Source organism: Platalea leucorodia, assembly GCF_965183815.1.
Source record: "Platalea leucorodia genome assembly, chromosome: 18".
Taxonomy (NCBI): domain Eukaryota; kingdom Metazoa; phylum Chordata; class Aves; order Pelecaniformes; family Threskiornithidae; genus Platalea; species Platalea leucorodia.
In genome coordinates, this window is record NC_138840.1 from 6,346,519 (window position 1) to 6,622,431 (window position 275,913).

Genomic DNA, 275,913 nt, shown 5'->3' on the forward strand with positions numbered 1-275,913 from the left:
GGGTGAATATCAGACAAGCACATTCAAAACACCCTGTGCAACTGCTGTGTCACTGAAGCTACGTCTGAAAGTCTGTAGCCAAATATGTGCAGGTTTGTGTGTGTGCGCACACATGGGCATCTGGGGACACATCTCCCGTGGTGCAGCTGCACCATGTGAAATGTACAATAAAATAGAAAATAAACCTCCATAGAATAAATGAATTGCTCAGAGCTGCCTCTCAGTGAATGATTTAACATACCAGACATAGCCCTGTTGTGTTACTCAGCCCCCTCATGACTAAGTATATTTGGCGTGGGCTGAACTAAATTAAAATTGAAGGCTTTAATGAGCAAAGTACTACGCTTGTTGTGACAGGGACCTTTCCTGTGTAAACAGATTTATGCCAGCTAAAGTGTGCAGCTTCCTAGCAGGTACTAAAGGCTTTTTTTTTTTTTTTTTTTTTTATTAGGGCACATTACTTCTATGGGATTACATTTGTGTTTGTAATCCTTTTTGACTACTAAGATGACTCCCTGCCACCGCTCAGAGGGCGAACCCCCCGGCAGTGCTCATCCCCTGCAGACTGCTCACCCGGGGCAGACTCTGCCCTCCCAGCTGCATCCCCGCAGCCTCCGTCCTGAGCCGTGCTGTCGTCTCCCCGCGCCCTCTCCAGTCGCCTTCCACGCAACAGCCCTGCATCCCTGTGACTGCAGATATATGATGTATTTCTGCACCGGCCATACCCCTCTCTTGCCATATACCCAAGCTGCCCTGGTGTAAAGCCATCTGCGAGCGAGCAGCAGAGTCCCCCACACCAGGGCAGTCCCTGGCTCTTCATCAGGAAAGCTTCCTGGGCTCTTGGTCCCAAGGGAGCCCAGGGTGGGGGCCGAGGGCAGGATCTGACCCTGTGGTCCCATCCAGCACAGCCCGCGTCTGAGCAGCATCTCGTGCCGGCTGCAGAGAGCACTGCACAGCCTGGGTGCTGGGGAAACCCAGCTCCAACCCGGGACATCTCCACATGCTTTCTCCCTCCCAGCTGGCAGAAATCATCTCCTCAGGATTAGATTCAGTCTTTGGGCTTTATTAATTGCTAAACAAAAGCACAGTAACACCTTCCAGGTACCCATCAAAGCCTCTGAACGGTGCGCTCTGACAGCCTCCCCCTTTCCCCTGACAGCTTAATGAGACGTCGCTCCGCTCACGCCGACGGCTTCGGGGATCACTGCAAACATCACCCCGCACTCTGCCGGGCAGCTCCCAACACCCCCGACCAAAACCGCCGGGCGCTGTGCCCCTCAAACCGCGGCAGCACCCTTCAGCGGGGGGCACACCTGAAAGGAGGTTCCCGCCGTGCTTTCGCCTGGCTTTGTGCATCAGGTGCCCAGGGCAGGTTTTTTGCTGAGAGGGGCGAACGTCGCACTGCAGGGCCCAGTCTGGCCGGGCTCATCGCACCGGGCTGGGGCTTGCCTGGGATCTGCTGTTGATTTCGGTGTTCCTGGAAATCCCATCCAGGCTAAGGCCTCAGCTCGGGCTGCAAGAAAGCGAGTCTTATCGGGGCTAATGATGTCAATACTTAGCTGAACTGATTCCTGCTGTAATTCCCCCAAGACCTATTGTTTTTCTATCATTATAGCCGTATAATGATTAGCTGTGAACCACAAGTAACACTACAGCCTTTTATTTTCCCGTTAACAGCATATATGTAGCAGTGGCAGTATCAAGCAGGAACGGCAGTACTCTCTCTTTTTTGACTAAGAAATAATGGAAAGCTCCTAGGGTGGTGATCCAACCTGCAATAAGGAGCTCCAGCAGCATGTACACCCAGGGAGAATATTGATGGCTTGATCTCATTTCAAGGGCTGTATTCCCACACTTGGACACAGATAACAAAAAGGCTCTGATCGATAGATGCTGGGGGGTTAGTTTTCAGGGCACTAATAGAGTATTCACTACATGTCTTCAAACTATGTTAACATGCAAGCATGCTGATTGCTTTGTTTTTACAAGCAGCAAAAAATAAAATAGAGAAAGGGCTTGAATTCCTTTTGCTTTTCATACTGCCTAACCCTAAACTGTCTGGACTTCATCTGCTGAGGGCAGACAATACAGGCAATAATCGTGTTTCATTCTTGGCACAGCGTATTTTTGACATAATGGCAGCAGCCGACAATTTGCAACTCCATAAACTGAATGCATGATTCTAATTTATGTATAGAGCTAATGGATCGTTGCTCCTGTAATAAACTGCTCAGAGTAGGTAGGATTTATCAGCAAGCGGGTTGCCCTTTACACATTTTTATTTAATTTTGCTTTTTTCCATGAGGTGCCAAGTCAACAAATGATTAAATATGAGCAAATATTTCTCCACTGGAGTTTTATCAAGTTACCTAATCCAGTTAAGAGATGGAATGTAATTGCTTCTGGAAGCAAAGCTTCTTTTCCACCAGGGTTCTAAATTAAAATAAATAAATAAATAAAGGTTTATCCCTTCTGAGTAAAACAGGAGGCTACAAAGTGTATTGCGTCTGGAAAATAAAACGGAAGGTTGTTGAGATAACGGAGGCTTTGGATGGGATCTTACACACCTTTATTCTCACAGTCGGTGTCCTAAGCAGGCGTTTTCTTCCCTTACCCAGTACGGGAAGCTGCCTGCCCCTGCCTGTTGCTGCTCAACAGCCTTCCCCTGTGGGGCAGGGATTAGAGAGCCTGGTCCCCACATAGCATCGCCTCTGCCCCTTTTGCCCCCCACGAAGCGCGGGGAGCCGGGAGCCTGCCCTCCCCTCGCCTCCCTGCAGCACAGACCCTGCGCCGGGGCAGGAGCTGCTCCGGCACAGCCATCGCTGGGGCACGTCCCGGGCTGCATCGTGCTGCCGTTAACTGCAGAAAAGTACCACTTAAGCAGCCCATTGCCTGCCCAGCTGCTCTTCTGTGTAGTTTTCCCCAGCAGAAGGGCAGCAATTACAAGAAAACATTGCAGAAAGCATAGGGAAAGGGGCAAGGGACTTTCACAGGAGGGACACAAAACATTAGAAAGTCTGTTGGCAGCATCAGGCAGTTCATTAAACTGCTCCCAGGAGCCTGGAGACGTACTCTGTTTATGGCGGCGAGGGCAGAAGGCTAAAGTACTTCGCTTGGCAGACTTGTGTGATTTAGGGCTTCAGGTTCATCAGGTTGAATCACAAACCGTGTTTGAGTTACCATCAGTCACTATAAATATTGGAGATGTGAGGGCTTGGAAAAACCTATCCGCGAGAGCTCTCCATCCCTGTCTTGTCTCTCCCTCCGTGCAGCGCTCCCAAACCGCCTGTGGAAGCAGCACCTCATCCAGTGCTGCCTCCTGGCAGGAGTTTGGGTGATAAAACCTCCCTGAGGAGCAGAGCCCACACGGGAAGGTGATGGTGACCCAAACCTCAGGGTGGAGGAGATGCACGGTCCCAGGAGTTTGGCCTGGTGCAATGGCTCTCGGCCGCTCCTGATGGAGAGCCCAGCCTTGAAGGACAGCTCTGCTCCCAGAGCTTTGAGATACAGCCACAGCAAGGGGAGAGTGTGCTCAGGATTACCCATATCATATTTTCTGTTGTATTTTGTATATTAATTATCTCAATAAACCCAGCTGAGGAGCTGGAGCTTCTGGCTCATCAATGCTGCCATCTATAGCAGGCTCTGCAGCAATACAAACTGCTTTTTGGTCTGGTCCAGCGCCACACAGCAGTGCCCATAAGCAGGAGCAAAGCAGAGATTTCTCTGTCAAAGGGCAGAGGCAGTTGCAGAGCCTCTAGAGAGGATCTCCCAGGGCGCACAGAGAAGGAGCGACCCTGAGGCTTCGCTCCTTCCCCTCCCCAGCCTCCCCTTTATACTGAATGCAGAGCTCACCCTTCCCCACCTCCCTGGCCCAGCCTGCCCTGTGCCAGCTCCTGCAAGCACCCAGATGCACACAAGACCTCTTGTAGGAAGCCTTAGAAATAAATGTTTATCCCCTTGCAGAGAAGCTGAAGGATATAACAGGAAAACTCATCCTGAGAAAGAAGTGGGCAGCTCTGAGGTCAGCAGATTTAAAGGGAAGCAAGAGAAGGAGGAGCAGGTGGGGGTGAGGAGAGTGGCTGCGCTGGGGCAGAAAAGGGCCAGCATCAGCTGCTTCCCCTGAGCTTGAGATTAATTCAGTGATAGAGGGAAGCTAGGTGAGGGCTGTCTGTGCTGCTGCCCCTTCCTCACTGATCCATCCCTGGCTGCACACTGTGCTGGACAGGGCAAGGACCAGCACCCACTGAGGTCTCCGGGGAACAAGGGCCCTCGTGAGCTGTCCCCTCTCTGCTGGGGATGAGGGTCAAGCCTCAATGGGGATGGGATCAGCCTGGAGGTGAGTGTCACGCAGGGGTGTTCAGCCACTGTGGTGCCAGGCGCAGTGTGACGAGTCCAGGTGATGGCACGGGGCTGGCAGGAGCAGTGCCTGGGCTGAGCTTTGCAGGAGCCGGGCTGGGAAATGGTCAGGCTGGGGATGTGCTGGCAGCATGGTGGAGGCAGGCTGGCTGCAGGAGCACAGGCAGCCTTCTCTGTCTGTAATCTATGCTGCCAAGGAGAAAGACAGAAACAAATTTCTGAAGAACTGAAGAGCAGGCAGGGAGATGCTGTGAACCTTTGTCCTTCATAAATGTGCCTGAGAAGCCCTGTGCTCTGCCTCCCCAGCAGGGCCAGCTGAGGACTCATGTGCATGCAGCCGGAGCTGCTTATCAACATCCAGATCTAAATGAAATGACTGTGAATATTCAAGATATGTTAATTCAACCATGCTTGCACCAGCCTGACCTCTGGCTGCTCCCCCTTTGAAGTTAAACTCTGCATGTTTGCAGGTATGTTTCTGATCCTAACTTCAGCTGTCAGACATCCTGTGTTCCTCTCGGATTTCCGACACATGCAGAGCAGCCCATAAATATTGTAGCTTTTTTAATTTTAATTTGAAGCTGTCTTGCAAACTGAGCTATCTAATCCTCGGAACATCTGCTCGGAGCAGGCAGCAATCTCTTAAATGCCACTGTGCACTTAAGAAGTTCTTCTCTTCTCTGTGGGAGCTCCTGGAAGAATTTAACTGATACAAGGCACCTCCCACAGCTCAAGCTAATGATCACAATACAAATGACATTTGCATGCTATGATATGCCTTTTGTGCAGAAGACAATCTGCACACTAACATCTATTCATCCCCTACAGCTTGTTTTCCCTCCATCTGACAATGATTTCCCAGCCCAGGTAATAACCAGCAGCTGTGCAGATGGTCACTCCCAAACCCAGTGGGTGCCCTGGTCTCCCACTGCCCCTCAGGTTTCTTCCTCTGGTAAAGGGGACGAGCGCTGTGGCTCCTTCCATGCTTGGGGAAGATTGCAGGGGTTTGGGGACACCTCTAAAGGGGAACGTTGCACGGTGGCCCCATGCCACGGCCACCGCGGCAGAGAGCGGGTGCTCTCCTGCGCCTGGTTTCCTGCTGCGGTTCGGCACAGCAGCAGGCTGCCTCCTGCGGCGGTGATGCCCGGTGCAGAGACCGGGTCCATCCTGACCCAAACTGCTGGGGATGAGCAGCTCCCTGGCGGGGCGGAGCCGTCAGCACCGGGATCTGGGGAAACAGAGAAGCACCGGCGCTGCTCTGGAGCTTCCTGCTGTGATCCTCCCTGGCGCTAGCAAATCTCTTCAGTTTCTGTCTTTCTTCCTAATATTTTTCCACTCTTAATTTACTTTATTTTAATTGATTGGACTCTCCTGTGGTGTAACAGCTTACTGGAAAGGAAGGCAGTTCCAAATATAAAAAGAAAAAAACAGCCCTAATATTTACTCATTTGCCTTGCAGCTTTTCACAGCTCCACTGCCCCAATCCTTAATGACAGAAACCAATAATGTTTAAGCTATTGAAGTCCAAGTGACTCAAAATCAATGGCATGATATTGGAATTCCAGAAGACTTTGTTAAATATTTTGTTTCTTATTGTTTGCTCACTGAAAATCCAGCCAGTCCCGCCAGAGCAAAAGCAAGTTAATGAATTAAAAGCTCCCAGCCAACAGCAGTTTGATAAGAGCATTAACACTGTAAAATGCATCATTAGGTCAGTGTCTGTCAGCATTACAAGGCATTGGGGAGGCGAGCAGAAAGTCAGGCTGCTTATTGGAACCAGATTTAGGAAAAAAAGTTTCCTTCTTTTTCATGGCTGCATTTTATTCACGCCTCCATGTTCCGCTGCTGCTGCCCTGCCTCCCTCCTGCGACGCTGGCGCGTCTGCTGGGCAGCCTGCCCCCCACTCCAGAGCCCCCCGCGAGCCGGTATCGACCCCCAGACAGGGATGCACTGGGGTTCGCTTACTCTGAAGAGTTGTGGCAGGAGCTCTGGAGAAAATGAATTCAGACGGGCTCAACCCGAAAGACAAAACTGGGTTAGAAATCATCCAAGTCGATATTCCTGTGCCCCGTGTGCTCCCACCGCCCTTGCTGGCGGGCGCCTGTGAACTCTGCTGAGCTGCGGGGTTTGTTGCCACCTCCTGCTAGCAGGGACCCCAAAACCAACGCTCCCTTGCAGATTTCCTTACCAAGGCAGAGCAAAGCCCCGTCCCGGAGGTGGGAGCTGCAGCCCCACAGCAGCCGGTGCTGGCGGCAGCTTTAGAGACGCTGTCGAGTGTTGGGAGCATCAGATCTGGTTAGGGGGATGGCCAGGGCACGGGGGAACCTTATTGCTTCATTCCACCTCCCAGGAAAGCTATAATTGATGTCATAAAAATAGACAGTCTGTGCCGAGGGGCTGGGAAGTTGCGTTTTAGGTGGTTCTGCGTTTGCTGGGCGTGAGCACAGGACGGTGCCGTGGGCTGATGCTCCGCAGCCCAGGGGCCGTGCGGTCAGTCTGCACTCGCCGGCCGAGCGTGTCGTGCCCCGCAGGCTCTGGCCGGGGCAAGACGGCTGCGGGAGGCACCCGGGAGCAGTGCTGAGAGGTTTCCAAGGCTGCGTGAAGCCTGCGCGGAGACGGCTGGTCTCTCTTCAGTGTCCGGGGTCTCCTCTCTGGTGGTTTCAAAGAGTTCAGGTGTCACTGGATGCATCCCCTCCAGCTTCACTGGAGGTAGCATCGCTGCAAAAATGTTTTGGTTTTGTTTTGCTTTTTTTCTGGAAGAACAACTTCTAGTATTTCCTTTTGGAAAATAATTTACTCCTACGGAGATAAAAATTAGGAGATTCCCAGGTCAGTTTGGGTTTGTACTCCACAGAGCAGTGGCTGGAAGAGCTGTGACAGCCCCTGCACTTTTTACCTGTTTCCTTTATATTTATGGGCTGTGCTTTGTCTGGGATTCAGAACACACACAGTTTGGGGATGTTAATGCATGTAATGAGTAATTGTTTGTGACAGATGAGTTATGAAATGTTGTGTCAAACGAGGCTGGCTGAGCCAGGCGATGGATTAGCTCGGGGTGAACCTGCCTGTGCATTCATGTGAAGAGCGAGCGCAGCCACCCCAGGTAGAGATCAGCCACCGTCGGTATGTCTGTCCCTGAGCCCCGGCTGTCCTGGGGGCCTGCGGAGCATCGCTTGCCTCCCCGCCAGTGGCAGGGAGGACTCGCAGGGAAATCTGGGCACAGCGTGGTGGGAGCAAGATGGATCCCCGAGTCCCACATGCATTCCCGACACCCCTTTTATCTTTTCATGCAAATCCACACCTTATTTTACAGAAGGGACGTGAAGATTAAATAAAGTAACAGTCCTTTAATTTTGCAAATCTCTCTGACCTCAGAACTGCAGCAAGAACAGGAATCTTTCTTTTCCTTTTGTTTACTCAAAGAAATGAAAGAAAATACAACAGAAGTAGCTTAGAAATAGCAACGGGTTAACTTGCTTTGAGTCAGGACAGACCTTCAGAAGAGAAATACCTGAAATATCTCTCCCCTGCCTGCCATTGCTGGGTTCTTACAAAGCAGCCAACAAGACAGATTTTAATGGGACTTACAACTAGGAAGACAAAAGGAGGGGAAAAAGGGAGAAACTGAATTAAAAATGCTTCCAGAGCTGAGACGGCAGACAAGATAAATAGGGAACATCATTTCTTCTCTAAGGGAGGGTGCTGCCGCAGCGCTGTTCACCTGATGAAGGCAGAGGTAAAATTAATGCCGGTTGCAGGCACATTAATGCCACTCATTCCCCATCCCATTTGTCTCCTGCTGCCCGGGCTCCAGGCTCAGACCTGACACCTTCCCTGTGCCGCAGGCAGCCTCGCCAGCGTGAATTTTTGCTCTTTACTCCTCCTTCTCAGTCTGTGCTGCTGAATCCGGTGGGGGTGAATGCCGGGAGAGGCACGGCAAGGTCTGACCACCCCCTGCACCTCCAGCTGCCCCCCAGATGTGGGGCTGGAGCTGGGGGAAAGCCTTGGTCCTGGGTGTCCAAAGGCAGCACAGGAGGGGAGGTAGCAGCAGAGCAGTTCCAGTGGGGTGTGTGTTCGTCCAGGCAGTAACATCCCCCAGACCATGAAGATGGAGACCTGTGCCCCAAGGCATCAGCTGGCGTGCATGGGACCACGGGCTGGCTGGTGGTGGAGCAGGAGCCGAGCGCCTTGTGCGAGCCCCAGGCTGGGGTTTGGCTACAGGACCGCATTTCTTCCCTCCGGTGCTAGAGCTCGGGGCTGTCCCCACTGTCAGAGCTCACCAAAGGCTGAGGGGGCTCATTTCTATCCCCATGTCCTTCTGCAGAGAGTCCTCCAGGTGACATTTCAGGAGAACTGGAAGCTGTGAAATTTAAGCATCGGGAGCTCAATCCATTAGCACCCTGACAAGCTTTTCAGAGATTTACAATGGGTTTTACCACCTGCTGGAGGTGCAGCAACAAATTTCCATCTCTAACTCATTCTTGGACCAAGATTTACAGCTGCCATCAGCTCCGTGCTGTCAGTCAGTCCATTCTGACCAGGTGGGGAAAGGTCACTTTTTAGAAACATAAATGATAAGGCTGTGACCAAACCACCTGCTCACATCCCAGCCAGGCTCTTGGCCACCAGTCCTGCATTTAACCTCTGTCCCCAGCAGAGCAGCCGTCACCAAAGGCTTCATCAGAGGGGAGAATTAACGTCCCGGTGACTTGTGAGAGACCCTCAGAAACTCAGGGGATTTGTGTCGCTGCTCACATCTTCCACAGGCTCCCTAAAAACACGGAGATTTGCAGCCAAGAGGGAAAGCAGCATTAACGAGATGGGGCTCTGCTTGCCTCCGGGGAGGAAGAACCTCGCGTGCCACTGCAAACAGGCGCAGAAGCCCCCGCTGAATGGGGATAATTCCCCTCCGGTGGGGCTGCCCACCGCAACCAGAGCAGGGCCTCTCAACACGGATATACGCAGCCACATCTGCACCCTGATATTTACTGCCGTCACGCAACGCCCCGGAGGATGGCCCATGGGAGCAGGACTGGGGGACATGTGCCTGTCCCCCCCGGAGCCGCAGGTTGTCCCCAACCCATCCCACGGGGATGTGGCCCTGGCACAGCCAGCCCTTGGGTGGCAAATGAAACCTCCTATGATTCAGGGTCCAGAATCCCTGCCAACTTCCCACGGTCTACAATTTATCAATTTTTCCCAAATATTACGACCCCAGCGTAACAGCCCTTGTCTTTAGAAACTCTTCTGTGCCTAATGGCTCTCCCTGTTAGCACATTTCCCTGCTGTTTAGTGTAAATCCCATCTCTTAATTTCACTCCCGTCCTCCTTCAGATAAATTTCTTCCCCTCCTTCGTGCCCACTCCTTTCCAGGGTCTGCCAGGAGGCATTGTATCCTCCCTTTACACACTGCTCTTTTTTTGGATGCTAAAGTGGAACATGCTTACCAAAAAATAAACCTTTTCATAACTTACAAGAACAGCAATTGAACATGAGTAGGAGTTTATAAAGGGAAAGAAATAAAAGATGAATTTCCCCCTTCTATTTTACACTGCGGCATTTAATATATGGCAGCGGTTATTCCTATTGCCTCCAGAGTATATAAGCAGTAGTAAACAACCCTTCCATGTACACAATGTACCGAACTTTCCATACAAGGGAGCTGGAGTGGCTTGTAAACTCAGAGGCCGGTGAAATTATCTCTAAACAAACATAAAATCAGAGCCCTTGGGAATAGCAGGAGAGAGGCGAGACAAGCACAAACACCGACGTTTTTTCCTCTGCTTGCGCCAAACGGAGTTGCTCCAGGTGAAGAGCAATAGGAATAATTTGGACATAAAAGTGCAGCCCTGTGACGAGACTGCTGGAGCATGGCTGCCTCCGGCAGCTTCCCCTCCAAAAAACACAGGCTGGGACATCCACGCTGGCTGTGCACTCGCATGGATGTGGTCACCCCCGTTTCTGCCTGCAGAAGGAAATTACCCATCACAGTGTGCTGCCTTGCCCCTATTCCTACATACATTTAAGGCACATTTTCAAAAGAAAGCACAGTCAGCTATTAAGTGGGTATATTCATCTCTGTGTGTGGGCAGCTGTTAGCGTGTAGCCTTTGTGTTACAGTAATTCCCAGGTGCGTGAAGCCAGAGGCATGGGGGAGAGGAAGCAGCCAGGACTGGTGCTCTGCGGCTGGAAGTGGCCCTGCAGCAGAACCGTCCTTGCCCAGGATCTCCCTGCCTGATCGCCGCGGCTCCGGAGAAAAACCCCTGCACACACCTGGCGAGCCGCTGTCTCTGCAAGCAGCCTGCGCGCTCCCAGCTGGGCTTTTGCAAGAGCCTTGTGGTCACACGAATGGAGACGCCGACTTTAGGGGACCTCCCAGGTCATGAAGGACCTCACGAGGAGGCTGGCAGCTCCTGGCCTGGCACATGAGTCCCCATGGGACTTTACTCTTTGACAGGTTTCTCTATACTTTTAACTTTCATCTTTAAACCTCTTCTCGAAACCACACCCCGCTGCTGTCAGTACAGTGCCCCTGACTCAGTGACTGTCGCAAGCTGTGACAGCTTCAGCCCACAGCGCTGTGTGTTCCTGGACACGGACAAGTCATGATCTTGCTTCTTGCTTCCCCACCGATGCGAGGTTCAGTGAAGCTGACGGAAAGTGCCTTTGGTGTCAGCTGGTTTGGCTCAGGCTCTGTCACAAACCAGCCCGTGTCCTTAGAGCATTCCTCTTGGAAACAGGTTTCTGCTGCTGAAGTACCCAGAAAAATGATCATGGTGGGTGGGAGCAGGAAAGACACGGCCTCGCTCATCTTCTTGGGAAACGGACAGATCTGCTGAGCTTCCGAGGTCCCTTTGGTGAGCCTATACCCGAGCACCACTTGTGTTACATGCACCAGCCTGCATGCCCATGCCCGTGCCACTGAAGGACAGACAGGTTTTGTTCCAGCCTGGCAACAAGGGGACATCCCGGCAACAAGGGGACATCCCAGCTCCAAGGGGACATTTTCCTCTCTATCTTGCTCCAAGGGGACATTTTCCCCTCTATCTCCTCTGCCTCTGGCTCTCTTATTCAGCAAAAGGAGGAGGAGCCATCACCTTTCGCTGCCTGGGTCCCTCAGAGTCCCACATCGCCCTCCGTCAGCCACCAGCGGTGGGAGGCAATGAAAATGAGTACCTTGTATATAGTGCGTTCCCAGCCTGAAAAACCGCTCGCAGGCAAGCACCAGCGCGGCGGTGGGCTGCGCGGCGGGGGGCTGCGCGGAGCTGCTCGCTGCCAGTCCCGTGGGCAAGCAAAACACCTCAGCTGCCATGGGCAAGGCAGGCGGGAATGTGCCGAGGAGAACAGCAGCGCTGGGTGGCAGAGGGCAACGGGCTGCTGGCATCCGATGCCACTGGCCACTCGCCCATCCTGCCAGGGCAGCGTGGGAAACAGCCCCGAGGGAGCAGGGCAGGATTGGAGCGGAGAGTGCAGCACCCCAACAGGAGATGGGGACGCAGGGCTGGGAGATGCCGGAGAAGCCCGAGGGAGTCAGGCACCGAATGCACTGCGGGTCGGGCACCCAGCTCTCCGACCTGCCGGTAAACACCTCAAACCAGCTCGGCCCGGGCCACGTTTTGGCAGGGAAAGCTGTGACCCAGACAGAGACGGTGCACTGGCGGCTGGGTGTTGTACTTGCTGTCTAGCTCCCAGCACATGTGAATAATAAATAATGCTCCTTGCCTGCAGCAATCCCAAGCCATAGATCTCAGTGCTGTTACAGAAGGGAAGCTGTTATTTCTAAACGAGTAATTCAGAAAGAACCAGGTTTCCTGATTGCCACTTCAGCCCTGCTGACAGGACCGTGCCTTCCCTGCCGGGACATGGGGAAGCTCAGGGGGCTGCAGGCTTCAAAAGCTGCGGGGCTGCGGAGGGAGCAGGGCAGGGTGGGGGGAGAGGGCGAGGGCTGTGCCCACCGGGGCAGGGGCCCCAACACCGGACCTGCCTGAACACCCCCGTCCAGAGCAAAAAGCCCCAATCAGGCAGCGCCGTCTGACTTCGATTGAGTAACTCCATTCACATCCTTCTGGAAAGGTGCTGCAGACACTGTAACAATGATGAAATCAGTGCGCCTGAATAGAAATATAAAAGCCTGTAGTAGTCTCTCTTAAAACTGCAGAATTCAAGAGAGGATGACATCCCTTCTGTAAGGGGGTTTATTTTTATCATGCAATTGAATTCACAGCATTGTCATTCTCTCACCAGCTCCATAAGATAGTAGGAGAAGGAGGTTTCTTCCCACTCAGCCTCCAGCTCCACACCTCAGCTCTGAGCTAAGTTTGGAATTTTCAGCCCAGCTGGAAACCACTGCACACCATTACTGCCGAGGGCGGGGAGGCACCGGCATCGAGGGGGTGCAGGACTTGTGGTACCCTGGGCCCGGGGCGAGCCCCGCGGCTGCAGCAGGACCACGGGGGCACAGAGAGGATTTACAAACCTCTAAAAGTCCTCCCAGGCTGAGGCTGCGGGTGCAGCTTGCCCCAGCTCCAGCTGCAATTTAAATCACCCTCACCCTGGCAAGCCCCTCCATGGCAGCCTGCATCACCTTGATTTCTAAATCGATTCCTTCGCAGCAGGGCAGCCCTTTCGCCGGCTCTTCCTCCCTGCTCTCCTCTCCCCTCGTTTCTCATGCTGCTCTTGGTTTTTCCTACTGCTCTTTTGCCAGATGCTTTGCCCCTGAATTGCTAAAGGAGCTTTTCTCCCTTCCCAGCACTCCCCATCCCTGCTCACAGTTGTGCCAGCTCTCCGGCCGGTCTGGAGTGCTGCTGCAGCCCCGAGCAGGGGAAATGCAGGGGGTAGGAAAGGCACGGCAGCGAGCACGGGTACACCAACGGGGTTTGTGTCTGCTTGGGTTTCATGTCACCCTCCCAGAAGATTTTGGGCTCCTTTCTCTCTAATCTCAACCGCTTCGGTGTTACCTGCAGCAGCGGTAGGTGAAAAATGCTGGGGGAAGCGTGATTTGTTCGTCGACGTTGTCCTTACAATGCACATGGGGAAATTAACTTAAAGCCTGGGTTATGAAGAGAGCTAATTAGTTAATCCATGTAAAGTGCTTTAAGACTCTCGGATGAGGGGAAAGAATAGCTAATGGGGGAGCTCAGACAGGGCTCTCTTGATGCAAAGTGAATTTCAGACAAGAAATCCTTACTGTACAGAATGGAATTAAATTAAAGGACTTGTCTAAAAGAAAAACCTCAGAATTGATCACATCCCAGTGAATAAAGACAGTCCATCAGTTCAAGGGCATCTTACACGTATATCCATGCCCACTAATTATTCTGCTTGAAACCAGCCTTCCTGGCAGATTCCCAGAGTCGATGCATTGAGGACCTCTGTGTCAACATTAGCTTTATAGCAGACGGATAATTGGTGGTAAGTACCCAGAGCTGGGCTGTGCTGGACAACATAATGGCAAAAATTAAATTCTTCCAACAAAATAGCTCTTTGCAAGCATGTTCAAGCAAAAACAGGCTCGAGAGAGAACTCCACCGCAAGGCAGAACAATTACAGAGCAATTAGAGGGGTGAACTTTACCAACTCACCTGCACAACACCTATTTTCTCCTCTACAATCATCTCTGTCAAAGCTTCAAACATTTCCTTTGTTCCCAACAACAGTCACTGGCTAAATTACCCTCGGGGAGAACACTCTACAGCTGTAGAGCTGGCAGAAATCTGGGGAACAGTGGCTCAAAGCGTTTGCCAAATACTCCTGCGTACTCATTTCTGGCTGAATCCTGCACTCTCTGCCCTTTGGTGCAATCGTTACCCACACAGGCTGTCCCAGGAGAAGGGATTTGCACCTCTGTGCATTGGCCATTTTGATACCCAGGCCCTACTCACGTCTCCATTTGGCTCTGCAACACCAGTATGCCAGTGGGAAGAGCATCCAGACTGGGGCTGTGTCTCGCCAAGGAGCAGGGCTGGATGTCATCTGCCAGGAGCAGACTGCGGCTTCGGGTGTATTAGTCCGTGTCAATGGGAACGGTAAATATTCTTTCCCCTCCATCGCGCTGCGCTGGTCAGGGGCCCTGTAGACCTGAGATAAACTTTCTCCATATTTATTTTAACACCTTCCTTCCCTCCCGTCGGCTCTCACGAGTGCACTTTGGATGGCGGCAACAAAGGTGCCACCGCTGCGGCTGGGGAAGCCGCTGCCTGACGCCGTCCCCGTCACCCCTCCCGCCTTGCACCGCAGCTGGGCTGACCCCAGGGGTGCTGGGACGTGGGGTGCAGCCAGCCCCTCCGCCCCGGGGCTTGCTCGCCGGCGGGCAGCCACCCGGCCTTACGGAAGGGCCGTGCCGTGCCGTGCCGTGCCGTGCCATGCTGTGCCGAGCGAGGCACGCCAGCTCGCACTCGCCCTGAGTGGCACGCGCGGGAAGTAGAGGTGACAGTGATGCAGACGGCTTGAATTACTCCGGCTGCTCTGTCTAGCAAACGGCATAAATTGGATTATGTTGTGAAGTTTTCTATACGGGCAGCTTTGCCGTTTGAGTGGCATTTCCATATTCTGTCGAGCAACCCACATGCCCATAAAATCTGATAAGTTTTCTCGGTCATCACTTTGTGTATTTTTATGAGTCTATTAAAATGTGATTTACATTTTTTCAATTTCCACCCCCTTTTCCCTTCAATATGCCCAAGGGACGGGTGAATTAGATTGGAGGGAGCCCAGGACCATATGGCCAATTGGATTAGGCTCTCCTAAGTGTTCAGCAGAAAGTAATAGGAGTTTTAAACTTGTATCCCAAATTCTGGATGCCTGTCTTGTCTGAATTGCCAAACAGCTCCATTTTTTAAGGCTCTTGCGGAGTGCCGAAGCTGGCGGTGTGGTGACAAGGATGCCCAAGGTCCTGCCAGCCAGCCTGGTGCTCCGAGCATCAGGGGCGGCAGTCGAAGCGCGTGGCCTCGGCTCCGGAGGACTCAGCCACCTCCACCCCTTCTTCCTCCAACTCTGAAATTAATTACCAGTTAATCGTTATTCAGACTGGGTATTTTTAGTCAGAAATAATGATTTCTTTTTGAGATGACAGAAGCGTAAGTTATGCTTCCCGTATTTCTGCTTGCTCAGGGCAAACGCTACAGTGTTCCCAGGATGGGGGCACAAAGGAGCTGCGAGTGCTGCCAGATGAAAATTTGCTTTCAAATTTGAGAGAATATTTGCAGAAATTCCTTTCTCTGCTATTTGCTCAATTCTGCTAACAACGGGTTGCTAGCCAGGTTCAAGGACAGATGAGCAAGTGGGCCTCTGAGCAGCCTCTGTAATTCTCTTTTCTCTGAAGAGACGGAGGGAGATTAATAGAAAAAGCAGCAGCAGGAGGATTTGTCAAGAAAAATAATCATTTTCAGATCAAGGAGGCATGCTATCTTGATAGTGAGCAAATGGCAGGAGCAAAAGGACTCCTGAGCCTGCCCCTTGTTACTGAAAGAAGCAAATTAAGGCAACTGCAGTTGAACACAAAACTAACATTTGGCTTTCTTGCTCCCTCAGTCGCCCTCTTTCTCCCCCAGACCCTCTCGGCCCCCCCAGCCCAGTGCCAGGAGCCATTTTGCAGCCCACGTTTTGCATCCACAGGGCAATCGGCAGCGTGTGCTCGGAGTTTCACTGAGCAGCGCTGAGGCACTGCGCGCCACGCACACCGCGGGCTGCTGCTGCCATCTACGGAGAGCGAGTCCGGCGGCCGGCAGCGACGCTGGGGACCAGGCAGGGACAGTGGGGACCTCACGGCCTCAAGCTGCGCCAGGGGAGGTTTAGGTTGGATATTAGGAAAAACTTCTTCACCGAGAGGGTGGTCAAGCATTGGCCCAGGCTGCCCAGGGAAGTGGTTGAGTCCCCATCCCTGGAGGTATTTAAAGAACAGATAGATGTGGTGCTCGAGGACATGGTATAGATGGACTTGGCAGTGATAGATTAACGGTTGGACTCGATGATCTTAAGGGTCTTTTCCAACCTTGACGATTCTATGATTCTATGATTCTATGATTCTATGATTCTATGATTCTATGACCAGGCAGGGACAGTGGGGACCAGCACGGCTGGAGGGGACATCCGTCTGCATGAAAGTTAATGTGCTGCAGGAACAAGCAACAGAATTAATTGTGCACCGTTGCTGGGAGCGGTGGACAGATGTGAGCTGGAGGTGGTGACGCAGCCCCAAGCTAATGCCTTCCAGCCCCGAGTCTTGGCTGGAGCATCCTGAAGCCTCTGGGCATCGCCCGCCTGGGGCTGCAGGTGCGATGTGGCACAGCGGGCGCAGGAGGATGCTCCACCGTCCGCACGGGACATGCCAGCGCTGCAGCCGCCGCGGCAGAGCCGGGCAGCTCTCAGCTCCCTGACAGCGTGTTCCTTCTCGAGGAGCTGGTGGCGGATTTCGCAGGTGCCTGCAAGTGCCGTAACCGCGGCTTGCAACGGCTGGCAGGAGGAGACGATGGCTGGTAACGTGTGAGAGCTGCACTGTGCCCCTCGCGAGCTGGGAAAGCGTGCGGCTTAAAAGCTACTTTGAGCTCTGCTGTTGACAGCTGCCGTAACTCACAGCACACTTGAGGCCGCGGTGTTGAGAAACACGGCGGTGAACAAGCAGTTGCTCGGTGAGCGGTGCCCAGGGCCCACGGCAGGGCACTGGGGCACGGCACTGGGGTACCCGGGCACCGGGGTGCGGGGCACGGCGGGACAGGGCACGACCCCGACCCCCTGCGAAGGGGCAGCGAACGGGGCAAATGCAGAGTGAAGGTTTTCCTGCTCGTGGGGGCTGGAGCTTTGTGAGCCACCTTCCCCTTCTCTCCATGGACAAGGGACCAATTTACACTGATTAACAGGCAAAAATTACCCGGGTTCCCTTTCCACCTCCGTTTGCATAACATGTGGCTGCAGTTTGCTTGTTTTCCTTCTCGAATAGCCTTTGTACCCCCTGACAGTTTTCTGCTTGTAAATAGTTGAGTATCACACTCCCTCTGTGGAAAACAAGGTCGACAAAAACCTGAAATCCACCTTTTTTTTTTATTTTTTCCTTTTTTTGCAGCTGTGCTGCAATTTCAATTAACATATGCCTTGTTTTGCCCCCCGGGGAATGGTGGTGAGATGAGGAATAGGGGAAGTGTGGCAGGTAATGAAAGACACGTACTCATTTCTGCTCCAGCAGATAGTGCAAGTGCCCATTAAATGCTAAAATTAATTGTTTAAATTGTTCTGAACAGCATTTACGAAAATCGCCTTGTCAGTGCAGCTGGGCATTTGGTTTCAAAAGCTTTCCCTGCGTTATCTGCATCTTAACGTTTTAGCAGCAAGCTTCTTCACGACAAACTAATTTGTTCTACACACACTTATTTTCTCCCTGCACAACACTTACAAAAATACGTGGCAAAAATGCAGATAATTTTTTTCCTCTTGTTTTCATGCTGTTCCAGAGACAAATTGCTTCAGCGCTCGGTGGCCTCCCCCCCCGAAGGAGCGTCCCAAGGCGCCTGCCTCGCCCGCTCCCACCAACAGCCAGACCGGCTGGATCCGAAAATGCCACGGAAAATCCCCTGGTGCAGCGTGCTGCGGGCACAGCCAGCCCCGGCCGGGGGTCCCAGGGTGCACCCGAGACCCAGGAGCACAGGTGAGGCGGGAAGTGCTCCCAGTGCCCCCAGTCTGCCCAGTGCCCCCAGCCCTACGTGGCCCCAGCACTGCCCAGCCGAGCTCCTCTCCCATCCCACGCAGGCTGCGATGGAAAACACCTGGGCTGGAAGGTAGACAAAAATCAAAAGTCCATCCCATCTCAGAGGGTGACTGCTGCGGTAACTAGATAAAATTGTGCCCGTGTGATGGAAGATGACATAGTCCCTGGCAAGCAGCTGCCGCTCCCAGAGGCTGCTCCCATCAGAGATCCCATCCCCTGGGTGCTGGGACCATCATGGCCAAAGCCCCCGGTACCGGGGGCAGACGCTGGAGTCTCCGCAGGCAGGACAAAGTGCTGGTCAGGAGAAGGACAGCTTGAGGTCGAGCACTGTAAATACCGAGGGAGCCAACAGCTGTCAAGTACTATAAAACTCTAGCATGCTAATAATTCTTTCTGCTTTTCCAAAGGCATAATGCCTGGGTGCCAGCAGCAGTGACAGGGGCTGTTGCAGAGACCAGACTGGAGCAGACCTGCGGCCGCACGGCTCTGCTGCGGGCAGCGCGGCTGGAGGCAGGATCCATCCCTGCAGGAGGGGTCGATTCGCCCACGTGGATTTTCCTCCATACTTTTTAATTAACTGCTGCAATCAGCGAGCTCTCCCCCAGACCATCCCATCAACTTCATTAACGTTATTATCGTTATCAGTACTGAGTTCGCTGGTCTGTGTGCTGGGAGGGTCCTGGCTCCCCACCCCGACACGTGTTTGGAGGGGGGCTCTGGTCCCTGGGAACTCCCCGCACCCCTACCTCACCTCGCGGGGCTCACCCAGCCCATCCCCGGGCCTTCTGGCCTGGCCAGCACTGCCCGGCTCCCCCAGCTCATGCAGGAAGGTGGGGTCGGACCCCCCAGCTCGGGGGGGCTCGGGGAAGGGCAGGGACCCTCCGGCAGCCCCGAGGCAGCCCGAGCACCGTGCGCTGAACCCGTGCGGCTTTTCCTTCTTAACCTTGTCTTGAATGGGCTGACTTTGGGAATAAAGCTCCGAGCCAAAAAGAGCTTTGAAGGAATGATTTATCCTTCCAGAAAAAGCCTTCTGTTCAAGAAGAGGCTGCGAAGGTCTTCTCTGTTCCAGGTGTCTTACGCTGGAGCTATTTACCTGCTGTGCCAATGCAGTCATCTCGGGGGTGAGACATGAAATCACTTATGTGACTATGAATATTGTATGGCTCTTTAGAAATTAAAATGAATTTTGAATCATGTAGCGTTTATATGCACTCCTAATTTATACTTGAACAGGAGAGGAACTATTTTCTGTCTCGAAATCCAAGCTTAATTTTTATCTTTATTATCTTTAGAGCTTAGTGAATAATTAATTCTTTTTGTTGCAGTTTTGGGGGGGGTTGAAGCAAAATCAATTCAGCCAAGGCCCCGGCTTTGTTGTCGTTGAATTTGCAGGAGGCTGGAGGTCCCGGAGCAGCTGAGAGTCCTGCTGGGGCCACAAAACGAGATGGGTTTGGGGATAAAGAGCCTCATCTTCCGAGCGGAGGAGCCAGGGGAGCGGGGCAGCGTCTCCTCCCGCTGCTGGGTTATTTCAACGTGAAGGATTTTCCTACCCACCCTGAGCCCCTGGGCGGTGGTTTCCATTCTAATTACGTACCGGGGCTTAAGCAGATGCTAATTCAGTCCTATTTTTCATGCTGATACATGCACAAAAAATTTTCTACCACTGCTCAGGCAGAAAGACTTTGAGGCCACTAATTGAAAATTAATCAGGAAAATATGTGTGTGATATCCAGGCAGGCATGCAGGCCAAATGGAGGTGGACTCGATTAGAAAGAGAAATTGTGCTTGTCTTTTTTTATAGCAATAAGCACATTCACTGGCAGTTCCCAATGAGGCAGCTTCCCACCGGCAAGCCCTCGCGAGCGCTACAGGAGGAGCCATGCGGGTTGGCCGTGTCCGGCATCACCCCACGGCTGCTCCAAGGGACGGGGACAGGGACGGGGACTGTGATGGGCAGGGACGGGGACCGTGATGGGCAGGGATGGGTACCGTGATGGGCAGGGACGGGGACCGTGATGGGCAGGGATGGGGACTGTGATGGGCAGGGATGGGGACCATGATGGGCAGGGATGGGGACTGTGATGGGCAGGGACGGGGACCGTGATGGGCAGGGATGGGGACTGTGATGGGCAGGGATGGGGACCATGATGGGCAGGGATGGGTACCGTGATGGGCAGGGACGGGGACCGTGATGGCCTGGCAGCGCTGGGCTGGGAGGAGCGGCTGTAAACACCAGCAACTTCATTAGCTGCAGGGTGGGAGAAATGGTGCTGGAAGGCAAATGGGTTGCGGGGGAGCGGGTGGGGCACGTGATTTATTGGACCCTGCGCCTCTTGAAGGACTGATACTTGTTTCTGATGAGACTTTTATTTTTTTGTGTCATTACAAAAGTTTTATTTATTTTTAATTAGAGATTAAAAACACGTGTAAATTAACCTGTAGCAAATGAGGATGAGGAAAGCACCGATCCAATTAGTGAACAGGGGAGTGACAAACCCAAGAACGTGACTTTGCAAACGAGGAAGGGAGAGGAAACACCTTTTCCCCTGGGAAGCAGAGTAATTCCCTCCGACAGGCGAGTCGGTGAGGCAAGCGGCAGGTCCTGCTGCATATGCACATGTATAGGATCCCCAGAGATAAAGAGAATATATGCGTGGGGAGAGACAGGCTGATCAGATAATGAGCTTGTTTTTGGAGATGACTGGCGCGATAGGCACTGCCTGGTGCAGCTGATGCAGAGCATCATCAGCTCCCGGCGTGGAAACAAACGGGGGGGAAAGGAAAAAGACCTGCACCGAGGATTGGCTGAGGGCTTCATAGCGCAGTCAGCACAGGGAAATGTTTTTAAACAAACTGTTCACCTCAACTGGAAATACAAATGGGGCAGAGGGAGTTGAGGGTGCTGGCGGCGTGGTGCCCAGCTCCTCCTCGTCTCCTGGGTCTCTCACCGGCTGCAGCAGCACCTTCCCCAGTATTTCACGACCTCCCAGCGATCCCGACGGCCCGGTCGAGGTGCCGCAGGGTGGGATGGGGCAGGGGCCGAGGGGCTCTGCCCCACTCACCGCCCAGCACCAAACCCAGGCAAAGCCAGGGGCTGCCCCGTGCCGGGGCGCAGAGCTGCGGCAGCCCCGGCACTGGGGACCCCCAGCCCGGCGTTGCAGCAGGAGCGACCTTCTGCCAGCAGGAGCAGCCGGGGCAGCGCTCAGGGCCCCTCAGACTCGCTCATCAAATGGGCCGGATTGGGGCAATAAATTATTTTCACAGCCAAGGGTCTCATGAGCGAGTGCCCCGCACGCCTGCCCCGTGGGCTTTAGGGAAGCGGCAGCGGGGGGCTTCGCCCTGACGTGTCCTGACCCAAACTGCCCTGGGGAGCCCCGGCAGCCTCATGGCACAGCCGAGCTTCCCAGTTACAAACTGCTTTTGTGAAAAATTTGCTGGCAGCTTAAGGTGTGAATTCACAGAAGTTAATTCTGAACTTTCTAAATATGCATTTTATTATTTCAGTGGGAGGAAGAACCTGTTATCTTGCCAGCATCCCTTTATACAAAAAAATTAATAGACTCAAAATAAATATGCTGTTTCGGTAAGCTATTTGCTGTCAATGTAGCCAGCCAGAGATTCATTGCTGATGGCTGGTTTATGTGATTGAACCAAACAGCTTCACTTTCTGCATTTAGTCAGTTCAGTGTCCTGTGCCAGCTTGGTATCAATTTTCTTCTAACAACTTGGTTGTTTCCAGGTGTTTTCCAGTGTTTCTTGTTCTCTCCAAGCTAGATACGTCTATCGGCTGTTATCAGCCTCCAGGGCCTGGCTCTGCCCTGGCCTGTGCTCTCTGGCAGGGCTGTCCCCAACCCATGGCCGTGGCCCCGGGACCTGACGGGCACGGGTGATGCCCAGGGCCCCCGAGCCCCCGGCCAGGCTCACGGACACGGTCCCGCCTGGCTGCAGGTGTTTTGGGGGGCATTGGCAGCTAACGAAGGGGAACAGAGGGAGCACTCGGAGGGACTCGGCTTCCACAGGCATTACTGTCGAAGGGTTTTCATTTGCGCTGGCAGGAGCTGGGACCTGTTGCTGTTTGTGCTTCGTGAGATGACGGCAGCCCTGCTGTGATTGGCATCTTAATCAATCGGAATATTCTGCTGACTGCTCTCCCTCCTCCCGCAGTGGCGTATTTCACTCCAGCCTGGATGTATTTATGAAGCAAAGCCTGTGTTTTGATAAGATTATTGTTTCTACCCGGCTGATGTATTTGCTCCTGTGAAGCACGGGCCAAAATCCCACTGCCAGCACTGCCATCTCTCGTGGGTTTACTGCAAGTGTTGCAGTTTTTATGTTTTATTTCATGTCTCGGAGCTTGGGTAGAAGGAGGACCCCGGATTCTCCTGCATTTAGGATGAGCTAGTTCACAGATGAAGACAAACGCCAGGGAGGAGGCTCCGTTATTGGGGCACAACAGCTCAAACAGAGGGAAATTTTCAACAGTATTATTCTGTGTACTTGACCTCCCTGACCTTAAATAATTTCACCTTATAACAGTCTTAAAAGAGCTATTTAAAGGAGGGAGCAAAGCTGGCTATATTTGAGCATTGATTTTCTGCTGTGCTTTCTGTAACGTGAACGTCACTGATCCCTCGCTGCCTCCCGCTCCCCGGGACGGGGCTGCCCTCGCTGGGGGGGACGGGACGGGACGGGCAGAGCGCGTCTGCGCCTCGCCGGCCCCACGCCGCTCCGGGGGCGAGACCGCCCAGGCTGGCTGCCGTGGCACCCTCCGCCGTCTGCGCCCCGCTGAGAGCCGGCTGAGAGGGCTCGTGGGCCGGCGAGGACCGCAGCCGGAGCCGGGATGACGGAGGTGTCTGGGGCGAGCTCAAATCTGACTCTTCGGGCATCTCTCTGCTCGAGGCGTTCATAACACGCACACTGCAGAGCTTAAGCACTGACAGCAGGAGAAGAATTATGTTTAAACAGAAAGATTTTTGAAGTTTTTCTAAGAGCTTTGGAGCCTTTTTAAACAACTTTATCTCTTAATTCAAAAGTCTGTTTGAATAACCCAAAATGAGATCAGTATGGAAGGACTGGAAGGTCGTCTCCTAACCGACAAAAGAGCAGCAATTCCTTCCCATTCAGCTCAGTTATCCCTGACTCAGTCTTGGGGAAACAGCCACGATTGCTTTTCTGCCAGCCCTTGGCTGGCAAGTTAATAACATTGCATCCTGCCTTTGATGCACCGGAGGATTTTGCAGTTACTCCTGAAGCATTTCCCTGGAAGGGGCTGGGGAGGGGTGCAGGGGACGGGGACGCATCGCGAGGTGAGATGCCTCGTGCGGTTTAATGTCACCCTGGCCCTTGCTCCCTCCTTTCGGGATGCTGCAGGAGCCCCAGCACATACAGACCCCACAGGCAGACTCTGTGGCCGGGTTAAATAAGGATGAACTGCGTTAGGCTGGTCTCGTTTGCTCCGTCACTAATAGAGCTTGTACACCGTAATGAGCAATAGCACGTAGCAATCGTGCTCCCTGGCTGCAGCACTGAGCCCTGCGGCTGTGAGACCACGGGGAGGTTTTGTACAGACCCTCAGCAGCCGGAGGTTGAGCTGCAAGGGGCTGGGTTTGCTGCCGGAGCCGCTCCGCTCCCGATTTTGGCTTTGCAGAGAGTGGAGCAGTGCAGGGGCAACGCTGCTCGCCGGGTCCGGAGCTGGACCTCGTGAGGCACAAGCCGCTGCGGGAGAGCTCGCGGTGAGCATCCCCAGGCAGGAGGATGGAGGGAGGGCTCGTGCCGAGCTCCCGTGGGCAGGAGCCAAGGTCTGATCGCCCAAGGCTGCAGGAGCTGTGCATCGCGGCAGGCGCGGTCAGAGGGGTCCCGCACACCTCGAGTGGGTCCGGGCCCAGGGCAGTGCAAGGCAGCGAGAGTTAAGGGCAGTGTGTGGGCAGAGGTGGGCCGATCCCTTCGCCTGGAGGCGATGCTCGAGGCTTGGCTGTCACCATCTGGCTGTCCCAGCCGTCTGTCACAGGCTGCCATGGCACCCGACACCGCAGCATCGCTGGAGACCCTGACGTGCCCTCCTATTTTCCAATATCAGGCTGCAGCCGTTCCAGAGGGATGGGCTGCACCGTCCCCTTCACCGGCGCACGCCTGCTGTGCCATGTCTCGTCGGCCGGATCCACAGACGTGTCACCTCCCAAAACCAGACCGGGAACAGCGTGACTTTGACTGAGAATTGTGTTTGTCAAAGCCGCGCACAGGAGGGAGGCGAAGCTTTGCTGCGAAGCAGCGCGGCCCCACGGGGTCCCCAGGGAGAGGGGGCTGCTCGGGGCCGGGAGGGGACACGGGACCGGACACGGGACCAGCAGCCGCCCCGGGGGCGGCCGCCGGACAGAGCAGCTTTGCCAGCAGATGCTGCAATACCCGGCTGTGGTTTCTCCTGCGGCTGGAGGTCAGCAGGCGGTAACCTGGGGTTTCAGCAAAGAAAGCTAAACAAACAAACTGATAAAATCAAATAAACAGATAAATGTAAATAAACAAATTAGACAATGTAAACAAACAAACTAAACAATGTAAACAAACTATTAAATGAAGGAATAAACTGTAAATTTCAGTTTAAAGAGTGTTTCTCGCCCTGCTGGCTGCTGGGGAAGGGGCAGCCCAAGCCGAGTGCCCCTCACGGGCTCCCAGGCGCCAAGGCAAGGGACGACGAATTAGGGAGATGTCACAGATTTTGTCAGTTCAGCTGCTAACCTGAAAAATCTGATGTTTGGGGGTGGTTTGAAATCCATTTTCCAAGCAACATTAATTTCAGATCAGCCTGGGCTTATTCCTCTGCCTTCAGGAGTGCCACAAGCAGGAGCTGGCTCGGAGGCGATGGAAATGTTCATGCTCCCCGTGCTTTGCTGCCAGCTCCTCCCGGGACTCCCCGAGCCCGAGCCTAAGTGGAGGGGATGGGTGTCAAGCTTTAACTTCTCCCTATAGTTAATAAATGTCGTGTGCTTTTCACCTTCGCCTGGTCCTTTCTGATTCCATCCCTTACACCTCCTAATACATTCCCTGGCTCCTCTGACAAAGGCATTTTACAAGATGGATAAGTCCTGTCTCCTGCTGTAAAAACCAGCACAGCAGTGAAAATGATCGAGGGTGGCACGCGGTGCCGGCAGCCGGACCCTGTGCCGGCGGCATGGGGAACCCCCTCACCGTGAGAGCGTGGCTCCCTGGCCGCTGCCACGCCGTCGCACCACGGTGTCGGGAACCCATCAACAAACCCAACCCTGTAATCCCTCCTTAAGCACCTCGGTAATGAGAGGATTAGCCGGGGCTCCTCCGCTCGCCAGGCGCCGTGGCTAAGCCTGAAAAATCCCATGCTGCCAGCGTGAATTCTGGTGCCCTCCCGCATCTCCCTGCCCACCCCTCCCCACCGAGGGGCTTTGCTCGTCCTCCTGACGCTGCTCCGGTCCCTGCTGCGCTCCAGCCCCAGGACGTGCCAAGCCTGAGCCTCTGTTAATTAGCAGCCCCCCATTTGCCAGCCTCTCGCTAGGCCCTGTGGGGTGGTGACGGACGGGCGGCAGCGTGGGAGCATCCGTGAGCAGGGCACCGTCGCTCAGCGCTTCTGCAGGACGTCTGCAAACACACAGAGGCTCTCAAAGATCCAAAGCCACCGACTATCCCCAAACTAACTCTTCCCACTTTGAACTATCTCCCCTCAGGCGAAGCCCCCCAGCCCCTGGTCCCCAGTGGGATGTCCCTGGGACCCATCTCCAGCACCGTCCCCAGGGGCTCCCTCAGGGGACCCAGAAAGGGTCCCGCTGCCTTCAGCACCTCTGTCCCCCCTGGGCCGTGCAGCTCCTGCCGTCCCCTCCGCCGCGGCCTCCGCAGCAGGACGGCACCTTACCGCAGACCTCCGCTCTGCCTCCAGCTCCGCACACCCAGCACAGCTATTATTTTTAATGATGTGCAAATTGGCTTAGGACACAGCAATCAATCAGAGGCTCAACGCCTCGGTGATGGGACCTGGTGGCTGTTTATCCAGCGGCAGGGGCTGCCCGGCCGGGCTCTTTGAGCAGAGGAGGGGAGCAAAGGCTGCAGCCCAGCCGGGTGCCTGCCTGCTCGCCAGACACACGGGGAATTGATTTGGGATTGGGTTTCTGTGCAGAAGGCGATATAACAATCAGATATATTTCACTTGTAGGTCTGAGTGCAGAGCTCTATTATTCATACTCTGGCTTTAAGTTATAGCCGGTGTTGTGTCAAATGTACCAATTCCAGCAGCTTTAATGGAGTTGGCCTCTGCACCCCTCTCCAAGTGGCAGCTGATATTTTCTGCCCACATCAGTTGTATCTACGAGGGAAAAATATCGAGTGCTCCCTGCGGCTGTTGTTCCAGCGGGCGTTAAGGGGAGGAGAGGTTTCCTGACCGCGCTGCCGGCGGGGTGACGCTGCGCGTGCCGCGTGTGCCGGCGTGCACGTGGCCGGGCACGTGTGGTTACTGGTTCAGCCACAACACAGCGTTCCTGCTGTGGTTGCACGCCGTCGCCGTGGGGCATCGCGGCCGCCCTGCCGTGATCGAACGGGCTTTGCTCCGTTTGGCTGCAGCCCAGGGAGCCCGGGCAGCGCCTGCGCTCCCTCGACTGCGCCTCGGAGGAGCAAATCCAAGCTCTGTGTGGTTTGCAGCTTCCCTTGCCCTTTGCCCACCAGTTTGCAAACTGATGCCCAGCGCAACCTGCCGCGTACAGTCAGTGTGACAAGAAACAGGACTTTATTGGGGAGCCTGGGCAGGCAGCACCCTGCAGCAGGGTGCTCACTTCTAGCAACCACTCGCTCATCAACATTTTTCACATGTGCATGGTGCTGCAGCTGTCAGCAGTGAAACGCCCAAATGGGTGGGTGGAAAAACCTTTAAATTCTGCCACTAATAAGCACAAGGTTTCCCTGGGCTGCTCATTGCTGCCTCCTCTTCCTCCTGCTCTAGCTGTGGGGAGGCTGCAGCGCCGGGTGAGTGTCGTGTGCTGGGCATGGGGATGCGGGGAGGAAAAGCTTCTTGCAGGTGTGAGCACCCATCCCGAGAGGCAGAGGCAGCAGGGCTGCCCCTGGGACGAGGGCACGGAGGGACGGAGGGAGGGCTGTGCCTGCGGTGCTGCAGAGACCCTCGCTTTGCTCAGAGCCTCTTCCCTCCTGCACACCCCAGCCCCGGCGGCTGGGACCTGACCTCAGGTTTTATAGAGATGGGGTGGGTTTGGAAGGAGTCGTCCCTGGCAGCTGATGTCCCAGAGCTCCTCTGATGTGAAGGAGGAGCCGCGGGCAGCCCGGCCAGAAGTGGCCATCTGGACACTCGGCCAAGGAGCTGCTGCGGGGAGTGGGAACACTGTGTGTGGGTGACCCTTGCTGGTGTGTCTGGGCATGCTCTGGCAGGCACCGAGCAGCAGCTCCAGCACCCTGTGGGGCCAAACAGGATCAGGGCCCATTCCCACGTTCCCGGGAGGGGGCAGGTTCTGTCCGTGCTCCGTTGCTCCCGCTGCAGCCGGGGCAGGGACCCCGGGGACATTCGGTCTGTCTCTGCTGCTGCTCAGAGCTCAGCCTTTGGTCCGTAATTGAATCAGATGTTTTAAAACAAGCTTTGATCCCTTGGAAAAGGAAATTCTCCTGGCTGCCCCCATCACCACGGCGCCTGTAAACAATTGGCAATCTGCCCACCTCCTAATTTTTGTAACTAATTACCTCTTGTTATCTCACATCAGGCCAGTAGCCAGCATGTCACTAAATGATTAATACAATGCACACAGCAACAGAAAACTGCATCCTTCATTCACCACCAGAACTGTCCTATTTGCCCTCTCGTTGTTTAGCTTAATAAAATGGTGAGAAAAGCGGGAAATGCAAGAAATCAGTATCTGCTGTTGGGTGAGCCGCTGCGAAGGTGAGGGAGCATAGGGCTGGGTCACAATGTTTTTGGGGCAGGAGAATTGTCTTTGAGGAATATATAATAAAGATTTAATACACGGGAGCCTCTAATTGGCTTGTAAATCCCTCTGACCCTCTTTCTGCATGACTGGCACAGTCTGTGGCTGGCTCACACCCTGAAGAAAGGTTTTTTTTAAACCTAAAGGTCTTGACCCAAGACAAGGCAATTTGCAGAAGACTGAGGGATTTTTCTTTATTTGCTTTCCCCATTTTTTTCCCCCATAGCTTCTCCAATGCAACCGGGAAGGATCCAGTTGTGGGGGCTCGGGCTGCACCACATGCCACCGGGCTGCGGGTGGTGATGGAGCGGCTGTGCCAGCCCTGCACCTGGCCCTGGGAGCAGCCAGCCCTCTCCAAGGGTGCCCTGCAGCGCTCGGACCAAGGGGAGAAGGCTTCCTCCTGGGGTAGGTCCCCACCATCCCCAAAAAGCGGAGCAGGGGGAGCAGGGGGCCGCTGAGCCTGGACACCGGTGCGACCTGTCACCTGCGTGGCTTGGCCGGTGGCACCGCGGGATGCGGGCAGGTCTCGCTGTGTGACAGCAGCCACTTGGTAAGCACACATGCGCCCTGATGCCATTAGCGCCCTGAGAACGCTGCACTAATTGTGATATGTGAGCGATAACGCAGGATTAGTGCTCTGCCACAGGGCAGTGCTGGAGCAGGAGCTCCGCTCCCCGGCGAGGGCGCGTGGCTGCGACGGCCACCATGTCCCATTGCTCAGCTATCAGCTCCATGCACATGGCTTCTCATGGGGTGTGTGCACTCAGCCAATAAATTAAATTGTAGTGGCTTCATCAATATCACATTAGATGATAGTCAAAAGAGCCTGAGCAGAGGCACCAAGCTTGCTCTCAAAAGAAAAAGACAGACCCGTTTGTTACCCCTGAATCTGTCCTATTCCATCTGCTCAGCCCTGGGCAGGAGGGTCGCTCTGTCGCCCTGGGAAGGCTGCAGCAGCCACAGCGGTGTGTCGGTGCTGGGGAGGGGCTGGGCTTGCTTGGTGGGGGGCAACACCGCGAGTGGCCCGGGGCAGGCGAGCGGGGCGCGGGGGTTCGTGGCTCGGACCTGCTGAGAGCTCGCCCCTTGCCCCGGCTCCTCCTGCTAGCGAGGGCAGGCAAGCACTTATAATGAAGTATTCAGCACTGACACCTTTTAATTCCCCAAATGATTAAGTTTCAGCGGATTAGAGCTAGGATGGCTATTTAATTAACAGACATGTCAAGCTTGCTTATGAGTCATTAAAAAAAACCCACCCTAGTGATTGACTTGTTAATACGGAAGAAATCAATTAGATTTTTTTTTCTTCCTCTGAAGTTTTTGGCTCCAGCCGAAAGGATGGAGGAAGAAAGGATGCTGGGATTCAGCTGAGCTTTATTCTTTACAGAGAAGATTGCAGGAACAGCTTAATGCAGGGATTTGCAGCGTTGCCTGGGAGCCAGACTCCAAACCCTGTCCCCGGGGTGCAGTGGAGGACGGGAGCAGCCCCTCGACGCCGGGCTGGTTGTGGGGTGGGAAGCTGCCCCGTCTCCCCTTGATCCCCCCATTCTGTTCTCCAGGGCCAGATTCCAGGTCTCCCACTGCCCCTTCCCAAAGTAACATCCCCTGAACTGCCTGGCTCTGATGGTGGCTTTCCCAGGGAACCTGGAAGTGGGGATGGGAATGGCTGGAGCGGGGTGGAGGGGGCAGCCAGAGCAGGGGCTGCCCCGGGGCTGGAGCAGCTCCTTCTCGGCTCAAAAGCTGGGGGGATTCTGGTGCTTCTGGGGGAGGCAGGGTCAATGCTGCAGCGGCAGTGGGGGGCTAATGGCAGCCTCGTTAGAAATAGATCCTGCAATTTGTTGAGTTAGTGATTACATCGGGGGAAAAATGCACAATATGTGTCTTAGGCAGCAAAGGCCAAACCTGAGCAGGAGTTTTCTGCTCAGGGAACAGCTGATGAAGTTCAGGGGCAAAGGGGAATTAGCAGGAATTTGGGGGCTGAAGGCCGTGCAGGTGGCGGGAGCTGCAGTTGCTGCTGCTGCAAAAGCCTCAAGTTCACCTGGGGAAAAGCCAGTGGTGCCGGGTCTGGGGCAGCAGCAGCGGTGCCGGTACCTGGGGAGGTTCGAGGATTTTCTGTGCGCTGCATGGGCATCAGGGCATGGGAGGGCCGGGCATCGGGCCCTTCTGCTCCCTGGGGAAAACCCACAAGGGGTTAAATGCCTTTCTTATACGTGATTATAAATTGCTGTCTGTGGAGTCTGACTTTATGCACAGAAACTCTGATTGCTCAAATTGTAGATTGCCTCTTGACATTAATTACTATGTAAATCCGGCAGATTAACATTGTCGGATGATGAGTGGCAAGTTTCACTTGCAGCCAGTCTCCCAGCAGCTCGGCTGTTGCAGAAGTTGCCATAGCAATTTTTTTCCTCTTGGAAAAACTGATAATAAAATAAAACCAAAACAAAACAGTGCATCCTTGTGCTCCCACCCAAGCGCTGGTGCTCTCCCTGCTGTCCCCCGTTCCTCGTTCGGACCCTGCTGGAGCAGATGAAGTTGCATTTTGATCGGTCAGTGGATTTAACGCTCCTCAAGTGCTTGTCTGGCTCCTCTTAGCGCTTGATGCCTAAATGACCGTGATGGGGAAGGTCATCGCCGCTCCCGCACGGAGCACAGGCTGGCTCCCTCGGCTTCGATTGCTCTGCGCACCCCTCGTGCCGGCTGGGCACGGTGCGGCGGTGCCACGGAGCCCGGCAGGCAATACGGCCGCTGCTGGGGGAGAAGAGCTGCAGCTGCCCCTCTGTGTCCGCTTGAGGAGGAGATTTGGTTTTGTTGTCTCAGTCTCTGAAACCAAAGAGAGAAAAGAAAAGAAAAAAAAAAAACCCTCATTTTTCACTTGAGATTAAAGATGCATGAGCAGAATTGAGCAGGGCTGCTCACCGTGGAGTCAAGAGGCTTTGAAGGTGAGCTGCAAAGCTCACTAAATAAATTGATAAACTGCTCAGATCTCCGGTCAGGAGCAGAACAGGCAGACAGCTTCAAAACTCACTAAATCTGGGAGTGCTTTGAACTGCCCCCCCTAGCCCAGTGCCCCTGGTGTGCGTCAGCCCCTGGCAATGGCGGGCAGGTCCCAGTACCCCAAGACGCTGCCAGGAGCTGGGTCTGCTCCGGTCCGAGAGGTCCCTGCCAGGGCTCCTGTCGTGCCCTCCGCAGTTACCCAGCTCCTTGGGGACTGAAATGGGGCTCTGAAATGGGGGTCCTGGGCACAGGGACCTCCACACCCAGAGCCTTGTCCCCATGTCCTGGCTGAGGGACGGTGGGGGCCCTGCCTGGCTGGGTGTCCCCAGAGAGTTTCCCCAGTGTCCCCCCCTGCTTGCTGGAGCAGTGGTGGCAGCTCAGGCTGTGTTTCACGGTCATGTTTATCTGCTGGGGTGTCACTCAGCAGCGCTGAGCGAGGAGCCGTTTGTCCCTGCACCCTCCCCAGCGCCGCACCCCTGGCGTGCCCCGACACCAGCAGCACGCCTTTCCTGGGGGACGAGCCCAGGACCCGCTCTCGGCACGCAGGGCAGGGGACGGGGCTAAAACGTGACATCTCGTCCTTTATTAATGTGTTGTCCTTTGGCTGCCTCGAGCACGCGCTCCTCCTGAGCTGCTTGGCCTCATCCCGCCAGCAGGCACTGCTGCCTGCCAGCCCCCCTTCATCCTGAGCACTGACCCTCTCCCCTCTATCACGGAGGTGAGGATGTCTACGGCCATCCTCAGGGTGAGGGACTCAATGTTTCATCGTGCCCCCGCAGCTTCTCCTGAGCTTGGACAAGGACCCAGCTCCCACCAGGCTGTTGAGATAATCTTATTAACACAAACCAATCCATTAACTCTAATTACTGCACTTGTTGAGGACGGGCATTGTAATTAAAGCTGCCTGTTGCCCAGGCTAGGGCTCCCCTGCACCCCTCGGCTCGGCGGTGCTGGGGGCACGCAGGGCTCTGACCCACCGAGCAACACCTCTGGGGCCATGGGCATCCCTGGGGCAGCGAGGCTCCTGCTTCAGCCCTGGCCCCGGGACCCCCCAGGCCTCCCAAACACCACTCCTCTCCCAGCACCGAGCTGCTAGGCCAGGGATCAGCCCCCGCTCGCCCGGGGGAGAGCCGGGGACAGAGCCCAGCGCACCCCGTGGGGCTGGGCGGGCTCCGCAGCACCCGTCACCCCCGTGTCCTCCGAGGGACGTTGGATGACGGAGGTTGTTCATTCCCTTTGAAAGGCAAAAATATGCTTCTCATCCATGTCATACTTCTAAAAATACCAGACGTGTTGTCCCGGCTTTCCTCTTGTGTGCTAATGACAGCTGAGGAGCGACATCTGTATCATAATAGATGAGAAACAAATTCCTCTTTACCCCCAGAGAAGGCTGATTATTTTACTGGCAAGCTACATTAAAAAATGCCTTGTGACACAAAGTAACATTAATGTCAGGAAACGGCAGCGCGGCGCCTCCGGGAGCCCCGCTCCTGTCACCCTGATTAAATTAGCGCGCGTCTTCCCCCCCCCCGCATCCAGCTGCCCCATCAATATTCATGCCGGAGCCGCTCCTGGGGTGTGCTGCCAGGCCAAGGCTGTTACTGCCTGATCACGGTGATAAAACGCCAGTCAGAGATGAAGCAGCCTCAGCGACGGGATCCAGGAGCGGGTCCAGGAGCGGTTGCACTCGAGGCGGTGCAGGAGCATCCCTCGCTCCAGCCTCGGGGCTCGCGGCGGGGCAGGGATGCTGCCAGACCTGCACCCCAGGGCTGCCCGGGGCGAAGCTCCGCGGGCACTCCTGCTCGGTCCATGAGGTCTTCCCATAGCAAAAGACAATTTGCAGGGTGGAATGAAAACATGCCAAACCCCATAGGTTTGACTCTGCGTTTTTCGCTTCCAAAAACCCTAGCCTGGGGGAATTCACCGAGGCTCCCTGGCTCCGAAGATAATTATGCTCTACTGGGATTTGCAAAATTCATAGCCATAAATTTCTCCCCAGGAAGAAGGTGCCGTAACTCATGAAGAATCAAATGCCAAAACGCAGCTAAGGAAAGGCCGGAAAGAGCTTTAATTGCCCCGATGAATCAGTGTCGTCCCAGGTTTCCAAAGACAGCACCACTTCTCCACCCCTTGAACGCCAGCCCCTTCGGCAGCCCGGCCTGGGGTGACCCCCCCACCCCTGCACCCCGCGGCGGGACCCTTGCTCTGCAGCCCAGGGCAAAGCGGTGGAGGGTGCAGGATGCTCGCAGGCAGCATGGGCTGGGCTTTGCATTTCTGAAAAGGATTCACAAATCCGCGGTTCCGGAGCCCTCTCTCCACACCCAGCCCTGTACGCGCAGCCCCGAGGTCCCTCTCTGAGGCCCAGCCCTGGCTCAGAGGTTCATCCCCATTGCACGTTGTTCAGCTGTGCACAGCTCAAGGCCATAACTTCTCCTGGACTTAATAGCAGCATCTCCATGTATCTCCATGAAAGGAAAGCGCAGACTAAATATGCCCCAGGGAGACTGTAGATATACTGCCGGCATTACCAGCTGCTGGGAGTGCTGCTAATGCGAGATAATTATTCCATAACTCTGCTTGCTACTGCAGCTGGGTTGGTTAACGAGTGAGAACGGGCCCAGGGTGATTTAAGGAGCGGTGAAGGGAGTGCCCTTGTGCTGGGCTGTTCCTCACCTGCTTGGGTGAGGAAGCCTGGATCTTGCTTCGTGCTCACGGGATGTGCAACCCACCCAGAGCATCGCCTGTGATCCCAGCTCCATCCTCAATTTAGGTCTGACTTGCAAGAAGACAAAGTAACGTTTTATTTCAGGGTTTTTCCCATGCATCCCTCCCTCCGTGCCAGCCTCCCTCCAGGTCAGTGCCCTGTTCTGGTGATTTGTTTTGGCTGGTAACACAGGCATGATGCAGCACATATTGATTTCCAGACACATGCACGTGCAGCTCCCAGTAGTGAGTCTCTATGAGCTTGGGTGTGGGCATTGATTTCGCTCTGTATTCCCCAGACCCGCTCTCCTCCGCGTAACGTGGGTGATGGCAGTGGGATTTGCCCTGGCAACGCCGAGAGACGGCCGTTTCACTTGAGAGAAGCTCACCCGGTAACTGCGTGGTCCCGGCAGCTGCTGCGGGCGCCGTCACCTCCGTCCTGCCCCGTTCGCGTCGCAGAGCGGCTGGCAGGCATCGTGTGCTTTCCGTGCAGGCGGGGATTTTGCTAAGGGATCCAAGCGCAGCAGCAAGCGCTGGCCCAGCTCAGCACGTGCTCCCTGGCAAGCGCTGGCATTGCTAATTGCCATCAGCCCCCCGCTGTAGCACGCAGTTGCGTCGGCTCCCACCAGCCCGGCGGTCAGTGTAGTTAACAACCTTTTTAAAAATTAACTCCCTGGGAACATGTTATTCCAGGATTCCAGCCATTAAGGGCTTGTTAATATTTATGAAATAATTAATAGATGCACCTATGTTCTTTAATAACTCATTTAAAATTGTGCTATGAAATGCAATCTGTTCAGAGGAGGTAACAGGCATTCTGCAATAGAGTAGCTTAGAGCATGGAGGGGCCGTTAATTATGTATTAAACACACACAGATATATTACACAAAGTTATGAAAAAATAAAGGCATTTAATTTAAGAAATAATGAGGCAAGTTCTGCTACCTGGAGACCTGTTTTAAAGAGCCAACCGGCTTTGGAGCTCTGCTCCAAGGAAATACATTTACGGGGGGACCTGGCCCCATCGCGGTGGGGCTTTCCTTGCGGGCGCACTCTCTGCTCAGCGAGGTGGCTGTCAGGAAGGGCAGGCAGGGCTCCCCGCAGGCCTCTGCCGAGGCTGCCCGGTGCCGGCCGCGCACACACGCGCAGCTTTTCGGGAGCTTTTTCCGACGCCAGCTCCTCTCCCTCGGCACGAGATGCTCCTTTACTCCAGGGACCCGCGTGCAGCCGTCCCCACGCGTGGGGTGAGGGTCTCTGGAGCCGCGGCGCACCGGGCTGGAGGCACCGCCAGTGAGCACATGCATGTACGTCTACCCAAACAATGATCTATATTTTCAATTTTCCAAAAGATTATGTTTTCATCTTAAAAGATGTTGTCTCCTGCTTTTTGACCTGAATAAAGTGAAAGATAATAGAATCCAGATGAAATATATATCTATATTAATCTTACACAGAGTGAGCCTCCTCTGAGCTTCCAGGTGCTGCAGCAGGAGGGGATCCGGCGTGTCATCAGATGGCCACCTTTATCTGAGCAATTTCCACTCCGCTTTAACAGGATTAAGTGCCGCGGTGGGACGCAGCCACCCGCAGCATGCAGCCCGCCAGCACGGAGCCGGAGGCACAACCAGGTATGATGGTGTAAAAGCTCGAGGGTGCATTTTCCCCAACGCGCGGCCACGGGGGTGTGGGTGTGCAACCCTGCCGCCTCCGGCCATCCAAAGGTGACACTGGGGGTTTGGTGGCAGCTCTGCCTCCAGGCTGGGGCCCCGCGGCCGCTGCCGGCTGAGCGGGATGATGCCGTGCTGAGCAGGGTGGTGCTGTCTCAGCACTTGGATGGGGACTTTTAAAGTGGGTTTTGGCAGCAGAGAAGGCTGCCGGGAGCTCGGCGGGGGCTGCCCTGGCCCCAGCCCCAGCTGGGTTAGATGTTAACTGCCTTCTTGGAGGAGGAGAGAGGATTCACGGTGCTTTGTATTTTCTCAGGGTCCTCCTGCAATTTGCATTTCAAAGCATCTCCTGCCTGCCCTACCCGTGCAGAGCGTGTCCCCGGCACATGGCCGGGGCGAGGGGCACCTCGCGCCCATCGCAGGCACCGTTCCCTGCCTGGGCCAGCGTTGGCTCCCCCAGCCCAAGCCCAGAGCCAGGCGTGGTGGCGGCTCCGGCCAGCAGTGAGCTGCAGCCACCTCCTTCGCCTGCTGGGAGAGGGAGAAATTGGATTCAGAGGCAGCAAATGCAGTTCCCCAGAATGGATGTACATTTTCATTATACTTATACGCTGAGTAATTGGTGGTAATACAAGAGATATGGGCAGTATCATTATAGACCAGGCTGTGCTGGAGATGTATTATCATCATCTGTCATTATCTGGGCTTCCTTGTGGCTGCTAAAATTGTAGAACATGATTTTAATAACCCTGGAAGGCAAGAATCATTTTTCTTTTGTCACTTAACAACTTGGCCTCATTCACTGATACCTTTAAATAAGAAGGGGGGATTAATTTCTAGTGGAATAAATGCAGACCTGGTTGTTTTCTTCTCTCTTCATTTGCAAAGGTGCCCCAGCGAAGCCTGACAGCTTTCAAGGAAATTGCAGATAATGGGGGGAGGACATCAGCGCGATGCAGGGTGCACAGGAGCACCCGGAGGCGGATGATGCTGATGGCAGTGCCAGCCCTGGGGCCCTCACCCCGAGCTCCCCGCTCATGAGCAAAGAAATGCAGCGGCAGCACCGTCCCGGCTGCGGCAGCGTGCCCCTGGGCAGAGTGCTGGGGGCCGCTGGAAAGCAGAGCGTGAGCCTTGGAGACTTTTTCGCAGGGCTGAGCAGGCTCCAGTTTGCAGCAGGACCATTGCAGGTGCCTGTAGCATCCCCGGAGCTGCCTCGGCTGCTGCCCTCAGGGCAGCACGACGACCCATGGGACCCGCACGGCACCGCAGAGGTGTCCCCAGAGAACTGCCCTGCCCGAGCCCGGGGAGGCAGCTCCGTCCAGCAGCCCAGAGCGGGGATCGGTGGTGGAGCCCCCGGCTCGCTGACCCCTTGGGGCCAACACCCTGAGTCCCCCTGGGAAAACAGGTAGAAGGAAGCAATCCAAGGGGAGAGAAAACAGAGTTCTGCAGGGAGACCAGCCCAGCGTCGCCTCCAACTCCTGCTGCTGCAGACTCACAGCAGAGTGGATTGAAGGAGAAAGATCTTAATCCATCTTGTCATAAAAGTCTAGTGAAATTAATTGGAATTTGCAGAAAAAAAGCCAGCCTGGGCGTGTGACAATGGCAGCAGAAGTGACGTCCCTGGCACACTGCTCCTGGGATGAGACCTGCCCGGCAGCAGGGATGGGGTGTCCCCTGCCTGGTTTGTAGCTTTGGGCTCTCTCCCCATGCCCGGAGCACTTGGCTGCGGTGACTCCGGCAGCGCGGGGCTCGGCCCTGCACAGCCCTCCCGGCACGCGGCGGTGCCAGGGGCTCGCCGACGAGGACGGTCCGGGCACCCCGACCCCTCAGTCCCCTCTCACAGGACACAAACGCGGCCGCTTTTCGGGAGCCGGAGGAGCTGCGTCACTCCTGACCCACGTGGACACCGTTGGGGTTTGCGAGTTTGAGGGTGTTTCATTTGTCACTCCTCTTGGCCATGGAAAAAGCCAGCAGCAGGAGAGGGACAAATCAAATTACAAGCCAGCTAATGAAAATAATGGGGAATAAAGCACTTTTGGAGGCTGCTTGGTTGGATTCCTATTTCCGTGTGTCACTGGATTTAAATCAGTGATGTTTATAGCCCTCAAGAAGCAGTCATTTAATTGCCCTTTGTGATTAGCTGCAACTCAATTGACCATGAATTTCTTGCTCTTGCAGACCTGAGCCTTTGGCAGATGAGAGGTGGCCGGCTCTGAGCCGAGCTCCAGCTCCACGGCTGCTCCCACCCCCATCACTCGAGCACCCAAAACGCTCCTGGGCCTTTCAGGGGCCCGGCCCTTGCAGCTCGTCCCAGGGTACAACAGCTGGGGGATGCTGAGGGTCCTCCTGCAGCCGAGACTGTGTGTTTATACAGCGGGAGCAAGCGGGGGATCTGTTGGGAGGGTTCTGCCCTGTTTCCATGCGATGGTCCAGCCACTCCGACAGCGAGCGGCTGTCAGCGCCTGCCTGGGCTAACAGCCTCCGTTTGCAACTATTGACTCTGAGTAAATAATCTCCAGATATATTTTTCTCCCGATAAAAGCTGATTTTTTTCTATTATTGTCAGGGCTGTTTATTAGAGCAGAAAAATAATAGTGCTGTGCTTGCAGCCTGATTGCCGGGAAGTGTCAGAAGTCGGCCGTGCAGCCCTGGCAGCTGGGATCAAACGTGCTGCTTGGCACCGCGGTCACGGGGGGTGAGGGTGCAGAGGGGCATGAAAATCCCCCTGCCCGGCTGGCTTGATGGGGGGGGGAGGCATCGAAGGGAAATTTCTTTTCAGCAGTGGCAGAGGGAGAAGATGCTCCGCACATCTGAGCTCTGGAGCATCTCAGCAAAAAGGAGTAGGAATTTCCAGTAGTGTCGGGGATGAGGGGCTGGCACAGGGCTCAGCCGTCGGACATGGGGAGGTTGTGCTGCTGCAGACACCTGGGCAACAGAGCCAGTAATTTAGTGACACGCAAGTTTTATGTGGTCCCATGGAAGCTCTCTCTCCCTCTTGCCCATCCACCTGAAGGATCGCTCTCCTGTGCTGGAGCTGCAGCCCCTTGGCATCCTTTTGGTGTCTTGCAGGTCAGAGATGAATAATGGCAGGCAGCGCAGGCAGCTCTCTGCCCCTCTCGCCCTGTCCTCCCCCTCCCTGTGCCCACCAGGGACTCCCCAGATCCCCGCAACACAGAAAATTAATCGTCCTGCCTCATTAATTACAGTAATGTGTCAGGAGCCTTGTTCAAGGTCAGCCTCTCAGACCCCTGTAATCAATTCTCTCCAATTTGCAGCCGCCTCGCTGGGGAGGAGCTGGGTGGCAGCGGCACACGGCGGCAACGAGCACCGTGGGCATCCCCAGTGCGTGGGGACTGGGTGACCGGAGCCTGCGGTCACAGGAGGGTCCCGGGCAGGCTCCCCTCCTTGGGGGGGCTCCATGCCGGCAGCCTGGGCTCCCTGTGCCCCCCCGTGTGCCCCTGTGCTGCCATCCCGAGCCGAGGGTCTCCTTCCTGCCACCTCTGCCTGCCTGCAGGGCGGCTTGGCCAGGAGCCCTCTGCCCCCTCCCTGTGCTGATGGCTGAATGAGGTGGTTGGTTTGGCTTAATCGTGTTGGGCAGCAATTAAACAGCTCTCCTCATCCATTAGAGACTGCAGCAGATTTTGCACTTAGACCTTGCATCTTACATGACTGGCAATATTTTATTTTTTTAGGGAATGAAAAGAAGAAAGGGAAAATCCCTTTAGGGATGCCGGTTCTTGCTGACAGCTGAGCTGATACAAGCTGGTAATGTACTTTATTCTGCTTAATAGCAATGATCCGCCCAGCAGGGATTAAATCAGAGGTGCTGATAACACACCTGAGAAATGAAGGCAGCTGACAACCCCTGGCACTTAATGTGGGGAGCGGTGGGAGAGGGGTGCTGCTCGGTGGGGCTCCGCCGGCCCTGCTGCCCTGGCCCCCAGGATGCCATGGCACCAGTGGATGGCTCGGCAGCAGTGGGGTGCACGGGGGACCCACTGCTCCCCCCAGCCTGTATCACACCTGGAGCGTGGCGGGAGCTTCATCGGCCAAGGCGGGTAATGGAGCCGCTTCACATCTCCCCTGTGACGGGATCCGCTCTGCCCCGGGGTGGTGGTGGCAGAGCCAGCGGTGCCTCCGGGCGCAGGAGGCTCCATGCTGCAGTGCTGGGAAGGGTCTGGATTCATCCCTGTCTGTCGCCTCCAGTGCTACCTGGGGATTGCGACTGGAGCTGCCCAAGGGATCCGGCTGTACCGCTGGGCTGCCACCCGGTGCCGTCGGTCCCCGTCCCACGTGCTGCAACCCGGGAAAAGCCCCGTGTCTGCTTCCCCTTTCCGCCTTCCCCCTCGCCAGGCGGCCCCGGGCGGGGGGGGCTCTTGCACCACAGCCTGGGAGCCCACTGCCCCGCTGCTCACCCCGAAACATGCCTGGTCTTGGCCGTGAGCACCCACCCTCCCTCCAAACTGAGCTCCCCAGTCTGTCCTGCACCATGGCCCCATGTCACCGCCTGCCCCCGCACTGCCACAGCCTCATCCCGCAGGACCCTCCATCACCCGGCCGGCTCTCGCACCCCGGCAGCCTCCTCCCCACGCATCCTCCTGCCCCAGCCTCTCCGAGGCCCCTCCACCAAGCTGGCTGGGACCCGTGGCTCTGGCTGCGGGTGTCCTGCAGGGGTGGCACCCTGCCTCTTGTCCCCCTGTCCCATCCCAGGGACGGGATCTGTGGGCTTGTGAGAGTGACTCAGAGCTGAAGGGGAACAAAAAGCACTGTCATGGGGGCACGTCTGCTCCATCCCAGATCTTAGGAAGGAAGGGAGCCATGTCAAGAGCCGTGCCTTGACAGACTGGCACGCTTGGAGCCTCCTCGGGGCCAAACCCTTTCCCTGGGGAGCATGGGTGAGGCGAGGCCGGGGACAGGGTGCGCTGGGCTGGGATGCACGGTCCCCTCCGCACCCCAAGATGCAGGGTCCCACCACGCGTACCCCTGGCGGGGCCCCACGGGCGGGCGCGGAGAGGGCAGCGCTTGTTTGTGTCCAGCTGGGTGTTTGCAGCTCTGCGGCCCTCCGGTTCCCACGGAGATGCCCACGTCGCCATGGCTACCTGCGGATATTCCTGCTCCGGCTGGTAAACAGCCTGCAAACCGCACCCTTCCGTCCCAAAATACTGGGGGTTGCTACACCCCAGGGAAATGTTGCAAGGGCAGGGCCCCCGCCCCAGGCCAGCGGCTATGGGAATCGACCCCTTGCCCCAACCCATCGCCCCTGTGAGCAGCCTGGCCCGCTCCAGACAGGGGGCTGAGACCCTGGGCAGGGGAGATTTGGGGGAAAAAAACCTTTATTCGGACCGTCGGGCTGTGAGGCAGCTGGCCACAGCCCCAGGCCATCTCCCCCCGGCCAGCAGCCCGGCTCCGTGGGAGGCGATGCTGGGAGCACATCTCCCCCAGGCTGCTCTCCCGCAGCCCCAGGCCACCCTGCCTCCTGGGGCACGTTGGGGTGGGGGGCTGCGCTGGCCCCGCAGTTGTTTGCAGCATGGGACTGCGTGAGCGCTGAGTAACGTGTCACTGGCGGTGAAATGCGTGCTACAAATCCCATAGTAAACAGCTGTTTGCACAAGAGCCACCTCCATTGCGAAGGCTGCGAGTGTGTCGCGGGTTGGGCAATCCCCTGTTTACCCCCATGCTCCAGTCCCGTCCCACGGGACTCGGGGTTCCCCGGCTGGGGCTGTGATGCCAGCCTGGCATGGGTGGGCAGAGCTGCCCGACGTCCCAGCAGTGAGCCCCCCGGGGTGGCGGGGCAGGGCCCGGGGCAAGGGGCTGCTGGAAAAACCCAGGTTAATGGTCGGCACGGGAAAGTACCAGTGGGAAGGTCGGGTCTTGGGTGGCCCTCGGGGCATCTCACGGGTCCCCTCCCTCTGGGGCGAGCTGCACTGTGTGGTGGGAACATGGGCAACTTGGGTCAAACGGGGCTTCACAGGGCAGCTCTCCCCGGGGCCAGGCTTTAGGAGGCAGCCCAGGCTCGGCTGCAAGGGGCAGTGGTGCTGTCCCCAGGGACCGGAGCAGGGAGGCTGGGAGACACATCCCAGGAGAGGCCCAGAGGATGCAAGGATGAGCCCAGTCCCCTGTGGTGAGTGCCCAGCGAGAACACGGGGCTGGGCTGGAGGATGCGATCTGCGCCCAGGTGGCACCGTGCTGTGCTGGCAGCCACGGCTGGGTTTGCCTCCTGCCCTCTGAGTCCCCCATTGCCCAGCCCATGTCCCCCAGCCCAGTCCCGTGGCCCCAGGGCAGTCGCAGCAAGGAGCCGGCTGCGCCACGTCCCGACTGCGCCACGTCCCGACTGCGCCACGTCCCGGCTGCTGGAGCGGGCAGGGCGGGAGGCTGGGTGCTGCTCCCCACTGCTGGATGTGTGCGTGCCACTGGGCTTTCCTTCCTGCGGCGAGCGAGGCGGTCGCAGCCTTCAGGGAAGTGTTTTGCAATCACCTTCTTCAGAGAGTCACAGCAATTAACGGCACTGGTTTTGAGGAACTAACGGTGAAAGCAGCATGTTAGCAAACGGGCTGAGCACGGCGAGCCGCCGGGAGCCGGAGGCCGGCACTCGGAGCAGGCAGTGAGCAGCGGCCAGACGCACCAGGCACGGAGGCGAGGTAGGCATGGAGGCAAAGTAGGGATGGAGGCGAGGTAGGATGGGGCACAGCGTGCTTGGGTCCGGCTGAGCACCTTGCCTGTGGCTGTGCGAGCTGCTCTGCCCCGTCCCCTGCCTGGGACAGCCGCGTGTGCCAGGTGCTCAGGGGTGGCTGCGCCCCCATTTCCCACACTCGAGTCCCTCATCGGCCTCTGGACATCGGCCTCGGGGGGAGAGCCTCTGTGGGCACCCAGAGGTAGGCACAGCATGGGCAGCCCCTCCAGGGCAAGTGCCCGGCACTGCTGAGGACGTGGCTGGGACCGAGCTGGGGCAGAGGGTGAGCTGGCGGCCGGGCAGGGCAGAGGCAGCCGCCGCTCCCAGGGCTGTTCCCCACGGCAGGCAGGGGTGCAGCTGGAGGAGACAGCACAGGGGAGGGGGCAAAGGCAGGACCCCGAGGCCCCGCAGCTCTGGCCAGCCCCGCTGTGCTGCCATCGTTCAGTCGTTTCCCAATTTCAGCTTATCAGCCCTCTGCTGCCCCAAGCCCCAGCACTAACCCTCCCCGAAACCACAAATCTCTGCCCGGCAGATGCTGGAGATACCTGAGATAAAATCAGCTTGTGCCTGTGGCCAGGCATGGGTCATTGTGCCCCAGGACTGGGGTGCGCGGGGCCGAGAGCCGGTGGCAGGCTGTGCCGGAGAGGCCCCCGCCGGAGCACCTCACCGCTGCATTTTTCCACGCCGGTGCCTGCAGCAGCGCGGGCTGCCAAGCCCGGGGGCGGAGGTGTCAGTTCTGCAGAAGGGCTGCGGGGGAGAGGCTGCCTCTGACGGCAAAAGGACATTTTGCTCCAGGAAGCATCGGTGACGGTGGCAACACGTCTCCTCCAGCCCACTTTGTTCCCAGCCCCTTCCCGACCCGCGAGGACGAGCTGCTCTCTCCGTTCCAGGTGATGCCAAAGCCACGGAGGAGACCATGGCCAGGCGCGGTGCTGGGACACCCTTCCTGCTGCGGCTCTCCCTGCTCCTGCTCCTCCGCCCGGGCGGTGAGTGGGGCCCGTCTCATCCCGCAGCCGTATGTCCCATGCTGCCCCTGTGCACCCAGCGCCCATCCCGCCCACCCAAACCATCCGGGGCTGCGGCGCGCAGGGGCTGCTGTGGGCGGGCAGGAGCGCCGGCGGCACGGCAGACGCTGGCAGGATGGGGCCCGGCGCGTGCCGGCAGGCTTGCCCAACGCCCGGCTCTTCCTCTCCAGCGGCTGGGGGCCCTGTCTAAGGGAAGAGGCGCTCATCCCTCTGTCCTGCCTGGGTGCTGAGGAGCTGAGATGGCTTCGTCACGGCCGTGCCCTGGATGTGACACATTTTTCCTGCCTGCAGGGACCCTGGGCTGTGCCTCAGTGGCCGTGGGCTCACCCGTTGTGCCCCTGGGCTCGGCTGTCACGGCATCCTGCACCATCTGGAGCAAGCTCTGCCACGGCTTGGAGCAGGGGAAGGTCCAGATCACCTGGATGCTGGACAACGAGCCTGTGGCCGGGAGCCAGCGCCGGGGCCCGGGGGGCACAGAGGTGTCCAACCTCACCTTGCCCCAGTTCAACCGCACGCAGGCCAAGCTGTGGTGCTGGGTGGAGTGGAATGGGACCAAGCAGCGCGTCGGCATGGCCGAGATCAGGGCGGGCTGTAAGTCTGCTGCCGCCCCGGGTCACCTGCATGTGCACTTGACAGAGGTGCAGCCTGGCACTGGGGTTCGCACGTCTCCTCCCTGAGATGCACATCTGCCCCTGGGCGAGCCGGGCAAAGCCGCTGGGGCGGAAGCAGCAGCCGGGGCCGATGGCTGATGGAAGCTGTTTCGGGGCTGTGCCCGGCCATGTTCCGGCGCACCGGTGCCTGGCAGGCAGGCTGTGGGGCATGGCAGGTTTGGGGAGTGGTGGCATGGCAAGGGGGTCTGCGCAGCCGGGCACGGAGGGGGCTGTGGCTCCTCCGCAGCCAGGATGGGCGCTTCGCTCAGGCTCTTCCCCGGCCACTCTCTCCCAGACCCACCTGCGAAGCCCTTCAACCTCAGCTGTGTCCTGAACCTCAGCGACTACGGGCTGACGTGCCAGTGGGAGCAGGGAGCTGACAGCCACCTCCCCACCAGCGTCGTGCTGAAGTGTGCTGGGTAAGCCTCGGGGAGTGACATAGTCCCCGGTGTCTGGCCCTGACCCCCTCTCCTGGCCCTAGCCCTCTGCCAAACCACATGGCAAGCCTTGTCCTCCATAGGAGGGTCCCCCTGAGCCCACCCCTCTCGCTGCCGCAGGAGCAGAGCCCAGACGGTGACGGGCTGCACCCCGCAAGGCGGCCGCAGCTGCTGCACGGTGCCGCGCCGGCTGCTCCAGCTCTACCAGCAAATGGAGATCTGGGTGTCCGCCGCCAACGCGCTGGGCACGGCCGAGTCAGAGCATCTCTGCATCGACCCCATGGACGTTGGTGAGTGATGGCCAGAGCTGCCCGCCTCGTGCGGAGGTCAGGGGCCGGGGAAGCTCATCAGCAGTGAGAGAGGGGTATTAGAGTGCCATTAAAGCATGTCGGGCTTTTAGGTCATATTTTACGGGCAGGTTCCCATGATAAATGGCTTGCCGGGATGAATAGGTGCCAAAGCCACATTACAGACTGAGCAGTGTGTGGCGGCGGGTTATGAGCCGCCGGTTGACCTGCTGCACTCTACAACTCTCTCCAGCAATTGATTACCCATTTATTCAGGAGGTCTATTAATAATATATCCAGCTCCTATAAACTATTTATAAAAGGAACCTTCCCAGATGGTGCGACTCGTCCTCCCTGCTCTGCACCCAGGGAAAGGCTGCCCACGAACCAGCTGAGCCCTCCCGTGGCTGTGCTGGGCTCTCACCCCCCAGCAGACCCAAATGTGCAGCTTTCTTGGCCGTGTACAGACCCCAGGTCCACAGGATCTGTTTTTCCTGCGTAGGCAGTAACCCCGCCTGGAGCCCGGGCTGCAGAGCCGTGTGGGTGCTGTGCTCCCAAGCATCGCCCTGTGTCCCGGGCAAGGGCACGCACCGGCTCCCGTCCCCTGCCGCAAGCCATTCTCCTAAATGTTTCGGAGCGGTTTCTCCCCATCCTCGCCTCGGGGTCCAGGCAGGCCAGCGCCCTGGCTGCAGCTCATGGCGCCATGGCCCTGTGCACCGCCCGCCGCGGCACCTCTCCAGCTCTCTCCCCGGCTCTTCCTCCAGTCAAGCTGGACCCCCCAGCCCTGCAGAGCATCCAGTCCATCCCCTTCCAGACCGACTGCGTCGCCCTGGCCTGGGAGGTGGCGCGGAGCAACGCGCACATGGAGCTGCAGTGCGAGCTGCGTTACCGGGCACCTGAGGACCCCGGCTGGGCTCTGGTGAGTGATGCTGGGGCAGCGGGACCGGGGCGGGCAAGCGAGCAGGAGCTGGGACCCTCCCCTCCGCTCTGAGCTCTGCCAGGTTTCCCGCAACGGCAGCAGCGGGGTGCCTGCGTGGGAGGGGGACGGCAAGGTGCCCCCTCGCATGCCCAGCGCAGCGCCCACGCAGGGACTGGACCCTGCACTGGCTGCGCCCCTGCAGCCAGCCCCTGCTCGAGGCAGGAGCCAGCACAGCCCTCGCTTCGGCTGCTGCCAGGTCACCGGCATCGACGGCCAGGCCGGCACCACACAGTGCTGTGGCTTCCTCTTCGGCATGCAGTACCACTTCCAGATGCGGTGCCGGCGGAGCTTGGCACGGGGCTACTGGAGCGAGTGGAGCCTGGGCAGGAACTACACCACCCATGAGAAAGGTGGGTGCGGAGGCACCTGGGGGGTCCCCTCTGCCCGGCCAGGCGGCACAGCTGTGGTGGCATGGCCGTGCTCACCCCTCTCAGCTCCCTGCCCTTCTGTTGCAGCCCCCACGGGGAAGCTGGACACATGGTGGAGCGCTCGGCCGGCCGGGGCGGGCGGGCAGCTGGAGGTGCAGCTGCGCTGGAAGGTGAGCGTGGGCGGGTGGTGGGGGCGCGGGGGCTGCCGGGGCATCGGCCTGGGGACCGAGCATCCCCGCACACCCTGCCTGCGCCCAGGCCCCACAGCGGCGGGAGGCAAACGGGCGAGTGCTGGGGTACCGTGTCACCCTGAGCCCCAGGAGGAAGGGCAGGGACCCCCCCACCGTCTGCAACACCACCCACACCCACTGCAACTTCTCTGCACCGGCGGGGACCAGGAAGGTCTATCTCTCAGCCTACAACGCCGCCGGCGAGTCGGCAGCGACCGAAGTCGTCCTCCTGGAGAGGAAAGGTGAGGGCAGTACAAACCTCCCGCAGTCCGAAACATCTGTGTGCCCCCTCCCCAGCAGCTCCACAAGCTCTCAAACTGGGTGCTGCTCCCTCGCGCCACTGTGGGGGAGAAACCTTGCTGGGTGTGTGAGCGGGGGCTCCCGAGGAGGCTGCCCGCGGGGTGCACAGCCAGGGCGAGGAGCAGGGCAGGGGCCTGGGCAGGGGCTGTGGGGCACAGGGGGCGATGCGGCAGGGATGCTCCCTTCTCCTGTCATCCCGGCTGGTTGTCCCCATGTAGGTCAGCCCCTGGTCGGGCTCCAGGCCATGCCCGGGGACGAGCACAGCCTCTGGGTGCGCTGGGAGGCACCGCCAGCCCCGGTGGCCAGCTACGTCCTGGAGTGGCAGCGGGTGTCCTCGGAGCCCGGCCGCTGCAGCGCCTGCTGGCAGATGGAGCGTGACGGGGCTGCCACCGCAGCCCTCATCCGGGGTAAGCTGGGGGCTGCCGGGGGGTCCCTGCCCTCCTGGTTGGCTGCGCGGAGGGGTGCGTACCGGGGGCTGCCACCCCTCCCGACTGCCCCAGGACAAAACCCTGCCCCGAGCCCACTCCACACCCTCCCTCCTTCCCCTGGATCCACTCCCGGGGTACGGCACAGGGCAGGCAGGCTGGCGCCGTGGGGCAGGCACAGGGCAGCCAGGGGCTCTCAGCAGCCAGAGCCCCGAATCCCTGGCCCCCTCTCTGCTCTCCGTTGCAGATGGCATTGAGCCTTTCCAGCGGTACAACATCTCGGTGTACCCCCTCTACAAGGACGCCATAGGGGTGCCCATCCACACCGCAGCCTACTCCAAGCAGAAGGGTACGTGTGCTCCCAGCAGTTGCCCTCGGCGCCCCGGGGGGCTCGCCCCACACCGCCAAGCCTTTGCCTTTCAAAAAGGAGAGCCAGCCTTCCCACCACATACCCCTAATTCAGGGGCTGGGCAGAAGAGCTCAGCCCACCGGGCTGGATCTTGGCTCATCTCTGAAGGTGCTCACAGCTGGACCGAGCCCCACAGGGGCACAGCGCGGGGCAGGGCCTGATGCCCACATCTCAGGAGTGGGAGTCACCACTCAGGGCATCCCCCCCCGCCGGTCCCCCACCCCGAGGCAGCAGTTCTGCACAGCGCCCGCTCGCTTGTCCTGCTCCGTTTCAGCACCGTCCTACGCCCCGAAGCTCCACCTGAGGAGCATCAGCAAGTCCGATGCCGAGCTGTGCTGGGACCCGGTGCCCGTTGAGATGCAGAACGGCTTTATCACCAGCTACACCATCTTCTGGGCCAACAGCACCGCAGAAGTGTCCAGTGAGTCCTGCAGGCATCACCGCCGGCCCTGCCCTCCATCCCCCCTTGATGTGTTGAGTGGGGGCGTCAGCAGACTCCGTGCCCTCATCAGAGAGGGTCGGGGTGTGTGCATGGGTCCCGCACAGGACCCCCCACCAGCAGAGACCCAAGGGGCTGGGCAGGTGAGAGGCCCCTGCAGAGCAGCCCCCGCCGTGCCAACAGCCCCCCGTGTTTCCCCAGGCGCCACCGTGAATCCCTCTCTCAGCTCCTTTGTCATCCGGGAGCTGAAGCCCTCGACCCTGTACAAAGTGCACATCATGGCATCCACGGCCGCCGGCGGCACCAACGGCACCAGCCTGACCCTGGTGACCATGGTGCTAGGTGAGGGGGTGCAGCCACCCGGGGGGGTGCAGGGACAGGAGGGGACCCGCCAGACCCTGGCTCCTGCCCCAGCCTCGCGGCACGGCACGGCCAGAGGTGCCCCACCGCGGTTCCCCCGTGACCCTCGCCCCTGCCCACTTTCCAGACGATGCTGAAATCCAGTTTCTCTTCCTGACCCTGGGGCTGATCTTTGTCCTGCTCATCCTTTTGTTCATCTGCTTCCAGAAGAACGGGCGGTGAGTACCGATAGCCGCCGCGGGCTGGACCGGCCCTGCACCAGGCTGGGCTGCCCTGGGAGTCCCTGTCCCCAGTGGCTGCGGTGGCCCTGGACACAGCCTGGCTGTGGAGGGACGGGGTGGATGCAGGGAGTGGCAGCGTCCCGCTGTGAGCTCGGCGGGGGCAAGGCCAGCCCCAAGACCACTGGTTTCAGGCCCCCTCGCTGAGTCCCCTCGTCCTGTGGCTGGCAGGGTGAAGCAGCAGTTCTGGCCCAGCGTCCCCGACCCCGCCAACAGCAGCCTGAGCAAGTGGGTGCCGGCAGAGCTGCAGCAGGTGAGACCTGGATGGCTGCTCCCCCTGGCCCCCCGCTCCCCACCCGGGCACTGCTCTCGTGAGCAGCCCTGTGGCTCCGGCTCTGTGCTCTGCAGGGTGTGGAGGGCACAGCACCCAGGGCGCGAGGCCACGCTGGGATGGGGAACAGGGGTGTGGGGAGCTTCTCTCGTGTGGTGCCCAAAGCGGGGCAGAGGGGCTGCACCCTGCAAACACGCCATGACCACACGCCGTTCCTCCAGGAGCCTCTGCAGGTCCCTGGCGTGAGGGAGCCCGGCCTGGCGACCATTTCTACTGTCACAGTGCTCGAAAAGGCAGCGGGGAAGCAGCCATCCGGCTGGGGCAAGGAGCCCGCCATCGAGACCGCCGGCACCTTCCCTCCCCTGCCCCGGCCCTACGTGCGGCAGGAGGGACCCGGCACGCCGGGCCACGGCTGGGCGGCAGCGGAGCCGTGCCAGGGCCCCGGCGGGAGCAGGGAGACCGTCCAGTACGCGCGGGTGGTGGGCGACGGGTACAAGGGCCAGCAGCAGGCCCGGCCTCGCCTCTACCTGCGCTCCAGCTCCACCCAGCCCCTGCTCCTCGACCCCAGCCCCAGCCCCAAGCCCTACGAGAACCTGTGGTTCCACGGGGCCGCCCCTCCGGGCTGCCCGGGGGACGGGGGCTGCCCCGAGGAGCCGCCCGCCACCTTCCCCCTGCTGCAGGGCCTCCGCATCAGCGGGGCCGAGGAGCTCCACGACTGCCGGGCGTTTTAGCGCCGGGGGGAAGCGGGCAGCGCTAACGGACCCAGCCCCGGGGCCTGCGGGCGGCCCGGGCCGGGCCTAGGCCTGGAGCCGCCCGACGGGGGCCCGGCTCCCTCCGGCGGTGCTGTGTGCGTCCCCTCCCGCTCCGCCCCTCCTCTCCCCTCCCGCAATAAACGGGGACGCGCTGAGAACGGCCCGGGACGCCTCTGCGGCGGGACCAGCCCGGGGCGGCCGGCGGGGCACGGACTCTCCGCCGGGCCGGGGCTCGGGGGGGGCGGCGGGAGGCGACGGACCCGCGCCTCGACGCGCTCGGCGCTCGGCCCTTTCTCCCTCGCTCGGCGCTCGGCCGTCGCGCCTGGGCAAGATGGCGGCGCCCGTGGCTGCGGGGCCGTGACTGCCGGGCCATGCTGGCGCTGCGGACGGCGCTGGGCCGCTGCCTGGCGGGGCCGGCCCGCGGCGGGGCCGCCGTCCTGGGGAGTGCCCGCGGCGGCGACGGGGCCGGTGAGGGGCGCGGGGAGCTCGGGCCGCACTGGAGAGGCCGCTGGGAGGGAGGGTGGAAGGGGAAGCGGGGCCCGGCGGAGGAAGAGGAGGCCGGGCGGGGGGCCGGGGCCGGGGCTGGGGCCGGGGCGGGAGCCGAGGAGGGGGGGGGGGGGGGGGGAAGGGGCGGACTCAGGGTCGGGGGTGGCCTGGGGCGGGGGGGGAAGGAGCCTGAGGCAGCGCTGAGCGGGGACGGGGGTCCGGGTGACCCGGGCGGACCTGGGGCTTTGCTGGGGGGCAGGGCGCGGGTGGGACCCCGGGTGTCCCTCACGGCACCAGGGCAGGGCGGGGGCGAGCGGGCTGAGCCCCCACGACCGCCGTGGGCCAGCCCGGGCAGGGGCGAGGGCCGGGCCGAGGGCTGGGGGCTGCTCGCTGACCCTGCCCTGCGCCCGGCGGGGACTTGCTGGAGCAGCTCGGGCGGTTCCCAGGCCGGAGATCTCCCGGGGAAGCCGCTGTGAGCTGGGCCAAGGTGCGGGCTGGAGCCCTGACCTGCCTTCTGCACACGCTGTGATCCCTCCGTAAGCATGGGAGGGTGCAGAGCCCTGCACACATGGCTCTGCTGCCTTACGGATCCAGAGCTGAGCTCGCCTGCTGCTCGGCCAGTTCCATTTGCAGGCAGGTACGTGGACTGGCGAAGTCTGCACTTGAAAACGTGTTTGAGGCACAGGTGAATAACTTGAAGCAGGTATTGAGTCCAGTAGGAGGAGCCTTGAAAGAGCAGTTGGAAGAGTTCGTTCTTGAAAGGTCAAAGAATGGCTCGATTCAGGCTGCTGCTGAATATTCTCACCTGTACCAAGCCGTGCCAGTCAAAGGTTGTCCCTAGGTCTTGCTGCCTCTGCACTCTGCCGCTGGGGTAGTCCAGAGCAGCCTAACTCACATATGAAATTACTTGATTTAGTTCATTTAGTTTAAACCCTCTAAACAAACACAGTTCAGCTGGGGAGCCCTCGCACTCTGCGCAGTGTCGGTAATCTCTTCCTGCTGCTCTGTTCTTCTCATCATTTGCGTTCAGATCCCCCTGAAGCAGCACAGTTTCGCCCACTTGTGTTAGCACCCATGTGAGAACCACACTGAACTGTTGCACGCTCCTTTGGGACAAAAGACCTGGCTGGCCACTGATCACCTTGGAGTCTAAGTACTCTGACCAGTTTTCTAGTACAGACTGAGCAGTATTTAATGTGTACATAGCTTAAAAAGCGCACACGAGTCTGATAAATCTTTGTTTTCTTCCATCAAGCTTGCAGTCCCTTTATTCAGACAGCCAGATGTTACGCCAGACCTGTGAGAAGAAAGAGGAAAGGTATGTCAGGATTAATGGGACCACGTGGTAAAATGTTTTACTGTGGACATCCTCAGAGTTGTACCCTAATGCCACAAGAAGACAGGGTATTTGGTGAAATTAGTGGGTTTCACTTTAAAGATGCAGAGCTCATCATGAGAAGAGAGGAAATATAACCCCTGTTGCAGGACTCTGCAATCCTGTAGCTTCTTGATGGGTAATTACAAGGGTGAGGGAGCCAGACTGTTCTTGGTAGTGCCAAACGATATAATGAGGGGCAGTAGTCCCAAAGAGCAGCTCGGAGATGTTCCAGCTGGACAAAAAGGGAAAAAGGATTCACCAGGAAGGCAGTGCAGTGTGGGAATATGCTTCACTACGGAATATCCATCCTCAGAGGTTTTCAAGGCTTTGCTAGACAAAGAAATGATGACAGTCCTGCTTTAAAGGGGAGATTGGACTAGAAACTTCATAAGGTCCCTTTGTAAACCTTTTTGTGGTTCTGTGCTTCTGGAAATAATTCCTTGCAAGGTCAAAAGTTACTCAGAAAATGCAGCAGCTCATGAATGTGTGGAAAATAGTAATTGTCATTAGCAAAAGATCACTGATCTTGGTGTACTATAAACCATGTTGTAAATCCAGGGTGCTGAAGGCAAGAGACTGGACCCAATCTTAGTGACTCAATTCCTTCCATCTCAGCATGAGCTCTTAAGTTCTTCCTTCTTGTTTGGAGCATGCAGTCTATTTTCTTTGCAGCTTGTTTCCTCTGATCTAGTTTGCAAGCATGTTCAGAGCTCTGACTTTGTACTGCTCTTCCTCAAATGTTAATCTTCTCTTTGTAGACATCCCCAGCCATTTGGATGATCTTCCTCCCACAATGCTGAAGAAAGATTATGCCAACATCCCAATAATAAATAGGTATGATCCAGGGAAAGAGACTGACTCTTCTCTTCAGAGATTTGTATCTTATACACACGCAACCACAATACACGGAAGCTGTCACCTGCTCAGTAATGAATTAATGCTCTGTGGTCACTGGTATGCAGTTTAGCACAAAGATTGCAAAGTCGTTTTGAAAGTCAACTTTGCAAAAGCAGTCACTGATTAGGGCCGCGTAAGGTTTTTGTTTACTTAATGTAAGATTAAGCGCTGGTTGCTCACATCTTCTGTGGACTTTCTAGTCCATAGAAAACAGAAAAAATCTTGAAATATTAGAAATAATCTTTTTAGAAATAATCTATACCTGTCTTGAACTCATGTGCTAGAGAGCGTGTAGTTAAACAACTCAAAATGAATGGCTGCTTCTGAAATTTGGACCTGGAGTTTAGCGGTTTTATGCTTTGATTCCAGAACTGCTCGTGTGTGGTGCATGGAGAGCCCCCAGTGGCGTGACTGAGACTTTCACAGATCTCTGAAGGAGCCGGTCTTAAAATGATTTTGTCCTTGCGCACTTACTTGGGGGTTAATCTTCAGCACCCAGTTTGCATGTAATGGTTTTGGAATTGATAAGACTGCGTCATCATTTCAAATAACTGCGCTTCCCACAGCAGCAAAACTACTCGATGCTTCTGTAATCTCAGCCGTGATTTTTCTTAGGAATGCAAGAAACAGTTTATGGCTGACAGGTTTGGGAGGGGAGGAGAGGAGAGGAGAGTTGCTGTAAATTTGTAGAGTAAATTAAAGTTGAGAAAAGTTAGTATGTTCTGAAAACTTCACCTCCTTTCTGTTGTTAAACGTACTTTGTTTCTAGCTTATAAACTAATCTGCAATCTCCTTGCAGTGTTGACGATGTAGTGAAAAGACTGTTGTCACTGGAAATGGCAAGCCAGGTTAGTTTCATTCTACTTGCATAAAAAAAACCTCGAAGATTTAGTGAGCCCGGTTGTTTAAGACTTGCCTATATTGTTAAATGCCCTTCACTTACTTTAAGTGTTGCTCGGTGACTGCAAATGTGGGGCTATTAAATACATGAGAGTGATAAGTCTTGAATGCTTTTAAAGTTTATCATGCAGTCTTCTTTATAATAATTGCATACTAAAATGAGAGAAGAAAATATTAGGCGATCACAGGGGAGATGAGCTGTGTTATGTTACTGCTGATGGTTGGCCTGTGTTCTAGAAAATAGTACACTGGACAGCAGATGTTCTTCAAATTACTTTTCGTATGCCCAGAAAACAAAGTAAGCAAATCGTAAGGTAGCACAAAGATCTTGCCGTTTCTTGCTGCTTACCACTTAAGCTTAAAAAGATGCAAAAGGTAAAGGCTGCTGCTGTGTGAGATCAGTTTCGGTTCTCTCTTCCGTTCCTGAGAGCAGCGGGGCCTCTTCAACACCCTTCTTCTGTAATCTTGGGATGAAGGGTGTGCCTGGACTCTTGCTTTGAACAATGGCGATTCTGTGTTCTGCTGATATCTTTTTGTGCTGCTTCGCTGCTGTCCTCTGAGCACTCCCGCCAGCAGTAGGTCCTTTTTTGTAGCACTTTTTACACATTTTGTGATGGACATTGAGCAAAGCTATTAATTACAAAGCCTTTATCTGGCATTTGGGAAGAGAGCTGGGGTGTCTCAGACTTTTAGTGTTGCTGAGAAAGTGACAAGCTCTTTTCTGTTATCCACAGAAGGAGAAGATGAAAATAAAGACACAGCAGCTGGTGGAGAAGGTCAGGAGGTCTCCCAGCGACAATGGCTCCTTTGAGGTGCAAGGTAAGTTGAAAAAGTAGAAGGATATTGTTGGCTGATGATACATCTCTGCTTTTATGCAGCTATTCCCACCCCAGCACTTCAAGTTTCCTGGATCAGTTAGGAGAATCTCCTTCAGGAGAGCACCTGGGAGGCAGGTAGCCTGTAGTACGCCCTGGAGGACCTGTTCAGGGTTTGGGGACGCTGCGTGCCTTTACTGGCAGATGTCTGCTAGGATGATTTCCAAATTCCTACTCCATATCCACCCTCCAAAGGCAGCGTGTGCATTATTCTGCTTGAAGTGCTTATATGGCACGAAGCATTACACTGCATTCATTACCAAAATAAACTACTAGATGTAGCCATGGAACCCAAATTGCCCTCTGCATCAGAGAGCTCTGGCTGAAGCACAGTGTAGGGACACGCAGGGATGAAGGCCACGCTGCCATTGACCAAGATGCGCTCCTTTATCATTAATAAAGGCCTTCAGTTTCTCAGGATGCCACCAGCACCTTTCTCCAAAGCCTGAGATCATAAAGAAGTGGCTGCTGCTCTTAGGAAGAACCTCTTAACTTGTGTCTGTTCCTCCAAAGCTTAAACCAAGTGGAGTGAAATGAACGTGAAGTCATCGGTAACGCAAGAGGCATTTTACAGATAAATTCATATGATCTGTTGTTAAAATTTTAACCTCTAATTAAGCAGCGTCATAATAGTAACAGTTCTGACGCGGGTTATGTAGGTTTGTTTTGCGTTTATTCAGAGGGCTGTGTGATAGTAATTGCTGTGGTGCGGTGGGTACCCATAAGAACAGCACTCCTCAGCTGGCAATTTGAAGGGAATGCAAATGATACTGTCTCACCCTGGAAAGCTGCTGCTGCTCACACGGCTTCTTATGTCTGTTCTTTATAGTTGCTATGTTGACTGCCAAGATACGCACTTACGAGGAACATCTTCAGAGGCATCCCAAGGTAACTATCAGTAATCTGAGCCCACACATCTGAGGCAGCAGCTGTTCAGGTTGTTTTCTCAGTTTAGAACAAAAGGATTTTCATTCTGGGGATTATGGCTTTCCTAAGAAGGTTTATAAAATAGTTATAACTGTTCCCTGGTGCCACCCTGGGAAACTGCTGGCTCAGTCACAGCTACGTTCTCACCGACTGAAATGTGGAGCGTGTTCTTTTGTTACTGGATTGGTGGAAGTGGCTGAGCAGATACCTTTGAACAGAGTTGAGCTAAATTTATCCTTGCTGCAGATGTGGCTTCACTGCTTAGTTTTCAATGTAATTAATGTTATCACTTCAGCAGCTGTAGTCTCTCTTTGTTCTGCCTATAAAAATGTTTAGGGGACAGGACTGTGTTAATGTCATAATGATCACTTTCCTACCTAAAGCTACCTGTGTTCAGCGCCCAAATTTGAAACACCACAACTACGAGTTTATGAATAAGATATGTTAAAGACTTTCTGCAGTGCAAAAGGTGGGAAATGGATTAATCAACTGCATTTGAAAAAAGTGCATAATTCTTTGTTAATCATAAAAGCTGGAAGGGTAAAACAGAATAGAATTCAGTTTTTATAAGAAGCCAGAAGTTGTACCAAATGTTTCAGTAGAAGAGACCTTTTGAAATTACTTGGATGAAGCCTGCTTTTTACACAAATTGCTTGTATAGAATAGGGAGGTTTCTCCCATGGGGGACTGTCCTGAACAGCGTGGCTCAAGCTATGCATATGCTCTTCCAAAGAACAGCCCAAATGGTCAGATAGAGCCAAGTCACATTTTATTTTCACATTTAATCTCTGGAAAAACAAAGGTAAATGGAAAGAAAATTTCTGGAAGAATATGTTTCAGGGGAAGCGGAGTTTTTAGCCAGGAGACCTTCCCTACAGCTTTTGCCACTGCCTGAAACTGCGTACAAGTTAAAAACCGTCTTCAGGGTTGGGGGAGGAAGGTGCAGACACAGAATGAAGAAAGCAATTTCAGTGAAAAGTAAATTAAGTCGTCTCAGATCTCCTTGTAGTGACCTAATGTGCTTGCAGTATCTGCCAAGAAAAATTGTTCTAAGATACTGTCCTTAACCTGATTGTTTCCTTTCAGCCAAAATCTGGTCTATTCTAAGTAATTTATTGGAATGGAAGTATAATCTGTCTGCAATCTAGTGAACGTTAAGTCCTTTGCAGGATAAAAATAACCGTCGTCGCATGCTGATGGCTGTAGATCGCCGGAAGAAGCTACTTGCATATCTTCGCCGTGTCCGCTATGATACCTTTGAAAACACCTGCAAGCAGCTGAATATCCAGTACACCCTGCCCCCTCCCTACACCAGAAGGGTCACCAAGCGCTGGCTCGTGAAGAAGGCTTTCTGTCTCAAGGTACGGAGCCACGTGGAGAGAGCCGCGTAGCTGGAGTAGGAAAAAAATCGCTTTATAGAAGGGCACGATGAAGACAGTTGGAAAAAACTGACAGATAAGTCCTTTTAATCCATGCTATGAATTTGAGGAGACAATGATAATGTCTGTAGAGAAATATATAAGCTCGGCAAAGGGCTCCACGAAAGACAGTTACGTAGTGGGCATGTGCTGTGGATGTACTGTGCTTGAGAACTTCAGGTTGTGCTACTAGTTTGCTCAGAAATGGATGATTCAGAACAGCTTTTTTCCAGAGCCTGGTGTGGGGAACTCGTATGTGAGACAATTAAATTTGATGGCAGCTTTGGAACAGAAATGTGCGTACGCCCACTGTCTGCTCTCTCTTGCTCTAAATACATTGGTGTAACAGCCGGGTGCGATGCACCTTAGGGTAACTGAGCAGAATCAAAAAGCTGGATGTGCCTTCAGTCTGTAAATACTAAATTTCCGTCCAATAAATTATTACCAAAAGTCTGGGTAGCTGTAACAGAATACCTCCGAATGGTACCCTGAAACCGGGGCTGGCTGGAGCCCCGGAGGAAGCGCATGGGCAGGAGCTGGCCTTGCTGCACCGCCGTGCCTGCTGGCCTCTGCTGCAGGAGCTCGGATCCGTGCTGCGCGCCGCAGCGGTGGCGGAGCAGCTCCGCTCAGCAGCGGGCAGCTCTGCCTCTCCCCTTCGCTCACCTCCTTCTGCTCCTCCCGCAGGTTTTCCGGGAGGCGCGGAAGCTGAAAGCGCCGGAGAGGCTAAAGCAGAGAAGAGAGTGGCAAGCAAGAATGAGAGCTGCAAAGGAGAAAGAGGCGCAGCGTGAGGGGACGCCCGTGTAGCTGGGACACAGCCGGTCTCTTTAACAATAAATAACTACCTAAAGCCGTGTTGCCCTTTGCGTATGTGCATGCGTGATCTGCTGTCCTCATTTCAGCTGGGATAGAGTGAGTTTTCTTCTTGGTAGCTGGCGTAGTGCTGTGTTTTGGATTTAGGATGAGAATAATGTGATAACACTGATGTTTTAGTCGTTGCTAAGTGGTGTTTGTGCTGCTCAAGGACTTTGCAGCTCCCCATGCTCTGCCCGGTGCACAAGGAGCTGGGAGGGGGCACAGCTGACCCAGATATTCCACACCATATGGTGTCATGCTCAGCACATAAAGCTGAGGGAAGAAGAAGGAAGGGGGGGACGTTCGGAGCGATGGTGTTTGTCTTCCCAAGTCACCGTTACCCGTGATGGAGCCCTGCTTTCCTGGGGATGGCTGGACACCCGCCTGCCGATGGGAAGTAGGGAATGAATTCCTTGTTTTGCTTTGCTTGCGTGTGGTTTTTGCTTTACCTCTTAAACTGTCTTTTTTTCTCGCGTTTACCCTTCCGATTCTGTCCCCCATCCCACCGGGGGGGAGCGAGCGAGCGGCTGCGTGGGGCTTAGTTACCGGCTGGGGTTAAACCACGACATCTGTGCCACAGTGAGCACCCAGGAAAGCACAGCGAGTCGTTGAAGTGTTTTAGAAGTTTAATTTAAGGCTGATGCGCTGGACGGTGTTGTGAGCAGGCCGATCTGTGCGAGAGGAGTGCCAGCGGGGCTTCACCAGCTCGGCACAGGGAAGGCGGGGAGGTCTTTAAATGAGAGCAGCTCCGGGCAGCGTCCGTCTCCCGTCGTTACCCAGCGAGCCTGCAGGATTGCGCTGTCAAACAGCGCTGACCCAGCGGCTCGGCAGCGTTCGGCAGGGATTTGATGACAAGTGAGGGGGGAGAACGAGGTGAAATGCTGCTGATTCGGAAGCGAAGCAGCCCCGACGGTAGCTCAAAGCGCCGTTCCTCCTCGCAGGAAAAGGCGGGTTGATTCAGAGCTCTGCAGCTGTAGAAATCATGTTAATAATCCAGTCTGTCATTTCCCAGCGGACTTGCGCATTTATATCCGCTCTCTGGCAGTGACGCTCTGTCGCTCTCAGGCTGGGTGATTCTGCGTTTCACCAAAAACGCCGTCGATGGTGACTAAACCAAAGGAGAATTACTGGTGTGACGGCAGTGGCGCCTGTTGCCCAACTCTCTGTGGCTTCCAGCAAAACCTCCCCTCGCTGTGGCACACGGCGGTGGCCAGCGGTTGGCCAGCGCGGCTCTCTTGTATTGGGTCAAAATTCCTTTTTTTTTTAACCATTTCCTTGCAAATCCTTTAGTTTTTCTCATGCACCAGAACGCACGAAACTTGGTGTTTCCAAATTCACCCGGGTGCTGCTGGGGCCCTGCGGGCCCCCACCCCGCTGCGAGGCCCTTGCACACGCACCGGGGGTGCGCGCACGCGCCGTGCCTGTGCGCACACGCGCCGGGGCGGGGCTTGCACGCGTGCCCCCGACCGGCCAAGACGGCGCTTTCCGATTGGCCCCTCGGCTGCCCGGCAACGGCGGCGGCGGCGGCGGGGTCGGCGGTCGCCATGTCGGCGCGGACGCTGCCGCTGCTGTTCCTCAACCTGGGCGGGGAGATGCTCTACATCCTGGACCAGCGCCTCCGCGCCCAGAGCATCCCCGGGGAGAAGGCCCGCAAAGGTGAGCGGCGGGCGGCCGGGGCCCTTCCCGGGGCTGGGGCAGCCCCGGAGAAGGCGCGGAGAGCCCGGTCCCGCGGCCTGGGAGCCGGGCCGGTGCCGAGCAGAGCGCCGGGAAGGCGCTGGCGATGCCGCGGTGGCCCCGAGGGGGAGGAGGAGCGGCACGGCCGTAGCTGCCGGGGCAGGGGCCCGTCCGCGGGCGGGTCTCCCGCCGCCCTCCCCGGCAGAGGCGGTGCTCGTTCTCCGTACGGGATACGGGAATGAACACGAGCAGAGTGGCTGCAGGGCTGCTGGGAGGATGCTTGGAAAGTGCCAGGGCATCACAGCCTCCGTCCTCGAAAGGAGTCTTGGGCAAGGGCTTTCCTCAGCAGGGTTTAACAGCGCTGGCGCAGTAATCGGTTGTGTGTGTTTTTTCTTAGAATCACAGAATCGTTTAGGTTGGGAAAGACCTTTAAGATCATTGAGTCCAACCGCTAACCCCGCACTGCCAAGGCCACCACTAACCCATGGCCCTCAGCACCACATCTCCCCGGCTTTTAAACACCTCCAGGGATGGGGACTCAGCCCCTGCCCTGGGCAGCCTGGGCCAGGGCCTGGCAGCCCTTTCCGTGAGGAAGTTTTTCCCAATACCCAACCCAACCCTGCCCTGGCACAGCTTGAGGCCGTTCCCTCTCGTCCCATCGCTTGTTCCTGGGGAGCAGAGACCGACCCCCCCGGCTCCAGCCTCCTTTCAGGCCGTTGCAGAGAGCGAGGAGGGCTCCCCTCAGCCTCCTCTTCTCCAGGCTGAGCCCCCCCAGCTCCCCCAGCCGCCCCTCCCCAGCCTTGTGCTCCAGCCCCTGCCCCAGCCTCGCTGCCCTGCTCTGGCCACGCTCCAGCCCCTCCATGGCCGCCTTGGGGTGCGGGGCCCAACACTGAACACAATATTCAAGGTGCAGCCTCACCAGTCTTAAATTTAAGTTCTTGTCTTAAATTTGAAGTAAAGCCTGTTGAGTTAATCAGCTCTCATGAAGTTTTTGTGGTAATAACTGCCTGAAGGTATTACTGAAGCTAATCTGTGATGTGCATACGGATAAGGTAGAAATTGAAATACTTTTCAGCGTTGCTGTACTTGCTTCAGAGGTTAGAGCTTCGGAAATATACTTTTGGAATCAAATTAACTCAGGATTTGAGTGTGTCAGTCCAGGCCCAGAGCTGTTTCAGGAAGGCCAGATTGCTTTGCAATCAGGAGTCGTTTCCAGGAATAATGTTGTAAAGCCTATGCAGAAGAAGCATGCACAATTAAGAAAAGCTTCAAATAACATAAATATGGCTCCTGAAACCCTTGTCCGGCTTTTATAAAAATCTGTCAGTCTAGCACTTTTTGTCAAACTTACTGTAAAAGTAGAGCCCTGTGCATTCACAGGTGTGTGCAAAAAATCCAGCTTACAGCTGAGCACCTCTTTGTTTACCACTTATAAATTAAAACTGCTTTGCTTTTAAAAATTCTTGCAGATTCCTGTCATGGGATGGAGAATGCGCTTCAGGAAGCTTTAGTATTTTGTAATAAAAAATCAACTCAATATTAACTCAGTATTGAAGAGGTGGTTACATTTTTTTTCTTCTCCTGCCTATCCAATAGCAAGAAGTGCTAAACAATAGCAAAGGTTTCACTACAGCAGTGCAATTTTTAATTATTTGTGTGTGTCTTCAGAGAACGATCTGACAAAAGTTTACTACTCTTCATTTAGGTCTAAGGTTAGAGCTTAAACTAAATTAGCCTTACTTGGTGGAATATCTCAGCAGGAGAATTAGATCTGTACTAGTTTATCCACACATGTATTTTATTTTCAAAAAAATGGGGCGTTAATTTTACTGAGACGTGGTTTCGTCCACACTGAGGTGTTTCTTAATGCTTAAAGCTGTTCCCTCAAATATTGTTCACTTGTAAGTGCAAAAAACAGATGAAAACTTTCCAAGCTAAATGCAAAACATGATAAGATCCAATCAAGGGTAAAATTTTATCTCCGTTGAAGCAACAAGATTTCTTGCAAGGGGAGGGCAAGGTTTCATCTTTTGTGTGCTCATTGAAAGTGAAAGGTGTCAAGTAACAGAAGAGTTTGCTCTCGTTGAGCGCTGAATGCTGATGGGAAAAACCAAAGTCTGTTAGTTAGATTTTTTGGGGTTTTTTTTGGTTTATTTCTTTTCTTCTCCTTGAAACTATTGTTCTTACTTCTTGAACTGATGTTTTTGTTTTGTATGCTTCGTGTAGATGAATGGACAGATGTGGACAGGAAACGAGGTACTGTAATCTTCTAGCTGCATGCAGTAGACGAACACCACTACATGCACACGTGAGGCTCATTGTACGTGAACACACTGTATGCTGTTCCTGCAGCCTTTAGTCATAGTGCCAAAGATTAATAATAATACTCACCTGTTCATTAAAATGCACTGTAACTGTAGATCTTAGAAAGAATAGACAATATCTCAAAATCACATGGCTTCAAAAATAAGTTGCTGATTTAACCAAGACTATAAATAGATCAAAACTTTTTATCATAGCAGTCTTTCTAGCCAAAATTATATTTGTATTTTTCTAGCATCGTATTAGTGCAAGCATATAATTCTGTGAGCATTGTGAAGGTTGTTTTTCTGCTTAAATGCAGGAATATTAGATATACTGCATTTTTCTAAGTTTTTTTTCTATTGCCTTGCTTAGGGTTTTGACAGGTGAACTCCAGGGAAAATTTAAGGCATTTCCATCCTAGCTGCTTATCCATCTCTGCTAGCGGTCACCACCCCTGCAGCAGAGCGATCACAAAGGAGCAGGTGCCCACGCTTCAGCCAAGCTCATCTTGAGTGAAATTATCCCTGGAGGTGGGTTTGAGCTGAGGCGTCGGGTTCTGCAGTGCAGCAGCTGAGGTGTGAGCGTGCGATTCCTTCTGGCCTCTGCCTTGAAACGGTAGCCTCCAGCAAAGGGGTGTGGTAAGGAGCTGGATGAGGAAATGAATCTCTTAAACTATCTCAGGTTTTTTGCTTGGTGAACATGAGGAGAACTTTCAGTGTCTTTTTGAGCAGCCCTTTTTTAAGAGAGATCAGGGTTATGATACGTGTTTTTCAAAATAAGCATCGTTTGTAGGTTTTGAATATTTACCTTGAATACGAAGGTAAATATTGATATCCTAGAGTTTGCCCCAGGGTTTTTTTGCTACCATTACGTGGTGTTTCCAAGAACACTATTTTGCAGCATTTAATATCTCAGAAGTCTAAAAGATTCCATATTCCTCTTTTATCACATCCAAAATAACAACCAGTTGTATAAAAGCCCGCTTTATCATATTTAGGTGGTAGCGGCACAGATGCAGATCCCACGTTGACCAATCCGCTTCTCTTGTGAGAGGAAAGTTTGCCTACGAACACTGCTCTTGGGGCGATCTCTGAAGAGTTACGTAGAGTAACCAGCCGAGTCTAGTGCTGATGAAGCCATAACAAGGTGGCTTTGCCTGCCTTTGACCTTGTCACAAACTATAAACCTATTGCAAGTAGAATGTGCGACTGTTCTGGACTCGTAACATTCCCCCTGCTGCCTTGAATGTCCTCCGAGAAGCATGAGCATAGCCCAGGCGTAAAGACTCCAGTCTCACGTCATGCACCCGAGCCATGTTACGTGACAGCGCACTAGGCGTTGGAACGTGTCTGTCACTAGTGACGTGGCGCGTGTAGGCGAAAACCACCGTAAATCCTCAGCTTCTCTTCCGTCCATCGCATTGTCTATACTTGGTTTCCCTCTCCCCATCCCAGTTGATGAAACCCCTCTCCGCTAAGTTGCTTTTATGCTATGTTGCTTGGCGTGCCATTTTCCCTGAGCTAACGCTCCTTTCTTTGTTATTTCCATTGTTAGAATGGTGTAAATATCTCCCTGGGGACTACCTGTGCTCTGAGATCTCTTTGCTGTGCCATTATCAACCATACCGTGTGAGATTTGCCCTTTACCGTGTTTTCTTAATGTCTTTCTCAGTTCTTTTTATAGCCAATACAAGAGGTTTTAATTTCAGAAGATGATTTATGTAAGGCTGGGTGTGTGGTTAACGCACATCTTCCGATTCCGTTGTGAATATCTACCAGCGTACTGGGACATTATCTGTCTCCTGACAGTTTTGGTTCTTAGTGACTCTCCAAAGATGGAGGAGAAGCCTTTGTGCAGACAACATATGCAAGCAACTTAAAAATTATTTTTCTTGATAGCAGTATAGGGCAAAAGTTCTTATTTTTGTCGTAATGGATTACTTACAAAATGAAATATATATTACTACACTGTATTTGATTTTCTCCACTGAAAAAAAGTGAGGATTTTTGCCTCAGACTGCAAGTAGGCGTTGTTTTATGGACAGTTTATTTGAAAAGCAGCGAGGAAGAGGAGGGATTTTTTTTCCCATTTGTCATTACAAAGTGTATTTGTAATCCGTGCTGCTCAGAAACTGAGCTGAGACCTGTCTGTATTGTTTTGGTTCTTAAAACAGGAACCAGTGAGCCCCATTAGGTACAGCGCAATGGATGCCGAAATGTGTGTGTCACCAGTGATGTACGCCAGCGTAGGAGAAAACCTGTAAACATCAGCTTTAAACAGGGAGAGAGAATCTCATCAGAAGGCACTTGCCCTCAGGAAAGGAGCTATCCGTGCCTAGATTCTCAGTACCTACAGCGTACCTAGCAACGTTCCCCAGAGAGTTAATCGTCTAAGAAAAGATGAAGTGCCTGGGACATTAATTTTCTTTTGGCTGTATGTGTAGCTTCAGTACCACAGTTGTGAAAAGCCAGGTGTCTAACCCACCGGTGAATAATTACAGCAGGACTTCAAATAGCTGATCACTACCACTGTGTCTCTGTTCCCTTTTTCTTTTTGTTTTTTATTTCTTCCGCTGAGGTTTTTCTAATCCGTAAGAATCAGCTGGCATTATGAGCTTCAGGAACAATTATCTGCTTAGGAAAATTAATTGTATAGTAATCTATGAATTGAAATTTTGATTTAACATTTTTTTGATAGAGAAATAAATGCTTATTTATGATAACTCTGTCGAATGTATCAGGTATATGGTAAAACTATCAGATCCAGCATGAAAGCTAAAATATTGCATCTGCTTGAATCACTGCAAAATGTTTTCTATCTTCTTTGCATTAAAAGCTCGATAACCAGAGCATAGCCCTTATACTCTGCACTCCTGATCTCTACATAATCTTGAGTAAGTCGCATAACAATGTCTAAATTTACAGGTGAAAAAATGAAGGAAGTTTAGAGTTCTGCGCTTTTGAACTGCTCTGGTATCCGCAGATGTTGCTGTGTAAGAGCACCGCATGGCCTGACATAGATCCCAGTGTTATAAATGCTTCCTTAAATACTTGCCGAGTGTTAATCTGCTTAATACAGATACTTCAAGGAGCCTTGAACCATTCAGGAGCTTCTGTTTAGAAAGAAAAATAATAGACTAATAGCATCAAAGGCGAAAGAACAGGCAGAGTCAGCTAGTTTGCAAAAATCTAGAGCGATGTGAAACAGTCTTCTTGGGAAGCAGAACTGTAGCTTTAATAGATAATACATGCCAGAGTAGCCTATAAAAAAATTATTTAAAAAGGGGAAAGTGCTAACCATTGCTGTAAAAACAAGGCAACAAAACCAGTCTTATTCCCACTGGAAAACAGGGTTTGTTGTCTACAGCTTAAGTAGCATTTCTGCCCCTGGGGACAGTCAGCAGGAATCGTGCTGCTCGCTTAGACCAATGTGGGATTGAGGAAAATGTTGACATTAAGAAGTGCTGTTGCTCCTCCTTTTTTCTTTTGTGGCTGCGTACCTAGTTTTCACAGGTAAGCATTCCTGTCAATCCTCACAGCTGTCAGCGTCCAGGTTCTCAGTGGGGAATGAATCAGATGAATGTGCTGTTTCTGAAGCAAAAAACCAGAGACTCTTTGTCTTTGCAGTTATGAATGACATCATCACAACCATGTTCAATAAAAAATTTATGGAAGAGCTGTTTAAACCACAGGAACTCTATTCCAAGAAAGCTCTGCGAACAGTGTATGACCGGCTAGCTCATGCTTCGATCATGAGGCTGAACCAGGCAAGCATGGACAAGGTAAAAAAGACCACCTGCCCAGTCCTGCCTATGCTGTGCTTCCCTGCGACCGTTCACAAGCTTCTGACTGCGATCATTCGTACGTGGCTTTACGTCACTGTCATTTGGAAGCATTTTGTAACAGCTCTCTTTCCATTTGCTTTCTTTGTAAAAATGGCTCTCAGCCAAGGAAGCTTTGGGGAAATCCATGGTAGTATCAGATACTTCAGAACTAAGTATTTCTGCTTTGATATGTGAATGTTTGATTTTAAGAGGTTCAGTAAGCATTCTTTATCAGATTTTTTTATATATATTAAAAATATATACATATGTGGGTATGTATAAATACATCCATTTCTATATTGACACTCACTGTTTTGCAGTTGCAGGTGTTAGAATTTTTGCCTGCAAACAGTATATCCAGCAGACGATTTTGAAAAAAAATCGTAGGAACTGGATTACCTGTGAGACCTCTACCCGGGTGTCGGCGTTGTTGAAATTGGCGGTAGTTTTAAAGGCAGTTGGAGATGCCAGCAGGAAGGCTGACAATGTGATTGCAGAGGTCTTATTTTCTTAGGAAACAAAGCTAAAATGGTTCTTCTTACCATAGGCGGGTGCTAGCCTAAGTGTCTAAATCCCCTTCTACATCAGCGTGAAGTTACCTAAGCGGTGTCGCTCTCCGTGTTGTGACGGAACCAAAATTTCCCCGTGTTACCTTGCAGCTGTATGACCTTATGACTATGGCTTTCAAATACCAAGTGCTGCTGTGCCCTCGGCCCAAAGACATTCTGCTGGTCACGTTCAATCACCTGGATGCGATCAAGGATTTCGTACGTGATTCTCCTGGCATCCTGAACCAGGTGGACGAAACTTTCCGACAGCTGATTGAAGTAAGAATCCTTACAAAAATGGTGGGACACACTGTTGTTGTTTGAGACTTTTTTTTTTTTCTCTTTCAAGCTAATCTTAGAGACTAAATACTACATCAGTAAGTGCCATATCAAGTGTGGAGGTTGATATGTTCTCAGCCTCAGACAAGCATCCAAATAACCTTCCCCTCTTTTTCATCTGAGGGGAACAAATTGGCCTCCCACTTAGCAACTTTTGCTCATGTAAACGCTGTAATTCTTTGGACAAAGAATATGAGTCTCCCAGTGAAGGGGAACTGGTTTCATAAAATGTTAAAAGTTCTGGGAAGTCATGAAATGTTTTCAAAGGGCTTCTGGAGAGGGAGATGTCTACGAGTCAACTGTTACTTTTCTACTGGTCCAGTTTAAATCAATACATTGCTTATTCAGCCTGATCAAAGTCTCCACTCACTTCAGCAGAAATTAAACCAGACTCCTAGTCACGGATAATAATTACTGATAAAGACCAGCACTCCCGCTCATATCATTTCTGCTTCCCCTGCCACGCACGTACCATTCTGGGCTAGCAGTATTCTGATCGACTTGTTTTCACCCTTAGCTGGGTTGGACATGGCACACTTGCAAAGCCTTACGTGATGGTTTTTCTTTTCCAGACGTACAGCTGCCTCTCCGCTGGGGAATTTCAGCTCATCAGGCAAACGCTCCTCGTTTTTTTTCAGGACATGCACATAAGGGTAAGAGGCCAATATAACTAGTCAGTAGGAACAGAAGGGAGTTTGTGGCTAGAATGCGAAGGTATCTTGTCACAACTACACTGTAAGTTTGGGGTTGTTACTTAGGCTTTTCAGTCATCTTGATGTGCTTGCAGTTTCGATCTTCAAAATTTTACAAATTGAGCACATTTACTACAGTAATACTCAATTCTAAAATGTTATGAAAAAAGGAATATCTACTAGTACGGATGTGCTAGTTGATAAATAGGTTTTTCCTTTTAGTAGAAACTTGATATGAAACTGAGACTCTGAGCTTGAAGTCATGGGGCTTGATACTCTCTAAATAAATTGATCCTACTCAAGTGTATAAACAGTACACTTTTTTTTTTTAACGTTACATCAGTGTGCCCATCCTCTGGACCACAATTCTACATGACTGGCTTTGGCCTGTATCATAGTCTCTATATACACATCCAAATCTTTAGGAAACCAATCCTAGTCTAGGCAGGAAGGCTGCAAGGTCAGACTTGAAAGAATTCGGATCAGAAGATATGTAATTGATTTTCTAGAAGGTGAAATATTCTTTTGCAGGTCTCTATCTTTCTGAAGGATAAAGTGCAAAACTCTAACGGTCGCTTTGTGCTGCCAATATCAGGCCCTGTTCCTTGGGGTACAGAAGTTCCAGGACTCATCAGGTGAATTCTGAACCGCTGCTTATGCTGTTTGCAGTGCCTTGCATGTATGGCTGCTCACGGAGGAACAGTCAGTCCCAGAGGTCTAATAGGAATCGCGCTTAGCCTGTCATTCATGTTGCATGGATAGCTGAACCTCCCGTAAGTACTACTTAAAGGGCAGGATTTGGGACTAAGTCGCCCAGCAATGAAATACTAAGCTGTTTCTGGCATGCTCTATTCCAGTAAATTAGCTATTAGTCATTTATCCGTTTACCAACATACAGAATAGAGTTTTATTCCTGTTCCTCTTGTACAGTAAGCAGAGGAAGTACTGAAAATCAGTAATAAAAATATGTTTCAATAATGACTTGTTTTTAAGGATGTTTAATCGCAATGGAGACGAAGTTAAAAGAACTGAGTTCACCACTGGTGGAAATTATGTTACTCCACAAAGGGAAGGATCTTTTGAACTTTATGGAGACAGAGTCCTCAAACTTGGAACAAATATGTAAGTCATTTTTCTCCTGCATAGAAACATGAAGTAAACATTGATGGTTGTGGATTTGTTCAGAAGCACGTCTTCAGCCCTGGGTCTGCATTTTCGCCTCTTTCGCTATTACTAGCTTGACTTCTTTACAAAGCGATGGCCTGAAACAGAACGCATGTGGATAGATGTGTATAAAGAGCTGTGGAGAAGAGCAAAAGTTTGATTTACGTCTACAGTAGAGCTGAGTAAAGAGTGTTCTCATCTGGCACTGCATATTCTGTGAAATGTAATTTAATTTTAATTGTTTTCAAGAAATCCTTTCTTTTATCCATGTTTGCCTTAAGTAATTTTTCCATTCACAGAATAAGAGAAAGCAGTGTTCCTTCTTACAGCTTTGTCGCTCATAGATGTAATGCCTCAATACTCCATACAAGTGAACTGTAACTTCTCATTTCAGTTATTTACAGTCTTCAGAAAAATATCTAAAATCACATTTAGATCCTGTGTTGCTCCCTCCAGTTCCTGTGTCCCATATAAGTAACGGGTTGCTTTTCCTCCTGTGTTCTTCTCTCTAGGTACAGTGTTAGTCGGCCAGTAGAGACACACATGTCAGGATCATCCAAAAACTTGGCATCCCATGCAAAGGTCAGTGGTGTTCTGTTCCTGTCACTGGTTAACTGGTCTGTGTCAGCGAGTCCTGCAGCCGGTCACACGCGGTGGGAGCGTTTCCTTTGAGCAGTTTCACCACGTCCACCAGATTTTACATTCTGCTTCCCTTGGCTCTCAATAGATGGGGACACTGAATGAAACGGCCACATCCGTCATTTCCACATCATTTACTACATGCTTGCACTACTTTCCCCTTTGTTCATCTTCTTTCTCAGGGAAACAATAGCGATCTTTTTAGTCTACACTCACGGGATAAATTCGGGGGAACCTGTTTAGTTCTTCTCCGAGCCCATCCAATCCTCCACAGCCCCTTTTGAGCTAGGGGAAGGGCACGTTTTCCTAAAGAATCTTGCACACAGACTTATGCAATGGTGTACTTGCTTCCTATTTTAATCTCTTCAGAAAACAGAAAGCTGGTTTTACAGATTTTCTCAGCTGTTCAATTTAGCTGGAAAATTATCTTGTCCTGGGTCTATAAATTCAAGCAACCATTTTAAATACGTAGCTGATAATTACTAGTTATCCGCACAATCTGTACCATTAACAATGCAGAAATGTATTTATATCACTCTGAAGAACGTTTATGTAATATCAGAAAACAATATCAAAAAATTGTTACAGCCCTCATCTCCCTGGTAACCTGACCAACGAACCCATTGCTGTTTCCTGCAGGAGAATATAGCCCCTAACCCTCTTGCTAAAGAAGAACTGAACTTTTTGGCCAGGCTGCTGGGAGGTCTGGAGATCAAGAAACCTGGTGGCACCGAGACGGGATTCCGACTGAATTTGTTCACAACTGACGAGGAGGAAGAGTACGCTCAAGTGCTTTTTGGTCTGGGGTTTGTGATGTAGTGCCATGCAGGCAGCCCTGGAGACTGAAGCTGGCCCTTAATAGCTTTAGGGACAGAACAGCAGGTTTTTAGCAGTTTTTTATTCTGACCCAGGTGGTCCCTGCAGGAAGAAAAGAGGAGCAGTTTCCCTGGCTTGACCTTTTTATTAAGGCTGTCGGCAAGGAGAGCCATTTCCCTTACCGGTGTCTCCCGGGATGCGGGGCCTTGCGTTCCCTCCCAGTGACGCTGGCGCTCAGCAGCAAGGGACGATCTGTGCTTAGTCCTGTCCCGCGGAACAGAGACGTCCCTTCAGCCCCTTTAGCTCTCCTCTCCCCCAAACACCTGTACGTGTTTCAGAGCTAAGAACAGAACTGCTGGAGGCGATGAGCCTGACAGGCTTGGAACACTGTAGCCCCCTCCTGGCAGGGAGCACAAGGGTAACGGGACTTTTTGTTACGTGATTTCTGCAGAATTGTTACCTGCTTTTAATCTCAACTACGGAGATATCCCTGCTCTTCTACACTTAGCATAAAAAATCTAAGACAGGGAAAAGTCTCCAAATTGGGGTCAATACATTAATTTGCCTAGGAGGAAGAGGGACGTTGTCCAAACTTCATGCCTACAGGAGCCTCACGAAATCTGATTTTTATAATTTACTTGTATGTCTTCATGCAATTAAGCACTCTTTTCATGTTTTTAATCAAGACACGCTGCGTTGACTAGACCGGAGGAGTTATCTTACAAGGTTATCAACATAGAAGCCACGCAGGTACGTACAGTGCATTTCAGATCTTTGATTCTTTTCATTCCTGCCTTGCTAAGAACTGAGTTTCACCCATAGTAGTAACTTTAAAAATACATTTTTTCCCATTTCCATTAAGCTCATAAATGGCAGTAATGGCAGTATTTGCTGCCAAGTCTGCGGATTTGGTGACTATTTAATAAGAGAACATGAAACCTGACGAACATTAGAGCAAGTTCTTAGCTGCACAGGATGGAGAACTGCTACTGGATCAGTTGCCTGCTTGTGGGTACAGGCCAACGCCTGCAGCCCTTCCTAAAGGGGTTCATGGGCATCAGCAGGCAGTTGGGCACGTCCCAGCGCAGCCCAGCGCAGGCCCATGTTAGCGGGTGGTGGGGCCCATCCCAGTAGAGCCCAGTATGTCCCAGTAAAGGCCCACGTTAGCAGGCGGTGGGGCCTGTCCCAGTACAGCCCAGTATCTCCCAGTACAGCCCAGTATGTCCCAGTAAAGGCCCACGTTAGCAGGCAGTGGGGCCTGTCCCAGTACAGCCCAGTATGTCCCAGTAAAGGCCCATGTTTAGCAGGCAGTGGGGCCCATCCCAGTACAGCCCAGTATCTCCCAGTACAGCCCAGTATGTCCCAGTAAAGGCCCATGTTAGCAGGCAGTGGGGCACATCCCAGTACAGCCCAGTATGTCCCAGTAAAGGCCCATGTTAGCAGGCAGTGGGGCACATCCCAGTACAGCCCAGTATGTCCCAGTAAAGGCCCACGTGAGCAGGCAGCGGGGCACATCCCCGTACAGCCCAGTATGTCCCAGTAGAGGCCCAGGTCAGCAGGCGGTGGGGCCCGTCCCAGTACAGCCCAGCACCCCCAGTGCAGGCCCGGGTGAGCCGCCGCCGCCCCGGCGCGGGTGCGCGGCCGGCGGGCTGAGGCGCGGCGTCTCTCCCCGCAGGAGCCGGGCCGGCGGGCGGAGCTCTCCCGCATCCTGGGGCAGCTGGAGGTGGCGGAGCCGCGGCCGGCGAGCTCCGGGAAGGGCGAGGACCTGCTGGCGCTGATGGACGGGCTCTGAGCGGCATTAAAGGCCTGCGCACAGCCCGGCTGCGAGCGGCTGCCGCCGGGGCCGGGGCCGGGGCCGGGGCCGGGGCCGGGGCCGGGCGGCGGGGCGCAGTGCGCAGGCGCGGCCGCCCCTCTCTGCCGCGGGGCGGGCGGGTGAGTGTGCAAGGGGAGGAGCGGCAGCGGCGCACGGCCGTGCAAGGGGAGGGGGCGGCGGGCACGCGGGTGTGCGGGGGGGGGTGCGTGTGCAGGGGGAGGAGCGCGAGGGGAGCGCGGCGGCGTGTGAGTGTGCAAGGGGAGGAGGCGGCGGGGACGGGGGGTGTGCAGGGGGCACGCGCAGAGCGCGAGGGGAGGGGGCCGCGCGTGGGTGAGCGTGCAAGGGCGGGAGGGCGGTTTGCGTGCGCGTGCGAGGGTGGGGCACGTGGAGGACACGAGTGACGGGTGGGAGAGGGGTGGCGTGCAAGGGGAGCAGGCAGCGAGGACCCCGGCGTGCAAGCGGGGGGCACGGGGAGAACGCGAGTGACGTGGGAGAGGGGCAGCGTGCGGGTGAGCGTGCAAGGGGCCGTACGTGTGCGTACGAGCGTGCAAGGTGAGGCGGGTGGGTTCCCCGGAGGCGGGCGGCCGGCCGGGGCGCAGCACGGCGTCTCCCTCTCCCCCAGCGCAGCCGCGCGATGGAGGTCAGCCACTCCGTCAAGGAGCGCACCATCGCCGAGAACAGCCTGGTCATCCTGCTGCAGGGCCTGCGTGGCCACGTCACCACCGTGGACCTCCGCGACGAGAGCACGGCCACGGGGCGCGTCACCAACGTGGACGCCTTCATGAACGTGCGGCTGGCCGAGGTGACCTTCACGGACAGGCAGGGCACGGTGTCCCACCTGGACGAGCTCTTCGTGACCGGCAGGAACGTCCGCTACGTCCACATCCCGGACGAGGTGGACATCAGGGCCACCATCGAGCAGCAGCTGCAGGCCATCCACAGGGTCCGCTATTTCGGGGGCCGCGACAAGGGCAGGAAGGAGTTCCCTCGTGCCAAGCATAAGTGAGCCCCCGGCACCGCCCGCAGCCCTGCCAAGTTGGACTTGCCCCTTCGACCAGACTGCTAGCCACCTGCGCACCTCGCCCCTGACATCTCGCCCAGGGACTCAGGGCTCTGCTGCTCCCCTGGCCGGTGCCTGCGGGGGAGCAGGATTAGTTTTTTCATTAATAACCCTGCTTAAAAGGGTCTGTGATCTCTCAGCTCGTTTCCTGTTCCATTGGCAGCAACTCGTGTCCCTCCTCTGAGTCCAAACAAAGCCCTTTTGGCCAAAGCCGCGGCCTGGGGTTGTTGCTTGCCTGTAGCCTCCTGCAGCCATCCTGCTGCTCACAGCTCTGCCTTCCCCTGCCCCAGAGTGCGGGGCCCTGCTGCTGCCAGCATCGCTGCCCGCGGGAGCCAGAGACGCTGGTCTGGAGCTGGGGAGGGGGCTGCTCGTGGCCTGTCCTCAGCTTCCTGCCAGGCTGCTGCCATTCTGGAAGTGTTTAACAGGAAGGGAATGGGACACACGTCCATCCGGAGCGGAGCGGGGCTGAGCTCGGGGGGGAAGGGGCAGCACCCTCTGCCTGGGGAAGCACGAAGGTGCTTTGCCCGGGACACGAGGAATGCTGCTGCTGCCGGCTCCTCCGCTTCCCCGCTCCTCCATCACCCTTCCCCGGAGCTCCGCAGTGCTTCTGCAGCCCACTGCATGTCTGCTGAAAGCGCTGCACAGTCAACAGGTGACTCCCTTCTGTTCCGCCGGCATCCCTTTGTCACCCAGTGCCTCCCCGGAGACGGAGCCCGGTGGCTCTCCCGCCCCGGTGTGTGTGATTTGCACGGCTCCGGGCCTGGGTGGGAGCTGTCAGCAGCTCTGGGGCAGCCCCAAGAGCAGCGCTGCTGCTTCCCTGCCCCCCAGGAGCCGCTCAGGTGGAGGCTGGCGTGATTTCTAACAGCTCTCGCATAAGGAATCGCACGTGAAGAGGGACTGTGCGTCCCTGCCGTAGCCAGGGCGGGCTGGGGACGCCGCTGGGAGCGTGGGCGCCAGGGAGGCTGCGCGGGTGGGAGGGTTTCACAGAGGTGCTGTGGATTTGCTTCCCGCTGAGGAGACGAGACCGGGGGCTGCTCGGGCCCAGGGGCTGCTCGGGGCCGGGGGCTGCTCGGGGCCGGAGCGCCGGCGCGGGGCGGGTGAGGCCCGGCCCTCGCGGCCCCCACAGCGCGGGCGGCTGGGAGCGGGGTGCCCGCCTGGGGACCCCCGGCCCTGCCACCGCCCCCGGGCTGTCCCGGAGGCCGCGCCGCGGCCCCTGTGGTGCCGGGCCTCTGTGGGCGGGGCTCGCCGGGAAAGCACCCGCCTCTCCTCCAATCACAGCGCGTTCGAATCTCCCGCCTGCCCACCAACCCGGTTGGCGTCCGGCGCCGGCAGGAGCGGGAGCCAATCGGCGGAGGGAGTCATCCGCCCCAGCCAATCAGCCTTCGCTTCTCGCTTGCCTCTTGTCTCCGCGCCTCAACCAATCAAAGTCTGCCGCAAAGATTTCCCCTCCCAGCTCCCGGGCTCTCCTCCAATCACAGCCGGCGCTGGCTCAGCCGGCCAATCAGCGCGGCCCCTTCCCCGCGGCCCCGCCGCCATCTCTGCGGCGGCGCGGCGGCCGCCAGGAGGCGGGATGGCGGCGGCGGCGGCGGCGGGGGGCGGTGGTGTGTGCGTCACTTCCGTCACTTCCGTGGGGTGGCCGCCGCCGCGGAGCGGAGCGGAGGCCGCGGCCGGGCGTGGGGCTGCGGGAGGCGCCGGCGGCCGCGCCGGCCCCGGGGCCATGGGTGAGCGGGGGCGGGCGGGCGCGGGCGAGCCGGGTCCCGGTCCCGGTCCCGCTGTGTGAGGGGGTGGGCGGCTCGGGCACCGCGGCCGGGAGGCGCCGCCGACAGCCCCGTCCGTGTGGGGCTGCGGGGAGCCGCTTCCTTCTCATTAATTCTGCGCCGGGCCCCGGCGGAGGCTTCGCCGCGTGGTCCCGGGCCGGGTGCCCGGCCGCCCCCCGGGGCCTCCGGGGCAGCGCCCTCCCGGCGGGCGCCTGTCCCAGGGCGGCGGGTGCCGTCGGGCCGGTGGAGGCCGCCCGCTGCCGGTAGCTCGGGAGGGGCCCGGCCGAGGCCTCGGGCGAGGCCGGCCTCCCTGCCCTGGCCTCCGGGCCCGCCGGTGGCGGCCGCTGCCCCGGTCCCCGCACCTGTAGGGTTGGCCTCGGACCGCCGTGAGGGCCTGCGGGGCCTGTCAGCGCCCAGCCCTGGGGAGCGTTCCCCGGGGGGGCCCGGCCCGGCCGGCCTGGGTGCTGCCGGTGCACCGGCCGTGGGCCGCCCCCTGCCAAGGGTGGGATTTTGCGTAGCAGGGCGTGCGTACGCGGCTGGGTGTAAAAATATCGCCTGGTAAAACTCCTGCCATCTTCCTCCCTGCATCAGCGCTGGGGGGCCTTTGGGCTTTGTTGACAGCGAAGCTGTTCTGGCAGCGCACTGGCAGGTTCAGGGCTTGCCGCGGGAGCAAACGGCTTGTGTTTGGTGCCGATTTCGCTTTCAGTCTGGGCAGGAATTTCTTAATTTAGTAGTTTAGGACTTCTGAGGAGGAGTCGCGTGTGTCTCAGCAGTGAGTAGTTGAAGGTTGTACCTCTAAGTGAGAATGAGTAAGACCATAAAGTATTAGAGCCGGAGCTGGCTGCAGAAACCTGTCCCGTCCTCCCTGTGCGAGCACACCTGACGAAGATAAGGAGGTGAGCTTTGGGACTGCCTGCACTCGGAACCTGTTTGTGTTAACCTCTTGGCTTTGGCTGTGCCTTTGGGAGCTTCGCTGCCGCAATACGTGAGAGCGTTAAAGGTCACCACGCTGCTGTTGGAGGGAGCCCGTGGCTCAGGCTGTAATCCTGTGTCCGGAGGGAGGTGGAGAAGTCGGAGCAGAGGCCAGTGCCTGCTGTGGTGGGGCTGCGCTACCGCCCGCCTGCTGCGGGACACCAGGCTCCCTTCGGGGCAGAAGGGCCAGGAGTTGGGTGCAGGAGGAGGGTGGTCGGGTTCGCAGGGTGCCTGCAGCCTGGATAGGGTGTAGCCCGAGGGACAGGGCAGGGTAAGGCTTGCCGGATGGCAAGTGGCCCCAGGCCAGTAGCAGTTGAGGTGCAGGACTTATTTCCCCGATGCTGGAGTGGTTGTGCTACATCCTTTTATTGTTTCTCTGTGGCATCCACGCTGATGGTTTGGTCACATAATCTCATTACTTAAAAGCACCCTGATGTTCAGCTGCTTTTTATCCTCAGGATATTACAGAATCATCTCCTTCTGAAACCACACAGAGGGAAGCCTTGTAGGCACTTAGCTGCTGTTTGATTAAGGACAACCCTATTGATTTTGCCTGAACTGCCCACTGTGCTTGGCCTAAGTAAGGGATGTGTTATCTGTCGGCAGAGGCTCGGTGGTGCTCTGGACTTGTGCAGTGTGCGCCTCGCTCGTGCCCGGGAGCTCTCCAGCTGGGAGCTCTCGCTAGACCGGAGGACGCTCCGTGCCCATTGCAATGTTCTATGTGAAACAGTCTTTTTTTGTTAGTCGGGTACACGGTTGTGAACTTGCGGTGTCTGTCAGCGTGCTTTCATGCTACAAATGATAGTAACGTTAGCATGGCAGTATGTGTAGATAACTTAAATATATTACTTTCTAGCTAGTGAGGGCTAGATGAGTAGATTATCGTTAAAAACAGCAACCACACCTCACTGTAAAGAAAGTGTCAGCACGTGTGTGAGTCATGCAGTAATCTTTGTGCGCATGAGGAAAGTCCTGCTGCAGTGGATTTATGGAATATTAAGTGTACATAGTAACGTAAGCTATAAACGAAAAACAGAATCTCATAGTATGATGCACGTCTCTCCTGTGGTGATTCTAAAGGCAATGGCTGCCTGACTGCACGGGAGCAGCCCAAGGTCGGGAACTCGTGCACTGGGCTCTGTACTGGGAGGGCGATGCAGTCTCAGGTGTTGTCAGGGTGCTGCAGTTGGATTTCCAGGCTCTTCTCCTGCCCTGTGCCCTGCTGTAGGTGCCCCTGCCGTGAGGATGGTGGGCCGGAGCGGGGATTTTTCCTGGTGGATGTGGCCTGTGCTTCAGCATGAAAGGGTTAAGCTGAAGTTGGCGTTTATGTAACCAAACAGGGAACTCCCAGAGATGAGTCCTTGGTTATCTCATGTGTTGATGCATCAGAAGGGTTTAAAGAAAGCCCAGCTTGTTGCTTGCTTACACTCTAATTACGTTGCTGGAATCCTGTGCTTCAGAGTTTCCCTGGCTGCCTGGGGGGGGGCAGGAAGGAATTTGCTTTCCCTGATGTATGACTTGGCCTGTGGAAGCCTTTTTTGTCCCTGAGAAGTTGGAGATTGGCCACAGCTAGACGTGGGATGTAGGCAAGGTGCACTGGGGTCCCTTTTGGCAGTACCGCCCCTCAAGTGCTGGCTGTGCCTTGCTCGCATACCCAGGATTAAACTAATCGGCACGTTGGGCTGAGGAAGGAGGTTTTCTAGTGGGTTGGTTCAGCAGGGGCTGCCGGAGGTGTTCGTGTCTCCCAGCTTGCAAAGCACGGCTCGCTTGGCGAGTTCATACTTTACCAGGTGCCTTCTGATGGCATGGGGGTGCTCCAGCCCCTCGTGCTGTGCCCGGTGCCTCGGGATTCTTCCTCTTCCTTTGGTCAGAGAAACTCTGTGTCTGGTTTTGAGCGAACTTCTTGCTTAGGGAAGAAGCTTGAATGAGTCTCCGCACGTTTCCAAGAAATCTCTGAGTCAGGGCTCCTGTATTTCTGGAGAAGGCTTCCCTTCCCAGAAGGGCTTGCACAGCGGTACACGGGTTGCACTGGTGGCTCTGAGTCATCTGATGGGCTTTTTTTTATTATAATAAAAATCTCTTACAGAAAGGTTGAACTTCCAAAGCCTTTGGTAAAGTTAGTGTTCCTGTATCTACCACAGGGCTTTGCAGAGGGAGGGGAGCACACGCCGGCTGCCCCTGCGCCCGGCTGCAGCAGCTCCTCCTTCCCGCACACCTGCTTTGCTTGGGACCTGCCCGGCAAACATTCCCTGTAATCCCTCAGCCGGTGACTCCCCCGCAGGCCTGGCTGATCCGAACTCCGCCTGTTCTCAGGAAAGCTTTTCCAATGGGAATCGAGCCTGTGTCCCTGGGAGCGCTGATGACTCGGGTCTGAGCTGTCCCTAGCCAGTCTTGCCCAGGGAAGGTGTGTGGCAACGCTCCGGGATTGCTGCTTCTTGCAGAGATACCGACCTGCTTGTTCCTGTGCATTCCCGTGCCGGGAAGCCAGACCATACTTGAGGTTTTACTCATTTGATGTTAGTGATCATGTAGGTTTTTAGGTCATGTCCAGCATGGCTTCTCATAAGTTGGAATTTGTCATGAGCCAGGCTTAAATGTGAACTTTGATTAATCATCACTGATAAATACTGCCCAGTACCTTATTTAAGTAGTAAAAGGTGCAGCCTGATACTGCTCATTTGAATCAATTCTTTTAGCTTTATTTTTGCAAGAGCTGAGGCCTGCGCTGGCTGAGAGTGGACTGGGTGAGCGGGACAAACACCTTTGGACCGGGTCTCCAGCTTTGTCCCAAATGCTGCAGCATTTGGCTCCCGGCAGAGACAGCTGGGCAGAAATGCTGCTGTGTAGGGTGGCAGGTCTCCTCCTGTCTGGGGTGGGAGATGGATAATTCATGAGCACAGAGCAATACCGCACTTCCCTGGGTGGCTGAGCACCCAGTGGGCCTGGCTGCGGTGCTGCCTCTCCACCGGGGAGGTTTCGAGCTGGTGACGAAGCCCGTGGGGAGCGGTGATTCATTTGTCCTGTCCGCATGCCCGAGTCAGCAGCCTGGCAGCCCTGCCTGCGACTCCCGCGCAGCCCTGTCTTCTTCCCACCTGCAGCCTTTCCAGGTCAGGAGCGACAGGCAGGTTTCGGGTGCCAGGGTACTGGTGGCGGAGCGAGCGGGAGCAGCCGCAGCTCAGCTACTTTGGCTGCCTGGGAGCTGCTCCTGTGGCACCTGGGCTCCCGGAGGCAGGTTCCCTTTAATGGTGTGAGCTCCTTGCTGAAGGAGCTTGTCCTCGATAGCCCTGAACTTCCAGCAGGCGCTGGTGGGCTCCATCATCTGCTGCTGGTTCCCAGCTGCCAGCTCATCCCATTGCCTTGCTTGCAGAGATCAGCTCACTTGTAGCAGTGGGGTAGGATGCCTTTGGGGTTGCCGTCATCACACTAGAAGGTGTAAATACCAACTAACTCATTTTGTCCCCTTGTTGCAAGATAAAACAACAGAAAGCATCGTGGAGGTTGTATCAGCTGCTCCAGTGTCTTAACTAGTTTCTGTGCTGCTGAGTAATCCTGTTAACGCCCCAAAGGTACTTTTCTTTTCCTGCCCCAGCTATTAGCTGTGGCTGCTGGACTGCAGGACCTGCTTGTTCTTTAATCTGAGATGAAAAGGTCAGTTTCCTCCTCTCTTGTTTTTCTTTGTTGTTAGGCTGGGCACTGGAACATCATGCAGTAATTTGGGAATTAGACAATTTCCTTAAGCTACGTAATTAAAAGACGTTACATCTATAGCTAGCGCAGTAAGAAGCTTTAGACACTTCTCCAGTAAGATGTTTGATATATTGCATGCATCACATTAAAATTGTTAAGTAATGGATTTTTGTGCTAGACTTGTAACTTCATTGTCTGTGAGAGACCGTTTTTGTTACAGATGGTGGGACAGGGAGCCGGGGTGGTTTGATTCAGTTTGTACCGTTTGGGTTTTGGGGGAGGGGGCAGTGAACCCACTACATCAGTATCTAACAGTCCTGTCCCTAGGATAGAGTGTTTTAAGGGATAAATGTTTTTGTTCTGGTTCTTTGCAGAAATGTTGGATGCTCTCTCTTGAGACTGATCCTGCTGATGTTAAAATGATATCCCCCCCCCCCCCCCCCCCCCCAGTCTTAGTCCCAGCTGTCTGTGAGGCTGCCTGTAGACAGAGGTGTTGCTGCAGGGGCTGGGGGCATGCTCTTTGCCCTTGCAAGGCTCGCCACCTCCCATGGAAATGTTCTAAATTCTCAACTTTAGCCTATTTTAAATCTCAGCTGTGCTGCACTGTAACCAGTTTGTGTGTGGGACTCCACTTACTGCTTATTTGCCCTCTGCCCATTGTGTGTGAGGAGGAAATCCTTGTGTGATGCAGTAATCCCCTCTTGCGTGCTCTGAGCGAGCCTGTCCTGGGAAGGCTCGGCTGCTCCGGTGGCATTAGCAGCAGGACACAAAGCAGCAGCTCGTTTGCTGTTTGAACGTGTTAGGCAGAGGGACAGCGACGCTGCCGGCGTCCCTCCAGCTGAGCTGCGCGGGGCTGACGGGGCTCCAGGGGCCAGCAGTGCCTGCGGTGAGGCCGGGGATGCTCCGGGGCCCGCGGGCGGGATGGCAGATGGCTTCAGCACACACTGCTCGTGGGACAGGACCCCCGTCTCATGATGGGTCCCACTCCGGGTCTGAGTGCTGAGAGCTGCTGTGGCCTCATGTTTCCGCTTACAGCTGCAGAGTCAGTTTAAACCGTCCAGTTTATTATGGCGTCTGTCTAAAACTTATTTAAAGCCTGTTCTTCCAGGATATAGTTCAGCTGTTGGTGTCTGAGCAATACCAGCTTCATGTTGTGAGTACTTCTAGTAGTGAAGCCCCTTGAAATCAGAGCTTTGCATCAGCCCAGCTCAAGCCAAGGTGAAATGAATTGGCAGGTAGAAAACACCCTCTGGCTTGGCAGGGAGGGGGAGCCTCCTGCATTGCTGTTCTTGTTTTAAGATTTTCCTTAAACCCTGTCTCGAAATACCATTTTTAGCCCTATGCCTAGCGGATGGCCACTCGTTCCGCGGGAGACTTACCCAAGGAAGTCCGTGCCCTTTTGACCAATTTCCTTGCTCCAATCGGGGTTACACAATGTGCAGAAAAGGGAACAATCTTCCTGCTTTTTCACAGCAGCTGCCCCTGGTTTTCTTCCTTTTGCTCTGGGACCTTCCTTCCATCCAACCAACCTTCATTCTGGTCTCAGAGGAACCTGAAGTGCTCACGTGCAAACCCTCTGGGTGCTGCTGAGGGCCCCTGAGATTTTTGGTGGGCTCTGCCACCCTCGCGGTGCAGCCCAAGCAGCAGGAACCGAGGAGGGAGCCGGGAGACTGGGTAGAGAGTACCGTGAGTGGCACAGGGTTCTCTCTCATAGTTGAGTACTCATTTATGTCGGTATGTTTCTCACTTGCTCTTACAAGTAATCTGTGCTGGAGCTGTGATATTTAAGTCGGTGGATGTCCTTTAAGCAGCGGTAGGGCTGGGGCACCTCTGCTCGCTCTTGGTGCCGAGACGACTCATACCGAAAGTGCTGGCTAGCCGGCGTGTGGGTGAGCAGGCTGCCTGCGTGCCGTCGGCATGGGTCTGCCTGACCGGGGGGTCCTGCTGCCAAGAGCAGGCTCTGAACGTTGTTTATCAAAGTATTAATAGCTTCAGTACTTTAATTCGGAAAGAGCTTCGGCCGTCTTTGCAGATCCCCCAGGACCAGGTGATAATACTGTGTTGTGTTTTGGGTGGCGTTGGGAGTTTGGCTCCTGCATCCCAAATGTTCCTTTTGCATTTTTAAGTTGATCTAACTGGATGCTGGTAAAGCAAACCAGCTTGGATTAACGAATGTGTAACACGTGCAATATCTGTAGGTTAAACTTTAAGCATTTGGTAGGGGTGGTATAGATTCAATTCTAGAGTGTCTGGTTTAAATCCTAAATTTCTCCTTTTGAATGGGACCAGATGAACTATTAAGCAGTACTGAATTTGAGTTGAATGCGTTTATTTTTTTAAAGAGGCTGAATATAAATTGTAAAGAGGAATTAACTTGCAGTGGGGATTTGATAAGAATAAAACTCAATGTATTCTTCTTTGCCTTTTGCATAAATTGTTCTGTTCAAGTCCAAACTTTAAATATTAACTCTTACCGTGATTAAAAATTGCTTCTAGTGATGAAGTCTCTGTTGTGGCACTATTGCTAACTTGTGTGTATTTAAAATACGGTTAAAAACAGGCAAGCTAGTACCACGTGGTGGAGGTTAACATGGAGAACGTGTTTGTTTCTGCTCTGAAGGTCTGTCTCACATCACAAAATGCCTTTTGAGATCGTTGACGCTTGTGTTTGTCTTGCTGTGCAGGGCCATGCATCTGTGACTCTTTGGGGACTGAACTTCAAGAGCCCTTTTATTCTCTCACGTGATATCAGGAGCTTCAGGCCTTTTCTAAGCCAAAACAAACACAGATGTTTCAAGCTGCAGAAGTTTTGGTGCATACCACGTTATCGTAATCAAGAATAATCCAGAACCACAGCATCAAGTGTATCTTGTTTCGCATTACAGAGTCCTCGACCTTTCGACCATCCAGCCTTCTCCAAGGTGATGACTCCTGTCTCCTGAGACGTTGGAAAACCTAGTTTGGAAGAAGAGTAAAGATACAGTTGATGCTGAACTACGTGAGTCCTCAGATTATTTTGTTTACGATAACGCCGTTTGCACCAGCGATTCCTATCCAGCTCGGATTGCACAACGGTCATTGTCTCAGAGTTTCTGTGCAGTGGGGTTTCTCCAGTGGAAATCTTACTCATACGTTTCCAGCAGGGATGATGATGTTGCAAGGAGTGGAGAATTTTATAAGGCACAATCAAATATTAGGTCAGGGATGTGGAATGAACAGAACAAGGAGCATATGGGGCTTGGGACTTTGTTCTGTTCAACGAGCTGGGCCTGGTAACACTTCTCTGTCAGAGATCTGAATGGCTGGTGGAAGTCGGTAGTGCAGGGATGCAAAGTCTGCTGCGAGGCTTCTCACCTTATCTCTCTTGCTATCTCTGATCTTGGTGACAGGTACTGCTAGATGAATCAATGCAGTGAGATCATGCTTGTGTCCACAGAAAGGGTGGGACTGCCAGAGGGTAAACTTCATTCAAAGTATGGTGATTTGTCAGTCTCTTACGTGGTAAAACACTGGGACTTTTTTAAAACAAATAAGTACAACCCAAAAATATTTTCCCAGTCTGCTGTAGTAACCTCTTGGGGAATACTGCCGAGGCTTGGTTTTGACTTGCTCAGAGTAAGAAAATGGATCGGTGCTTAGTTCCTCCTCTCCCCTACCCCCCTCAAAAAAAAAAAAAAAAAACCAAACCTTGAAATGTTAGAGCACGAGCATTTAATGTCTAGATAATTGTGAAAGTCTTTGAAACTATTTTCCAGGAGATAAAGGTGAAGAGGAGATATATTGGAAACAAAGCTTCAGTTTGATGGAGCTGATTTATGCTTGCAGCGAGTGTGAAGGCTAGCCTGGCAGCAGTCGCGAGGGTTCTTCTCCTGCTAAACTGAAACAAGACTTTCCTTTGGGGAAGAAATGTTTTAGTCACAGAGACTTGAATTTATCTGGCCCTTTAGGTGTTGGTTCTGCAATACCGCCTCAAATTCTCTTCAGATTTCTGAGCAGCAGAAAATGCATGTTGGAAATCAGATTTTCTGCAATACCTGAATAAGTAGGAGTTAGTTAAGCTTTTAGTTGTTCGTGCTGAATTGTAGTGGTGTGTGGACCTTGAATAAATACTTGGCTGCAAAGCATGAGATTTGCATTTAATAGATTAAATTGTTCTTTGCATGGAGTGGTAGTGCAAGAGAGCACATGTACTGGCACCACAGTGTTCCTTTCGTTGGCGTATCCATTAAAGGCAGGTAATGGTGTGTTAATTCTAAACAAAGCATTGCTTCCTGCGTGCGGAGACTGAAGTGGTAGAGTTTTATATGTTGGTCTCAAATTTCAGGTGTTCAACTCAATCCAGCTGCATTGGATGTAGATAGACGGAGATAAAATTAAAAAGATAGAGCTTAAAGAGGTACAAGGAGAGAGAGAGGGAAGTTCTTTTAAGACTAAAAATACATTTTTTAAAAAAAAATCATTGTTAACTGAGTCTCACAATAACTGACGTGTCAGTCTTCTATGCCCTTGCTGGGAAAGGTGAAAGATATTGTTCATTTTTCTGGTCAGTTAGTTTTGTGCGTTCTTGGCTGGTTGAGGAACAGACTTGAGCCTTCTGCGTTACCTGGTGAGCTGGCTGCAGCGCCTGGTGGGAAGTCCTCAGCGAAGGAACCCCCAAGAGCCCATAGGCTGAAGCAGAAGTAGACACCCATACAAAAGGATAACTTGGGCATTTTCTTTCGGAGTTTTTTGGAATATGTTAATTTGCAAACTTGTTTTTGCTGTAAAACAAGCTTTAATTATTTTGACTTGTTCCCACTGTGTCTCTCAAACAACTGTTCTAGGAAATGTTGCTTTGAATAATGAGGCTGCTTTATACCTTCAAAAATGCATTAAGCCTCCAACCCACAACTGGTCTATCAGTAATGAGCCATAGCTTTTTTGTAGAAACACAAGTAGGCAGAGACACGAGTGCATCAGTCGGTGAAAGCCTTCCAGTATGAAATAAGGGATAGCATAAGAAATTAACTCAATTGCTCATCAAATGTGATCGTCTTTCTCTTTTAAGAGCCAAGGATGAAGCGGCGAGCATCAGACAGAGGAGCTGGGGAAACATCCACTAAGGCAAAAGCTCTCTGTACAGGGATTTCTGGAAATAATGCCAAGAGAGCGGGCCCTTTTATACTAGGTAAGCAGGGAGGGTTTTCTTCTTCAGTTTTCAAGGTAGCTACTGATTGCAAAACTGAAAATAAAAGGCACTATGAAATGAGGCAAAGCAGATGTGTAATTTAGCGTCTTACCTCAGAGTGCAATGCACTTGATGTAGCAGAGCAGCAGCAGCCCTTGGAACTTCTGCAGCTAGTCAAGCTAAGGAGATCTGTAATCCTAATATAGCAAGGAAGGCATGGCTTTTAAGATAAGTATGAGCCTGTGCTTTTACCCTTTTTTTTTTTTTTTTCTTTTTTAAACTACGTTCTTGAACTTTGTTAAAGAACAAATTCGTTCAGGGGGCTTTTTGGTTAGAGCTCCAGGGAGATGTTTAACCCTGCTTGCCTGGAATATGCTGTCAAATCAGTGTGTAGGCAACTTAATAATGCACTAGTGGTCATTATAAGCGGTATGTGCCTAAGGCAAGACCACTCTGCTACCTTTTGAGAGTTGCTAGAACAGTTGTTAGTTCAGAACTAGTTATATAAACTATGAAAACCATGATGGACTTTACCGTGGAAACCAATGGATAATCAATGGAAGCTGATTGATTTAAACTGAAGAGTGGAGACTGTATGTTAAGTTGAAATTTGGACTAATCTGCGTATCTGAGCAGTCCCTGCAGAGGTGGCAGTTGGGTTCAGAGGTGTGTGGTAATAGCAGTTGCCATGGGTGTTACTAATAAACGTAAAAGCCGTATAGTTCAGGCATGCAGAAATTTGAATTTCTGAAGACAGCTGTGCCCTGTGTGGGCTTTTGTTAAATGTTTCTCCAGTGAACAAACGAAACATTGTCCAAAAACGTTTGAATTCAATACTATTTTTTTCTTTGGATTGTAATTTGTGGAAATGCACTTAGTCTCCTGAAAAAAAGGAACTTAGTTTAACCTAACGTAAACTGTGTGACACTTGCATACTGATGTAACCCTGAATTAGTCATTGCTGCTTAAAGGAAAACAAGTCTGTTTTTGCTTTGTGCTGTTAGGTCCACGTTTAGGTAACTCCCCTGTGCCAAGTATTGTTCAGTGTTTGGCAAGAAAGGATGGGACAGATGACTTTTATCAGCTAAAGGTAAGCAAACTGCAGGGCTTCCAGATCTTCAGGGCCCTTTAGCTCTCGCGACAGAAGTGCGTGGTGTAGGCTGTGTGGTGCACTGTCGGAAATGGCTGCTGGAACTTCCCCTCGGCGGGCAGTTCTGCCAGGCATAGATCTGGTGTCGAGATTAGCCCTGAGACGAGGCCTCTGTGGCTGCTGCACTGCTCTCCTGGAGCCCTCTGATCTGCTCTGCTGTCCCTGAAATGGGGGCGGATCCGGTGGGAAAAATCACCTGGGATATTTGCAGAAAGCCACCTGAGCAGCTTTTCTGTGTTCATCAAGTTCATGCTATGCATTCTGCACAGATGTTAGTTCAAACAGGTTTGTGGCAAGTATGCAAACATCAGAGCAATAACATCAGCTGTTAAACACATGTGAATACCTAAAATGTGAGAGAGGTTTGGGGGCATTTGGGTTTTTCTGGGAGCTGTAAAAGTCTTCTCCCTTTTCCTGAAGATTCTCACCTTAGAAGAAAGGGGTGATAAAGGAATAGAAACCCAGGAGGAACGACAGGGCAAGATGCTGCTGCACACAGAGTATTCTCTCCTTTCCCTGCTCCACAACCAGGAAGGAGTGGTTCATCATCATGGGCTCTTTCAGGTACCGCTGGTCACCATCCAGGTCGGGGGAATGCCAGTGATTGCTGTTGGCTTGAGCTGCTTTTGCTTAATGTACAGTTTGTGCTGACCCCGTTCTTGTGCGTAAAGAATTACCGGCACACCGCTGAGATTTACTACTGCTGCTGCTTCAAACAAGCAAGTTTGTGGCAGGGGCTTTTGAGAGTTAGGTGGGATGTAACGGGGTTTGGGATACGTGAGAACATTTAAAGATGGAACAGGCGCTCAGTAGCAGCCCTTCAACTAGGAAAATAGCTGCTTCACTGGCAAATTAATTTGTGCCCGTAGAGCACCCTTTAGAACTGAATTTATGCTTTCCAGTTTCTGTACTGTTTTATGATGACTTGTAAGAGGGCCAAATTATCGAGAAACTGTTTCAGCAAGTTAAACTGATCAATGTGCTGATCAATGCCTCATGTGAGTGAATTGCGCTGCTGTTAACGCCTTCAGAGCTGTTTATGGATGCGAGGGGCTGATGGGAATTACTGGGTTGGATGTTGGTATTGCCTTGCTTGCTGGTTAAATTTTGCCAACAGACTTTTCACTTGAGGCCATCTGTACTACGTCTTAAATAAGCCAAATGTCCAACTCAGCTGTGTCGTGTTTAATGTTATGGAAGAACTGCTAATTGTGTCTTAAGATTTCTGTTCTTCTCATTAATAATGTGTTGGATCCTTAGTATTCACAGAGTCTGTACCACTGTAGAGTTTTTCTAGCCTTTATCTAAAGATGTCTGTGTGTATGTAAACGGTATCAGTGCTGACATACACATACAGTCAAATGGCATAGACTTTCTCTGGCTTCTCTCAATAGAGATCATGTATCTTTTTGAAATTCCAACTCGGGGCAAAGATCAAGCGCTATGATTGCATTTGCTTATTTTGAGATCATCATGTAGTTAGTTACTCTCTAGTGCTCTGTATGTAAGTACATATGCCCAGATAGCTTCCCTGAACTATTGCTCATTTGTTTGCCTCCCTGTAGGACCGAGCTTGTGAAATTATAGAAGATCTAGAAGCCAATAGAATGGTCAGGAAAATGAAGAAGCGCATTTGTCTTGTGTTAGACTGTCTCTGTGCTCATGATTTCAGTGACAAAACAGCAGATCTGATTAATCTGCAGCATTATGTCATTAAAGAGAAGAGACTCAGTGAGCGGGAGACGGTAGTGATATTTTATGATGTGGTACGAGTGGTAGAAGCATTACATAAGGTAAGGTCTTTGTTATCCCTTTCGGTGCTGGAAGACTCTTTTCCCACGTTAGCACAATAGGTGTTTTAAAACTTCTTTGTGCAGGCGGTGGTAAGGTTGCAGAGAATGGATATTTCAGCTGTTTCCCTGTAACAGTTCTGCGTAAGACCTCATGCCCCAAGCCATAAAAGAGCATTCCCTTCCCTTCCCCTCCCCTCAAGTTTCTCAATAATAACGTAGCATTTGTTGACTGTGGAGAGGGGCCAGCTGGACGAAATGCAGATCAGGTGAACTACAGTGTTACCTCAGAAAGGGGTGGTTGAAGAGGAGAGCAGAGGCTAATCAAATGCAGGAAACACTTCAAGCAATTTCCTTTTGAAGCAAGATAAATGGCAACGTCGGAATTGATTTCTGAGGTCTGAACCTCAAGCTACAAGTTTGAGATCAATGAACGAGAAATTATTGTAACAAAAATAGATTCTGCCAATGTTTGACTTCTTACCCTGGGACAAGGGGAAACCCACAATTGCTTGGCAGAGCGATGAGGCATATATCTTTTGAGGAAATGCTCATCATATTGGTCTTACTGAGCCTGGACGCTTAAATTGTAGGCCTCTTGGTTTCAGTCAAGTCTGCCTGTGTGTTCAAAGTAGGAAGTTTGCTTGTTCTGTCCTTCTGACCAGAATCGAAAATGAAGTGCACGAAGTACCCAGGATGCAACCTGACTTGAAACCTTGATCTAGGTTATTTCTGAGAATGAAGATGACATGTTTTCAAAAAATACTTAGTGCTTTTGTCCAAGTATCGAATTTATACTTCTATAACAAATATGCTTTTGCTCACGTTATACTATTATATATTTTACAGAAAAATATTGTGCACAGAGACTTGAAACTAGGAAACATGGTGCTAAACAAAAGGTAAGTCTGCCGGAGAGCTGCCGTTCTGGCAGTTGTCTTATGTTTCTTCCCTGAAGCAGGTTTCTGTTAGAAACACAATTGAAGGCAGCGCTTGTTGAGAGTGCTGTCATGCGAGCAGGGTGAATGGAAGCAGGCTGCGCAAAAATACAAATCCAGTTCAAACTTATGTGAGTTAATCTCCAAAAACGAATTGAGCCCAACCTAGATGGTTCACTCTTCCACCAAGCTTAGTGACCCCTTATCAGCACTTCTTTTTGCATTCTAACTTCTGAAAACTTTTATAGTCATTCAGAAACCTGCAAGAGAAATGCTTATTTTAAATACATTAAAAAAATTAAGGTGCAGTAAGTGGTTCTGTTCACATAATTCGCTTTCCATCGTGCTAAAGGAGTTCCCAACGCTGCAGTCTGTACTATAAGCACAGCAGTGTTAAATCTTTGACTGTTGCACTGCTGTGTTTTTGCTAGCAGTAAAATATTTACTTATCTAAACAAAAGTTCTTCTGTCTAGTCTGTATTTGTGCTTGAAATAGCTTCCTTGTTCCCGTTAGCTGGTTTGATGCAAGCCTCAGTTTATGATGCACTGATGTCCAACATGTCTTGGATGCTGTGCAGGCAGAGGAGGGACCAGTCCTCCCGGAGCAGAGCGAACAGCATCCGTGGGGCATGAGTTCAGCACGAGTGACAGGCAGCTGGTGGTAGTGTGCGCTTGGCTCGCTGGCTCCTTGGAGGTTTTTTAGTTGTCTGGGGTTATGTAGTTACTTAGTTGGCAAGCTAGTTCCAGTTCAGATACTCTGCTGTGTCCTTCAGTATTACATTACTGGCTAAATATTTTGCACTAACTTGAAGAATGAGTGGAATTCATTGTCTTCTCACCCTGTCTGGTTTTCTGTGGAACGAATGAAAAACTGGAAGGCTTTAGGGTCTGCAGGCTTCTAGAGTCTGTGCAAAGCATGTGGGTTCACTGTGGTCACAGCTTGCTTTTGTCTCCTCCCTAACACTGTTTGAAAGCGAACAGATTTTACCTACTGAGGTTGAACTTCTTGGTTCCCCAAACACACACAGCAGCTAGTGGTTTTCAGGGCCACCTGTGGATTGTTTTAAGTCATTTCTATAGAGCTGCTTTAAAATAAATCCCTTATCTTCTGCTTGCTTCTTTGATTCTCCTTCTTGCTAGGAAGAGGCAGACAAAGGTTGCTGCTTTAAAGGATCCACTCAGAGCTTCCCTTCTTTTCTGGGCAAAGTGTGCAGGGGAGCATCCCACTGATAGAGCTGCACGAGGGGCCCCCACTAGCAGGAAAAGGGAGATGTTTGAAGCTTTGTGAACGCACTTGTCAAAGTCATTTTTTATGTTACGTGCTATGTTTTTGCTTTTTACTAGCAAGACCATCCGCTTTGGTGAGGAAAAACCATAGCCTCTACAGCAGTGAGTCATATGAAAGGGTGGGTGAGGCGTAAGAATAGATCACCGTGGAGAGGACCAGTCACTTGGGCTGATCAGAAATGTTTCTGTTCCAGCAACGCTCACAAAAGAGCCGGGTCTTTTCTGTTGGTGGGGGAGTGAAGGTAGCTACGTATCACTGCAAAGTCCGAAGCGGGCAAGTTACGCCCTAGGCTGAGGAAGATCCCTCAGATGTTGTCCCCCATGAGATGCAGACGTTAAAGCCTTGCAAGGTTTCCAGTTAGCCAGTGCAGTAGTTGGATAATTACCGATTAGATAAAATTTCAGTGACTAAATAAAACCAAGCAACCCTGAGCGTTTTAGTGTCGTTTAGAACACTTAGTCTTTTAAATCTTTAACAAATCCTGCAGATTGTTATTCAGCCAGGGAAGTCTCTTGACAGTTGAAGCTAACACTTCTTAAACACAAGTCTGCCTTTCTTAATAATCGACTCTCCGTTGCCAGCCCACACTTGGTTTTATTTCACTTGTCTGTTAGATTTGCTGGAAATATTTTTTAGTTATTTTGACTGACTTAATTCATGCTCTCAGGCTCTAGTTGTGTAATACTTTTCAAGAATACAGAAATCTTCTAGACAGTGTTTTTCTGCTCAGTCCTTTAAGTTGTATGTTAAAATCTAAATTATCTGAGTGACATGGGAGATTAAATGGGGTAGTAATGTTGTAATGAGCTCACTTTCCCTGGACGAATTTGTTAATTGGAACTGGCAATACCACAGGGAAGCAGGCGTATCTTAATACAGAAATTGTGCGTACCTGCAGTTCTCACCTTTTCTGAAGTACTTCAGTGTAGGAGGTTTTTTGGATGTTGATTAGACTTTCCCTGTTCTGCATACTTTCGTGTGAAGAATAGTCCTGCAGATCAGGTAAAACTGCCGCCAGACTCTTGCTGTGGGACTGTTGGGTAACGCAAAAGTGGTTAAAGTGAATCTGATCAAAGGTCCTGTAGATCATCTGCTGGTGACACATAAGCAAACAGTGCGTGGAGGGCAGGCGTGGGGCAGTCCTTCCTGTAGGGTATTTTCCCTCAGCTTCCAGAAAATGTTGTATGGAGAAGGTGCCTTTAGAAATGGTAGTTGGGAAGCCTAGGGGAGAATCAGCTGTTAAAATAAACTTCTACTTTCTTAACGCTCATGCCCTACAATGCTCAGCAAGCACGAAAGTGCGGATGCCGGTGCTGTGCTGCTGGCTAGGATGCTGTCAGTCTGCTCCTGGGAGGCTGGCCAAAAGGCGGCTGCGTGGCTGCAAGGTGAGCAGGTTACATGAGCACCCTGTGACACGCCACTCAGGTTGGATGTAGACTTTGTCTGTAGCTGTAACAGAGATTCTCTTACTCCCCCTGTAAGGGTCTTGCAAGCCATGCTGACAGGTGTGGAATCCCTCCCCATTGGGATGGAGTTGATCTTACAGCTCTGCTTGTCTTTTCCGAGCGCTTCAGGCTTCCCAAAAAGCCCCGTAGACACATCTCTATTTTGGTTAACTTCCTCTGTTTGTGCTGTTTGGCTCGTGCAGGTCTTTGTTCACTGATGCCTTCTGATTCTCCCCAGGACTCATCGAATAACCATAACAAACTTCTGTCTCGGAAAGCACCTCGTGAGTGAAGATGACCTGCTGAAAGACCAGCGAGGGAGCCCTGCCTACATCAGCCCAGATGTGCTTAGTGGTAAGCAATCCCCTTCAGCCCTCAGTGGGAATTCGCAGCTCCGACACCTAACGCTTGTTTCATTTATTTGTGGCTCTTGACAATAAATGAAAACCACCTAGTTCTGTTCCCATATGTAATCTGCCTTCTGTGAGAGCCTTTTAATTAGGGTCCAGTTATGAGACTCGGTCTGTTTTTCCAACTGGGAAAGTACAGAGAGAAGGAGCGAGTGTAACTTTTTTCTTAAGGCTAGTCTGAACTTCAAAGCTAATTAAATGCTCCCTGCCTGTTCCTAAATAAGTCCGACTGCAGACAAGATGTTCTGTTTCCCATGTCTGAATCTTGTTCCTGAGGCTTCACTTAAGCTGCAGGTAAATCCTTAGGCCTCAGAGGCAATTGGTCCAAATCCCACCATAATGTCAGTTTATTCCAGGCCGTACACTAAGAGGAGCAGTTGCTGCAGCTGCTGCTGGCTTCCAGAAGGGAACTATTGACCCTCTGGGCAGCTTCTGGGCCGACTGAGAGGAGTTACTTAAAAATAAAGGAATGATCACACCAGGCCAGACCAGCAGTCTGTTCAGGCTGTATCTTGTCTCCAGCAGAGGCCTTAAGCAGAAGTCTGGCAAAGAACAGCTTTCCCTGATGTCCTCCCACCTTTTAACTGTTTCCAGTGCATGGGACTTTCAGAAACAGATGTGCTTTCTGTCTATTTGGTTGCTTCAGGAGGTTTCTCTTCCATGAGCTCTAAGGTCTGCTACTGGACTGGCTTTTGTGCTGGCGATAGCTGAGCGGGCAGCGGTTGTCCTGGTGGTCAGTGTAGTGACTGAGGCATCACTTTTGGTCTTTTTTGGTCATCCAGGTGAGCTGGACTAGTGTTGAAGGGTGTGTTTGGGCATCTGAAGCATCTCTTTATGTAGACTCCAGTTATCGTGCATTAGCTCATGTTGCAGAGTGCTCCTTGTGAGCACAGATAAAATTCCCTTTGGATGGAGCTGAACTGCAGGATGCAGTCCAAGATCACCCCTAATGCATCCCACCTGCGAAGGGTTATGCATCCGCAGGGCCGAGCTAGCGTTAGGACGAGAGGAAACCGCTTTAAACTGCGGACAGTAGGTCATCAGCACCAACTGTTTTCTGGACAAGTCGGCAGTACGTTGGGCAGCACCACCCACCGGTGTGCATATAGCCAGTGTGAAAGCCAGAATCCTTGCCAGCCTATCGCATTTATTTACACGAGGGTAACATCTAGAATACCAAAAACACCTCTCAAGATTTGAGCTACTCGTTTACGGTATCCTGAGCTATTGTATTTCAGAAATGCCCTCAGAGGGAGCTAGTCTTGAAATTGGATTCCAGACCTAGTGGACTCCCCTCACTAAGTTTGTTGTCAGGTTTACAGGCAGCAGCAGTAAATGTAGCTGAGCGCTTCCGACGTGATCTGCCAGGCAGGTTTGAGGCTGCTTCCCTCCTGGGCAGGACTGAGCCAGGAAGGGAGCAGAGGCAGGCGGGGAGGTGGAACGTGTGTTTTTTGCAGGCCTTTCCTGTTCTGCAGGATATCCTGAGGCCCCTGTAGCCAGATGGATGATATGAGCCAACTGCTCTGCAGGAGCTTGGAGCAGCTGCAGCTCAAGTGGCTGGTGTCTGGTAAAGGCTGCAAGGGAGCTGCTCCTTCCTGCTCGTCCAGGGTACCGTTCTGTCCTGGACTTCAGCCCTGTTACCCTCCCTGCCCACACAGCTCGGCTGCAAGCACCCGCATTTCCTCTAATGGCTCTCTGGGTGGTGGATTGACTGGCCTGTCTGTAGTTCACATACCACGGGGTGCTGAACAGGCTCTTTGCTGACTTCTCTGACAGCTGAGGCTGTTCAAGACCCTGCAAGGAGCAGCCTTAGTTACAGGTCCGCATCTTGCGTAGCACCACATGGACTGACCTTTGGGTGCAATCGCACTGCGCTCCGGCTCGGACGCCTCTGTGAATAGCCCTTCCCCGTGGGGTGTCTGTGCAGCCTGATCCTGTGCTCTTGAAAATGCTGTTCCAAAATGGCTCAGTCTGCAGTTCCCCTCCAAGCATCGAGGGAAAAGTTACTTGAGGACATTCCAGGCTTCACCACCACCTTCAGACTCTGAGCCTCTCTGTCTGTATTGCTAATGCTCCTGTGCAAGAGGAAGCTAAAACGCCTGAAGAATTAATCATTGTTTTAGGTCTCCAGAAGAATCTGTCTTCTGCTAAGAGATGGCTTGCATTTTATGGCTGCTGAAATGTCACCGCAGGAAAAGCTGGAGGAGGAGGGAGAGGTGCCTTTTTTTGAGCATATAAAGCAAAGAATAATTAGTACAAATAACAAATGCTGCAGCAGTGACTCACTGAGTGAGTCAGAGGAAGTCATTCCCTCAGTCCTGTGCTGTGGTACAGCACTGGAGTTTAATTTTTTGACCCTCATGCATGCTGCTGGTTGCTGATTTATTGTGCTATTGAACGGGCTTTAAAGCAGCATTTCCATCAAGCGGCTCCCAGGGCATGCTGGGGCTGCAGCAGCTTTTGGGAATGCCTCTGCGCGGGGGAGGCACCTTCCTGCGCCCTCCACGGCTTCCCAGCAGGCTCCAGCAGCCGTGTGCTGGATCCGTCCCGGAGGCAGAGTCCCATCTCAGTGGGCTCAATCTGAGCCGGGTGTGGAGCATCTTAGTCTGCACTTCCACGCAAATCTCCGGTGCAGTCAGGGTGGTGAGGCTGGTGTTAATCTTGGGCCACTCTTCACCTGAGGAGCACTTAGTCTTCTCAGGGTTTCTTTCCTGCTTCCCTGTGCCTTGTGCTCGCTGGCCCTTAAGTTCTCTTCTCCTTTGACCCGGACTCACAGCAAGGTGCATCTGTGGAGCCTGCGAGGCTCAGGGGCTCCTGGCGGCAGCAGTCTGCAGGGATGGTGAAGGGGAGTGAGGTGTGAACTCCAGCACAGCATGCAGCAGTTCGGATTACTCGATGCTTTCGGATCACATCAAGGCCATTCAGCAGGGATTGCCCTGCTCTGTAGGGAAAGGGAAGACACCTGTGTGGAGGTGAACAGTGTGCTTATTCGCAGAGGATGCACCTTTGAAAGAGGTTCTTAGTGTCTTGCAATAGGAAGTCTGGAGCGTTTTTGATTAATGCTTAGAAAAAAGAATCACATGCAGAGGTTGGAATGTGGTTGGTTGGAACACCCCTCCTGCGAGGAAAGGCTGAGAGAGCTGGGGTTGTTCAGCCTGGAGAAGAGAAGGCTGCGGGGAGACCTTATTGCTGCCTTGCAGTGCTTAAAGGGGGCCTACAAGAAAGATGGGGACAGACTTTTTAGCAAGGTCTGCTGCAACAGGACAAGGGATGATGGTTTTAAACTAAAGGAGGGGAGATTTAGACTAAACACAAGGAAAAAATTTTTCAAAATGAGGATGGTGAAACACTGGAACAGGTTACCCAGAGAGGCTGTAGATGCCCCATCCTTGGAAGCATTCAAGGCCAGGCTGGATGGGGCTCTGAGCAACCTGATCTAGCTGAAGATGTCCCTGCCCATTGCAGCGGGGATGGACTGGATGGCCTTTAAAGGTCCCTTCCATCCCAAAGCGTTCTGTGATTCTATAGATTGCTTCAGTGCCTTTACTGCTGGTGCTGGGCTGCAGAGGTGAGCAGTGTCATAAAGCCTGTTGCTTTTGTCTCTCCTTGCTCCCTGCAGGACGGCCGTACCGTGGAAAACCCAGTGACATGTGGGCGTTGGGCGTGGTGCTCTTCACCATGCTCTATGGCCAGTTCCCCTTCTACGACAGCATACCTCAGGAGCTTTTCCGCAAAATCAAGGCTGCTGAGTACACCATCCCTGAGTGAGTACAGCCTGTCCCGGGGAGGCCCTTCTCTTAGTGCCTGTGCGGGCGGTGCTCTGGGCCTTACTGGGACAACCGGAGCTGGAGGGGCTTCAATCAAAGCCCCTGAGGGTCGCAGCAGTAATGAGAACAAAGACTGTATGCAGTAGACACCAAGGAAGCAGTAGCGGAGCTGGGACATCTTGTGCAAAGGTGAGAAAGGCCCCGTGCTGCAGGGACAGGGAATCGACCTCCTGGTTAATTCTGGGGTCTCGGTCAGAGCAATGGTGGCTCCTCTAGTTCCTGACCTGTGCTCCCAGCATGTCCGTCCTGCTGCTGCCTCTGCCCACCTCGTGCACTCGGGCTCACCACGCGTTCTCTCTCCCAGGGATGGACGGGTCTCAGAAAACACTGTGTGCTTGATCCGAAAACTGCTGGTCTTGGATCCGCAGCAGCGTCTGACAGCTTCTGAAGTGCTGGATTCTCTCAGCTCCATCATAGCATCATGGTATGTGCAAGAGGAGAGAGACAGGAACATGGCGTCTCTGGCCGCAGGCTGTGTTATTCCAGCTGCAGCCAGCAGACTGCTGCCAAGCAGGACACCAGAGGATGATCTGTGAGAACTGCAAAAAAGTCTTTAAATCCCATGCCTCAACCATTGGTGTCTGCTGATGGATACAGCCAGAGTGGCCTGTACAAATACTTGTCATTGTGACCAAGGCTGGAGTCTGTAAAGCAATAACATTACAAAACAGTACTGGGGTACAGGAGGGGCTTTGCTGCTGTGCCCCCCTTCGTGCTCCCCAGATTTCATTTTTAAAGAAAGTCTAATGGTCAGGAATTTCTTACATGTACAAACAGATGCAGCCACTGCCTGCAAGCTTGTAATTAGCGCTGCATTATCCATTAAGTAAAAGCAGGCCTGAGATCTCTAGAGGGGAAGAGCAGGAGATGCCATTACAGGTGGGAACACTACACGTGCAGGGTGGGGATGCCTTTTGAGGGTAAATCTGACTCCAGGACTGCCATGAACCAAGTGGGATGAGATTCCAGTAGCACACTCCAGCAGACATGGATCCTGGCGGTGTTTGCTTGGTGCAGCCCTCTCTTGTCAGGCCTGTGACCTTCTGTCTGGGCTGCACAGCGTGCCTGGGCAAAGTTCTTGTGCTGCCTGTTGAGTCAGCAGCAAAGTCTGTGATTTTTGGAGCTGTGGCTGTTTTCTCTCCTACCTATGCAAGAGTTAGAGTTTCACATCCTGTTTAAAAACAAAAAAGGCAGCTCTGGGGATTTTAACATTATTTCATACCAGGGAAATAGAATTTAGAATAGCATCCTTTAGTAGCAGCCGGTGCGGCATCCAGGCAGCGCTGTGCCATGCTCTGGTGGCCAGCCAGGGCCAGCCAGGCAGGATTGCCCTGGCCAGGGCGTTGGGTGAGGGTGGGCGAGCCGGGGCTGTGCTCCAGGTCCCTGATGCTGTGCTCTCCCCCCAGGCAGTCCATGTCCTCGCTGAGTGGCCCCTTGCAAGTGGTGCCAGACATCGATGACCAAGTGGCTAACCCCGAAAACCCCCAAGAGGTAGGTTTTCCTACTTTCCTTTCCACAGAACTGCTTTTTTGTGCCCCTGTGCCAAGTCTGTCTGTAATGGAAAGAGAGAACAGTCCCCTGTGGCCCCCGAGCTGGTGAGGGGAGGGTGGTGAGGGCCCAGCTTTGGCCACTGCTCTGTGAGGTGGCCGAGTCCATCGCAGTCCTGTGCGGTGGAAGGAAAGGCTCGTGCTGCTGGGAGCAGGAGTCGCATCCAGCTGGCCATGCTGCCTGGAAGTGAGCTCGCCAGCCCCAGAGCTGGCCGAGGGGCAGCTTGCTCCTCTCCAAGCAGCGCTCACTCCCTCGCACACAGCTGAGCGCTCACATGCGCTGGGAGAGCAGGGAGGAGGTAGTGGTGTTGGCTCAGGCTCCCTGGTGAGTTCTGCGATGGGAGCAAACATCCTGTTTTCTTGCCGGCATATTTTGTGTTGAAAGTGGTGGCCGGTGACCTCACTGCCTGGGGACAGCCTTGTAGAAGCTTTTGCCTGCGACGCCGCAGTCGGTGTTGCCATCAGAAATCCCTCCGCAAGGCGCGGGGGGATGCGAGAACTGGGGTCAATCAACGGATATTCCCTGAATATCTGGCAGGGGTGGGAGGAGCTGAGTCAGGACAGAGCCACTGAGGTTTCCAGACCTCTGTTCCTGGTGGCACTGGTGACTCGTGGGGAGTCCTGCCTGTATGTCCGGCAGCAGGTCCAGTTCTTGCATTAAGACTCCAGTTACCCCGTGATAGCTCAGGACCATCAGAGAGGAGTTGTGGGACTGTTGCTTGTTGCTGTGGCTCTGATGGGGTGGTTCTCTGGCAGGTGAAGGTGACAGAGGAGTGCTCGCAGTACGAGTTCGAGAACTACATGAGGCAGCAGCTGCTCTTGGCTGAGGAGAAGAACACCTTGCATGAGGCCAAGAGCTTCCTACAGAAGCGGCAGTTTGGGAACATCCCCCCAGTGCGACGCCTGGGCCATGACGCCCAGCCCATGAACCCTTTGGACGCAGCTATCCTGGCCCAGAGGTACCTTCGGAAGTAGCTTCCCACACATCCGAGAGCACAAGCACCATCCTGCAGTCTGCCTTTCACGTCGCCTACTACAGCTCAACAGCAATACCGGTGTCCCATGATGGAGAATAATGTAGCAATTCTTCTGAGCTCTGTTCAGGGACACGCACTCACACTCGCTCTGGAGGGAGAAGACTTTTGAAAAAGCTAGTTTTGGAAGCAGCAACCTCTTGGCATCTTCTGGAATCTGTTTTTTAAATCGAAGCCTAGATGACTAATCTGCTTTTAATCATGACTGTAATCTACCTCTCTTGTCTTTTTAACCATGCTGTTCTCTGGATCGAGCAAAGCCTGTGGGAAAGGAGAAGACTACCAAGGGTGAAGCTGGTTTGCTGGCACAAGAGTTGCGGCTGTGCAGTACGGAGAGTCGGCTGATTGCGTTCGCTCCATATGGTTTGAATAAGCTTAGATTTATCGGGGTTTCTTGAAAGGAAGAATTTCTTGAAACCTCCCACTTCCCTTCATCTGCATCAAATCTTTCTCTGTCCTTACCGTGCCACATGGTTTGGCTGTGTTGTCTAACCCTCGGTGGCCCTGTGTGGGCTGCACCGCGCCAAGGCCTTCGTGAGCGGCACAAACAGCCGCCTGGTTACCGGCTGTGAGCGGGGGCTGCCCGGAGGGCCCGGCCACGGCCTCGGGCGCGAGTCGTCCTTGCAGGCAACCGCTGCGAAGATTGGATCTTGTCTGCAGTTCAAAGGTTTTGCAGGACTCAGCCCGGCGTGGCCTCTGACCTCTTTCCCACCTTTCACTGATTCTTTTAGTTTCATAAGGATATATGATTTAATCTTATTTTTCAGTAGCTTATCTAAGGTGCAGTTAAAATTGCATTAATTCAGATTTAGCATTTTCACACTTCAGTTGTGGTACAGATATATAATATATGAGTTATAATGTGAAAAAGCTTCCCAAAATAGTCTGCCTAGAATTAGGAAGGGGCTGGCTGAAGTCTCTACTGTATTTGTTCCCTAGCATTTCTTGCCATCCCAGCCTCGCCATGCAAACCTGGGGCCGCCTCTGCTGTCCCTGCGTGGTGCTGAGGCGGGAGAAGGATGTCCCGCTTTGTCACCTAATGCCACTGGAAGAGCGTTTGCCTGTGCTGAGAACAGGAACGATTGTTTCTGAGCCTCATTTTGTGAACTGGATGCCTGTCTTGCCAGATGAACTGTTCTCACACAGAGGTCCCAGGGCTCACGGTGCCCCAGCCAGGGCTCCCGCTCAAGGCAGGGGCTCTCCGGCTGCTCACAGCCCCGCGGCAGCTCCGGCATCGCCCTCTCCTGCCAGCCTCGGGCTGGGCACAAGGAAATGTGTGAGCAGGGATGGGAAAGGCTGCTGTGGCCTCGGCTGCAGGGGCTGGCCCTGCTTTTTGGGGTCAGCTCTACCACCCCAGCGAGTGCGGGTAGGGAGCGAGTAGCAGATCTCTTTGTAGCGTGTTGCCTTCTCTTGCCGCGGGCTGGGGAAGCGGACTGCGTCTGGCCTGGGCCACCCTCCAGGTGTCGTTGTGGGGACGCGGGGATTGACCTGAAACTCCTTGGCAGCGTCGGGCATTATGTCCTGCCTGCAAACTCGCCAAAGCCGCTTGGCAGCAGGCAGGTAGGGAATTGTGAACACTAATACAGACTAGAACAGTGGCACCAACCCCAGCCAGCTGAGCCAGTAGCCTCAAGTCTTAGCCTTATTTATTTTAAAGATGGTAGATCTGTCCTGGCATACCCCTGTGTGTGCCCGTCACCCCCCTGTGCCACCAGCAGCAGGGCAGGGACCCCCAGCCCCTGAGCACCCCTGGGGCCCGGACCCCTTAGCTGGGGCCCTGCTCTCTCCATCTGGTTTTCTCCTGTCTTGCTCCCACCTCTTTTTTTTTTTTTTTTTTTTTTTTTTTTTTTGGTTTTCCCCTAAAGTTAAAGCAATATTCTGGGGACTCTGCAAGGCTGTATCATACCCAGTATTCCTGTGCACCCGTCATCGCCAGTAAATCACACTTGTATTAAAGCAAACTGGAAGAGGGGGTGGTGCGGGGAGGGCAGGAGTGGCTGGGGGTGTGGGTGGAGGGGCCGTGCTGCGGGAAGGAGCCTGTTGTAAGAGAAAAAAAAGAGAAAAAAAAAAAAAAAGAGGAAAAAAATTTGTATAAAGACATTATTTTTGTACTACATCGAAACTACTCCTGCATGTCGGCAATAAAACTTCATACCGAGAGCCCGGCGCGCAGCGACCCTGCGGAGGCGGGGGGGGGCTGGGGACCGGGACGAGGGGAGCGTGGGGATGGGGGTGGCCGGGACGGGGGGGCTGTGGGGCTGCTGTGCAGGGGGAGCAGCAGGGGAGGGCACAGCAGGGCCCAGCCTGGAGCAGGGTGCCTGTGAGCACCCCATGGGACCCACAGCCCTGCCCTGGGGGGTCCTGGCTCCCTGTGCCAAGCCCTGTATCATGCTGAACCAGCCGCCCTGGCAGAGCCTGTCCCTCCTGGTCCTGCCCAGAGCGGTCCCCTGGGCCACTGGGGACAGCCATGGGGCACTGGGCCACTGGGGACAGCCATGGGGCACAGAGCCCCGTGTCCCGGAGGTCAAGCCCTGCCTGCTCTGGAGCAGGACGTGCCGCGGTCGAGCTGCTGGGCGGGCTGCAGCGGCGCCGGACCCCCGCCCCATGGCCTGGGCTGCCGCATCCCTGCACAGCCCCGCTGCGGGCAGCCAGGACTAGGGCAGGACGCTGCCTGGCCCCACACCTCCCCGGGGCTGGCGGCCGCCCCAGGTGCCCCTGCACACCCGTCCCTGCAGCGCAACATGCAGGGCTTCGCTGAGCCGAGGCCCAGGCTCAGCCCTGCGAGCCCAGGGTGCTCGGCCGGGGTCCAGCACCACCAACCCAGCCTGGGCCCAGGGAGGGCCAGGCCTGATCCTGCCAGAGAGGCACTGGGCATGGCCTGGATGGGACCCGGAGCCGCCCGCGGCCCCACTCTCCGCTCCAGGGCGGCTCCGCAGCAGGGCCGAGCGCAGCGTCCCGGGGGAGCGGGACGAACCTCGGCCCCGCGCCCCGCTCGGCGTCGGGACGGGGCTGCCATTGGCTCCGGCGGGGAGCGCTGACCGCCAGCCGCCTCCAAACTATTTCCTGTTGCTGCGGCGTTAATGCTAAACAGACCTTTCTCTCTCTTCCCTCTCTCCAGCCAAAGTGCAGCGGGCTCCTGCCGCCACTCGCCTTCCCGCCCCGCTCCGGGGCCACCCGCCACCCCGGTGAGTACCAGCCCCGCCAGCCCTCGGGCACCAGCATGGGACTCAGGGCTGCATGGGACCACGGGGTGGATAGGACATCCCGAGGGACCCAGCACCCTGCGTCCGCCCAGCCCCAAGGGCCACAGCGGGGGGTCGCAGCTCTGTGCCGTCCCCTCCTCAAGGTGCTACGGTGGTGTGCCTGGGGACGTAGGGCTTGGGGACGCGGGGACCAGGGCTTGGGGACGCGGGGTTTGAGGGCGCAGGGCTCAGCGCTTGGGGATGCAGATCTCAGGGCTCGGGGATGCAGCGGTTGAGGATGCAAGGCTGAGTGCTTGGGGACTCAGGGCTGGGTGCCTGGGGACTCGGGGCTGGGTGCCTGGGGACTCAGAGCTTGGTTCTTGGGGATGCAGGGCTTGGGGATGCAGGGCTCGGTGCTTGGGAATGCAGGGCTGAGTGCTCTGGGGCTGTGCCCGCAAGCCCTCCCATATCTCAGGGTGATCCCGTTCTGGTGCCCCAGGGGTCCAGGGCAGCCCCAGCCCCGGCGGTGGGGACTCGGCACTCTCCTGCCCAGCACCCAACACCCACCAGGGCCCAGCTCCCTCCACCTGTCCCCAGGTTCACTCACACCCTGTGCCCGCTACAGCCCCAGACCTCCTCCCTGCCATGGCCCACGGCCACAGGCGCCCAGCTCTGGGTGCTGAGCACCCCCGTGGCCCTGGAGCCAGCCCTGCGGTGCCCTCGCCAGCAGCCCTGCTACCGGCAGGGCTCCGGGGGTCCCTGGAGCCCCATAGCGGAGCTCTGCCCCTCCAGCCCCACAACGGGGCTGTGCAGCTCCCAGCTGGCCCCCTTGCAGGGGCCGGCAGCGGGGCTGCTCCGGGGAGGGCACCGGGACCCCCCTGGGGACGCCGCTGGGCATGTTTCAGGGTGTCCCACCATGAGGGGCTGCCCAGCCCTGGGACGTGCAGCGGCCCCGCAGCACTGGACTGTCCAGGGACGGTTCTGCTGATGTGTCACATTTTCTGCATTTCTTTCCTCATTCCTCCCTCCTTGGAGCCAATTCTGGGAAACAAGCTCATCCCCTGCCAGGGCTGGGCGCTGCATCGCCTCCCGCCCTGCCCGCTGCCCAGCCCTGCGCCCAGCCCCACGCCTCGGGGGCCTCGGCACCCCACAGCTGAGGGGGACCCGGCCCCACACCAACATCGAGGGGCTGCCAGGGCTGGAGCTCAGCTGCTTGGGGTCATGCGGGTCCCTGGGCAGGAGGAGGTGGGTGCTTGCCCCTGCACCCCAGCGGGAGCTCAGGCACCCCATCCCCACAGGGTGTCATGGAGGTGATGGCACAGGACGCCCACATCCCCTCCCAGCTCCCAGGGCAGGTTCCCGTGGGAGCCATGGCCGCCCCGCTGGGAGGGCGCGCACAGCGTTTCCTCTTGCAGAGGGGCCAGCGCCTGCCCCTCGCCCGTCCTGCTCCAGGGCCGTGGTGGGAGCTGGGGGCCCTCAGGGTCAGCCCCAGCTCAGCAGTGTTCCCTGCTGATCTGGTGGCCTTTGCACCATGGCCTGATCCTTGCCCCCACAGCAAACAGCCGAGGCTGGAGCTGGGCTGGGAGCAGCACAGGGTGGGGGGGACGCTGCCCTGGAGGGGCTGTGTGGGGAGCACACGTCTGCGTGCACGGGCAGCACCAGCTCCCGCATGGCCGTGCCGGCATGGGCTGGCTTGCAGGGGTGTGCTGGGACCCTGGCCCTGCTCGGCAGTGAGCCTGGCCTCATGACCCGGCCTCGTGGCCCGTGGCCCGTGGCCCATGGCCCGTGCCCACGGCTGGGTCATGGGATGGAAAGCCTGGCCCAGTGCCGCAGAGCCGCGTGACGTGGTGTCCTGGAGGAGCCGTATCCGTCCTGGTCCCGCAGGAAGGACGGAGGGGCGGCGAGAGCAGGATGGCTCCAGTTCAGCACCTGGTGGGGCTTGGCCCCGGCCAGAGCAGCCCAGACCGGGTACGAGTCCCGGCTCCAGCTTGGGGCCCACCTGCATGCAGGAATGGCCCCAGAGGGGAACGGGGGCTCTGGGGGGCTCCAGCCCCCAGCAGCGCCCTGCTCAGCCCCCATGTCCCACAGATGCTGAGCACGTGCTGTCCCCAGAGACACTGAGTGGGACCGGGTGCAGGATGGAGAGCCGCAGGCAGGACATGGAGCTGCTGAGCAACAGCATGGCTGCATATGCACACATCCGAGGTGAGCCTGCCCAGAACCCGTGGGGACACATCCTGGGGGACCGCAGGGCCACCGTGGGCCCTGCAGCAGGCACAGGCCAGTCCCTCATCCCCTCTGCTCTCCCCGCAGCCAACCCCGAGAGCTTCGGGCTCTATTTCGTGCTGGGTGTCTGCTTTGGGCTGGTGCTGACCCTGTGCCTGCTGGTGCTGCGCCTCTCCTGCCAGCCCCTCGTGCGTCCCCTGCCCCGCCCGAGGGACCTGAGCGAGGACGAGGAGGAGGACGAGGATGAGGACGAGGAAGAGGAGGACACTGTTGACCGTGCAGCATCCGAATCGCTGCTGCCAGTGACCGAGATCCCACTGGAGAGCCATGGCCCCGGGGACGGGGCGCTGGCCGTCAACGTCTTCGCCTCGGCGGAGGAGCTGGAGCGAGCGCAGCGGCTGGAGGAGCGCGAGCGCATCATTCGCGAGATCTGGCGCAACGGGCAGCCCGACATCCTGGGCACCGGCACCCTGGGCCGTGTCCACTACTACTGAGCCCCGGCACAGGGGCAGCTGCCCCGGCACTGTGATCGGCTCCCCCCGGTAGCGCAGCCAACAACATGCCACCCCCGGGAGCTGGCTAGGACCCGGTCTGGGGCCAGGAGATGGGAGGACAGGGTGCTGCTCACTGCCCTGGGTTGGAGGAGCTGCCCCAGAGTACATCACCGCTACCAGCTGGACCTCAGTGCCACAGGCACCGCCGGGGACAGACTCACCCCGCCGCTGCGGGACACGATGCACTTTGAGCCATTGGTACGACTGCTGGCGCCAGCCCAGCAGCCCCAGGACCCTGCGGGGACAAGGACAAGCACAGGGCAGACCTTGCCGGGCTCAGCTGGGGGTGCTGGCCCCATCGGCTCGGTGCCCGAGGGAGGCCCAGCCCCATGGGTCGCGGCTGGGCTGTACGGCCATGTAAGCTGTGGGGTCCTGCCCCAGAAACATGGTGCTGTTGTACACTACCTGGAGCCCAGCGTGGTGGGGTCCTGCGTGCCGGGGCGGCCAAGGCTGCAGCAGCCGGCACAACCGGTGCTGGGGGGGTCCGGCCACGGCCGCCTGCCCTGGCCAGTTCCCTCCCCCCAGCCCCACTAAAATTAGCCGGGGCCCTTTCCGGCACCGCCTGGCCCTGACCCAGCGCCCTCCCGGAGTGGCCGGGGCGGATGCTTCCCTGCTGGGCTCTTGGGCAGCGGGTGCTCCCCGGGGACGCAGGCTGCTCCCCACAGGGCTGGGCCGCATCCTGCCCACGCTCCCAGCACCGGCCCAGCCTCGCGGGGTGTGGGGGCCCCGCTGCCCCCTCCCCAGCCCCTCTCCCCGGCAGCTTTATAAAAATAGCTTCTTCCCAGGCCGGTCCCCAGCACCAGCAGGCGCCAGATGTTTTCCAGATGTTCTCCTGGCCCTGTGCCAGTGGCTGGAGGCCAGGATGCGCTGGGGCTGGGCTGGGAAATGATGCGGGGGCTGGAGGAGGAGGCGGAGGCGCTGCGGGCCCTTCCTCTGCACCCCAGCCCAGGACAAGGCGCAGGGGGTGGCAGGGGACGCTCAGCCCCCCCAGGGACCGGCTGGTGGCTTCTGCAGCCCTACCCGTGAGGCCAGCACGTCCGTGCCCAGCACCTGGGGCTGAGCACCACAGGCTTCTGCACTGGGCTCTGCAGCAAGCCAGCGCTGGTGGGACCCCCCTGTGCCATGGTGGGACCCCCTGTGCCATGGCAGGGCCCCCCTGTGCCTGGCAGCACCAGGCCAGCCCTGCCCAACCCCACAGGGACATGGCAGCCCACAGCAGAGCCCCGGGGCTCTGCCCTCTGCAGCACCCACGCAGCCCAGCAGCACTCTGTACCCAAAAATAGTTTATTTTAAACAATATCTGTACCCCCGGAGGCTAGCTATACACTGCAGGGAGCCGTGCTCGGGTGCAGGGCAGGTGTTCGTGCCCCCAGGCTGGGGGACACATGGCAGAGCACGGGCAGTACCCGCAGCACTGGTGCCATCCGCCTGCCCTGCGCCCCCGGGGTTGCAGAGGGGTGGGCACTGCGGCCGCAGCCCCAGCCATGCTAGCAGGGCAGCACCTTCCTCACCCGCTCGATCTCGGCCTGTGGGGAGAGGCTGTAAGCGTGGGGGGGTGGCGGGGACCCCAGCACGGGGGTAGCCCCTTGCCCCAGGACTCACCTGCAGCGCCTGGCGCTTGGCCCGCTCCTGGCAGATCTCCAGCCGCATGTCCTCCAGGTCTCGCCTGCAACGCACCAGGCACGGCTCAGCCGGGGCCAGACCCGATGGGGAGCAGCCGGGAGCTGCTGGGGACCCCCCGTCCCCACTCACAGGTGCTGGACTCGCATCAGGTCCACGAGGATGTGCAGGGTCCGGACCTCGGCCTTCAGATCCTCCAGGGCCAGCTTCTCCTCTGGCCGTGGCGCGGCCGGCACCTCCGTGCTCCATGGTGGGCCAGGCGCCTGCCCCGCGCCAGGGAGAGGGACGCAGAGCCCGGGGCAGGGCGGCCCCCGGGGCTGCTCCCCTGCGCAGGGACCCCCCAGGGCGAGGCTGGGTGGCCGCTGGCCCGGCACCCGGGGGCGGTCGGCTGTGGGGTGGCTCAGCTTGGCTGTGGTGACCGGCACCGCGTTGAAGCCATCAGCATCTAACAAAGGGAGGGTGTCAGCACCCGGTGCTGGCACAGGGCACGGCCCCGCAATGGCTGCGGTGCCCGGTGCTGGCACCCAGCGCCTACCTGGGTCACCGGCTCTGCCCCATTCCGCATCGGCCGAGGTGCAGGGCTGGGGGGCACCGGGCCTAGGGATGGCAGAGTGGGTAAAGTGGCACAGCTGGGCTGTGCTCAGCCCTCAGGGGAGACGCCAGCCCCCCTTCGGTGACCAAGCACGGACATCAGCACGACCCCAGTGCTCTGGGGCCGTCGTGGCCATCCCAGCACGGCCACGTGTGTCTTACTTGCTCGCCAGTGCGGGGACCGGTTTGGCCTTGGCAGGGATGGGGGGAGCAGGAGCCATCCTCTTGCTCGGGGGGAGCTTGGCCGGCTCCATCCTCACTGGTGCCGGGAGCTCTGGGAGAGGAGGCAGGAGCGGGGCTGGGACCAGCACAGCGAGCGCTGCGCAGCATGACCGAGCGAGAGCGGGGCAGGAAGCGCTTCCCGCCGGGGAGCCCCAGCCGCGGCCGTGCCCCAGCCCCAGGGCCCTGCCCCAGCCACGTCCCCGTCCCCGTCTCTCCCTCCTTCCCACGGCCCCAGCCCAGGGACTCACCCGGGTGCTCCCCCTCCTCGTCCTTCGCTGTTTTACAGGCTGCTGGGGAGCAAAGGGGCTCGTCAGGGGCTGGGCACGGGGGCCTTGTTATGGCCCCTTCTTAGGGATTTTGGGCTGGGTGGGACACCCCCCCCGCCCTGCTAGGACACTGGCTCCAGGGACCACCCCATCCCTGACCCCCTCATCCCCACACCCTGCTCCTGTTAGGGGGCCTGGGCTCAGGGTCGCATGTGGGGACAGGGACGGGGACGGCGGGTGCTGGAAGGAGGCGCCCACAGGCAGGACCGGTGGGAGACATCCCCACGGTGCTCCTGGGCCCATGGTTCCCGCCGGCACCATCTCCCATGTCTGCCATGGCCAGCAGCGACGCTCGGCAGGACCCGACCAGCCCCATGGCAGCTCTGCCCCACCGACCCCGGGCCCTGTCCACTGGTTCGGGGGCAGCCGCCCCTCCCGCCAGCCCCGCACCCTAACCCTGCACCCATCCCCGCACCCAGCCCAGCACCCAGCCCCGCTGCGGTCGGCGCTTCCTCTGCACGCGGCAGAGCAGGCGGCTGCAAACCTCCCCCGGAGCACCAGCACCGCGGCACGGGCAGGATGCCGTCCTGCTGCCGCCTACGGTGCAGCAGCATCCCTCTGCCACCGAGCCCCGGGGTCCCACTGAGACAGGCTGCCCGGCAGAGCGGGTTACAGGCCACTGGCACATGCCCATGGACCACCCCGCCCCAGGCTACCCTGTCCCCACGGAGGGCCGGCAGCCCTGATGCCGCCTGGTCCCTGCCGCCACCAGCATGGCCCTCGCCATGGCGGCCTTGCAGGCATCAAAAATGCCTGCGGGTTTTATCCACCCGAAGAGATGGCCACAGCCATGAGGGCCGCGGGGACAAGGATGGGGACAAGGGGGCCTGGCCTGCTCTCCAGGCCCCAGGGCTCCATCTCTTCCAGTGGCATGGGGCTGGTGGTGCCCGGAGCTGCCGGCGTCCCGCCAGCCCCTGCTCCTCCTCGGCAGCTCCCCCGGCTCCCGGAGCACCGGCACAGCCCAGGAGCAGCGTGGCCCCACAGAGGTGCTGCCGCCAGGACAGTCCCCAGGTACAGGACCCCCGGAGCCGCGGCCGCTCCATCCTACCTGCCGGCGCGGGGCTGCCCACAAGGCTATACCGCACGGTTCCCCCGGCTGCCACAGCCCCACAACGCGCACGTGACGCCGGAGGAAATCGGCTCCGTGCTGGGAAGGAAGTCGAAGCAGAGAGCACCTCGGTGCCGGTCCACACCGCGTCCCCATGCCCCATGGCTGGCCCCCCAGCTGCCCCAACCCACCTCGCACCTGGCCGCGGGGCCGCCCGGTCGTCCTGGCGGGACACTGAGGCCCCCAGGGCTGGATGGCCGCCACAGCCGGACTCACTGGACTCTGCATCCCGAGATGGCATCGCCAGCTTCAGCTGTGGGAGAGCAGGGCTGGGTGAGGATGCTGAGACCGCTGGCATGGTGCAGCCCCGCAGTTGCCGGACTTTGGCCTGGGGGAGCCCACCAGGGTGCAGGGTTTGGCCGCGTGAGCCGCGGGGCAGCACGGGCAGCTCCAGCACAGGCCCCCACTCACCGTGGGCACTGGTGCCGGCAGGAGCTCCACGAAGTTGTTGGGGAAGAGCCCTCTCCGGTGCCGGCACTGCCCGTCCCACCAGCCTTCGACCTCCGTCCGCTGCGGGCAAGGCAGGCGTCAGCGCCGGGGACCAGCCTCGGGGTCACCCCCATCCCCACGTCCCCTCACCTTGCTGAGGACCTGGACAACATCTCCCCGCCGCAGCGGCAGCTCGTCCGGCAGCGCCGGGGCGTAGTCAAACAGGGCCCGGCAGAGCTGCGGCTCCTGGTCTGCGTGGGAAGGGCAGGACGGGGCTCGCAGGGTCTGGCTCCTCCCCAGCTCCCCCCAGCACCCCAAGCGAGCCCCCCCAGGGCACGGCCCTGGCTCACAGCATGGGGATGGGGTGACTCACCCAGCTGTGGCGGCGGGACGGGCGCCGGGCGCTGCACTGCCGGCCGCGGCTCTGCCTGCGGGAGAGGAGACTCAGTGGGGCACGAGGGTCCCGGCTCCAAGCTGGGGACCAGCTCAGGCAGCACCCGCTGGCCTGCAGAGCCCCATGGCCCCTGAGCCCCACACTGCCCCCGGCACGGAGCCCCCCGCCCACCTTCTCCTCCGGCACTGGGAAGGGCTTGGGCATCTGCTTCAGCGCGGTGTCTCAGCCTTGCTGTCACGGCGGGCACCTGCAAGAGCGGGGAGAGGGTTCCCTGCCATGGTTGAGCCCTGAACGCCGGCGGGGAGCGCAGCCCCGGGGCTCGGCTGTGCCAGTCCGTGGCTCTGGGTGCCCATGGGGAGCTGCACCTGCAGCCGCCGGCCCCACCGCAGCATCACCACCCCGGAACTTCACCACAGGACACACGCAATGGCCCTGCTCATGGCACAACCAACGCAGGGAGCCCTGCACCGCCGGGGCCAGGCCAGCTCCCTCATGGGCCACCCTGTGCCTGCACCCAGCCCTGGCATCCCCCAGCTCGCCCCCTGCCACCACCACCCCAGCTCGGGGACAAGGGCCTGGGCTGCGGGAGGCTGCGGCTGCGGCATGGCAGCCACAGGGGAGGAAGTCATGAAACGGCTGCGTGGAAAGAAAAGGCTGGGGGAGAGGAAGGGACCGGGAGCTGGAGGCAAACCCGCAGGGATGCCCTCCTCCACCGGCACCGCCTGGCTGTGCCGGAGGCTGCCAGCAGGCTTTGGTACAGCCAAATTCCCACAAGCAGCCAGACAGGAACCACCTGGGCTGGGCTGTCCAGGAGGCTGGGCTGTCCAGGAGCGCGGCAGGGTGAGCTTGGACACGGCAGGACCAGCCCCCGTGGCAGAGCTGCCACCCGGCCCTGCCGGCTCGGTGGCATTCGTGCAGGAGGGTGGCAGGGGTAAGGCGCGGGAGCCAGGCCATCAGGGCTGCGGGGGCTGCTGGTTCTGCCACCGCCTGGCACTGGGGTCTGAGGAGACCCAAGGCTGCGGCTGCAGCGTTAAGGGGAAAAAAGGAGCACCCGCTCGCCCTGCGTGGGTTTGGTCTCCTCTGGGGTGATCCTACCCGATGCACGGACACCGCTCTGGCCTCTCTCCTGCCCGAACGCTGACTCGCACCCTCCGAACGCTCACGCCTTCACTACAGGCAATTCACTGCCTCCCCAGCATCGCTGCCCGGAGCCAGAGGGAATTTGTTGCAGCCCTCCGGCTGCTGCCGCCCAGCGAGCTCAGCAGCCCCTGGCCGAGGAAGGTTGAAAGGCTGGTGCATGGCTTGGGCTATCGCTGTTAAATGGTGGATTTGGCAGAAGCAGCCAAGCCCAGTTGCCACTGCAGAGCGCGGAGGGGATTCATGGCTCTGTGACTGCTCCTGCCTTGCTCAGACAGCCGAGGAGGCGCCTCGCTACCAGGAGAGGAGAGACCCCGAGCTCCTGCGTGGCCACGAGCAGCCCCAGGCCCCCTTGCCCCAACGACAGCACCCGGAGGCAGCCCACCATGCGGCACGGCCGTGCCCAGCGCCAGGGCTGAGCTCTCAGCACCGCCTGCACGGCGCATCCCTACCTGAGCTGCATGTGCAGGCAGCAGGCGAAACGGGCCGAGGCGGGCTCAGCTCCAGGGCCGGCGCAGGCTGCCGATCCAGGGAGCGAAGCACTAAGGCAGGAGTCGCACCCGGCCCTGGACGGCAGCTCAAAGCCGCCCGGGTCTCGCTGTGCGTCTGTCGCCTTCGGTGTGGAGGGGGAAGTGAAACCTAAACCACAGAGGGGCCAAAACCCACAAACCGCGAGCGTGCAGGGCTGGTCTGGCTGTGCCGCTGAAGTTCCTCCGCAGAGCGCAGCAGCCAGAAGGGTCAGCAGTGGCCCCAGGGCTCCCTGGCTGGTCCAGGCCAGCCCTCGGTCCAGGCTGACAGCACGAATATTCCTTTAGACCAAAGGTGTTTGACGGGGCCATACTGCACCGAGCAGGGAGGGGGCCCGAGGATCAGCGCCGGGCAGAGGAGGCCGACGGGGCGGCGGAGGTTTCTGCTGCGGAGCGGGAAGCGCGCTCTCCCCCGGGTTTGGCCGTTCAGGCTGAGGAGCTGGGAACACTGGGCAGCCTTTGTCTCAAGTTGGCTCAAGGGCTCAATTTCAAGCATGAAGGGAAACGCCAACCGTTAACCCACATGACTGTCTCAACCGCTGTTAGCCAACAGCATTAACCAACAGCAGCCAGGAATGCTTCTCTGCAGCGCTGGCGGATGCCTAAATTCACCACGAAGGCTGCAGACCCAGCATCCCCCCGCTGTCAGAGAGCGAGGGGCAACCTTCCTTGGAGGTGGCAGCAATGGAAAAGCATTTACTGCCTGGCACCAGCAAATGCAACGGCCAGCTTACTCGGCTGCGCTTGACAAGCACTGGGGCTTAGTGCTGGTGTAAAACCGGGCTGCCTGGAGCCGTAGCTTCAGCGAGGAGTGTGGTTTTAGAGCATGGATGGAGACGTTTTTCCTGTTGACAGGTCACACAATCCCTACTGGCAGCAGGGCAGGGAAACGTGGCCCGTGGCTGTCACCCCGACCCCCCACGCAACGACTGCTAGCACAAAGGGGCTAAAAGCTCCACGAACCGCTTACAGAACCGCAGGCGCTTTTAGCAACCGACTCGGCGAGCACGTCAGGCTAGCGGCAAAACAAATACCCACGCGCTGCCTGGTTCTTGCATCGGCAATGACCTACCTCAAGAGCACTCCGCCCTGCGGTGCCGGCCCCAGGGGGGGAACGGCAGGACTCCGCTCCTGCACGCTCACTTCCAAGTGCAGGGTTCCCCACCTGAAGAGCCGTGCAAAACGGGAACCTCGCGTGTGCTGCACCAGGAGAGTAAAAAGCAGCAGCTGCAATCAGTTAACAGCGGGGCCGGCCCCACAGGCACCAGGTTGAGCTTCCTCTGTCATGACCGCTGTCTGGTCCGACCTCCCTTCCAGGTCCGTCGCATTTTAAAGCTTCCCTTCCCAGCAACTCTCCTGCAGCTCCGCCCTGGAGCTGGCCACAGGCCTTGCGTTCTTCTGGCCACACCAATTAATTCAGAAGGTGAGTGTCCGGTGACAGGAGCCCCCGACTCAGAACACAAAACAAAGCAGAGTTACACCTACTACTTATTTTATTGTATTTTATTTGCATAAACAAACTTCAGGGCTTTGCTAAACAGGAACTGTTCAAGTCAAAACAAACCAAACTCTAGTTGGTGTGTGCGGGGAAACAGCACAGCAATCCTGGGGAAGGGAAGGCAGAGATGGGGAGGAGAGGGAGAGCGGCGTCTTTACAGCACGTGCACACTCGCCGTCGGTGCATGGACATGCCTCTCCTGCTACGAGGGCTCGCTGACTCAGCCAGAGAACGATTTGCAAACTTCTTCAGAAGATTTTTTTTTTTTAAGTAGAAGATAAAAAGAAATACATCGTAACGGCCGTCCTTAACCAGCACAGGAGGGATTTGCCTTTTGTTTTTATAAAAAGATTAATAAAAAATATTGAAAAATTCTCATCTCCTTTTATATTTTTAACCTAGTAGAATTCTGAAGTTTCTTAGAAAACTATGTTACCTTGGAAAGAGCACTCAAGTTCACAACCAGCTGCAAAGAGGATACACAAAATGCCTACAAGCAGTTTGGGACTCCAGCACACACCAGGCCTAACAACGGACACAAACAGTGGTGAAAAGTAGGGTGTCTTTTTTTTTTTTTTTTTAAACCATGCTAATTTTGTTAACTTTCAACATAAAAGGAAAACAATTGTTTTTAAAAGGCCCTAAACTCAACTGTTACATAAAAAAAAGTTTTTTTAAAAAAAAAATCATAGCAGTTTGGTCCCAACAAGTTAACATTTAGATGTTTATTCACATGCTTCATTGTTTTCTTATTTATAAGAACCAAAAATAGTTTCCAAAATTATCATTTAATTGATGTTACTACATACGTAAAGGCCTAAAATAAGCAGAGTATGAATTTAAAAAAATTGAATACACGATAGGGGAGAAAAATTTGAACTGGCGAGTTAATCCCAACCTTTACTATTTCAAATTATAAAAGAGAAACAAAAATGTCAAGACTACTGGGTTAAGATGGGCACAAACCGAAATCCACGTTGTCTTCAAAGCCTGTTACCAAAAAAAAATAACCGACCATTCTATAAGGTCACAGACGAGAGAAAATCTAGGATCTCACCCAGTACTTGACCTTATTCAGTCCAGAAGGTAAGTCTTTGGGAAGATATACTCCACGAGTGGATCCAAGCGTAAATGATTTATCAGTTCTAGTCCACACTGAGGGAGGCTGAACTCTGGAAATGCAGTTAACTTCGGGATTGTTTCAGAGCTCCTCTCCGGGGCTCTGCTCAGCACTTTGGGATCGCCCTGACAGCACGAGTGTTGTGCTGAACCCCTTCCCTCCTGCCAGGGCTCTCGGAAACACGCAGACACCGCGGCTATTCAGCCGTCGTCTGTAAGGTGTCCTTTTCCTCTCTGTTTTCTGTTCCGCTTTCGTCGTCTTCGATTTCTCCTTCTTCTCCACTGAATTTGTCATGAGCCCACTTGGGGCTGGTGCTTGACTTTCGGAACATGAAGCGACCTCTTCCTCGGGGGAAAGCACCCCGACCACGGCCTCTGTTCACCCACTTGTCCGCACCTTCGCCCTCCCGGTCGTCGTGCTGCGCAGGAGGAAGCCAATGACACCAGTTAAAACAGACTGCTCGATGTAATAGCAGGAAAACTCTGGCTTGCGATACACAACCCTGCAGCACGAACCAGACTGCTGTGTTTATACCACAGTGAATACTGCCATCTAAAGAGAAATACCAGCTTGTTTGGGGGAAGAAAAACAGCAGATGAAGGGAGGAACGCACAATCGCTACACAGGCTCTTTGTGCACGGCAACCTCTCCTTGCTGACATAAAGGTCTCTATAGATTGTTCAGGGGTGGGCAGGGGACGAGTGCCTAGGCCTGGAGTACTGTTGCTAGTTCTGCAACTCCATGATTTAGATATTCTACACATTTCCCCTTTATTTTTTTGCCAACCAAACCACTTTCAGCAGCTTCAGTCCTTACTGCTGGGTACTCAGGGAGCTTAACAACACGTGCCGCTTTCAGGAATGCTTTGCGTGAGCTAAGGTTGGTACAAGCTGACATGGACCACGTCACTGGGCTCAAACTGATCCATTTCTGTACTTAAAGTGCAGTGTAGAGACTGGATACCCCCAAAAATTACAACTCTGCCTTCAACAAGATCAGAGAAAAATGCAGTAATAAAATGAAGGCTTTCTTGTATGAGGTACAAGACTGAAATACTGCATTATTTAATGAGGAGATGAGGGATCTCAAGTACCCCAAATCAGGAAGAGAAAAAAAAAAAAAAATGCATTAGAGTGTTTAAAACGGCCCCTTTTTCAAAGAACACAGTCAGACAGGATTCTCCTAGATTAATGCCTGTTAGTATGGCAGACTGCTATCACCAGAAATAAAAAGGAACAGTACTAACCCACCCAGGAAGCTGGACACTTTATGGGGACAGAAGAACCAAGAAATGTAGGCCATCTGCACTGCAGACTAAGAGATTTAAGCTGCATTTTCCACAATACTGTGAAAACACGTGCTCTTTACCTGGCCTTTAGGATTTCACCTAATGGCAAACCACTGTACAATGACAGAAACAAGTTCTCTTTAGCCATGAGCCAGAAGCTTCTTGCGAAGAAGTGTCACATGAAGCCTTAACCTGGTGGCTTAGTTTAATGACAGCTGGCACTTTCACCTCTATAGCATTGAAGACCAGATATACCTGGTGTGTATCTAAGTTTCAGTACTTCAGACACATACCAAGTAGTACTTCTTGCTCTTAGGTGTGTACTCTGGATCCCACTCCTCATCTCTGTTTCGCTTCTGGAAGTCGTTGTTGCCACCGCTGTTGCTGTTATTGTTGCCTGAAAAGTTGCCTCTGCCCCATCCTCTCCCTCTTGCTCTGAACTGCTGCAACAGCAAGACACAGAAGAAAAATAAAATGGTTGCGGTGGTGGTGCCCTCCCACCCCCAGACAGCTGCCAGGGCTACCAAGAGATACAACGTCACTTCTCTAAACATCCAACAACACCTTTAACCTATCATGAAAATAAGAGTACATTTTAGGGTTTTCCACCTCATGTGATCACACAGTGCATCACAGTTTCTATAAAGCCGTTTAAGATCATGTAGAGGCATTTCCAGAGCACCCAAGAGAAAGCACCTGACAAATACAACACGCAGATAAGACATCTGTGTAGCTAAGGCATAAGAACTGCAAACGATAAGCGTGGTTATGACCAGAGGAGTCGCTTTGGTAGCCTAACCCAAACTGACTGATGCACATCATGCTGCCCGTCGGGGTTGCTCAGCGATTACTAATGCACAAAAACTTGGAGGTTTGATTCTGCTCCATACATCTTGAGTTCAACTGCCCAGAGCATGTTCTCAGCACCCTGGTTTGTGCTCCAGACCTGGCTCATCATCCACACGCAGACAATGCCTGTGGGGTTCTCCGTTACAGTATGCTTTAACTGTGAATGGCCGCTTTGTGACCGCTTTGGCAATTGCTACTCAGGCTGCGGGGGTAGAGAACACTTACAAAGGTCCCTCTAGCTCTTCCCCTCTCATTTGGGCCAGTGAATTCTTTAGTCCCAAGTCGGGATTTGTCAAAGCCGGTGGTGCTTTCCTCCCTCTCCTCAGTCTCCTCGGGATATTCCTCCGCTTTGACTGAATGAGAGGACCGCGAAGATGACGAACTGGATCTGGATCTCTCACGCACCCTTCGGTGTTTCCTGTTTCAGTGATAGGAAACGGAGGTGAGGGGGACACCAACAGGGTTAACAACACAGTCGTGTTAGAATAGAGAATCTAGAGAATCATTTCTTTATCACTCCCCTATCAATGCAATGCTCTCCTTTTCCCACTATGAAAAGGAGAAGCCACAGTAAGAGCTCAGGATCAGCTACAACACGCAGATCTAACACAGGTCCCAAGTCTTCTCCAGAAGGAACTTGTTGCTTCTAAGGTTTTTACACCATCTACTATGAGATAAGCATGCACCTACAGAGTTTTAGTCAAACGGAAAATTAATCTAATAGAAAAGGATTAAATTAACATTAAAACAAAGTAATTTAAACATGGCTGTTCTCTAGAACACAACAGGAACAAGAAGGAAAAGTGACTCACCCATTCTGACACATGGAGCCTTCTCATTTACCTTTAACAATTATTTAGTGTTTCAGATAGAGATAATGATATCAAGACGACACGCAGAGGAATAATTCACGCCACTGGAGGAGCATATGTCAAAAGGTGTACAACTGTATGTACACGATGTTGTCTCCAACCTTAATAGCAGAAATATGAAAGGCAGAAGGAAATGGCTGTTAGGTTTCCTACATACTTTTTCTTTGAGCCTTTGTGACTTTTCTCCGTTTTCTCAGTTGATCTTTCCCTTGAGTGACTTGAATCTCTCGAGTCCACCGATTCTCTGGATTTATCGCGTTTAAGATCTCTTTCCTTATGTTTTTTACGGCGTTCAATATCAAGGCGCAGGTCAACAGGGTCGTCCTTATATTTCCCTTCAGCCTACAAATGCAGGGAAGAGGGGAGAGTTTAATACCAAGGTTTACAGCGCCCTAGTTCAGCACCATTACTTTGCTATTGACTGCACAGACTTCTGGAGAACAGGAGTTTATCTGAATACTAATCAATAATCCATTTTAAGATGTAAAATAATGCGCTATTAAAATAAGTTTTTATTTGTCAGACTTCAGTTTTCCTACTACTTTTTAACTTGTATTCTCCTCTTTTAAACAGCATTAGAATAGCCTGGTAATAGGGGAGGGAGAAACACAGAAGCTGACACTTAGTGGACACCACAGCCAGTGAGAGATGAGAACAACTTGGAAATCCAATCCAACTGATTACGTATCAGAACTACAGCATGTCAAAAATGTCTAACAGCCCGTGGACGTTTGTCACTGAACAGCAGCATGCTCGCTATCCTGCTGACAGACATCATCTAGCAGGGCGGAAGGAATTTTAATCACCAGGTCTGGAAACAGTAGTTAAGCAGAAGCAAAAGCTGTTTGCTGCTTGGAGATACCTAAGACAGTGATTACTGATCAAAGTGGTAAGAGACAGAGGCCACTGAAATGCAGCAACCAAGTGCATCTGGGAGAACGCCAACATCCCACTAATATGTAGCCTTCAATACGTCTGTCAAGAAGATTTACTCTGTGGCAGACGTCACCTGTAGCACTCCTTCCCCTCGACTGGAAGGCACCATGTGAAAGATGCCGAGAAGTCACCACAGACGGAAGTACGCGTTTCTCCACGTAACCCTAGCAAGTCTGCTAATGCAAGCCAGCCCTGGTGTTTCACAAAGCAAAAACCAACCAGCTGTACGAAAAAAACCACTCAACAACTAGCTTTTTTTTTTTTTTTTTAAACATTGTTAATTAAAAAAAAAATCTGGTAGTGCTTGCTTTGAGTTTGAGAATTTAAATTGCTGCTTAAATAATGGATTAAGATAGTTTCTTTGGAAAACGAGAAGTTGTGTTACCTGTGTATACTTTAAAACCAGTGGTACCTGGATGAGATTCTGCTGACTGCACACACAGGAGCAGCAAATTGACAGTGGCTGTGGTTCTGACAAACATTTAACCGAGCAGCAGTACGTCTGCGGGAAGCCTGTACACGATGTTGCTAGCGACAACATACAGCCTCCATGGCCGTGCTACTTTATTTACACAATACTATCCTGGGAACTGTATGACTTGATATGCAACATACATCATATTAATCGTCTTGAATTAAATACAAAAGGATTAGTAATTCTCTAGCTATTAAATTTTTTACTTACATGAGTTTCTAAACACTTTTTTGTTTAAATAAATATGTCAAATAACGCAGGAGTGAGAGCAGGCGTTTTGTTTTGGTATTTTGCTCTTCTACTTTCCCCAGGCAAAGAGCTTTAATTTCTACTCTGAGAATAAAACTGCTCCCAACACGATGGATGACAGATAAGTGACAAAATCAGCAGCAGCTCCCTTATGTGGTACAGCAAACACCTATTTGGGTTTGGGAGGGCACGTCTGTTTCACGGAAGGCTGGCGAGCTGTTTGGAAACCACGTTTATAACACACTCTGCCAAGCTGATGCTCAGAGTTCAGGCCCATCAAATCCATCTCACCATCGTCCATGTCAAGCCACAAGTGTGTTTGGAAAAAATCGAAAACAAATATGAAACAAGTAAGGTTTCAGCAGGACTGTTTAAAATCTCTTCAACGTTCAACGTAAATATGTATGAAGGTGAATAAACAAAGGTTAAAATCCCAAACATTTTTACCTTAAGCCATTTTTATGATTGTTTACAGTGAGTGCAATGGCTTAACATTCATCTACTCAGAAAAGCTAATACACTAAATTCCAAATGGTCTGGATCTACTAAAACAAGTGCGGAATGTTAAAGTAACAGCAATCAACAGAAACGGTACAGTAAGTTGTTAGAACAAAATTTATAATCTGCTTAATAGTGTATTTGGTTTAGATAAGTATTTAGTTTTACTTTCCTCTTTTTGACATGCATGTCTTTTTGAAAACATGGTTGGAAATATTGCATGTATACAATTGATTTAATAATACTTACAAGCAGAAAAATATCACAAAAAGTCTCTTCTCTCATCATGGGCACTTGTTCCAAAAATCCTTTCTTTTTTCTCAAGCTCACCTCAATTGACTTTGGGGTCATTTACCATAGTCTAACCACTTCACAAAGGTTGTTGATACATTTTTAATAAAAATTAACCCTTTGTAGTTCATTTTTAGAATTATGCCCATCCTTAAAAGAAAAACACAAACTTAAGTAGAGAGTAATTTAAACAAAAACATCACTGTTAAGTTCATGCCCAATGCACTCATTTTGTTGAATTAAACTAATCAGAGTAACAGTTCACCTTGAAGCCAGGATCTCTGGAACTTTTCGTTTCCTCTTGAGAGAATCCATGTTTTCTAAAAGTACTGGGAGAAATATCTATCCTCCTAAAAGTAAAGAAAGTACAGAGATATAATCTTGCTCGTAAGAAGAATCGGAAGTTTTCAGACTAAATGTCATTTAAAGCGGACCGATATTTCCACAGGTACTTAAAACTCCCCAGATTTTTCCACTTTTTTGCTGACGCTAGGTAAATACTTAAATTATCCCAGAATTATTCCAGAGTTTAAGAGAAGGAAATCTGAAATACCCCTGAAATGTCAGACAGTGTCTAATGGCACCAACCTGTGGATTTCAGGGCTCTTTTTGTTTTTAGCTGCATCTTGTTCCATTCCTTTCTTTAGATATTTGGTAAAGCGTTCATTCAGCGTCATTCCTGAAGACCCAAAGTGATGCTCTGTTGGGGGGTTGAGTAAACAATGCCCAAGTATTAACATCATTTTTTGTAAAAAGACAAAGCACATCAGTCACAGAGCTTGGTCAAATTCACGTGCAGGACACGAGAAGCACACTGGTGATGAGCACTAACTAATGCTGCTGACAAATTTCAGTTTCAATCTTGACATTAACTATTTATTCACTAGAATACAAAAATTCTAAGTCACAGTCTCCCTGACTATGGCTCAGGTAAAAACAAGAATGCCTCTTCTGCCTTTCCAGAAGAAAAGTCATTTACGTAAATAAAGAATACTCGTGATTGGGCTGCTATTCTCATCTATGGCATATCTGCTGGAAAACAACTCTTTCAGCATTAACTAGAGTGCATGAAACCCACTTATTTGGGCAAAGGAGGAGTGAACCTTCATCTGAGGATACGTGGACTTCCAACCTACCTCTTACATGATGGACTATAGTCACTATATGTTGAGCAAACAGTTCAGAAGGACTTCGCTGAGACTGAGCAGACTGAATATGATGGAAAATCGAACGAAATTCTTGCTCTTTTTTGTTGCTGTGCACAAGGTCACGACACAGCTTGCGTTCCTGAGCCAATATGCCACTTGGACTACAAAAAGAACAGTCCACATGAAATAGAAGAACAGGGTAAAGGGAAGGAGTTTAAGGTGATTAATGTTTCAGAAGTTGGAAGGTGACTGCGCTTTTTTATGTAGTATTATGAAGGCACCCAAGAACATTCAATAGCATGAGCAGGACACTTATTTAAGCATCTCTAAAATACACGGATCTAGGTTACTGTAATAATTCAGATCACTTGTTATTCTGTATTTGGAGGGCTGTGCGGGCGTTAAACCCTGACATCCTATGAAACACAAGCCCGTTCTTACACCACTAGCTGGCTGTGATCTTTTGCTACTGTTCCGAAATTCTAGATTAACCTCTAATATCCCACAGAGCATATTAACGCTTACTGGCTACTGCTGTACAAATTTATTTTCTGGGATAACTTTTTACTGTCTTAAGATTTCTTGAAGCAATGCTGAAGTGGCTTTCAGAGCTTCCTAGAGTTTCAGTAACGCAATGTTGAGAACAAGAGTAGTTAAACACACTCCAGAGAATCAAATATCATTTAAACAGCACTGTAACTTTACCGTACCACTAAGCTTCCAGCAGCAAGAAGCCACTGAGTACCTCTTTCCAGAGCCTGGTGTAGTGTGGAACCTGATGCACAAGCACTTATATTCTGAACTAATCTTACATCTAGTTGTAGAAAAGATTAGGAAAAGTCATTTCACTTTCATGCTATACTTTCACCATCTGCAAACCAGTAACCCCTCTAACCTCCCACCCAAAAAAAGGGTCACACAAGTATTATAATACCAGAAAAAACAATATTCTCCATCTCCAAAAAATGCAAATTGTGATGTGATATTATTTAGCCTTCCTCACACTTGGCAAGCATATGAGGATCTCGGGAAGAGAAACAGGAAAAAGATCACTATTTAGACTACTCAAAAAATAGCAAATACTTACCGTGCAAGATCTTCATCAAAGGAATCCATTCGAATATTGACCTGGGCCTCCCGCGTAATGGAAAAGGAGGATTTGCCAGGAGCTAGCCCCTCTACTTTGGTGCCTGGTTTCTCCTTTACCTCAGAAGCCTTCCTTGGTGGGGGGGAAGAACTTTTTTCCTGGCTTGATTTGTAAGTGGTCACTCTGAAATTCTTTTCAGGAACAAACCCCCTGTGACCTGGTTCAGCTCTCTTGGATGCTGGTCTCTCTTCTTTTTTTGCTCTTTCAGAATAGCTTTCCTCCTCCATTTCATCAGGTTTCCTTTGCTTCTCTTTTCCAGGTGGCAAGAACACCACACCTTCCCATTTTCCTGACCTATCCTCTTCTTGACTTTTACTTGAAGTTGCTACGACTTTAGGCATAAATTTGGGCTCATCATCAAATTCCGAATCTTTTCGGCCCTTTGCCTTGTCTTTCTTTTCCTGCTCGTCTGTTTCCTCTTTGCCATAATGACCTTCCTTGTGGAACTCCGGGACCTTTAGCTTGTCAAAGTCATCCCGGAACTTGTAGCGCTTGGGCGACTGGCTGCCACGGTATCCCTTCTCGGAGTCGGCTTTGGATGCATAGGATTCAGATTTTGCTTTTCCATCTGTTGATCCCAACTCAGAGAAATTCCCTTTCTCTTTAGTTTTTTCTTTTTCAACATTTGTTACTTTCTGTTCTTTGTCTTTCCCATTCTCAGTCTTCTGCTCTTCCAGATACCTGTTCGTAAAAGAGACATTACAGTAGTTTTCTTATTAAAAAATCAAAGAGGTTAATACTTCAGTTGAAAGCAGTTAAATTTTAGAGAACACAAGCTATGCATATACAGAAAGCTGTCTCTAGGCCCTAAAATAGTTAAAATGTAAAGCGGATCACTCAGCCTGGATTTAGACTTTTAGTTCTCAATAAATTCAGCAAATGTAGAAGAAAATGGATATGCAGAACTGATGAAATGAGGCTTAAGAACAAATAAAAAACAGCTTACCCACAGATTCATTTTAAGGAAAATAGTAACATCTTACCCAATTGGTTTATTTACTTACAAACCTGGTTCAGGAGAACAACACATCAAAACTTTCAAACTGGGCTGTTCTGCTTTAAACAACACACTGGAAATAAAAGCCTCAAAAGCTACTTCAAATTTTGGATGCAAGTTTCATAGGTAAGCTAAATATTTCATGACAGACTGTAAATACAAATAAAAGCAAAAAGGTTAACAGAGGAGAATATTTATTTTGCCTGGAGAAGACAAAACACTTCTAGTGAGAACAACAATTTAGGTAGTTTAAAGCATCAGAACTATGTTTTAAAGCATTCATTAAGCAAAACCCTAGCTCTGAGGAAATAGCAGTAAAGGCCAAGGACATTAGTTCAGTGCTCTGGAAAGCCCAAACAAGAGTTACAGCTTTTTTTTTTTTTCCCCCTTTTTAAATTTCAGACATCCTTGATACAAGATCAGTTCAAAAACACAATAAAGAAAAGATTTAATAGCACTTGTGAATGCTACCATATCTTTTAAAACCACGTGTCAACTTCAGGCACGAATCTGCAGTGGACTAACCAAGCAAACAGAAACATGGTAAGTTGATGCCTTCTGTATGGAAGGATGTCTTAATTTTAGGGATGATCTTGATGCTTTAGTTTCTCATACTACCCACATACACAGGCACCGCAACTACACCTGCCTTAGGCTGCCTGCAGCAGGACATGCAGTAAGATTATAAATTGCCAAAATTTAATTAAATATCTAATGCAATTCAAGAAGGCAATACTAAAAAAATGTCTTTAACTGAAAAGTAAATAACTTAGAAACAGGAAAGCTTCCAGTGTGCACTGTTAGGTTGCTAAAAAATCCCATGGGCACATCTTCACCTCAAGCGTTCACGAGCTATGAACATTTTTGCAGGGAACCTACACAATCTTTAGCACTAACCAAGTCAGAAAACTAACTCCAACTTCCTACAACACAGGGCTAGGTCTGTATTTTGTTCTTTAATTTAGACAGTACCAGGCCCAAACAGCTGGCAGCCTGCACACACCCTGAGAGCCCTTACAGTGCTCATGGAGAGCGCCTACACGTGCAAGCTGCCTTGTCAAAAAATACTGCAGTGCAACAAAACGTATCACTTGCCTTTTTGAGAAGGCTCCTCCTCCGGGAGCTGTGGTTTCCTCCTTCTGAGAGGTACTGTAAATCGAACTGATTGGTGTTGGACTTTTGCACACAGGGCTCTTCCTTGTTGGGCTCAAACCTGCCGAGCCATGGTCAAATGGACTCTGATGAGAGCCTGCCTGAAAGGAGGTGCTGCTGCTTTGTAAAGCAGAGCTCATCTGTGATGGGTTGGACAGTGGAGGGCTCGACTTTTGCAACGGACTTGGCCGAGGAGAACGACGCCTCACCACAACCGACTGGAGAGGGCTTTTTAACGCAGGACTGCGTTCCCTTGGGCTAAGTTCAGACACAGAAGCTCTTGACGTTGAACTTGTACCATAGGTGGTCATATCTTGCCATGGTTTTGATCCCTCAGATGCCTTGACGTCTTGAGCCACTGCTCCTGAAAATGGCTGCTCCTTAGACTCATCACCTTGATTATCTCCTGCAGCCTGAGATGCCCGGGCATCCTTGGAAGATGACTTTTTCTCCTTTCCAGATTTACGCTTAGAAGACTCAACTCGGCTGTGATTTGAGGAAGATCGGGAAGAGGAAGACCTCCTTGACCGATCAGAAGATGACTTATCAGAATTTCTAGAATGACTTCTAGACCTTGGTGAAGGAGATCTTCTCTTGGGTGAACGAGAGCGTGACCTCCCTCTACGAGGGCTATACGCTTGGCGATAATTTTGCCAGTTTGACCTGTAATTCCCATATCCTCCTCGGTTATACTGGCCCCATGGATAAAACCCTCGATTTCGGCCACGAAAATAATACGGTCTCCTGTATCCTCTATTATGACCTCTGAAATCACGGTTCTGATAGACTCTCGGATGGTTCCTTTCTCTGTTATGAGATGGAGAATATGATCTTGAACGGGACCTAGAACTGATAAAAGAAAAAAATGACACAAATATTTTGAAGTTTATTTTTCTGTCACAACATTTTATTCAAAGCCTTATAAAAAAGAATTTGAAAAATTCATTTCTAAGCTTTTAGAAGTAATTTCTTTGGTCTACGCTCATCCAATTGAGGTATTACACTTTGCCCTCAATAAATTGCAGTGGAAATAACTTGTATCTGTGATACTGCCAAACAAATATTTGACTTCAGGATCACTGTGGAGACCATGATCAGTACACGTTGCTCTTCATTTTTCTAGGATGAACATGGCTGCTATCCAGCTTCAGAAAAAGTGACATATCTCAAGCTTCCAGCCCTTTACAACTCAAGGTCAAGGTTATACCTCATCTTAGATCTCCTCCACAAAGAAATATTTCTTTATGCACGTCACGCTACCATTATTGGAACAGATCCAAAATCTTCCCGTTGTGTCCCGCGGTTATCTCATGCGCTTTTGAAATTCTGATCATCAAGATGAAACCCCACTTCTTTGCCAGGTGAGTTACACAAATTGCTACACCTCGACATGAGAAGAGCAGTACCGGAGCAAACGGCACGCTGCTTTACAGTTTTAAATTTCAAACAGTGCACCCCTTGCCACAATTCAGAAGCTGGAGCTCCAAACAAGCGGGACAGCAGAAGGATGCGCTCGCTCTCCAGCCTGACGCCGCGAGATGGCACTGTTCAGTGTCCCTCTGCTCGCCTCCACACCACGCAAGAACATTCATAAAGGACAGAACTGAATCCAAGACAAGTACAAAGCCTGTAAGAATACAGATTTCAGGGGCAAAACATTAAGGGCTAATTGTTCCAATAGTCTCTTCCACTAAATTTATGGGGCTGCAGTTGGGTAACCATTTAAAAGCCCTGCTGTAGCTCAGGATTAAATGCCAGCTTTACAGTAAGTATTTCACAGCTGTTTGAAAAGCACAAACTTCTGCTGAACGTCATAGATTTTAGCAATTTCGCACTAGTAAAACAGAGAAAGCATCCAAACTAGTAACTTTAAATAGAAAAGAGATTTTTCCAAATGGAATTTTAGTAAATAATATTCATTGAAACCATTCCCACAGTCCCTTCTTACATTAAGAGAGAGCCAATCAGCTCTAAAACTCTCACCGGTCGTACGTCCATACACATGCACTGCTTTTACAGACTGGCAATACACAACTCACTCCTGCCCCTTCTCCGCTCACACCCCAAACCCCCGTAACATGAGGGAATACAACGCTGCCGCTAGAATTCCTACAAGATCAGCATACACCCAGGCAGAGATGAACTTTAGTTCTGTTTTTAGTTTTTTCCACCTATCAAATACATTACAGTTTAGCAGGGAACAATTTATTCATACTATAGTCATTGCTAGCAAACAGTTTAATGATAATTTTAACATATGCTTCATGTTTTACTTCAAACAACCAAAAACTCTGCAACTTATCTGAGACACTTCCTAATTCGAACAGCAACGGCGAGAAGGAAAAGCACAGAGGCAGACGGCAAGAAACAATTATAACGAGCGCTAGTCAAAAGCGCTAAGAACACATATGCTCCCATTTTCAGATAACTGCTACATTTGTGATCAATTACCAGCAAGGGACCTGTTGTACACCGCTTCCAAAGTCTGTTCTATCATTTTAGAGAGGCTTGCAGCAGGAAAATTTCACTCCAAAAGTTGCAGAGATTATTTACAAGAAATATTTTTAGAAAAATACAGTAAACGTTACGCAAAAGAAACACTGCAAGTAATAATTCTCCCAGCTCTGCCAGCCCCTGTAGCTAGCCAGCTAATACACGCTGCTCCAGTTCTAAAGCACCTACCATTTTATAATAGGTAAAAATGAAAAATAAAGTCATAAAGAAAGCAATAAATATTAGGCAGGCTCCAACGAGGCAATACAACTTAGAACAAACAGTAAAGCTACCAAATGAAGAGTAAAACAATTTTTGTGGTGTATGCTGAAGTACACAATAATGGACTTTTATGCCAAGATACCACGAGACCTACCTCAGAGCATATCCTAACGCCATGCAAGATGACTTGCCTGTACTAACCCCCTCCATTTTGGTTCTTTTTTTTAAAAAAGAAGTTATTTACAAAGCAAAAGTAGATTCAGCAGCAGCACAGAGGAAATGATCATGTTTGCACAGGGTGCCTTTGTTTTCAACTGTGAAAGTTCCTTCATAGCTAGGCAGATGTTCCCAAATGACCACGTATCTTCCAGCATTCCAGCTTCCTTCTGCAAAGAACTCTGACTCAAGTCTCCACCTCTAATTTAGTTTTGTCATGTCCTTCTCTCTCCAACTGTACAATTATTAGAGCCTCTGCATTTTAAAAATCTCTTTAATTGTTAACAGTTGCATGTGTGTGCAGCCTAATGATTTTCGGAATAAGTGTTATTAATTTAAGATTAGTGAAAAAGCAGCTGAACATCACTATACCCAGTCCAACAGGAATGTCTTTGCCAGATATAAAATGCTTAGCCAAAAGAAAAGGAAAAAACAGATAATCCCGATATCCAGGGAAGAGATGAGCCTTTAACTGGCCTGACCAGAAGCAATTCAGGGAGGTACGAACAACTTATGAATATTAATGATTTCTCAAAATTAACTGCAGTGACATTAACTTTATCTACTTTATCCATCCAGAATTATCATTTCTGTTAACTGACTCCTGTATACTGAGGGGAGGGGCAGGGAAACAACGACAAAAATTGCCCCTACCTTTCATAGCAATATCTTAAACTGACATTAAAACTCATTTGAATTCATTTTTAGAAAGAGGAAGAAAGCATACAATGTCCGCAAAGGCCCCTTTAAGTCTGGGATCAATTAAATTAAACGCTTAAATAAAGCCAAAGATGCTTAACAAAACAAAGGAGCACGTTTTGCTACGGACCTTCCCAACTCTTCTTCCCCACTCCGACTGTGGAATACACACTTAAACTCTCTCACAGCAGTAAAGCAAGCGTCTGCTCAAAAGCATTTCAAATCTCAAAATAATCTCAGGTCAGGATAAAACCCTATGATTTCTGCACTTTGTCCTGCTTTGGCAATTTCAAACACCATCATTAACCATGAGTACTTTTAATATAGGAAAATGGACCTCAGAGATTGTGCATACTTAGCATTAGGAAAAGCACAATAGGCTATCCCGTTACATACAGCAGCAAAACATGGGAAAAAAAACCCACATGCACTTTGACACGGGATTCTATTAATACCTTTGAGGAAAACCAAAGTATATAGGTCTTCTCTAAGGGCCCAGTCTAACACAGCTGTAGCAACTCCACTGTGGACCGTATCCCTGCCAAAATGACCCATACTAACAAAAACACTTTCTGATTTAACTGTACATTAGAGTATCTGTTAGTACTCGTATTAGGGGAAAAAGACTTGCACAGAAAAGGGAAATTATTGTTCACCAAAACCATGCTACAGAGACCAGATTAAGGGCTCAAAAGAAGCATCTTGACAATGCTGAGAAACAGCCACAATTCAAAACAGTACAGGTTGGCAGGAAACAACCTAAGACACAGGACACTATCTGTCCTAGAATCTAATCAAAGTCTTTCCCTGGAAAAGAATTAAGTGACAAACCACCTGAACAGGACAGAGAGGAAAAGCACAGTTACACCCTTTGGCTTCAGAGCTGCATGCACTTACCTAAGTCTGCGTTTTCTTGACCGTGAGACAGAACGAGAACGGGAGCGAGACTTGGAGAAGGAGCGTGAACGCGATCTTGATCCAGACCTCGAACGAGAAGAACGGGATCCAGATTTTGATTTGTTAGTTTTAGACATCTTTGCAAGCACCTGTCAGTTGTACCTGAAGGAAACAGGGAAATAAAAGTATTTGAAAAATGAAGTCATGCAGCAGATTTGAGAGAACAGGCAACATCTGGCAACCTGACAAACTACAGAGTGACATGAAGCTTGATAAGACTGGAAATATGAATGTTTGAAGTGGCTGTCTAATAACAGATGAATGGTGTTGGGCTCAGAATAGAAGGTTTATTTCAGTCTAAGGAGGAAATCTGCAAAAAGAATAAAAGGCTTTCAACCCAGAGTAATTACAAATCTGAGTGCGACAGTTGAAGGCAGCAAGTTAATGCAAAATCCAGGAACAGGCAGGGGCCATGCTGCTAGCTTAAACAAGAATACCTTTAAAAGAGACAAACCATTTCATTTCAGTCACATTAACTATCAATACAGCCAGCTGTCACTGGTTTCAAGAACAATGAAGAAATAAAGGCTTACCATCAAAAAAACAAACCAAAACAAAACCCCCACCCCTCAAAGTCTTTAAATTTTCAGCAGGAATCATGAATAAAAATGACAATCCAAGATACATGAATGTGACCCTATTTGCACAGATCTGCCTCGCTATGAACGCTCAGGGTAAATCCTGGACATACGTGTCCTGTGCGGTTTGTGCAGTTGCTATGATCAGTTACAAGCACGTATCATCCAGTGAGGAGTTCTGTTGCAGCCAAAATAATTCAGACGTCCTTCCAAATATTCACAGAGACAGAAGAGATTATGCTGTAGCATTAAATGACTTGAAATAGCTATAATTATGAATTACCTGGGCTATTTTCAGGCAAGCATCCAGGTAAAGGTTAAAGAGTCCCTTAAAAGGTGTTTCAGGGAATATAGTTTGACCACATAATTGTTTCAGTTACACCCTACCTGATCTGTTCTCTTGTAAACATCAACTTTGTATCAACGAGCAAGATTTTCTGAAGAATTTTCATCACCTCTTACCTCCAGGGAAAGAAAAATACTCAGGACTATGAACTTAAGAGGGGCAAATGTCATATTATTTACACTAGAAGGTTGGTGCAAACTGTGATAAAATTCGAGTTGCTGTATTTCTTTCAGCTGGTCAGATTTTCCTGTCAGTATCCAAAAAAGTCAAATGCATAACACACAGTTTTGCAGCTTCCGACAGGGACGTCCACAAACTTTCCCCTTCATGCTACCAACAACCTCCTTTTGTGACCTCCCTTCCAGAAAGGGCTGTGGAAGCAAACCCAGCATACCAGAGACGGGGCGGGAGAGCTCGAGTGCCTTTGCTGTCCAGCCGTTACAGTGCTTCTCAACTTTAGTAATAGCTGACCTATTTAACCACTGTATCCAGCCATAAACAAAATTCCTTACAATTTAAAATCTGATCATGCTGCAAAATATCTTCCAGCTTTTGAGTCCCTGTTGGTTCCACTATAGTTCTTCAGCTTAAATGGAAAATGCTTTGCCCCTGACTTGGCGAGGAGGAAGGGGACTCCGCTCTCTTGCTCCTCAGACTAGATTGCCAGTCTCTTTTATTTCCATTCCTAGAAACCAGAGGTTTCAGTAGTGGGCTGGAAAAGGGACTAAGGGCTCGTTTGAGTTAAGTGTTTGGATTGTCGAGTATTCCACATTAGCAGTTGGTATCGAGATTTGAACTCTGCAATTCCAGAGGTAGCTGACGAAGCTGAGAAGAAAACCTGCTCCCTTTAAACAATACATAAATTTCATTCACAACATCAGAAGCAATTTATTTAGCATTAAACAGAATTCTTTAGGAATTTCTACAAGAAATTACATTTTGTCCCCTCAAATTTAATAAAATATTGCATATCTCTCACATTACTTACGGAAGCTCAAAATACACAAGAGCCACAAAGGATCATATAGTAAAAATCTAATCAATGTTTTTAACATATAGAGCAGTCCACAAATGCCTGCGGCTTTGAGACCCCTTAACAATCTGCTCGATGTAAGTAAGCAGAAGTCCTTGGCCTCTGCTGCCCTAGGAAAAAATAAAATAAACACTGGGCAAGTACACGAGGTCATGGAGTCTCCGAGAAAACTGAGCATCAATAGTTGTTGTGATGGTCCAGAGATTACATACTGTAAGTTACTTTAATTATTTTTTTTAATGGCTAAAAGCATCTCAAATCATGAAACGAGCAAAGCATTTTGACAACAAACTGCCAAAACCTGAGCATCTGCGAAACAAATGCTCTGCAATGTTCATTGTCCACATTCTAGAAGAGGGAAAAAACTAAGACTGCTCTGGGAATTAGGAAAGGGATTGTAAAGACAAAATTTGCATTAACTGAGTATTGCATAAGAGTTATCAACAAAGTTTTCAGCAAAAGTGACTAACAAATGACAGCCAGAAACGAAAAAGGAACTATATTAGTACAACTTTATCCTTTTTTTCACCTACTGATTAAAAATAGAGACATTTAGGTATATAAACACAACCAATCAAGTACTGCTGCTGCTGTATCCATTTTAAGCAAATTCCAGTGGACTGACTTGCAACGTCTTCACTTTCAGTCGCTCTCCAAAGCCAAATTACATATATGGTTACCAAATACTCCAACTACTGCCAGGGCGCTTTCAGGAACAGCACAACGCCCGTCACAGAAGCAACTGCTGGGAAAGTGGGTCGTCGTTCATCATGAGAGCTGGTACTTTCCAGAAATGGGAAGCTGGCTTTTATTTTAAAAATCATGTTACATGTTCCCATTCTTCCCTTTCACTATACTAAAGATGCTGTAGCAATTCAACTGAAGTATTTTAATGTATTCCACGGGGCGGGGGGGGAAGGTGGTATTAACGTTTCCTGTTTTATTGGGAAAAAATAAATCGCACCAGGGATGAAAATCAAAGAGCACTACCACTGAAGAAGCAAACTTCATTCTCATGCATGGTCATTTTTCAGGGAAAGAATGTCATAAATATTTCCTTTTAATTGACTAAACACATCTGTTGAAACAGCAACATTTCCTAGTCTGTTGGCGAAAACAATCAAAAGATTAGCACAATAAACCAAAACATGGAAGAGAAGCAGAAGAAACAAATGGTAACAGGAACTACTAGAAGATATAGGAAGATGATCTAAATTGCCTCTCAGAATCAGAGCTGCTCCCAACTGAATCCTGAGGGACTTTGATACAATAAAACCAGAAAAAAAGCTACGTTCTTGTAAGATTGCAAATATATCCCATAAACTGTAATTTCAGCATAGCTCTCTACTAAATGACAACCCTGTAGGGCAATAACAAACTACACTTCAACATATTATCATCTGTAAGTTATCTTATTTACAGTGAACTCCGTACTGCTTGAAATATTTTAATAGACTAATATAAGTAAAACAGCTTTCACCACAGCTCTTTTCTGTACTGAAAAAGTACATTTTCTCTTTTCTGTACTGAAAAAGTACAGGGTTAGAGCTGACTGACTGAGCAGAGCAAGTGTGGCAGCAACTCTCAGTAAGTCCTGAGAAGGCCCCAAAATAGATCTTAAAAGTATCACTTGCTTTGAGCTGTTTAAGAGCCTTTGTATTTTACTTTGATCCACAGCACTTACTAGACAAACATTAGTTTGGTATGTGTGATATGTGCCAAAAGCTTTCGTCTTAGAAAGTTTTTTATCTTCATAAATATTTTTAAAGTTGATTCATTCCTAACATGTGAGGTAACTCCTATTAGAATAGAAACTGAGTTGCTATGCTCTATCAGCCCTCAAAAGGTTAAACAAACTAAATATTGGAGTCATTTCAGCTCCCGTGTTAACACTGCAGTTGTAAACTTATTGCGATATACATTTAGTTGTTCTAAGAATTAATAACTGATTCAGATAAAACGTGTTCAGCTGGTAAGCAAAATAAACTGTTCTGAAAGAATCTATTCTTATGAAACACCCTAAAGCCTACTCCAATTTTAAAGAGACACCTGTAAATGAAGCAAAGGCAAACTGTGAACGCAGCAGGGGCTGCTCACTTACCTTGCCATTTGGATTTTTCCACTGAACATGATGCTGTGCCCCTAAAGCACACGCATGCATACAGTCTCACAGAGCTCACAGGGGGCTGCTGCTTTTCAAAGTGGAAAGTAAAACGTGCCTGGTCCTGAGTGGGGACTGCAGTAGAAGCATTTACACAGTGATATGGAGACTTGTTGTTAGCAATCTGCTCTGCCAGAGGTCACGTTTCCTTCCTGCTCACAGCTACAGAATTGCCTTCCCGTGACACTGGCTCCACCTCTACCTTGAAAGGGACACGGCTGATCCCTGCTGCCTCATCCAGGTCTCATCTCCCAGCAGAGACGAGCGTGACTGCACACATCTGTAGGGAATGCGCTCCTGGAAACATTGCCAGGAATTTTCAAAATTATTTTTCAGTTTGTCTTTTCTGAAGACCTAATTGTAAGCTGTCCAGCAGATCTTCCCAAGTAGTACAGACCTACATCCAAAAATGTCAGCACCAGTCCTGAATGTGCCGAGTTTAAAAGTTCTGGTAAGATATTACCCTATTGGAAAACAGACACTTCACTTTATGGCTTATCTGCCATAAAACTACACTGTACGACATACCTCATAATTCAACATACATCAAGTCTGAAGAAACAATTTGTACTTTAAATTAGTTTCCTAAATTCACTCACACCACACATCCAAAATTATGTTTTCTGCAAGCCAGATTTGAAATCACTGAAGTTGGTCAGCGAAGAAAACGGTCAATCTAACACCTAGCTGTTTAGTCTGCTGAAAGGACATGGCCAATGCAAATTATTAAGCATTCTAATTTTTTTTTAGATTCTTATTCTAAGAAACGTGTACACTTCTGCAGAAACATGAAAATCTGCAGATTCCCATGTGCTGTGAGTATCACCAACTCAAAGGCGTAAAGTTCAGTTTTGTCTGAAAATGAGCAACAGCCAAAGCTTCACTGAACAGTAAGACTCAAACTGGCAAACATCTCTGACTGGAGTAAATGGTTTTGAATCCTTCTTCCATAGTTTATGGAAAGTAAAGGCAGAGGGTTTGCTTGAGCTGTGAAAGCCTTTGACAGCAATCAGTAACTCAAGCGAGTTCTATTTCTCACAGGAGAACATTGCCACGGTACTTCTAGCCCCTTCTTGGCATCAAAGATTTCCCACCTTAACCCCAAAGGCATACAACTGGAACTCTTCAAACCTGTTTCTTGTGAAGGAAAGCAGGCAACACAGGCCGATCAGTTCTGCATGTGGTTTTAGTAATATTTAATCAAGCTACTTCATTCTGGAAGTTCTCGAGCTTCTTTATGATAACTTTTTTTTTTTGCCACCTACGAACAGTGCCATTCAGAAAGGGAAGACACTTACAAAGAAGGCTAATGCAATAGAAAATGAGTTCTGGCCAAGAGCTACAAGACTTTTGTCTTTAAGAAAAACTGTTGCGAATCTTTAACATCTACAAAGAAAAAGCAATAAAAGCCTAGTTTGTAAGGATCTTATCCAAATAGGGCCCATACTGTGAATTGTAGGCAACTCAAGTCATCTACCAACTGAAAACAAAGGCCAGAGTCAAGCCTCTTTGATGTTTAACAGGAACCTTTGTGGATGGTATTCTGCAGAGATCCACTTCTACTTCTTTAAGAACCAGAACAAAAACTAACACGGATGTCTCCGAGGTTATTTCTGTTGATGTGCAGTTTGACTAATTACCACCTTAGCAACAAGGTCCATGTAGAAAGTTCCCATCCTCTGCCAATACAACGAATTGTTCATCTACATTCTAAACTTAAATCTCTGTCATGACAGAAGTTACAAACGATCTGTTTTACAAGAATATTTTTAATCCAGACTAATTTTGTGACCCCATTCACATGAGCCCTACTGACAAATAAGGAGGGTTATGAGATGGAGAACCAACAGCCTGGAAGCCTCTCACTCTCAAAATAAGCATTTCCTAAAATTTGGCAGCTATTTCAAGAAGCAAAGTTTGCCTTCTCCCCTTCTAAATCCTCACAGCAATCCATCGTACTGCTCGAAGAGGTGAAAACAATGGAAGAACAAATGCTCCTACTAAGCCACCACAATGGACTTTGCCCAAAAGACAAACTTTTGTCATGAAACAGTGTCAGGAAAGTTAATGTTTTGCCTGTTTTAAGTCTCCTGGCAGAACTCAAAAGAACAGCCCAACTCTGCTCCACAGCAATGAAAAAAGTCACTGTCGAGAGTTTCTTACTGCTGTACACTTCCACTAGCTACCACAGCTTCAGAATTTAATTATTCAGAATAGTTAAGGAGAACTTTTATGGCCCCTGACTGAAATCACTGCAACACTTCAGCAAAAGAACAAATTTAGGGGGGTGGGGGAAAGGGATATGGGGGGCTTAATAATTTAGATTAGTATTTGTTTAATAATCTGGCCAATTAAGGTATATGGAGGGAAGCACTCCTCTTCTCCCAAAAGCCACCAGGGTAGAAATCAAAAAAAGCACTCAACATAGCATTGGGGGAAAAAAAAAAAAAAAGTAGGTACTTGTTCTTCCAGGACATCCAAGATTATTTCACAAAATTGTTGTATTTTACCCTTATATTTACCAGCTATTTGGGAAGACAAGCCAAAACCTTCCAAGACATAAGGCTGAGTTGTTTCTTCAAAACCTGTTTAAGTAATACATGACACACAGTCGTTTTCGCACAGCAACATTAACAATGAAACAAGAATTCAACTGATACAGTTTAACTTGCAGCATGCCCAGGATAAAAGGGATACCAGAAGGTATATTCCAAATCCCAAGACAGGCAGTTTTACCACTTTTGAAGATTTTATTTTCTGTTGTGTGCCTACCTGCTTGAGCAGGTTCACACCTTGCACCCTTCAACAGTCAGGTTTCACCGTCTCAGCTTTGTCAATTATGAAATTAGGAAGCAAACCTGAAATGAGAAGAAAACGCATTGAAGCATCTTTGTATGTACATTGTTGTACTTACTGCCGCCAACGATCAACAGGAGCCTAGCTTCCTCAAGCTATTATCCAGTGCTGTACGCAAAATGTTCATCGTATCTTAAGTATTTCAACAGAGCGCATACATTGCAAAAGTTCATCGGCCGCTTCACCATGAATTCTTTCATGTACTTTTAGGAAGAAGGTAGCTTCTAGAATGGTTATTCAAGCTTTCCAAATTTTCAAGTCTCCTTATTGCTTCCTCCCTCCACCTCCCCTGCCCCCATCCCATCTCCTGTTATGTACATACTAATCACTTTCATTACATCTGTACAGCTGTATTGCAGTAATTTCTCTCAGCTCATTTGTCTGGTCTTACTGGATTCAGGACTAAGTATTTTCCCATATTGTTAAAGAGAATCCACAAGCCCAGAGAAGCAATTGTTTTCCTGACAAAGTCATCCATCAGCATATCGCCGTCTTCAAAAGGTGCCACCAGTCCACTGTGAGCTGTTTCGACAGGTCTACAATTACATTTCAGTATCCTTCCATGCACTGCGAGAGGGGTGTAAGTTTTAAAAAAGAAAACAACAGTAAACACAACCTCATAAATGACTCCATGTTATTAAACCCCTAATCTGGCAGCAGGAATGTCATTTAGTCTGTGTTCAACCATAAAACAAACTTGTTTAAAGCTATTCATTTCTTCTGTTTACTTCATGGAAAAAAGGTTTCAAGGCTACTGGAAGATTATACTTTCTCTGAAATGGCAATTAAGTCCTATTCTCACCCAAGAGGGAAGGTTGTATCGCAAGGCTTAGTGTTTTCTAAATCATGCTTACCAATCTTTGAAAAAAGCCAAATAAAGAACACCACACCAGACTTTTTTTTTTTTACTGTTGTCATGTCCGTCCATCTAAAAATCTGTGAAGGTGAGAAATCTTGCCTTCTACCTTACAAAGACCTTTGACATTCAGCCTTTCACAGTGGCTACCAGAAAAAAAATAAAAACCACCATAACCATTTTTTTCTTGCTTTGTGATAAAACACTTGGGGTTGGTTTGTTTTTTCGCCTATTCCCCAAATATCAACATTACCACAAACTTTTGGTACAATCCACTGCACACAGGTGTCATCTAGATAAAAAGCTGGCTGAATTCTCTTTTGTAGAATACTGTTTCCATATTTAGAGCACTACTACAAAAAAAATGAACCAAGACAACACACAACAAGCAAGAACAGCTAACCTTTCTTCCAGATATGGAAAGGAAAGCAGGAAACGTGCTCAATGCTCTCTGCTGAAGCAGAAACCACAGTCCAGGAGTTTCTTATTCCAGAACACTGTAAAGAACATTTCTATATGCCAAGACATGGGTCAAATAAAGAACACTTCTAGTTTTCACAATGCCTTTTTCCAGGAATTTGTTTCCTGTTTCCAACTGGCCTGTATTACTTTATGAGTGTCTCTTTCCATCCTCCACTCCTTTTTTTGAAGTCTTTCAAGCAGTACTCATCATTATTTCAGACCTTTCACAGATGTTAAAACAGACCAGAACCACCACGGCCCTGTTGAGAAAAGCCATCTAACAAAATGTTACCGCTGAAATCGCTCCATCTCAAGCACGTCATCGAGGATTGCTACACCACGTAGCACCACAAGTTGCCAGCTTAGAGAGAAAAACACAGCAGGTATGTCCCTACCGAAAGCAACAGTTTGTCTTCCTATCTATAACACACTGAGCATAAACACTAAGAACATTTGGAAACAAGTGAAATGGCTTGTGTACATACCTTAGAAATGTACACAGCACTGCAAAACTTGTTACAGTAGTTTCAGTTTATTGCACAGTGTTTACAAAACGTTAACTTGTAAATAGTAAATATTTTGTAAAAACATTTGTAGAAAGCTCTATATAATTGTAGTAGGAAAACAAAAATTTACTTGTTCCTTTCTGGCCAGCATTAAATGAAACTGTTACAGTTTATTTTGCTCTAAGACCCAAAGCAAACAAGATAGCACCTCATTAGAGAAAACATTCCTGCCTGGGCATCTTGTCATCCATTTAGTGTTCGCTAGCACAAACATTCCATTTGGGAGAAACAGCTACTTTATTTGCTCACAACAGCCTTCATTAACAGGGAACAAAAAAAATTAATTCTCCTTCAGCTAGCTCTACAATTCATAATCCTGAGCTCCAAAACCCAAACGAGATTAGTTAATTCTAAAAAAAAAAAATAATACTCCTACAAAACATCTTACAAAGTGTACTCTGTATAATAAAGCAACAGCAATCACTACAAAAATACACTTATAAAAAAGTCACAGAACTGTATAGTAAAAAACCAGTTTCATTTCCCACAAAACAAGGTTTTTAACATTTGGATAAGATACCTGAAAGACTTACATCAGTTTAAACTGTGGCAGCCTTTGTCCTAGCCAAGAAACTGCCTCTCTACAACTTAAAACCCCAGTAGATAAAAATTGGTTATTGCTGATTGACCCTATATCCCAATTCGTACTCTACAAAGATATCAAAGACATTGGAAAATGCCAACATGAACAGAAATGTCAACACTGTGTTCTTTTTGAAAGCATTGAAAATAAGAAATGAACTTTTCATAAACTTATTAACAATAGTAATCACCTAAATCCAGGCCTAACAGAGGCAGAAAATTTGATCAAGCAATTAAAAATCCAGTCTTATACGTGATCTTGTAATTCACAGCCCTGTAAAAATCATCACTTCTGGGCATTTTAATTCACCTGCCTCCCAGAGAAGCAGAGGAGGCAAGAGGCATCTGTAGTATGTCAGAAGACTTGGGTAAGAATACCGCTGTTCGGAACTGGCAAGTATTAGTTAAGATACAATGACAAAATAAAATAGGAAATAAAAAGCTTCAAATAAAACAACAGTAACAACTTTCAGCATCTTTTAAAATTAATTTCAGTATGACCTTGTTTCAATTTAACTATCTATCTACAGAATAAGAGTTGCACTATGTCCAATACCAAATTGCTACTTGAACACCGACTAACACCAGTATGAACACATTGGTTAAATATGCCAAACATGAGCTACAGGACTAATGTAAAAACACACGTAGAACTGTAATAAATTTGGTCCTTAGTACCTTCTCTTGCACCCAGGCTCAATACACTTAGTAAAAGCAGCCTGATACCAGTGTCAAATCCAAGCAATCTTTGTTTACTAGGCATGTACCTGGCAAAGAATAGGAGATTTTTTTTTTTTTTTTCTGTAGCAAGTACCCCAAAAGGATATTTTTCATACCGAGCATTAATTCCCTGGAAAGATCTGCAGTCCAAGCAGCGCTCTGCACTTGCAGCTGTTGAGGCTGCTGCGGGGATCGCAGCGCGCTGGCAGCTCATGCAGAGGGACGCAGCCAGAGAACACCCTGAAACCCACCTCCCGTCAACCCAGCCATGGTTAGCACCCAGTCACAGGGTACCTGCTCTTCCCTTGCAGCTCGCAGATCTATGTTTTCTCAAAGAGCAAATCAAAACAATGACCACAGCAGTTTGACTATCATGAATTCCTACATTAGATTAAAAGCTGAAAATAATATTCCTAAATCAGTTAAGTTTGACAACCATCAATAGACAGAACTAAAGCTCCTGTTCCAAAAGAGCAGTCCAGAAGCACGACAGATTAACCTTGCTATGCATGACAGCTATGCAAAATCTATTTCCCAGCAAGCTTTGTACTGCAGCTGCAGGAGATTTTGCTGTGAGCTTGAAGTGGAAAAAAGTTGCAGCTATCTACATGTCAGAGCACCCTGGAACTGCCAGCAGTAACGTACAGAGTACGGAAAGCACGCACTGGCGTTGCTATTCAGAAATCAAAGTCTAATCATCTCACTTTCTACTCGATTCTTCCTTTTCAAGCTAAGGTTTGGTCTTGCACTAAAAATTAAGTATGATCTTGGTAACAACAGAACACTTAAGGGGAAGAAAAGAAGAGCCACCTGCATAGCGCCCACTGCCAGCCTGGTCGACTGCAAATTAAAATGCTATTTCTAATCATCCAGTTCAAATTTCATTAGCGTAACAAAAAGCAGAACAACTCCTCTTTCTAGATCAAGTATCCAGTGTATGTTTTCTGGAGATTAATGACATAGTTAAACTAAAGCCTACTATTACACCTACCAATCTCCTCAGCAAAAATTTTCCTGGACAACACTGCTAAAACCAAAACCAACAACAAAAAAAAAAAAAAACACCAAACCAAAACTGTGTTCTACTTTAATACATGCCAAACACACTTTGGGGGAAAAAAATGTTCAGATTATTCTGCCATGGCAAGAGAAGCACTAGCTCGTCAACAGCAGTTCCAATTTCTCTCTAGTCTATATACTTTCAAAATGAAGATTTTCCTTGAAGCATGTTTGGTTTTTCACACAATTAAACTAATCCCTAAAGAACTTTAATATTAGAGTTCCAGCCCTGGTTTCAGATAATCAGAAGCGGGTTCTATAGAATGGCTGGAAGACTATTTACAGGTTCTTCCAAAAAGGACTGATTCTGCAGATCGCAGTAATGAACAATCCCTTTCCAAATAATTTGCCCAGCTATAAACACCAACTGGTAACTTTAATTCTGTCACTAGTTACTGGGCTAAGAACTATTTTATATATCTTTGAGCTTAAAAAGTCTTATGTCATTATTCAGACAGTTTAGTGACAGGGAGCTCAAAGAAAACAAATCCAAGAAAAAGCTGATTAGAAATCTGGATGGTTTTGTTACACAAGTCAGGCAGCTGGATTTTCTGTTAAACACAGAAGAAAAACATCCATAATTAAAAAAAAAAAAGGGAAAACCTATTTCATCAGCTTTTTGCTTCCAAACCTACACAACCTGGGAACAGACAAGCAGAAAAATCAGATCTTTCTCAAAACTAATGGCTTCCTCACAGTGTAGCCCTACTATTTTGAGCAGTTTTGGGATGTGAACCGAACCCTTGTCAAAACTGTTGGGGGTCTGTGAATCCTCGTGCCTGTAGTTTCAGAACCCCCACGAGAAGCAAGAAATGGACTGATTTACTTTACATAAGAAAACTATTCACAAATTAGTTAACCAAAAGAATTCAAACTTGTGCATAATTGAAGTTATTGTGCTACTCCCCATGCAGCAATGGAAGAATAAACTGTGACCTCCAGTGAAGTTTTCAACCCTCTCAGGTCACTGCAGTCTGGAAACCAGCAGGCTGCACACCAGTATGTCCTTCATTAGAGTGACCACAATGCACTCAGAAAAATGTGGAAGTTATGCTTCCAAAGAAACAGCAAGTAATGTAAAAAACAATTGAAACTGGGGCTCTTCGGAATATCTTCTGAAATACACAGTACAGTTACAGCCAAAAGTGAATCTGTCCTAAAGGATTACTACTCTTCACACATTTAACCTATGAAAGTAGAAGCTCCAGCAACTTTCATTTATAAGCTGCAAAAAGCAAAACCATTCACATACTTATTCTCAAGCCAACACTTGATTTGTCTCTACCTTAACTTGAATCCCATTACCTCAGGGGAAAACAAGGAAAAGGATTTCCATGATTTGGTGTAACATTAAAAGTTCTTTTAAAAAAAAAAAAATCATGGAGTTATTGCAAGCACAAGCCATCAGAACAGGCTATCCCTACACTCTGGTAGGCTACAAAACAGAGGTAAATGCTTGCCCACAGAAATCTTGTGTGTATGGAATAAGCTTATTCAAACAGATAGTTTTCAGTGCTGTGTTTACATACCTTGTATAAGTCTCCCATCAATTACGTTTCCAAATACTGCTTTATTAGAAGTGATTGAACTCTCACCTAAGTAAAAGAGGGAAAATCAAATTTAAACCAATCAAAATACTGGCAAATCCTCACATTTTACAAGCATAGGAAAGGATTCTCATTTTAGCCATTCATCCCAGCACCGTTTCCCAGTAAAAAAAGGCTGCCAAAATTACTTAATCTAATCAGATAGTGCATACACAGATCCTTAACTCAAGAAACCGATCTCATCCACAGCCTTATAGGAGCAATTAACTGTAATAATTTACACAGGATACACAGGGCCTGAAATAATCAGGTACACAACCCTCACAAGATATCATGTGTACACCCCTCTGTTAACTCACAAGTTAACATCATTAATACTGAGCCTAATTCCCTTGAGAACAGAATTTCAGCTTAACACCCCCCCAAGCCATCACCTTTTGTGCTCCCAGAGCAGAGAAACCTATGGGGCTACTTGCCAAACTTTCTTTTCTTCCTTTCGCTCAACCAAAGGTAAAAGTGAAACGCGGGCAGCAGTGGGGAGGACATACGCTGGCTAGCTGTGCAAGCTACAGAACCCCTCGCATTACAGCAGGGGCTTTTTTGGGTTTTGTACAGCTACCTTACACTGTAAATCACAGCGGGCTAAAAATGGCCAGATGACGAATTTGGAAATGAGCAGTCCATTCGCTCTTGTATCAAAGGAGTAGCAGCTCTGAGCAGGGCTTTGCAAAGAGGCCTCAAAGAGGCCTTTCTTGTACAACAGGGGGGAAAACGTACAAAGTATTTTCGTGTGTGATAAGAAAAAAGGGCACTGACAGAAAACTCTTCCTTGGGTAGGAAACGATGCCACCCCCTTCCAAGGACCCAGCGCTCCAGCGTTCCCGCAGCGAGGCTGGGTGTCATCTCTGTGTGCCATTATTTTTTTTTTTTTTATGGACGCGACAGCTTCCGGTTACCATGGAGTGAAACAGCGCAAACACAATTCTCAGCTGGCATGAAATGTAATCCCATGATTTTACTATTCATAGCTCTGACACGATAAAGCTAAATTAAGCAGGAACTCTTAACTTTCTCAAACCTAATAGCAGCGACTACCTCCATCATTTAGCCTCTGCTAATGCTCTGTTTCACTGTGAAGAGGGGAAGGATATTTTCCTTTATGGTACGAGAGACTCCAGACCTACAAACAAAATGGCACCTACTTGTTCCCATGCACCCCTTCGGCGAGACTCCAGCGGGAACAGAGGAGAGAAGATGAGCTCTTGTGCTAAATCTAACACCTTCTCCTCATCTTGAGGCCCATTAAAGAAACTCACAAAGCAGTTTAAGCCACGCTCGCAGGCTTGCCCAGCAGCGAGTGTTTGCTGAACAGCAGCCTACCAGTACAGGAACAGGGGTCAGTTCAAAGCACAAATAAGAGATACGCTAAGCACAAGGTAAGCCAGCACGACCCCAATGCCTACCATCAGCTGTTTATACGGCCTTGCAGGATTACCTTGCACAAGCTCCCCAGGGAGCCAGAACAGCTTTTGCAATTACCAACGCTATTCCTCTCTCTCTCGATACACATGGCCTAAACTATATGGCTAAATATACAGCAGGAATCCTGCCACAGAGAGGAACTCTCTGTACCATCATAATTCAGAGGAAACCATACGACCCAAACCCCACGTTATTGTACTGGCACATGCAGACAGTAAACACAGTTCAGTATATTGTAAACTTTTCCAGATATGGAAAAAAGTTCAAGGGCTATGTAGCTGCTTAAACAATTAACAAGTTCCGACAGAGCAAACCGTCATTTTGCAAAGACAAAGCCAAGTGAGCTTAAAAAAAAAAAAAAAAAATCAAGTTTCTGGCAAAACGGCACTATACTTTGAGGGAGCTAGTGATACAACTACAAAAGGAACACCACAGTTCTACAATGAAAAGCATCCTCAGGCCCCAGTCCAGCTCAGTACCTCCTAGGCCTCTCAAAGCAACATTTATTTTACAGTAGAGGAAGTGGGAACAGGTAAAAAAAAAAAAAACATCTGCTGACTTGCATGGATTGTCACCTATTTTATATCCTGGTGTAACATTTTTGTTTTCTCGTAATAACAACCATGTTAGAAGGTGTTCACCAGCTTTTCTCCAGCATGCCAAGCTCAAACACCTCACCCGTGAAGCCACAGGGCACAGGCCTGGCTTGACCAAAATGACTATTTTCTTAAATAGTTTACAAAGCTTCCTGGCTTAAATGAGCTGGAGAAACCAGCAGACAGCTAAATCATATTATCATAACCCTAACGGCAGAACACCTATTTAATTTACAATACACACGACAAAACTTTAGTCGAAACAGAATCAGAAGTTAAGAAGTTAAGGTTGGGGCACACAGCTGCTCTGAAATCCCAGCATACATGGAAACCTCCTTCCGGACAGCTCTTACTGAAGCACTAAGAGCAAAACTATGTTTTCCAGAGATACAGAGCTCACAGAGAGACATGGAATTAGCAAGGAAGGAAAAAAGCAGGAAGATGCCAGAGCATAACGCAGCAGAAACATGGGTACAACTTCTGCCGAGAAACAACTGCATGCAGAACATGGGCATGGATTCATCGCAACACGCGCCAGCCACTGCCAACACACGGTCCGTACGGACACGCTGCAGGGCAGCGCGATCTGCCGCTGCTCTAATGCATTTACAGCAAGCACCTTAAAAAGACACCAGGTGGACCATGCTACAGATGCCTCCCCACCATGGCCAGGTTGTTTCTTTACAGTAAAATGGCAGGTCAAAGGTTTCACCTTTTGATCCCCGGATAAAAAAAAAAGATGCAAAAATGCGGGCATTTGAGTTAGCAGGTGGCAAGGCCTCCCGCACCCTTGCCAGCGATGGCACGCTGCCCTGCGCCTTCCTCCTTCCCACAGGCAGGAGCCCCCGCCGAAGGGGAACGGTACAACGCTGCAGCCATCCGTTCAGACTCCAGAACTCTGCAAACCCCCTGTGCTGAGATCAGATTGTTTACAGATCACACACTCTCACGTGTAATCAACACTAATTTTGAAAAGACATCTCGGGACACTAAGGCCTATCTGCTGGAGTACTGCCTCAGGAGCAGCATTTTTAACCGGCAATGTCAGCTTCTTAAGGACTTCAGAGATAACTCTTAACATTGACTTCTCGTACATGCCCCTCCCTGTTCCTGCTAAAGTAGGAACAACCAATTCACAGTAGGGAGGATGCGAAACAAAAATATATAACAGGATCCAAAGAAAATTTAGATGTAATCACAAGGCCCTAGACTCTACAGAGGATCCTATGTCACAAGAACGTGCATTTTAAACAGCTTCTCTCCAACAACTGCCTTGTTTTACCCTCTTACCTGCCGTTAGATTGTGTAACTAATAATGCAGTTCACAAAGCCAGCCATTTCCTCACTCAGTGCTGGGCACCTGCAAAGTGCCAGAGCAAGTATACAGACAAACTACTAAACGCTCCAGGAGAAGGCACTGTTGTGTCTAAATACTCATTTTTTTCTCTCTCTACAATATACTCCCTTGAAGGCAATCTGAGAGGCTAAGCTTCAAAATAAATCTTTCTAAAGGAATGGGAATCAGGTTATGCAATACAAACCTAAAGAACAGATCTCATCTTTGGCCACAGCACTTGAGGGCAGTGTCCACACAAAAGGCACATTAAAAACACACCTAAAACATCACATTGGCCTTACCATAAACATTGACGTAACTATCTGCCTTTGCTACTAGCGGGAAGGAATACTGCAAGAGTCCTTTGCAGAGAGTAACTGGATGATTTAATTGTCTGTGCTCTTAGGAAAGAGCATCCTGAAAATGTCCATTTGCTGATGTGACCCTGCAGCCTCTTACACACACGCTCTGTGCTGACACTGCCGCAGAAGCAGCAGATAAAGGCTCTTCTCCTTCCACCCATCAGCTGTAAGACAACCTATAACGTTTCTCAAACGGTTTTACATATTGTTTATTTCAACTAGCAGATCTGTTCCTATGCCACAGCATCAGACACATCACCGCATACTGAAAAAACAAGAACGAGTACCCCACCTCCAACAAGTCCCGAGGAAATGCTGCTGCACACACACCACCACCCACTCCACGTCTCCGGAGTCCTCACACACACCAGCAAACAGAAGTGAACCTGCGCCTCCCAAGGCTCCTGCACGGAGTACTGCTTATTCCAAACTCATCACGTCACCTTCTGGCACATAAATGCACTCCAAAAGCCATTCAGGAGGCAATTACAGTGACAATTACCTTGTGGAGACTTTGACATATATTTATAGAAACCTCAAACACATTAATCTCCCCAAAACAACAAGAGTTAGGGAAACAAGCCCTCGTCAGCCTGGTGAAAATGAAGATTCAGGGTTCACACGTGCCTCTGTGCCACTACAAAGCCCATTCTGCCACACCACCGGAGCTTCTACTAAACTTCACTTTTAAACAAGAAGATGCAGAGCGGAGAATTGGAGTGAACAAATCCATCCCGCTGCACTGAGAAGCACACAGTGCTGAGAGCCGGTGCGTGAGCCCCGTGAGAGCTACGCACCATCGGAGGCTCCACCCCGGCTCCCGGGGTCACGGCTGCGGCCCGGACAAGCTGCTACCCCTGCCAGCCGCCGCTCCCCCCAGCCCCGCGGGCCCAGCGCCCCCGACCGCCTCCCTCGGGAGCACAGGCAGGGCTTCCCGTCCCGCAGCGCCATGGGGGAACCCCGCACACAAGCCGTGACCCCAGCGAAGGGAGGAAGCCTCCGGGGAGAGGCCGAAGGCCTGAAGTGGGGGAGGAATCTCCGGGGACGGGGCCTAGAAGCCCCCGTGGAGGACGGGAATCTCCAGCAACGGGCTGGGCCGGGACAGGGGGATGAGTCTCCAGGGAGAGACCGGGCCGGAGCGGGACAAGGGCAGCCTCCGGGGACAGGCCCGGGCCGGCCCCAACCGGCCACGGGGACGCGAGGAGGCGGCGCGGGGCCTGGCCCGGCCCAGCCACGAGGCCCCGCTCGGGCCGGGCCCCGCCGCGTTTCGGCGCCCCCGGGGGGGCCGCGGGGCCGCGCCCGGCACGTGGCGGCCGCCGGGGTGCGGGGGGGCAGCGCCGCGCTGAGGCCCGCGGAGGTGGAGGGGGGGACAAGGCCCGGCCGGGGCGGGCGGCGCGGAGGGGCCTCGGTGCGAGGCGAGAGGAGGGAAGGGAAGAGCCCGGTGGCGGAGGGGAGGGAAGAGGAGGGGAGAAGAGGAGAGGACCGGGCCGGGCCTACTCGCACTCACCGGACCCCGCTCCGCCCGCGGCCTCCTCAGCAGCCAGGCGCCTCCACCTCCTCCTCACGCACTTCCGCTTCGCGCCCGCCCGCTGCCCGCCCGCGGGGGCTGCCGGGAGCCGCAGTCCGGCCCCCCCGCCGCGCTCATTGGCTGCCGGCGCCGGACAGACTACGGCTCCCGGCGGGCAATGCGCGGGGCTTTACCTCATTTCCGCCTCCTCCCCACCCCGCCCCTGGCGCCATGGAGAGGGCGCGGCTTCCGGCGACGACGGGCGGGGCTGCGCGGGGAAATGGCGGCGGGGCGGCCGCGGCCTGACCGGGGCGGTGGCCGCCCGCCCTCCCGCGTTGCCCGGCTCCCGGTGCTTCCCCCGCCCTGGCGGGGAGCGAAGGCGCAGAGCAGGCGGTCGCTGAAGGGGCCCTGCGGCCGCCCGCGAGCGGGGAGGGTGCAGCTCTGGAGCAGGGCCCCGCTGCCGTGTGAGGGCGGCCGGGATGGGCCCGCCGCGTCCCCGGGAGGGGAGCGGGGAGCTGACAGAGCACACGGTGCTGGGGGGCTGCGGGGGCCAGCCCTGACACGGGGGTGAACCCGTGCCCTTGCCGCCGGGGAGCCGGGGTTGCTGCCCGCCCCGCGGAGCACCGAGGCGGGGCCGCCCGCAGCGTGGTTCCCGTCCCCTGGGGACACAGCGAGGCCAGGCGAGGGCAGTTGTCCATTTTTATTGTTCGCAAAGGTTGTCCGGATGCATAACACTGTCACAACGGCACGGAGAGCAGCGTGGCACCGGCCGGGCGCTCCGGGGGCACCCAGCGCACACGCAGACATGCGTGGGGACGTGGGGACGGGGAGCCATCCCCCCCGGCCAGGCTGCGGCCCTCCTGCCTGCGAGCCCCCGGCAGCCCCGAATCCTCCCACCCCGCGCAGGGCCGGGCCAGGCGAGCGTCCCCGATGTCTGGCCGAGCTCTATTTACAGTATTCACATACATTGTACCCAGCAAGTTAAATAACTACATTATTACACCACACGTCTGGGGCGGCTCTGGCAGGCTGCTAGGGTGGGGGTGTCAGTCTGATAAGGTGCATATTTAAAATAAAAAAAAAAAAAACAAAACGAAATAAAAACAAGAACAAAGAGAGAAACCAGGTGTCCCCGCGGTGGGCAGGGGGCCGGCGGCCGCCTCACCGGGGTCTCACACCGCCCGGGCCCCCCGCGGCAGGGCCGGGCGCGCACGGCGGGCAGGGGGGAGCAGCGAGGTTTTTCTTCTGACAACAGCTACGGTTCTGCGCGGGCGTCCGGCGTCGGGACGTGTGCGGTGACCCCGCGGCGAAGTCTGCCAGGGCCTGGCCCTCACAGCACCTCTGCAGGAGGAGGGAGGGCGCGGCGGTGAGACCGGGCAGCCGTGGCATCGCCCTGGCCCCCGGCGCGTCCCCCATCTCTCACCTGTCACCTGGGGGGGCTTGACCACGGCCTGTTTGAGGAAGGGCTCCTTGTCGCCGAAGGGGATGATGCTGCCGGGGCTGCTGCTGTGGTGGGAGAGCTGCAGCAGCTCCTGCGACCCCTCCGTGCCCGAGAAGCCGTTCTCGTGCTTGCCGGGCTGCACGCCGTTCACCAGGGACGCCGGGGACGCCACCTCCTTCGCAGGGGAGCTGTGGGGCGGGAGGGCTGGGGTCAGCCACGGCCCCGCCGCCCCCCGGTCCCCCCGGCCGCCCCCGCGCTCACCTCGGCTGCAGCCCCTCGCCCGCCAGGTCCTTCGGCCCCCCCGGCGTCCCTGCATTTGGCGTCTCTGTCTCGGGGAGTTCCTCCTCCTTCGGCATCGGCCCTGCGCGCTTCTCACGGCCTGAAGACATCAGCAGAGCTCCCGCTCAGCCATGGCCCCGGGCAGCCGCATGGCTGGGGGGAGCAGGATCGGGTCGTGGCTACATGGACCCCGGGCACCCCGGAGGTGCAGCAGGCTGTGGGAAGAGGCCATGTACCTGGGACATCCTCCTGCTCGGCCGCTTTCCCATTCACCACCTTCTTGTCCTCCTTCTTCTACAGGGAGAGGAGAGCCGTGAGGGGCAGTGGCGGCTCTGGGCAGGGGCAGGAGGGCTCTGCGGAGTCCCCCATGTCCCCAGGCACCTCAGGATGGGGACGGGCACCCACCTTGGCATCCGCTGCATCTGACTTGCGCGTCCTCTTCATGATCTCCTCCAGGCGCTGCAGGGCAGACAGGGGCTCGTGCACAGCCCTCGCCAGCGGGACCTGCCCCAGGCGCTGGGCAGGACCCCTTGCAGGGGCCCCCCCACTGTGCCATGCACCCAGGGGTGCCCCCAGCCCTCACCTTCTTTCTCTCCAGCCGCTCCTGCTCCTCACGCTGGAAGTGCTTCTCCCGCTCCAGGCGCTGCCGCTCAGCCTCTTCGCGCGCCCTCGCCTCGGCCTCTTCCCTCTGTGGCACATTGGGGCAGCAGGGACGGATGAGACAGGGCAGGGATGGATGGGATGGGGCAGGAACGGATAGGATGGGGCAAGGACAGTGAGGACAAGCTGCTCAGGTGGCTCAGCACAGCCCTGCCCCATGTCCCCTCCCGCCACCCTGGGCATCGAGGGGCTGGGCTGGTCCTCTCCCCTGCATCCCACTGGGGCAGGAACCACAGGAGAGCATCCCTGCCTTCCCCCTCCATCCCTGCCTTCAGCCCCCATCCCACCTCTTCCTCCTCCATCCCCTCTGCCCCGCCTCCCCTGCAGCCCCTTGTCCCCGCACCCTGCCACCCCAGACCTGTCTCTGCAGACGCTCCGTCTCCTCCCGCTCTGCCCGTGCCCTCTCCTGGGCCTCGCGCTCCTCCTGCAGCCGCCGTTCCTCCTCCCGCTGTCGTGCCAGGGCCTCCCTGCGGGTCTGCTCCTCCGCCTCCTGCTGCGCCCGCTCCTCCTGTAGCCGCCTGCGGGGAGGGGGCCCTCAGCAAGGTGGGGGGCCAGGGCCGGGGGCCGGGGGGGGCAGCACCCACCTCTCTCGCTCCTCCTGCTCCCGGCGCTCCCGCTCCTCACGCTCCCGCTGCTCACGGGCCTGGCGCCGCTTCTCCGCCAGCAGCCGGGCAGCCTCCTCCCGGTCCGTGGTGCCGGCTGAGGGTCTGCCTGGGGGGGTGGCTGGCACGGGGCCAGGGGCTGCAGGGGCTGGGGGGGCTGCAGGGTGGACGCAGCGTCAGTGCTGCTCCCACTGCCCCCAGCCCCGCCACCCTCCCAACCACCCCATACCCACCTGCTGTTGGCTCCGTGGGCACCTTGGGGGGCTCGGGGAGGGCCGGGGGGGCCGGGCCCCGCTCCTCCTCCTTCCTCTCACGCGCCTTTGCCTGGCCCTCCTGCTCCCCCCGCTCCTCCCGGGCCCTGGCCCGCACCTTGGGAGAGGAGTGGGCGCTGCGGGGCAGGGGTGGCTTGTGAGGAGAGCCGAGGGCCGGGCTGGGGGACGCCGGACGGGCTTTGGGGGTGGCAGGGGATGAGGGACGGTTCTTGGGGCCGGGGCTGCAAATGGAGCAAGAGATGGTGTTAGCGGGGTTGGGGCAGCCCCCGTGGCGGCAGGGCGGGGGGCTGAGCAGCCCCCACAGCGGTGGGTCCCTACCTGCTGTCTGCTGCAGGCAGGAGCCGGGGCTGTGCCGCTGGCAGAGACTGACGCTTCTTGAGGCTGCGCTCGCGGGACAGGGCACTGCGCTCCTTGGCGTTCTCCCGCTCCTTCTCCTTCTTCTCCTTCTTCTTCTGCTCCGGCCAGGGAGAGACAGAGACAGCATCAGCGCCGGGTGCTCTGGCTCAGCTGGGAGCCACACTGTGCCGCGCGGCTGCCCTGGCACCAAGGGGTCCCCACGGGAGGTGGCACTCACGGGCGAGGACTCGGTCCTGCGGCGTGGCGTCACGTCGGGGCTGCCAGTGGTCCCCTTCCGCCTCTCCCAGCAGCGGTGCTGCAGGCGGTGGTTGTGGCAGGGGCTGAGGGGGCTGGCGGAGGCCGAGCGGGGGCACACGGGCACTGGGGAGTGACCACACCGTCAGGACAGAGCCGGCACGGCACTGGCACCAGCTCTTTGCTGGCTTCAGGCTCCCTCGTCGCAGTCCCCTGCCTGTGCCAGGACCAATGTGGCCCTGTGCCCACCCCGGGTACTCACCCTGCTCCTTGCCGTTCCCAGCCAGCGTCACCGCGCTCCGGCTGCGCGCGAGGAAGGACAGGGTGGGCGTCATCAGCCGGTCCACGATGCTGCTCTCCCACGGGCTCAGCTGCAAGCTCCGGTCTGGGGAGGCAGAGGGGCCCTTAGCACATCCCTGAGCCCCCAGGCACCAGCCCCGGCCCCAGCCTCACAGCCGCCCGCCGGGAGGGAGCAGCCTTGCGGCGAGGCCAGGGCATGTGTGCGGCCCTGGGAGTGCCCGAAGCTCAGCCGCGCTGGGGAGGGCTCCCCGCTGCCCTGCATGGCCGGCCGAGACAGGACAAAGGGTTATGCAGGTGCAGGCATCGGTGGGCAGCCGGGTACCCACAGGACGGCACTGCGGCACGATGACAATGCTGTCCCCGTGCCCCGCAGACACCCCAGCTGTGGTGCACCCACAGCGAGCGGCACCCACAGCGTCAGGGTGCAGTCCTGCTGACAGCAGCCCCTTCCACCCCAGCCCCCTCATGTCCAGCACTGGCGTGCACCCTCCCCATGTCCCCGTATCGATGTGGCCGAGCCCCCAGCATGTTGCAGCTGCTGCAGGCACGCTGCAGGGATGCTGCAGACTGCCCTCACCCCAAGGGAGCTGTGCCAAAGTCGCTGGGCATGCCACGGGAGCCAGGCCAGGCTCATGGTACCCGAGGAACGGCAGTCCCCGGCCACGCTGCTGGCTCAGCTGGGCACTAGGCTGCCACTGGCTGCCCTCCAGTGCACGTCGCCAGCACCAAACACCCCACGGGCACCCAGGAAGCACCCACAGAGACAAGGCCCCTCTGCCCCTCTCCACCAGGGCTGCTGGTCAGGCTAAGAGCAGCACACACTGCCAGGAGAGGAGAAAACAGAGCCATGGGAGCAGCAGCTGGGACAGGGTGCCAGGTCCGGCACTGGCCCAGGGAGACGCTGCTCCCACCTAGGCAGTGCCAACAGCCCCTGGGTGCCTCTCCCCGGGCTCAGCCCCCAGCGCGGGGCCAGTGGGAGCCGCCTGCGTCACCACCGCCTGCAGCCGCCCTTGTCAGCTGCTCTGGCTATTTATACCCGGCCGGGAAGGCGCGCACCCATCGCCAGGCAACCCCGAAACACAACAGCAGTCCCAGCACTGGACGCATCCCTCTGGCGCGGCCAGCAGCCTCAGGCAGCTCGCCCAGGGCCAGGACGACCTCGCAGCACCCGACACAGCACCGCGCCCACGACGCTCCATAGCACCCAGCCCCGAGTGCCTGTGGGGACAGGCGTCACGGCGGCGGGCACCAGCACCATGCCCAGCCCCGAGGAGGGTCTGGTGACAGGCAGCCCCGCTCTGCGGCTGCATCTGCACTCACCGGAGCTGGCCCGGGGCAGGGAGCCAGGGCTCCCGTTCCCGTCCTGGCACCCCACGGGGCTGCCACCACCCAGCCGCTCCTCCTCCTCCCAGCCTGCATGCAGCCTCAAGGAGCCGCCGGCCGGCTTCAGCCTCCTCCCGCAAACAGCAAACGGCTTCTCCTCTCTCCGCGGGCACCGTGCTGCAAGGCAGGGCCTGGGGACGGGGGACCCTGGCCTCGGGGGTCCCCAGCGCTGGGTGGGGGCCGGGCTGCGCCCCCTGCGCTGGGGCAAACACAAAGGGCTCTTACTTCTACTGGGAGAGTTCCAGAGGGTGGCGGAGGATTTGGAGAGCCGCTTGTTGATTATAGAGTCGACGTGTTTGGGGAGGTTTACAGCGGACACCGAGCAGCGGCTCGCACCTGGAGAAGGGAAAAGACACAAGGGCATTAAGGTCCCAGGGCCGGGGCCAGGCCCCCCACATGCAGCATGCACGGCCGTGCCGGAGCACTGGGGCAGGGGCAGGAGCAGGAGGATGCGACACAGAGAGTGGGGCCAGGAGATGCTGGTGTCTGGGGACACAACACACGGCGCTGGCCTCTGGCACGGCACGGTGCCCGAGTCCCGGGGGTCATGCTGGGATCATGCAGGGATCTCATCCTTGGGGAGCCAGGGCGGCTCCCGGGCCCCGCCACGCCAGTGTCCCCAAAAGCAGTCCTGGGAACTGGGAGCTGGGTGGCCAGGGACCTCAGCAGCACTGGCCGAGCAGCCAGCCTCCGGGAGCAGGTCGAGGGCAGCAGGTCCAGACAGACATGGGACAATGCTCACACCGGTGCTGGTTCCCTATGGCAGTGCCAGAAGGGTGCTGGTGGCTGGCAGTGCCACCACAGGGTGCTGGGACCCCTCCGCCCCAGCCGGGCTCCTCTGGAGAGAATAGCCAGAAGAGATTGCTGCCGGCAGAGGCGGCAGCCAGGAGATCGGCGAGCAAGAGTGCCAGCAGCAGCTCTGGCAGCACGTCCCACGTGGGAAGTTGCAGGGGAAGGCATCCCCTTGCTGGACCCTGCTGGGTGCCGCACCGCAGACACACTGGTCTGTCCCTGAATGTGCCACAAGCCACAGCCGGGCACACGGCACCCGTACACACAACCTGTCTGGGCACAGCTGGCCACACAACACCTGCACGCACAGCCTGCCCAGGCACAGTCGGACACATTGCCTGTACACACACAGTGCCAGGCACAGCCAGGCACACACCACCAGTACCCACAGCCCCAACAGGTACAGCCGGGCACATGGTACTGGTACACACAGCCTGGTCAGGCACAGCCAGGGCTGCCACAGCCGCCCCACGGCACGAGTACTGCGTTCAGCTCTGGGGCCCCCAACATAAAAAGGGCATGGACCTGTTGGAGCGAGTCCAGAGGAGGGCCACGAGGATGATCAGCCGGGCCAGCTGGGCTCAGTGCTCCCGCTGTGGGGCAGTGGGCATGGCTGAGCCTCTGGCAGCCGCCGCAGGGGCACGGCACAGCACGGCGAGGCACAGCGCAGCCATGCGTACCCAGGAGTACACACAGCCGTGGTCACCCCCACGCTGGGGCTGGAGGGGCCAAGCACTGCCCCCACCCAGCCGGGGGACAAGGGGACACAGCGCAGCACAGACCCCAACGAGAGACGGCAACGGCCTTGCACGGCTCCACAACCCATGCCCAGCTGCCAGAGACCCGGGCAGCGCGGCCGCAGCATCCCCGCGGGCAGCCAGGGCTGTCCCCAAGCATGTTCCTGCACAGAATGGTGACCACGACGCACAACCTCCAGCTTACGCCTGGCCTGAGGGACATGGTGCCACAAGAGTGGGGAAAAGCCAAGTGACCCCACTGGGCCCTGGCACAGTCCGGCACAGCCCAGGGTGATGGCAGCACGACCCCACAGCAGAGCGGGGCCAAGCTGGGTTTGGGGGGTCTTGCCCTCTTTGCACAGAGCACCGCAGAGCTGTGTCCAGCCGCCTCCGACACCGGCAGAGCCGCAGGACCCTGGGTGCCCTCGCCCAGCCCGGCACTCACCGTCCTTGTGCGCGGGGGAGCCGTGGTGCAGGGCCCCAGCCCAGGACCACCGCTGCTGCCGGATCTCTGCCCACGTCTTCTTGGCCGACCGCTGGATCGCTGCCTCGTAGCGTTCCTGCCCGAAGGAGAGGGACAGGGTGAGGCCGGCAGCTGGGACAATGGGGCTGGGACCGGCCGGAGCTGCCCACCATGAGGATACCACAGGGATGCTTGGAGGGAGACGGGGCAGTGATGCCTACCCTGGCCAGGGTACAAGTGCCCAAGGAGCTGGGCACCGCAGAGGCTCTGCACCATGAAGGATGTGCAACGTGGAGGCTGGGCACGGTGGGCAGCTCCCAAAGGGCTCCTGGAGCCACAGGGTCTCCCCAGGGAGCGCATCCCCGGTGTGCCACCCCAGCCCCCCACCCGCTGTGCCCGTGATCCCCCATCCCCACCTTGTTCTTCTCCAGCTTCTGCCTCTGCCGCTCCTCCAGGACGGCACGGCGCTTCTCCGCCTTCAGCCGCTGCTCCTCCAGGCGCTTGCGGCGCTCTTCCAGCTGCTTCTCCCGCAGCAGCCTGGCCTTCTCCTCCTTCTCCAGCCACAGAACCCGCTTGGCAGCTGCAGGAGGAAGCCGGGACAGCGGGGTCACACCCGAGGCACAGCCTTGGCCCCGGCGAGCTCCGCGGTCAGGACGTGTGCCTGTGCCGGCAGCGTGGGGCCGAGCGCTGGCTCTGGCCAGGGCACGCGGCTGGGCTCCCTGGGTGTTCAGGGCAGGCGGCATCGCGGCCGGCCAGCGAGGGAGGGGTTTGGGCGAGGACAAAAGGGAGGCCGGGAGCCCGCCGAGCCGCGCCGCGCCGGTGAACAATGGGGGAATGAGGGTGGAAAGAGCGCGGGGATGAGGAGGCCCCATGCGCGGCGCAGGGGCCCCGCTCGCCCACTGCCCTGAGCTGTCTGCTGCCGCCTGCACACAGGAGAGAGCTGGGCACTGGGCTGGTGGCACCTGCACAGACCGGGGGGCACCCATGCACCCGGGGGGCACCCGGACCACGGGGAACAGCCAGGGGAGTGCAGCACCAGGGGCCAGCGGCGTGCCGGTGCGCAGCGGTGTGCTGGGGCAGGCAGAGCCGCCGGCACGGCAGCTCCTGCCCGGGCTCAGCTCATCGCAGCTAATGGGATTGCCTGTGACCCAGCAAAGCTCCTTAGCTCCTGCTTCCTCCCTCCATCCACTTTCCCTCCCGGCACATGCCCGGGGGCTCGCCGGCCCCACATCCCACCCTGCTCCCTCAGCCCCATACCCAGGTACTTGGCCCGCTCCTCGCGCCGCTCCTTCGCCTGCTTGTGCCTCGCCTGGGCTTTCTGGGCATCTGCAGGGGGGAGATACCGTCAGACCAGCAACCGGCCCTCAGCCCCAGTGCCGTGCCAGCACCAGCCGGGCATGGAGGCATCGAGAAGTGCCCGTGGGGTGTCAGCATCCCCAGAGCACCCCTGCCCCCCCCCAGGCACCCACCTTGCTTGGGCCTGGGGCTGGCAGCAGGAGCCGGTGAGGCTGTGGCCGGGGTGGTGCGGTCACTCCGGGGAGGCACGTCCTTTGAGGGCCCGGCTGCGCCACCCGGGGGGCTCTTGGCATCGGAGAGGGCCCCTTCGCCGGTAGCCGGGGCCAGGGGATTGCTCCCGTGGGGCAGCGTCTCTGCTGGGCAAGGGGCAGCAGTAGCAGGGATGGGGACCGGCTGGCCGGCAGCGTGGGGAGATGCCTCTTCTTTGGGGTGCTCCATCACAGGAGGCCGGGGGGGCCCGGGGGGGGACCTGTCACACCATGGGGGGTCACTCTCTGTCGAGGGGGCCACGGCTGTAGGGATGCGGGAGACGGGCTGTCCTGACGGCGTCATGGCGGGAGGGACAGGTCGGTCACACTGTGGGGTGCTGCTCTCGGAGGGAGGCGTCATTGCTGGGGGCTCGGGGCAGATGGGCTGCCTCGAGGGGGTCACGGCTGCAGGCACGGGCGGGACGGTCTTTTCGGAAGGGGTGACTGCTCGAGGGACGGGCGAGACGGGCTGTCCAGAGGGGGTGACAGCTGGAGGGACGGGTCGGTCCCGCTGCAGAGCATCCCCAGGCGAGGGGGGTGGTGAGGTAGCGGGGGGCACGCTGTCTCCCATCAGAGATGGTGGCTTCCCTGCAACACAGGCAGAGCAGAACAGATGGTCACCCAGTGGGGGAGCCTGGGGCAGTCCCCCCAAATACAGACCTCAAGAGCAAGGCTGTCCCTGGCTGCAGGGGCTAGGAACGGTCCCCAGGTCCCCCCAGGGAAGGTAGCAGGACCCCCACCCAAGCCCTGCTGCTGCCCCCATCTTGGGGGGTGCCCACGCCGCCCCACGCTGGGTGCCAGGCGCCGGGTGCACAATGCATAGAGGGACCGACCAGGGCTCTGCCAGGCACCACCACCACAAAGCCGCCCTTCATCCCCCCAGCAGCTGCCGCCCTGGCCCCACCGTGGGGGGGATGCGGGGACAGAGACCCCACGCAGGCATGGGGACCCACGCGCTTCCCCGCCGCTCTCCCCGGAGGATGCGGGGCCGCTTCCGCCAGCACTCGCAGCCCAGCCGGAGGCAGGATGGGCGCGGGCCCCGCGGCCTGACGTCACCGCTCCAGCCCCTGTCCCCCAGCGCCATGCAGTGCCGCGGTCGAGCCCGCGCACAGCCATGAACTCATGGCCCAGGAATGCACACAAGGCCACCGCCACCGCCGCCAGAAAACAGCCCCCTCCCCACGCAGGGCCCGGCCGCTCGCTGCCCCGCCGTGGGGCAGGCAGGGGGCACAGTGCCTGCTCTGTGCTCCCCGAGGGGAGCAGCCCAGGGAATTGCCCCCTGTCCCGGCCAGCCCAAGGGGAGCCCAGCAGCTGGGGACCCCGGGGGAGCCCACTGCATGCGCCGGCGCTGGGGACAGAGACACGATGCCAGCCACTGTGCAAAGCCACAGCATGTGGCCTCTGTACAGGGTGGATGTGCTGGGACTGCCCACGGTGACCAGCAGCAGTGATCCCCCCCCACTCTGCTTAACCAGCCCTTTGCAAACACACCTTTGGGGTGCATGCCGGGATCACAGCCCCGACCCCCACGCAGCAGGCAGCACCCTCGCTCCTGCCCAGGAGCGATGACCAACCCGTCCTGGGGCCGCGGGCACCCAGCTCCAGCACCATGGGCGCCACTGCAGCGTGTGGCCCCAGCTCCGGCGCCGTGGGATGGCAGGGACACCGGTGACTGGCTCCCGCCGCCCCCAGCGAGCAGCTCTCACCGCAGGGAGATATCATGTGCTGGGCTCGGCCGTGTTTGCAGAGCTCTCCACAATCTTGGGTGAGGGGCAAAGTGTGGGCTCCGCAAACACGGGCCGGCGCCGCTCCTCCACGCCACGCCGGAGCCCGCCCATGGAAGGCACCGCCAGCCCTCCCTGCGGTGCAGGCATGGGTGCACCCCAGGTCCCATGGTCCCCCAGCACCCACACCAGGGCACAGCACCCACAGCAGCACCCACCTGCCCAGGGAGGGGCTGGGGGTCCTGCTGCAGACCCCAGCGGGCTGGGGCTCATGCCAGCAGGGTTCAACCACCCCAGACTCTGCGGGGGACGCAGCCAGCCCCGGCCCCCCCGCAGACCCACGCAGCCTTCCGGGTATTTTCTGCCGCAGGAAGCCAGCCCATCCCCTGGCCCCGATCCTGCACATCCCACATCCCCATCGCTGCGCCCCGTGAGGCAGCCATAAGTCTGATGCGTGGCTGGGGAAGTGCCGGGGCTGCAGCTGAGGGCTCCCCTGCCCCGTCCCCCGCAGGGCTGCCCCAGTTTGGCACCTCCAGGGTGGGGGGCTTGGCAGCCCCCAGGCACCAGCTCTGAGGACAATAGCCACGGTGGCACCACATGTGCCCTGCAGGGCCGCCAGCCGATGCCAGGCCAGGCTGATGCGCCCAAGCAGATGGAAATACCTTCCGGAGCCCCAGATGTGCAGGGAGCAGTGTGGGAGATGGTGGGTGCCTCCTGCCACCCTGCACCACTGGGCGTGGAGCCCTGGGCACAGCCCTGGGCAGGATCCGTCCTGCCCCACTGGCTGGAGGGACGGCAGCACCTGTGGCCAGGGCAGGGCTACCGGGCACGGCCAAAACCCCCACGCGCGGCTGGGGCCAGCCCTGCCGCCATCTGTCCCTGTCGCTGCTCCAACACGGCAGCTGCCCTGAAACCCAACGCTGCCTGCACCCAGGCGGCGCGGGCGTCCCCTCTCCCCAGCCGGGGCATTCCGCAGGGGATTAGCTCCCTGGCCCCCCAGACACGCAGGCACGGCTCCCCTGCAGCCCCCAGCCCAGGCGGGCCTGCGTGGCACTGGCCCCACTGCTGGCACTGCGACGGCAGTGTGCCCAGCCATGGGCCACAGCCGCAAGGCGAGGTGCTGCCCCTTGGCACTGCATCACCCAGCCCATCCCGGCTCCTCCCGTGGGTCCATGTGGCACCAGAGCCCCTGCCACCGAGCACCACCGGCACCTCCAGCCTGGCACTGCCCCGTGCGGCACTGCTCCATGGCCGGCACATGGCTGGGGATGCTCAGCCAGGCAGAGGCAAATTCCCGGGGCCGTGAAGCGAGAGCACATCGAGGCCCCGCGGGGCGCTCCGGTCGGAAGGCGAGCAACCCTTGTTAACCGTCCGCCGCGCATCCCCACAGGGTGCTTCCCAGGAGGGCGGGGGGGCACCCGCCTGCTTTAACCTCAGCTCCCCTCATCTGCCCTATCGTCATGTTCCCGCCCTGCGGCACGGCCGGGGCCCACCACGGGCTGCTCCACGTGCAGTACCTGCCCAGGGCCGGTGGGCCCCGGCCACCCTGGCCATTCCGCAAGTCCCTGCGATGCCCAGGGACAAGGTCCCGAGGTGAACCTCAGCCCCGAGAGCCACCGCTGGCTCTGCAGGGCTCCCCGCAGCCCCCGGGGACACCCGCATGCCCAGCGCAGCACATGCCATGCTCAGGCCCTTCCCAGTGCCGCTGGCTTCCAGCTGCCTCCCCAGGCCTTGATAGCAGCCCCATAGCTGTGCCAGTGAAGAGAGAAGGATGGGTCCCCAGGGCCTGTCCTCATTGCCAGCAGGTCCTGGTGCTGAGCAGGGAGGCAGCCGTGGCCCCAGGGCCAGGATTGCTTTGCGGGTGCTGGTGTCCGGCAGGGAGAGTGGCTGCCCGAGGCCACTGGAATGCTGTGGGGTGCACAGGGGTGCTCAAAGCCCCGGGGGCGCTCGGAGACCTGGTGCTGCCCCTGATCCTACCCCACCTTGCCACGTCTCAGATGTGCTTCAGAGCCCAGCCCTGCCCCGTCCCACCCAGCTCCTGGGATTCCCCTGCGCTGCAGCACCTCTCACACCTGGATGACAGGGACAGTGAGCAAGCTTCCCCGGCACATCCCCGGCACATCCCCGGCACATCCCGGCCGCGGGCGCAGCACTGACGCACACCCTCGGCCCCAGCTCACATGCATGGGCAGGGAGACACAGGCAATGCACAGAACAAGCGCCAGCAGTCCCGCACCATGGGGGTGGCCAGTGCCACCCTCGCAGCCACCGATGGCAATGACACCCCGTCCCCCGTGGGTGGGTCCTGGGGTGCTGCTGCCCACAGCCACCCACACCCTGGCCCCGGGCAGCACGGGTGCTGTAGCCCGAGGCTGGCTCCTCTCCCTGCTGGCTCAGAGCCAGCAAAATGCAGCCAGCAGCACCAGGGCAGGGCAGGGCAGGCATCGTCCCATGGTGCCCCACGTGCTGCCTGCAGCCCCGCTTCGGGAATGGGCCTCCAGGGCCAGGCAGGAGCAGGGCAGGAGGGACACAGGCAGCAGGGCCTCAGGCAGCAGGGCAGGAGGGATGGTGCAGCTGGATGCCCGCAGTGGGTGCCAGGCAGGAGGAAGGGGCACAGCAGGACATTGCCCACCCGGCTGGGGCCACCACGCTGTCGCACCCGCTCCTGTGACGGCTGGTTTGGGAGGGGGCTGCACCCGCTGCCCAGCTTCCCCAGCACGGAGGACCAGCCCCGCTTCCCAGGGCCCATACCCCCCCGAGGCACCAGGACGAGGGGGCATGGGGACAGCCACGGGGGAACTGCGCCAGCCCCCAGCAGAGACTGCCGAGCTCCTGCGGCTCTGCACCCAGCCGGCGGTGACGTGCCAAGCCAGAGAGCAACAAGGGGAACTTGGGAGACAGGATCTCGTGGCCAGAGCGGGGCCAGAGCTGGGGGGTTTCCAGGGTTTAAAATACACGCGGAGGAAAGAGCCTGAGCTGCTGCTGCGCCCCGGCACCCTCACGGCAAACTTTCCGTTTGGCTGCGGTCACGGCACAGCCCCCAACAGATCGAGGGCAGGGGCAGGCAGCACCTGCCTGCTATCCATCTGGGCAGCGCCGGCAGCGGCGACAGGAGGTGCCCTCGTCCTTGGGGCGACCCGCACGGAGCCGCCAACGCCAAGGGCAGGCGGCCCAGCTGCGCTCCCAAAAACCTGTCTGCTGGCATCACGCTGGGAAAACAGAAACCTGGCTCGAAGGCAGGGCACGGGGCTCCGCGCCTGCTGGGACCCGGCCTCTCAGGGAGCAGGTGCCCAGCACCTCCGAAAAACAGGTCCTGAGCCTCACAACGCGGATGCGGGCACCTACCGGGGCTGGGGCCGTGCAGGATCCAGCTCCGCTCCCAGCAGGCTGCCTGTGCTGCCGCCCGTCCCTGCTCAGAGCCCTCCGACAAGCGAGAGCTGCGCTAACTATTTTGGACATGGCACCACGGGACTGTCACATCACCGCTCCGCACGTCGCATCACGTTGCTCTGACGGTTTCGCAGCAGCGGCTCTGCTGGCGTCCCTGCGCTGGGAGAGCTCCCGAGCTGCCTGCTCCCAAACACAGCCGCTGGCTGGCAACCAGCTCGCCCTGCACCCTCCCTCTCCGCCATGCCAGAGGGAGAAGGGCTGCAGAAATCAGGGTGCACCCGGATAAGAATGAACCCCTGCCTGCTCCCTGCCCCAGTTCTCACCCCTCTGCCTGCCCACGGGGCAGCATCCCACTTGGGTGACTCCGTGGGGCCGCATCCTGCCCCATCTGCCCTCTGTGAGCTCCTGCCCCCCAGCACCACCGGCTGCCCCACACCGCGGTGGGTCCCAGTCCCTGGAGTGCAACCCCAGCCCCGCTGGCAGCCAGGACATGGCACGCTGGGGGGGGCCGAGGGCTCCAACTTGTGCAGGGCGGTGAGACAGGGAGCAGCCTGGCCGCCTGGCCACGCGGGTCGCCCAAACGAGAAGGATCAGGGACGCTCCCCGGAGCGGGATGTGCTGCAGGGCCACTGACGCTCCCCGGCGCCGCCGCCATCCTCCTCCGCTCGCAGCAGAGCGGCAAGTGCCTCCCTGCACCGGGGAACTGAACCGCCCAGGGGGGGACAGGGGGGCCCGGCCGGCCGCAGGAGAGGCCAGCGTGGCCAGGAGCAGCCATCCCCCTCCCCGAGCAGCGACAGCATCGAGAGGGAAGGAAAGGCCGAGCCGGCTGCGCGCCGGGGCGGGCGGGAAGGCTGCGGAGGCGGCGAGCGGGACACAGACAATATGTCTGCAGCGCAGGACGCGCTGTTTGGGCAGCGCGGCCAGGGATCCGCGGCCGGTTTGTTCGAGAGCCACCAATAAAGGGCGAGCAGCATTTCGGCATTGCTGGGAGCCGGCAGCAATCCCTCCCTGCCTGTGAGGGCCCGGGCGGCCGTGGCTGATGAATCACGGCGCGGCGGCGGGCACCGGGGACGAGGGGGAGGGGAGCTGCCTCTCCTCTTCCTCCATCGGTGGGAAGCAGCTCCACCACGGAGCCCTGCTTAGTCACAGCCCCATGCCGAGAGCGAGCAGCCCAGCGGGGCCAAAGAGCGCTTGGCTGGAGCCCTGCAGCGAAGAGCCAAAACAAATCCTCGCCCCGAGACTCGGCCCCGCCGGCCGCCGCCCTCCCCAGTTTGCCGAGTCGAGGGCCGGCAGCAGAGTTCATCCTGGGGCAGCACCGCCATCGGCCTGGCTGGGACCCCAAGTTCCCATGGCAGGGGCAAGCGCAACGCCCGCATCCCTCAACTCGCCAGCAGCAGCCTCAGCCCTGGGCAGTGCCAGCCACCTCTGCTTGCCCCCAGCCAGGGTGCCAGAGCCAGGTGGCAGGCTGCGGGACGGGCCGTGGCGGTGACCCCGGCACAACCGGGGCGCGGACCCCAGGGCCACCCACACCCCACAGCAGGAGCGGGGCTGCCCTGGCAGGCTGGCACCCACCGCCACGCCGCAGAGCAGCCTGCCCGGGCAGGGCGTCGGGCAGCCGGCACCGCATGCGGCGGCGGGGCCCTGCCCGCCGGGACCCCCGGCAGCAGCACCTGGGGGGGCTCGGGGCCAGGCCGGCATCGCCCACCGGCGGGTGGGGAAGAGCCGGGGCAGGGGCAGGCACCGCCGCCCCGGACCCCCCGCCGTGGCGGGGCCGCCCCCGGGAGGGCTCCCCAAGGGCAGCTCCCCCTGCACCCCCCGGGGGCGGCGGGGCCGGGGGCTGCGCGGCTCTGTCCCACCCCAAGATGGAGCGGCCGTGCCCGGGCTTTGTCCCTCCCGGGAAGACGCCCCCCCCTCCCCGGCCCCCGGCCGCGCGTCCCCCCGGCTCCTCCACCGCCTGCCCCGGGCCCCCGCCCCGCTCCGCCGCCCGAGCGGCCCCGCCGCATCCCCCGGGCCCGGCCCAGCGCCCCGCTCCCCGCCATCCCCGCCGGCATCCCGCACGGCCGGATCCCGCACCCCCACGGCCGGCTCCCGCTCCCCGCCGCGGCCCGACTCCCGCCTCCCCCATGGCCGCATCCTGCACCCCGACTCCGGACGCGGCCCCGCGGTGCGGGAAGGGGCCTGGGCGCCCGCCGCTGCCGGAGCCGGTCCCCGCCGCGGAGCCTTACCCGGGGCCGGCTGGGGCTGGGGCTGGGGCTGGGGCTGGGGCTGGGGCTGCGGCTCCCGCCCGGCGCGGCTCCTCTCCATGGCGTGGCGGGGAGGCGCAGAGGGCTGGCCGAGCCGTGCCGAGCCCAGCCGTGCCGAGCCGCGCCGCCCCGCTCCCCCCGGCCCGGCGGGGGAGGACGCACGGCGCTCCCCGCCCCGGCCCCGGCCGCGCATCCCGCCCCGGCCCCGCGGCCCCGGGCCGGGGGGAGCGGGCAGGCGGGGGATGCTCTGCCCGGGCTCGCCTCTCCCCTGCCACAGCCGCGGCCCCGCAGCCCCGGCCCGGCCCCGCGCCTCTCCGCAGGGCTCCCAGCCCCGGGGGCTTGGCTGCAGGGACCCCGCGCCCGTCACCCCACGCCCGTCACCCCGGCCTCAGGCCTGCCCTGCTGCCTGTCCCTGCCGTGCCCAGCATCCCCCAGCCTTGTTTGGCCACTTGCCCATCTCCAGCCTCTCCTCTCCCAGATTTTGGGGCTTGCACCCACCCTTCCCACTCCCCGCATTTTATGATGCTCCAGTCACCTCCAAAGCGCTGGCCCTGCAGCAGACACCCCCTGAGCCCCCTGCAACGGGAGCCACAGCCAGCACCGCTCGGATCAGCTGTCCGATTTCCAGGCACCCCAAGGAGACATCGATTTCCCGTCCCGGAGCCCCACCTTGGCTGCTCACGAGGCCTCGCGGCTGCTTCCCCCACCACCCACCCCTCTCACGTGAGCCTTAGTCACCGCCAGCAGCCGCCCCCCACTCCCGGGGGCGAGGGCTTCGCTGCCACGCATCCCCCCCGCCTCGATAACAGGCAGATAAGGAGAGGCCTCCCCGGGCAGGAGCAGAGGCCTTGGCTCAGCCCCACTCAGGGGTGAAACTCCTCTTGGCCTTGCAAGGAGCAGGCGTGGGCCAGAGGTGCAGCCCCGCTCCCTGCCCCATGCAGCATCCCGGAGAAAATGCGGCACGGGCGCCTGCCCGCTGCAGCAGCGCGTCCAAGGGCAGGGGACATGTGGGAAGCAGTAGCAGCCAGCGGGGGAAACACTGCTTAGGGCTTTGCAGGGGCAGCAGGAGCCGGGACACGTCCCCATTCACCACACAGCCAGCCTGGTTCGAACATCCTGCAAAGAGCCCGTCTCTGGGTTCACAGGGATGTGTTGATGAACAGATTCAGTTTTCTGCGGGCAGCACCCATCAGAGATGCCTGTTTTGGGGATGATGTCACCGTGGGGCCAGGAGATCCCCTGCCACCCATCCTCCCTCACCTACCGGGCAAACAGGTTTCCTGAAATCCCAGCCCTCTCCTCCGGAAGCGCGTTCCTCTGACTCAGGGGATGGGGAGCGGGCAGGAGGGCTCCTCGGCAGACGGGGCGGCCCCGCTTTGTGCCACTGCAGGGGTGGCCATACACCCCAAACCGCCCCAAACACCCCAGAGCCCCATGCCGCGGCCGAGCCATCGCCTTCCCGCGGCCCCTGGCCACGCCACCCGCCTGCTGCTCGCCCGGCCCAGCCAGAGCAGAGGCTTCCCCGAAACTTCCAGCAGCCTCACCCGCCGGCTGACTCCCTGCCGGGGAATGCTGCGCGGCCGAGCCGCGGCTCTGGGAGCTGCACAGCCCTGGGGGGGTGGTGGGGGACAGGAGTGCACGTGGCGCAGGAACGTGTCCCAGTGAACCCACAAACACAGGGGACACCCCGGGACAGGGAAGGGGAGCACAAGGGACCTGGCAGAGCAGGGCTGGGGCCACCCCATGACTTGCTCCAAGGGTGCCAGCTGGCAGCTTCCAAAGTCCCTTTGCCTGGTGGGGCCACGGCCCTGTGGGTCCCAGTGGGGCAGGCAGGGGCCCCAGCACAGCATCACCCAGAGTGGGTGAGCATCCCGGGGCTCCAGGACAGCCTGGCACTGGGTCCAGCTATGCCCAGGGTCCTTCTCCCCACCACAGGGCCAGCCTGGAGCAGGGGGCATGGTGAGGAAGGGGCCACTGCGAGTGTACAGGGCCTGTGGTTGTGTTCCACTGGTGCTCCCGGTGCAGGCAGCGACGCAGAGGGCTCCTGGCTGCCATGTCAGCCCGAGTCGATGGGCTTATACAACAAGCAGAGCATTCATCGATCGCTCTGCTGCAGGCAGAGCCCTGCTGCATCGGGATTCCTGGGTCCAGCCCCCCCATTCCCGTGGTGCTGGGAACAGCCGCCCTCCCTGTGCTGATGGAAAATCCGATGAGCTCATGACGAGCATGCCGCCCGATCCCAGCAGCTGCATGCCCCAGAGCTCCCCGTGTTCCTCAGCCCCTCGGCATGGGGTGCAACGCTGCCATGGCTCCCTCGGGCTGGTCTGGGGAGGGAGCTGCACCCAGTGGGGCTGGGGCCCAGCCATGGCTTTAGCCCCCGCAGCGTGCCCAGCGCCTCGCCCTGACGCTGTCTGTGGGGAGCCAATGGGGTGCGGAGCACCCCAAAATCAAAGGACAATCCCCGGAGCGGATGGGTGCGGTACCAGCCCATCACCGGCAGTGCGCCGGGGCAGCCACCAGCCCCCCGAGCACCTTGCCACAGGGCTGGCATCGCGGCCAGCCGCAAAGCCCCGCTGCTGCAGGACAATCCCCTGTGGGTGCAGGTGACAAATGGGCCAGCAATGGGCTGAGCCCTGCCCTGCCCTGCCCTGCTGCAGCCCTCCCCGCTCTGTAATTATCCCAGGCCGCATCTGTAATTAGTGCCCTGATGTCATGGTGTCAGGCCTGGGCAGCCCCACACGCTCCCCGCCAGCCCCACCTTGGCCTCTGGCCCTGGGGCTGAAGGAGATCCCAGTCCTCCAACGCCGTCCTGAGGCGCTCCAGCCCCTGCCCGGCTCTGGCTACCTGCGCTCCCCGCCAGCATCGTTGCTGGACCCCCGTCCCATCCCTGCCCCACAGCACCCGAGCTGCTGTAGGGCTGGATCCGGCCCTCTGGCCAGTGCAGGGCTTGCCTGCTCCTATTGCTGCATCTCTGCCCCCTCCCACGCTGCCAGATGCCTGCCCGCACCTCGCCGTGCTGGCTCTGCCACCTTCCTGGGGACGGATCCTGCCTGGGCAGGAGACAAGCCAGCCCCTGCCCTCCTGAGCCCCCCAGGCTGGGGATGAAGGCAGCGCTGCCGGTCTCCCGCCCCCTTGGCACAGGGAATGCGCTGGAGCAGCCCCGACAGCTATAAATAGAGCAGGAGGCGCAGGCGTGTGCTGGCCAGGGCACACGTGGGTCTGGGCGGCCACGGGCCCTCGGCCGGCGTGGGGCACAGGCAGGGTGTGGGGCTGCAGCGGCACCCCCGGGTGGGATGGGAACAGGGAGGAGGGTGAAAGCCCTGGGCAGGGCAGGGACACTGCTGCAGGGACGCACGCAGCCCTGGGCCAGGGGGACGGGAGGGGAGGCCCCACACAGCCGCCGCGGAGCAGCACCCGGCACTTTATTGCAAGGCAGACAACTGCGCTCCCTGCGGCACACGGACCCTGTGCACCCCTTCCCTCCGCCAGCACCCTGGGCTGCCCGGCCCCACAGCCGCCCCCACCTCTAGCACCCACGCAGGGGCCGGGCTGCGCCGGTGACGGTGAACCATGCACTCAGCACCTCCGAGGGCGCCCGTGTCTGCTGGCCTGGCTGCTGCCCACCGGCAAAGAGGGTGAAGGTGCCAGGCTCGAGGCGCCAGCCCTGTGCCCAGACGGCGCGCTGCTCGGCCGCCACCTGGAAGGACAGCTTGGTCTCCCGGCCGGACGGCACAGCCACGCGGCGGAAAGCCACCAGCTGCCAGCGGGGCACTGGCACGGATGACTGCTCCCACTGCAGGTACAGCTGCACCACCTGCCCAGAGGGACCGGAGTCAGTGCCAACAGGACCCCCCAGCTGCCCCCCTGGCAGAGGGGACCCCAGCCGCATCCATACCCTCTATGGCTGCATCCATACCCTCTATGGCCGCATCAGTGCGGAGCAGCCATGCTCACCTCCTCGCCGTCCCGCTGCCCCGTGTTCTCCAGCACCACGGACACGGAGAGGTTGGCACAGATGGGCAGCACTGGGGGGCTCAGCACCAGGTCCCGGTACTTGAATGTGGTGTAGGACAGCCCGTAGCCAAAGGGGTAGAGCGGGGCCTCCTGCCCATAGTACCGGTACGTCCGCCCCTCCATGGTGTAGTTCTCCATCGGTGGTACCTGCAGGATGCGGGGCCGGTGGAGCGGGGCAGGGCTGGGCAGGTACGGTCAAGCATCATCCCTGCATCCCACAGCTCCCTGGCCACCAAGGCAGGGAAGGGCTACGGGTGCCACCGGCTGCCCCAGCCTTACCTGGTGCATGCCTGCGGGCCATGTGGCCGGCAGCCTGCCGGCCGGGTTGGCCCCTGCCTCACCCAGCAGGACCCTGGCGATGGCGAGGCCGGTGGCCTGGGCAGGGAAGAAGCAGGCCAGGATGGCGCCCACGCCCTCATGCGCCTGCGCCCAGCTCACGTCCAGGGGCCCCGCGTTGAACAGCAGCAGGATGACGGGGCGCCCGGCGGCTGTAGGGAGACAGTTGTCATCAAGAGCCCCGTGCTGGCGCCACTTGGACGCCTCTGGGGTGCCCGGGGATGGGGAACACCTTGGGGGGCTGCGGTTCCCCTCCCTGTGCCCCAGCCCATCACCACCCCCTCTGAGCTGGTCCTGACCCCCGGGACCCCAACCAGTCCCCAGGTGCCAGCGCACTGCCCCAGCCAGGAGCCGAGCCCCGCAGAGCCCCTACCCGCCTGCACGGCATCCTGCAGCAGCTCCAGCTGGTGGCCCGGCAGGGACAGGTCCCTCCGGTCCTTTGCCTCCGTCTCCACACCCGTCCCTGTGTGGAGACAGCCAAGGGACAGCCCCTTACACCCCACCCGGGCCACCGTGGACAGACGGGGCAGAGGGGCACCAACCGCCTCAGGGGGCAGATGGGGTCCTGTTCCTCTCCCAGAGCTGCCCAGGCTCTGCGGTGCTCCACCTCCTCAGGCCATTCCCACCCAGCGCCCTCCCCGCTCCCACCTACCTGTCCCCAGGCAGACCACCACCACGTCGGCGGCCGCCGCCGCACCCACCACCTCTGCCCGTGAGTACTGCTGGCACTGCGGCTCACGGCAGCCTGCTGCGAAGGTGACGTTGGCTGGCAGCGTCTCCAGCCCTCTCCTGCACCAGGGAAGAGCAGAGGGTGCAGGGGCTGCTGTGCCCCAGGGTCGGGGCACCTTGGGGATGCCCCCTCTTGCCCCGGCCCCCAGCAAAGGGTCGAGCAGCTCCAGCAGCAGCCCCAGGCAGTGCCCAGGACCAGGGGACGGAGGGCAGCACTGCGCTGTCTCACCGGGGAGTGTAAATGTAACGTGGCTCCGGCACCGGCGCGTAGTCCCCAAACAACACCCGGGGGTTGTCGGCGAAGGGTCCCACCACCTGTGGAGGGCAGAGGGGTGAGGGTGGGCACCGGCAGCCCTGTGCCATGCAGCCTGTGGCTCTCCAAAGAAGGGATGCCTGCGTGCCCGCAGTACGGGGCCAGCAGCCCCTGGGTCACCACGACCCCCTGCCCGCCTCTGCGCGCGGTGCTCACCGCTAGGCGCTTGCCGGGCAGGTCCCGGGCCCGGAGGGGCAGCGTCCCCCGTGCGTTCTTCAGCAGCACAAAGCTCTTGACAGCAGCTTCCAGCGAGAGGTTGCGGTGCTCGGGGCTCTGCACAGCGCTCAGGTCCAGGGCGCTGTAGGGGTTCATGGCCGGGGGGTCGAACTCCCCCAGCCGCATCCGCGTGTAGAAGAGGGGCCGGACCCGGTCGCGCAGCATCTGCAAAGACCCCGACACCAAAACCTCGGCTGTGCTCAGCGGGGGCAGCCCCAGCTCCCTGCCCGTGCCCCCGGCCCTGCTCCCTGGCTCACCTGCAGCGTGATGTTGCCCATGACCAGAGCCTGGGGGATGTGCATGAAGACATTGTTCCTCGTGCCGTAGGAGAGCTCCAGGTTGCAGCCGGCGTTCATCGAGGCTGCCATGCCGGTGAGAAGGGAAACCACCTGTCACAGCTGCGTGATGCCCGGGGACCCCACGCCCATCCCGCGAGCTCACCGACCGCCGTCTCCAGGAAGGTGTGCGTGTAGTGGTGCCCCAGCATGATGAGCTCCAGGGCTCCTTCATCGCTCACCACGTAGCCCTCAAACCCCCACTCGCCACGCAGGATGTCCGTCAGCAGCTTCTTGTTGGCACAGGCGGGAACGCCGTTGATCCTGTCGGAGAGGGGATGGGGCAGCCCGGATGACCGGCCACTCCGCGGGCAGCCCAGCCCACGCAGCCCCCACCATGCTCAGTACCTGTTGTAGCTGCACATGAAGCTGTAGGAGCCAGCGCGCACGCACGCCTGGAACTGGGGCAGGAAGGTGGTGCGCCAGTCCCGCTCCAGCACCTGCAAGTGCCGCGGCAGAGACGGGTCAGCGCCTGGGGGGGCCCCCCGCCATCCCACGGCCCCGCCGCGCTCACCTTGGCATCAAAGCTGAGCCTGGAGACGGGAATGTTCTCAGGGCCCCCGTGCACGCTGAAGTGCTTGCAGCCGGCACTGGCCTTGATGTAGCGTGGGTGCTGACCCTGCAGCCCCTGCACGAAGCTGCGGGCCAGCTCCCCGCTCAGGAATGGGTCTTCCCCGTAGGTCTCCTGGCCAAGGCGCAGGCGGGTCACTGCCGGGACCCCCAACCCCACATCCCCGCAGCCAGCGCCCCAGGGAGCTGCTGCCACCCTCCAGCTGGGCAGCCACGGTCCTGCGTGGCCTGATCCCGGCCCCAGGCCAGCCCGCCCCGTGCTGGCACCTGGTTCCTGCCCCACAGCGGGTGCCTCATGATGTTCAGGACGGGGCTGAAGCAGCTGAGCCCTGTGTGGTCACCGTAGCGGCCGGTGGCAGCGAAGTTGTTGTGCTTGGCTCTCACCTCGGTGGCAGTGGCGTTGGCCACCCGGTAGATGAGCTCAGGGCTGCGGGGAGAGCGCAGGGGGGTGTGGGCGAGGGGACGCCCATCTTGCAGGGCCATGTTCCGCACCCCTGGACGCCCCGTCCCATGGGAGCCATCCCGCGGGGACCCGGCCCCAGTGCTGGTACCTGAAGGCGGCAGCGAGCCCCAGCGCCTGGGGGAAAGCCGTGGCCCAGCCGGGCGCCTCCGCATCGCCCCGCAGACACTCCGTGTTCCAGTTGTAGGGCGCGATGCCCAGCCGCGGGATCGGGGGTGCGGGGCCGTTCCCCATCGCTCCCCCCCTCGCCACCTGCGGGCCAGCGGCACTGAGCAGGGGGGGCCCCCGCCCGGGGGGGTCCCGGGGCCGCCCCCCGCCGCCCCCTCACCTGCAGCACCAGCTCGGCGGGGCTGAGCCGGCCCAGCAGGTCGTCGAGGCGGCGGTGCCAGGGCAGCGCCGGGTCCTGGAAGGGGAAGGGGAAGGAGGAGGGCTGAGCCCGCCCCGGCCCGGCGCCCAGCGCCGCGCACAGCAGCACGGCGGCGGCCCGGAGCCCCGCCAGCCCCGCCACGGCCGCTCCCGGGGCCGCCGCGCTCCGCCGGCCGGGCGGGGGGAAGGCTCGGCGGGGCATGGCACGGCTCGATTCGCGCGATCAAGCCCGTCCCGTCCCGGCGCTCCGAGGCCACGGGCGATGGGCGCAGCGGGGCGGGGCGGGGCGCGCTGCAGCCCGGCCCTGCGCCCGCCGGACGGGGCGGAGCGGGGCGGGACGGGACGGGGTCGCGGGGTGCTACCGGGCCCCGGCCGCGCTCCCCCCTGCCCGGGAAGGCATCAGAGAGCGGCGGAGCCGGAGGAGCCCCAGCCGGAACGAGCAACCGGGCCCGGCCGGCGGCACCGGAGCACCGAGCTCCCGTCCCCTGGCTCCGCCGCCGTGGCGCGTCGCGGTGTTTCGGTTCCCCCCCCTCCGAGCACCTCCCGGCGAGGGCACGTCTGCGAGCGGGAACCGGCAGAGCCGCCCGGCACCGCCGAACCGGCTCCCGGGGTCACCCCGGCACCGGCGCTGCCGGCGGCGGAGCTGGCAGGGCACGGCCCCCGCTCGGGGCTGGGGGGCAGAAGATGCCCCACCGCCGCTCCTGGCCCGGGGACAGCGAGGGGAAGGGCCTTCGTTAGCACGCTGTGCTTTAACGAGAGCCACGGAGCGTGATGCCAGCGCAGGTCCCCTGTGTGGCCCCCGCTGCTCAGCCGGCTCAGCACGGCGGGACATTGCCCAGGACCCATGCGGTGACCAGGGACACGGTACCTCCCGTGGGCACCCACGCACCGGAGCAGCCGCGGCGGCTGTGGTCACGCTCTCGGTGCCCAGAGGCCGAGGCTGCTGGTCCTCCTGGCCGTGCTGCTCCAGTCCCACACATGCAGCCTGGGGACACAGCGCGGGGCTGGGCAGCAGCTCCGCCATCAGCACGGCGGCAGGGCTGTGGCTGGAGCTGGCACATGTCCCAGGGCCTGGCCAGGTGACTCTCCAGCCAGCGAGGACCAGCACTGCGTGACCCAGAGCAGCACGTGCAGCTCAGGCAGCCCCCGGGCACGCGTCGATATTTGCTCTGTGGCTTTCTCACACGGCCACTCGCACGAGACAAACGGCACGGTGACAGCCGGGGTTTGGCTTGGCACGGGCAGCCTGGGCCCACGGAGATCTGTGTCTCCGTGTGGGTGAGCTTGGTGGCCGTCTGACTCGGGGGCTCGTGCCCACCTCCAGCATCGCGGCCGTGGGGTTGTGCACTGTGTGTGGCGGGGTCTCCGCTGCCCCCACCTTCGCTATCCCCTGGATGTCGCTCTCCAGCTGGGAGAGGCACAGGGGGTGAGAGGAGAGCACGAAATGGCCGTTCGCCCACCAGTGCTGGGATGAGACTGGGAGCAGGAGGGGAGCCGGCGTGTGCAGTCTGCTCCCCTGTGCTTTAGGGCTGGGAGCTGGGGAGGCACAGACATCATCTCACTGGCACCGTGTCCTGCTCCTGCCGGGAACAGAGGCAACACTGGCAGTTCCCCAGCTGGGATTGACCACACCAAGGTACCAGGCCTAGGGGCTCACAGCCCGTCAGCAGCCGAGCGAGCACGGCCTGCGCCATCCCGGGGATGTAGCCATGTAAGGCAATGCCAGCAGGTCGGCTGCAGCCAGCAAGAGCCCGGCCGGCCCCTGCGCTCCCGGCACTGCTGCTCGGCGGTGACAGCGAGCGATCACCCAGCTGCTGGATTCCTGAGCCGCCGGCGGGGGGGGGTCCCGCTATCGGCTCCCTCTGCTCCCAGAGCACATCCTCCCACCCAGCACACAGCCTCCATCGCACCGTCCCGGCTTGAGCACGGGTCAGCAATCAGCACTCGCTCAGTCTAGAATAAAGATATATCCAAATAAATAAATAACTGCCAGGCAGCATCCATCCAGGAACAGACGCCGGCGCTCGGGTGGCCACGCTGGCTGGGGAGGGTCGGGGGGAGCTTGATTTTTCCAGTCCATATTTACTGCAGTTGCGCAAAGCTCCAAGTTGGGCTGATTTCTGTGACGCCCCTGTCCCCTGCTGCCTTTCTGCACGGCCGTGTGTGTTTCTCACGCGGGTGAGCTGTGGAAACCCCGCGCTGAGCAGCTCCCGTTCCCGCACCGAGCTGCGCCCCGAGGCTCCGAGCTGGCCCAGGGCTGGCTCCATCCGCCCCGGGGGACGCCGGCTGCCCTCGCCCCAAGAACCAGCTTCTGCCGGGACACCGGGGCCAGCGGCGGGCAGGGAAGGGGCAGCGCAGGACCAAAGCAGAAGCAGGACCCGCCGGCCCAGGCGCACCGGGGAAGGGACCCTTCCCCCTGGCGAGGACCTTGCTTTGAGGACGGTCCTTTCCCTGAGGAGTCATTCACACAGCAACTGCCATCAGCGGGGCCGGGGCCCTCCACCGCGCCGCCAGGAGGGAGCCCGGGCAGCGGGGGGGGCCGCCGTCCCGCCTTCGCCTGGGACCGGTCGCAGGGAGCAGCACCGTGGTCATCGCCCCCTTCCCCTGGCCCTCACCGGCCGGGCAGGGCTCATCCGCTCCCGGGGGCACCGGCACCGGCACCGGCACCGGCACCGGCACCGGCACCGGCACCGGCACCGGCACCGGCACCGGCACCGGCACCGGCACCGGCACCGCGGGCGGCGGCGCCCCCTGGCGGCGCACAGCCGCCCCTGGCCCCGCACGCCGGAATTTGTAGGCGCCTCTCCGTCACGTGATGACAGCGCGCATGCGTACGGAGCGGCCGCGTTGCTCTCTGGGGCGCGTAGTTCGGCGGCGCGGGCGCGGCGGGGCCGGCAGCGAGGGGGGACTACGAGTCCCGTCGTGCCCCGCGGCGCGGCGCGGTGCGGTGCGGGAGGCGGCCGGGCCGGGCCGGGGACGCAGCGGGCCGGGCAGGATGTCGCGCCAGGCCGGCCGCGGCACCGAGAGCAAGAAAATGGTAACGGCGGGGCCGCGGCGCCTGAGGGGCCGGGCGGGCCCCGGCGGGCCCCTGCGCCGCCCGCCCGCGGGGGGCGGGCCCGGGGCGGGGGGTGCCGGAGGAGGCGGAGGCCCGGCCAGGCCCGGCTGTCGGGTCGAGGCCCGCGGCAGGGCCCGGCTCTGCCCGCCTCCGTTGGCGGGGTGGGCTCGGCGGGACCTGCCCCCCTTCCTCCGCCGTTCCCGCCCGCCCCGGAGGCCCAAGCCCTTTGAAACGGGCTCGGCCTAAAGCGTCCGGTACCCGCAGCGGCTGCTAACGGGAGCTCCCGTCGCCTGCACGGCGGGGCAGGGAGTGCCCGGTGCGGCGGGCCCGGACAGCCGGCTGCCGTGTGGGGGAGCAGAGATCAGGCAGGAACGGGACGGTTCTGGTCATGGAAGCTTTACCGTCAGAGCGCAAACGCTTCTCTCCCGTCTCTTTTCTTCTCTCTAACCCGATTCCGTGTTATCAGTCCGGCTGAACCGAGGAGCGAAGGAGATGGAGAGCAAAACCACAGAGCTGAGGTCTAATTCTAGGTCAAAACAGATCGAATTAATTCATTTTTGATGCAATGTCAGTATTTGAAAGCACGTAATAAAAACAAAATTTGTTTTTTCTCCCTCTTTGGCCATGTTGACGGGCTGGCTCAGGCTCAGCGGAGGCCAGGCAGCTGCCCGCTCCTGCCCCCTCCGCACGACGAGGGATTCTCTTCTAGGCATTCAACTCCTGAAATACAACGATTTTTATTTAAGGAATTGGTGTTACTTCATTAGGATTCTGACGTTTTTGTAGCCACGGAACGGTTGTGTATTGTTGAGACTATCCACTAGTCTGCAATACGGAAAAACATAAATAATGGAAAAAGTATTAGGCACTTTAATTCCATTAAATGGACTGAAAATGAAGAGTTCGCTTACAAATATGAATTTAGAAGTTTGCCTTGTTACAACACTTTAAAGTTACCTGAATAGCAGCGTTGCAGGTGATAACTATGACGAGCGCTGGGTTTGCACGCTTTGGGGCTGATGACAGACGGCTCCATGGCTTTACACAGTAAATGACAGCGTCTTGGACTGGTAACAGCTGGATTTCCTCCATCCATTCACCCCCTACTCTCTGCAGCTGCCAAGCCCCGTCTTTACTAAAATTACTGAAATCCTTAAAAATAGCGTAACCTTTTCTTGCATGTTTGTTAAATTCTCTGCCAAATGTCTGACTGCCAGTTGAGCTAAAGGAGACTTCCCCCTTGTCGTTAGCTCTTGAGCGATGTGAACTTGCGCAACCTTTGTCTTTCCAAGATGAAAGCAGAATTGTAAGGAAAAAATGCCAAAGAATGTGTCAGTTCTTTAGATCTAAAATTGGGCAAAAGTCCCAAGGAGCCTGACTGGTTCTTTTCACCACGTGCTTAAAGCCTTTTGGTAGGTAATGGCTGTTGATCTCCTGATTTACAATGACAAGGTGGAATTCCCCCTGTCTTCTAACAAACCCAATTTCTATTTGTTGAATGTTGCCGTTTGGGAGTGATTCCTCCTCCTGTTTGTCTTGGCTTTGTGTAAACTTGTTCAGAATGAAGCGTGATCAGTGTTGTCACTTAACTCTGATGTTGTCTCTTTTCCCTTCCTTTCTGCCTGCCTGCTGCTTTCATTCTGTAGTATTGGTATTTGCCATTCATTTCACCTTCTGCATCTATGCATCTCATGGTAGGTGATAGGCTTTTAATGTGAGATTAGACTCTCTGTAATGTTTCTGAATGCTAAAACTGAAAGCAGAAATAAATTATGATGGTTTATTTGTTCCTGAAAACACTTCCTTCAGGTTCTGTGAAAAGCTAAAGCCTATTGTAGCTTTTTGTTTTGCAGCCTTTAATGACCGTGTAATCACTGGTCCGGCTTAATGGCTTCCAAGAAAATGCACTTTGACGTAGTTGCGGATGGGTGACGGTGGTGGCTGGGAGAGGAGACCTCTTCCCTTGGCGTTTTCTGCAAATCTGGCAACTGCGCAAAGCAAGCCCAAGTAACTTTGATCCTAGCCAGGCACAGAAAGCGGATGTGCACAACACAGATCTGCTGAGCTGACCTGAAATCGTCCTTGCTGTTCCTCTTCTAGGTCTGAGGGAGCTGATTTTAATGTAGCAAATTATGTGCCTAGATAACTTCCTAGGGGCCAGATGAGTATTGTTTTTTCTTAGTAGCAAAATGTAATAAATCTGTGAATGGACAAGCATTTTTTGTCCTGTTGAAAGGACCAGAAATGGAGCCTAACGAGTGTTGCCCATTTGCAGCACGATCATGAAACACAGGTAACGGATGGAAGTTTGAGCCAGTTTTCACCTCTGGGTCCGTGTTTGAAATAAATTTAGGTTCCTGACAACTGCATGTTTAGCCATCCAGGAGGTGGCCAGTAGCACACAAATGCCCTGGAGATGCCATTGCAGTTATCTGGGGATGGGCTCCTTAAAGCAGAGAGAGAGATGCTAATTGGCAGCTGACAGAGTTGCTAAGAGTGGCTAGAGAGAGTGTGAACAGCCTCCTGGCTTGCCTCTTCAGGGCAGATTTGGGACACGTTAATGGGAAGTTGGGAAGTGCTGTGTGCGTGGAGAGAGGGAGAGAAAGAAAGTGCTCAGTCGTTCCTAGTCAAAGAGGATTTCTCTTTCCAAGGAGACTGAAGTTGCCTTGCCAAAATACGAACTGGGATCTCTCCTTATTAAGCAGCAAATTCCTTTGAGACAGCAGGTTTCTATTCCCCCTCTCCAGGCCAACGGAAGCAGCGCTGGACACAGATGCAGCAGTGCTCAGTCAGTTTTCTTTTTGGCTTGTGCTAAATCCCTTTTGCCTCTGTCTAGAACTCGGAGCTCTTCACGCTGACGTACGGCGCTCTGGTCACCCAGCTGTGCAAGGACTACGAGAATGACGAGGACGTCAACAAGCAGCTTGACAAAATGTAAGTGGATCTGCTGCAGCGGAGCCTTGTAGGAGCTCGGGTTCACAGTATGGCACGTCTGCGTGCTGCACTAAGAATAAAAACCTGGCAGACTGAATTTCATTTAATGCTGATATTTCTCAGATTTCATTTTTTTTTCCTCCACTGTCTTCTTTTATAAACATTGGCTGTCTTTCTAAAGCTATGCTCTTTCCGCTCTAGCTGTTGCTCTTTGGTACGTTCACAGGGGTTACAACATAGGTGTTCGGCTAATAGAAGACTTTCTGGCCCGGTCCAATGTCGGAAGATGCCATGATTTCCGTGAAACTGCAGATGTTATTGCAAAGGTAATTGTCAAAGCACAGCTTTGTCAGGTTTTGTCATGGTTTTTCATGTGAAGATAGAGTATTTGCTACTCACAGGACTGTTGTGAGAGTTCGACTGAGATTTTGGGGAGGAGAAAGAGAATTAGATCCCTGACTGGTGGGAATTGGGAGAAAGGCATGGTGTTTTCAAGTAATTTGGCAAAGATCAAAGCTGTGCTGTTACTTCACGGGGCACATTCTTGTTCATACTCTGTTTGACGTAACAGATAGCATTTAAGATGTACCTGGGCATCACTCCAAGCATCACCAACTGGAGTCCCGGCGGCGATGAGTTCTCCCTGATCTTGGAAAATAACCCCTTGGTGGACTTTGTTGAGCTCCCTGACAACCACTCATCTCTCATCTATTCCAACCTGTTGTGTGGAGTGCTGCGAGGTGCCCTGGAAATGGTGAGCCAACGTCTCTCTTCCAGTGAGATAGATACACGAATAACCAAGGTATCAGGAGATACTTCAACATCTAGTCTTTGTGACTTCTGTGTTTGCTTTGAGCTTGAAATTCATCCCCAGGAGAAGAGCGGAGCTACAGGAGCGCTCGGCTGCCGTTGCGTATGGCAGCTGTGAGCCCCAGAGGTGCTGACCAAGCCCCTTCATCTTATGACCCAAGTACAAGCACTAGCGTCTCCTTCGATTTGTACGAAGCTTCAAATCCTTGCTTTGTAACTGCTATGAGCCCTAGTTGGGAATTGGCTGGAACAAGAGAACAGCTGTGTCTCAAATTTAGGAGTCCGTATTTAGGCTTGGTTATCTTGCTTAGCTGAAATTTTTGAGGCACGTACGTGGAGCAGCAGAACATGCAGCCCTGAGTGACAGGGTTAACTGGGCTCTGATCTCTGCAGGGAGTCCCGGTTGCGCTGTGGGAGGTACATTTGCCGAGGTGAGGTGCCCGCTGTCCACCACGTAGGCCACAATGTACAAGGAGGATGTAATCTTGAAAAATAACGAGTGCTTCCCTAGAGCTCTGCGTTGCATGTCGTGCCCTCAGAGTCCTTAGGCTGGTGCTTCACGATCAGACAGTTCCTAGAGAAGCTGCTATTTTAAGGGAGATAACAGGTCTTCTTTTTCCTCTTCTGTCACCTAGGTTCAGATGGCCGTAGATGTAAAATTTGTCCAGGACACACTGAAGGGTGACAGCGTCACAGAAATAAGAATGAAGTTCATCAGGCGGATTGAAGACAATCTTCCAGCTGGTGAAGAGTGAATCGCAACCCAGTCTCCCTTTGGGACTGGAGGAGACCAGCTGGTTTTGGCCGTTAGCTTTCATCACAGATCTGTAGGGATATAGCGCTTTCATCACAGATCTGTAGGGATCTAGTGCCCCTGTACATTCAGACTGACTCACTGACTACTTAAGATGTTATTATATTCTTCTACTGTTACTTCCATCTTCGGTAGAAGACGATTGTCTGGTTGCTGTTTATTTCACAGGTTCATTCTGAAGCTTTTTCATAAGGTGATGTCTTTTTCGTATTCCCCTGGGGACTCTTTCTACGCTCAGTTTCTAATTGTGACATTTGATTGTGCGAGAACTACTGCTCAGACTCTAGAAGAGCTCCAGTCTGTTCAAATCTGAATCTCTGTTTTAATACCAGGATTGGGGACCAAGGTGAGAGCCCACTGATTTACTGTTAAATGCTGTCCTTAAAAAGAGGTGTTTAAAATTCATTTGGAGATAAGCACGTAGTATTTCTGTAGACCAAACTGGCTTCCTGCATTTGATTCTGAAGTTACTAGTAAAACGCAAGCTTGATACAAGGGGTGATTTGGGAGAGCTGTTTGAGCGCTGGCACCCGGTTGGGGAGGCTCCTTTTGTTGGAGAGCAGTGGCATCGCGCAGCACCGGCAGATTCGGGAGGTCCGAGTGGCCTGGGCCTTTCTGCAGTTGCTCTTCCGCAGCAGTCTCGTGACTCCCCCCTTGGAAGGGGAGGACCATTAAATTGCAAGGGAGCAGCAGTGAATATTTTAAGTGGAGAAAAGGAAAGAGTGGCTAAAATGCCATCGGTCTTCAACAGCGTGTACAGCCCAGGGGCTGCGCGGCAAGTCCACGGAACGAAAAACAAAACTCAGACTAACGACTGGGAGGTATTAAATGCATTTCGGCAAGCAGAGCCTGTTCTCCTGTTACGGTGTATAAACACCGCGCAGTGCGGAGGTGGTGTTGGGGTGTGTTCTCGCAGATGTATAGGCTACAACAGAATTTCCCGTGTTACTTGAATTGGCAAGCTTCGGCAGTCTGTAGCACCTGCTGTTCTGTAAAATAAATACACAAAGTAGTGTTACATCTCAAAAAGCAAGATACTGGAAAATCAACTTCTGCCATCCCATTCAGCCAGAAAATGCAGTCAGACGTTCGGTTCTCAAGTCACTTTACATAGCATGAAGGCACAGGTCCACAGAGATAATGAGGAGCTTAACGTTGATAGCTCTTGCTTCCACAGGAGCTGGCGGCTCAAATACCTTTGTAGATTTATGCCTGAGCGTATGAAGTGAGAGAGAGAAAGCTGCTGCTTGTGCCGCTGGGCATTTAGGTTCTCCAGACGAACGCTGAGCCGCCTGGACACTGGTTGGCTCATCCCGTGTCCCTTTTTTTCCCAAACGAGTCCCTTTGGTGGGAGGGTTTGGATGCCCCTGTGGTGTCCTGTGAAGGGACAGCGAGTGGCTCTAAAAGCAGGCAGAGAATGGCACTGAGCAACAGCAGTGGCTGGGGAGGCAGAGGTGCTGCGCGGTCATGTTGCAGAGATGAAGAAGATCCGTCGTTTCTCATCGTTGACCATTACAAGTCATTTTAAGGCTGCATTTTAAAAGCAATTGCATTAAAAGAATCCCAGCGTCAACTCTTTGGTTTCCTCTTGCTTTTTATTTTGGCGATGTGGGTGCTGGTGCGGAGCCGGGGCTGGCAGGGTGACGGCAGCGCCGCACCAGGAATGTCTGGCTGCCGGCGCGTGTGAAAGCTGCTGCCTGAAGGAAACCTGCCCAATATTCAGCGCACGGAGGGATTGCGGCTGGGGGTGGGACTCGGGGGGCTGATGGGCAGCGCTGGGAAGCCAGACAGTCAATGTTTGCTTGTTTGAGGACTGGCCTTTTTCTGCCCCGTGAATACCCCTGCGTGTGCACTCGCAGGGACTCGCAACCGCCAGCCTGAGGCGGTGCGCTGCAGCGAGCGCCGAGACACGCCGGTTGTGGTCATTCATAGTGGCAAAGTGCCAGCTTGGCGCGGAGGCTGCTCCACGGCTGCCGTCGGCCACGCGTGCGGCTGGGAGCGTGCAGGCGAGGAATGGCAACTGCTGGCTCTCCAGGAACAGGAATTTGTGCCCTCCTCGCTTGTATAAATGGTGTAAACGCTCTGCAGGAGCCTGCGGTGTGAAGGAGCCGGCCCGCAGTGTGCTGGTGGGCATCGCCCCTGCTCTGGGGGGCACCCTGCAGCCTCGCTCAGCCCCGGGCACCGAGCACCCGGGGCCGCACGCCAGCCGCTGGCAGCCCCGAGGATGGGGAAGCGGCAGCTTTTGCAATAAAGTAAAAACCACTTTTTGGCTGGAGCTGGCGAGCATCACGTGTCGCCTGCCCGGCTGGCAGCAAGAGCCAAGCCTCAACAAGCCAGAATGGCCCCAAACAGCCCCGACACGCAGCCGGCTCCTAAAACAACCTCTGAGCAGCGGCTGCCCCTGGGGACTGCGTCCCTGGGGGTCTGGAGGGACGGAGGCCCCGAGTCCTTGCTGATGTTGCAGGTAAAAGGGGGTTATTTTGCAATGGCGAGCTTGTGCCAGGTCCTTTTCCCTCTTTTGGCGAGCAAGGGAATGTGCTCGCCCCTGTGGGGAGCGGGTCCCAGGCGCTCGCTGCCAGCACCCCGGGAATTACGGAGTTGTGCAGTAATTTCCTGGGTCAACGGGGTCAAAACCAGCCCAGACCCTCTGGAAGAACAAAAAGCAAAAATTGCATTAAGTAAATTAAAACTGTCTACTACCAAGTAGCTCATTGTAGACAAGGAAGAATATGCAAAAAGCTCTGTTTGAAACCTACTAAATATTACCATGTGCTGTTTATAGGAAACAAATGGGGAAAGGCATGCCGCATCAATAAAACCCTGAACATGGTTGGAGTTGGACTAAAGCCTTTCCACGGCTCTAGGTTATTGAATACCCTTCACTTTCATGTAGTGCCAGGCCTGACCCCTGGACACATACCGCGAAGGAGAAAGTTGACTTGTGGGAATAATAGACATTCCTGGTGAACGATTTAACCTGGCAGGAAAAGAGGCAGCTTTCAGCCTTTCGTACCTCTGCATGATATTGGAGATGACAATAGCGACAAGTCAAGGGGGGGACGCGGACACGGGGCGGGAGTGCTGCCGGAAAGCGATGCCGCAGGACCCCGGTGGACGGCGCTGCACGGGGCGAGCCCCGCACCGTGCCCAGCCCCTGCCTGCCCACGCTGGGCGCTCGGCCAGCCTGGCCGCAGATGGACTCTGCATCGCCCAGACCCCAGGTCCCGACCCCATCCCGGGTCCCAGAGCGATGGGTTGCAGGAGCTTTAGTTGCGGCGATGCCTGCGGAGCGTGGAAGGAGCTTTTCCAGCCCTTGCCCTCCTCCAGCACCATTTCCTCCCATGGGAAAGCGGGACTTTGGCTGGTGTCCTGATGGCACGCACTGGTGGGAGCTGAAGTCCCGTGCGTGACTTACCAGGGTCTAGCTTGAGGGTTTCAACCAGTTCACCTCGCCAGCGTGGGGACAACCTGGCTGCCGCTCCCAGCTTGCCCAGGTTTGTTGCCTGCTTTGCTGCAGGCAGCCGGCGACGGCTGTTTGCTGCCGCCCTGCTCTGACCGCATGATACAGGGCAGTGGAGCTGGCAGCGAGCCCACCCACACCCCACACCGCCTCGTGCTGACAGCACCCTCATCCCACCCCGGAGCCGGGTGGTCCCTTCTCCCCTCACTAGTGGGAAGCAGAGCTCCCAGCCCTGCTCCTGCCACCTAAACCAGGGGTGGGCAGCGCTGGGCACCGTCGCTTTGCAGACCCCATGGCCCGGCACCCGCTGATGGGGCAGGGATGGTGCCAGGAGAGGAGCCGGGACGGGGGAATCTCTCTGGGAGGGACGCGTTTCCGGACTGGTGTCCTCATTGCCGGGGCAGCTCCCACAGCTTTCAGCCAGATGTGCTTGGCCAGGGTGCCGGGCGCTCGCTGGGGCTGTGTGAAGGATGTTTCACCCGCAAAAGCTTGTGCGCTGGGGACGGCAGCTCCTCAACAGGCCTGGCACAGCGCCGGCGGCCCCGAGCAGCCAAGGTGCGGGCAGCGCCAGGCTGGCACCATCCACTCACAGCTCAACAAATGGCCCCCTCACGCCCCGCACACCCGGGATTCTCAGCCCCAGCCCCTCAGGGTGCTCCAGCCCCACATGCCCAAGCACCCGCTGCAGCCACACATTGAAAAATGGTTGGCTGCTGGCAGCACCAGGCAAGAAGACGCTCGGGGTGGGGGTTCCGGCTGGGGCACGGATCCGTCCCCACACCAGGACTCCCAGCTCTGCCCGACCCAGCTGAGCATCTCCCCACGCTTGACACCACATGAACACGTTCTCTGCCTGATAACAGCCTGACAAGTTTGGGTATGTGGATGCTTTTATAAACCTTCCCAGGCCCCTGTGCCGGCTGCAAGGCACGTTCAGCTGAGCCGGGCAGCTTGTAAAACCCTTCCTCAAGGCACAGCCATGCTGCGAAACCATTGCCCTGGCCCAAACACAGCTTCCAAAGCTGGGAGTGCCTACCAGCAGCAGCATCGGGTCAGGGCAGCCCTTTGGCGATGCTCCTTGGCACCCGTCCTCCTGCAGCATCCCTTGCCAGGGCTGAGGAAGAGGAGGAGGTGTCTGCAGCTCCCCCCTTGAGCTCCCCTCGGGCCAAGGGGGCCGAGAGCTGCCCCAGCAGCACTGCTGGGAGCTCTGCCACAGTTTGGTGGCGTTTGGTATTTCGGGTGAAGGGAAGGAGGCCCCATTGTTCCTCTTTTATTGTTTTGTGTTCCTAAGCAGGACAGGCACCCTCCTCCCACGCTCTTCCCCGGCTGCGGAGCTGATCCAGCCCTTTGAAAGTCAACACTGCAGCGAAGGCATCTGTTAAAGTGCTGGGTGAATGGAAACGCAGTGAGAAACATCCCCGCTCCCAGGCACAGACTGGCACCGGTCGCACGTGCAGGGATGAGGGGCAGCAGCAGCAGGGACCCGATTTATCTCAGTGTCCCCCTTCCCCTGGGCTGGGTCCACGCTTCCAAGTCACTGCGCCGTGCTTTCTTTCCGTACGTGGCAGTTTAGGCAGCGGCAGCTCGTGCCAAGCTGTGACGGGAAGGGATGGCCCCAGGCGATGGCACGACAGTCGCAGGGAAACATATTGACATCAGCCGAGCCACGCCGCCATTCCTGCCCTCGCGCCACAACCCGGCGAGGACGCCGGTGCTCTCCCAGCCACGGGATGGTCCAGCCACCCCTACCACGCCTCCCATCAGGCAGCTGGCCAAAGACCGTCCTTTCCGCCTTTCTCCCTGCGGTTTCACTGCTCTCAGTTTCTCATTCCGCTCCACACAACTAAACCCCAATAATTAAAACCACAGCCGCTATTGTCCTGCTGGCAGCAGCACCGTTCCCCTCCGGAAGCTGTCCTCCACTGCAGGACACGGCACGGTGCCCTGCAGTACCGGGCTCCATCCAAAAAAGGTGCAGGAGTGCCTGCAGGATAGGGTAGCTGTTTTGCACAATAAACGCTGAAGCCATAAGCTCACTGCCACCCCAGAAACAAAGACCCTGGGGAGAGCAGGGCAGTACCAGTCCAGCCTCTCCAGCTTTCTGCAAAAGGTGCAAAATTTCCAAGGGCCAATTACTAAATGCAACCGAAACTCCAAGAGTCCAGCTCGGGTGGATTTGCCCGAAGGCAGCTTGGGAAGCTGCTGGTGTTGAGCAGCCTTGGCTCGCAACAAGGCCTTCAGCTGCAGGCCAGGAACAGGAAGGCATTTTGATGAGAAATGTTTGTTTTCTTTTAAAATAGTTTTAATTGTGGCTTCCAAGGAAGGGAGCTGCTGAAACGGTCCGTGTTTCCCCAAGCCGCAGGGTTTTTGAAGGGCGTCTAACCCATCCCAGGGCAGGAGCTGCTCTCAGCCCATCCCCACTGCACTTGGGCTGACCCAGGCTTACGAACCAAATGATGGGCTTTCCTCCTCGCTGCAGGCAACCCAGCCCCTGCTTAGCTGCCCCCAAGAGCTGCTACTTTCTAGATTAAATCTTTCCTGCAGCCATTCAAACCTGCGACGTCCTGCCCTGTAGCAGTGCCTGGGGAGAGCAGCTCGGTTGCCGGTTCCCCCTTTCCTGATGTCATTAGTCCGTCTGTTCATCCAGCGACCAGCCAGCTCTGGCAGAGGAGCTGTGAGCCTGGGCCCTGCCAGCATGCGATGAGGTGCCGGCCGGCCGTGGAAGCCGCCTCCTGCTCCTGCACATCAGGGCAGCAGCTGGGGGCATGCACGTGCAGCAGCACAGCTCTTGGAGGACACACTTGGGGTGTCCCCTTGGCTGCTCCTAAGGACGGGCTGCAAGAGACAGCCCTGGGGACCCGCTTCCCTCCCGGCTCCCCAGCCCTCCGGCACAGGTACTGCCTCGCACGGCTGCTGTCTCCCCTTGCAAGGTTTGCTGAAGCCCCCAGCACCCCTGGCTGCAAGCTGTGGGATGCTAGAGGTTGCTCAGCTGCTGGCACAGGGTCAGCACATCACATAGGTGCATGCTCAGCTTCTCGCCCCTGCTCGAGTCCCATTGCCTGCAAGTGACCTTCCCTGAGCCCTGCGGAGCCCAGCACCGCTGGGTTTTGGGGGTTGTTTTTAAAGCACTTTGTGCCAGCCCCCACACCAGCCCTGCCACGGCACAGACAGCACCAACCGGGGGCCATGCAGAAGCCCCCAGGACACAGCCCATCCCCAACCCCATCCCGTCCCCATCACAGCTCACAGCTTGCCATGGGCAGGACTGGACTGGACCAGATGCCTGGATGGCCGGGAAGAGGCTGTGGTCGAGGCTTCCAAGTGGTTAAGTTAATAGAGAGAGGAGCAAAATGATTTGAAAAATCTAAAACCAGTCCCCTCCCTGAACAAAGCAAAGGCCCAGACTTTCATCTCAGCCCCGGGATCCCACTGGCTTCTCCCTGCCCATCACACGCAGCCAGCTGAGACATGGGAGCTCACTCGGGGAAAGTGCTCACCAGAACAATGTCTCTTTTTCCAGCAAAAAAATATTGATTTTGTTTTAATTAGTGCTAGTGCTGACATCCAAGAGCTTGGAGAGAAGTTGCCGGCTCTGCCCCAGGCTGCGGCTCCACATCCCCATCCCACTGCGGGCAGGGAGCCCCCCACAGCCAGCCCTGTGCCCCGGCTGGAGCCAGCGTCCTGCCCCGGGGCTGGTGCTGGCATCACCGCCTCTTGCCCAAGCTCCCTGTCTGCAGCCATCATTGCTCCCCCAGGTCTCACAGCAGCAAGCCATTGCTGGGAAGGCACTTGAGCAAGATGTCACCGAGGAGCCAGAGGGGCGTCCCCTGCGGAGGGGAGAAACCCAGTGGCTTCCTCGAGCACTGAAATGACCCAGCGGGACCTCTGCCTGCCCAGTGCGGAGGAGTCTGGAGGGAGCAAAGAGACAACAGGGGCTGCCCTGGGCTCCTGCATCACCCCAGGCTCCAGCATCTCCTTACTCTGAGCTTGGGCATCCCCCTGCCCTGGGCTCCTGCATCCCCCCAGGCTCCAGCATTTCCTTACTCTGAGCTTAGGCATCCCCCTGCCCTGCCCTCCTGCATCCCCCAGGCTCCAGCATCTCCTTACTCTGAGCTTGGGCATCCCCCTGCCCTGCCCTCCTGCATCCCCCAGGCCCCAGCATTCCGGCCAGGCAGGGTGCAGGGAGCCATGCCATGGGTGCTGGCTGGCCGGGAGCCGGGGAGCAGAGCATTCACCGGGGCAGCCAGGCCAGGGAGTGGAGCCCGAGGAATGAGGAAGGCGAGGAGCGGGTACCCGTAGTGGAAACGGCTTGGCACGGGCTGTGGAAAATGGAGGCCTAGAGAAATGTGACAGCAGGCTGGACTGGCTGGGAGTACCACACAGGCATATTTAAGCCTTCAAGCCTGCCATTGTTCTCCCCTAATTATTCCCACTCCCTGAGTATTACACCCCATAATTCAGGAAAGCTGAGTAATGGAAGAAACAACAGCAATTTTAATCTCTCAGTACCGGTGGTCTCCACCAAAAAAATGCTTTCAAGAGCTCTGCGGTTGCAACTTCCTCGGTTTGGTGGGCAGTGGAGGGGAGGGAGAACACGGCCACTGGCCTGTGGGTGCTCGGCTGAGATCGGAGGCGAGCGGGGACAGGACCAGGACTTTCCTCCAGGTGAGTGGAGATGAGCAGGAGGAACACATCGGGTGCTGGGAGCATCCCTGCCAGGTACCGTGCGAGTCCTGCACCAGCAGCCAGGCTGGCTTTGGGGTGATGCTGGCTGGGGGCAGCCCCTCGCCCCCCTGCACCGGGGGACCCTGGTCAGCACGGCTGCGGCTGGGGGGGACCAGAGCCGGGCAAGGCACCCGCCTTGCAGCACCAGCACTTTATCTTCTGCTCTCAGCTAGACCAGAGAAGAAAACGGGGCGTCAGTTTTTGGTCAAAACATGTTTTCCTTAATGGGAACTGGCTTTTGGAATAGGAAATTCTGATCTCCCTAGAAATGCTCTTGCTTTTTGACAAAAGCCACTGTGGGTTTGTTCCCCAAGGAGCAAGCTTTGGGTAAACACATTCCCACTCCAAGGAATGAGACCAGGAGTCAGAACTGGCAGCACCAGGGTGCTCCGGAGGAGCCCGCACAGGCAGGAGGGACCCCCAGCCCTGCCCTTGCCCCCCTGCCTGCTCCAGCACCCCTAGCCAGATCCAGGCACCTGCACCTTCCTGCCAGCCCTGCATGAGTAAAGTGAGTGGTGGGCTAAAACGAGCCTTCTGGCTAATTTAGCATCACTTGGGCTAATTTAGCATCGCTTGCCCATCAGTTCTCAGGGACCTGGGAGGGGAGGACGGGCAGCAGCACCCACAGCGGGGCCAGGACACGTGCACCAAGCACGGCTCCACCGTGCCACACTGTGCTGCCCCAGGTGGGAAGCAAAGCACCATGTACAGGGACTGGGCACCCCTCGGGAGAGCAGCCCGAGGCCGCAGCATACACCAGCCTCCTGGGCACACACTGCTGGGGGGCAGCCATCGCCTCCATCCCTCCCTCAGGTCTGAGTTGCAGTAAAAGCACCGAAACAAGCCCAGGTCCGCCCTGCCCCGGCTTTCTGCAGACACAGCAGGTACCTGTAATAAATTACACTGACCATTCCCCCCTTCCATTTGAAGTTTCAGCGATAGCAATGCTCAGGCAATATAAATAGCAAACTAGCACACAGAGCTGGGCAGTGACTTGCTGTACGGAGCAGCCCATCGCAGCCCACAGCAGGGATCGCGCCGGGAGCCAAGGGGACGGAGCCAGCGGTTTCGAGACACAGTTTAGCATCACTACTCAGCAGCTGATCTATAGTTTCAGCTACACAACACTCAGCTCCCTGTAACATTTAACAAGGCTTTGCTGGAGGTTGCATCCTTGTCCCAGGTACAAGGCAGGGTGATGGCTCTGCCACAGTATCCCTCAGAGCCACATGACAAGCCACCAGCCCCAGGGGACAGGTCACCCTGCAGCCACCCATTAGGGTTAACCCTAATGACACACAGCTCGACCTGCCACATCCTCAAACACTTCCCCTTGGCGTAAGCCAAAGGCCTCCGAGGTCCCCGACCATCATAGGCGAGGTGGACGGGGTGGCCCGAAGGTGGCCGTGCCGGCAGCGGGGCGCGCTGCCTCTGTGTGGTCTGCAGCCATCTGGATGTACTTACAGCAATACTGCAGCAATTGCTAAAAGATCAAAAATCTTCAGGCCAACCTTGATTCCCATTGCATTTTTTGCATTTTTGAGGACTCGAATCTAAAACCTGACAGCGGGGAGTGGTGTTGCCTGCACAGCCCAGGAGTGCTTGGCACAGTGCTGCCAGACTCAGAGAATGATGGCTGGGCTGCCCTGGCATCACTGCGAGACCCCGTGGGATGACCCCATGGAAATGCGCTGTTGGGCCCTTTGTCTGTACCTGACACACGGAGCCGGCACCGTTTCTGCTGAGGGGGTCAAGATCCCTGAGCAGGGCCCTGCTGAGACCCTGCTGCACCCCTGGGGCTCCCGCTCGCAGTGACAGGAGGGGGCATTTCAGGTCTCCCCATCCCTGGGGCCAGGGAAGACACCAAGAAGCAATCAACACCCACGCCTGCCCCCAGCAATGCCCCTGCTCCTGGCCAGCCGCGCCGCGCCTCCCCTCCCAGGGCTCAGCTGGGGGAAACCTGTCCCAGCGCCCGCACAGCCCTGCCCGGAGGAGGTTATCCTGGCACAGAGGTGAAGCAATGCTGATTTACTGGCCAAGCGCGGTCTCCATCTGCACTGGCGAGTGCTGAGGTTTGGACATCTGGGCATCAGGTGCCCCAAGGCACAGTTGGATCCTGGCCCCACTCCCACAGCCCCACAGAGCCATTCACCCATCCCTGCATCCCCAGTGGTTCCGACGCACCCTGGCCAAAAATTTCCAGCTGCTCCAGTCCTCCCCAGCCCCTCTCAGCAAAGGGAGGACAAAGCAAATGCACCCAGGAGCCGCCATCATCACCCACGTGTGTCCATAGGGTACATCCAGCCTCAGGGCTGAGGGCTGCAGCAGCCGTGTCCCTGCATCTGCACTGGGAAGGGCAAGGACACATGTCAGGGTGTTGGTTTCAAAGGAACCTTACATCTGTATCAGCAGAAAGTCATTACCAACCCGCATTAACTGAGCAAGGCTCAGCCAGGCACATCCCACACTGGGCACAGGCACCGCACATCGCTAAGCCCCAGCCAGCACAGGTGTGCTGCTCACTGCAGCCTGCACCCAAACAAGCCAGCAGGCTCTCAACTTCATTATTGTAAGAGCAGATCAAGGAAAAGACCCTTCTCCACCCCACAGTTCCCCCACCCAGCCCCAGGTGTCTGCAGGGAAGTCTCCATGTTGGTTCTGGACTGGGATAAAAGTTGAGCTACATGGGCTGTTGAGCTGCCCCGCTCAAGGCTGATGCTTGGGAAGGTCACTGCAGGGCACCCATGTTTGTGAACAGGGTGGTGGGTGCTGCATGGCCAGGACTGGGGTATCTGGGGGCAGGCAGCACTGGGCACAGCCCCCTGCAAGGGAGGGTCCTCAGCTCCTGCCCTGGGCTGTGCTTTAGAGGGGTCAGCTGGACCCCCACACCCAGGACCCGGCCATCGGCAGAGCCCTGCCTGCCTGATAAAGCCTGGGGGCTGCTCCTGCCCAGGCCACCAGCTCTGAGCTGGGCTAGAAGGCAGCTTCACAAAAAACCCTGTGTAGAAAGAGACAAAAAAAGCCCCCCACCAGCCTAAGGAGAGACCCCAGCAGCAATGCCCCCACCTTACCCAGAAGGAGCCATCCAAACCCAGCAGCCCCAGCCACACAGCCAGCCCTGGGCTGGGCTTTTGGCCCCTTATATAGGGCATGTGCAGGCAGCCCCCACCTGGGGGGCCCATCAGCCCCAGGTGTGCCCATCCCGCTGCCCAGCCGGGGCTGCCCCTGCCCGCACCCAGCCCTGGCCGGGCCGGTCTGCACCGCGGGAGCCTTCCCGCCTCACCCGGCACATAGCCCCGCTGCCCACCCCCCCTTGATGCACCAAATGTAGGGAAGGGAGATTTTATTCCTTGGTATGGAAAGGGTTAAACCTCCTCCTCTTTCTCCCCGGTGGGGTGCCCAGTGCTCGCCCCTGGGATTGCCCATGGTGGTGTGCATTCCCAGTCTGACCTCCCAGCAGCAGCCAGTCCTGCGGCGTGGCACTGGGGCACCGTGGCACTGCGGCACTGCAGCAGCATGGCCCCGCAGCACTATGGCACTGGGCTTGGGTCCGGCTGCTCTCACGCTGGGGAAGCCAGATATGGTCTGGGCAGCCGGAGCAGCACCATGCCGGCATGTGCTGAGCCACACGGGAACCCTCGGCATGCCAGGCACAGCAAAGGTGTCAGCCCCAGCACCCGGACATGCTGGCACGGCTCTCCACACGTACACACAGCCCCGGCACGCTCGTCCTGCACCAAAGCTGCTCAGAGAGGTGGCAGCCCCGGTAATTAATCATTACCTTGGTCCTCGTGGCTGGGGTGGCGGAGGGGGCAAAGGGGAGGCGGGCATCCGCTCCTCTGCCAGTCCCTGCCCGTGCTGAGTGAATGGTTCAGTCACTAACGGGAGTGGGGCTCGTTTGGCTTTTCCCTTGCGCCGCCTGGAAAGGGGCCACTTACTGTTTTACAACTAAAATAACAAATTATTTCATAGAGGGCTGGAGCTGCCGGGAGCTCTCGGGCTGGCCGCGGTGCGGCGCCGGGGCAGGCGGCACGGCCTCCCGCGGCCCCCTCCCCAGCGCTGGCACAAGCTGTGGCCCAGCGCTGCCCAAGCCATGCCCGCGTGGCTCCCACCGGCATGAGCAAAGGGGGCACAGGTGATGGAGAAGGAGGAAGAGGAGCACCAGGCGCAAGGGCTGACATGTCCACAGCTGCTTGTCCCAGTCGATGCTCACCCCCCACAGGGACCCCATCCCCTGGCGATGCCCAGGGACCCTCAGCCCCGCAGCCGACTCGCGGGGGGGGGACGGGCTCCATGCAGTGCTGGGGGCTGCAGCAACCCTGGCCCCTGGCGCGCCGGGCTGGCATCCGCATCCTGCAACCCTGCCCCGTGGCTCTGGGCACCGGCAATGCCACCTCGTCGAGCACTTGGCTTCCTCTGGGAATGGGAGGCTGTGCTGTGCCACGGCTTCCTCTCCTGCGATGGGAACCGCGATGGGAACCAGCCCGGGCCCCCGCTCCCCTGCCCTGCCCTCCGGAGCTGCTCACGCACCGTCTGGCCTCGCAGCCGGCTCTCCGGGTGCCGCAGGACGCAGCCCCACGCCGGTGCCCATTGAGCAGGGCCCCCGCGCCGCCTCCCCAAGGCAACCTGCTGACAGCCCCAACAATAGCGTGGCTGATAAAAATCATAAAGCAACAAGTGCACTTCCCCGGGCCGTGCCCGCCGTGGCTGCCTGTCCCTGAGTGCCCAGCCGGGTGCTGCGGGGTGGGGGGGGCACGGGGGGAGCCGAGCTGGGGGTGCCAGGAGCCTGGAGCCTGCCAGGACCTGGGCTTTGTGCCTCTGCTCCGCTGGCCGGACCTCCTTGGAGAATGACCCCCATAAAACGAAGCAGCAGCTGTTTGGTGGATAATAAAACATTGCTTTTTTTTTTCTCTTTTACAACTAGTTTACTGCATAAACGTTTCAGCAGCACAGCAGAGTACCGGGAGCAGCAAACCTCCTCTCGTGCTGCTGCGTGCTCCAGGTGGGTCTCAGGACCCCTGGGGCAGCTCCTGGATGGGCTGCAGGACCCTGCCCTCATCCCACGGGATGGGTCCCCAGCACCCATGGGAGCAGCGTGCAGATGGCAGCACCCACCGTGGTCACTGGTGCAGGAATGGCGCGGGCAGGAGGGATGCAAACCGGGAGGGTGACAGCAGCCGGACGAGTGTGCTCCGAATGGCTCCTCTCCTGAGCCACCCCCCTCCAGGGGCGGCTGGGTGCTGCGGGGTCACCCCGGCCCCGGGATGGAGCAGCCCCGGGGACCCAGGGACTCTGTTCACCCGCTGGCTCTGGAGGCAGATTTACTAGCTCGTAGCCAGGGGTGTTTATGGTGGGCTGGAATGTGCGCCCCCAGCACGTGATGAATTTACAACGTGCCAACAAGTGGATTTATTCCTACCCCACTGTCAGCGAATTAATCACAGCAGCCATGGAAAGCCACTGGAGGTGCAGGGTGGGGAGAGGTGCCCGGAGAGGAGGGTGGTGGGGGGCTCGTGGGGCACATCGGGCATGGGGCATCGTGGGGACAGTGACTGGCTCGGGTTGTGCCAGCCCCGTTGCCTTGAGCCGTGGCAAGCTCCAGGGCTGCCGTATCCCCTCCAGCGCTCCTGCTGAGCCGCCATCTCAGGGGGCTGGTTTGGGTTAGGTGAAGCTGGGGAAGCTGGGAGAGGAGCACGTTTTCCAGCTGATTTCACCCCTGCAAATGCTGCCATTCCCCAGGGAGCTGCATTTTGCCTGCTCCTCACCTGCCCTGATGGGGCACGGAGCCCGATGTACAAGGGCATCCATCAGTAGGGCTGCTCTTGCCGCAGCTCCCAGCTGCCCTCGGGGGACCGCGGCCACGGGCAAGGAGTGCAGTGCTGCAACACCTCCCGCAGAAGGCAGCTGAGAATTAATGTGTTCAGGAAAGCACCCAGGGAGTTATTCCCCGGGAATCTCCCCGGTTCACCACCCCAGCACCACTGGCGGGGCTGCAGGCAGGTTTCCCCGTTGCCCTCAGCTGCTGTCGCGGTGGGCGAGGGACGAGTGCAGCCAGCACAGGAGCAGATGCCGCCGCTGTTCGCGTGACCGCCGTGTCGCTGGGCCCGTGCTGAGCTATTTCAAGCAAGACCCTGCGGCAGCATTTTTGCGTCTGTTTTGTATTTGCTGTGTTTAACAGCGTCGTGGGTCACTTCACCCCTCGCTTCCATCCCGACGTCTCGGCAAGCAAGGCGCTGCCCCGCGCCGGCTGCCTGCGCAGGTCGGGGCATGGCCGAGCCCTTGGGGACGCCCCGCTGCTGGCGCTGGGGCCACGTCCCTCCTCTCCCTGTGACCCTCATAGCAGCACGGGGCTGGAGACATCACTTGCTCCTGCTCCTGCTCCCGCTCCACCAGCGGTGCCCAGCAGCCCTCGTCCTCTCCCCTGCTAAACCGCAGCAGCATTTCCCCCACCGCTCTGTTCGAGGCTCGGCCACATCTGCCCGCTGGCTCTGGGCAAGCACTTGCCCGGGAAGGGCTAGCAGCCTCTGGGGCCGCCAAGGTTTAACCTTCAGCTCTTCTGTGGCTTTCTATTCAACGTGCCATTTCCAAACAGAGGTCTCGGGCCGCCAGCTCCCACCTGGGCTGGCTCTCTGCAGAAAAGGGAGCCATGGAAATGTTAGGTGAGTGCAGTTTTTCCATGCATATGTATATAGGAGCGGAGTCAGCTGCCAAAGTAAATACAACCCTTCCCTTTCCAAAAATGTCCTCCAGGAATTGTAAAGGATCCTGGAGCAAGAATTCTGTCTCAGATCCTTTATGCTTTCTATCGGGGGAAGCGTATAAACCCACTTCTTTTTAGCTCTAGCAAAGTCAACGTGCTGAGAGTGTTTTTTTTTATGACATGCACCAAAGGCGCTGGGAGCTGGAGCCATGGCCATGTGTACACCGGGCAGGGCTTACACAGAAAAACAATCCCAGTAAAGAGCTTTATAGCCACCGAGGAATGTGGAACCTCCACCAGCCCGGCCGAAGCTTGCAAAGCTAATTGCTTTGGGATTTACTCTTTGGGGGGGTCGAGTCTCCGTGGTTGCTGCCTCAGAGGGTCCCAGCTGCCCTTGCGGTTCATTAGGATGCTGAACAGGGAACTAGAGATGCTTTTAGAGGGCTGCAGCGGTTATGGGGTAAGGGAAGGAGCCATGCGGTTCCCAGCTGCAGCCCTGCCTTCTCCCATTACAGCCGGGGACCCTTCCTGCCCTGGCGGGGCCCACGCTCAGAGCCGGCGGTGACGGCAGTGGCCACAGCGTCCCCACGGTTGCTGTGGGTGCAGAGCCAGGCACTGTCCCTGAGCCTGACGGGACCGTCCCCTGCAAGCCAACCTGCTGGGACCCTTCCACAGCCCGGGCTGAACCAGCAGGGCAGAGACACAGGGGATGCTTTCGGGGGCCGATGCATCCTTGTGTCTCCCAGGGCAAAGGCTGCGGTGGCCGATTGCTGCTGCTGCTTGAAGCGGCACCTCGCGACGCGCCGGAGAGCGGCTGCTCTGAGGTGCTGCGCCTGTGGCTGCCGCAGCCGCTCCCTGCCAGGCCCCGGCTGGCCAGCATGTTTTCTTTACTGATCTTTTCTTGTTCATTTAAGTGACTTTGGAAAATGGGATTTTGGCTCTTAAATCGTTCAGGGGCTTTTGAAAATTTGACTCTAAATACTTTCCGAAGTGCATTTGTATGAAGTAATTCTCTCCAACCTCCCACAGTGGTAGTCAGATTGCATTTAATCCATCACTGAATGTTCCCGAAGGCTGGGATCTGGCACCATACTCCACACGGAGCCGCGGCTCACCCTGCGCTGTGCCGGCACCGCCGCTCGCTGCCCGGCCTCCTCCCACCCAGGGCACCTCTCACCTGCTTGTCACCGCCTGCGAAGCCGGGGCGATGCACCCCAGGCCCCTGGCCCTGCCCTCGGCACAGCCCGGTGCAGCCCTGCCAGCAAGCCGAGCGAGCGCGGCAATGCACCCCGGCACGCGCGGCCGGTGGGGCTCAGCCTCCCCTGCCGTGGGGACACCGCGGTGCGCGGCTGCCGGCACAACAGGGCTCTGCTCAGCAGAAGCACTGCAGGCCCCCGGCCGTCAGCCCAGCCCCTGGCCCCCTCCCACCCCCACGGCAGATTTTCCTGCTGAGCACCGAGGGCTGGTTTTCAGAGCACAATTATCCGTCTTGTGGAAACATGGAAACGATATTCCAATGCACGGGGCTGATTCGATTACGTCTGTGACCCACCAAAATTAAGTTAAGGCATTTTTCAGCCCTAGATTGAATTATTTCTCCTCCCTCTCTTTCGTTCCTACTGTGCGGAGCAGCAGGATGGCCGGGACTGGGCTTTTTGCGGGGAGCACACCCGGGACCCCACGAGCAGCCCCTGGGTGCAGCGGTGCCCGTGCACCCAGGCTCCGGTGCTGCGGAGGCGCTGGGGCCCTCGCTGCCTCGCTCACGGCTGCTGGCACGGCGAGCTCAATGCTGGTCTTTGAGGTGGCATCTCTCGCCCCCCTGGGAGGCTGGAGCCACCACGGAGCCCCGGCACGGCAGGCGGGTGCAGAGCTGCCAGAGGTTAGAGGCAGCAGAGCCGCTAAATCCTGTGCTAAGCCCGGCTTCCCTCTGCTGCCAGGAAGGAGAGCCTTCAGCAGCCGCTCGGCACAGCCGGTGCCCAGCCCCACAGTGCTACGCCCGGGCTGAGCCGTGTCCCGGGATGAGCTGTGTCCAGAGATGAGCCACGTCCGGGGCAGCAGTGCCGCCAGCAGCCGTGGCTGCGTGCGCCCTCGCAGGCACGCTCGTCCCTGGTGCCCCATGTGCAGCGTTTGGGATGGCACCGTGGGGACACCGCTAAGTGTGGAGCGAGTGCCCCTGGTGCTCCGGTGCAGCCAGGCAGAGGGAAGGAGCTGGTGCGTTGGCCAGGTGGGGCAGGGCAAGCAGGGCGGCATGGCCAGGGTGGCACGGCTGTGCCCCTGGCTCCATCCCGGTGAAGGGGCAGGCGCGGGGGCTGCGGAGGAGCGAGCCGGCGTGGTGGTGATGACAGGCGGGAGAGGCCGGCACAGAGCGAGGCTGCAGCCGATGGTTCGCTCTGTGGGACAGAGGAATGTCTGTGCTGGCTAATGAGTCTGCGTTCAGAGGAAATGCTTTGCCAGTGAGAGCTCCGGTTAAACAAGGCTGGTCCGTTTCTGCAGGAGCCGCTGTGCCGGCGGAGGCCCCTCTGTGCTCTGCCTTGAGCCTGGGCTCACCGGCACTGGGGGCTGCAGGTGAGATGAGGGCAAGGGCAGGAGCGCCAGCACTGCTGGGGCATGGCAGCTGCGGGGCCAAGACAGCAGCAGAGCAGTTTCTGCCGGCAGCCGTCCCGCTGACGCTGCGGTCCCCGAGCAGCAGGTGATGGTGCACCGCGGTTCAGCCGGGCTCAGCCGTGGCCAGGAGCAGCCTTGGGGCTGCTCTAAGCTGCTCACCGTGGCCTGCGGTAGGGACCAGCTCCAGGTGGACCCCCCCAGCCCTGCCTGCTTGGGCACAGAGGGGACCCCCGCCCGAGCCCCGGCCCCATCCGCCCGCGCAGGGCAGAGCACATCAGCATTCCTGGGAGCAGGGTCCGGCCCTGTGGCGGCCGCTTGCCGAGGGAAGGCATTGAGGGGGGATTAGCCGTCTGATGCCCCCCCTTGCTCAGGCGCTTAATACAGAAAACAAACACCCTTGTGCGCCCCGGCAGCCTCGATCCAGACAGGCTTTCTCCATGCCTGTTGCCTGAGCAACCCTAATCTGCCTCCCGGGACACACCGGGGCCCTGCGCCCCGCAGGCCCGTGCACCCCAGCAGCTGCGGCAGTGCCAGCGGTGTCCCGGCTGTGCCTGGCACGCGGCTGCCAGCGGGATGCCACGACTCCTCTGCCTCGGGAATGGGCAGCACACGGTGGCTGGGAAAGGCTCGAGGTGGGGGCTGCGGGCACCCCGCTCCCCCGGCATCGGGGCACATCTGTCTTGGTGCACGATTTGAAACTGCCGAACCAAGGGGCAGCAGGACCTGGCTGCACTGGCACCACTTTTCCCCGCTCTTCTGTTCAGGGCAGCAGGATTTTTGGGGTGGTGAAGTCCCCCCACCATAGCAAAGGGTGGGAGCACCTCCTGCTCACGCTGGTCCTGTGCCTGCAAGGGGAACGGGCGGTGGGTTTGGGGGAGCATGGGAACAAGCTGCTCCAGACGGGCCAAGAAGGGGAGAGAGAGTTGAACCCCGCTCTGCCCCAGCCCAGGGCAGTGTGGGAGGCAGGCAGCACCCAGCTCTGGGTGCTTTGCAGACGAAGGGGGCTCTGTTCGCACCGCTGCGGCTGGTATTGCTGACACCAGCATCCCCGGGGCACCGGGCATCCCCGCACCAGGCGAGGGCAGAGCGGGTCCAGGGGTGCGTGCCGTGCCCACGGCCCCCCTGCCCACCCCCTGGGATGGCGAGGAAGGGGCCGGGTGCCCTCTGCTCCCCCCCGCCGCCGGGGGCCGGGGGGGGGCCGCGCTTTTCTTGATTTATTTTGCGCGCAGTCTCCCTCCTGCGACGGAGGAACGGAGGAACGGAGGAGCTGCCGGGCTGCGACCTCCGCGGGAGAGGGGGGAGAAGAAAAGAAAAAAAAAAAAAACACAACAAAAAAAAAAGAGGGAAAAGGAAAAAAAGCGCAGCAGCCAGCCCGGCCCAGCCCAGCCCGGCCCAGCCCAGCCCGGCCCCGCGCCCGCCGGCAGCGCTGCCCGCTCCGCTCCGCTCCGCATCCCCCGGCTCCGCTCCGCACCGCCCCGCGGGGCCCCGCTCCGCCCCGCCCCGCCCCGCCGCGGGGGTGCCCGGCCCGGCCCGGCCCGGCCCGGCCCGTCTCGCCCGCTCCCCGCCGCCGCCAGCCCCGGAGCCGCGCTCCGCCGAGGTAAGGGCTCCGCCGCCGTACGGGCTCCGCCGCGCCCCGGGCCCCGCTCGCTGCCCCCCGCCCTCACCTGGGCTCCCCGCCGGTCGCGCCGGGCTGGGAGGGGAGAAAAATCTGAATTTCTCAGTCACGAGTGCCCGTAATTCTGATTACTTTTCCCCATGCGGAGAGGAATACCGCAAGGACGCTTCCAAACGTCTCTTTCCAGGCGAGGTCCTAGCCTGCATGCTTTTCTTTATTTCTTTTTCCCTTTTGTCATCCCTTCTTTTTCCCCTGACCCACTTTAATCGTGTGCCTTTTCCAATGAATCGTACCCAGAGGCTTTGCCCCGTTCCGGAACCAGACCGACCGAGCCCTATCCTAACGTTCAGCCCTTTCTTTCTCATGTTATGAAATATGTTTGTGAGAACAAAAGTGGTTTGAGGGAAAGTGCGGTGACCCTCGGGATCGCCGCTGCTGGCACATCGGCACGGCTCGATGCCCTGGCCCCGCCGGGAGGTTGCCCTCTCCTGCAGCTGCAAACATCTGCACCCAGCGGTTCCTGGGTACCGGCAGGATCAGGGCAGGTCGCCGCAGCTCCTTCCACAAACACCTTGGGAAATACAAGGTGCTTATTTTATTTGGGTTTTGTTTTTTTTTTTTTTTTAAGAGCGTTGCTGTTAATTGGCTCCTGATCTACCAGGTCCCTCAGCTTTGAATGTTCCCAGTAAGCCAGGAGAGATCCCCCCTGTACGGTAGCCCCAGGCGAGGCAATAACCTACCGGAGATATTTTCTCATCTATGGGCAGCTTTGCTATAAGGAACATGTTTAATAAATCATAAGGCCGGTGAATTCCTGGGATTTTTATTGCTTCTGTAAAAATGCAGTTTTGATCCGTCTGCGAGGGACACTGGGAAACAAAGCTGCTCCTTTCGGAGCCGGATCCTATGAATTTAGGACACTGAGCTGGCGGCGGGGCCGGGGGCTGTGAGACCCCCGGGCAGGGGCAGCGCCGTGGTGGGCGGTGGGAGATGGGGGCTGCTGGGGCAGGCCCCAGCCTCGCTCGGCTTTTCTGCCTCTGCTCTTTGAGGGACCGAACACAAACCGGGTGCCCGGAGCCCCGTCTTGGCTTCCCTCGCGCTGCCGGGGCTGCGGATGCGACCGCGTGTGCGGAGCTGGGGCAGCGATGCCAGGGGAAACATCACAGCTGGAAACCCAGCGAGGCTGCGCCAGGCTTCGAGTTACATTTTTCCTCCTCGCCCTCTTGCCCAGGGGGAAAAGAAGCAGCAAAAACCAAACTGCTAAGAAACGGGAGAGATTCTCGCAGGAAGAATCACCCGGTTTCCATCATCCAGGCTGACCTGATCCCCCCCGACAGCGGGGCAGCGGATTGCCCCGGCGTGTTTGGGCAGAGGAATGGAAATAAAGTGATTTTCTTTATTTACGTGTTCCAATCTGAAAACTGGGGTTTAGGGGTGGGAGCTGAGCCGAAACGTGAAAGGCACACGGAGACGCGAAGCCGGGAGCTGTCAGGAGCTCATCGGGATTTTGGAAAACACAAGTGCTGTAGCCACAGGAGTCGGTTAAGGGCTGAAGGGGTGGAGGGCGCCCGGCTCTGCCCCAGCTGCCTGGCTCGAACCGAACGCCCAGTCTGTCCCCGGCTGCCGAGCTGCCCTGCAGAAGCAGTGGTTTGGTGATGGGGATTTGTCCCCGTCTCCTGCCATGCCTTTGTTTTAGGCTGTGCAGAGCCTGGCCGCAATAGCAGAGACAGGGAGGGAGCTTTTCTTTGTACGGGGAAGCATTTAAATTCTTTACAGTGATTCATATATTCCATTCATATGAAACACAGTCCTGTGGAGTGTGAATGGGGACTGCTGGGGGATTTTTTTTAAGGCAATAAGCCCTAGAAGTGTCAAAAGTTATTCACACCTTGGTGAAATCAAGGATATTTCTGTCCGTGGCTCTTGGCAGGGGCTCAGCACAGCTCGCCTTGTGTCGGGTTTTTGGTTTCCCACTCGGATACGGTGCGGGGGGAGCGCGGGAGCAGCCCTCTCGCTCCCACTGCCCAGCGCTGTAAGCATTTCTCGGTGTTTTCTCAGCAGCCGGAGGGGCCTGGCACAGGGGTCGCGGGGTGGCCCCCAGCGCTCGGCCCCACAGGGGTTGGGACCCCCATGGGTCATGAGCCCAGAAAGCCCCCGGGGCTGGAAAGCAGCCGCATCTTGGTCAGCCTGTGGCTGGGTGAGATGCTGCCCCTCGCATTTCACCATTTGGGGGTGGTCACCAAGGCTGTGACCAAAACTGCAGGCTGTGCCGGTCGGGGCAGAGCCCTGCCCCGTCTGCCCTCCGTCACGGGGGCCGCCCGCCAGCCCAGCGAAGGGCCGAGCCATGCCAGCACCCCTGCCTCGCAGGAGCTGCGGGAAGACTTCACACGCCCGGTGCAAGCGGGTGTCCCTCCATCGGCTGCTCCGGGGCAGCTGTGCCTGGTTCAGCGCCGAGAAACCCCATCTCCACCTGGGCCTTTTGAGGGGGGCTGGGACCCCGGCGAGAGGCTCCGGGGGTCAGGCATGGCCCTGGGGGCACTGACCTGCTCTGGGGGGGCTGCCAGGTCCCTGCTGGGGAGCGTTAGTTTGGGGGGAAATAAGGCAGAGCAGCTGGGAGCTGAGAGGTGCGGGGGCATCGCCCCACTGCCAGGATGCGCCCCAGGTGCGGGGCCAGCACCCGCAGGCAGCTCTCCCCTCCGCCAGCCGCTCCGGGATGCTTTGAGCCGCTGTAAATCCTCTCCGAAGGAACTGGGAAGACAGTTTTATGGCTGCTGGGGAGGAAGATTAGCAGGGTGTTGTTTTCAGAGCTGATCCATCACGGGACGCAGGCGCTGCGTGGTGCATCCATGCGCTCGGCTGCTGGCGGGCGGCACAGCCTTTGCTGTGAAGTTTGAGATAAAAACGCCTGGTTTTAATGTTCTGTCTCCTCTTGGGATCTGAGGTGCGAGTGACAAAACTGCCTCCATGGATCCCGAGCCCCACGCGTCTCCCCTCTGCCCGTGCAGCCGCCACGCTCCTCACGAGCTGGGGGAACAGCGGATCGAGGGGATTTGGGCAACGGCACCTGCAAAAGGCATTAACCCGGGTGGAGAGGGCGTGCGGGGCTGGTGCTTTCCCGTCCTCACACACTCCCTCTGTCATTCTCTCCTATTTCAGCTTGTCCGCAGCCCGGGAAGGAGCAGAGTTTCCATTCCCCTGTGCTAAAGAAAATGTCTGTGACAATAAAACCTAATAGTTCAGGAGGGGGAGGGATAAAAAGACACTGAATTGCATTTGTCTTCCCTCAGTTTCTCCCTCCCAGCCCCTTCCCTATGGGAGGGCGTGCAGGCTGTCGGCTCTGTTGGGCACGCGCTGGGCTCCGAGCCTCCCCACTCCCCCATGCGCTCAGTCACCAGCTAATTAGAGAGGCTAATTAACTGCCTTAACAAAGGTGGAGGGGGGCACTGGCTCATGCCCACTCCCTCCTTCGCACGCAGGGGTTCCCTGTGCTGGACATTTTGAGGAGAGGGGCTGGGTGCTGCTGGAAACCTGGCTGTGTCCTGCAGCGATCCCACGGGAGCAGAGCCCTCCGGGGCCGCTGGCTTCTCTGGGCTCTCCCCTCTCGGTCAGGGCTCAGCTTCCCCTGCGTGGCGACTTGGACGCTAGCACAGACATAATAAACTGCTTTTCCTTTTCCCCTTGTCACCGGAGCCGTTCCTGAGTCACATCCCTGGCCGCCTGGCCTCTTCCCCAGGGCTGTCTGGTCTGGCTGCGTAACCCTGCACATCGGCTGTGAACTTCAAAGTGATGAGATCCAGTCTGGCCGAGAAGGGCCCTCCTGGCTGGCGGGATGGCAGCGCACCGGGAAAACATCTGTGCGGGGTCAGGGGGGGCGCAGGGCCCGGCGCGGCCGGCGGGATGCTCTGCTCTGCCCTGCTCTGCAGAGCCCGGCTCACCCGCGGGCATCGCTCAGCTGCTCCCAAGGAGCTGCAGGAGCCGGACCCTTCGCCAGGTCCACCTTCTGCTCTGTACCCCCATGTCCTCGCAGGAGCATCCCACTGAGGACTCTGCAGCTCCCCGCTGGCTGCTGCCTCCCCGCAGAGCTCCCGAGCTTCGCTGGGGCGCTGCAGGCGGGAGATGGGTGCCATTAAAAATGAGGTGGGAGAAAAAAGGAGACAAAGGTGGCTATGTGAGGGTTTCTACTGTACCCTCAGCCCGTTAACGCAGAGTGCTCCTGTGGCCCCCCGGCCCTGGTGTCAGCCGAGTTCATGGAGCAAAGCTGCAGATCACAGGCAGAAACTGCAGCCAAAATCTACAGAGCAGCCAGGTCCCGTCTCCGCAGCCTTCCCTGGGGCCGAACCCGTCCCTCTGGCCCATCTGGAGATGTTTGTCCTCAGAGGCTCTGTCCAGGACAGGGCTTGGCAAGAAGCAGCCAGGGAGGAAGGCAACGATCTCGATGTCCACCTGCAGTGGATGCAGAGAGGCGGAGGCGAGGGTGTTCCCAGCTTGGACATTTTGCACCAACCACCCAAGTCCCTATTTCTTGCATTGAAGTGCAGTGCTCCCAGCACAAGCTCTGCCTTCCCCGGGCAGGATGGGCCCCAGGAATCCCCCAGACCAGCAGAGTTCTGCAAACCCGAGCCGGCCCAGCAATGCCGGAGCCCTGGGATCTTGCAGCACTGCCTGCGCCTGCCCTGCAGATCCCTCTGGCTGTCGCCGAGAGCCTCTTTATTGTTCTTGCGGAGGGTTTTGTTTCACTGCTGCCTTCCAAGTTCCCAGGGATCTAAATTCTGAAGCAGGGTCTTGTAAAGAGCCCTGTCCAGATGGATGAGATGATATCGCTGGTATCAGATGAGATCTATCCCCCGTCTTTATCCGCAGACAATGCAGCAGTGGGAACAAACAAGGATACAGCCTTTCTTCGGAGGCACATTAGCCAAAAAAGAGCCTTCTCTCTGTTTTATACCGAAACCCAAGACCCTGTGGCCAGACCACCTCGCATAGCTGCCCCATCCCTGCAGGCACGCAAGGATTTACCCCTTTCACTGCAAAATCCCCCGTGCCCAAGTTGCAGGCAGGGCAGGGCAGATGGGTCCTGCCCGTGGCATTGTGAGGGTGTTCCCTTCCCTGCTCCCGCTGTTGGGGACGTTGTCTGTGCCCCAGGGCTGGGGACGGAGCGGTGCTCAGGGCTCTTATGCTCTCGAGCAAAGAGACATGAACCTCACACCTGCAGAAGGTGGAAGTTGCTTTGGTTGCGCCCCGTCTTTAAGGGGGAGCTGAGCTCATTCAGCCAAGGATCAGGGCCGTCCATAGCAGCCGAGTCCGCTCCGTGCACAACGCTTGCAGTGATGCTTAAAGCCTGCGGCCAATTCACCTGCTTTCAGATTTCATTACAAGTCCTAAAATTCAGCCCAGATTTGTTTTAAGAAGTTACCGGAGGCTGAGAGAGCCTGGGCCTGATTTATGGCTTCCCATCAAAATCATGTGGTTTTACCATGAAACTTGGAAGCTCTGGCTGCATTTTTTCTTTGGAGATTTTGGCTTTGCTCCAGGCTTGGCTCCGAGGGGCAAGAGTGGGAATCCAGGGTGTGCATCAGGGCTGGAGCATTCGGGTGCTGCAAGTGAAATGGAGAAGATATGGATCCCTGCAAAGAGAATATTTAATGTCAGGACAACACAGCCATCTTTTTCAGGGAAGCACTGATAAGGCGACGGGAGGCTTGGCACGGAGGGGAGCTGCAACAGTTCCTTTGCTTTCAGCGTAGCTTTAATTTCAACACTTGGTACTTATCGCCCTTGCATCCTGCTCGCTGTTCAGCGGCTCGATGTCGCCAGCCGAGAGCCACGGCTCCACCGCGCCTGCGTGCCCAGGGTGGGCAGTCCCGCTGCTCTCCCCGGTGCCTTGCTCCTGGACCCGCGGGGCGAGCTGCTGGTGCCCACCAGGGTTAAATATGTGGGCTTTTGCCAGAGAAGCATATTTTCGGCCTCAAACATGCATTGTCAAGGACTGCAGGAAGGTATTTCTCAGCTGCTCCAGTGTCCTGTAAGCCATCCAGCCAGCGGAGAGAAACAAGCCTACTTTTATTGCTATTTCTTCATATTTCCTGATATTGCCAGCCTGGCGCTCAGAACCCACAGGCAGATCCCCAAAGGTCCTGGGTTTGGATTACAACAGCGATATTTTTGTCTTTTCTTTGCCTTTCATTTCAGATCCCTTGGGCCCCAAAGGGCTCAGGCTGACAAACCCACTCGCTGCAGCTGGGTGGGCAAAGACCGCAGCCCCCCGGGGTGAGGAGCCCGGGCACCTCGGGTGCAGCTGGGGCTGGGGTGTCCCCCTGGCCACGGCAGCATGAGGGTCCCAGAGCTCACCTCTGAGGGTCACGTTGATTGCCGGCTTGTGGAGGATGCGTGAACAGATGAAAATAGTGCTTTACGTTACGTAAATAACAAGGTCAGCGCAGCTGCGAGCTGCTCCGGCCACGAGCGAGTGCCACGTCCTGCCGAGCATCCCCGGCACAGGGGCTGGCGGGATAGCAGAGAGTCGCTTCGGGGCTTGGGTGGCTTTGTGGTTTTAATTTAGTGACTTTTTAAAGTAAAGATGAAAGGGAGAGCCAGGCAGTGTCGCATCAGTTCCCCCGTCTGCCTCCAAATGAAGCTGGTGGGGCTGTGCCGAGCACCAGCGGCTCCATGCCCGCTTCCCGAACCTCCATTCGCTCCTGCCCACCGCTGGCACAGAAACATCTGTGCCGCAACCGGGCCTTGTCCGTGCCAAACACTGCGCCGTGCCGCACCGCGCCGGCTAGGAGGTGCTGGCTCAGATGACACGGTGCCGATGTGAGATGCTCGGATGCCCGGCACCGTTCCTCCCGCCGGGGCACGTTTGATGCTGCTTGGCACGTCCGCTGATGCTTTTCTCCATTACGCCTTCTCCCCTGGCTGTTTCTTAAAGACCACGTGTGATGTTATTGCCGAACATAAACTATGAGCTAGGATGAGACCCCAGACTCCTCTGAGCAGTTATAAGCAGAGCTATGTAATGAGTTTGTAATTATTTTATTCCAAGTCTGGTATTTTTCTCCCCCCAGGGGAAGGCCAATACAGTGAACAAGAGCGGGCCCGTGCCAAGCCGTGCCCAGGCAGCGCTTTTATGAAATCTTGGGTTCGTAAGAATTAATTTCATTTAAAACATTCTTTTCGTTTTTCATAAAGTGCAGCAAATCCACGGTACTTAGGGCAGGAATGCAGTGAGAGTGCTGCCGGGCAGGCAGCAAATTACCCGCGGCAGATGAGCCATGACGGCAGGGTCGCCCGTGGTCCAGAGCTCTGCTGGCCTCGGCTTTCTCCGGGCATCCAGCTGGGAAGAAGGGGGATGCTGGAGCGACTGTCTTGGACGCAGCCGGGTACGGGACTCTGGCAGCCTCGTCCTGTCCTGCGCTCCCCGGGGCCGTGGGAGTTCAGGCGTGTTTATCCCCGAAGGTCAGGCAAATGCCAGCGTGGCCGTTTCCCAGCCCAGCGCCCCTGTGCTGCGGGGCTGTGGCATCCTGCACGGGTGGGACGGGGTGTCACAAATCATCTGTTTGACCATCCTGGCTGGTGGCAGCAGGTCCAGGGATGAAACCTGGCCTGAAACACAAACAGACTTGCTCAGGTGACAGGTTGCAAATAATTTATGTGAGTTTTGGGGCTGGGGTACCTGACCAGTGCTGGGGGCTGGGACTGGAGCAGAGCTCCTGGATGGGGGCTGGCAGCCGGCGCTCCTGTCCTGCATGTGAAGGCGTGAAGACCAGGGCTGTGGGAGAAGCAAACCTCTGTCCGCCTCGTTGCGGGGCTGCTGGAGGCGTGGCGGGGGCACCTTTCAACGGCAAGACCCCTCTGGGGCCGGCTGCCATGGGAGCTCTTGGCACGGGATGGGGTTTGCTCCCTGGGGTCCAATCCCAGTTGGAGGAACAGCCCAATATCCCATCTGGAGGCAGCCCCACTGGGAAGGGGTTTAGCTCTCCTCCCTTCAGCCATTTCCCCCTCTTGCAGCCTCCCAGGAGAGGACCCAGATGGGCACCTCCTGTAATGCGTCCTCTTAGTGCAAACAGGCACTTGTGACCCTGGGTGCGCTTCCCTGGAGTCCGGCCGCAAGCGCAGGCGTGGGATGTGGCCCGTGGGAGTTAGAAACCGGAGGCAGCCGACGGGTCCGTCTGGCTGGTCCCGCCGCTGGGCTGGGATTGCTCCCTGCCGCACTCCCCGGCCCTTCCAGAGAGGCTCGCTTGCTGTAAATCTCTGCCTCCCACCTGGCTGGTGGGCTCCAAGCCTGCTGGAGAGCTGATAGTGATGAACAAGAGGAGGATTAGAGGGTTTAGCAGGTGTCAAGCCTCATCTTTCATCCTGCTGCGGGGAAGTCCGTGCCTCACTCTTCCCTGCTCCTGCGCAAGCCCTGCCGGAGCCGGGGCTGCCCTTTTCTTCTTCGTGTTTGCCTCTCACTTGGAGGGAGTGGGAGATGGGGTTTGCAACAGCGCAGGGCGAGCTGGTGGCCCCCCGGGCTGCAGCAGGGGGTCTGCACCGTGCCCAGAGCCCTCCAGGAGCCGTCCAGCTTTGAGCGGTACAATTTTGCTGGCTAGATGGAGCACCTTGAGAAGGAGAGGTCAGCAGCTCTCTGGCACTGCACAGCGCGGCACAGCCGAACAGCCGGGGCTGGCAGGGGTGTCCCAGGCGTGCGGCAAGCCGGGCGATCAAGTTTGCCAGCCGCGGTATTGGGTTGAGCCCGCATCGCTCCACGGTTTGCTGGGGAGCACAGGGCTGGGCGCGCTGTTTATTTTGGTTAAATTGAGTTTTCTCTGGGAGATTGGGGGACGCGGGGGGCCTCCAGACAAGGGGCTTTTGTGAGCCGGGCTGCAAGCCGATCCTCTTTTGTGGTTTTGCTTTTTTGGATGATACAATTTGTTATTCCAAGAACTACCCAGCAAATGGACCCCATTAGCCAAGTCCCCGAAGCGGCTGGAGCTGGCGCTCGCAGCGCCTTTGTCTGCGCCCACCTTGGGCCCGATGGGAGCCGCTGGGGCCGTGTTAGCGCAGCGCCTTTGCCCCTGGACGGTGCCCGGGGGAGACGAGAGGGCTGGGGGGCCGGGAGCCGCCGTCCCTCCTTGCAGGCTGCGGGGCTGCAGCTGTGCTGACGGGGCATCTTACGGGATTAGCCTGGGCTGGCAAAGCCAGTGGGACAGGCGGAAAGCACCGGGTTGTTGAAATCCCAGCACACTCGTGTCCCTGGCGGCATGCTGACAATAACCTGATTGTTGCTGCGCTGCCGGGGGCTGGAGCCAGTGCTGGGGGGAGCCCATCCGTGGGGCAGCCCCTTTGCCCCCTCGGATGGGGCTGGACCCTCACCTCTGGCCACCCAAGCTTGGCAGCTCAGAGGAGCTGCGGGAGTTTGCATTCCTCTCTGCCCTTGGGCACCAGGGCTCTGGCCCCAGCCCCAGGCAGTATTTAAGGTACTTTCCCCCGCAGCATCCCTGGGGAGAGCGCTGACTGCGAGTGGGGCCGCCTGTCCCAGTGAAGTGCCTGGGGAGCAGGGTGGGAAGCGGGGGGCAGCCGCAGCATCGGGGGTCCCATGGTGGCTGCAGTTCTGCAGTTACCCACGGCAGCTCTGCAGCACCCCGAGCCGGGCACGGGCACCTCTGTGCCGCACGCGCGGGTCCCTGGCACTGAGCAGCAGGACCTGTGCTGGGGGCAGCATGCGGGGTCCTGCCGGCAGCCCCCACCTGCTCCGCGGCAGCCCTGGCCTGTCCGGGGCTGCCCAGGGCGGCCGCGCAGACGTAGCTGCAGCCTTGTGCTGTTGAAGCCTGGCCCCGGGGCCGCGGTGCCGAGGCATGTCCATCCCGCCGGGCAGCCCGGGGCTGGGCGGTTCAGCCGGAGCATCCTTGGCCTGCTCGGCGTTACCTCCTACCGTGTGGGGATGCTGCTGGCTCTGTTTGCCTTGGCTCCGTTGGGCTTTTTCCTGCATGCGAGCTGGCTGGAGCTGGGCAGGAGCCAGTGGGTTTATAAATAAAAGCATCGGACACCTCTCTGGGTGGTGCTGAAAGCTCCCAAAATAGCCCTGCTGCCCCGCCAAGGCGTGCCTGGCCAGGATGCTCAGAGAGGCAGCCCCGGGGCTGGGTGTGGGAGCAGGGCTCCCCCATCCCCGACTCCCGTCCCGGCCGCCCTTGCACAGCAGCCCCTGGGTCTCTCTCCCCAGCCGGGCAGGCACCTACCGCTCCTGCAGCACCAGGGTGGGCTTCCCTGGCCAGCCAGGATGTGTCCCTGCTCCCACCTGCCTCCCGATGGGACGTGTGCCCCGGGGCTGGCTGTCCCCCAGCAAGGAGGGATGCCCCAGGAGCGGGCAGCGGGCACCAGCCGTGCCCAGGGCTGGGTTTGCTGCAGGGGCTGGGTGCCTGTGGAAACCTGTGGAAAAGGGGGTCAGCACTGGCAGGGACCTGATGCCATGCTCCTGCGAGGGGAGCAGAGCAGCCCTGGGGTACAGTGTGTGCCGGGCACCGCACAGAAGGGACATCGGCTGCGGTGAAATGGCCCCTTGGCCAGCTCCAGTTGATGGAGAAGGGGTGGGAGGAGAGTGCCAGCTTTATGGCTTCACCTCCCGTGCCCGGTGCTGCCTGGCCACATGCCGTATTTTTGCCGCAGCGCTGGCCTGGCCCAGGCAGGGATGGTTGGAGGCCGTGGGACGGTGGCCTTGCGCGGCGTTTGCTTTCTGCTGGCAGAGGAAGCCTGGCTCGCCGGGGCCGCGGTCTGACCCTGGCAGAGCCCAGCGAGGGCCGTGGGAGGGGGCAGCCATAACATCCTGACAAAAGGAGCCCGGCAGCGGGCAGGAGACGGCGCCGGGAGCCAAGCGCGGGGGCAGGACCCCGTCCAGGGCAGGACTCCGTCCAGGGCTCCTCGCACCGGCCGCCTCCGCTCGATGCTGCCTGCCCTGCCTGCAGCGTGCCGGGAGGGACGGAGGCGGCAGTGGCATTGCAGACCCCGGTGCCTCCCTTTGGGGCCAGCTGCAGTGTGCCAAGGGCCAGCATGGACGAGGGGGTTCCGGGCGCCCAGCCGCGGCCAGAGCCGTCCTCCCACTGGGCCCCCGCCAAATTCCAACCAGGGCCTGACATTTCAATGTGCCGTGTCTTCAGAAAACAGCATTTTAATGCTCTTGCTGTAAATGAGGTGGAAAATGTCTGTGGGCTTGTGCAGGAAGGCTCCCGGGAGCCCAGCCGCACCGTAGGCGTGCCGGGGGCTGGCTGAGCCCTGGCCAGGCGGCTGGGGATGGGGTGGGATCCTCCGGAGCCCCGCATCTCTCCGGGACTCGCCTGCGGTTGCAGGCCAGCTCTGCTCGTTCCGGTTGTTTCCATTGCAGCAGCGAGGCTGGTGGTGCCCGTCGCCGGGGCAGGTCCCGCCAGCCTCTCGGTGCAGACGTTTGGGGTGCGCCCTGACCTTCCCGCCGTGAGCGCGGCCGGGGGGCTGTCACCCCTCCCCGGGCAGGGATCGGGGGGCATTGCCCGGCCCGCACCTCCAAGAACCTTTCCCTGCTCCATTCCCACGCAATAGCTCCCGGGTTGAAGGCTGAAGGGTTTCTTGGGTTTCTTTTCTCTTTTTGTTTGTTTTTTTTTTTTTTGTTTTGTATAAGTATTCTAGAAAAATGGGATGAATAGGTCCATTTAATTTTTTCCCCATGTTTCATTGCCACATGTGAAGGCTCATAAATGCCAGGCAAGCGCAGCAGCGCAGCGCCCGCAGCAGACGGCCAGCGCTCGCCCGAGCGGGGCTGCCGCACGCCCGCCATTTCCTAGAAGGCAGCAACGTGCCCACGCCTGCCCCGGCTCGGGTCTGCTCCCCAGGTTGGGGTCTGCTCCCTGGCTTGGGTCTGCTCCCCAGGTTGGGGTCTGCTCCCCGCGTCTGGGCCTGCTCCCCGGCGCAGGGGGAGAATTGGGATCGGCGTTGGGGTCCCTTGGGTGCAGGAATGGGTGCCAGTCCCCTCCCGAGCACCACGGCGGCCTCCCGGCACCTGTGCCCAAACGAGTGGGTGCCCCTGTGCAGAGGTGGGGGGTCCTCGCTGAGCTCAGCGCCGTGCCACCACCAGCCCACATGGCCTTGGGCAGGATGAGCCCCTCTTTGGGCAGCGGGTCCCGAGCGGGGACGGAGAGAGGTTCCCACACAACACAGCCCGGAGGAAAACTCTGCCTGGAAAAGAGGGGCTGGATGTTTTTCCAGCTCGAAGCCCAAACAAAAGATTTTGTAATAAGTGCGTCCCCTGGCCTTGGCTTGGCCAGCCACGGTGGCCAGTGCAGCCCTCCCTGTCCACCCCAATTCGGTCCCCGGCTTTGCATCCCGGAGCTCCCGGGATGGGGCCACGGGGCATGGCCCTGCGCCATCACCGCTGCAGGGTCCATCCCTTCCTCCAGCAAAACGTGCCCCCGGGAGACTGCAGGGACACGGGGACAGCCTGGAGCACCGCCGGCTGTGTGTCTGTCCGAGGGCTGGCATCTCTAACAGAAATAAATAAGTTCCACTAAGAAAATATTCTGTATATTCTGCACTGATTTCCACTGGTGCTTGAACTCCAGGTCCCCAATTTTGCTTGGCAAAGGGTCAATGGTAACAGAGACGCCCAAGGCGAGTGCTCTGCGCCCTGCGGGGAGGCAGGGCCAGCCCTGGTGCTCCTGAGCCCTGGAGCCTGCGAAGGTCACCGGCTCCTCGGTGCCTTTCCCGGCCAGCTTGCTCCCGGCACTGTCCCGGCTGCTCCTGCCGCTCCTTCCCCTGACCTGGACCCAGAAGTGATTTTTTCCCCTGGGATGGTCTGGGGCGCACAGAATCCATCCATTTTTCCTCCGGGCAGCTGCCCTGGTGCAGTCCGGGTCTGGCCGCCTCTGGCTGCTCCACGGGGCACCGTGTGCCCCCGGGCAGGGCAGCTCTGCCGGCTGGATGGTGCCACATCAGGAGAAGCAGAAGCGGCAGGAGATGAACACGGTTTGTGGGTGCAGGGGTCCAACCAGGAGCAGGCAGAGGGGATCTGGAACCCTTTAAAGCAGCTTAAAGGAGATACTTGATTGCACTGGAAATTAGGAGATTGTGGCTTCGGCTAGCGGCACATTGGCATTACTTGAGGTTGAAAGCTCTTTGTCTATGACAAATACAGATGGTGCACGTGGGAACGGCGAGCGGCCCCCCGTGTCCCCTGGGACACGGCACCCGGCTGGCCGAGACCCGGGAACCCCGGGGGAGGACGGGAGCGGAGCTGCCCCGTGGGACTCGCTGCTGCCTTGGCCACGGGGCGCGGGAGGGAATAGGGTTTTGGCGTAATCCCCAGGAAAGCAGGGCTGCTGGAATTCCCTGTGAGGCTTTAGGCTCCGAGACAAAGGAAATGTGGAAACTAAAAAAAAAAAGAAAAAAATTTCAAATTGAAAAATCAAAGCAGCTGATTCAGCGATGTTGAAACATCTTGTGACAGCGTCGGACAAATTTTTTCCAAACAAAATTCTGGGAAAAAATCAGCCTGATTTTACACAACCCGTGTCTGTCGCGACAGAAAGGCACGTGCTGGGGGGTGTCGTGGGGGCTGCCCGCAGCCGGAGCGGCGCTGGGATCGGCACACAGAGCCCCGTGGTGCTGCGGAGCCCCGGGAGCACAGCCTCGCACAGGCTCTGCACCCACCGTGGCGCCGGCCCTGCCGAAACGGTCATTACAGAGCGCGGAGGAAAACCTGAAATCCAAGCCGGCAGCGCGGGGCCAGCGCTGGCCGGGCGGCGGGAGCGCGGTTTATGGTAGCGTCTTGTCAGAGTTTCCACTGAACACCTCAGGCTTGCTGGGATCTCGCATCAGCTCCCATAAATTAAATTAAATTAAATAACATAAACTAAAATACTGCCTGAAAAGCGTGCGTTCCATCCCCTCGCTGGGGTGTGAATATGTGTAAGCAGCTCTGCCACTGCTGCCGTGCCAGAAAAACTCCTTTACGGTGCAGGGCCCCGGGGGCAGCAGGGGATGGGGACGGGGACGGGAACGGGGTGCTCGGGGCAGCGGGATGGGGAGGGTTCAGGCTGCGGCAGCTGGGGACGAGGGTCCTGCCGGGAGCCCCCACTGTCCAGAGAGAAGTCACCGCTCATTTTCTTTACTGGGTTAATTGAGAGCGCAGCAAAGTCACATGCTTTAAGCCCCTGAGAGCCCCACGCCAAGGCTGGGCTTGTCGGTCACCTCCTGGGGCACAGCGAGGGCAGGGCAGGCGAGGGGCCCCGCCAGCCGGAGGGGTGCAGCCCCCGCTCCTCCTCCCCGCTGCACCCTGGAGACCCCGGGACGGGACCCCGGGAAGGGTTGGCGCAGCCGGTGCTGGGCCGCGTGCTGCGAGGCGAGGGCAGCTTTCGGAGCGGCCAGGGCCGCGGCACTGCCCCGGCAGGTAACACCATCGCCCCGCGCCGCCTGCCCACCCGCCAGGGAGGGACGCAGCCGAGGCTCCCGCTCCTGAAATTTATTTTAATGTAAACCTAGCTCTAAGGCAGCTTTTTCTCATTTTTAAACTATTTCATATCAATCCTTGGCCTGACATTTGTTTTCTTTGAGTGCGGTGGGGAGCGTGGTCGGCATTGCTGAGGATATCTCCTCAGGAATCTTGGCAGAGGCGGCTCCCTATCTTTGAAGAAATGGCAAATGCAAAACAGAAGGCAGATATTAGAGAAGCACAAACAATATTTTCCCTCTGCTAACCCCAGAAGTGGCGCAGTGGCCGGCTCGGGGACACGGCGGTGGCGGGACCCTGTGCCCAGACCCCACGGGCAGCACCGCACCTGCCCAGGTTGACCCCCGGGGCTGGCGGAGCAGGGCAGGTCCCCATCACCTGCGGCCACGCCGTTGTGCAGAGGCACGTGGCCAACCCGGTCCCCAAGGGCTGTGACCGAACCGCTGGGATGGGGAGCGGTGGCAGCTGAGGAGCAGTCGCGCCGGGAGGGTTTGCAGTGGATGGCGGGGAGGCTGGTGCAGCCGGGGGTGCCCCCACCGGGGTCTTGCCCTGTCGGGGGCCAGGAGCTGGGCTCTGGGGTCACCCCCCCCATTGAAATCCCGAGGAAACGCTGCTCCGAGGGCAAAGCTGGTTTCACCGGCGTGTTATCACAGAGGGGTTTTTGGAGGCCGTGCACGGTGAGGGTGTGCGGGAGCGCGGGCAGCTGCCGGAGCATGGCTGCCCGGCCGGGCAGGCTGCAGGCAGCAGCACAGGCACCAGCCAGGCGCACGCAGGCTCACCTGGGGGTGTTGCTAAAAAGCTGGAAGAGGAGAGGAAACGGAGATCAAAGGACCCAGCAAAACCAGGGAGACAGGATTTCAACCCCTGACATTAAAATAAAATGACTGTTAGGATAAACACTGCAAGGCAGTTTCCCATCCCGGGCAGCCAGGCTCGCTGGCGGGGGCGGAGGCCGGGGTTATGTTCCTTGGCGTTTCACACATAAGAAGTTTTCGCAGCAGCTCACAAATTTGCCGTCGTATCTGGGCAGCTGGGAGAGCGGCAGAGGGCGGCGCTGGCGAGGAGCGGTGGTGCTCAGCCCGGGAAGACAACGGCGCAGGGGATGCTGTGGTGGTAACACCGTGCTGGGGAACGAGCTGCCGACCAGCGGCACCAGCTCGCCTGGGGGCACCACTGGGAGCCGGCTTGGGAGCTGCTGTCCCCACGTGCTCCCGCTGCTTGGGAGCCTGTTTCCACTGTGGCACGAGGCCGCGATGGATGGAGTGTGTCCGTCCTGCAGGAGGGCAGGCGCTGCCGTTGAGGCTCCTTGTTGCAACTGGAGCTGCTGGGGGGGTTCTTGCAGGGGGTGAGAGGACAGCCGGGCGTCGGGGGTGGTGAACGGAGGGGCTGGCATTGGGGTCTGGGGCAGGAGAAGCTCCTGGACGCTGTCACATGGACTGGTCCTACAGAGCAGCCACTCGCTGCTTAAAACCTAATCCACTGAGGAATGAACGTCCGTGGGTTCAGATGGGGCCTCTCCTCCTGTTCGCTCTTGGCAGCTTGGGCATTTCTGGCCCCCTCCATCCCCTGCCCCAAATTTCGCCCTGGTGATGGATCATTAGGTGCCGAGGAAGTGGCTAAAAATGCTGCCACGCTTGCCATGGGTGGCTTAGAAAGAAGGGAAGAGATGCCCAGCTCAGGGCAAGGTCCTCCCAAGCGAGCTTTGAAGCCACCACAGGGCTCAGCCTCACCCCACAGCAGCGGCTCCCCTAGTGCTGTTATGGGCTCCCGCTGCTCCTCGATCGCCTGCATCCCCCTTCACGGGGGTTCCCTTCCCACAGGGTTATGGACAGGGGCTGGAGCAGCCGTAGCATCACTGCGTTCACTTGGGTGCAGAAGCCGCGTCCCCCCGTGGTGCTGGTGCAGGTGCAATGGGCTCCAGCAGCACCAGGCTGCTCCGTGCCGCACCATCGCCCTGGCTCTGGGCGGGGACAGCGTGGATGGGGACCCGGGAGGTCTTTGGGGCATCGCTACCCCACACGTCCTGGCCCGCGGCATGGGCATCAGCCCCCCGAGCGAGCTGCCCCAGCCCCTCTGAGCACCCCTGCCCCAGAAGGCTCCGGCCTGGACCACAGCTCATTATAATTAAGCTGGTGACCCCAGCACGAGGCTGGGAGTTTAAATGTCTGCGGTTGATGGCCACTTGCCCGCAAATTCCCCAAGATGGGAATCGCTCTCTGCGGGTCCCTCCAGGCTTAGCAGATTTCTTTGCAAAGTACCCGTTGCAGTAGAAAATGCTGTTTCTGCATGGGAGCTATGGGGGCAAAGTGGCATCTGACCCACGGACCCCGGGTAAACACCGGCCGCTTCCCACCAGAGCTGATGTGTCCCTGCGGCAGGGCTGCTTTGGCTGACCGAGCGGGCACGCGTCCCGCGGGGAGCGATGCCCGGGCTCCTGCAGCTCGCTGGGGCTCGCAGCCCTCCCCAGGGCGTCTGGGCAGATGCGTCACCTCCCGCACCGGGATGTGGGCGCGAGAGGCTGTGCTCAGGTCGTGGCATGGGCCGGGGCTCACACGGCAATTGGGACCCTGCGCAGCCTGGCCCCTGCCACTGCGCCTGCGCAGGCCCCGGGAGAGGGGCTCCAGACCCTGCCTGGTGGCTGCCGGGGCAGCAAAGGGGACGGGACCCTCCAGCACTGCCGTCCTCGCCGTACGCCCCAGCTCCGGCCCTCGGCTTTCCCTCTGCTCCATCTTTTGCCTGTCAGGGACGGCATTGCTGCTGCCCCCCAGGCAGGCCACCGTCCCGCCGGGAGGAGGAGGAGGAGAGGGGAAGAAGAGGGGAAGAAAAAAATGAATCCCCACAAAAATGTCTTCATAACAGGAAACGTCTCATAAAATACCTGTGGTTTGGCATGTGTGATCCGACTGGTCAAACTATGCACCTGGCAGGCAACCCTGCTATTAATGCTGCGCGCAGTCTGGTATTTCGGTGGAGCTGAGGCTGGCGGGGGGAGGAGGATGGGACCGGGGAGCTCAGGGCGCAGAAACCCTCCGTCGGGGCCGGGGCGAGGGGCGGAACGTGTCCCTTGGGTCTTGCTCGCCTCCACGTGCGCACGGGGGGACACCCCAACTGTTTTGGCGAGGGGACCACAGCACCCCGGGGATGCGGTGAGCCGGGGTGAGCCTTGCGCCCCGGGCAGAAACCCGGTGTTTCTGCAGCTTCAGGCCAGGGTTTTCCACCCAGACCCGGGTCCAAGCCAGTGCAGACCCAGAGGTCTCTGTCCAGGTCTCCAAATGCCGTGGTGCCCACCATTCCCCAGGGGTAGCTTCATCTCCGTGCACACCCTCTGCTCCGACCACGGCCGGGCACGTCGGCAGCGATCAGCCCGGGGCTCTCCCGCGCTCAGCGGAGGAGTTTTGACAGCTGGAGGTGAGGGATTAAACCCTGAGCTGTGACCTGCGGCAGGCTCACGCCTTGCTGCGCTCCCGGCACACATACGTGGAGGGTCATTAATCCGCCTTAGCTGATCCCTGACCCGGCGGCTGCGGGATCAAGCAGCGGCACCCACCCTGTTGTCAGCGCCACCACCGGACCCCGGGCTCCTCGGCTCCGGGAAGCATGCACTGCGGGCAGTGAGCACCGCAGGCAGCGTGCACCGTGGGCAGCGTGCACCATCGGCAGCGTGCACCACAGGCAGCGTGCACCGCGGGCAGCGTGCACCACACAGGCCCCCACCATGGTCAAATGCCGGCCATGACACCGATGCAGGGCATTGCCTGGCCCACGCAGTGGGGCAGGGTGCGGTTCCCACACGCTCCCCGCTCTCTGCCCATCGCAGATGGCTCAGGCGTGTTGGGAGGCGAGTCAAGACAGGGAGAAATACCCAGGTCGGTTTTGCAGCAAGCTCTTTAGCAGCTGCCTGCAAACCAGCTGTTTTACAACCGGCGGAGCGAGCAGAGCCTGGCGTCCCACCGCCTCGTGTTGTACATCCATCCCCAGGCTCCTCCTGCCACAGCAGCCGCCCCCGCCGCAGTGCCCCCAGCACCAGCTCCGCTCCTGTGCCCTGGCGTGGCCGCCCCAAGCTGCGCAAGTGCTGGCTGGCCCGTGGCTACCAAGAGCTGCTCGGCCCGTGGTCTTTCCTTCAGCCCTCTGCCCCCTGCCCGCCTCCGCAGCAGTTGCTAACGCAGCAGGAGTTAATTAGCATGGAGCCCCCAGCCTCGGAGTTAATTTGGCTGCAACCCCCGCCTGGACCGGAGCGATACGGATGGATGCGGCCGCCACCCGCAGCAAGCCGGGCTGAAGGCACCGCAGGGCTGTGCCGCAGGGCCGTGCCGCAGGGCCATGCACCATGCCGTGCCATGCCGTGCCATGCCGTGCCGTGCTGTGCTGTGCCGTGCCCAACCTGCTCTGCGCAGGGCCTGGGCGCGGGCACTGCAGGGGCGGCAGGAGGCTGCCTGCAGATGGGGTGGGGTGTTTTTCTTTTCTCAAGGAAAATGTTTTCTTGTTCCCTCTGCTGACAGGCGGGCGAGGCTCCGGGTCCGTGCGGCGCGTACAGCAGCTTTTGGATCGGATCAGGTGTCATGCATTTAAGGACCGGCTGATGCCAAGACTCTCCCCGCGCGCTCCGGCGCTGCTCGGCTGAGCTGCTGCCTGATGCCTTTGGCTTTTGCAGCCCAGCCTACGGAAACAACGTGCTCGCTCTTCGTTTCAATAGCTCACTTTTCCTTTTTGACTCATTTTATTATTATTTTTAAAGCATGTGTAGCACAAACCAAATCATCTACCTCCCACTGGAATCAGTCCAGCCCCGTGTTGGGCTTGGAAAACCTCCCTGCTTTATTTTTTATTGTAAATGACCGGAGGATGGAGCAGCTCGATGGGACACGGCGGCGTCCAAACCCGCGCTGCTCCAGCCCACCCACACGCGCCGGCTGCTTTCTCGGTGCTTTCTCTTTGCAGCGCCCACCCGAGCCGGGCGAGTGTGCGAGGTGCTCGCCGCTGCTCGCCAGCAGCCCGGGGCGAGCTTCTGCCGCGGTTTGCAGAGGTGGTGCCCGTGCCCCGTGCTCTCGGTGTTTGCCATGGGGACGGGGATGGGGCCACGCCAGTGAGCCTGGGCGCGCAGTCAAAGCACATCGAAGGCCCCATCCTGGCTCATCCTCATGCCCCAGCAAACCACCGTGGGGGCTGGTGTGGCCCCGGGTTTGATGTGGGGACGGAGTGGGGGCGAGGGCCCGCGAGCGGCACGTCGCGCCCTGCGCTGATCGCGCTTTTACTGCCGGGTTTAAACAAGTTCTCCATTTTACTGACCTTCAACCGCAATCACAGATCCCCCATGGATCACATATATTGACTTAAAAAATAATTAGCCTTGAAGGGAGCAGGCGCAGTGCCTGCCTGCCAGGCCCATAATTAATATTTAAATAACAGGGGCCATAAATCAGCTGCAGCTCGGCGAACAAGTCCCCGGTTGTGTGCGCAGGGGAAGCGCACGGCTGTGTTGCTCGCAGAACAGTTGCCCGGTCTGCAGGCAGAGCCGTGCCCGGGAGCGTTGGCATGGATGCTGCGGGGAGAGGGGGACGGTGCGGGGCGGCAGCAGCCCCCTTCCGCTGGGAACGGCCGGGAGCGCGCCGGGGGCTCGCCAGGAGCTCGCCGGGCCGACCAGCACAAGCCACAGACTGTTTCTGGAGCGACGGGGGCGGCAGGGGCTCCAGCTGCCCAAACCCCCGCGCTCCTGCGAGAACAAGGTGACATTTCTTGTCTCCTTTCTCATGCTTTAAGTGTGAGATTTTTTTTCCTTTTCCTGGAGCTTTCATTGCGTGCCAGGGGTTTTTAACACGTCTGCTCACCGACTGCCAGGGGAGCAGACACTTGCACAGTTAGCGCGGCGGCGGCGCGCTCTGAAGCCGTGCCAGGGGTCTCCGTGCCGCGCTGCCGCACCGGCTGCAGCTGGGTCGGGCCCCCGCTCCCCCGGAGCCGAGCAGCGCGGTGCTGCCGAGCCCCGTCCCCGCCCCAGCGCCTCAGGGGAACAGCACCGCATCGCCGGACCCCTCGAGCGCTCCCCCTGCGTGAACTCTCCTGGCCCAGCTGCTCCGGCTGGGCTTGGCTTTGCTGCACGGAGCGGCTATGGTCGAACTCCGTACCGTGCCGGGGGGGCTGGAGCTGCCTCCGAAGGACGGCAGGAGGACGGGCAGGCGACACCAGGCCATAGCTGTCACGGGCACAGTGGCCCCGTCCGTGCCATGAACTGGCTGACGTTTGCAACCTGCCCTGGGAGATGAGAACGTTGCACGGCTGCTCGTTGTGATTAATTATCATTTCATAACGCAGGAGATTTCAGGCATGAAAGAGCCTCTTCACAGACACGTTGTGCACACTTTATCCATCATATGAGACTCCAGATGTTTCCATTTTATTCTTATTAAATCACCGCCTAGAGAGCCCGGGTAACGTGAGGCCTCCTGCCCCGGTGCCGGGCAGTGCCGCAGGGGACGGCAAAGCCCCAGAGACCCCTTTTCCTTGAGGGACAGAGACCTGTGCCCGGGGGTCTCAGGCCAGACTCCCCCCTGATGCCCCTGCAGCCCCTTGGGAGAGCGGGGGCAAGTGGAATGACCCATCCGGACCAAGGGAGAACGTGGAGGCGCTAAGCCCGTGTCTGGAGATGCCGGGTTACCGACGGCCGCCTTGGCGCAGAGCAGGGGGACTCGATTTCGCATCTGGTGCACAGTGAAACCACAGCCGCAGCCAAAGCAGACGGACCACCGTGTCCTCCCTCTCCCTTCCCTCTGGCTCTGGTTTCCCCCCAGTCCCCTGTCTCTCCAAGGCTGAGGTCTCGCAGAAGGACAGGGGGACATTTGCAAATGGTCTGCGGCACCCAGCAGCGAGGGGCTGAGCCACCCCGGGGTGCTGCTCCCGTGGCGTGCGCTCTTTGGAGCAACGAGCAGCATCCTGTGAAAACGCCCAGTCGAGGGAAGGTGTGGGGTGAATAAAGCCCAGGTGGGAGAAGAGAGAGCTGGGAAGGGGGGGAGTTAGGGAGGGAGGCACAGGGGTCATACCAGGTAAGGAAAACAAGTAAATAGCTGATTCAGGGGTTTGTTCTCCTCTTTTATTTAGCAGAAACTGTATTTTTACAGCTGCAATCCCTTAAAATGGGATTCTTTTTCCCTTAAACAAATCCTTGTAAAATAATGCTTCATAAAAATAAGCGTTCCTCTTCTCGACCCCGAAGACAGAAAAACAATAATGCCGGCAAGGCCCTCTCCATGCCGCCGAGGAGGCTGACGGTGGCTGTCACGCGTGTCCCTGGCTGCGCCTGCCCGAGCCACAGCACGGCAGGAGCCCGGCCGAGGCCTCCCCTCCGGGTGCTGCGGTGGGTACGGCACAGTGCCGGGGCTGCCGGCTCCGGCGGGATGGGCAGGGCAGAGCCGAGCTCCTCTCCCAGCATCTGCTGTGGCTGCCTGCATCCTCACAGGGCCCGGGCTCCGTCGTGCCGCCGGCAGCAGAGCTGTCCCGGTCCCCTCCAGCCAGGGCCGGCGAGCTCGAGCGCAGCCCCGAGCACAGCCCCGAGCACAGCCCGGCGTGGGGAGCACCAGGGGCCCGGCTCGGTGGGCACTCACCGGGCAGGAGCGCAGCGGTCAAGGCTGCCTCGTCACTGGAGACCTCCGACAACCTGCCAAGTGCTTGTAGCATCAGGAACAATCCCATGCCAGGGCTCCCCCCCTCCTTTTGCTTAATTTGCTTTAATTTGGGGGCTTTTTGGGGTTGGTTTTTTTTCCAGGCTGCAGCTTTTTTTTCACTGCTGCTTCAGCAAAAGCAATTCAGGAAATTCCGATCAAATCCCGGCGTGCAGCAGCCCTGCCCCTGCTCCCCGGCGGGAGAGGCAGAGGGCTTAATTCTCATTAATAACCACCACGGGTCAATTATTGAGAGAAGGAGGAAAACCAGCAAAGCTCTTTGGCATCACATGTTATTTAAGCTTCCGAAAATAAATGTTCTTTGCAAATCAATCTGTTTGCAGCTCCGCACATGGAGCTGGCACAGAAAAAGTTGCTAGAGGAAAGCTATATTTATAGAGGGTATTTATTTTAAATAAACAAGCACTTAAGGCAGAGGCTGCTGCTCCCAAGTGCCGCAGCTCTCCCCTGGGCTTTCCCGGCCGAGGACTCCTGTCCTTCGCCCTCCGAGCGAGCTCCCGTCTCTGCTCACAAAGCGCCGCGGTTGAGCCACAAATGCAGCGAGTTTCGGCCTCCAACATTGTGATTTTGGTCCAGCACCCACCGGGAGACGCAGCACCCATTTAGGAGACGCAGCACCCACCCAGCCGCTCCCAGGGCAGGCAGGGCTTGGCGGTGGCAGCCCGAGCCACCCACGGGAGCCATGGCCAGAGCACGCAGGGCTGTTGTTAGAGGAGACCCTGCTCGCTTGAGAGGTGCGACAGCAACACTCGGCTCAGCAGGCTGTGGTTTTCATCCTGCCTTTTTTTTGCCTCTTCTTATATATGTTAAAAATATATAAGGGAAGCCTGATGTGGGCATAACCCCAGACAAACAGGTTCTGGGGCAGCCTCTGAAAGGCTCTCCTGGGTGCCTGTGATTAGTTATTGCTCATAAACCATGCATTTATCGTGCATCTCCCAGCCGGCGCGTGTCGGGAAGGGTAATGTGTTCAGGGCAACTGTGGTCCAGAAAAAGGCAAATTTGAGGGAGTCCTACTCCCACCGGGATCCTTCCCAGGTTCCCGGCTGATCCTTGCGGGACGGAGGTGCACACGGGGGTTGTGGGTGCCCGCTCTCACTGTCGCTTTGTCCGCAGGAGCAGTGGGGACCAGGATGCTGCCGGACGCCGTGGCGCTGCTGGTGGTGGTGGTGATGGTGGTCGGCCTTCGCTCGGCGGCGGGAGGAGGCGCGGCGGGCTACGCCCAAGTGAAGTACATGCAGCCCATGGTGAAGGGACCCCTGGGACCCCCCTTCCGCGAAGGCAAAGGGCAGTACCTGGGTAAGGGACGCGCTCTGCGGTGGGGTGGGAGGACACGGGGCTGGGGCTGCCTGGGAGACCTGCCGGCACGGCATCCTGCAGCCCTCAGGCACTCGTTGTCCCCTTACCCTCGGGGTTGGTGCCCCCGGGGAGGAGCCTGGCGTGGCCAAGGGTGCTGCTGTCCAAAGCATCTTGGGCCAAGCATGGAGGGGCCGTTTAGGTCTCCTTAACCCATTGCAGAAAAACAAGGACGGGCACAGAGAGGCTCAGCAGAGAAGTAGAGCCCTTTGCTCAGGCTGGGGCTGGGTGAGCACCCTCGGGTGCTCGGTCTGGGAGCTGGTGCACAAAGGGGACCCACGAGCCCTTCGCTCTCCTCCTCCTCCTCCTTCCTTCCTGCGTGTTTGCCAGTAGCTTTGAGGCTCAGCCCCAGGAGCCCCGGCGCTCGCCATCTCTCCCTCTCGCTGCTGTTAAACCTGAGCCGTCCCTGCACGGCTCTTTCCACTTCTCCACCTATTCCATTTTCCCTGTCTGCATCTCACACCAGCTGGGAAAGGAAAGAGCGCCAAGGCCGGAGCCGAGCCCCAGCCTAGCGAGGGGAGAGCAGGAGAGACATTTCCTCCCTGGGAGAGCAGCGACCAGAAACTCCACATGTGTTAAATCACTCCCCACTGAGCGACATGTGCTGCGCGGAGGGGCAGAGGTGCCAAGGTCATTGCTGCGTGCAGCCAGGCCTCCTGCACCGCTGCCAGCCCAGCCCCAGCCTTTTGTAACGCCCTGCCCGCACACCGTCCCCTGCCCGCATGCCATCCCCTGCCTGCACACCGTCCCCTGCCTGCACACCGTCCCCTGCCCGCACACCATCCCCTGCCCTTGCTGTAGTCCCCAGTGCCTGCCCAGGGCTCCTTTTATGCCCAGCCCCGCAGGTGCTGGAGGTTAGGAGGCCCAGGAGGGTCCATGGGTGCCCCACTCCGGGGGGTCATTAGCGTGTGTTAATCACACCCCCCCCGGGGAACTGCTCAGGAACTCGGGGGCTTTGCAAACAGCAAGTGTTGAGTGTGACTGAGTTTCTCTGGCAATTCTTGGCATCCCTCTATCAAGCGAGCCCCCAGCACCTCCCCACGCTGCACGCGACCATCACTGCACCCAGGGCAGCAGCAGCAGGGTATCCTCAACTCAAGAGGGAGGTGGAGGGCAGGGTCTGAGCCCTTTCATTGATACCAAACACAGCAGTTCCAGGGCTCTTCCCGGAGCCAGCCGCTGCTGGCAGCACTGCGGGATGGGGCAGCGCTGGGGCTGGGTGCCCAGACCCGCCAGGTCGGTGCTCGGCCCTCGGGAAGAGCCGCCGGAGCCCTCCCCGTGGGTTCACACAGACCCGGACCCTCCGGGGAGCCAAAATCTTGGCTCTGGGAGGAGACACTGGAGAAGGCTCGGCTGCCGGTGGCTGAATTACTGCTGGGCTGAATGGCTTATCAGGAGTTCAGCTCAGCACATATGTCAGAAAACACACAGCAAAACCTGGAGCCGAAGCATGCTACGAGCCCCCCCGCCTCCCTGCCCCCTTCCCAGCTGTTGTAAAGCTGCTCCCTGAATCCCAGCCAGAGACAAAACCTTCCAGCGTAGCACAGGAACGTTTCAGCTGCTGGTGGGACTGGATTCAAATATCTCCCTGCTGATTTTCCTTCTTTTTTCCCCTTCTTCCTATGCATTGGAGCAGCTTGCGCTGCCTCTGAGCGGCACTGCCTGCTAACCGTGGCGGAGAGAGGAGCGAGTGTGCCGGGCTCTTTGCAAGGTGCAGTTTGGGTGCAAGCTTTGCCAGGTTAGACTGGGCATGGGTTGCAGGAGACACTGAGGCAGGGCAGAGCATGGGTGTCCCCTGGACGTTACTCTCCTAAAACCCCTAGGAAAGAGAAGATGGGCAGGGGGATGCAGGCAGGGGGATGCAGGCAGGGGGATGCAGGCAGGGGGACAGCTGCAGCCTGAGCCACCGACGGAGGTGGCTGGGGAAGCCGGTGCCTCCTGGATCCCACCAAGCTCCCATCTCTGCTTAACCTCTAATTTGGCAAGGAAAATCCCTGCTGGCCTCCTGCCCTGCTCGGGGAGCTCAGCTGACTCGCCGCGACGGCGCAGGGCCGTGCCGTGCCCCCGCGGGTTACCCCCGAGTCGGCGGGGAGCTGCGCAGGGGCCCCCCCATGCTGCTCCAGCCTGGCCCCGGGGCTGGGACCCCCGCCTGGGGACCAGGCCAGCCCCAGGGCTGGGGGGGCTCTCGCCGGCCTGCGGGTGCCATCTAGTGAGAGGCAGGGCTGGTTTCCTCAGCGTGCCAGACACCTTTTCTGACCCAAAAATAGACTCCCCAGGAGCACAGAGGCAGCTCTGGGCAGGAGATGCTGCTAAATGCTAAAATGCTGCTAAATGCTAAATGCTAAAACGCTAAAAGCATTTAAGCAGATACTTGCACAGCTGGGTTGTATTTTGGCTTGGTTAAAACCATGTCCGTGCAGCTTGCAGCCAGGTAAAACTGCCGCCGGGTGCTGGGAGCCCAGCATTTCCCCGTGCGCGCAGGGAGCCAAGCCAGCGGCACCCCAGCTCGGGGCACCGATGAGGCACAGGGTGATGGTTTGTGCCAGGCAAGCGGCGGAGTTGCCCTCCAGCCACAGCACAGAGGGCTCACCCCGGGGCAGCAGCCTCAGCTGCAAAGGTAAAGGAGCACTTTTCCCCTCCCCAGTGCTGGGGATTACCCAGGAGGTGGGAGCAGGCAGGTGCTGGGCAGTGCCTGGGCCGCTGCCGCCCCGTGTCCCCAGAGCAGGTGGCCCCCAAATCCTGCTGCTTTTGAAGAGACTCAGTCCTGTGATCCCTGGGGGGCTGCTGCTTGCTTCACGTGGCCAAGAGGCCTCCAGGTCCCTTAGCTCCTGCTGATGGGGAAGCTTCATTTGCTTCTTTCTGCCGTCTGCTCTCATCTCGCTGCCATCCCCTTGCACGGCAGCTCCATCTGCGAGGGCCGTGGCTGGGTCCCGCGCTGAGCCCCTCCTGCGCTGAGCCTCCCCTCGGGGCACCCGCTGCAATGGGAGATGGGATGAAAGATGCAGTCGCACTGGTCCCATGCAATGTCCGTATGAGCCTGTGAAACTCGCTCTCACGAGACAGGGCTCGGCAGCAGTGCTGGAACGAGCTCGGCCAGGCTCTGCCATGGAGCAGCCAACCTCCCCTTCCTGCAGTGTCATCCGGCCGCGCGGGCCAGACCCGCTGCCGACTGCTCGTGGCTGGGAACCACTTCCCATCTTGCTGGATTATTCCTCTGCCGGCCAGTCCACGCTGCCGGCTCCCTCCTCCAGGCGTGCAGGGGTCCTTACCAGGACGAACGCAGCTCCGGAGGGGCTGCAGGATCCGCCCGGACATGTCCGTGCCCCTCAGGAGGTGGAAAGCTCTGTGGTGCCCAGGCGAGAGCTCGCAGGGACCCTGCCTGCTCCTTCCCCTTCCCGCTGCCCCAGCTGGCTCTTTGCATTAGCATTCATGGCAGCTTTGTTCATGCTTCGAGGGGAACACATAACCCCATGCTGCTGCTGTGAAATGCAGAGCTCTGAGACATGCGTCTGTGGTAAGACATGGTCTTTTGAAATTGGATACCACTGGGGCTGCAATGTCCCAGTTTCTCTCCCCTAACGTCCCCGGTTTGGTTTTCCCGTCTGCTTTTTTGGCCGCCTGCAAGTTGGCAGCTCTCGCCTGGCGTTCCTCTTCGCTGCCTTGTGTGAGTGTGTGTGTGCTTTTTCCTTCCTTCGTGGGCTCAGCTGTAGATCCTTGTTCTGATTCCATGCAAAATGACCTAGAAAACTAATTCTTTTCAAACCATTGCAAGAAGAAAAAAAAAAAAGGGGGGGGGGGAACAACACATTGAAATAATTTTCTGGAGAAAAATTTTTCCAGAATTCAAACCCCAGAAATCTGCTTTAGTGCAACATTTCACATCTCCCTTGCCTTCTTTCCCACACCGTTTTCTGGGGTGAGGAGCAGGAGGTTTGCAGAAATCCAGTGGCAATGTCATGACAGACAAGTATTTCCTTAATTTCCACAGCCAAGTGACCTCTATTACAGCCTCGGATGAGGGCCAGGCTCTGATATGTAGATAAGCTCTGAAAATGTTTCCCTTACCAAAAGAAAAACAAGCAGGCACCAGGCTTGGAAATGGCCAGAGCTAATTGCCGTGCTTAGGAAAGGTAAAGCTGCCCCGATGCACTGGTGCCTGCTGCTGCCGCAGTTATTCTTTTCACGTGTCTCAAATCTCCCCTAATCTTTTCCCGTTGACTGAGAAAATCTCTGTGTTGGCAGATGCCGGCGCTACGGGTGTCCGTGCTCCCCAGGCCCGGCTCGGCTCGCCGAGTGCCCAGGCTGGGAGCCGGGCTGGCAGAACCCCTGCCTCCTCCTCAGTGCCGTGCTGGGGCACGTAGCCTCATGCCATGGGCCAGTTCTGCTCCCATCCCAGACAAGATCCATTCCCGTCCCGGGAACTTGCCCGTACAGATCTGTTCCTAACTGGAATGTTCAACTTCGGGCAGATTTGTTAAAATTTGCCCAAGGTGTCAAGGCCCTTTCCTCTGCCCTTCGCATTTCTCATCATAGTCCCATGTACGTGCAACTGCCAAGTATTTCCTTCATTTCAAGCTTCCCCTCCAAAAAAAAAAGTTTGTCAGATTTATTCTTTCTCGCCCGTTCCCGGTGTCACGTGGGAAGCGACACCCTGCCTGGGCCGGCCTCGAGGAGTTATTTATGCTCGTGTCTACGCTTTAAGTACCGAGCTGCGGTGGGCATGTAATCTGGCTCTCCTCAGCTTTGTAGTCTCTCAGCCCATTAGTTTCTTTCTTATATCCGTTTGCAAAAGACCCCTATAAATTCTTTAAATGTCAAGTGGTTACGGCCTATTCCCAGCTGGGCTGACTCATTTGGATGTAACTGAGGTTGCGTTTCCCTCGCAGCTATTGGCTTTTCCTCCATCCTCAGCGTTTTTTTTTTTCTTTTTGGTGGGTTTTTCTCTGCCTTGCTGGACACGGGAGCTGAGCCAGTGAGCACCGCGGGCATGTCTTAACCCATACACGAATCACCTCTTCGGTCTCTCAAGTACACGTCCAAGAGTTTTCTTTTTAATCCAAAAGGATTAAAGGTCTCCCAAGGCCCTGGACTTGAGGGATGGGGTGGAGGGATTATCCTCAGTCTTGGCTCGCTCTGTCGCCATCCTCTCGGCTGAGCCCAGGCAGGAGCGACCGAGTCCCACGGTGCTTTCAAGGCCGCTGGGAAGTGAGGCAGCGGGAGGTTTGAATCCAGCTCCTAAAAAAAACCCACAGCAGGTCATCACAAAACAGCACTGCCAGAGCCGACGGCAATTGCTGGTCTTGTTGACACCCTCTGTGGAGGGATGGATGAAGTAAGGCTTGAATTAGTAGCCTGGGCTCTGGCCAAGGTCTTGCCTCAAGACAGTCCTGCTGATGTGGTGGCCCAGGAAGCTGCTGTGGCCGTGTTTAAATAAAACCATTTCTAGAGAAGGGCACTTTTGCAAGTACAGACCCCGGCAGCGCTGAAGCCTCTGGTTTTAACACCCTGGGGGCATCACGCACCAGGCACGCTCCTCCATCCGCCGCCAGCCCCAGTAAAGCTCCGTGTCTCCTCTCTCCACAGACATGCCGCCGCTGCTGCCGATGGACCTCAAAGGGGAGCCAGGACCTCCAGGGAAGCCTGGCCCGCGTGGACCCCCCGGGCCCCCCGGCTACCCAGGAAAGCCGGGCACGGGGAAGCCAGGAATGCACGGCCAGCCCGGGCCTGCTGGGCCCCCTGGCTTCTCGGGTATTGGGAAACCCGGCATCCCAGGACTCCCTGGAAAGGCGGGTATGAAAGGGATGCCCGGAGCCAAGGGCGAGCCCGGCATGCGAGGGGAGCAAGGGCCAAGAGGACTGCCCGGCCCCCCGGGGCTGCCGGGGCCGGCCGGCATCTCAGTCAACGGGAAGCCGGGCCCGCAGGGCGGCCCCGGCCTGCCGGGGTTTCGGGGCGAGCCTGGCCCAAAAGGAGAGCCGGGTCCCCGGGGAGAGCGAGGGATGAAGGGTGAAAACGGCGTGGGGAAGCCAGGGTTACCGGGGCCCCGGGGGAACGGGGGCCCTCCCGGCCCCGCGGGGCCCCCAGGGCCCGTTGGCATTGGAAAACCCGGCCTCGACGGCCTGCCAGGCGCGCCGGGGGAGAAGGGCGACATGGGCCCTCCGGGGGGGCCTGGCGTCAACGGGGAGCCTGGCCCCATGGGGCCCCGCGGCCCCCCCGGCATCGACGGGATCGGTGTCCCGGGTGCCGCAGGGGTGCCGGGGATACAGGGCCCCATGGGACCGAAGGGAGAGCCTGGGATCCGTGGCCTCCCTGGTTTGCCAGGCCCAACGGGCTACGGGAAGCCGGGCTTGCCTGGCCTAAAAGGAGACCGCGGGCAGCCTGGGGTGCCAGGAGCCATCGGCGATAAGGGGGAACCCGGTGTTGACGGGGAGCCGGGTGAGCCGGGCCCTGCTGGCATCATCGGGCCGCCAGGCCTGCCGGGGTCCATGGGCCTGCCAGGCAAGCACGGGCTGCCCGGCTCCAAAGGCGACGTGGGACCGAGCGGGCCCCCGGGAATGCCGGGGATGCGTGGCGACCAGGGCCCAAACGGCTTTGCAGGGAAGCCGGGGGTGCCGGGAGAAAGGGGCCTGCCCGGGTCACAGGGACCCCCCGGCCCAACGGGCCCCAAAGGAGAACCAGGGTTCATCGGCCTCCCAGGGGTGCCAGGATTAACGGGCGGCCCCGGGCCAAAAGGGGACGGCGGGATCCCGGGGCAGCCGGGGCTGAGGGGCCCCTCCGGCATCCCAGGCTTGCAAGGACCCGCGGGTCCCATGGGGCCTCAGGGGTTACCAGGGCTGAAAGGAGAGCCCGGGCTCCCTGGAGTTCCCGGTGAGGGGAAGACCGGCGAGCCCGGCCTGGCCGGACCCATCGGCCCCCCAGGAATGCCAGGAACGCCGGGGCTGAATGGGCCACCGGGCCCACCGGGGCCGCCCGGGCCGCCGGGAGCACCTGGTATGTTCGACGAGACGGGCATCGCGGGGCTGCACCTGCCCGACGGAGGCGTGGAGGGGGCCGTGCTGGGGAACGGCAAGCCAGGGAAGCCACAGTACGGCCGAGGAGAGCTCTCCGCCCGGATCGCGCCAGCCTTCACCGCCATCCTCACCTCCCCCTTCCCGGCATCGGGCATGCCGGTCAAGTTTGACCGGACTTTGTATAACGGGCACAACGGCTACAACCCGGTCACCGGGATATTCACCTGCCCCGTATCCGGCATCTACTACTTTGCCTACCACGTGCACGTCAAAGGGACTAATGTTTGGGTGGCGCTTTATAAGAACAACGTGCCCGCCACCTACACCTACGACGAGTACAAAAAGGGCTACCTGGACCAGGCCTCGGGCAGTGCCGTGCTTGAACTCAAGGAGAACGACCAAGTCTGGGTACAAATGCCCTCGGACCAGGCCAACGGGTTGTACTCCACGGAATACATCCACTCCTCCTTCTCCGGGTTCCTGCTTTGCCCCACATAACGGCTGTTGGGCACGTTTCCTTTTCACCCACTTTAGCCATGGACTGTCTTTTTTTTTTTTTTTTTGATAAAGTTTTTTTAAAGTTAATACAAAAAAGAAAAATCACTGGGAAGAACGCGCAAGCCGGTGTCGTGGGACCTTGCTTCATGCTGTTTGATCCATGAGTCGAGGGTAATCGGAAAGGAGACATCTATCTTTCTTTTTTGGGGGAGGGAGAAGGGAGGGAGGGGAGTGACTTCCTCAGCAAAGCCTATTTGGAATAAATTTTACCCTAGTGACTGTACATCAAACACAGGAAGGCGCTTGGGATGGCAAGGATCTGGCTCTGCAGTAAACTGCTCTGTGATCCAGAGAGCGTCGTCTGGAAGACCAGGCCCTTCTGGTCTGTAATCAAGTGCCCTTGTTTCCCATTTTGAGTACTAGTTAAATAAATACAGCTGTTGTAACGGATGGTGTATTTGCTAACCAGCACAGGGGTCCTAGGCACTTAACACAAACCTGTACAGCAGCAGAGATCCGTGATGGATTGAGAAATTTCCTTCCCAAACCGTCAGACGCCCAAGTTTCAGTCTCACTGATGCCTGTTTTTTCAGACTGTGCTTTGAGGCCGTCTCTCTGATTCACTCCGGATTCAGTGTGGTTGGATTTATAATCATAAAAAGTGGAACACTTTGCATAAGCACCTTCTTATAAGAAGTAAATATTATTTTTAACCCTCCCCCCTCCAGCACCTTTAGGAATAAAAACATCCAGGCACTGGTATCTGGGAGGATGACAGACGACCTATTCCAAAGCCGTTGAGGGAAGCTGGGACCCCTGTGATGAACAACGATCCTCTCTCTCGGGTTAATTCATCTGCTGGCAAGTCCAAGGGCTCGTTCTGTCCTGTTTCTGTGCAGCCCAAAGACTTGCTTGGCCTCGTGAGCATCTTACTCCTTGACAACCCAAGGACGGCACTGCAAGCCCGGCTTACGGTGCTTCTAGCCTGGTTTGATAGAAGGTTTAGCTGTGCTTTCCGGAAAGTGCCACTGATGGACAACTTGCTTTTACTGTCTCACTATTTCGGGATGTGTAAACTTTTGCATTGGTATCCCCCCTTTCGCTGGGGACCTTTTAATTAAGAAAAAAAAATAGTGTTCGTTCTAACTTTCCATTCAGTCATTTTACAACGGTGCTATTATCTACTTAACAATGTTATTGACAAGTCTAGTGCAATATGTACCTGTAAAAGTGCACCATTCCCGGTGCCCATCTGTGACTTAGGTTAACAAAAACCCCCCAAAATCACATTTATCTGTTGTTACCACTTTGTCTCACTAATGCTTGAAACGTTACCGACCTGAATATGAGCTACGAGGTTCTGGGAAAGGTACGCGCGGATACTGCCCACGCGGCTGCTCTGTCCTTTGCTAAAGGGAGCAACTGAACCCGGTCGCTTTGCGGGTTTTCTCACGGTAGAATAGCCGCTGCCACTTGCACTTACGGTAAAGCGATGCTTCTCATCCCAGGCAAGTAGCACGCTGCTGAAGTTAACCCACAGGCGTTACAGCGCGTGTCCCTCTGCAAAGGCACATCCCTGAGAAAACAGCAACAATTTGGTCACCAGCTGAGCGACTGTTACCCTTAAATTTTCCTAAAGCCTGTTCTATGGCCAAAGAAAAGAAATGTAGCAAGAATGGGGCTTGGGATTGTTCTCCAGATGGACTGTACGAGATATTTAAACAACTTTTCTATTTCTGGTTTGTTTGTTTGTTTTTCTCCTTAAGCCTGTCCTGTGTTTCTGCCTCTTGCCATCCAGGGCTTCCTTTTAAAAACCACACCTATCCCTGAAATGAAGAAACACAAAAAGGAAACGTACAGTTGGAAGGCCAGCGCTTCAGCTCCTGCCCGGCTGGGGCTGGCCTGTACCCCTCCCGGGGATTTTACTCCACATAAAGCTGCAAGTTTTGTGTAAAGATGAAATTTCAAGCTGAAAGGCTGCCCCAGTGGCTGATCCCACTGGAGGCTTTTAACTCCTGAAGGCAGGGGGGTGTCAGGGCCGTTTGGGTTTTGATCGTAACAGGTTAATTCCCAGCAGGAACAGGAGCCAAAAAGAGTCCCTAAAATTATAAGTGGAAGCGCAGATGTTTTCTTCAAGCCCAGGCTTGGGAGGAGGGTGCTAGGATGGGGCCTGTGTCTCCTTTAGCGAAGCATCTTTCCTGTGGAGAACAGCAATGAGTTGAGCTGGTGCCACGCAAGGCCCCGGCCGCCCGCGGGGTCCGGCTCCCTCGCCGCCCGGCGCTGCCGGCAACGGGGCCCGGCTCCCTCGCCGCCCAGCGCTGCCGGCAACGGGGCCCAGCTCCCTCGCCGCCCAGCGCTGCCGGCAACGGGGTCCGGCTCCCTCGCCGCCCAGCGCTGCCGGCAACGGGGCCCGGCTCCCTCGCCGCCCGGCGCTGCCGGCAACGCGTGCACACTACCTGCAGCAGGGCCGGGAGCTTCTCGCACCCCAGCCACGCATCGGGGTGGAAGCTTCATCCTGTTACTCAGCAAAGCGACTTATTTATACTGTTCTAACCTACACTCCATCTCTTTTTGTTCTGTTTTATTGGAAACTTCTTGTTCTAGCTGGCAAAAAGCGATGACAAAAATTACTCACTATAACCACACCGAGACATTAACTCGTTCAGTGCTGTAGATACTGTTTCGCAATTTCACTTTCCCTTCACGTGCAGAGCATAAACCGTAATCAACCTTCTGCAGCTATATAACCTGTTACATTTACACAGTAATTGAAAGGCAAAGATATGACACACACATAAGAGTTAGGCTAGAAAAAACGATGCACAGGATGAGGGAGGCTGTTCACTAAACCGGACACTGTCAGGAAGAGGTTTTTTTTTTCTGGAGTACTGAGTACGTGATATTCGCCAGCAGAAAGGATTATTTTCTGTCGTGTGTGTGAGCGCGTGGGATTTTTGGTTTCAATCGCAATAATAAAAAAAGGTTGGGTTGGATGAAGTATGTCTATTTTTAATTATGAAAACTGCATTACAATGTGCATTTTTATATACAAATTCTTACTATTTTTTTTAAATTTGCCTCTAGTATCTTCATTTCTAACCTAGTATATAGAGGTTTTTAGTTTTGTAAATACTTATTACGTGCACTGTCTGTCATAGTAAAAGTTGGTTTAAAATGCACTCTTTTTGTGATCAGAAACTGGCCTTCTCTTCAGAACTAAAACTACAGTACTTGATTGTATTGACAAAACATCAATAAAACTTATTGTATAAAAGGTGGGCTCAGCTGTGCCTTTGTCCTGTTATTGATGGCCTTGCTCAGCCTTGCTAGCAAGACCGTTCGTCCAGACCTCTCGCCCTGTATTTGCTTCTCAAATCCAGCTCACTTGTTCCCAGCAGTCCAGCAGATTTGCTTGCTAATTAATATTCTTATCTAAGAAGGTATCGCCTGTTTCTTGTGATTAAGGGAAAGGTTCCCATGTCCAGAAGTTCATTTTTAAATAGATGATGAAATCCAGACCCATCCAGACTGGCAATTATTAATTTGAGGAATTTAAGTCAAAGTGTTGGGGATTCCCTTTCCCTTCTGTGTTTTTGTTACGCTTTTTTTTTTTTTTTGCTACGTCACACAACCTCGTCTACAGCCAACCTCCGCATCCCGAGCAGCAAAAGCAGTCCGTTCAGCAGCACACGGAAGAGATGGAGAGTAACCTGTAAGCAAATCACTTTCAGAGGCTAAAAGCACAAAGAATAAAGAGAAGAAACTATGTTTTCCCACCTGATCTCTTACCTGGAAGAGGCGACGTTACTTGTTACGGGTGAAACACTTCCAGAGAAGCTTGGCTGCCGCGCGGGCAGACTCCTTCAAAAGCTGACCCCGAAGAACGAGCGATTCTCCTGCCGCAAGTCGCGGGGGCACCCAGCGCACTCCCTGCTCTCTGCACGATCATCGCACGCTGGGCTCCGCCAGCTGAACTCCTTCCACACACCGCTCCTCGCTGCAAACACAGCCTACGAGCCGCAGCCGGCGAAGGGAAAGGGCCTCTCCAGCAAAGCTGCCTGCAACGCGCGCGATCGCTGCTGCCCGCTCACCCTGCTGTTAACAGCAACCCGCCGCTCCCGGGCTTTTGCAAACTTCAGCTACCCCGTACGGCTCACGGGCAAGAGGACCTGAAAGGAGTTTTTACAGATTTCCAGTGCTAAAAACTCACCCCAAAGACTCACAAGTCTTGGCTACACGCAAGATGTCTCTAACCAGCACCGAACAACCTCCGCTCTGCTTTCTACAGAAAGACTTCAAGAAGGCGTAACAAAGTCGTTTCAGGTTGAGTCAAAGCGAAGGCGGCGAGAAATAGCCCAGAGGTTTTCATACAACTCCTCGTCATTTGGTATGGATGCACAACTTCATGACTTGAATGAAAAGACAGGAGCAGTGGCTCATTAACAAAGATAACGAAGTGGTTTTATTTCTTTCCAAGGAAGTCAGAGCTAAATGCTTTAGTACACATTTAAATTCTGGCCTAAAATGAACTATATTTTTTAAACAGGAGCTCTTTCGCTCTTCAGGAGTTCCAAACATTTAAAATTATAAAGCTGCTTTAAAAGGAAAATATCTGCTTTTAAATAATTCCATGAATATGTTCACACCTCTGGCAGAATAATGTGACACACCTGACATTTTACACCTCGGATCTGCAGCACAATACATAAATATACAATAGATCAAAATTCCACATGTTCTCAGGACAAGAATTCATTTATACAAGGAAAACCCAGTAAAGCATCACAGAGAAGACTGGCACTTGAAGGAAGGAGAGTACAGGAAAAACCGGAGCGACCCATCGCAGCCGGATTTTCCCCGTGTGCCTGCAGCCTGACACACACAACCACCACGCGCCGGCACCAGCGGGGAGCGAGCTCTGAGCACAACGGTCACTTCCCGCTGTCACAAGAAATACTAGAGATTCGAGAATGACATTGTCATATTCAAATGTATAAACATTTCCATATGATGACTGCTTGCCTTTCTTTTTGTTTTCAATTATTAGACAGCTTTTAACCCTTTTTAGACAGGCCATACCCAAGCTGTTACTCCCTTTTTGACCAGCTCCATTGGGCAAAGGTTTTAAACGTGAAACTCTGCAACACCACAGCTTTGCTAGAATATTCTTGGCCACCAGTACCAGCTTCACATGCACAAATTCTTTGAAACTCTGATAAATTCTCCCCCAATTAACCTACTTTTCCCTTTATTTTCGGATTATTCTTACCAAGTACAGAGTTTTAAAACTGTGAGAAGTAACTCCTGCTTCCAGCTGAAGTAATTTTTGTCACCGACTGCAGCAGAACGAGGAATTCACTCTTTGTGTAACACTAGTTGTCACAACGATCTCCACTCACAGATTTAAACAGCAATCTCGCTTGGTGCTCTGGACATACATAGGACAGGATTAAAAGCGCAGGATGCAAGGATTAGGAACAAAGGAAACGGCTAGAGTAGCTGCAGCAATGTGAAAGCCGGCTACGTAAGGGAACACCAAACGTGGACGGTGCCGGGCGGATCGCAGAGCAAAGGACACCAGAGGAGCAGTAATTAGTTACGTCCTCTTCCAGCAGTAACAATGAGCCAACTGGGATTCTGTCTGCATGCACCCAAGGCGTTTCTCACAATGCCACTTGCAACGCAAAGAAATCCCTTCTCCAATCTCTGGCACTTTTCTTTCTGCAAACCTCCCAGGAGGTCTACCCTCCAGCATCCTCACCCCACAACACAGGCGGAGACCCGTGCCACCACGCAGGACGTCCCCCAGGCTCTGCAGGGATGCGCCTCTCTGACAGCTCCCATCTACACCCTTTAACTGGTCAGCTGAGGGTGAACTGGTGTCTTGAGAGGGCTGCGGAGCCTGCCAAAGCCACTGCAGGACGGGTCACTAACAACTGAAACAAAGGCCACGGCACACAGGAGTAGAGGAAAACAGCAAGAAAGGCAGTGGATTCAGACACCCACCTAGTAACTGTAACGACAAAATGACCTAACGGCATAAGGGTGGGACAAAGCAAGAAGCAGAAATCTTAGCAAAGACTAGACGCTCCTGTACACTTCAGAGGAGACGCACCCACTGTCCGAGGCGCCACACGCAGCCCCTTCCCAGCTGAACCGTAACTGAAGGGTACGTCCCCTCGCTTCCAAACCAGCTCGTGCTTCCAGCTCTCAGCTCACAGCAGCAGGCGTCTTTCTCAGGTGGAGGCTCACTGGCATCTGCAGATGGCGCGGATCCACCACCAGATTTCTGACCAGAAAAGCAGAGGTGACAACCCGCTTTGCCTTCGGAAAACACGCTCCCCTCGGAGCTCAGAGCCGCTGGCAGTAGAGTTCATACAAGCTATTTGCCAGCTTCTGTGTCTCTTGAAAAGCCTCGCAGCTCTGCTCCCAACTTGGGGGTATCTGTTCCTCCCCATAATAAGCCCCTGCAATGGCTCCTGCCATGGTAGCAATGGTGTCTGTGTCTCCACCCAGAGAGATGCAGTAGATGATGGTCCTCTGCAGGTTGCTGTAGTGATCAGGAATATCTGGGTCAGCTTCCATGCAGCGCAAGAAGGAGTAAATTGCAGTAGGGACAGACCGCAAAGCGGCAATGCCATTGCCTGTTAACAAAACCAAACACCTTCAGCGCTGCAGAACACTTGTTTCTTGCCTCCCGCAGAAGTACCTTTTCCCTTCTAACTGCAACTTCCCATTGCCAGGTACTTTCACTACTGGTATCGCTGATTTTATCATGACAAGGTGCAAAAGTTTGCATCTCAGAAGAGAAATCTCCCCATGGTTCCCCAGTACCACTCACATCCTGGAGACCAACTCCCAGCTACCCCAGTACAGTTTGGCAATGCACATCCACCCGTTCCCATCCAACACGGAGATCTGATAGCCATTAAGACAAGAGATCTTAGAATATTAAGAAACATTATTATAAGTTTTTCTTAGCAAGACATTTTTTTCCCCACCAATACAGAGAGGGAATCACTGGGTAAAGACTCAGATTACTGAGCACAGGCAGCCTTTCCAGCACATTCTGTGCCTGACAGGCAGCAGAGGCCAAAGTGGCAATCTGGGGGAGAAGACACGAACCAGGCTTGCTGAGTTAGTCCGGCTTCCAGCTCTTTCCTAATACTTGTAGTAAGAAAGGTACTTACCTAATTCGAACAATACATCTGCTTTGGGAACACTGCTGAGCTCCAAAAATTCCTTTATTTTCTTTAGACGTCTTGAAAATGGTAAATCCTCAAATCCCAGCCTGGGAGGGAAAAAAACAAAAAACAAAAAAGAATACAATGAAGAAGAGAGAACACAAAGAGCCAGAATAAACTGTACACAGCAGAGCCAGTGCTGCCCACAGCTACTTACGCTCGGGCATCAGTAAGAGACTTATCGTCTGCCTCTACATCTTCCATGTGGCTAATGAGCTGCTCCAGGAAGGTCTCCTTGCTGAGTTCTCCCTGCAGGGCGAGATGCACGGCCAGGGCCTGCAGGATGGCCCCGTTGTAGCCCAGGGAGTTGGCATGGGTTAACTCGGCGCTCAACTTCGCAAACTGCAAACAAAAACATTGTTAGCAAACCTACCTGAGAGATCACGGCGCGTCTCGCCTGACAGCAGGGACTCCCAGGGTCGAGGTGCCCAAAGGAGCCAAGAACGGTACCTTCTTAACATCCTGGACGTCAGGATACGCGAGCGAGATGCCCGCCACCCTCATGGCACCGCCATTGCCATAGGAGCCTTTCCCATTAAACTGGGCTCTTGCTGGTTCAAACACATCATTGCACTTGGGGCTCAGGAGCTTCTTGAAGACATTGACAACAGCCATCCCATAGCCCCTGTTGGGTTCCTTCTTGTACTCCTCAGCAAACCTGGCACGGGCAAGAGAGCAGTTACACAGGTGAGAAAAAATACAGAGGATATTCGGTCTGTTACTGAAGCTTGTAAAGAGGTTGTATAAAGCCACTTGATAAAGTGAATCAACAACACATGGAGAATTCAGTGACAGTCAGGGTTCAAGTGATTCAGTTCTGTAGGGAAAGAATCCGATTCCCAAAAATCGGTGTGAAAGGAGGAAAGGGTGTATAAACATCACCTTTCACAGGCAACTTGTTTCCCTCTCAACTGTGTCTTGAAATAGAAACAAACTAGAAACATTTCCGTGGGTCACGACCACAAAGAAAGGCTTTTGTTCAAGTTCAATGGAAGAGTTTTCTAAACAAATAAATGTTCTCCCTTAAGTGGAACCAAATGCTACCAGGGTTGTGGACTCAAAAGGGAAATGGATCATAAACAAACTGAAGCTGACCTCACTAATATTCACTAACTAAATTAAGGCAAGTACAAACAGGAATAGCAACAAATAAACACGAAATAAACATGCTTCTGAAATTTCTAAGCATTATCTTTCACAAAGGTGAATATACATACACGGCTGCAATACAGCACGTCCCATCCTGCTTCCCTTTAAAGCAGAGGCTGAGCCCACACTAAAGCTAGCACTGCTCCATGTTCCAGGATAGTGCAAAGCACACAATAAATGACAGGATTAGCCCTCGCTTTTCTTTTTCCCCTCCGAAATTAACAATGACTTTGCCTTAGCCCCTTTCACATAAAATTACAGCAATTGCTGAATCTTGAGAAAGTTTTGCCTTCACTAGTGAATGCCAACAGCCTGGCCTCCGAAGGCGGCTGCAGTCCTTACCTCTTGGCCATATCAACTTCATCAAACTCTCGCTTGGCTAGCAGGGACTGCACCACCGACCTGCTCATGGCCGTGTCGTCCGTGTACGAAAGCGTTTCTAAAACAGAAGGTCAAAACATAACGTGACCATCCAGAGACAAACTCTCCTCCTGTCCTCAACTTCCAGCACTTCCCTGCTCTCCAAGGGCTAATTATCTGTACAGCTGGAGTTAAAACATTACCAGAGGTTCCCCAGCACTCTGAGCTCATCACTAGCCATGGTAATTGGAGTAAAAAGGCACAGAAAGAGATGCATCCACAACAAAAGCGAGACAGAAAGCATTCCAAGATTAATAAGGGCCAAGAGAAAACGTTTGATATCCAGAGGCGCATATGGACAAGCCTCTTTCTCAGTTTACAGTTTGCAGGAGTTAACAGCGTACGCCAACAAGCAGAGAAGAGAAAGCACAGTTGCATTTCTGGACAAGACCGCAACAAAATCAAGTGCCTTTAAGATCGTACTGGGCGGGTTTACAGGGCTTGCTGCAGTGCTCAGAACCCCAAGGCGAATCCTAAATAACCATTCTTGTGCTTCTCTGACTCTACCCATCTATTTTTGGTGTATCTGTTCCTCGCTGACACCCCTGCAGCACCGCGATACCCAGGTTCCCAGCACGCAACACACCCCAGCTTCACGCTGGCAGGAGCGGCACAGGCTGAGCACAGCAAACCACGTACCCCTCCGCACCGGCCATGTGCTGCAGGAACCTGGAACTGCCCTGGGGAGCCAGAAGCGGGGCACCGCTTCAGCAAGGTCATCCTCACCCCGGGGTGGGGGCGAGCCCCAAACCCCCGAGGACGCACGGCAACAGGGCTGGGGACAGCCACGGGTGTCCCAGGGGAGGTGCCCCTCGCTGAGGTGAGGGGCGGGACTGGGGGCACCCATGTTTCGGAGGGGCAGTACGAGGGTGAGGGCGCACCCCAAAGCCCGATCCCAGGGGTGCTGGGGGCCAGGCCCGAATCGGTGGGGTGCTGGGACCCGGGCCCGACCCGGTGGGTACGGGGAAGGGGATGTGCTCCGGGCCCGACCCCTCGTCCCGCTCCCGGGGTTTCCGCCCACCTCTGCGGGCGCTGCCGGCCGGCTCCCCCGCCTCAATCGGCCCGGGCGTCGGTTCTAGGCCTCGGAGGAAACTCAGCAGGTCGGGTAGCTTCACGACGCTCCTGCCTTCGAAGACGGCGCCCAGGCAGTCACCCAACAAAGCTCCGGCCAAGCAGCCCCGGAACCGAGCGGGTCCCGGCCGAGGCCGCGCCGCCGCCCGCCCCGAGCCTGAGCACGAACCCGCCGCCGCCGCCATCTTCTTCCGTGCCGCCGCCGCTCTCCTCCGCGCCGCCAGGGGGCGGTGTCCGCGGCAGCTGCCGCGGACACCGCCCCCTGGCGGCGCGGAGGAGAGCGGCGGCGGCGTGGGCGGGAAAAAGCTACTGTTGCCTTATTTCTCTACTTACAGGAAAGTTGACTTTTCCCCCTCAATTTCTCATTATTAAAATTTAGTCGGAGAGTCAGGAGTGAAATCCAGGCTGCTTTCCACTGGGGCATCACCTTCCCACCTCGGGGGAGGAAAAGCAGGGCCCCAGTTCTGGTCCCGTCGCACATAAAATAATCCAGTTCGCAAGGACGCCGTCTCCCGGGGCGAGCGTGGGAGCGTGCCTGGAACAGAAACAATAAACTCACGGCAGAACGCAAGCGCTGCAATTCAATTTTAACAAGTCTGCAGCCACAAGAGCCAGAACGGACTCCAGCTTTTCCTTTTGTAGCTGCGTTAGCTCCGCAGGGCTAGCAGGCGAGGGGAAATCCCAACCCCAAACTTTACTTTCATCGTTAAAGCGAGCAGATTTGAGTCAGTACGCCCGCAGAGCAGATCTGGCACGCCGCCACCGTTACACAGTCCCTTTTTCAGAGCGCAGCCTTGCACTTTAAAGGACTTAAAACGCTAAAGAGCCCCAGATGGATTCAATCACCACGAAACGCTTCCAACACCGTCGGATGACAACTGCTCTTGGGGACAGACTCTTTATTGTTTATAACGCCCCTTGGAGTGCAAGAGGCCATAAACATCGTACAAGGGGACAGACGGTTGTATAACAAACGAGGAGGAGGGAGAATTCCATTATCCTAACGCGACACAGATGTCCGCTTTCCTCGCTACGGAACTGAGTCACTGGTAGCTTTCTCCCCGGCGCGCTAAGCCAACTCCAGCTGCCCGTTCTCCAGCGCGCGGTTCGTGGTCCGGTTGAAAGTGTCGACTTCCGGCACAAATTTCTCAGCAGGGACCACGAGCTTTCTCCGGGTGTCCATGCACTTGTTGTCCAGCACCAGGGAATTGGCTTTGTAGCCAGCATCTGTCTGAATGCGGTGAAGTTGTCTGTAAAGAGCGTCCAAAGCACCCCTGGGAACAAGCAGAAGGGAGAGGAGCTGGGTTCAAGCACTGCATTCGCTTCCCAAGTTGGACAGGAAACACCCAACTTCCCACTTTCTGGCAGCAGAAATATCCATGCAGCATTTGCCTTTGTACGAAGAACAAACGCATCGGGTATTTCTTGGTGCGCAGCAGCAGCAGCATTGTTTGGGTCCGTGAATAGCAAGCCCACAGGCTGCTCCCGGAGTGCAGCGCAGAGATGTGCGCCCGGGGAGCCCAGCCCAGCCCAGAGCAGCACTTCTCTTTCTTCCTTTTACTTTTCACCCTTTTTTTTCCCCCCCTTTTAGAACTGTCCGTGCCTGGTTGAAGTCGGAGTCAAGCAGGCACCGTGGGAACCCCACTCACACTCCCACCGCACAGACCTCTCGTACCTTGCCTGCGCCCTGCTGCCCGCTCCAGCTCCCCACCAAGCCCAGGGATTATTTCCCCTCCTGATCTGAGCAGACACGAGCTCCAGAACGCAGCTTCTGGAAGCGTGCCAGGCCCAGGGCTGCACATCGCCACGTCCCTCACGTGGGCGATGCTGGGCCACTGCTCTGCCCCAGAGAGCAGGAGACTCACTGTGACTCTGCCAGCTTCTGTTTGAGCGCCCGGATCGTTCCCTCCAGCTGGCGGACCTCATCTGTTAGCCCGTACTGGACCTGCGAGGTGGGGAGGGAGAAGGTGACAGCAGTTAACAGGGCTGAAGCGGTGTTTTACAAAGGCCACGGTTCCCTCGTTCCCCTTCTAGCCCAGCGATGACATTTATTTCCTTGCTTTGCTACGTGACGGCAGGATCCATCGCTCAGCCCCTCTGTAGTTTTCTCCAAAGCGCACCCGCGTTTTTCAGACCCACGCAAGCCCCCGTCCCGGTCGGTTCCCCCCAGCCCAGGCAGGGAGCGTGCCAGGCGAGGCTGGTACCTGATCCCGACAGAGCTCCATGTTGGGCCGATACGTGCGGGTCTCCAGGCGGGTGTGTGCCACTTTCAGATCTTGCGTTTTCCTTCGAAGATCTTCCTCCAAGCGTCGGATCTCCTCCTCCATCTCAGCAATTTCCTCCAAGGTCTACGGATAAAAGACAGGTATCATGAGGGACAGCCGGGGATACAGACTGGAAAACAGCCCCCAGGTGTCCTGGGCTCTTACTCTGCGGGGGATGGATTTTAAACAAGGGCTGGTGAGCTTCTGAGTACTGAACGCCTCTGCTCACAGATCGGGCTTTTCACATGGACCAGGCATGGTGCTGCTGGCGTTTTATGGCCACAGTGGTTGAGACCAGGGGTGAAATAAAAAGGCCACAGCCTGGCACTGCTGCTGGGAACTGCCAGAGCAGCAATTGTGATGGCAGGAGGAGGTAGGATGTTGCAGGGATCATACATGCGCCACTTAACAGCTCTCATGTGGAAACCATGCTCAGGCCAAGTAGCTTTCCACATAACAAACATCCTTTCAGATTCAATTCCCACCCAAGGTTGTGTTCAATAACCAAAGAAGCAACGTTTACATTCTGCTCCTGCCACTTCAGCTCATCGTAGGCTCTTTCCAGGTCTCTAATCCTCTTGCGCAAGGCAAACTCTGTAGCTACACGCTGAGCCTCCAGCTCGTTGTTTGTCTGAAGAGAGAACAGGCTCCAGTCACACCCACCTACAAGGGGTCTCCCTCCCAGCAGTTGCCGATACGACCGTCCCGTGAGGTTGGGACAAGCCTATGAGCAGAACCAGCTGGGTTCTGGCTGCTGCCATGCGTGTGCAGGTCATGCACACCCCTGTAGCCAAAAGGCAGGGAACGATGGACGGGTACGTGTCTTCCAGGCTGCCAAGACTGCTGCAAGCTCCGCAGCATAACCAAGCTCCCCTTTCGAACCAGGAGGGCAGCTGCTCTCAGAGAGGCCCACGGGCCAATGCTGTCTTTTCAGAGTCCCTTCCTCTCACCACAGCACACGCCAGCCCTTTCTCCCACACTGGATCCAGAACTTCTGCACCACCGATTCACAGCCAAGGGACTGATTTACCTGTGCAATGGCAAGCACTGTTGCTTCTCGGAGCTCGGTCGAGGCTTTCATTTCTGCCTCAGCATGCTCCTTGTTACATTGGCTATTCTGTTCCCACTCATCAAGTGCAGTTGATCTGTGAACAAATCAGCAGTTATGAAAATAAGTTGAGTGTTTGCAAGACAGTTCAAAAGGAACCACCCGCTGCAGGCCAAGGAGGCTTTGTGCAGTGCAAAATGATTCAGGAATTCTGGAGGTCACATCCTGTCTGATCTCCTCACCGCACCAGCTGGAGATTGCTACCCCATGGCTCCTGCTCCGAGCCCAACATCTGCTCAACCCGGGGACACATCCAAACCATGCTATGAAATGCCAAGCAAGTGAAAATGCGCAGCAGCTCCCCCAGAAGCTGTGCCAAAGGCTGATACCACACCACTCACTGAGCGTCACCGATAGCCAAGCACCAGGAAGGCAGGGCAGCCAGCTCCTCTGTTTTTGTGGTGACAATTTAGATAACTCCCAGAAGTCTGTGGCTTCACAATTCAAGAGCCACAACAAATCCCAGCAGCCAACTCCTGTTTGGAGCTCTCCCTGTAACTGCACCCATCAAGCCAGGATACAGCATGGAAGGAAAAAGCACCCCAGGGCTCTTTCAAGCACCAGCACGGATTTGGCCACACAAGGGCACGCTCTTTCCTTACCCGTCTGGGACCCGTGTCGGGTTGACCTTGAAGGAGATGTTGGGAGAGTTCACGTTGAGGGATAAGCACACGCGATCTATTTCCAGTGCTTCCATCTTGCGCCGGTGGTCACAGCTCAGCTGCTGGCGAGCTTCCTGCAGGAGGCTGCAGAAAGCAGGGTTGGAGTCAGCGGGGAGCACGCAGAGGGGAGAGGCAGCTCACAATTTCCAAAGCTTTCATCGCTACCTCAATCATCTTTTTAAAAAATGAGGGATGAGGTCCTGCCTGCCCAGTGAACTGGGCCCAGCTTGGTAAAGCAGCACGCCTGCTTTACTGCCTGCCTGGCTCCCCCGTGCTCTGCTCTGCCCTCCTGCAGCGGGGCAGTGACCCACGAGGGATTAGGGCCCGGCAGCTTTAACACTTCCAGGTCACTGCTTCAGGAACCAAGGCAGGTGGCACAAGATACCAGTCCGGGTCAAAATTTTCCAAGGATGCTTATGAAGTCTCCCTTGACATGCTCTCCCCGACAAACCCCCAAACCCCACAAACCTTGACAATAATCACCAAAGGCTCCTCTGAGCGGCTCACTGCCCCGGGGTAACTACGCCTGGCCTGCCGGCCCATCTCAGCCTGGCATTAGAGGGACATTGAACTGCTGAGGCCAAGCGAGGAGGGCAGAGCCCTGTCAAAGGCTGTGTCATTCGCCTCACCAGAGCTGTTCGAAGACTTCATTCACACGCTGCTGCAGTTCTCTCTTGGCGTTGTCTATCACCTTCACCTCCTTGTGCAGCTCCTCCTCCACAGGGTCCCTCACCACATCGATGGCACGGCGGCTCTCGCGGAGCGTCAGGCACTCGATGGAAACATCCAAAGGCAAGTTCTTTGCCTGGAGGGCACGTTCTGCTGCTTCCTTCACCTGGAGGAATGGGAGAAGCCCTTCGCCTTCAGGGATGGGAGGAAGAAAGGAAGGGGAACCCACCGATACCCTTGTTAAGAGGGCCTCGCACTGCCTGTCTTTGCAGTTCTGAAACCTTTTAGCAAGTCTGGAATGAAAATTGTGAGAGCCAAACACATCAGTCCTCTACATCTGCTGTTTGCATTGGGTATCACACCTTGCTGGGGGCTAACGACTGCAGGAGCCTCTGGGTTTAGAACTAAAAGAATCAGAGAGATGTCCCACTGCTATTCTCTATTTAAAATAAAACATTTTTGAGTGATAGCGTTAACATATTTCTCACTATCCTTCAGAGCTTTAAAAAAAAAAAAACCAAAACAAAACACCACCAACAAAAAACACAACCCGAAACCCAAAAATGAACGTGCAATGCACAGCTCCTTAAAAAGGCTTGGCTCAGACAAGAATACAGTGGCTTGCTTTCCAGGAAGTCATTTCATCAGGTACGGACATCAGTATACCTGTGATAAGTCCCCTTTAAACGCCAGATGGGCTTGCCCATTGCAGAAGACAAGCCTCAATTATTTAACATCCCATGTTGAGAGTGTAAGTCGATTTCCAGCCATCTGCCTTCCCAACATACTTTGGCTAAGGCATCGATTTCCGCATCTATGTCTGCAAGGCATTTGTCCAGGGTCTCCTTCCATCTGTTCACGCTGCTGATACGTTCAACCAGGCGGGTGTGGTTGTCATGCTCATCCCATTTTGTCTGGAATTACAGGAGAAACGCCATTACTCTTTTTTAAATTGCAATTGTGAATCTTGCTGAAGCCTTTCCCTGTTTTCAGGATTGTCTGACCCCTCGCAGGTGTAGAACATGTTGCCATTTGGTCTAATAGTCATCTACACAAATGGAGAGCAGAGAAAACAATACAAGCTGCAAAGGATGCGAGAATCACACCTGGGGATTTCATGGCAGCACACATGCATCATTGCACATGGGTTTACAGGAAATAAATGTACATATTTAGCAGGTTCTGTGGAGTAAAGCCTTCTCCTATTCCCTTGTCCATACACCCAGATCTAGACACTCTCCCATACTCCTCAGCCCGCTATTCTGACAAACCTGGGAGCAGCCAAGCTGCCAGAAGGCCCACCTGGTTGTTGGTTTCGTTGCGGAGAGCTTGCGCTTCCTGCCGGACTTGGTGGGAAGCAGAACGCCGGTGTTCAGCGTCAGCCGAGATGAGATGGGAGTTGGTGTGCCAGTCCGGCAAGGTGAACCGCTGTCCTGACTTTACACTCAGCGTGGCCATCTCGCTAAACAGGTGACTAAAAGGGAGTGGAAGATTTTCGTGTTTATTCATGGAAATACACCAGAAATGGAGATGCATCCACAAACTGGAAAGCTCTTCAAGAAAAAAAAGCCGCTGGCATCTTGCCTAATGCAGACACACGTCCACACAACTGGGGAAGCACTAGGACGGGTGACCGGAGCCACCCTCCGCCCTGGGCCAGGAGGAAAGCCCTGTCCACCTGCCTCTCCCTGGAGAACGGTGCTATTTGCAGAGAGACAAGGAGCCGCTCACAGCACCATCTCCCACATGGTATTCATTGAGCTTGAACAAAATGGCTGATCACATTACTGATTCTGCTTTTGTTACAGCTGCGTAGGCCCAGGGTTGCAGTCCCAGGGGACATGAAGGCTTTGCAGGAACAGTATATACAGTTCCCAGCCATTTGCCTTGCTACCCAGCACCATCCCTGCAAAACTGGCAGGAATTAGAGAGACCACTCAACAGGATCAGAGCAGCTCCTAAGGAAATTGCAGGTTCCAAAAAAACCACAGACAGGTGGAGTTCTGGGGCAGTTTCCCTGGCTCCCGTAGTTGGGACAGGGCTCCTTGAGCACAGCCGTCCGCACGGAAGGCCACTGGGGAACTCTTAAAGGGAAAGAAGCCGGGCAGGCAGGCGTCAGGGCTGCAGAGCCAGGGGGAGAGGGGACACAAAGGGCCGCAGGGCAGAGGGGAAGGCTCGATCCCCACCCCGAGGTGGAAGGGGTGAACAGGGGAGGAGCTCAGCCCCAGCTGGGAGGGGCCCTCACCCTGGCTGGGCACAGGCAGCCCTCAGCAGGGTGCCCCAGCTCCTCAGTGCCGGGGCCCAGCTGCTCCCCTCAGGGGCCACCATGGGCTGCTGCTCCCCTCAGGGCCGGCCCCGCTCCCACTCCCCTCCACTGCCTCGCCGCCCCGCTCCCCTCACCGCCCCTCCGGTCCCGGTCCCGGCCCCGCTCCCCTCGCCGCCAGACCCCGGTCCCGCTCCCGGCCCCGCTCCCCTCGCCGCCAGACCCCGGGCCCGGCCCCGCTCCCCTCGCCGCCAGACCCCGGGCCCGGGCCCGGGCCCGGTCCCGGCCCCGCTCCCCTCGCCGCCAGACCCCGGGCCCGGGCCCGGCCCCGCTCCCCTCGCCGCCAGACCCCGGGCCCGGGCCCGGCCCCGGCCCCGCTCCCCTCGCCGCCAGACCCCGGGCCCGGGCCCGGCCCCGGCCCCGCTCCCCTCGCCGCCAGACCCCGGTCCCGGCCCCGGCCCCGGTCCCGGTCCCGGCCCCGCTCCCCTCGCCGCCAGACCCCGGGCCCGGGCCCGGCCCCGCTCCCCTCGCCGCCAGACCCCGGGCCCGGGCCCGGCCCCGGCCCCGCTCCCCTCGCCTCGCCGCCCCAGGGTCGGGGCTCCTCTCGCCGCCCCTCACCGCCGATCCCGCCGCCGGGCGGTTGCTAGGCACGCGCGGGCCCGTTGCTAGGCGGCGGCGCGCGGCAGCGGCTTCCCCCCCCTCCCCGCCCGAGCACGGTCATTAGCAAAGCGACCCTGCAAAGCAACACCAAAACCAGTTATTATTATAATTATTTAAAAAGCCCAACAAAATAACCAGTAAAGGCAAGCGGACAGGGCGTCCTCCCAGCAGGGAGCAGGCCGGGGGGTCCCGGGCTGAGCATCACAGCACCAGTACCACAACCAGTACCACAACTCCGACACCACCGCCGATTCCCTAAGTTCCTCCCTGGTTTTAAATAAAAAAAAAAAAAAAAAAAATTAAATGGCATGAAATCAAATCAAACAGAAAAGGCTGAAAGTAAAAAATCGCTTTCTGGCAAAGATCTGGCAGCCACGCCTGGTACCTCCCTCCAGATGCCTCCCAACTCCTGACACCGCGGCTCAGATCATCTCCATCACCTCACTTTGGGAATAAATCAAAATGGTGCAAGTATAAAAAAATTAAAAGTATCACATATGCATTTCAAAAAAATTTATTTTTCAAATGAATACGGTTCGTTTACAATACACCCAACTTGATGGTATCTAAAGCCAGCAGAGATCTGATGACTGTTGTGTGTACTATACACAGTCGTACAGAGGTTACAGATGCCTACGAGAGGGAAGGAACAGTGAAAGAAGTCGACATTTTACTGTGCTGGAAAGAAAGCAACTCTTGCAACAGGTAGAAAATTTTGGCAAGAACAATTCGTCTGGAGAGGGAGAACGGGCAGAGGACACGGCTTCTGCTTAGCAAGTACATCTCAAAACACCGACACATGGTTTCCCTCCCACCCCACATGGTTGCAGCCCACATCCGCAATACAAATAGGCACACATGGTCAAGATGGTTAAGTAAAAATAAAGGCTTTTACCAGTTTGTTTGCCATCCGTCTACAATCTATTTGTGCAATGTCTCAAGTCACAGCTCTACTTTATCCTTGAAACAATTCCCTTTTGCTTTGAAAACCCCCAGCACCCTCACGGTGGGAACACATCCCAGTTCCTGCTTAAGCAATGGTGACACCAAAACGAGAGGGGAGCAGTTACCAGCATATGAAAAAGAGCAAGACATACACACGGAAGGGAATCTCAATCCACCGGACTGGTTTATTAGAATTTTATTCTGAAAAGGAATCCCAAACAGCACAATTTTTTTTTTTTTTTTTCAATTTAAACATATGGTATATTAAATACGCAAAATTTATATGCACGACATTGCTTCCAGCAGTCTCCTAAACACATACAGCTTGATCGCTAGCAATGTTTATGGCACACACCATGCCACCTGAGCCACCTTCTCCTGAAGATACTTTAATACCCATATTGGCTCATAACCGAATGCTACCAATTACCATGAAAGCTTTAAAAGTAATACCTGCTGATAGACAATGTTTTTATCTATGATCAGACGCCTCCAGGCCACGTAAACAGCCTAGTTTTTCCCCATGACAAGCAACGACGCTATTTATCCACCAACCGGCTACCTGGGGAAGCTTAACTGCTTACACCAAGGGAAGAAACAAGAATATAACAGACCGGAGGATCTGTACCCTGCGAGCCCAAAGCGTGTCACCCAACCTGCGGAACGCAGATCTGCACACCAGTGTCGTGGCAATAGGGGCTGGGCAACGAGCCTGTAAAAATCAACATTTCAGACCAAAAACTTGTTCTGCCAACAATATTGCTGTGCTGAGGCTAGCTTTCCAAAACTGCCTGCAAAACAGACACAAAATGCAACTTTCTAGAAGCAGGTTTTTCTACAGGAAAACAACATGAAGTTGTCTCAAGGCTAGATTCAACGCTGAAAACTGCAGAAGTGAGAACATTTCGATGAAGAATAGAAATCAAGTCCAAAGAAAACTAAAAACTGTAGCCACAGGAGGAAAGTGATTTACAAAACCAAGTACCCAAAAGAAGCCATTCTTCACTGCAAAGTTGCCAGAAGTCAGAAGACAAACTTCACCTCTAGCAGTCTTCCTCCCACCAAGTTTTTTTGGTGTTCAAGTTTCCTCACCAGTTAAAGAGCACTACTCTTTTCCACTTTGCTGGCACACCATCAGGTTCAAAAACTTCAAAGGGTTCTTTAAATTTAGCGTTGCTCCAGTGGGTATTACTTTGCTAATGTGTCTGAGTGAACACTAACCGGCAAGGCATGGATCTTCTATCAAGGAAACTGGTCTTAAATATATTTAAGAGATTTGCAAGTGTAAGCATAATGAAAGTTTAGTAGTAACTATTTTAATAGCTAATTTTTGCACACCTGTAGTTAAACGGGTTGTGGACCTATGATTTATGGGCTAGCACAGCCCTAAACTCAACATATAGTCATATTGTTCTGTGTTGCTAGATAGTATTACAGTAGGTATTAATCTTCCAACTGCCAAATGTGTTTGAAAGGCCAATATAATTCTCAGCAATGAAAAAAACCACTTTCATATAAACAAACTTGCCCTCTGACAGTCTGTTTTGCAACACATGGATTATCTTAAAAGAAAGCAACAGGTAAACATCATGGGACCAATCCCAATGGCCTTCCTCGGGCAGAGCTGCGATGAGATGTGGGTAAAGAGCACAGGCTCACATCGGAGACAGACTCCAACCAGAACTGTATTAATTGAAGATGCAAAGTTGCAAGAAGGTGCACAGGTTTGTATCAAGAATTTAGCACTTCCACAACGTGGTTCATCCTCAGAACACCTAATAGTTAGCTCTCGTAAGGCGATGTGAATCATCATAAACATTTTCTAGGTAGGCTGAAAAATGAGGCAGAATCGTTTACCCAAGGTCAGAGAGGGAACCCATTTCAGAGCCAGCGTTGATACCACAGTCCTGGCTGGATAACTCATCAACATCTCAAAACTGCATAAAATATAACCTATGTGAAAAGCTCTTCCGTTTCAGTCTGAAAATCCACTTTTTTAGCAGCTTTAAGCCCAAACTAGCATCTAAGGACACAGGCACCTACTTCTGCGCAGCGTACAGCCTACAACAGCCTTCCCTCTACTAACACCTCGGTATCAGAGGAGAGGAGATCTTTTCTCCCCCATACCACTTTGCTCACTCTTTCCATACCCAAGAGACCGCGCGGTTTTGTACGCAGACATCACAACCCTCAGCTGCTGGCAAATTGGTTCTTGAAGAATTATCTGTGATGTTTAATCCTCACCTCTACGTTCCCACTTAATCAGACCTCTGCACTGCTCCCCGACATTCGCTGGACAACATTCTTCGTATCCTTACAGCCACCAAACGGGGGTAAGGGGGAAGACGCGATGGAGTGTATGGAAAGCTGCAGGAGCACAGTAAAGAGTGAAGACATTACTGGACAGGCAACATTCAAATAAAGGCAGAATTAATGATTCTCATTAGATAGAGAAACATATCAAGGTTCAATTTTATTTAAAAAATTGCAAGTCTACCAGGAAGTATGTTGATTTGATGACATTACTCTCCAGAAACCACTTATTTTAAAAGCTTCTCCTCTCTGGGTAGTTCTAATTCACAAATAATTCAGGGCTCACTTTAAGTAACTCAAAGCAAAACCAACTCCATTCTGACCAAGGACTTCGAGCTTTCAAAAGGGTTCAAGAAAAACACTAACCATACTACCAATGCAAACACAAGTTTTTCCAGCTTCTGTTCTTGATCAGAAAAAGGCACATGCTTGCTGTCAATGAGTTCAAGTCCGACACAAACAGTTCAAGACACCTAAGCTAAGGTTCGACGTTCCCATCCATTTCCCTGAAGGGCTCGAGCTGACGGCAGCTCGCCTGACATCCACCCAACTCCTGCCCAGTCTTTTATATCTACAGGCAGTTCTTTCGTCACCATCGCTCTACCACTGCCCCTCACATCCAGAGCTGAATCACCGTCCACACAGCTACAGCGTCCTCAGCATGGCTGATGCTATACAGGCAGCGGAGGGAGAGCGATCCTGCCTAAGGGAACAGGGAGGTAGGTAAGAGCTGAGGAAGAGCAGAGCAACTGCAGTGCTACAGCAAAATTAACCCTACAACTGCCTGCTGCTGTTTTTCTTTGTAGCCAGGCACACTTCAGTGTCAACCGCGTGAAAACTGCAACCAGAAGTTTATCAGAGCATCTGTGTTTTATGGAGGGGTTGGATATTGCTCACAAAACCCCTTGACTCCGTTGTCTCAAATAGCACCGATCTACTTGAACTTGCATCTCTCTTGAACCAAGTAAGGTAGCTTCAAGGTTGAGATACAAAACACAGTTTGATTTAACTATAGAGCTGTTACAGGCACTGCCGCCTGCTTCTCAGCACAGTCCTTTCAGGAGATGAACAGGCACTCTTAAAAAAAAAAAAATACGAGAAAATGCTTTTCCCCCTCATGTATGAGTTTTTGAAGTAGTCAAGTAGGGTCTTTTTGGGTAAACTGTGGATGCAAAGATACAGGTTCACAAGGCTCTAGCAGCATGAGATTTTTTTTCAGTATATTCAGCTTTTTCAAAATGAAGACAAGTTTCCTCCTTGCAGTTTTTAGAGCTTTCTACTATTGGTTTAATAGCACAGTCACCACTACCACTTCTCCTCTTCATAAAACAGACAGCTGAGTCAGTTCAGTTTTAGGCTTAATCCCAGCACGATTTACTATGAGTAGCATCAATTACAGCAAATCCTCAGTCTCAAACTTTGCCAGGAAGGAGGATGAATTAAAACTATCCATGTGCACTAGGTTGTTAGGGTTTTTTTTGGTTTGGTTTTCTTGTTGTTTTTTTTTGTTGGTGTAATCTTTTTTATTTTTTTTTTAATTTGAAGTATTTTAATAGTGTCTACATCTTCAGCAGTTTATTAGCTTGTATTTAAATAGGATACTTTAAAACATCATGCACCCTCCAATGAATGCAACAGAAACAGAGAACATTTCTACTGTCATTAAACCCACGCGTGCTACAGTTCACCACCACCAAGGCAAGACTTGGAAGAGATCTGTGCCCAGCAGAAATCAGCATTGTCAGATGCAAGTCCCTTTCATTTCTTTTGATAGAAAGAAGAGGCAGCAACTTCCTTCTAAATCTCAACAGCTTCAGTATTAGCTAAACGTAGATAGAAAATAAACTCGTTGATAGGCAAGGGAAGAGATGGAGGGTATTGCTGCAAACAAGCTGATGGTGCGAGATTTTTGGCCCTTTTTAGTCTAAAAGACAAAAACGCCTACTACTAAAATGGATAGAAGACAAGAGTTTTGGCTCAGAATTTAGACTGAAAAAATGCTTTCTAAATCCTAGCCTAACAACATTAAGAAATCGGGAATATAAAATAATTTAACATCCTTGCAAGCTTAAATACCAACAAAGTGGCATTGGGCATTGCAGTAAGACAAAAAAGCTGGTGAGAAACGACAAGAAACATCAGTTCATTGCTCTAACTTGAATCAGAAGAAATCCACACAGCAAAAAGACCCTTGATTCGTAGTCTCCGTGGGTAGCATAAGCGGGAGTGCTATATTGCGCATTAATCTGACAGCGTCCCCTTCAACAGAGGTGTGGGCAACTCAAACAGGGGTCACCGCCCCACGCTGGGACTGCACGCCCTGAATATTTCGTTGATCGCGTCCAAATTAATAGATGTCAAAAAGCTCTGCTGACTCCTAGAAAAAGGCTGGACACGAACATATTCCTGCAATACCACTTGCAATTAAAGTGGGAGCTTTGCGCTTAAGCTCCCGATAGTCAAAAATATCCTGACTGACATCAAGTTATTCTGCATCTTAAATGCCCAATACTGTATGAACAGTAATAAAATGAACACAAAGTCATTTTAGTTTTAAACTTAAAGAAACAAGGTACCAATTGAAGTAGTCTGTCTATCAAGCAGTTTTATTCAGTCTCCTCTCAAACATGACTAGTTGAGCTGACTTCGGAGAAGAGAAACAAAACCTTCAGCAACTTCTCCCACCTAGAAATAAGTGTTAAAAGCAACATACAGACCAGACACACAGACCTACGAGCTGCACACAGATTACCAATAAATATACAGAAACACCACAACAAAGGACAAGGTTCATCATAAAAGAAAAAGTCTCATAACTGCTATTAAGACCATTACAAAAATGAAAGTTAAGTGTGTATTTTTTGCAGGCATGTGCAAGCACATTACAGTGTAATCAAAGCAGAACTTTGCTATTATTATTACTTTATGCAGCATTACAAGGTTACTGAGGTGCAGTGTTTAATAGTCTATAGTCTACAGCTTTTCCTGACCGGAGGAATGCTCACCAAACTCACTATGGACCCACACCCTCTTCGACCGTCGGAGCGGGGCAGCATCACCCCCCCACCAAGCTGTTCCCATCCCGAGTATCAAAACTCCCAGCTAGGAGTTAGAAGTCCCATCGGTACATGCACATCACTCCTTTAAACACACAAGCCACGTGAGGTCTGCTCACAGCAGGACTGACCATCTCCTAAGTCTTCAGACAGCTTTCAGTTTGTCTACTTCATCTTTGGGAGCCTGCTACATCTAAGAGACCACATCCTTCAAGAGCTATGGATTCTCTTTCAGCACTAATTACATCGCCCCGAGAGTCCCATGCTGTTGCTTCTCCTACACCCCCCCACCCCCTCAATGTGAAGAGGTAAATTGCATCGATTAAATCAAACCCGACTCTAGCCTACCAGCTGAATTTGGTGATCGCTCCTCAATGCCTCTCCCTCCAAATGAAAACACCTTCCTGGTTATTCTTGGTCCTGACTCAGAGAAGCTGATGCTTGAAAGTACCTAAAAGATACCAACAAACACTTGGCATTTTCAATAATTTGTCTTAAGTTTTCAGCCACGTACAACTGGAAAATAAAAATCTACAGCACCATCTTCTAAAAAGGCACTTTCTGAGGACTGTCTTGCTTTAAAAAAAAAAAAAATCACTCCAAGTTTTAAACAGTGGAACTGCTTTGTTTTAAAATGACTCCGTGATAACTACCCGCGTTAGGTGAGGAGGTACCTCAGACAAGATTTGAAAAGGCCAGGGCACGTGGCATGGAAAGTGGATGGCATCTCTCCATCAACACCTTTGTTTCTGTGAAACTGATGCTTCGGTATTTTCCCTCGCAAGCCTCTCCCTTGCAATTCCTTCCCCTCCATATGCACCTTTGCCTACTCAGGGACAACAATTTGGATTTGTTTTAGTGTTATAGAGATCAGGATTCTTGAGACTCTGCTAGGGAGGTAAGATGTAGGATCCTGTACCCATCTCGTTCATACCTCAGCTACTGCAAGTACAAAATCTTCTACTGGCAGAAAGCATCAATTAGCTCAAGCTCTAACCACTATTTTTTCAGGTTTACAAAAAATGATGAGTGAATTGGCTAAGTGAAGTTTTATTTAAACACGTGCCGAAACAAATTAAATGATATCCTAATACCCCATATTGATCTAAAGTACCATCTTTGGGTAGGAGAGAGACAGGAATCTTTCCCTTTGACATCCCTATGGATTTCTTCACCAGATCCTATCAACCTGCGAGTAGCAACCACAAAACTCCACCGCACTGAAAGGGACAGAGTATCTGCCTGGCGCGACCAGAGTCTAAGATGGCCGTCTAGAAATAACGATCTCCGAAAACTGAATTTAAAGTTTCAATGTACATCATCTGCGCTTTTGATTCCTTGGTTATAAAAGTGCTTTGAGTAAAGTTCTAAACCCTCAGTTCACAAAACGGGGAAAATATCAAAAGAGAACAAGATATGAAGAAAAGTGTAAAAAAAAAAAAAAAGGCCTCAAGCTTTAAGTGTAGGCTGAGCTTGGAATTTCACCAGAGCGGACTTCAAGACTAGTAGAAAACCAGTATTCGTAGCTAGAATTTGTACAGAAGATGACTGGTATCTTATGTTAAGCATTTTATAGAACAAAAATTCATACATGAAGAAGTGAAAATAGTTTAGGACCAATAGCATCTTGAAATAATTCGATTGACAACTTCCAGAAACCCATTTTAGTCCTGAAAACCATTTCTGTGGCCAAACTTCCGAAAGGATGCCAAAATGAACCCTATAAAAATAACTTTTTGATGTGTTTAACCAGATTACACACTGAACAGTAATACAGCAATCCTGAGTAAAATGGCCACAGCTGAAGTGCCCTACAAAGAAAAAAAAGCTACTTACAGTGGAGTTCGTCATTCTGTTAGCAGATGTTGCAAGTTTAACGCCTCAACTACAAAACACTCTACTTCTCTCCCAGTCTGGATCTACTAGTCGCTAGATCGCAGGTTTCGGCAAGGCTTTCTGCTAGGTTACGCGAAGCACTGCCGCCAGCCCCGGGGAGCGGTTCCCGCTGTTGGCACGGTACCAGCGCTGCAGCTGCAGGTTCGCGTGGCCGATGCCCTAAGGCTGCTCCTTCCCCGGCCCGGCGCTGGGGCCCTTGTGTGTGCTCCCACCGCGGAAGCAATTAGTGGCACTTGTTAAGTACAAGCGAGGTCTCGGTGCAGTCAACTGGTACAGTGTCGCAGGAGACAGGAACCATTTTTCTAGATAGGCATATGAACGAGGCCAGTATGTCTGCAAAGTAAGTAGAACTGTCAGCCTTTGCCCACGTCCCTCTTTGGACTATATACAGACAGCTCCCAGCAAGAGAGGGGGACCTGGTACGCCACTCAAGATTTCCCCAAACAGCACATAAAATTTGAGATTATTATTTTTTTTTTCTTTTTAAAGGAGAGCAGGTACAAAAATAAAAGAAATCCATATACTCTGAAAATATACTGGAAACTGCCACCACAGATGAGGTACCATTTATCCCAACCCCCCACCCCCAAACTGCAAACATCAAAATATATATGTTTTTAAACAAAGGAAGAATATCTGGCTATTTAATCTCAGTTAAAATGACAGCACCCTTTGTTACACTTGATATTTCACACCATTAATTCTCTTTTGAAAAAAAACAAGATATCTAACTAACCTTGATTCCTTGCTTATCTCCTCGTTCCTTAGTGCAGTAATTGTCCATCTCCATTTAAATAAATATAGCAGCTACAGCATCATAAATGTGTGGCCCTCACAACGCCAGTAACTTGATATCGTAATACAAATAAGTATCGGCACTTTACGTAGATATTTGCAAACCCAAGAATAGAGATTAAAACTTCCAAATACTCTTCACATGAAAACCAGGTAAAATGCGAGCTCGACAAGTAATTTAAGTCACTTTCCCAATGAAGTTTCTTTAATTTATTTTTTGGTGAAAAGTAGCAAGCAAAAAAGCTTCTAAAACCATAGTCACTGAGCGCGGGCAGGATGAGAAGCGTACAGTCTTTGAAAGGAGCGTTAAAAGACTTTTTAAAAAGGAATTTTCATCTAACTGCCAGAAATCCACAAGAAGTCTTTGTAAAATATTTTTTTTAAAAAAATTCTCTATTTTAAAACAATTTTCTGTAAAAAGCCTAACCTGAACCTTTTTATAAACAGAACTACTAGCTAGAGTGCTTCTGAGAGAAAACTGTCAGGTCACAGACTAAGAAAAACATTTGAGAGACTTACTCGGAAACCATCTCACTCAAATTACTTAGTTACGCCAGCCTCCCTGCAGCAGGTTCGTTTGAAGGCGCTGAAAGGTAAGTGCATTAAGAAGTCAAAGAGCGCGGCTGGGCCAGTCCCGGGTCTGTGGGTGCGGCTGGCGAAGGCGTGCGGCTCCCAGGACCCCAGGGACTCCCCGACGTGTCAGGGTTTGCCGAGTCTCCCTCCATCACCCCCCCCCCCTCCTCTCCGGGGACCCCAAAGCCACCAGCCAACTGCCCACCGTCACGACTAGTTCCAGTGCAATTTTAACTTTGCAAAGTTAGTCTTTTTACATTATCTTCCTCGATACTGGGAGATAAAATATGTATATACACTAACTGTTTAGTAAAGCTCTTTGAGACAGTGTTGTAACTGCACTACATACATTTCAATACAATATACAAATGCACAAAATACAGTACTTTGTTTTCTGGCAGAAAAAATGGGGGAGATTCATGCCTGTTGAAGCAAAACGGGCTCAGATTTTAGGCTCAAAATACAGTATATTGGCAAACAGCGGATTTCATGAGAATGACAGGAGATAGGCTACTTATACCAACCCACTGGTTTTCATGTGGAGAGCAGGTAGAGTTCAGAAGGGCTGGGATAACAGCAATGCCCATACAAACGATCTGCAGTATATATACTATGAACCAGTGCAAATAAAAACAGTCAAAAATGCAGTTCACGAGTTTACAAAGTGCAAAACTCCCCAGTCCCCTCATTGAATAAATGCTCAGCTCTGACATCTTAAATATTGTTTTACCTTTAAAGTGGAATGAAAGAGTCCCATTAATTTGTTTCACATTTCAATGATTTAACATGTTAGAACTATCCCAGCCCTCTTTATTTGCAAAGTGAAATGAAGTTACCAACAACTTAATTTTAAAAGGAAAGTCATTATCAAAGAGGAAAAAAGCCTAAAAACTTTTATTAATTCCAGACATTTTACTGATGTCAAATAGGTTTAACTAAGCATGTAAAAACTTAGATCTTAATAAAAAACCCTTTCCATTTAATTCAAATATCCTCCACATTTCAAAGCCAAAAATACGGCCAATTCCTTTGTTAAATCAAAATACTGCAGTGACAAGTAAAGCTTGCAGACTTCTAGAAGCATTTTTGCTATTTTTTTTTTTTGATTTAAAAAAGGAAAATTCAAGATTCCTTCTGACTATAAAACTTTCCTTTCAAAATTAAGGCTTTTACTTTGTCCTTTTAAGATCATGGAGGTGTCCATTCTTCCACAGTTAGTGGTACAAACACTGCTTTAGTACAGCTCAATGGACACAGTTTTCCTTTAGAACGCTTATTGCACTAAAAGATAGCAAAACAAGTTGTCAGTTTTTTAAAAATAAACATGGTTACATTTCTAAAAAATAAAAGTTGATGTTGACCATATGTTCTGTAATAATTAAATTAAAGCATTATTATTACTCTAATAAATATAAAAGAAACAAAAGGAAGCTAAACTTCAAAAACACATACATATGAAATCACATTAAGGTGTGAGAGGCAGCAAGTAAACTAACATTTTTTCTTTTTTCCAAAAAGACCTTAGCTCTAAAGTTTCAGTTCTGGTGTTTACTATATGTAATCCCATAAAACCTGGGACATCTGATCTCATGTGAAGCTTCAACATATTTGACTTGCCAGATAGAAAATAATTGAAACTTTTGGACTAGGTAAAACAGCAGCTTTAGTAAATTCACCAGGGAGCAAGAAGAGTTTGGATCACTACTGCCTGCACGTAATACCACTAGCTTCTTTGCTTTTGGAAAGGGAACTATTGGAGCTGAGAACTCCAAAGCTGTGAAGAAAGACACAAAGGCAGCAGTTGGCTAAATTATGTTCAAATTATTGGATCAGTGTGCAAAACATCTTCCCCCCCCCCCTCAATTTTTTAGCTAGTGCTGTACATTCAAATGTACTTGGATATGTTCACATTCGAATGCTGGATGGCAATATTGAGAGAAAGATTCCTCAATGCAGTGGGGTAAAAAACTTAAATTTTTTTTTTTTTTTGCACACTTCCCTCCCCCAAAACAATCATTGTGATTGTTCCTATAAAGGTGGTTTGCTTTTTTTTTTTAAATTACACCATCGATTTTTTTATTTTATTATTATTTTTTTTTTTTGCAAAGATAGTTGTGCTGCCGAGCAACTTGAGGTAAAGGCATAAGAGGGTTAAACTACGAGAAATTAAAAAAAAAAAAAAAAAAGAGATGGCGGTGCTTCCTACAGGAGACCGCACCAAAAAAGCAGTTGGCTGGTTTCATATTGCATAATAGTGCTGTGTTCCTCGATGAAGTAAACAATCTTCCTTGTGTCAATTTAAGGGTTAGCCTCTCGCCCCTGCACAGTGTCAACTTCAGCATGATCGGAGGCACACCCCATAAACCAACCCCACTGGAAACATACATTGTATGTGGCTTAATTTTTCAGTTCTTCCTTTCAGTGAGTATGCTCCCATTTTATTGACTTAAGCGAAGTACATCGTGCGTAAGGTGTCTTGGTGAATTTGTACAGCCTTCGCGAGGGCCTGTGGATCTCTCCCATTGCTTTGTCCTGAAACATGGCTTCCTTCAGCACTGCAAGAAAACGAGAACAAGACAGGCAGGGCTGTAATTCATATTAATTCGGATCAAAAAGCCGCCTTCACATCTCTTCAACGTTTAGGAGAGCAACGTGGCAATAGTAACAGGACCGGATACTGAGAAAAATCTACTCATCTTTTCACCCAGCAACCGCAAAGCTTTTGACAAATGCCTTTACCTCAGCTGCTCAGTTTGTTCATCTAAAAACAAGCCTGTTACAAATATATTGATGGCTTGAAGGTTATAAAATACTTCTGACGTACAAAGCAGAGTTAGATAAGTGGAAGGCACTTAACATTTGCTTCATTCATGACTACTCTAATTCTGAAGCAAAAAACTAAATGCGTGGCTTGATTCTCTCCGACCACAAAGTAATAACAGAATACTTTATTAAATTAAACTTCATTCTTTTAAGCTAAGCATTATTCAGTAGAATCCACCAACCCACTCTTGTCTGATACTGAACAGCAGCTATCAGGAATGATTATCTTAAGACTCGTCCCAGAGGTAACGAAAATTAACTGCAAAATGAGCAGTAATTATCTATAGTCAGATGGCTTTGCGCCTGACAATGGAGCAAAGACCAATGGGGACAAAAACTTAAGCACACGTTTTCATTTACCTGTCATGTTCTTTGTCCACAAGATGGTATCGTGCTCTGAATGCTACCAGGTGAGCATAATACGCTGGTGCGGGTATAGAAACCGATCGTGTACAGCGCACATATGTGTGGCAGAGCTGGTAAGTCAGCAGCTGAAGTTCATCTGCAGTAAAACAGTTATCATCCCACAAAACATGATAGTGTGAGGGACGGCTGGTACCCTGAGAAGAAGGGAACATCAATTCACTTATCTGGCTTTTCCATACAGTCAAGTCAGATTAAGTTCAGTAAGGGCCAGACTACCTAGTCTGAACTCCTACGTAACAGCAACCAAAGAAAATTCAGTCTTATGTCAGCCCTAAATGTATTTAAAGATGAATAAGAAGCCTAACATTTACATGATTACGTTACTTCAATTATTCTTGCTTGGGAAAAAACCCACATGCCTTCTAGATAACCCTCAACGATCAAAACCTGCTCCGAACATGACTCAACCATGCTTACACCACCTCTCAACTACCTTCAATTAAAACTGTTTCTCACCAAGACATATTTCCCAGAGAAATAACTGCTGCTTTTAACTCCTTCCAATTCCTTAGCACCCTAACTTAAAGTATGAACACTAGAAACGGCTCCACTATTTCAGAAGCTACCTATAGAGTTCTACCAAAAACATACACTTCCTTACTTGCACCCAATGTCATCTTTCCTACGGGTTCAAGAGTTGCACTGCTCTTTGGCATCATGCTGAATCAGATTTTTACCTGTCACTCGTGTCAAGGCTCCCCCCAGATACACGCTTTCACCATCAGTACTTTAGCGGCTCCTTATAGACCGCTAACAAGTACTGAATACCGAGTACAATCCTTAGGAAGTCTTAGAAATTCTCTATTAAATGATTGACTTGCACTTACTTTGAGAGACACTCTTCCCTCCTGCTTGCCCCCACAAAAGGTGTGATGCACTAGAGTTAAATCTTACAGTGTAACTGAATTAGGTCAATTAGCTGTGTTTTAGCCAGGCTAGAAGTCTCTCATTTAAAAAAAAAAAGCATATAAAATATCAATTTAATTGAGACTTCTTTGTGGCTTGCTATATTAAAAACAATGAGCTGCAACTACATCTGGCATTTCTACTTCAACTTATATTGATATTATTCTTTTACCAGGGGGGCAAAAACTAGCTTGCCCAGGCCTAGCATATAGACAGACATGTAAGTGGAGAAAAGCAGCAAAAGTTCGGAATTCCTGAATAAAAACAAACGTTGCAATGATTCAAAACTGGAAGAGAAAACATGCCCACCCAACCTAAACAAAACGTACGACAATGTGGTCAGATCCACATGATAAAAATTTAAAGTGGGTGGGTTTTTTTCCATTTTTAAGCAATATCCTGATATAATTTTTGTCATTGACTCTTCACTGTATTGCTGGCAATACCGCCACATTGTTGGATTTAATTTCCACAGCCTGTAATTCACTAGTCTGCATTTAGTCAGCAAATAATCAAACACTGCCTTCGGTCTTTCCAACTGTTTACATTTGAAAACGTAATTCAATGTTTATTTCATTGTGGCTATAAATCATAAAAGTAGCAGGTTTTATTTTCAGAAATAACAAAGGTACAAAATAAAGTGACCTCTTTAAAATAAACTTTAAAAAGAATCACTTACCATTACTGCAATTTTAAAGGTGTACCAGAGATCACCTCTTAAGCAAATAATACTATTAGTCCCACAATAATGTGATATCTCCGATAAAACTGAGCTAAACGACATTTCCCTACTAAATAACTGTTTGTAAACACAAGTGTCACAAAAGGGAGACAAACAACATGTTCTAAATTCACATCTACTTACAAAGAAACAATTGTACCTGTATTCCAGCATGGCTACAGAGGTAAAAATCAAACTCATATGGATGTGTAATGTCTGTATCTACAGTTGTTCCAGCTGGAATATTGCCACTTCGTCCAACCTAGAGAAAAGGTTTTGTTAAAAAGTGCAGCTAACAACTGTTTCTACATCTCAACTGTAATTAAAAATACAAGTTTCTATTCAACACATGCAAGGTTTCAGCCCGTGAACTGCCTCAGTACTGTTTGGGATGTGTCGGTACAGCAGCCTAGGATGTTTGACAAGGATGCTATGGCTCTCTACCATCTCAACACAGAACACTGCACCTACAGCACTTCAGAACTTTAAATCTCAGAAAGCCAGAATAGCTACACATAAATTTGTATTTAGAATTGTCAGCTTGAGTTTGGATCGACTCACTCAGAAGAACAGGAAAGTTAAAGAGTTCCACCATTTCGTATTTTCTTCTATTACAATTGCGGTAGTCTTGGTCCTAGTTAGCTACCCGAATATGAGCTATAGTTCACTGACAAACACCAGTATCAATGTGCAACATAACAAAGCCTGATGGGGATTTTTTTTTTTTTAACGTACTCAAGGTCAATGATTTTCAATTTGGGACCACATTACGTGCTTATCAATTCAACATCTTCCCTGAATGCAAAGACAATCAGACTGACAGAGAAGCCCATGCTAATATCTTCTCCAGCAGCAAAGTGCTTGACATCAAGCTTTTCACATAAGGCTACTAAGAGAGGGCAATGATTACCCTTTCTGTTCTGTCAGCACAGAACAATCGTGTATGATGTCGCTTCTGCACCACAATATAGGTTATTCCAGGCTGGTAATCTTTCTCCAAACTGATGCACGCTTCTCTAATGGCTAGCAGTTCATAATACAAAACCTACAAGCACAAGAACAGAACAGTTTAGGTTTTCCTTCCGTTGTATTCTACACACAACACCTAATAAACGGTTTGTAGTTAACACTAAGTGCAACTTTGCCACACAATTAGTAATCTTAGGAAGTACTTAGAAATATATTGTTTCCCAAGTTCTAAGACCTCACCTTCCCAGACAGGAAAGAAGTTGCAACTTTTCTTACCCAACGTGCTTAAGAAATTCTCTCCTTAAAAGTCTCAAATTATTTTGTGGTATCTTGGTGTAAATGTAAGCAACTCAAACAGTACAGCTATTCAAATATGAGAACTGGAGTTGCTATGTAGTAACACAGTCCTTCAAGAAACCCACAAATGAACCAACCTGTCGAAACTGTCCTTCAGAGACCCCGTCCCTATAGAAGATGATACGTGTGGGCTTGAACCGTGTTGACTTGTAGAACTGGATGAGAAGCTCTCTCACCATGGAGGCTAGATCTTGGATGATTTCCTGACGAGGTCGCTGAACTCTCACCGTGGCACAGTACCGGCTTGGATGAGCATCCATACTACCTACAACCTTCAGGGGAAGATTACATGAGCAAAGGCTTCAAGATCAAATCTATACCAAAAAACCCTAAAATAGCAAAAAAGCCAAGAGCAATTTTCAAGTGAAAGATGCTTATGTTAAAACAACCACCACAGTAACATTTTTAACTGGAACTTGTAGGAGGTACAGGTTTAACACCTTTTGAAAAGAGGTGCAGAACTTGCCCTCCAAGCACCCTGAAATGCGTCTGCAGAATTGGAGTCTTCCCCTCTGTTGACAGCACGCTAACCCATATTCTTATAATCCAGACACAGACTTTTTTCTTTGAAGTTTTCTCACCTTTTACACAGAGAAACACTTCAGTTTGCCGTAGTTATTTTAAACAAGGATGCAGTTTCCGTAACTGCAATCAATGCCAAGTAAAATACCAAGGGGACAAAATAGGAAGGGGACTGACCAAGCATCCAGCCACCACCTTGATCTCCTGGACTGTACCAACACAACAGGTAAGAAGTATCAAAAACATTCCTGCCAAACCAGGCCTTTAATTACATTTTTCTCCTTTAAAAATACAAAAGTGTTATTAACTAACAACACAAAGCTGCATTATCTCCTTTAGAATATTTTTGCAGAAATATATTATTTAACGTGACTGCCATTTTTCCTTGATTTAAAAATGAAAAAGCTAAGAAAACAGCCTGAAGTATCAAGCAGTGCTTTTCTTTTAAAGACATGATTTTTAATAACATTGGAAATGTCTACAAGGAACTGGCATAAGCCCTGAAAAATATTTGACATAGACATAGTCCATGAGTTGCATTTACTATTCTAACATTTACCCAAGATGAAAAAACAATGCTGATTTAATAAAACTTACAGCAGCTATGGAAGGCTTCTTTCCGTCTCCAGCAGGAGGGTGAGTGACATCGGCTCCCAAAAAGATCACTGGCTGCTGGAACACAGAAGGTCTTCAAAAAGAAAAAAGTGCTAAGTCACACTTGTAGATGAACAGTTGGCGCAAGGTTATTGCTCAATACGGGGTTTTGTTTCTATTTCAGCTAAGCTGCACAGAGAAGCCTTCTTATCAGGTACTCTGGCCAAACCAAAACAATGAAATCTTTGTGCACAAGATGTGAACTTCAAAACTACCATGGCAGTCGTTTCAAAATACGCCGCCATTTAACTGTGGCATGATTCTAGTGGAGAAAAGCCCTAGAGCTACACCTGAACAGCAGAGAGAGTAGCCACGCAAAGAACAAGCGTGAGCTGAATTACCCAGCCTATAAAAGTGAGAGAAGTAAGATGCCTCCAGTATTCTTTTACCCTTATTAACAGCACATTGATAGGTTAACCAAGAGTTACATTCTTCTGTGATGTGCTGTGTGCTCCTAAACCTGCAGAAAAATTCTGATTATATTAATATTTCAAAATCTCTAGATCTGCAGTTTCTCTTGAAATTTTTGATACTGATCAAACATTTGGAAAGAACCTTGACTTGAGACCTAACTCACAGGCCAACAACCACCCGGAGCCCATGCTGGAAGAAATCTAATTCTGCCTCAAATATCACACACTATTACCAGAAGAACATTTCAACTTAAAACTTGGCCGCATTTAAATTTTGGGTGCTAAGAATCAAACTTAACCACATCTGTTAAAACAAAACCCAAGTCAGCCTCCACAAAGATTCTTACCGTTGATGAGGTACAAGGATGTTGTTGATTCCTCCTAGTTTAACATTAATCTTCAGGCACAGATTTGATAGGGTCTGTGGAGATGTTTTAATGACGTTCTTGACTTGAACACACTGTGTGGCCATTCCCAACAGTGTATCTCCCACACGCTTCACCTCCGCTAGGAAACAAGTAGTTAGGATACAACTTGAGTCCATTTGAAATTATTGCTACGTTTTGATCTTAGCTCAAGTCACAACAGTTTAAATGCATGTAACTCTGCAAAATAACTTCCAACTTACCTGCATGCTCAGACCTGCTTCCAATTCATTTTAACTTCAGACAAAACATTGGTTTCTAATGTCTAAAGAATGGTCCTGAAGAATTTTCTAACGTGTGCTGGGCAGCAAATTTCTCAGAATGATACTTGACCAAACAGGTGAAGACAGAGGTATTCCCTTACCATACACCGGCGTTTTCCCTGGCAGGATGACAATGATGAGCTGAAGCCCCGAATAGGTGTTCTTGAGGTGTCGAAACATGGGCTCCACACTGTCTGCACCCTGGGCGTATTTACAGAAACAGGGCTGGCCTTGGATCGGCATCCCTGCGTCCTTGGAGATCTTGCGCAGCTGATCTGTAAAACCCCTAAAGATGAGAAGTTTTTTGAATTTTTGCAGTAGCAGTAGCACACAGCAACCAAAGCAGAAGGGGACAGAGCTGTGTTACTCAAAATGAAGACAATTCCAAATAGCTTTTAAAGCAGCATTTTGAAAACATTCATTATGTGGAGGCCGTACAGCTTTGAAACACCATAGGCCAGAATGGGAAAAAAAACCCAAACAAAAACCACCGAAGAAGTTTAGACACCTTTAGTACTTCATTCAAGATGCTAGAAGGTACTACACACAAAGCAGCAATGCCACAGGACCAAAACCCCGCGGTGTTCCCAGGTAGAGTGTTTCGACTGTAGCTTCCAGCAGGGAAGCAAAGCAGCGTGGATTCTCTCCCTAACATCTTAGACAATTAAAACCCGGTAAAACGCTCATTAGAAGTCCTATGTTCATGTTTTCACTAAGATGGCTTCATTAAGAGAACAGTTCAAAGCCTGAACCATGACATGCCTTACTTCAGTATTTCTTCTCTGCATTGTCTCTGTGTTGCAAAGCAAGCTATAGCCCACATTTTGATCTCAACACCAGTGTGAAACTGCTTCCCTCGCATGTCCCATACTCCGTGGCTTGGGGTTGCCACTGTTCGATTCTGTGGAAACAAAACCAACACAGATATTCAAGAACAAGAAAAAGCCTGTGCTGTTCACAGTTTCAAGATAACAAAAAAGTCTACCATTCAAACTCTGATCCTTGTATTGCACAATGCAACTGAACTAACTAAAATAGTCGGTGTGCACAGGCAATCGCTCTTCAAAAGCGAAACAAAAGAAAAAGCAAAAACCTCACCCGTCCTCCATACTGCAACATTGGAGCTGGGAGCACGCGCCCCGTCACGTGGGCCATCTCATCCCGGACTTTGAATTGGAACTCTTGAACAAATGGATCTGCATCATAATTTGCACTTCTCACCTAGAAGAGGAGTTTTTCCCATATTACAGAAGCATCTGATTCTAAGTCATACAACAAACAAAAGACTAACAGGAATGCTGCGGAAGCGTTCTACAACAATTCCCCATGTCATTGAAAAAGGCTCAGATTTAACTGCTCAACACTATCAACCTGTCCCCAGTGAAAACCATTAATACCATGAGATAGACTGGCTGAGATTTTCTTTGTTCTCTTAGTTACTCAAGTGCTTATTTGTAGTATGCTTATTTAAGAGTGTTTTATTTACTCACAGGATAGATCAAAAAGCATTCTCCTTTAGAGACAGGCACACCCAAGATTAAACAAATTAATTAATTTTATTACTGCACATTCATGTCTTCTGTATTTTCCAGACCAGTCTTATTTTAATTTAAAAATTTTGGCTAACTTGTCAGCTCAAAAACTAAACAGTTTCAGATAAGAGCTATCTGTTTATAAGAGTATTCAACTAAAAATATTCAAGTTTTATAATATTTCAAGTCAGAAAAAACACTGATATTTAGAGTGTCTGGGTTCAGCACCAAGAAAAGATACTGGAGTTATCAGGTGAAAACATTTAGTATACACTAAGGAAAGCAGTCAAACATCTCAAGTCCAAGACTGAGGTTCAGGAGACCTAGAATCATTCTTCTACCCTGTTATAGATTCCTTGTATGATTCTGGACAAATCAAATTGCTCCAGTATGTTTTCAGTGCCTAGTAAAATTAAGTAGCCTTAGAGTGATGCTACCATCTTCAAACTACTAACAGAAAAAATTGGGAAATTTTCAAGACCCAAGTTTTCAGAGTCTAGCTCATTATTTTAAAAGTATTTAGCAGCACTACAAATATAAGCATGCTATAATAACCACAAAAAGTATGGTGTTCAAATATCAACAGGAATGAAGGAAAAGTACCTAGAACAAAATCTTACTTTCATGAGTTTGGGTACTAAAACCCAAGCCCATTTCACAAATTTGTTTAAGAATCCTGAGGGCCCAATACAGCAAAACATGGAACTATTTGTCCTGAGTAGTTCCAACACCTACTTGGAAGTAATTGTAAAGATTAGAACACAAGAGCCCATACTGCTGAATGCTGGACTCATGCTATTATTGCAAGCCATTTTAAATAAATCCTATTTAAAAATGTAGTTAGAAATCTATTAAGTTAAGGGGCTAGAAGGAAGGAATGAAAAGACTAGGTTGGTCACATGAGAAGTGTTTGCATTGATGTGGCCTGGTCCAGTGTCACTTAGTGAGCAGTATCGCACCAAATGGAAATTAAAGAACTAACCAATCTGCTTATTTCCTCTTGCCTATCTGGAGCAGATCTCGCTGTGGCCTTTATCATAGTCGATGTCTGATTGTCCGTTAGCTTCTTGATACACCGCTGGCCAGCTACAATGTTACATACCTTAAAGGAAAATCAGAAGCTTCAATACACAATAGGAGCATTTAGAAACAGATCCCAACGTACCGTACGTACACAATACGATGCTATCACTAGAAAACACCCCCCCAATGTGTTTAAGCAACTGCATACTTCTTTCTCATAGTTCTGAACGTTCAAGCACTTTTAAAAATGTAGATAGTCTTTAGTGAAATAAAAGAATAACGAACATGTAAATACGTAAACGTGCTTGTACTGCAAAGTGCACTACTCTTAACCTTTTTTCAAAATGATACAGTCTACCAATAACAAGCTGATTTATCCGAACAAGTTCATTACTTCTAAAGGCAGGTAGGTGTGTTTCTGTTCTTGTCCCACTTGTAGGCAAGGAAGATGAGGGTATTTCAGCTGGAGGTTGTATTTCTCTCTGAAATACTGTGCTACTGTTCTCTCCACAGTCTGGCCATTTTCTAACTGTAAAGGAAAGCTGAAAAGACATACGTTTTAATAAAATGTACACAAATCTTGTTGGCAAGTATCAACATCCCCAAACTAATAAAATATTAAGTCCCGTTACACATTCAGTGTTGAGCTATCACAGATTTTATGCTCTGACAAAAAGCGTCTTACGTTTGATGACTTGCAGGCCTTCTTGTTACGTTACAAACACGGTATTTCCTTCTCATCGTTCCACAGTGAGTCACTTCTACCTTTAGACCTGCACAAAAGTACCAAAAAACCTGATGTCATAACTACACAAAAATTTGCACAGGAGACACAAGGTTTCATATAATACAACATGTTCTAATCCAGCAGCTTTGATGGTTAGCGTCAAACAGCACAACATAAGAAATTATTATTCTCTAACCATTTTGCTTTCATTATAATTTGATTTCTGACTAATCAGGTATTATCCTCAAAACCAAATCATAATGTATTATATTTAATGTTCAATGTCATTTGAATTTCTTGTAGCAGTTTCATTTAACAGGCATGTGACTAATCTCAGAGACAGACGGCTGTTTTCACCATGTTCTTTTGTTCTCATTCTCAATGCTGTATACCTCTTAAAGCTAGCAGTTCCAGTGGAATTGAAATTAAAAGAGCAAAACCAGATTTCTACCTTATTGTTCATTTCCCCCCCTAGCTTTGTGTCCACATTCAGCCTGTAATTTTCTTTAATTTCACTGTCCAAGATTAACTTTAGATTTTGAGCAGCTGAAGATCTCATCTAAAAGCACCCAGCCTACACACCAGACGCTCACCAGACTTGACTCTCTATCCACAATAATAATGACAGCAACAATGGCAGCTTCAAGAGCCTTTCCGCGGCTATTTCTGTTACCCGTGCATGCACTGTCTGTACTGTCCATCGGGAGTAGACTCAACATCTGCTGGAAGTACTGAGCTTATCACACAAGTGCTGCATAGCATCAACACACTGTTATGTCTTTCCCCGGCCTCACGGAAGAGAAGGCAGTTGAAAGCAGAGCCTTGTTACCCAAAAGATTCAACCTACAGTCTACTAATAATGGCTTTTGAGAAAGCAGTGGGATGACTTGTCCTGTTGAGACTCATGTGGGTGATGGACCACAGACTGAATACCCCACATCAAATCAGGTCCCTAAGTACCGGATAGCAGGTACCGTGTTCAGTTTACTAGGACACAGACATCCCCAAGAAGTATCAACTGTACTTCATTGATTCCTGACAACACTAATTGCGACATTAACATCAGTATTACTTAGAGGATGGCATAATCAAAAATAAATTACCACTGCCCTGATACAGCATTAAGAGGAAAATAGAAAAAAAAAAAGAAACCATGAAGCACTGTGGCCAAGCAGAAAAGGGTTGTGAATATAGAGATATCTGGAACCCATTCACTGCTTTGTCATTAATCTGCTGTGACACTACAGAAGGCACTACCCTCCCACAGAGCTGCTCACAGACTGCCAATTCTTTAATGCAGGGTTTGTTTCACTATACGTGATCACATCTTGGCTGAAGTTCCCAGATACTACAGTAGTAAAAACAAATATTGACAGCAAAGGTAACCCTCTCAATATTTTCTATTGACTATGGTAACAAAGTGTTTGAGGCATCCAAGATCAAGCAGAGACAGCTTCTCATTCTCCAGTTACCTGTCTTCCAGAATGCAGACAGATAGGTAGATGTAAAAAGGAGGCATGTTAGGACTACTACAAAATAATCCCTTCAAGTTTTTTTCACTAATGACTATTCTATGAACACATCAGTTTATGACTATAGTCCAAATTTACTTTTTTGCTGCCTAGTATTTCAACAGAGTCTAATCTTGCATAAAGTAACACAAGCGTTTAAGAGCAGAGCTTTGAAGAGCTGAGCTCTTTCAAGGCTTCTCTCTCTGCAAATTACACTGGAATAAAAGGATATGGGAAAATGCAAAGCAAAGTAGCATATATGGAGTGAAACTACTCAAACCAGCAGCTTATGCAATTCCTTTGGAATGGAATTTGGCCTTCAGCTGCAAGTTAGGAAGTGGTACTTGTTTTTCCATACGGCAATCAGATATTAGAAGTCACTGCAACAGAATACTTTCAATGATGTTAGCTTTGAAATCAATTTTCACTTTGCCTCGGCACTTAAACAGCGGGAGACCTACAGCACAATACCACTACGGCCTCAGTGACCCTTGCTTATAAAAGGTTAGCCATCCAGCAAGGCAACAGCCACTTACCTCTATCCAGGCAATAAACAACATGTTTTCTCTTTCCCTCTTTAAGCCACTGGGAACATACCTCATTTTTCATCTTTCATTTCTGTAGAACTGCATTGTTTCATTCAGGACTAGAACTACAAACAGCGCATACTGCAGTTCTCTTGGCAGTCCCAGGGCCCTTCTGATGCATGCTAACCAGGAGGTTTCCAGTTAAAACGAGTCCCTTAGGATTAGCTTGATTGCGTTACCTGGGACAGAACAGATACGTTTCTACTCACCCTTTATCTCTTTGGTGAATTTTACCCGATGAGAATCAGTCAGAGGTCTTGGTTGTTCATCAATATTATGAATGTCAAGAACTTCACACATAAACTGAATTACAGGTTGTGCTTTGTAGAAGGCAGTGGCAGAAACTAAAAAGAGCAAAATATTAAGTGTAAAAAAAACCAAGCCAGAATGTTGTGAAGCGGTACATAAATGAACGCTTTTTAAAATTCCACGTAACCCTCAAGCAAATGTTGTGCAGCACACATTTTTAAAAACAGCTTAGCAAGCCTTGCAACAATTAAGTATACAAAAGCCAGCGCAGGGCCCACAGTGACACATCAGCCTCCAGCACAGTCATCCTGCAACCACTTTGCATTTAGGGTTTTGAAAGGGTTTTTCCCCAGATAACATTTATTTCTAGAGAGCTGTAATGTCCCAGAGAGACATTCCCTTTTGGCTCTGGATGGAGCTGCAAGCAGAGACACTATTAGTAGCTCTCTACTGAAGACTTTTTAACATGAAAAGATTATTCAATATGCAATATAATTTTGTTAATGCTCAATTACTGAAACAGTGCTTGGTAGCAACATGAGCACTATTTTGACTATACACAAATTATGCTAGTGGAGTGGTGAGTGCAACCCTTGATCTACTAAAATCTCTTACCCTCCCTGCGTACTAATGACACAATCCCATGAAGTGACAATATATTGTATTTAAACAGGACAGTTGACTCATTCCATGGAAGGAAGACCATAAACCATATGCTTGACAAAGTTATAAGCAACTGAAACAATACCTTTTAGTAAGAAAGGTGAGGTGGCACTAGATATAGCTCAAACACAAGCAAACTACTCCATACATTTAAAACGTCAAATGGCAACAACAGAAAATACTTGACAAGCATTTTCTTAGTTTTCCAGATCCCATGTACCAAACCCACCACATCTCTGTGCTAGTACAACGAAACATTCTTCAGACATGCGTCACTTTAGCAGGCTGCCAACTTCACATGACGCACGCCGGCCAACACCTCCGGATGCCGATTACTGAATGAACACAAATAGCTTACACCCCCAGCGACTGGCGGCGTGCGGTTTGTCTCCCACAGCAACGCAAGCGACACAGAGAAACAGATTTTGCAGAGAACCTCGTACCAGTTAAAACAACTAAAACAAAATCAAGCGATGGGATTTGAACGTAATCTTCGCAGTCTCAAACCGCAGCGTAAGGTAATTGCCCCGTAAACCATAGCTTACAAAGTTCTTAAGTTTCTCATTCACAGAAAGGACTGAAAAATTTCTACTGCAAGAGTAACTACTATGCTTTCTAATGCTGGTAAGAAAAACTTGCTTCACAGAAAGTAATAGCACAGTACATCCTAGATTGATGTCAATGAATACTCTTGTCCTACCTGAATTGTAGTTATCTCAGTACCTGGTATGTAGATACCAGTATTGGTTATTTCTCAGACTCGTAAGATTTTTACATTCATTTTTCAAACAATAGCTACACCGTGGCTGCTGTTTGAAAGGTAATTTTACAAGAACAAACCCATCTGAAGTCACATCAGTATCACGCACAATTTAGGTAAACCAGAACACATGGACTTGCAAATTTTCATCATGAAAGCTCAGTATCATCTGCAACATTTTATTATGCTCCAAGACAGACACTAAGCACAACCTGACTTAGAGCGCTTAACCTAGTGCAAAAAAGACAGACTGTTTACCTTGGTTTTATAAAGCATTTCAAACAGACAGCGAGAACAGAATGTGAATTAGAGAAAACTTCAGGCAGCACCTGCATCTCAAACACTGACATTTTTCAATAGGGGTTTAACAACTAAATAGACTCAGAGTGCTTACAGCACCAAGGAGTCTGACACATGCACCAGTTGATCTCAGATGCATTCATCTGGGACTTAATAAAGTGCTGCAAAGCAGATCTCATTTTGCATAAGAAAGCCCATCTCAATTAGCCCTATTCACAAAAGTGTTTGTGATATATCTTACAGAATTTTCTTGGAAGTATTGAACAACACCTACTGCGGACAGCTGCACGGAGACACATCTGAAGTAATTTGCCTGTATTACTGTGGATATACCGATACAGAAATTTAAGTAGGAAAACAAGCTATGCTAGGCTTTTCCTTCCTGTACAGGATTCTTTTTTTTTTTTTTTAATATGGCAGGTAAATTCCTGCCGAAACACTGGCATAACGACAAAGCCAGAGAAGACGACTAGGATTTCTAGGCAGCCTTTGCCATATAGGTCTGGTCTGAACTGGCTGAACAGGAAGTCAGTGTATGCATACGTACATTATTACAATCTCACTCTCCTAGTATCATTACAACTTCTGCAGCAGGCCGACTTCACAATTAGCGTTGTGTTTCGTAAGGATATTACAAGAGACAACTACTACATCTTCAAACTGAGCAATGAGACACAAGTACTTTTCAGGTGAAAACCCCTTGTCTATAAAGCAGTTAAAGTCTGAAAGTTTTCTTATTCTGATATAACTTCTAGCAAAATGTCCCAAGCTACTTTAACTCTTTACTATTTACAACATGAATTAAGAAAGGAGTGTAGAAGATGGCTTCTGGTTACTAAATCTCTCTGCACAGACAGCACCAAGTTATTATCACACAGAAATGTGGTACCACAAACTCAAGCACATGACAGTAAAATGACTGAATGGCGAGGTCGTTTTTATTCTTAGAGGCGTGTTCACTACTATCTTTATTCTTAACCCTCCATCCCAGCTTACCATCAATATTGAGCATCATCTTCCACATAGCAGGCCGAACAGACTGATGGAATCCAAACCAGACCTCCCTCCCTCCACCCAAGGGGTGATCATAGCCTTCTGGAGCTGAGAAGAAGGAGCGGCCCACAGGGGTATACCTAGTGAAAAAGATGACCACAGGTTTATGCTATTGCTTTCCAAATATAAAATATTGCTTTCCAAATAAAAACTCTATAATAAAGATTATAACACACGCAGCATTATTGGTTTTTTAATTTTGTGCACCAGGAATCTGTGCCTAGAACCAAGTTTAAACAATACACTCTGAAAGCTTCTGTTCCCATTGCAGTGTTTTTAAATTTAGACAAAACATTTACTACTTTAGCAACACACCACCACTTGCACTTTTTGCAACAAATCAAGAACTAAGTTAACTCACCCTTTCTGATCTTCCACTTCAAGAAAGTCTAATCTCCATCACAGCAGATTCTGTACAACAACATTGTATATACTGGACTGACCCTCAAAGACCATTTTGCGTGTTTTACTAGGGAACATGTATTCAAATGTATACTGAGAGAAGGAATAACTGGTGGAAACAAAGAACTAGAGAAACTAAAGTTTCTCTCTGAGGCAGAAAACAGCTGTTCACACACCTCCGGGCCTCCTCACATTTGTAAGGGACAGACAGTGGTATAGAGGTTAACATCTTTCATGTTTCCTTAGGATCTGGGGTAGCTAAGGAACACCAGTTTCCATAAAACCTCAAGCTTTTTGTTTTTTGTTTTTTTAAGAGTCAATTACACCCAATGAAAAACACCAGTGCAAAGCCATCCTACTGTCTAAACCCAGCAATCAAACTTTAAAAGTAACTTTCATTGACCAAATAAAGCAAAATTAATTTGGCCTTCTCTAATGTTTCAGGGTTCTGAGACAGAGAATAACAGACTTTCTTAGGACAGGTATCTAGTCTCAACTGTGTATTTAAAAACATGAGAAGCATGCATCATTGATGGGTATATCAATGAGTTAAAAAGACTCGTGCTTTTACACAGTCACCGCTCTCAAGTGCACGATACTTGGCTCAACTTGAGCAGAAAACATGAAAGCAGTGCTACAGCTTACTATAATCTCTCAGTATTTCAATTAAGGCCTATTGTCAGTGTCTCCTGTTTCTTGATCTTTTCAAATACATCACCTGCTCTGCAGTTTAAATGTCTACAGAAATACACACTTCTACATAATTAGCTTCAGGCTCCCCAGTACAGCTAACCAGCTGTGCTGCGTAAGGGGAACGATCATTTTTTTTCTTTTCACCTGTGAAGAAACAGGGATGAAGGTCTCCCAGTGGGGATACTTCAGGTAAAGACAGACTGCAGGAAGACAGTGAACCTACTTCATGGAGGGTAGGTGTCGTAGCACCACATCGACAGCATGAACAGGGTTAGTGCTGATAGGTTTGTCTAGTTCCAGAGGCTCAGGCAAGGTTCTTCCTGTCAAAACTTCATGCAGCAAGTGCCAGCTCACCCGAGAAACAAACTTTATTGACACTTTGAAGGGACGATCTTTTCCACCTTCTCCTGGTAATGTCACATCCAAATCCACCTGGGTGGGGGAGGAAGGGAAAAAAAAAAAAAAGTGCAGCTGTGTAATCTCAAGTCTGGTAGCCTTGAGTTTTCACTCCTTCCCATAACTGGGCCAGAGACTCAAAAAACTCAGATATTTAGGACACAGCACATTTGATAAAAGTAGATTATCAAATGCACAAAATAAAGAGAACTGGGTCCTCACCAAGCAGAAGAGGATCATGTCACTGTCATCTTGAATCAGAAAACTCTTCATTCCAGAGAGACTGTGGTTTGATTTTTTTAATAGTACTTCATCATAAGATAATGTTTTACAGTCTGTAAAACTGAGTATTTAATAGATTTTGCTATAGAAAGAGGCCACTAAATTCTAGGGGAGGTTCTGAATGCAACTATTACATGCACATTTACATACATTGAAACAGAGTCCTTCTAATGTATTTTCTGCAAATTCCAATACAGATACTGTAAGATACTTTCAGTTTTTCTGAACTCAGCGATATTAGAAGTTGGGCTTGTTTCTTTTTCTTTCCTAAGAAGCTGTTACAAATATAATTTTTTTCCAGTTATCTTACCCCAGTAGTGGCCACAGGAAGCGGATTGGCTGTATAGAGGCTTCTTTTCCCATCATAAACTGGTCTACGGTCCCCAAATATTGTCACTTTAAAATGCTGCACCATTGAGTCCACCACCTCCCTAGAAGAGTTGATATTTACATTGAAGATGTTTTCAAAGAAGTATCAGACTGGAACTGGCTCCCACACACCCTGTGTTTTGCTGAAGTAGTTTCAACAAATGTATTACTCAAGTGAATTATAAAACACCCACTGATATTCCAAAAAGGTGCTTCACATACTTCAACTAAAATAACAGATAAACACTAAAGAATGAAATCAGAATCAATGCGAATGCTCAAATACAGGCAATTATTGTTACCAAAATAATTTCAGAAAGTCCCAGGAATTACTGAGGCCTTTGTATAACCTTTATTATACAAAGCAAGGACACACTTACCTTGGAAGAAAACCCACCAGCTAGTATTATGAAAAACTAGTACAAACGCACAACTGAAAGCTATGCTAGCTCATGGAAGCAGTAGTTAATTGTACTGTCTACCTCGTAAGCTCCATCTGCTCTTTAATTAACAAGTTTTGAATTCTGCCTATGTTGCATATAAAAATGAGGTACCCTAACAAAAAAGTCTTAGTTTTAAGTCCTTAATAATCTGAGAGTTTACAACAAAACCAAGTAAAAGCCTGATTGAATTTGCACACAATTATAGATGCTCCTAACTTACTTCATTATGAGTTGATGGCAATAAAGAAAATAGTAACCTGCTACAAGCACTGAAATTACACTTGAAAAAACACCATAAAATTTTCATCTTATATAAAAAAAAGGCTTCTTGATACAAGCAGTAGATATATCAAGTCCAAACATACTTTTGCAATACCTCTAACAGAAATATGCCTTCAGGATTTGAATTCTTTGGGAATTCTTTGTGTTTCAGTGGCACAACAACTGTATCTTACTCGATACAACATAACTCCCTTATTCCACAGAAATTAAACGCTTTTATTAAGCATATGCAAACTGGCATTCTTGCAAAGCAGAAGCTTACTAGCACACAATTTCCTGACCAGGCAATATTAACCTGAAGTACTTCAGGGAGACAACAAATATTGATTTCCTCCTCAAGCAAAATTAGTAGCAGTACTTTCAGCTCTCAGCTGGGACTTGGGGAAAGGCAAGAGAAATTCTCCATTTCACAGTTCTTTATGTTACTAAACTCTCAGAGTCCGCATTCTTTCACCGGCTAAAAGCACGTCAATATACTTAAGCAACTTCAAAATATCTACTTAGTACTCAATTGTGCTCCTGCACAAGTCCATCTTATCCGAACACCCCGTTCTGCGCTGGCACGCTGCTCCCTTGTAACACTATGCGCAGGGATAAGTGGGCAAAAAATCCTATTTCCGTAAGTGCCAGCTTATTGTCACACAACCTGTGACAAAAGCAGAGGGATAAAAGTTTGTGATGAAGAATAGGAACAGGAGGGAGAAAGTAAGAGGCTCTGTAAAACAAAGCGGACAGAGTTCTCACCTGTAGCCCTGCTACCGATCGCGCACCTACAGCGCGCCTCAAAGCAAAGCATTATTTACCTTCTGCTTTCCAGTTTACAACACAGTGGAAACAGCTACAGAGGAAACAGAAGACGCTCTAGATTTTAAAGCCTCCCTACAGCTAAAAGCTAATAAAGGTGCAAGTGAATTTAAAAACCAACCAAACAAAAAACCAACCAAAACCCAGCAACTATTCGGGAACTAAAACCCCTATTTATTCCAAATACGAGCATGCAGATGATGTTAGTCAGAAACTACTTCAGAATAGCCAAGTCTATGTAAATCCACTGACTTCTTCGAAATAACTGTCACAGCATGCAAGAGAAAGGGAAAAAATATTTTTAAGGAAAATTCTTCAAAGCAGGTATTTCAGTATACTGATTTCAATTTCAACTAAGGAAAGCCATTCCTCTCTGCGTAATCCACAGCACACTATCCAAAGTCATTTATTCAGCAGATACTATATCCTTTTATCGGGCTCATTTATACAAGCTCTTGCAGTTTTTAACTAACATCTGCCACATTTTTTACACACATGAAAGTTGGCAAAGTAGTAGTATTTTTAAATAACCAATTTCACAGTTCCTTACTTTGAAAAAACCAATATGCATGCAAGATTTACCCTCAGCTTTCAAACTAGAGCTTAATATTAGGATTCATAATTTACATACTGGTATTTGCTGTCAAATTTGAAAACAAATTTAGTCTTTCATTTGAAAATATTTGACTATTAAAGCAACTCGTTGGGTTTGCTGCCTGTGCTCAATTAGCCACCTCAGTTTACCTTGACAAAAACCAGATGACTGCCTCTACCAGTTGGTAACACAAACAAGGCAAAGCAAGACAGCGTCTTTACTGGTAGAACAGAAAGTTGATGAGCTTCTGGACAAAGTTACACGTGCATCTGAACTACACCTATACTACGACAACAAAGTTTATGAATGAGAAAGCTCCAAAAGCACTTAAAATCAACCCCAATCTATAAAAAGCACTTCTGGGAAACAACCAGCCCTCACACAGTCTAACAAAAGTCAAAAGCAACGGTTAGATGCTCAATCTGAGACTTGTAAAAGGTATGAAAAGTTGTATCAGCTGCCAGTGCTCTTCAGGAAATCATCATTATTATTTAGGTAAGCAAAAATATTGATCGTTTCACACAGAGTTACTTTAGAAACTCAAACCAAATACTTTTGCCTCTCTCCACATGAACTGAAAACTTCAGAAGACACAGCATTTATCTAAGGCATAACCAACTAAAACAAGCTGTGACAAACAGCAATTTTGCTTTTGGAAGCAAGCTTGAAATTACCCTACAAACAGGATGACAAAAGGGATTTCTTTTCTTTTAAATTTTCAATAAAACTTAGTTGCTATATTAAAACAACTTATTTCAAATGCACTATTTTCAAACATCTGTAGTTTCTCCTGCTGTTATGGAAACAAGTAACCACACAGAATCACAGACTGCAATTGCTGGAGCAAGCAGAGTTTTTACAGCTTTGCCTCCCTTAATCTATTTTAATCAAGCATTGCCATACAGCAGACAAAAAAAGTGGTTTTAGTCAACAGATTTTAAGTGAAATGACATTTATCTTCATTACAAGATCACACTAGAAAAGAATCAGACATACAAAACAGTAAGTCAGTTTAGAGCAGTTTATATTCTCCTTGTATCCCTAGGAGCATGGCTTCACAAGCATTCTTCATTTAACAATAGGGTAGTAAATTAACCTTTCATAACAGTAAGTTTATCTTAAATATTAATTCACACAGGACTATTATATCCCAATTTCAGCAATTGCTTAGTTTCCTTTTAATTAATACTTAACATAGGTTTTAGATAGCCTTCATAACTGCAGTATGCAACTGGGGGGGAATCACCATCCAGAATCAGGCCCGAGCAATATGTTATTGTTAAAATGTAAAAAAAAGAGTTGCAGATGAAACAGGAAAAAATTGCTTTTCAGCTACCCTGAACTTTAGCTAATGAAACAAATTTCACAAGAGACTAACAAGTAACTCCTCCTAAAAAAATTATTCAATGCAGAGAAGAAATACAGGAAATACGGAATGTTGTAATCTTTAAAAAGCAAAGATGATTATAGCTCTAATGTCAGGTTTTCAATTAACTACTCTTCCTGAGGAGGCTTCCCTGACTCCCAAAATTTATGAGGTTTAGGACAAAATAACAAAGACCATATATAAAAAGCTGTACTAGCAATCCGTTAAGGCTGAAGAATCCAGCACTCAATACGTACAGTTTGTCGGATCACTAAACGAACAGGGATACAGAATATGAAAATATTCTCTCCATTTAACCAGCAATCTAGAAATAAAGTAGCCGGCAAGGGATTTAACTGACCCTAATACATAGCAGACATGAAAATAAGATGAGATACAATGTCCTATACAAAATGCTATAACAACAGAGAAAGGACACAGGTGGAGCTCCAACCAAGTCTGACCATTTCAAATATACTAAGCTGACTGCATGAAATATCTATTAACGAGGGGAAAACTAGGTTTTCTGCAG

General features: G+C 54.0%; 15 protein-coding genes across 35 annotated transcripts in view; 8 read left to right on the plus strand and 7 right to left on the minus strand.

The window, feature by feature from the left end:
- Window positions 1-41,830: 41,830 nt before the first annotated feature.
- Window positions 41,831-49,373, plus strand: CSF3R (colony stimulating factor 3 receptor). Of its 2 annotated transcripts, none has more exons than XM_082329448.1 (16): window positions 41,831-41,992; window positions 42,915-43,010; window positions 43,341-43,640; window positions 43,995-44,118; window positions 44,257-44,426; window positions 45,188-45,342; window positions 45,545-45,752; window positions 45,858-45,940; window positions 46,029-46,242; window positions 46,519-46,707; window positions 46,973-47,074; window positions 47,409-47,555; window positions 47,775-47,915; window positions 48,061-48,151; window positions 48,383-48,464; window positions 48,704-49,373. In XM_082329448.1, exons 2-16 carry the CDS (start codon window positions 42,941-42,943, stop codon window positions 49,211-49,213), a joined length of 2,586 nt encoding a protein of 861 aa, XP_082185574.1. In that variant the 5' UTR covers window positions 41,831-41,992; window positions 42,915-42,940; the 3' UTR covers window positions 49,214-49,373. The 2 variants fall into 2 exon arrangements, with proteins under 2 accessions (XP_082185574.1, XP_082185575.1); XM_082329449.1 differs by having other exon boundaries at window positions 41,833-41,992; window positions 45,599-45,752; window positions 48,704-49,371.
- Window positions 49,374-49,555: 182 nt separating this feature from the next.
- On the plus strand, window positions 49,556-56,952 carry MRPS15 (mitochondrial ribosomal protein S15). 2 transcript variants are annotated; one of them, XM_082329385.1, is made up of 8 exons: window positions 49,556-49,702; window positions 50,976-51,038; window positions 51,857-51,932; window positions 52,795-52,843; window positions 53,630-53,714; window positions 54,600-54,658; window positions 55,867-56,058; window positions 56,800-56,952. In XM_082329385.1, exons 1-8 carry the CDS (start codon window positions 49,606-49,608, stop codon window positions 56,917-56,919), a joined length of 741 nt encoding a protein of 246 aa, XP_082185511.1. In that variant the 5' UTR covers window positions 49,556-49,605; the 3' UTR covers window positions 56,920-56,952. The 2 variants fall into 2 exon arrangements, with proteins under 2 accessions (XP_082185511.1, XP_082185512.1); XM_082329386.1 differs by lacking the exon at window positions 50,976-51,038.
- A 1,559-nt stretch (window positions 56,953-58,511) lies between these two features.
- On the plus strand, window positions 58,512-70,758 carry OSCP1 (organic solute carrier partner 1; the record flags this gene model as incomplete). Its single annotated transcript, XM_082329871.1, has 10 exons — window positions 58,512-58,623; window positions 64,572-64,726; window positions 65,428-65,595; window positions 66,228-66,308; window positions 66,879-66,982; window positions 67,341-67,469; window positions 68,024-68,093; window positions 68,790-68,929; window positions 69,653-69,716; window positions 70,642-70,758. The coding sequence occupies 10 exons, from the start codon at window positions 58,512-58,514 to the stop codon at window positions 70,756-70,758; spliced, it is 1,140 nt and encodes a 379-aa protein (XP_082185997.1).
- Window positions 70,759-70,885: 127 nt separating this feature from the next.
- On the plus strand, window positions 70,886-71,955 carry LSM10 (LSM10, U7 small nuclear RNA associated). Its single transcript, XM_082329316.1, has 2 exons — window positions 70,886-70,898; window positions 71,407-71,955. The coding sequence occupies exon 2, from the start codon at window positions 71,414-71,416 to the stop codon at window positions 71,783-71,785; it is 372 nt and encodes a 123-aa protein (XP_082185442.1). The 5' UTR covers window positions 70,886-70,898; window positions 71,407-71,413; the 3' UTR covers window positions 71,786-71,955.
- Window positions 71,956-73,471: 1,516 nt separating this feature from the next.
- STK40 (serine/threonine kinase 40) lies at window positions 73,472-98,807 on the plus strand. Of its 3 annotated transcripts, none has more exons than XM_082329365.1 (12): window positions 73,472-73,560; window positions 81,141-81,253; window positions 83,303-83,422; window positions 84,427-84,512; window positions 84,993-85,136; window positions 86,138-86,365; window positions 87,212-87,264; window positions 90,272-90,387; window positions 94,063-94,207; window positions 94,575-94,694; window positions 95,677-95,761; window positions 96,574-98,807. In XM_082329365.1, the coding sequence occupies exons 3-12, from the start codon at window positions 83,311-83,313 to the stop codon at window positions 96,790-96,792; spliced, it is 1,308 nt and encodes a 435-aa protein (XP_082185491.1). In that variant the 5' UTR covers window positions 73,472-73,560; window positions 81,141-81,253; window positions 83,303-83,310; the 3' UTR covers window positions 96,793-98,807. The 3 variants fall into 3 exon arrangements, with proteins under 3 accessions (XP_082185491.1, XP_082185490.1, XP_082185492.1); XM_082329364.1 differs by lacking the exon at window positions 73,472-73,560 and adding an exon at window positions 73,966-74,492; XM_082329366.1 differs by lacking the exons at window positions 73,472-73,560; window positions 83,303-83,422; window positions 84,427-84,512 and adding an exon at window positions 73,966-74,492.
- Window positions 98,778-110,575, minus strand: SH3D21 (SH3 domain containing 21; the record flags this gene model as incomplete). The annotated part of the gene is made up of 13 exons (XM_082329746.1): window positions 109,093-110,575; window positions 107,675-107,750; window positions 107,483-107,537; window positions 107,260-107,360; window positions 107,092-107,190; window positions 106,897-106,933; window positions 106,621-106,719; window positions 105,495-105,536; window positions 105,187-105,298; window positions 104,969-105,030; window positions 104,566-104,878; window positions 104,416-104,479; window positions 98,778-98,888 (listed from the first exon to the last, which is right to left on the minus strand). Exons 2-13 carry the CDS (start codon window positions 107,705-107,707, stop codon window positions 98,778-98,780), a joined length of 1,128 nt encoding a protein of 375 aa, XP_082185872.1. The 5' UTR covers window positions 107,708-107,750; window positions 109,093-110,575.
- Window positions 99,931-103,893, plus strand: EVA1B (eva-1 homolog B). 2 transcript variants are annotated; one of them, XM_082329338.1, is made up of 3 exons: window positions 99,931-100,036; window positions 102,122-102,238; window positions 102,347-103,893. In XM_082329338.1, the coding sequence occupies exons 2-3, from the start codon at window positions 102,172-102,174 to the stop codon at window positions 102,751-102,753; spliced, it is 474 nt and encodes a 157-aa protein (XP_082185464.1). In that variant the 5' UTR covers window positions 99,931-100,036; window positions 102,122-102,171; the 3' UTR covers window positions 102,754-103,893. The 2 variants fall into 2 exon arrangements, with proteins under 2 accessions (XP_082185464.1, XP_082185463.1); XM_082329337.1 differs by lacking the exon at window positions 99,931-100,036 and adding an exon at window positions 101,281-102,001.
- Window positions 110,576-110,655: 80 nt separating the features above from the next.
- Window positions 110,656-144,399, minus strand: THRAP3 (thyroid hormone receptor associated protein 3). Of its 6 annotated transcripts, XM_082329368.1 has the most exons (14): window positions 144,324-144,395; window positions 139,023-139,088; window positions 133,165-133,250; window positions 130,333-130,689; window positions 126,215-126,376; window positions 121,631-122,536; window positions 119,479-120,219; window positions 118,380-118,552; window positions 117,832-117,943; window positions 117,509-117,593; window positions 114,952-115,136; window positions 114,148-114,340; window positions 113,367-113,516; window positions 110,656-112,203 (listed from the first exon to the last, which is right to left on the minus strand). In XM_082329368.1, the coding sequence occupies exons 5-14, from the start codon at window positions 126,349-126,351 to the stop codon at window positions 111,982-111,984; spliced, it is 2,904 nt and encodes a 967-aa protein (XP_082185494.1). In that variant the 5' UTR covers window positions 126,352-126,376; window positions 130,333-130,689; window positions 133,165-133,250; window positions 139,023-139,088; window positions 144,324-144,395; the 3' UTR covers window positions 110,656-111,981. The 6 variants fall into 6 exon arrangements, with proteins under 6 accessions (XP_082185494.1, XP_082185498.1, XP_082185493.1 ...); XM_082329372.1 differs by lacking the exon at window positions 130,333-130,689 and having other exon boundaries at window positions 113,367-113,513; XM_082329367.1 differs by lacking the exon at window positions 130,333-130,689.
- A 218-nt stretch (window positions 144,400-144,617) lies between these two features.
- Window positions 144,618-160,937, minus strand: MAP7D1 (MAP7 domain containing 1; the record flags this gene model as incomplete). Of its 2 annotated transcripts, XM_082329561.1 has the most annotated exons (18): window positions 144,618-145,664; window positions 145,747-145,952; window positions 146,026-146,143; window positions 146,280-146,337; window positions 146,449-146,502; window positions 146,627-146,731; window positions 147,062-147,221; window positions 147,288-147,462; window positions 147,539-147,798; window positions 147,896-148,029; window positions 148,152-148,294; window positions 148,431-148,553; window positions 150,077-150,187; window positions 151,826-151,940; window positions 152,260-152,423; window positions 153,101-153,169; window positions 153,313-153,975; window positions 160,727-160,937. In XM_082329561.1, the coding sequence occupies 18 exons, from the start codon at window positions 160,935-160,937 to the stop codon at window positions 145,654-145,656; spliced, it is 2,880 nt and encodes a 959-aa protein (XP_082185687.1). In that variant the 3' UTR covers window positions 144,618-145,653. The 2 variants fall into 2 exon arrangements, with proteins under 2 accessions (XP_082185687.1, XP_082185688.1); XM_082329562.1 differs by lacking the exon at window positions 150,077-150,187 and having other exon boundaries at window positions 160,727-160,805.
- Window positions 160,938-164,143: 3,206 nt separating this feature from the next.
- Window positions 164,144-168,299, minus strand: LOC309598581 (uncharacterized protein). Its single transcript, XM_082329309.1, has 14 exons — window positions 168,046-168,299; window positions 167,809-167,969; window positions 167,525-167,684; window positions 167,202-167,372; window positions 167,036-167,127; window positions 166,794-166,951; window positions 166,610-166,713; window positions 166,293-166,517; window positions 166,053-166,138; window positions 165,747-165,883; window positions 165,468-165,557; window positions 165,038-165,246; window positions 164,699-164,905; window positions 164,144-164,558 (listed from the first exon to the last, which is right to left on the minus strand). Exons 1-14 carry the CDS (start codon window positions 168,283-168,285, stop codon window positions 164,271-164,273), a joined length of 2,328 nt encoding a protein of 775 aa, XP_082185435.1. The 5' UTR covers window positions 168,286-168,299; the 3' UTR covers window positions 164,144-164,270.
- Window positions 168,300-171,017: 2,718 nt separating this feature from the next.
- On the plus strand, window positions 171,018-177,256 carry TRAPPC3 (trafficking protein particle complex subunit 3). 5 transcript variants are annotated; one of them, XM_082329484.1, is made up of 5 exons: window positions 171,018-171,120; window positions 173,975-174,072; window positions 174,254-174,398; window positions 174,644-174,874; window positions 175,518-177,256. In XM_082329484.1, exons 1-5 carry the CDS (start codon window positions 171,079-171,081, stop codon window positions 175,635-175,637), a joined length of 636 nt encoding a protein of 211 aa, XP_082185610.1. In that variant the 5' UTR covers window positions 171,018-171,078; the 3' UTR covers window positions 175,638-177,256. The 5 variants fall into 5 exon arrangements, with proteins under 5 accessions (XP_082185610.1, XP_082185612.1, XP_082185611.1 ...); XM_082329486.1 differs by having other exon boundaries at window positions 174,644-174,826; XM_082329485.1 differs by having other exon boundaries at window positions 174,299-174,398.
- Window positions 177,257-218,049: 40,793 nt separating this feature from the next.
- On the plus strand, window positions 218,050-225,777 carry COL8A2 (collagen type VIII alpha 2 chain; the record flags this gene model as incomplete). The annotated part of the gene is made up of 2 exons (XM_082329359.1): window positions 218,050-218,215; window positions 223,856-225,777. 2 exons carry the CDS (start codon window positions 218,050-218,052, stop codon window positions 225,775-225,777), a joined length of 2,088 nt encoding a protein of 695 aa, XP_082185485.1.
- Window positions 225,778-229,564: 3,787 nt separating this feature from the next.
- ADPRS (ADP-ribosylserine hydrolase) lies at window positions 229,565-235,861 on the minus strand. 2 transcript variants are annotated; one of them, XR_014230142.1, is made up of 7 exons: window positions 235,612-235,861; window positions 234,513-234,609; window positions 233,472-233,679; window positions 233,179-233,363; window positions 232,968-233,068; window positions 231,047-232,421; window positions 229,565-230,186 (listed from the first exon to the last, which is right to left on the minus strand). XR_014230142.1 is itself a non-coding variant. In XM_082329833.1 (6 exons), the coding sequence occupies exons 1-6, from the start codon at window positions 235,844-235,846 to the stop codon at window positions 232,129-232,131; spliced, it is 1,119 nt and encodes a 372-aa protein (XP_082185959.1). In that variant the 5' UTR covers window positions 235,847-235,861; the 3' UTR covers window positions 230,220-232,128. The 2 variants fall into 2 exon arrangements, 1 of the variants encoding a protein (XP_082185959.1); XM_082329833.1 differs by lacking the exon at window positions 229,565-230,186 and having other exon boundaries at window positions 230,220-232,421.
- Window positions 235,862-236,730: 869 nt separating this feature from the next.
- TEKT2 (tektin 2) lies at window positions 236,731-241,838 on the minus strand (the record flags this gene model as incomplete). The annotated part of the gene is made up of 9 exons (XM_082329695.1): window positions 241,667-241,838; window positions 241,153-241,278; window positions 240,325-240,530; window positions 239,636-239,779; window positions 238,956-239,070; window positions 238,449-238,556; window positions 237,866-238,009; window positions 237,527-237,606; window positions 236,731-236,935 (listed from the first exon to the last, which is right to left on the minus strand). The coding sequence occupies exons 1-9, from the start codon at window positions 241,820-241,822 to the stop codon at window positions 236,731-236,733; spliced, it is 1,284 nt and encodes a 427-aa protein (XP_082185821.1). The 5' UTR covers window positions 241,823-241,838.
- A 1,989-nt stretch (window positions 241,839-243,827) lies between these two features.
- The window catches only part of AGO3 (argonaute RISC catalytic component 3), a 41,937-nt gene continuing 9,851 nt past the window's right edge, over window positions 243,828-275,913 (minus strand). Inside the window, exons 3-21 of one of the 5 annotated variants that reach the window (XR_014230122.1) lie at window positions 271,833-271,953; window positions 271,068-271,276; window positions 269,693-269,829; window positions 266,934-267,068; window positions 264,585-264,672; window positions 264,294-264,441; window positions 263,859-263,978; window positions 262,443-262,565; window positions 262,112-262,245; window positions 261,446-261,630; window positions 261,004-261,163; window positions 260,187-260,277; window positions 259,145-259,339; window positions 258,652-258,786; window positions 257,902-258,003; window positions 256,049-256,248; window positions 255,251-255,420; window positions 252,812-252,878; window positions 243,828-251,830 (exon numbers count right to left, since the gene is read on the minus strand). Coding sequence is in view for 1 of the 5 variants with exons in the window: in XM_082329692.1 (XP_082185818.1) it covers window positions 255,312-255,420; window positions 256,049-256,248; window positions 257,902-258,003; window positions 258,652-258,786; window positions 259,145-259,339; window positions 260,187-260,277; window positions 261,004-261,163; window positions 261,446-261,630; window positions 262,112-262,245; window positions 262,443-262,565; window positions 263,859-263,978; window positions 264,294-264,441; window positions 264,585-264,672; window positions 266,934-267,068; window positions 269,693-269,829; window positions 271,068-271,276; window positions 271,833-271,953 (2,392 nt within the window). In the remaining 4 variants the exon portion in view is untranslated. Of the gene's footprint in view, window positions 251,831-252,233; window positions 252,879-253,058; window positions 255,421-256,048; window positions 256,249-257,901; window positions 258,004-258,651; window positions 258,787-259,144; window positions 259,340-260,186; window positions 260,278-261,003; window positions 261,164-261,445; window positions 261,631-262,111; window positions 262,246-262,442; window positions 262,566-263,858; window positions 263,979-264,293; window positions 264,442-264,584; window positions 264,673-266,933; window positions 267,069-269,692; window positions 269,830-270,988; window positions 271,277-271,832; window positions 271,954-275,913 lie in introns of those variants that run through there. The other 4 variants (XR_014230123.1, XR_014230121.1, XR_014230124.1 and 1 more) reach the window with 4 other exon arrangements.

Coding starts and splice junctions, on each gene's coding strand:
- STK40 (XM_082329365.1), top strand. CDS start 83,311: ATGAAGCGGCGAGCATCAGACAGAGGAGCTGGGGAAACATCCACTAAG. Junction 84,513..84,992: donor ATGACTTTTATCAGCTAAAG/GTAAGCAAACTG, acceptor CTTTTCCTGAAG/ATTCTCACCTTAGAAGAAAG. Junction 94,695..95,676: donor AGCTCCATCATAGCATCATG/GTATGTGCAAGA, acceptor CTCTCCCCCCAG/GCAGTCCATGTCCTCGCTGA.
- CSF3R (XM_082329448.1), top strand. CDS start 42,941: ATGGCCAGGCGCGGTGCTGGGACACCCTTCCTGCTGCGGCTCTCCCTG. Junction 46,243..46,518: donor CGTCCTCCTGGAGAGGAAAG/GTGAGGGCAGTA, acceptor GTCCCCATGTAG/GTCAGCCCCTGGTCGGGCTC. Junction 48,152..48,382: donor TGCTTCCAGAAGAACGGGCG/GTGAGTACCGAT, acceptor TGTGGCTGGCAG/GGTGAAGCAGCAGTTCTGGC.
- MRPS15 (XM_082329385.1), top strand. CDS start 49,606: ATGCTGGCGCTGCGGACGGCGCTGGGCCGCTGCCTGGCGGGGCCGGCC. Junction 52,844..53,629: donor CACTGGAAATGGCAAGCCAG/GTTAGTTTCATT, acceptor TGTTATCCACAG/AAGGAGAAGATGAAAATAAA. Junction 56,059..56,799: donor AGAAGGCTTTCTGTCTCAAG/GTACGGAGCCAC, acceptor CTCCTCCCGCAG/GTTTTCCGGGAGGCGCGGAA.
- LOC309598581 (XM_082329309.1), bottom strand. CDS start 168,285: ATGCCCCGCCGAGCCTTCCCCCCGCCCGGCCGGCGGAGCGCGGCGGCC. Junction 166,714..166,793: donor CTTCCTGGAGACGGCGGTCG/GTGAGCTCGCGG, acceptor CCGGCATGGCAG/CCTCGATGAACGCCGGCTGC. Junction 165,247..165,467: donor GCAGGATGCCGTGCAGGCGG/GTAGGGGCTCTG, acceptor GTCTCCCTACAG/CCGCCGGGCGCCCCGTCATC.
- ADPRS (XM_082329833.1), bottom strand. CDS start 235,846: ATGGCGGCGGCGGCGGGTTCGTGCTCAGGCTCGGGGCGGGCGGCGGCG. Junction 234,610..235,611: donor GGCCGGCAGCGCCCGCAGAG/GTGGGCGGAAAC, acceptor CTTCTGTTTTAG/AAACGCTTTCGTACACGGAC. Junction 233,364..233,471: donor ACGTCCAGGATGTTAAGAAG/GTACCGTTCTTG, acceptor TTTTGTTTGCAG/TTTGCGAAGTTGAGCGCCGA.
- THRAP3 (XM_082329371.1), bottom strand. CDS start 126,351: ATGTCTAAAACTAACAAATCAAAATCTGGATCCCGTTCTTCTCGTTCG. Junction 117,594..117,831: donor AAGAGCCCTGAAATCCACAG/GTTGGTGCCATT, acceptor CTTTACTTTTAG/GAGGATAGATATTTCTCCCA. Junction 112,204..113,366: donor AGAGCAAGAAGTACTACTTG/GTATGTGTCTGA, acceptor CCTCCTGCGCAG/CACGACGACCGGGAGGGCGA.
- TRAPPC3 (XM_082329484.1), top strand. CDS start 171,079: ATGTCGCGCCAGGCCGGCCGCGGCACCGAGAGCAAGAAAATG. Junction 171,121..173,974: donor GCACCGAGAGCAAGAAAATG/GTAACGGCGGGG, acceptor GCCTCTGTCTAG/AACTCGGAGCTCTTCACGCT. Junction 174,875..175,517: donor TAGATACACGAATAACCAAG/GTATCAGGAGAT, acceptor TCTGTCACCTAG/GTTCAGATGGCCGTAGATGT.
- LSM10 (XM_082329316.1), top strand. CDS start 71,414: ATGGAGGTCAGCCACTCCGTCAAGGAGCGCACCATCGCCGAGAACAGC.
- EVA1B (XM_082329337.1), top strand. CDS start 101,812: ATGGCCCGTGCCCACGGCTGGGTCATGGGATGGAAAGCCTGGCCCAGT. Junction 102,002..102,121: donor GCCAGAGCAGCCCAGACCGG/GTACGAGTCCCG, acceptor CATGTCCCACAG/ATGCTGAGCACGTGCTGTCC. Junction 102,239..102,346: donor TGCATATGCACACATCCGAG/GTGAGCCTGCCC, acceptor CTCTCCCCGCAG/CCAACCCCGAGAGCTTCGGG.